We start from the raw sequence: 288,358 nt of genomic DNA, 5'->3' as shown, positions 1-288,358 counted from the left end.
TTCAATGCCATACAACACTCCTTCCGTGGCCTCCAACTGCTCTTAAACGCTAGTAAAACCAAATGCATGCTTTTCAACCGTTCGCTGCCTGCACCCGCACGCCCGACTAGCATCACCACCCTGGACGGTTCCGACCTAGAATATGTGGACATCTATAAGTACCTAGGTGTCTGGCTAGACTGCAAACTCTCCTTCCAGACTCAAATCAAACATCTCCAATCCAAAATCAAATCTAGAGTCGGCTTTCTATTCCGCAACAAAGCCTCCTTCACTCACGCCGCCAAACTTACCCTAGTAAAACTGACTATCCTACCGATCCTCGACTTCGGCGATGTCATCTACAAAATAGCTTCCAATACTCTACTCAGCAAACTGGATGCAGTTTATCACAGTGCCATCCGTTTTGTTACTAAAGCACCTTATACGACCCACCACTGCGACCTGTATGCCCTAGTCGGCTGGCCCTCGCTACATGTTCGTCGTCAGACCCACTGGCTCCAGGTCATCTACAAGGCTATGCTAGGTAAAGTGCCGCCTTATCTCAGTTCACTGGTCACGATGGCTACACCCACCCGTAGCACGCGCTCCAGCAGATGTATCTCACTGATCATCCCTAAAGCCAAAACCTCATTTGGACGCCTTTCCTTCCAGTTCTCTGCTGCCTGCGACTGGAACGAATTGCAAAAATCTCTGAAGTTGGAGACTTTTATCTCCCTCAACAACTTTAGAAATCTGCTATCTGAGCAGCTAACCGATCGCTGCAGCCGTACATAGTCCATCTGTAAACTACCCACCCAATTTACCTACCTCACCCCCATTCTGCTTTTATTTATTTACTTTTCTGCTCTTTTGCACACCAGTATCTCTTATTGCACATGATCATCTGATGATTTATCACTCCAGTGTTAATCTGCTAAATTGTAATTACTCGATTTATTGCCTACCTCATGCCTTTTGCACACATTGTATATAGATTCTCTTTTTTTCTACCATGTTATTGACTTGTTTATTGTTTACTCCATGTGTAACTCTGTGTTGTTGTCTGTTCACACTGCTATGCTTTATCTTGGCCAGGTCGCAGTTGCAAATGAGAACTTGTTCTCAACTAGCCTACCTGGTTAAATAAAGGTGAAATAAAAAAAATAAAAAATAAACTGCTGTGAATTCTTTTCAATAAACAAAAATATTGAATTTTCAGCTACCAAACCAAAAGTAAAAGATGCAAAAACGAAAGGTAAGAACGGGAAGCTTGGCAATAGCACACATAGAAAATATCTCCCGCTTCTTAGACTTGCTTTCAGCGAGAAGTATAGATCTATAACTCACATTTCTATGTTAATTTGGTCGGGTCGCCAAAAAAGTTACAAATTGGAGTATCAGCTTCTAATAACTACCACAAAGATAACCGCCGCTCCACCCACCGTCGAATGTCAACTTAAAGGGCCATTAGTTATGTGCAGTTTGCGAGCGATTCGTTCTTTCTAAACGACTCTTTTAACTGACTCAAGACTCATGATTAGATTTTCTGAGTGACTTGTTCATTTTAGTTGTTTGTTTGACCTGGTAGTGCTAGCTGCAATGAGTCCTACAGCAGGATTAATACACACTCCTCCATCACAGCAGCTCCAGAGACGTACTACAACCGCCAACTGTCTGTCACATGCGAGCAGGGAAATAGATTGTGAGCATAGAAGACAAATACATGTTGGTTCAAGAATGATTGCAATTAATTAATTATTGAATATTATGGACACAGCTTTGAAGAACCAAAACATACACAGCCTCTGCTCAACAAACTTGAACATGAATCGTTTGGGGGGCTGAAGTTAGCGAATTACATTGTGTGCTTATTACCCTCACGGAAGGCAGTCAAGCAACGCATTCTGGCAAGAGTCGCTCACAATCTAATCTGGTTGCAGCCACAACTAGACCTCATTTCAAATGTATCAAGAAATAATTGTATTTGTAAGCCTAGCAATCAACAAATCTACATTGTTTAAAGCACAAGTTTACACGTCTCAGTCACAAATGACAGCTCCAATAAGCCCCCTATGGTGAGCGACGTGTGAATGAGAGGCTTGTAGAATCATGATGACTCTTTTGAGTTTTCAGTTCATCATTCGCCAGTAGGGGGTCCTGCCTGCTGCCCCCTATGGTGAACGAGATGTGAAGGAGAGGCTTGTAGTATCTAGTGGTGTGTATTAATTGACACCAAGGGAAGCCAGTCAGGCTTCGCAACAACAACAAAAAAATACTATAAAAAAAACATACAATAATTTATCTTTCGTCTCTCTGCGTTTCATTATTTTCCTTCAATTGGCAAGAGGCTAAATGTATCTCACCGGAGAAAGCGTCCAAGCGAAAGCATCCAAGTGACCCTCTGTCTTTGTATGTGTAGGCCATCTACCTGATGCTCTCTGGTCATAAAGAGTATGGCATTGTTGACACCAGTAGCATTGAATGCAAAGGAAGCCAGCAAGCATTTGGCCTCCCTTGATAAAAAAGTATAAAATAATAACCAATCAGCGTTGATCTAAACTGAGTGAGGTCAACTGTGAATGGTCCTGGCGCACCAAAAAAAGTGTCACGGGAAGCCAGTTTGGATTTGGCTTCCCTCCAATCACATTACATTGAGGGCAAAATGTCATTGACAGACAAAACTTGAATTGTTGCATCTCGTTGAGTTATTGTCCTCCAGTGGCTTGCTAGCTAGCTAAAATGGGCCCTTTCCTAAATAGAGCCATGGATGGAGAAGGGATTTGGACTTCTGGTTTTACTTAATTTGCCGTACTGGCCAATGATTATAACGCCGATTTTGATCCAACCATGAATTAATACATTGTGGTCCTGGCCTGAGAGGATTGAAGTTCAATATGTAGCTACATGTAGAAGGCTAATGTTAACTAGCTAATGTTGCCCATGGAAGGAAGTTAGGCTATTGAGCAAGCATTTTAGCCAGGTAGCCTAGGAAAAGAACAAATAAAAGCATGAAAAGAGAGGAGGATGGCATTGACATTTCTCTACAATTAGGGTGAGTCCACATGTTTTTTCTACTTACACAAATGCACGCACACACACTCAGAGAGAGAAATCAGAACCATGGACAGACAGCCACATCATATTTAGCTTGCATTGATTGGACTAAATTGTTTTTGGTATCTTCTAGTTGTCACTGTATTAGACTAAGCATAGGTGATTTGATGATATTGAAATGGTGCTGGAATAGTGGAGGCAGAAACTGTTTTCTTTGCGACTTGTGGTAACTCTGTGTTTCTAAATCAATAGTTGTTAAGTAGTCCCAAAAATGATGGAAACATTAACTTGCTTGACCATGCTATAGGCCATGTAACTGTTTGTTACATGCTATATGCTTTGTGGACTTAAGACAGAGGTTTCTCTCTGGTTTTGTGATGAAACAAAGGTGTGGTTGAATTTATTCTGCCACTGTGTCTTCTTATTGTCTTGGCCTTAGGTCTATATATCACGGGCGCAAGGCACATGAACTAACATGATTTATAGAGCAAACAAGGCAATTATCACAACACATAGGATGTCATATGGCTTTTTTTCCTGGCTTCCCCAGTGATTTTACCCACGCACCACTACTGGTAAATTATGACTCTTTACAGTTTTTAGTTCATCATTCACAGGTAGGGTTTCCTGCGTACTCTAGGCATTACTGATTCAAATGAACGAAATGAGACGAACTTTCCATCACTAATGGTCAAGTCTATTCTCTTATGTACACTGCTCAAAAAAATAAAGGGAACACTTAAACAACACAATGTAACTCCAAGTCAATCACACTTCTGTGAAATCAAACTGTCCACTGAGGAAGCAACACTGATTGACAATACATTTCACATGCTGTTGTGCAAATGGAATAGACAAAAGGTGGAAATTATAGGCAATTAGCAAGACACCCCCAATAAAGGAGTGATTCTGCAGGTGGTGACCACAGACCACTTCTCAGTTCCTATGCTTCCTGGCTGATGTTTTGGTCACTTTTGAATGCTGGCGGTGCTCTCACTCTAGTGGTAGCATGAGACGGAGTCTACAACCCACACAAGTGGCTCAGGTAGTGCAGCTCATCAAGGATGGCACATCAATGCGAGCTGTGGCAAGAAGGTTTGCTGTGCCTGTCAGCGTAGTGTCCAGAGCATGGAGGCGCTACCAGGAGACAGGCCAGTACATCAGGAGACGTGGAGGAGGCCGTAGGAGGGCAACAACCCAGCAGCAGGACCGCTACCTCCACCTTTGTGCAAGGAGTAGCACTGCCAGAGTCCTGCAAAATGACCTCCAGCAGGCCACAAACGTGCATGTGTCTGCTCAAACGGTCAAAAACAGACTCCATGAGGGTGGTATGAGGGCCCGACGTCCACAGGTGGGGGTTGTGCTTACAGCCCAACACCGTGCAGGACGTTTGGCATTTGCCAGAGAACACCAAGATTGGCAAATTCGCCACTGACGCCCTGTGCTCTTCACAGATGAAAGCAGGTTCACATTGAGCACGAGCACATGTGACAGATGTGACAAAGTCTGGAAACGCCATGGAGAACGTTCTGCTGCCTGCAACATCCTCCAGCATGACCGGTTTAGCGGTGGGTCAGTCATGGTGTGGGGTGGCATTTCTTTGTGGGGCCACACAGCCCTCCATGTGCTCGCCAGAGGTAGCCTGACTGCCATTAGGTACTGAGATGAGATCCTCAGAGCCCTTGTGAGACCATATGTTGACACATGCACATTTGTGGCCTGCTGGAGGTCATTTTGCAGGGCTCTGGCAGTGCTACTCCTTGCACAAAGGCGGAGGTAGCGGTCCTGCTGCTGGGTTGTTGCTCTCCTACGGCCTCCTCCACGTCTCCTGATGTACTGGCCTGTCTCCTGGTAGCGCCTCCATGCTCTGGACACTATGCTGACAGACACAGCAAACCTTCTTGCCACAGCTCACATTGATGTGCCATCCTGGATGAGCTGCACTACCTGAGCCACTTGTGTGGGTTGTAGACTCCGTCTCATGCTACCACTAGAGTGAGAGCACCGCCAGCATTCAAAAGTGACCAAAACATCAGCCAGGAAGCATAGGAACTGAGAAGTGGTCTGTGGTCACCACCTGCAGAATCACACCTTTATTGGGGGTGTCTTGCTAATTGCCTATGATTTCCACCTTTTGTCTATTCCATTTGCACAACAGCATGTGAAATTTATTGTCAATCAGTGTTGCTTCTTAAGTGGACAGTTTGATTTCACAGAAGTGTGATTGACTTGGAGTTACATTGTGTTGTTTAAGTGTTCCCTTTATTTTTTTGAGCAGTGTATATTTCTATGATTTCCTATGGAGGATTGATAGTATAATTTTAAACAACAGATATTGTGGACCTCCAACCATCTTTCTGGCCTTGTTTGTATCACATCACAATGATAAAACTGGGGGGCACAAAAATGCAATTTCAGAAAGTGGGGGGACATGTCCCCCCATCCCCAGTGAAAGTTGCACCCCTGCCCTACACAGACTCTCACACCTGTCAAAAGGAATATTAATCTACACATAATGGCACCATCACTATCAGCATCAGCAGCTGTAGGGGGCTGACAGTTTGTGTTCTATAAAGAAAAGTAGAAGCTAGTACAAGAATGAGCATAGTAATTTGGTGATATGCAGCATACAGTATGCATAGAGCAATCTAAATACAGATAGCCTAGGAGTGTGAAGAAAATGCATAGCCATGAAAACCTGTCCTCGGGCCGCTGGAAGGGAGAGGCGTTGACAATTAAACATGCTCCTAATCCCTTTAAACATGTTTCAAATGAATACTGAGCCCCTATAGCCAATAAGTCTGTGATACACTGAATGCAGATAAAGCACAATAAACTATAGCATCACAAAACCAATTGTATTCTGTTGGTCACACATACTCCATCGCCCATTCACACATGCTAGATGACCCATTCCCTCCCGGGTAGGATGGTGCTCTGTAGCTCAGTTGGAAGAGCATGGCGCTTGCACCGCCAATATGGTGGGCTCAATTACCGGGACCGCACATACATGACGAAAAAAATGTTTGCACGACTGACTGTAAGTCGCTTTAGATAAAAGCATATGCTAAATGGCATTTCTTCATGTCACACATACAGCCTACTTTCCTGTTTATGGGCATTATTCTGTTATTACTAATGCAGCACTTGGAGCTCCCAGACACTTTCATATGTTCATCTCTCTTACTGAACTAAACTGCCACAAGCACGGAGAGCTTTTAGGGCTGTAGGATGATCAAAGAATGCTTCACATTGCAGCTGTATAAAGAACCTTCAAGCTCCTATTTTTAGGTACTGTCGTCTATAAAATGGGGTAAAACGCATTGAATACAAACGGAAACCACTAGATTTTATCCCCAGTGTCAATTTATGTTTCTTCTCAGTAGAGTCAGACAAACCTCTTTACCTATATATTGAAACACGTGATTAGCCTTTATATTTGAATTCACCGGTATCACAGGACATCGGGAAGCTTAATGCCCAAATAAGAAACATTCTCCATTGAGACTACAAATAATGAAAATGCAACATGCCATGAAAATGTGCAAATCGAATTGATCTTGGCATGTGCAACAGTTCAAATTTGGTTAAGGTGCTCGCACACATTTTTGGTTTCTGATTAAGCCGTCTGCTGCGCCTGTTGCCAAAATCACGCCGAATGGAAAGCAAGGAGTGTATTATTCTTATCTATGCAACATTGTGCCTACAATACCTAATGCAGACAGAAGCCTATATTCTGTGGTTTTATTCGGAGTCAATTGAAAGCCCGGCAGCTCATCTAACCCGCACAACCGGGCACAACATCGGGCATTAGGCATGACGCACGAATAAAACGTTGATTTAATGTTTTCCACAAAAATAAACTTAACACAAGAACCGAATATATCCTGTTATGTCAGTGACTTATTGACAATAATATAATGCAAAACACATTTACTTGCTTTCACTGGTCTAATTAAACACAAATTGTAGAAATCCACACTTGGGATGCATGTAATCTTACCTTTCTCTTGTCGGGCAGAGATTTGGATCAGGTAGTGTCTCAAAGTGCCACGGAATAGCCTAATAGACTTGTCTCGCAGACTGAAATACCCATGAATTTGGGAAAATACGAAAATTGCGCAGAGACTGATGCGAAGATAAACATTTCAAACCGATGAACACTACTCAGGTCAGAGAAGCGCTATAACGCTGGAGTCTCGCTCTCATTGCTGTTGACATCAGAGACCTGCTTAAGGTGGCCCGCGCAGCTATTCAAATCAGTTCGGCGCATTAAAAAATCTGCCTTAAAAAAATCTTACTTTTCACATTTCTGTCAACTTTTCGTACCAGAATGTAATATGAAATATTGGAAATACATATCCACTGACAGTCATCATCCACGAAAGGCTACTTTAGTTGGAGTTTCCTTGTCCTGTCTAGTCTAATTACAGAATACTGTATTCAAGGATCCTATGCATTCAGCCAATGTTTTCAACCTCCATCAAAACAAGGGGTCTAACAAAACAGGCGCAGGACAGTTCCAGACACCAGGGAGACTATTGGCTCCAGAGATGGGAACAGTGACACGGGTCTCATTAAATCCGAGAATAGGGGTGTCTATCAGAGCTAAATTTTCAGCTGGAAAATTGAGGTACTTAGTTGCATAAAATGGGGTCTGGACACAGCAATGCTCAAATTACGGTCCCTTTTTATTTATAAATCATATGCATCTATGTATGCTTTGGGAAGACCCCGATTGCTCTGACACTACCGGTGGGAATTATTTTTAGGGAAAACACTTAATTATGATGGATTGATTGGTAAACTGTCGGTAATTCATGTGAAATGGACCATTACATTGACATTGTTATACCACTACGTTAGTGTTGTGCGGGTTGACTCATAATCTGCAGGCTCCGTGGTTATATCCGCAGGGCGGGAGTAGGATCATTAAATATTGTGTGGATTAAGGGTGGCTGTAGAAATGCACATTGAGTTGGTGGAATCGTCCATTAATTCATGGTCACTTGCTCACCTGGGCCAGTTGCGCTTTAATTAGGGCAGGGTGAAATGTCCGACAGATCTCAACTCATTAAAAGGAGGAAATCGCCACCGCCCAACCTCGTTGCTTTCTCTTCCTCAACTCCGTCCAATCCAGAAATTCCGTGCGTACATGAATCTGTTACCTTTCATCTGAACGATCTGTTGTGATTGGGAGAGCTGGCCATCAGTTATTGTTTATAGTTATTAACGTGGAGGGGTGCTTGGAGCACACGCTTCAAACCTATGTCAATGGACAATGATCATGGCCCTATAGATCATCACAGGCCAATTATGCCATTGACATATGGTTGAAATGTAATGAAATTACATGTAAATATGAAGACAAAACCTGAAAAGATGAAATCGGAAACGTTCTGATTATTTGCTGAATTGATAAATCCTGATATCAAATTGATTGAGATTGTAGAATGAATAATTGATGACTGATTGATTGATTTGTATTATTATTCTCGTGCTTATGATGAATAGTTGAGCCTAAATTACTCAATGACAATTCCTGTTGAATTCTTATTGAACTGAATTACCTAATTGTTAATAATGAGAATGATTGTTATGACTTTTGATTTTGAATTTGATTGGATACATGTTGTTCTGTTTCCTTTGTTATGCAGCACAGACAATCTACCCAGTAAATATACCACTTTGTGGTTAAAGGAATTCTTGCCTCAGGTCTCATCCATTCCTTTGTCAACTGACCCATGACCACCTGTTCACCTTCACTATTGTCAGTCATCCTACCTGTCCAGCTACCCACACAGATTCCAATAGTCTTTCAATGGTCCTTCGAGACGAATAATGACTGAACCAAAGAAAGGGAATTGACCTGACCACCACTCCACATGGACCTGACCTGTCTGCCTTTCTTTCCCAATCTGCTCCTCTGGTACAGCATGGCACACATTACCCGAAGGCTCCGAGGTCAACAGCCAAAACGGAGCACGGGGGACAGGCCGCTCCGCCAACGCCCTCTATGCCAGTGACACCAGTTAGCATTCCTCCTCCATCTACCCAAAGCCCCTCTCCTTCGCCTTTCTGACAATTACCAACAACGGCAAATCGTTCTTCTCGTCCAGGGCCTGGGCCAGGCCAGTCACCAACCATCAGGTGGGGCACCAACCATCAGGTGGGGGAACTCTCACTCAAGTCAGGCTGCCACCAACAGAGGGTCTGGGACAGTAGGGGACAGGTCCAATGAGGCCACAGTGAGCTCATCAGCAGTCCCGGGTTTATCCTTCACGCAACCATAAGAGGGAGCCAACATCATGAAACTGCTAGTAGCCTCAGCCTATGGAATTTCCAGACCGAAGCTGCCATACTTTAAGAGCGGAGAAGGATTTTGTTTCTTTTGGAAATGGCATTGAGAGCCTACTGGGTAATCAGTCATCTGTCAGAACGCTACAAATACCAAGTACTGATGGATCACATGTAGTTTCCCAGTGCATACAAGCTGGCCAAATCCTTTATGCACTCCGCAACACCATGCACTGCCGCTCTCCAGGCCCTGAAAGCAAGATATGGTGAGCCACACCAGCTAGTCCAGAATGAACTAAACATCTTGAACACGTCTCCAATCAAAATGGGAGACCATTCTGCCTTCCAAGAGTTCTCCCTTGCTGTCCAATCCCTGACCTTGATGCTCCAATCAGTTGAAGGACAAGACGGGAATGAGCTGAAATGTGGCTCCCACGTGGACAGGCTTCTCAGCAAGCTTCCAGCCTACCTCCGAGACAGTTTCATTGAACATTGTTTCAACAAGAGCATCCTGAAAGAGGGCTCGAGAAGCACCTATGCTCTCAGAGGCCTGGCAGCATGGTTGCAGGGGGCGAAGAGCATCGCTCACCAGGCCACAATCTCAGCCACAGCCTCCGGGGTAAGGAAGGAGTTTGAACACAAGAAGGGTCATAAAAGGCCAAATCCCACCACCATGTACTTAAATAGGGAAGCCGGGGAAGGACCCGGAAGGGAGGAGCCCAGGAAGAAGACCTCTCTCAAGAGCAAGAACATCAAATTCCAGCCTTACTGCTCCTATTGCAATAGTAAGGGGTATTTCCTTGGCTCATACCACAGGGTACAAAAGCTCACTCAACCCCAATTGAAGGCCTGGATAACTTCAGGCGAGCGATGCTACAAGTGTGCTCGTAGCCATAAAGCGGAGACCTGCACATTGAGGAAGCCCTGCAATCACTGTGAGGAAATCCATCTTACAGTGTTGCATGATGTAATTCCCCAAGCACCAAAGAAGCAGAGTATGCTCATGGTAGGAGCCGTAAAGGAGCGCTACCTCAACCAGCAGAACCGATCTCCAAGGGTCATGTTGAAGGTGGTAAAGGTCACTCTGCAAGCGAAAGGAGGAGCATGGATACATTTGCCGTTCTAGATGATGGGTCTAAAAAAAACAATCATTCTCCCAGCTGCCGCCCGGCAGCTCAACCTGGAAGGGACCCCCGAGACCCTTAACCTCAGAACGGTGCGACATGATTTTATCCAAGTGAAAAGATCTGCCATGATCATCTGCATTTCACCTTCAGGACAGAGGGACATGGCCTATAACATCACCAATTCCTTCACGGCAGATGTCCTGAATCTCGCAGAGCACTCCTGCCTGGTGAGTGTTCTACAGAAGCAATATTCTCATCTCCGAGAATTGCCTCTTTCTAACCTGGCCAGGGTTGCGCCACTCATCCGGATTGGGTCAGACCACCCACATCTCGTCACCCCGACCGAGCCTATACAAGCTGGACCAGAAGGGGGGTCTGTTGCTGTCCATACATCCTTGGGTGGGGCTGTGCAAGGTCCAGCCCATCTACTTCTCTCCACCAGAAGCAGTCCAGCTCTATCTCCCTGTCCAGCCACTGACCTTCTACGGAATGTGGCGATGCTCTGAAAGATGGACACCTTCTCAAACCGGAAACTACAGGAGGTCACCCGTTTGAAACATGACTCCTATGCATTAGACCTCCTGGAGAAGCGCACCACCACCACTGAAATGGATGGCGTTCAGAGGTACGCAACCCTGTTGCTACGGGTGCCCAACCATCCTCCTCTGGCAACCACGACACGGGCTGTACTCCCACTACTCCATGGAACAGAGCAGCGCCTGGTGAAGAATCCTGAGCTTGCTAAAGTTCATAACCGAGAGATTCATAACCTTGTGAAGGCAGGCTATGTCACCAAAATGACAGCTCATGAAGAGGGAAACCCACTCAGCGAATCCTGGTATCTCCCTCTCCATGTTATCCAGCAACACAGTGGGAAGTACACAGTTGTCTTCAACTGTTCCTTCCAAGCCGCTGGTCAAAGCCTGAATGACTGTCTACTCCCCGGACCAACCTTAGGTCCTTCCTTGTTCGGTGTCCTTCTCCGGTTCCGGCAGCACTCCACAGCCATCAGTGGAGACATCAAAGCCATGTTTTATCAGATTCATCTGCTGCCTTCTGACACCACATTGCTCCGGTTCATATGGCGAGATATGGAACGAGAACCAGAGCTCAACATCTATGAATGGCCAGTACTCCCATTTGGGACCACATGCAGTGCTTGCTGTGCCATATACTCTGCAGAGACACGCACGGGAGAACAAAGACAGTGACGCAGAAGTCTCCGATTCAGTGGAGAATGCCTTCTATGTGGATAACTGCTTACAGAGCGTTCCATCCACTGTGGAAGCGAAAGCCCTCCTTGATAAAGTCTGGAATCTCCTGACCAAAGGGGTATTCAAGGTCAAACAGTGTGCGAGCAACAGAGCGCAGGTTATCCAGCACCTCCCGCCACAAGCCAGGTCAAGTAGCAGTGAACTATGGCTATCGCAGTCTGGTGCTAGCCCACAAGAGCCCACTCTAGGACTGAGATGGAGCTGTGTACCGGATACCCTGGGGTACAAACACCGCTCAGCCCTGAGAACCGAAACCCCCACTCTGCGCAAAATCTATCGGACCCTGGCCAGTCAATATGATCCTCAAGTATATCCTGCCATACACAACCTGGGCCAAAGTCTTAGTCCAGGACCTGTAGCAGACCAAGAGGGACTGGGATGAACCGATCCACCCGGCTGACCTAGTGGAACGATGGCTCTGTTGGAAAACAGAGTTGTCAGAGCTATCTATTGTCCAGATGCCAAGGTGTATGTGGCACCCTGTGCTGACCAACTGGGATCAAGCCTGGAACTACATGTGTTCTGTGACGCTTCGGAGCGCGCTTATGGGGCAAGTGGAGGATACGGCAGGCCACACCCATGTCTATTTTGTCATGGCCAGGTCCAGGGTCGCACCCAAGAAGCAGTTGTCAATGCTTAGGCTGGAACTCAGCGCTGCCCTTTCCGGAGCCCGGTTGGCCACCACCTTGTGAGCCGAGCTCACCTTACCAATCCAAAGGGTCATCTACTGGAGTGATTTGACCACTGTACTGACCTGGCTCAAGTCAGAGTCCTGCAGGTATAAGGTGTTCCTCTGAACTCTGCATTGCGTAAGTCCAAGACCAAACAGAAGTCAAGGACTGGAGGTATGTTGACAGTGTAAACAATCCTGCTGATGACATCACTCGTGGTAAAACCCTTAAGGAACTGTCTCAACCACATCGCTGGAGCTTGGGACCACCATTCTTGTCCCAACCAGAGAAAGAGTGGCCAACAGCCCCCAGGCCGCAACCAACTGAAGCACATGAGTTAAAGAAGTCTGCCCAATGCTACAGCATCTCTACGAAGCCAACAGCTCTCCCTGACCCGGCACAATCCCAGACACTGCAGGATCTGATCGCCACCACAAACCAGACCTCAGATGGGGTAGCTTCCATACCCACTTCACCTGCTGCAGAAACCCTACTCCTACAGCATGCACAAGCAGTCAGCTCCCCTAAGGAGCTAAAAGCTCTGAAAGCTGGTAGGGAAGTGGCTAAGGACAACAGTCTTCTCTCTCTTACCCCAGAGTAACACAAAATCCTCAGAGTGATTAGAGTCAGAGGAAGGATGCGCCCAAGCAGAAGTCTTGGATCTTGATGCTATCCACCCAATTATCCTTGACTCCAGACACCCTCTCACCAGCCTCCTCATCAAGAGTTATGATGAGAGGCTTCTCCACCCAGGGCCAGAGAGAGTCTATGGGGAGATGAGGCGGAAGTACTGGATACTTGGAGGACGAGGAGCCATTCGTAAGCACAAATACGGCTGCATGGAATGTCAGCGATGGTGGGCCGGAGCAACTGTGCCCAAAATGGCAGATTTACCCCCTGCTCGCTTGCACCTCCTCAAACCCCCCTTCTGGTCAACAGGATTAGATTGCTTTGGCCCTTTTATGATCAAGTTAGGTTGTCAAGTGGAAAAGCGCTGGGGCATTCTGTTCAAGTGTTTGATAACTAGATGTGTCCACCTGGACCTACTGGAGATTTTGGATACTGAAGCCTTCCTCAAGGCCCTACGGCGGTTTATCTCCCGACAGGAGAAAACCTAGGAGATCCTGGCTGACAGGGACATAAACTTCCAGGCAGGAGAAGCCAGGTTGGAGGAAGCTTTCCAAGCAATGGAACCAAGCCTCCAGGATCAACTGATGGACCAACAAATCTCCTTCAAATGTAACCCTCCAGGAGCTCCTCATTTTGGAGGAACATGGGAGAGAGATCAAATCTGTGAAGGTGGCCTTACGAGTCATTTTGGGGGACCAAACTGTCACTGAAACGGTCTTGCAGACCATCCTGATAGAGGTGGAAGGGATACTGAACTCCAAACCCTTGGGATATCTCTCTGCAGACATCGCTGACCCCGATCCGGTTACACCAAATCTGCTCTTGATGGGGCACTGAGATGCTTCACTTCCTCAAGCCATATATGCTGATACCAACCTCGTTGGTGACACAGCCAGATCTTGGCTGACCATTTCTGGGCCTGATTCAGTCGGGATTGCCTACCAAGCCTACAGCACAGAGGGAAATGGCGGAAAGAAACGGCCAGCCTGGACACTGGCCAAGTAGTGATGATAGTGGACCCTCAACTGCCTTGAGCCTCCTGGTCGGCGGGCCATATCACCAAGACCATGCCTGAGACTGACGGTCAAGTTAGATCAGTGGAGATCCAGGTAAAGAACCAGACATATGTCCAGTCCGTTGCCCGACTAATTCCTCTCCCTGATAAGACAGAGGACGTGGAACGATGAGCCTTTTGAGGAGTGTGGAATTTAACACATTTCCGGGGTGGCTGTAGAAAGGCCCATGGAGTTGGTGGAATCGTCCTTTAATTCATGGACACTTGCTCAGCTGCGCCAGGGGCGCTTTAATTAGGTCAGGTGGAAATGTCCGACAGATCTAAACTCATTAAAAGGAGGAAATCTCCATCGCCCGACCTCGCTGCTTTCTCGTCCTCAACTCCGTCTAATCCAGACATTCTGTGCGTACATTAATCAATGTAAGTCCACCGAATCGGTTACATTTCATCTGAACTATCTATTGTGATTGAGAGAGTGTGGGCCATCAGTTATTTCCGCGGCGCGCGGCTTGGAGCACACGCTTTAAACCTATTGTGTTATGTCAATGGACAACGATCACGGCCCTATAGATCATCACAGGCCAATTATACCATTGACATATGGTTGAAATGTAACGAAATTACATGTATATATGAAGACAAACCTGGAAAGATGAAATCGCAATCATTCTTACTTACTGAATTGATAAATTCTGATATCAAGTTGATTGTAGATTGAATAAATGATTTATTTATTTGTATTATTCTCATGGTTATGATGAATAGTTATGAGCCTAAATGACGATTCCTGTTGAATTCTTATTGAACTGAATTGCTGAATTATATAATTGTTAATGAGAATATGACTTTTGATTATGAATTTGATTGGATACATGTTCTGTTTCCTTGTTATGCAGCACAATCTACCCAGTAAATATACCACTTTGTGGTTAAAGGAATTCCTGCCTCAGGTCTCATCTATTCCTTTAACACCTGACCCGTGACCACCTGTTCACCTTCACTATTGTCAGTCATCCTACCTGTCCAGCTACCCACACAGATTACAATAATCTTTCAGTGGGTGTGGTTGAATAAAGAGAAAATACCTGTAAAAAAATCCATAACTGTATAATTATTGAGCAATTTATATCTACAGGCTACACTGAGGTTTTTCTTTCATTATTGCATGCTAACTGGCATTAGTGCGTAAGCCTATTGCATAACTGTATGCGCACTAAATTCCTTTGGGAACGGGAAGGAAAAGTTCAGGTTCGAGGCCAAAAGGACCATGTTGGAGTTTAATTCAATAAGAGAAATGCTGTGAAATGGAGAGTTGAATACTAAAGAGAAGGGAGGGCCAGAAAAGTCATGTTTGGGAAAAATTTGGTGAAGTGGTAAGAGGATGATAGCAGTGTGATTGAGGTGCTACACAAGTTCAACAGTCACAAGATGGGGACTTCAAAGAGGCCTAGTGTGCAAAAGGTCCAAATGACATCAGTTTGACTGGTTGTAAGGAAATAGAAAGCTGGGAAAACGACCCAAAATGTTTCTGAACAGATTTCAGATCCGCTTGGATGGATATTTTGTGGTTGAAATACTATCAGCTTTTATGATGCTGGTAAAGACAGCACCTCCAGACATTTGCATTCTATCAATAAATCTTTTCTCCACCCCTGTTCTCGAAGTCAAAAATTAGCCTACATTTTGTGTATCATTTTACTGCAAGAAATGTTTACTTGTGGAGGAGTTAATATTACGACTGAGGGGTTATAGACTACATCAAGTCAGTGTCCAGATTCCAGTTTCCATGTCCATCTGAACAGTTGCCTAGGTTACAGAAAATCTTTCCTGTTTTAAAAAAAAGATTGCATTTGATCCCCGGTCACTAAACATCTTTGCTCCGCGAAAGAAGCCAAGATGACAGAAAACTTTATCGATGTCATCTATACTAAATAAAAAAATGCAACAATTTCAACTATTTTACTGAGTTACAGTTCATATAAAGGAAATCAGTCAACTTAAATAAATTCATTAGGGCCTAATATATGGATTTCAAATGCCTGGGCAGGGGTGCAGCCACACATTTCTCCCCACAAGTATAGTTTGAAGCATTCATTGTATTGACATTTGACATAGTGGCGAGCAAGGGTTTATTTAGTTTTCTAAGGCAACATATAGGCTAATGACAAGAGAAACTGCATGTAGCCTATCTAATTATAGACAAGTTGACTTACAAATAGCCTACCAAAATGTCAGAAACATCTAAATCAGACAACAAAAATCCTTGTCTCTTCTATATTAGCGGGTTAGGGTCAGGTGCGGGGCCTCAAATTTTCACATTGGCTGTAGTCAGGCGGTTGCGGCTTGGTTTTTCGCAATTGCAGGTGGGCGCACAAACAGCTGACCCACGCACCACTACGTTGAAAAGGAACAATGGGCTGAAGAATTGACTCGACATTGACATGAATACAGCCATAATACATATAGAATGCACACAAAGCATACCTGTGGACCCAATTGTCAGTAATGGTGATGCTCAGAGGGGAAGTCTATGGTGGCACTGAGAATGGAGTGTGTGTCTGGCGTGCAATGTGTTTCCCTGCTCCCAGCATGTTCCAAGTTAACTGGAAAGCCAAGGGCCTATTAACTATCCAGATGGATCCTTCAACTAAGGGAAAATGTTTTCCAGAAGGTTGAGCCATTACCTGCAAAAGATACTGATGACTTCCCCATAATGAATTATACCAATGGCTTTTAATAGAAAATAGATTATAATTCTCACTATGTTCCAGCATGTTTAATGTTTGCTTTTTAGGAGCATTGGTGTAATTTAGTAAAAGACCAGGGGGGATGCTTTAGTCTAAAAGAAAATCATAAAATCCTATTCTTATTAATGTGCAAGTTCCACAGAAATAAATCGATAGATGCGTAAGCTATACAAGAGTACAGACAACACATGAGCACCAAGCGGAATTAAAATATGGACAAGACATAATAAAAATACATCAAAAATATAAAAAGTGTCTATTTACAGAGATAGTCTAGTCTCTTGTGAATCTTGCCTTGGAGAAGATGGCGAGAGATAAAACATGTACACGTCCTTTACAACAAGGAGAAGTTTGTCTTGTGTTCTGTCCTCTGTTGTTTAACTGTTTGTGGGTTGCCTGTCTCCCTGACCCTGGTCATTGGTTCCAGCCGCAGAGCGTCGGGTGATGCTACTCTGAACAAACTGTTGGAGGCCCTGAAAGCCCTGAGAGAAGAGGAACTCCAGGTACCAGTCCCACTGCTTCCCGGCCTACAGACAGACAGACGGACAGCGTTACAGACCTTCCATTAAAAAAGGACCATCCAGGACTGTCTATAGCTCGCTGATCAGTAGCATGAGGTCAATTTAAAAAAATCAAACGGCACACTTTAAAATGCACATCAGTGCACGTGCGTACAGACATTAAAATTAAATAAGTGGTAAGACGGCGGTACCTTTATGGAATTGAGATCCATTTCCTTCCTCTCTGGCCAACACTAATAAAGAGAGAAGCATTAATATTCAACAGTTTCCCCCCTCCCAGTTAATCTCAGTAGAACAGTGTACTGGATGTTGCAGTGATTCTGACCAAAAAGAAGTACTTGGATAATTAAACATGATGAAAAATCAAGTCTCATGCAGCGCCCATGAATAATAAAATGTGATTCTGTATTAATGGACCTTGTATAAAAGATACATTAATACCACATTCATCTCCTTGTCCAGCCTTAAAATATATTCATTCAACTGGAGAGGCTGGCTGCTCCCTTGTGCGTCAGGTGTTTCTCTTGAAATTTGAAAATTAGACTCCATATATAAACTGAGCACAAACATTTAGTGGACATTTATGAAAATTATATACAATATTAGTTTCACGGATCTGGACTTTATATAATGCCTGAAAGAATGCAATAAGTAAATAGATCGCCAACATTTTCTAAATTACATAAAAATTCTCACTCACCTTGCGATGAAAGTCGAGGGCGTAGCCGAGGAAGGCAGGGTGGTGGATGAGGTCGAAGCTGGTCCAGGGCTCGGCCACTTTGCTGAGAGACAGGAGCTCCTGGTCCACCTCGATGGCCATGCCTGGAAGGAACATCTTGGAGTTCCACAGGCAGCTCACCATGAAGGACAGGTAATGGTTAAACTCCCGGTATGTCTGCCTGCTGATGTGAAACGCCTGCTGCAATGGAGGGATGACGAAAAAAAAAAAAAAAGAGCGATGGAGATGTAGTTTAAACACTGAATAAGTGTATGACACATGCTAAATAAATAGGCTCTCTCACATAATATCACCAGGGAAAGGGTGTTGGGTGGTTAAAACCCAGGTCCATTATCTATTATGTCTGCCCGAGCTGACCAATTTGCATTCCACTTGCCGGATCTATTTCTCTTGGTAAGACGCTGTCGGAAATATTGGGTAAACATATATTGTTTCGTACTGAGTGCGTTCGGAAAGTATTCAGACCCCTTGACTTATTCCACTTTGTTGTGTTAAAGCCTGTATTCACGGATTAAATCGATTTTTCCCCCTGACCCATCTACACACAATACCCCATAACGACAAAGTAAAAACATGTTTTTAGAAATGTTAGCAAATTTATTGAAAATTAAATACAGAATTCTCTCATTTACATAAATATTCACACCCCTGAGTCAATACTTTGTATAACCACCTTTGGCAGCGATTAGAGCTGTGACTCTTTCTGGCTAAGTCTCTAAGAGCCTTCCGCACCTGGATTGTGCAACATTTGCACATTATTCTTAAATTATTCAAGCTCTGTCAAGTTATCATTGCTAGACAGCCGTGCCATAGATTTAAGCCAATTTGAGTCAAAACTGTAACCAGGCCACTCAATATGGGCTCCCGGGTGGCGCAGCGGTTTAAGGCACTCCATCTCAGTGCTAGAAGCGTCACTACAGACCTGGTTCGATTCCAGCCTGTATCACAACCGACCTTGATTGTGCGTCTCTTAAGGCTCCGCACAATTGGCCCAGCGTCGTCCGGGTTAGGCAGTCATAAATAAGAATTTATAATAATAAATAAAAGGTTACATTTAATAAACAATTTTATAAATATCATCTTGGTAAACAAGTCATGTATATTTGGCATTGTGTTTTAGGGTTATTGTCCTGCTGAAAGGTGAATTTGTCTCCTAGCGTCTGTTGGAGAGCAAACTGAACCAGGTTTCCCTCTAGGATTTTGCCCGTACTTAGCTCTATTCCATTTATTATCCTAAAAAAAGTTCATAGTCCTTGCCGTTGACAAGCATACCCATAACATGATGCAGCCACCACCATGCTTAAAAATATGCAGTGTGTACCTCAATGATGTTCGGTGTTGGATTTTCCCCAAACCTAACACTTTGTATTCAAGACAAAAAGTTAATGTCTTTGCCACAACTTTTGCAGTTTTACTTTAGTGCTTTATTGCAAACAGGATGGATGTTTTGGAATATTTTATTCTGTACAGGCTTCCTTCTTTTCACTCTGTCATTTAGGTTCGTATTGTGGAGTATCTACAATGTTGTTGATCCATCCTCAGTTTTCTCCTATCACAGCCATTAAACTAACTGTTTTAAAGTCACCATTGCCTTTGAAATCCCTGAGTGGTTTCCTTCCTCTCTGGACACTGAGTTAGAAAGGATGCCTGTATCTTTGTAGTGACTGGTGTCTTGTTTTGAGGTGTTTTGACAGATTATGACAGCTCTTATATGGCAAATATTTGCTAGCTATCTAACATACAACCATAACGATGTATTTGAGAGACAACTAGTGCTTATGTGCAAATGCATTTATGTTTTCAATAAACATTGGAGACGAAATAAAGCTTCTACATTGTAAACAATCTAAACCAACCTCGTGTGTTTTGCCCCATGGTTGCTTATGTGTCGTTTTTTTTGCTAAACAACCAACCTGTCTATAGGTGCCCTTCTTTGCGAAGCATTGAAAAACCTCACTGGTCTGTGGTTGAAATTTAAATTCACGACGGAGGGACCGTACAAATAATTCTATGTGGGTTGAATACTCATTGACTCAAGACATTTCAGCTTTTCATTTTTAATTAATTTGTAAAAATGTCCACTTTCACATTATGGGGTATTGTGTGTAGATCAGTGACACAAAATCTCAGTCAATGTGTGTGTGTACTTTCTGATGGCACTGTATACAAATGGCAGTACCTACTTGCAAATTCTATTGCCTTCATACACTAGAATTGGGTTTTTTGTTTGAACGAGTAACCACCAAAATTGCAATTCTTTAATCAGCACTTAATCCTAATAGTTTTATTCATCATGTGGACGGGTAGAAGTGGCCTCACGAGGAGCCTTGAATTGCTTGATTTTGCAAAAACACTGTTAGATTTGCAAAGCAGAAAACATATCTTAAAGAGGGAGTCCTTCTATTACCTTGGTCTCCTGTTGTTGGCACTTAGCAGAGGTCAGGTTCTTCTTGTACCTGGAAAAAGAAAAATAACTTTACTGATCTGTATAAGGGTGGAAAAGCAACCACATTGCTTTCCATGTTATGTAAACATCTGTCCTAAAGGCCATTTACTGTGAACAGAACATTTTACAATAACAAGCTTAAAAACAACCACCAAAGACCATATGTTTGGCCTGTTTTAATAAAAAGCAGTGGTCTTTTGTCATGCTATAGATTCCCCCATACTCAACCGGATCCGGACCCAGAAGGGGGTCAACATGGACCACGGATCCAGGCGGGCTTCAACCTCTGGTATTATATGAACACATAAGACACGGAAATGTGTTGAATTGCGGGAAACGCATTTTTTTTTTTTTAAACAGCCAAAATAATTCCATGCCACATGCAAATGTGTAGAATTGAGGGAAATTAACTTTGAAAATCTCCACCAACAAGAGGGGTGTGAACAGTTTGGGGTTGCATGGGTTGTGAGGTGGGGGTTTGTTACTACGCCGATGAATGACAATATCCATCTGGACCTTTGCGACCTAGGAAATGTGTGACCGGACCTTCTTAACTAGTACTAGAGTACCCCCGCTATAGACGTATGCTTTAACTAGTACTAGAGTAGCCCCGCTATAGATGCATGCTTTATCTAGTACTAGAGTACCCCCGCTATAGATGCATGCTTTATCTAGTACTAGAGTACCCCCGCAATAGATGCATGCTTTAACTAGTACTAGAGTACCCCCGCAATAGATGCATGCTTTATCTAGTACTAGAGGACCCCCGCTATAGATGCATGCTTTAACTAGTACTAGAGTACCCCCGCAATAGATGCATGCTTTAACTAGTACTAGAGTACCCCTGCAATAGATGCATGCTTTAACTAGTACTAGAGGACCCCCGCAATAGATGCATGCTTTATCTAGTACTAGAGTACCCCCGCAATAGATGCATGCTTTAACTAGTACTAGAGTACCCCTGCAATAGATGCATGCTTTATCTAGTACTAGAGTACCCCCGCAATAGATGCATGCTTTAACTAGTACTAGAGTACCCCTGCAATAGATGCATGCTTTAACTAGTACTAGAGGACCCCCGCTATAGATGCATGCTTTATCTAGTACTAGAGGACCCCCGCTATAGATGCATGCTTTAACTAGTACTAGAGTACCCCCGCAATAGATGCATGCTTTAACTAGTACTAGAGTACCCCTGCAATAGATGCATGCTTTAACTAGTACTAGAGTACCCCCGCAATAGATGCATGCTTTATCTAGTACTAGAGTACCCCCGCAATAGATGCATGCTTTAACTAGTACTAGAGGACCCCCGCAATAGATGCATGCTTTAACTAGTACTAGAGGACCCCCGCTATTGATGTATGTTCAACTAGTACTAGAGGACCCCCGCTTTTGATGTATGTTCAACTAGTACTAGAGGACCCCTGCTATAGATGTATGCTTTGTGTATTTGTGCAACAAGACATTCGTGCTTCGAGTAATGCATGCCGTTTGCACTCTTCATATGCCTGAAAAGTTATCCGGGAAAATGGATCTTAGCGCAATTCTGTGCCCTTGACCCTTCATTATCATGAATCATAAATGTAATGTCCTGGCTGGCGAGCCGTACCAAGACAGCCTACCATTCACCCGCGTCATCAAATATATACAGGAGAAAGTTTGACATACATGCAGATGATTTGCACACGAAACGCAGTGACCGCACTTTGTGAAAAGATGACACTCTGACGTGACGGTGTTGACTTCAACAGGCCCGGTGTTGACATGATAATACTGGCGTTGACGTCACCACTCCTTCTCACCTGTACATGATGTAGCCGAGGCGGTCCAGGCTGACGGGGTCGGTGGCAAACAGGGCTGGGTAGAACACGCCCACGGGGGGCATGACCACCAGGGGGAGCCCGTACTTCAGGAACATGTCACACACCTGAATGGCACGCACAGGGGCACACACGTCAACACCCCCAGAACGAACACGGTTGTCCCCTTTTCTAAACGGACCATGAATATGGAACAACTGATCCAGTGCACTCTGGTTAAAGTGAATATGATTATGGTGATCAACCACTTACAGCAGGGGTGTCAAAGTCAAATGGACGGAGGGCCAAATAAAAAATTTAGCTACAAGCCGAGGGCCGGACTGTTCGAATGTTCATTGAAAATTTTTTAAATGACGCATATAGTCTAGTGAACCTAATTGAACCTACTGAAAACCTAACAAATATATTCCAATATGATCAGATAAATAAAGCAATATTTTCTTATGGCTCTGTCAGTAATCTTTAATTTTCAACAGACACAAAAGACAAATTTCCTTTATATAAAAATCCCCATAACATGAACATTAAATGAAAGAAACCGGTATTCAAGGCACCATCAGTAGCCTATATTTTCTATTTTAGCAAAAGTGGGCTAAATTTACTTCAAAGAAAAAAACAATAATAGCAATTTTCTATCATCCACTCAACTGAAATATTTTTAAAATATAATTGGATTGAAATACAATAAAATAAAGTGCAAAAATCTATTAATCAAAAACAACACTTTGTATAAGGAGAAGTAACATGCAGTGAAAACAAATATTAAACTTTAACTTTTAAACTTGAACTGAGTAAAAACTCTAAATATGTGATTACACAGTAATGTTCACTTGTTTGAGGTTGAGGGTGATACTTGGTGGTGTCCCATCTTTTCCACAAGTTCATCAATGTTCGGGGTAAGGCTCTGAGCTGAGGAAATCCTCAGAATTGAGTGGAGGTGTTCAGCAGTAAGTCGACTTCTGTGTGATGTTTTGTTCAGGTTCATCAAAGAAAACAGTTGTTCACACAGGTATGTGCTGCCAAACATAGACAACGTTTGAGCAGCCTGGATGCGCAGCTGGGGCATTGTGTCGGGGAGGAAACGGGCGAACTCCGCAGCACCCACTGCCGCATATTTTGCCCTCAGTGCATCATTGCATTGGAGGTCAATCAACTCCATTTGGAGGTTTGGTGGTGAGCTTTCCACGTCAACAGCAAATGGGTTACCGAGCAGTTCCAACCTGCTTTTTTGTGCTTCAAAGTCAGCAAATCGGCGTCGAAAGTCAGCGGCAAGCATACCTATTTTATCAGCCAACTGTGCGCTCGGGAACGCACTGGTAGAGAGCTTCTCTTTCATGGTCTGGCAGCTGGGAAAGTGGCTCAAATTTTCTTTCCGCATCTGCGTCTCCCACAGAGTCAGTTTGGTTTTAAATGCCTTCACTGTACTGTACATATCAGAGATGACATGATCCCGACCCTGCAGCTGCAAGTTCATTGCATTCAGATGACTCGTAATGTCACACAGAAAAGCCATTTCACACAGAAACATTTCGTCTCGGAGTTGTGTTGTGTCTTTCCCTTTGCTGTCCAAGAACAGACAAATCTCCTCACGAAGCTCGAAACATCTTTGAAGCACCTTTCCCTGGCTTAGCCATCGCACCTCTGTGTGATAAGGCAAATCACCATGCTCCGTTTCTAACTCCGTCAGAAATGCCTTGAACTGGCGGTGATTCAAACCTTTGGCTCTGATAAAGTTAACTGTGCGCGTGATGATGCTCATTACATGCTCCATTTTCAAGGCTTTACCGCACAACGCTTCCTGGTGTATGATACAATGATAAGCTGTCAGCTCACCTGTCGCGTTTTCCTCTTGCATCTTTTCCCGTATCTTCGCCACCAGTCCGCTCCTGTGTCCACACATCGCAGGTGCTCCGTCGGTTGTCAAACCCACGAGTTTTTCCCAAGGCAGCTCCATCTCATTTACACATCTTGACACCTCTTCATACAAATCATGCCCCGTAGTTGTGCCATGCATAGGACGTAAAGCCAAAAACTCCTCTGTCACGCTTAGGCTGGAGTCCACTCCGCGGATGAAAATTGACAACTGGGCAATGTCAGAAATGTCGGTGCTCTCATCCACAGCCAAGGAATATGCAATGAAATCTTTTCCCTTTTTCACAAGCTGCTCTTTTAGATTGATGGACAACTGGTCTACTCTCTCGGCAATGGTGTTTCTGCTCAGACTCACATTTAAAAAGAGTTGCCTTTTTTCTGGGCAAACTTCGTCACAAACTTTAATCATGCAGTTTTTGATGAAATCCCCCTCCGTAAATGGCCGGGCTGATTTAGCGATCTCTTCTGCCAAAATAAAACTGGCCTTGACAGCAGCCTGGCCTTGTGATTTGGCTTTTTTGAACAGAGCCTGTCGAGATTTGAGGCCTCGTTTTAATTCCTCTGCCTTTTGTAGCCTTTGTTCCATGTCCATATTCTTGTTTTTGTCCGCGTGTTTCGTTTCATAATGTCGTCTCAGATTATACTCTTTCAGTACCGCCACACTTTCTCCACACAGAAGACACACAGGTTTTCCAGCTACCTCCGTGAACATATACTCCGACTCCCACCTTGTTTGAAACCCCCAGTTCTCAGTGTCCACCTTCCGTTTTGCCATTTTTGATGGGTATCTGAAAGTTAATTTTACTGTGATGCTGACGACTGCTGTGCCAATAAATATTGAAATGAAGCAGCCTACTGCTCGGTGCGTCACCGTTGCATTGTGGGAAATGTAGTATTGGTGCGTGTAAAAGATCTGCGGGCTGCCGGCTTGCTGCGGTCTGCGGGCCGGTTCTAATAATAAATCAAGATCATCCCAGGGGCCGTAAAAAACCTTCTCGCGGGCCGGATGTGGCCTTGACTCTGACATATGTGACTTACAGGGTTCTAACAGTCCTGCATGGGTGGGATCACTATAAGGGATCACTGGACTTTTCCCCCCCTTTATGTATTCAACGAAATGTACTGGCTTCATCCGGCTTGCTTACCGTCTCGTAGAAGTCCAGGATGAAGCTGAGGAGCAGGGAGTGGCAGCCCTCTAGCTGCAGCCCCACGGCGGCCAGGCGGCCCACGAAACGCACCAGCTCCACGACAGAGTCCATGAAGCCAGACAGAGTCATGTTCCTGGGAAAGAGTTGAAGAACGGTCACGTAACGGAACATAAGACGAAGGCCTTAATAACAAGGAAACGGGTGAATGGTAATGATGCATGGGACTAGTGAGAAGCTCAAACGGGGGGCTTTGTCCTTGGATCATATTAATTTCTCCTTCAGCAGCCCCGCCCACCCCAGTTAATGCAATAAAAGACAATAACCAAATCAGCGCTGAGTGTGCAGCAATGAGGCCGGGCGGAGACACACAGACACACTGCAGTTCATTACGCTGTTGCGTTCCAGAGGACAGCGCTGAGGAGGTTGACAACCACACACCCCAGACATTGATTTCGGCACCGCTTTTCATTGAGTTTCTCTGCAGAGGTGAAGTTTGAAATGGGAAGGGAATAAACATGTATTGACAAGGATTGGCCGTTTGTGAAGATAGAATACCGGCGAGGAAGACAGTGAAATGTGTCTTCAACTAAAGGAAGTTACAGGGCTTTGGTGTTGTAAGTGTTGAACGGACAGTGAGACTCACATGGGTGTGTGGCTGTGGAGACTGATGTCCAGGCCGTCCTCCAGGGCGTACACAGAGTGCCAGGTCAACCACTTCAACAGCATGTTGTTCAGACAGTCAATCACACTGCACTGGACAGAGAACAGAGGGGTGGTACTTATTCAAAGAGGGAAAAAAATACATTTACAACGACAACAGGGCACACCGTAGAAAAACGGTGTAAAACGTCTCATCAGAAAACAAAATGGTTCTCACTGAACAAGTAGTTTCTCCCTGTTTCAGTAAGTTTTCTTCCATTTGGTGCCAAATGAATACAACCCAGGATTAAAAGGGAGCTGATACCTGGACTGAAAAATTGATATAGTGGTATAATGCAAACTTCTTATAATTAATTGAAAGTGGGATCTGGAGGCATTCTGGTGACTATTACCTTGAAGAACAGCGTGGAGGTGAAGAACAGCTGCACGAGAGGCTCAAACAGAAGCTGGTTGATACCTGAGAGAGATGAGGTAGAGCAAGGAAATTTGCACAAACCATTTAATTCAACCACCTGACTACTTTTCCCAGGCTCCCTGGTATATGCTGCCAGCCAGACATGTGCTGGGGATTGCATAGTCACGTGTCTTCCCGCGGTTACAGTTCAGCAGTTTAATTAGGGGAGAGAGAGTGGAGGAGAGCAAGGCAGCCAAGCGAACAGGGCCTACTCACAGGAACTGGGGACCACGGGGATGTCACTCAGCAGGCCCAGAATCTGGGGGCGGAGGAGTGAACCGTCCCAAACATTCAGGAACTTGTAGAGGAAGCCCTCGGTGCTGGAGAAGCCCTCCTGAGGGGAGAGGGAGGGAGGGATGGAGAGAGACAAAACATACGCATCTCAAATGAGCGTTTGACTGTGGCATCATTTATTAACGAACAGCGAGGGGGAAGAGAGTGGGAGCAGAGAAGAGTTTAACACGCTCTGACAGATCCAAATCTGGCATAAAAGGGAGAGGCGGGGATGGGAACTGGGGGTGACAGGGTGAGAGGAGCCTGGAGGGGGGCTCACCTGGAGGAAGTGCTGCGTGGAGAGCAACCTGTTGAGGAGGTGCAGGGCCCCGGACGAACTCCCGGAGCTCCCGTCCCCACTGCAGAACAGAAACTCTGAAACCCAAAATAAAGAGAGGAAAATAAAGATATTTAAAATGTTGAAAAGGTCAGGGGAAGGAAGAGAACAAAATACAAGGGGTGATGACAATTACATTGTGGATTTGTACAATCTCGCCTTTTTATTTTCATAAAAGCTTTTCTACAGAGTGTTGCTTTGCAATGCCTACTGGGAATGGATGAGGGTTCAATCAGTTCAATCATTGACAGAAGTACCCTGTTACAAAAATTTTACTACTGAACCATTTTTCATGTTCCATTATAGAAAAAGTACCTACGTTTCAGGTATACCGTGCAACTCTAGTGTGAAGTGTTTTTTGTTTTGTTGCATATCCTACTGAGACACCATCGGAGAGTGGGGTCACAGCCAAGGATCAGCCATTATTGACAGCGACCCTGGATCAATTAGGGTTAAGTGGGAAGATCGACCTAGTCGGCTCGGGGATTCAAATGACCAACCTTCGGTTACTGGCTCAACACTAATCGCTAGGCTACCCGCTGACACATTTCCGCAGCAACAGAGACAACCGAGGAAGACGTAGTGGTTTTTTTAGTGATTGTACCCTCATGGAGGGCGTGGCCCAGCCAGAAGTTGAGTCGGAGGAAGGCGGAGTCATCCTGTACGTAGTCCAGGTAACACAGGGCCAGACTGGAGCCCAGCAGAGAACCCATCTGGGATGGGAGCTGTGGAAGGGAGACATGATTATTAGACACACATATGCGGTACGCACATCAAACCCCACCACCCACTCACGCTTCAAACACATCCCCCACAACACACAAATAAATACAATTCAGCATACAAAGTGAGGGGCCACCTAACACCAAGCCAGCATCATGTTCTAACTAGCTTCAGCATGATGTTCTAAATAGCTTAATGTCAGGATATTCACAGCCCCTATTGAAGGAGAGAATCTGTTGCCCGTGTCCTTGTTTTCAATGAGTGAGCAATCAATCTGTCACTGAGTGACTGTACTAAATCTGTCACATCTAATTATACTCATAATACAGTAATCATGGCCATGTCTGTGGCAGGCAGCATTCAGACATTTCCCCACACGGACTGGCCTGTTTGTCTGTTGTGTGAATAGCTGCCCGGCAATATGGGAACTTAATAAATAAAGAGAGACAGATTGTCAACGGACATGGCCGAGTCTTCCCATAATTATAAGGAGCAAACGCATCGTTCCTCTGATTTGTTTGAGCTGCATGATGGAAGGTACTAGCTGATCTGTCCTGTCCACCCACAGCCATAAAAAGTAGAAAGTGCTGGTAGAATGGCTTGTTGCAAACGTTGGCTGCGTGTGGGGAATTTATGTAGCGTGAACCGTAAATGTCCTTAAACCTTTTAAAGAAACGTATCTGGGTTGATCAGGTCAATGGATCTAACAAGCAAACAGTATTTGCGTGCAGCACTTTTGTAATTGTCAACGCTTTATAACTTTTTCAATGTGGCTCCAAGTTATACATCTCTGTTGACTCGTTTGGGACAAAAACACCCTGATGAAGTCTAAACAGAGCAATGACAAATTTAAAAAACAAACGACATGGAGAGCGCTCATGAATCGGTTTTATGGCTCAGGGTAATAAACACGACACTGCCAGCAGTCAAATTGAGTGGCAGACGAGGTTGAGCCCTTGGTCTATTCTGTTATCCAACAAAACTGTGCCGGTGACATAGCACCCCCATGTGGCTGCAGAATGACACTAAAGTGAAACGGGCAGTGCTGGGCACCTCTAAAACACAGTGTTTTCCATCCTGCTTAAATCCACACCTTCCATCTATTTCAAATCAAAGTACCTCTAGGCTATACAGCTGTGTGACTAATCAGACCACAGAGAGATGGAGAGAGGTGTGTGAGAGAGGGGGGGGGCATACAAAAAAAAGACAGTGAGAGAGAGAGGGGAGGAGAGGGTTACCTCTATGCGGTGGAGGTTGTCCAGCAGCTGTGGGAAGGTGTGGAGTTGCTCCAGGGGGAAAACCTTCCTGCTGCTGGAGAAGGGGGAGTTTCTCTGGACAGATGAGCTCAGCGATGGCACCTCCAGGTGATGGTATTTCTGACAGATGGATCAGTGATTGGAACATCAGTACGACATTTGATTATCGATTTGTAAACAGTTCATTAGCTACAGAAACAAAACAAGGGCCTGATCTATGTAGGACAAAAGTGAATAAAATGTTTACAGTCTAACATACACCGAGTATACCAAACATTAGAAACACCTTCCTAATATTAAGTTGCACCCCCTTTCCCCTTCAGAACAGCCTAAATTCATTCCACAGGGATGCTGGCCCATGTTGACTCCAATGTCTCCTGCAGTTGTGTCAAGTTAGCTGGTTGTGATTTGGGTGGTGGATCATTTTTGATACACACGGGAAACGGTTGAAACTGAAAAACCCAGCAGCGTTGCAGTTCTTGACACAGTCAAACCGACGCGTCAGACACCTACTACCATACAGCGTTTAAAGACAAATCAATTGTCTTGCCCATTCACGCTCTGAACGGCACATATACACAATCAATGTCTCAAGGCTTAAAAATCCTTCTTTAACCTGTCTCCTCCCGTTCATCTACAATGATTGAAGTGGATTTAACAAGTGACATCAATAAGGGATCATATCTTTCAGCTGGTAAGTCTGTCATGGAAAGTATTCTTAATGTTTTGTATATTCAGTTAGACTTTGAATGCAATAAATAGTGACTGACCCCATAATAATTAGAATTTAGCAAGTAGAAATATTCTTCTAAATGCTATAAATTAGCACTAAGACCCCCCCAAAAAAGACACCGTTCAAGATCATTGGTCTGGCTGTTATGCCACAGCTCATCTGATCTCCATACCCTCTTCCTGGAGTTGGTCTTGTGTTTCACTCCTAGGGTCAGGCTGATGTCAGATGACACTTGGCTGTTGTTCCTCTTCTGGACAGCACTGAGCGCTGCCTTCCACGTGGAGTTGTGATTCTTAAACCCACTCTGAACGACAGCAGAAAACACACACGTGACATGAAGTATGTTGTCAGGGTTTCAATTAAGACAATTGGATTGGAATTAGAGTTTACTTCCAGATTTGATATGGACGAAATAGACCCCAACCCTGATGTTTGGTGAACGACAATGTGTGGTTTTGTGCAATGGACAAAAGTCACTAGGTGTGATCGATCATACTAACCCTCATTCGTGATGGAAGAGCAAGCGTCACCAATTCAGGGCAAAACACTTTGTACAACGACAGCAAGAGCAACAGGAATGGCTGCCTGCCCTGGGGAGACAGTAGACGAGAGGAAAATAATGGAACTCTCAGTGCAACATGCTCACAGTGGGGACTCCACTCTCAGTTTGATGGCTGTAACAACCATTCACAGAGTGTAACTACAGATGATAGTACTGAGGATAAACTATTGATGGGAATTATGTAGAGAAAGCTTCAAACAATATGTAAGTATGTATGTTCTCCTCATGCCATTTATCACCAAGTATTTCATAATGCTAATACAATGATTAGATGTTTCCAATGCATTCACACTTGTATTGAATTGCATTAAAATATTACAAGCATTGACCAAAAACACTTAAACAGGACAATGCTGTATTTGTTTACCATTTTTGTTTGGAGGTCCAACAGTTTTCTGACTCTGAATGGCCGAACTATGACAGGGAAAACCCAAGAAAAGGGTAAGAGCAATGTTGTTCTGCAGAAACAACGTGTACCGCATCATAAAGGTTCATTGAGTAACAAAATGCCACTTACCACTCTCCCTCCTTGTCAAAAGGTAGAGCAAATGGCAGATGTAAGGAGACTGAAACACAAAACAAACCATCATGACTTAAATAGCAATGCAATTCATTGCCAATGTAAAAATATCATTAGAGCAAGGGGAATATGATTCCTGCACATACCAAATTCTCCTCTGTCACAAAGTGGAAGATGAAGCCATAGATGGCTCGAAGATTGTCCTTGGAGTCGATCATGTCGAAAACAGTTAGCACCCACCGAAGGAAAAGCACCTGGAAAACACCCATAACACAACACCCATAACACCTGTTTCATTCAGTTGGAGGGAGAGGACAGAGCAATTCTGATAACAGTATGATTGTAATGTTATGTCCGGTCTCCAGTGTCAACCTTTAAATCTGTGAGTGTGTGTGACTTGCAAAGACCTTTGACAGAGGAGCTCTTTACCTGTGTGCTGATGGCTATCTTGCTGACACATAACCACGCCACCGCTCGAACAACGGCCTCCTGTGGCACCATGGTGGCGGGGATCAGAAACTTCAGGACCCGAACACACATCATACCCCCTGTTCAGGGCAAGAAATAGATAGGAAAGCTGAAATGTTATGTATGGTCAAATTAATTTGTCATAGTGTAAATTGGTATTTCCGGTCAGTCTGTCTAAGAAAATGGCGGCAGTTTCCATTAGGTGTGAGAGTTTGTTGTTGTTGTACCCATACGGAGGCTCATTGCGTAGTCCAGCATGACAGAGATCGCCTCAGGAGGAAGTCCTCGACTGAGCCCCACTCTCTCCACCTGCACCAGGTTTCTCTCCAGCACATCGTTTCCTATGCATGGGGTACCCGCCTCCACTAGGAAACAAACAGACAACTCACTGTGAATTCAGACACTGGTGGATGCCCTTTGGCTAGTTAACGTTAGTTGGTTACTTTTAGCTAGAAATTAAATTCCAATGTATACAGTAGCATTCATAACAAACACTGTTAGCTAGTAACATTTCCAGTCACATGCTTCTAACCATTTTATATGAATTTCTTTAGGCTGCCTCTTCTGTTTGTGGATTAGTTATATACATTTGTACATTCTAGTTAAATGATGACTAGCAAAATTGTGCGTGTACTTCAGGCATGTCTAGCCATAACGTTACCCCGCCCACACTTGCAATGCATTCGTTTGTAAATCAGCTAACGTTAGCTCGCTAGGTAACAAAATAAGTTACAGCAAAAAGGTGTTTCCAAAAGAAGAAGCCTGAGCGGCCTTGAAAGTTTACATATGTTGACAGAAAATAACCTGGGCTGCCATTACAGTCAGCTAGTTCACGTTGGAGTTTAAAAAGTAGCCAAAATATTCGCTACGTTTGACTTCTGCAAGCATTAGTAGCTATATGCTAGCAAGCTAACAGCTTCCTAGTTAGCTACCTTCTGAGAAGTACTTCAGCGCAAGCAGAAATGGATCCCCAGCCTCGTTCTTTCTTCTTTCTTTCTCCACAACTCGCAAACTTCTGTTTGAAGTTCGGCTAGAAACTGACAAATCGCTTCCAGATGATGAGTCCAAATCTGACTTCGACAGGTTCGCAGCTTTTGCCATTGCTACATAGCTAAAACAAATGTGTTTTGTGTTTTCCTCAGGCACGAACTCATTCAAACAAAACTCAAATCTTGCGCGCGACCGTTTGTTCTGCGCATGCGCACTTACTACTTCCGAGAGTGTCTTGCGTAGTTCACCGGGCATTGTAGTGCAACGGCCTCAGCAGGACTACATATAAACTGTGTAACTGCTCATTCATCTCAAGGAGCCTAGTTCAGGTACTCTCATTTTGCAATAAACTGAATTGCAATCCAAGCATTCATTCTCCTTTCTACACACTGTATTTTTTGAATGTTTTGAGAATAACTGCTAATTTGAACTGAATAAAAAGATACATAATGGACACAGCTTAGAGATCTCACCCATACATTTCTTTATTTAGCTCATTTTGTTTTAGAGAAGCATTATGAATGTTAAAGACCAACTGAACAAATGCTAATCTGACCAAAACTTCCCCTTTATCTACTCATCATCACGTATATATTAATCAAATACATTTCTATTACAAGAATAGCCCAGTGGTAATGGTTATACTCATAGGAATACTTTTCTAACATAGTAATTCAACAGAATACTGTTAAAAATCCCACAGAAAAATAGACTCACAGATAAACATAAGCCTTTATTGTCATTGGATGTAAAGAGAGACAAAGTCCTTTATTAAGAGACAAAGATCAAGTCCTTTATTGGATATGTCATTTGACAAAGCAGCTGGACTATTGATTGTGGTCCAGAGACATAGAGAGCACTAGGTTAGCAACCATAAACGTATGTTTAAACATAATTGCTAGAAAATGCCTTCCCATAGGTCTCTCCTCCACATGAGTTCTTGAACAACAGTGTTGGGTCCAACAAAGTGATTAATCAATTTGAGATGAGTGAAAGACTTGCCATTTGACAGTTCGGTTTTTCTTTCGGGAAAAGGGGTACATTGTCATGCCTAAGAGTAGTTACAAGAAAATCTAATATTCAGGAAAAAGCTTGGACGAAACTAATATGAATTCACAAAAATGATACTTATTTTACTAATACCTATGGAAATATGTGATACTGTATAATGTATTTAAATAAATGTGAGTCAATGTTCAACTACAAAATATCTCTGAACAGTGCTGATAAGCTATGAGTTTATTTTAAGCCATTTAATTATGAACCATGCTTAATTACTGTAAAATAACAATTGAATTCAAGAGATATCATTATCTTCCTACGTAAAATAAAAAATAAATAGAAAAGTACCAATCTTCAATTGTGGAAAACATCAGCGTTCTCATAGCCAACAAAGTCCCTCAAATTGGTATTTGTGCCAAAAACGAACTAAAAACATAGGCATGCTATATCTTATGTTTTGATAGATGCTAAATAAAAATGGGGGGAATGAGAAAAAGGACCAATTGGCTGGTGAGACAAAGGTCCTATATTTTGTCAAAAGAGTTGAGCTGATTACAGTTGCCACAAGTATGATTGTCCACTGTCAAGGTTGGGATAAAGGACAAGGGAAAATCAGTTTCAGGATGAGGGTGCAGGGAAGCAGGTGAAACCAATAACCAGTCAGCCAAAAGGGTGGGAGAAGGGACAGGTGGGTGGTTGACTGGGTGTATATATCACTCCTTGTGGCGACTGTGTTTCTTTTGAATCTGAATTGCTACAATTCAAAGAAATGCACAAGGTTCCATTTTGCTGTCACTGCCCAGACTGGATGGTTGGACCTGATTAGGACTGCTTGACTTTGTTATTTTCCTGGGCATTGATGTGTTCTTCCCTGCTCTCCTCCCTCTCAGGTCGATCCTCACTCTGGCGGGCAATGAGCAGTCGGCAGGTGAGCAGAATACCAAAGACCAGAGCATGGGCATATCGTTTCAGGGGGTCTCCTACTAACTGGTGGAAGAAGAGGACCGCCAGCATGACCAGCAAGAGCAGGAAGTTAGCCACATCCTTGGGTCTCCCTGGCACCAATGTCAGAACCACACCACAGCCCACCTCCAGTGAGCCAATGATCTTACGGAGCAGCACCGAGCTGATGCCCATCTTCTTTAGACCTGGCAAAGCCTTGGCATAGCTCTTGTATGCCCGTTTCTGAAAAGCGAGGAGAGAGAACATTTCAGCATTCATTTTCATAGATGCAAAAGAGGTAATTTCATTTATTATTAGTGGCGCACTATAGACTACAGTATATCATTTCTCAGATTTGTAGAACCTTGTTCTAAGGAAGTTTCAGTCCCTCATGAGACAATACATTAGGAGCCAATAGGGATATGTCTAGGCCTACGTTTGTCTATAATCATGACCCTGACACATTCGTTTTTGTTGTTGATTTTAACAAAATAGTCGACCTATACAGTTTTAAGAGTTATAACTGTAAGTAGTATATACAAGCATCACCGAAATGCCTTTTTCCTATCGGATGGAAAATGTGGAATAAGGAAGGGCTTGGGCCTGTTGTGGGCCTACTGCAGTAATACCACCAAAACCAGTCTTTGATATTCCTTAAAATACTAAATCAACCAAAACGTTTAAATGTAATGATTAGGCCTATTCGCCATGGAATCAGAATTTTGAGTAGAACATACATGGATGAGGAGCAGAGCACAGATGAGCCTTAACATCGCTGGTAGCCTAATAAGCAAAGTCAATATCCGCACAAAACAGGCAGGTGCACCTCAGAATTTGCTCGATCGCGCCGCCATTGCTCATAGCCTAGATACAAATGTACCTTCAAACAGTTAAAAAAAAATCCTATTAGGCTAATAATAACAGTTAATTTGCCATAAAATAGGCCTAGTACTGGACAAACGTGTAGGCTACTGTTATATGCCTAGTCGCTATTTAAAATAAGCAGGCCTATGTATTTGTAGTCGAATAAACTGTAGCCTATTCATTCGATTTTAATTATGCCTAAAAGTAATCTTTTATTTTATGTAATATTTCGTAGAATAACAGACAAACGTAATATTTTTCTATCATTATACTTCAATAAAGAATGTATTATCGGCTATAATAACGCAGCGGGCTCCATCATTTCATTGCTTGCTTGGGTAAATTCATTTCCACGATTGAAACGATACATACAATCAAATCTTATTTATCAGTTAGATATTATAGGCTATTTTATTTCATGATCTTTTACAAATGTGGGTCAGCAGCGCACATTATTAGAGCCTGAATGCGTCCGTATTGGCAGAACAATGGCTTTCGCTTCCAGCTGCAGTTTATGGTGGCTAAAGGTTTTACTTACCATCTCACTATAAGCATCTTTGCTTAATCTTGGTGTGAGCTTTATGGTGCCCATGAAGACGAAAAAAAGACCAAGAGCGAAAGAGAGGGCCACAATGGTTATCGTCCTCGGTGAAGCCATCTTCGGTGTTGTATGTCCCGGTCTCGCCACCAAGCTAGTTTCTCCGCGGCCGCTATTCAGTGTATTCACTGAAACACTGACTATTCTTTCCTGTGAAGATGCTAGGGGGGATGGGCTTCTGGAAGAGCGACAAAAATGGCGACAGGAAATTTGTACACAGGGTCCAAATGCCCATTTATGGTGCCCCTATACCAAGCAATATTATCAGGTCATCTGAATATTATTTGATCATAGGCAAACAAGAAGAAGAAAAACATCCTCAAAAATGTAACATCAAAGTTAGCATGCATAAATAAATAATACCTAATAGCCTAGTAGTGAAATAGGAAACATGGAAACATACCTGTATGGCTAATAGTTTAGAGCTTGTCCTAATACTGTTTGGACTGCAGGGAGCAGTCCAGGTCAAGCAATGAAGCATTATCATCTTCAAGGTGAACAAGCACAGTGAGAAAGAACACTTTAGTTTAAGGCATATGGTAAACTGTGAAGGAAGCATGCCCATTGTGCAGTTCAATTTTGTACTTGTTATTTCCTCAAATTGACCTGGTGTTGTAATCTCTCATAATGCTATTTTCCTTTCACAGACTTTATTTTCTGTGGGTAATATTTTCAACAGTCATATAAATCAAATCAAAGTTTATTTGTCACGTGCGCCGAATACAACAGGTGTAGGTAGACCTTACAGTGAAATGCTTACTTACCAATATTGCTAAAAAGGTATTAGGTGAACAATAGGTAGGTAAAGAAATAAAACAACAGTAAAAGGACAGGCTACATACAGTAGCAAGAATATAAATGTAGCGAGGCTACATACAGACACCGGTTAGTCAGGCTGATCGAGGTAGTATGTACATGTAGATATGATTAAAGTGACTATGCATATATGATGAACAGAGAGTAGCAGTAGCGTAAAAGAGGGGTTGGCGGGTGGTGGGTGGGACAGAATGCAGATAGCCCGGTTAGCCAATGTGCAGGAGCACTGGTTGGTCGGCCCAATTGAGGTAGTATGTACATGAATGTATAGTTAAAGTGACTATGCATATATGATAAACAGAGAGCAGCAGTGTAAAAAGGGGGGTTGGGGGGGCACACAATGCAAATAGTCCGGGTAGCCATTTGATTACCTGTTCGGGAGTCTTATGGCTTGCGGGTAAAAACTGTTGAGAAGCATTTTTGTCCTAGACTTGGCACTCCGGTACCGCCTGCCATGCGGTAGCAGAGAGAACAGTCTATGACTGGGGTGGCTGGGGTCTTGGACAATTTTTAGGGCCTTCCTCTGACACCGCCTGGTGTAGAGGTCCTGGATGGCAGGCAGCTTAGCCCCAGTGATGTACTGGGCCGTACTCACTACCCTCTGTTGTGCCTTGCGGTCAGAGGCCGAGCAATTACCGTATCAGGCAGTGATGCAACCAGTCAGGGTGCTCTCGATGTTGCATCTGTAGAACCTTTTGAGGATCTCAGGACCCATGACAAGTATTTTTAGTTTCCTGAGGGGGAATAGGCTTTGTCGTGCCCTCTTCACAACTGTCTTGGTGTGTTTGGACCATTCTAGTTTGTTGTTGATGTGGACACCAAGGAACTTGAAGCTCTCAACCTGCTCCACTGCAGCCCCGTCGATGAGAATGGGGGCGTGCTCGGTCATCCTTTTCTTGTAGTCCACAATCAACTCCTTAGTCTTGGTTACGTTGAGGGATAGGTTGTTATTCTGGCACAACCCGGCCAGGTCTCTGACCTCCTCCCTATAGGCTGTCTCGTCATTGTCTGTGATCAGGCCTACCACTGTTGTGTCATCTGCAAACTTAATAATGGTGTTGGAGTCATGCCTGGCCATGCAGTCGTGGGTGAACAGGGGGTACAGGAGGGGACTGAGCACGCACCCCTGGGGAGCTCCAGTGTGAGGATCAACGTGGCAGATGTGTTGCTACCTACCCATCACCACCTGGGGGCGGCCCGTCAGGAAGTCCAGGATCCAGTTGCAGAGGGAGGTGTTTAGTTCCATAATCCTTAGCTTAGTGATGAGCTTTGTAAACACACATTTCTCAGAGGTGTATTGGCTTTGTAAGTCCTACACAGTGGCTACTAAGAAAAATGTGCTGTCAGGTCTTTTTAAATTGTCCTTCAAAAGCCGATGGAAACTCCAGTTGTAATCCATAAGTTTAAGATGTGAGGTAATAGAACGAGGTTGTGGAGGGTTTGCAGGCAGGGCAGGCCTCCCTTCTTTTTCTTCATATGATCCTACATTACAAAATGTGTATCAGTTCACACATAACACCTTTACTGTACTGCAACTATAGGAATCTTATCAAGATCAAATGGATCTGCAACTAAAACTGTCAATGTCTCAAATGGGTAGTAGTAAGGGGGTCTTGGGCCTTTGGTCCTTTGGTCCTTTTCTTGAAGGTGTTGTACTTTACCAAGGTTATTTTTGCTGCCATGTATCCTACACAGAGACAACATTTTACATGAAAAAATATCAATGCCACAATGCTTTAGCTAACATAGCTAAGCAATTTCTTTGAAATAGTTAATGGATACATATTCTGTCACTGCAATCTCAACACATTGACCAAGACAGATGATTTTCTAGGAGTCTAACTGAAGGCACAGAGTTATAGTCTCTCTCTTACCTTTCCTCTTTGGGCTAGCTGCGGCCTCTCCATCTTCCCACGGTTGTCCCTCATCTGGTGCCAGAGGTCTCCTGTCCCTTATGTTCCTGATTATGAAAGAACAGAGTTCTGGGTAATCCAGATTGACGGCATGCAGCAGCCAGCAAAGACCCCACAGCGTCTTCCTGTCTGTCCACCTCAGCTGGTCCATGAAGGCTGAGCAGGGCTTCTTGAGCAGAAAAGCACAACATAATCAAATCTATGGATTTGTGTCTGTCTATGTATCTATCGGTCTCCTGTACATAATTAACATAATCTGTATCTCTGATTGGCTAGCTGGATGGCTGGCTAGCTGATTGGCTGTCTGGCTGTCTGTCTCTCTGTCTAGTTGTGTGGAGAGTTGTGTGTACGAGGACTAGACTCACAATGTGGCACAGACAGCGGCTCTGGTTCACCAGTCTCTACAGAGACAGGATCTCGATTATCTCAATTCCTAGCAGGGTGTTCATCTTGTCCTGCTTGCTGGCCAGCCTACAACACAACAACAGAGCAAAACATTTCATCAGTTGGTTCAAAAAAGGAAAAACTAGATTGAAAGCACTAATCAGCTTCGCTGCTGTCCATCCTTGCCCACTGTAAATGGCAACACTGAGGTTTTAATGGGTTTAGGTAATATAGATTGTCTGTCACCTCATGGGTTCTATACACCTCGTAAAACCTTGTATAACAAAGTTATAAAATCAGCTGTAACTTTTATTTTGGCATTGATCAAATATTCTATTTAAATTCATTCAAATTTCATATAAGAAGTAGTACTTCCAACAGTTGTGGTTTTCGCACCACTTTAGCAGGTCTGTCAGAAGCACCTGGACCTCTTTAATCCTCTGCTGGTCACTGGAGTCCACCACAAAGATGAACCCATGGACCTCCCCATAGAGATCCCTCCAGGACCCCCGCACCTCCGGGGCCCCACCAATGTCAAGCAGGGTGACCAGGAAGTTCTCCACTCTCAGCTCCATCCGGACACACCCATGAGTCGAAACCCTCATCCACCAGGGGCACTCCAGACAGAGACAGAACAATTTACGTCAGCCAACCCAGATTACTGTGTTATATTTCTGTTGGTGTGTATTTAATTCACTGACTGTGGATGTTTTTCCTGCTTTGTCAAGACCGACCACCAGTGCATTAACATTCCGCGTGAAAATGTGAGATATAGTCCTGGAGCAATTTAAGTGACAGTATTATATATTTGCAATCGCAAGTGATTGCAGACTGAGTTAATCCATTTGAGAGAGTCATTCTTGCCTGATGGGTTGCTGGATCTTGGAGACCCAGCTGCAGAAGTTGGTCATCAGTTGTGGTGAAACAGAACAAGGTGAGCACAGCGGCCACCATCTTCTCCTCAGTTCCCACCTGAAAGAACAACTCATTGTGATACAGAGCCAACGTGCAAACCATAGACTTATATATCGAACAGTGTCAAGTTAGCCAAGGTCACTGTCAGGTGACCCGGGTCAATAAACTCCAGAAGACTCCAGAGCCATTTAGATCATGGGTATTAAAGGACAGCAGACGGATTGGAGTTGGGCTGCCTGTGTAAACACATCTCATAAGCATCAGTTTAGATATAGAACATGTTTTTATATCAACTCCAATGTACAGCTGTCTAACAACTTGACATTGTTTACGAAATTGTTATGCCTGTCCAACTACTGCTGTAATCCTGTCATATGAACGTGTGACTTTTTTGTGTGAGAAAATCCAATAAAATACATATCCTTATGTAAAAAAGTCAGACTTACAGATGGCCACCACAGATTACTTGCAAACCAACATTTTTGCACCCAGTTTGTCTAAAAGTACATCTAAACTTACCTAGAATCAGATGAAAAAAGTTGATAATGTCTTACTCTTTGAAATCTTTTGGACAAAGGTTAGTGTTATCTGTGTGATTATATAACCTGGGCTTTGGTACCTGGTTACTAAGGAACATGGGCTGTATCTATAGTTCATTCCTATCCCTTTGGGGAAGCACTATTCATTGAGTCTGTGAATTGCCTGTATACTGTGTATCTGCTGGATTGAATCCCCGAGCTGACAAGGTAAAAATCTATCATTCTGCTCCTGAGCAAGGCAGTTAACCGACTGTTCCCCGGGTGCCAAAGACGTGGATGTCGATTAAGGCAGCTCCCCGCACCTCTCTGATTCAGAGGGGTTGGAATAAATGTTTAAGACACATTTCAGTTGAAGGAATTCAGTTGTACAACTGACTAGGTATCCCCCTTTCTCTTTTCCTATCCCCATAAAATGTCCATAAGCCCATATGGTCTCCACCATTGGGTTTGTTTTACAATACACAGTATAAATGCATATGGAGTCTTAACTACATGTCATGGAACTATGTGACTGACTGGGCTGGCATTCAGACACAGTAGCCTACCAGCTGTCTGACATCTTTAGACCTGTGTGTAGTCTGCCACAGTCTGGTTCTACACAGACAGCAGGTGTGTGAGCGTCTGTCTGTCTGAGGTGTGCTAAACAACTCCTGCAGGTCTCAGCTTTCTGCATCTGCTCGGTCTCCATGAAGCTGCATACACCCAGACTGAGTCAGTCAGAGCATGAACATGCTGGCCCGCTTTCTTCCCTCAAGCTTGGTTGAACTAGAACCAGACTTCCACCTACGGTAGAGCTTTTCAATATCCATATTTTTTTATTGCTAAGTTTTCCTGTTTCAGGTGAATCACTTTTTTTAATAAAAAAAGAAAAAAAGATTGCCTTTCTCTATACAAATTTAAATGTAGCAATAAAAGGCCATTTTGAGTTCAGACAACTAGACCATAAAAGTGCAATAACACAGGTCACTGACTGCAATAAAAAATATTGATATGGTTGAATCTGAAGACGACAGAGAGAGCTTTATTAGTTAACAGTGGTAAAATGTTGTAGCTACTGTGCACATGGTTATGTAAACAATGTTCAACAACCTAAATGCACTGGCCACCATAGAAATGATGCAAAGCTGTACTAGTCCATGACAGAATATCCAATTCACACAGCAGTGTAGCAGTTCAGTTCACAAGTTCAGTTCACAAGCAGAACGTGTCCACAGGTGTTCTCAGGTGAAAGCCTAGGAAAACAGAACCAACATGAAATTCTAGATAGAATATAAATGTAAATGACATCTCAGCATACATACATTAGGATGGCAGCATCCATGCATCTGTTTGTGTGTGTTTCTCTTGTTGCAAATTGTCCCGGACAGCTAACAACCAATCAGGGCTCCAATTATTCTGGTAATCCTGTGGTCACCTCATGTGGGTGGTGCAACCTAGGAAACACAGTGTTAGCCTCTCTACCAATCACACTGGTGTTTGTGAGATCTACCTTCCCCCATTGGATAGCGTGCTGTACTTTAACTGGGCCAGATTAGGACTCTTGCCCATGCATGGCCAAATTTAACAAAGATGTGTATTATTTGATTTACCAGGACATCCAGTAGCGATAGACACCCTGCCTTCAAGTGTCTAAAATGGGAAATAATCATGAAGACACACAGCGCATAATGACATCACGTAGGTCCCCAATGGGCACAGACTTCAATTCAACGTCTATTCCAAGTTGGTTCAATGTAATTTCATTGAAATGACGTGGAAACAATGTTGATTCAACCAGTGTGTCCCCAGATGCAAAGTAGAGTATTCACTTTGTTTGATAAATGTGCAGCTGGTCAGTATTATTTATTTAATTTCACCTTTATTTAATCAGGTAGGCAAGTTGAGAACAAGTTCTCATTTACAATTGCGACCTGGCCAAAACAAAGCAAAGCAGTTCGACACATAAAACAACACAGAGTTACACATGGAGTAAAACAAACATACAGTCAAAAATACAGTAGAAGAATAAGTCTATATACAATGTGAGCAAGTGAGGTGAGATAAGGGAAGGGGGGCAAAAAAAGGCCATGTGGCAAAGTAAATACAATACAGCAAGTAAACACTGGAATGGTTGATTTGCAGTGGAAGAATGTGCAAAATAGAGATAGAAATAATGGGGTGCAAAGGAGCAAAATAAATAAATAAATACAGTAGGGAAAGAGGTAGTTGTTTGGGCTAAATTATAGATGGGCTATGTACAGGTGCAGTAATCTATGAGCTGCTCTGACAGCTGGTGCTTAAAGCTAGTGGGGGAGATAAGTGTTTCCAGTTTCAGAGATTTTTGTAGTTCGTTCCAGTCATTGGCAGCAGAGAACTGGAAGGAGAGGCGGCCAAAAAAAGAGTTGGTTTTGGGGGTGACCAGAGAGATATACCTGCTGGAGCGTGTGGGTGCTGCTATGGTGACCAGCGAGCTGAGATAAGGGGGCACTTTACCTAGCAGGGTCTTGTAGATGACCTGGAGCCAGTGGGTTTGGCGACGAGTATGAAGCGAGGGCCAGCCAACGAGAGTGTACAGGTCGCAGTGGTGGGTAGTATATGGGGCTTTGGTGACAAAACGGATGGCACTGTGATAGACTGCATCCAATTTATTGAGTAGGGTATTGGAGGCTATTTTGTAAATGACATCACCGAAGTCGAGGATTGGTAGGATGGTCAGTTTTACAAGGGTATGTTTGGCAGCATGAGTGAAGGATGCTTTGTTGCAGAATAGGAAGCCAATTCTAGATTTAACTTTGGATTGGAGATGTTTGATGTGAGTCTGGAAGGAGAGTTTACAGTCAAACCAGACACCTGGGTATTTGTAGTTGTCCACATATTCTAAATCAGCGCCGTCCAGAGTAGTGATGTTGGACAGGCGGGCAGGTGCAGGCAGCGATCGGTAGAAGAGCATGCATTTAGTTTTACTTGTATTTAAGAGCAATTGGAGGCCACGGAAGGAGAATTGTATGGCATTGAAGCTCGCCTGGAGGGTAGTTAACACACTGTCCAAAGAAGGGCCAGAAGTATACAGAATGGTGTCGTCTGCGTAGAGGTGGATCAGAGACTCACCAGCAGCAAGAGCGACATCATTGATGTATACAGAGAAGAGAGTCGGTCCAAGATTTGAACCCTGTGGCACCCCCATAGAGACTGCCAGAGGCCCGGACAACAGACAGTTGATGTTATAAAATATATCCCCCTGAAATGACAGAGGTTTATCACAATAATGTTTCATGTAATCTAACAATGACAGAGGTTTATCACAATAATGTCTCATGTAATCTAACAATGACAGAGGTTTATCACAATAATGTTTCATGTAATCTAACAATGACAGAGATTTATCACAATAATGTTTCATGTAATCTAACAATGACAGAGGTTTATCACAATAATGTTTCATGTAATCTAACAATGACAGAAGTTTATCACAATAATGTCTCATGTAATCTAACAATGACAGAGATTTATCACAATAATGTTTCATGTAATCTAACAATGACAGAGATTTATCACAATAATGTTTCATGTAATCTAACAATGACAGAGGTTTATCACAATAATGTTTCATGTAATCTAACAATGACAGAAGTTTATCACAATAATGTTTCATGTAATCTAACAATAACAGAGGTTTATCATAATAATGTCTCATGTAATCTAACAATGACAGAGATTTATCACAATAATGTCTCATGTAATCTAACAATGACAGAGATTTATCACAATAATGTCTCATGTAATCTAACAATGACAGAGATTTATCACAATAATGTTTCATGTAATCTAACAATGACAGAAGTTTATCACAATAATGTTTCATGTAATCTAACAATGACAGAGGTTTATCATAATAATGTCTCATGTAATCGAACAATGACAGAGATTTATCACAATAATGTCTCATGTAATCTAACAATGACAGAGATTTATCACAATAATGTTTCATGTAACCTAACAATGACAGAGATTTATCACAATAATGTTTCATGTGAATCAAACATGCAATATGAGGTAAATGTAGCTCTGTTACATTTTTTGTTACAATTTTATTGCTGCCTTGTAACATATTTACAAGTTGATACATCATCACAATGGCCACTAGATGGCCTTGATGTCTATGGAACCGTTCACACTACAAGGGGCCGTGATTATGTGTCTGTGTGGTTTTCTTACAGATGAGCTGACATGGGCAGGAAATCATTTGCAGTGCAGCCAAATCAGTCTGTCTATTCATGACAAAAATGCATCATTTTTTACAGCCAACCTTTTTAACTACAACACTACAGATTTCACAAAATAACATGTTTATAAACAGTGAGTCCCAGTATTAGGCAGTCAACTTAAAATGTGACTGACAAATATTTTTCACTCTGCGGGGTATTTCTTTTTTTGTCAATAGATTTGTTTTACTTTAACTGTTTCGCATAACAGGAAGAACATATCCTGGAACTGTGTTTTGTGTACATGCTTCATCTCATTAAGTCGTTACCCCTGTATCCAATCAGGCATGAGCTTCACCTGCTGACTAGACTCCTCCGAGGCTCTGACCACAGCACACACACTTAGGCACGTGCACACACATCACAGCAGCGGCAAAAGCAGCAGCAAAAGCTTGACACAACAGCTGTACACCATGCCTTATATAGTAATTCCCTCCACATACCTAACATATCTCTGAGTGACCTGACAGCTGAATGTCTGAGGGTTATGTTCCCTCTGAAGTCTCGCTTCTTTAATTGTTCTACTAACTAGTGACTGTAATGACAGAATAGTACACCCTTTAACCTCTATGCCTCCAATGGCTGTGGGATGTATTGTTTAAGACTGTTTAATTGGTTTGAATCTGAGCCAAAACTGTCTTCAGCTTTTTGTTGAGTGACAGAATAGGGAGTTTGTTTCGTCTGATCTGATTGGCTAGACCCAGCTAACAATAAATGCTCCCACAACTTTAGAGAACATTCCCTTAAGAGTCTCATTAGGTCATTCTAGCCAATGAGAGGGCAGATACACGCATGAACAACAGGCACAACTAAGTTGTTATATCAGTACATTTGTAACAGCCTGAACATTACTAAACTTCTATTCGATCAAATAAGCATCACGTAATTCGACACTCTCTCATAGACCTCCATACAAAAAAAGGGCTTATCTCACATGGACAGATTTTGGGCAAAGTAAATGATCTTAAACCCTCTCTGGGTATAAAAACCTGCTGGGCCACTAATGACAGGGCCTCAGACCTGGTACATGGTAAACAACCTCTACAGTCTCCAGCCACTGACCCACAGCGCTGTCTCGCCACACACATTCATTATTAATAGCAGGAGGGCCTCCAGCAGACTTTGTAAGCCCCATTCACAATGCAGCACTGCCTGCCTGGGACCCATCTGATTACACTGGGGAGTGATGCTCATATTTTGGGTTGACTCATCATGGGTATCACTGTGCCTTTGAGCTGTTATTGTGCTGCTCTGGAAAAAAAACATGAATGTTTAATCTGGGTTTGGGCTTTCATATGGAAAACAGTGCACTGTGGTCATAATACGAATACAAAAATGAGAGATTGATCATCACAACTAATGTTATTAAAACCATCTACAACAGTGTGCATTTTAAGTTCTCTGTTGTTGAGCACAACATCTTAATTCCAAGTTTAGAGATAGTTTCAAATGATTGGCCAGATATAAGACAACATTAAATGAAGACACCGCTTTAGCACTGACCAAAAGGCAAAGCCAAAAAAAGCAGAGGGGATCCCTCTCAGCCTGAGCAAACAATAAACGGTCCCCTGGGGTCCCTTTCATTTAAAGGATGTGACTTAATTTGTCCTTTTTTGTTTAGGTAAACATAGTTCCAAATGGAAATGTAAACCAAATGCAACACTATGCGTGTCATGGCTGTCCTAAGTCTACAACCAGACTGGTTTCATAGATTAGGCCACGTGTGAAACTCATTCCACTGAGGGCCAAGTGCCTGTGTGTTTCCACTCCACCATTGTACTTGATTGATTCATTAATGTTACAAATTAGTAAGGAACTCCCGTCACCTGGTGCTCTAGGTCTTAATTGAAAGGAAAAAAACAAAAACTGCAGAGACTCTGCCCTCTATTGAATGAGTTTGACACCCCTGGACTAGACATAACCTAGTGCTCCCTCTCCGGTGTCTAGGTCACCAGGCTGCTCATTATGGTGCACACCTGTCACCATCGGTACGTGGCACCCGCGCGTCATCAGACTCACCTGGCCTCCATCACCTCCCTGATTACCTGACCTATATATGTCACTCTCTTTGGTTCCTACCACAGGTGTTATTGTTTCTGTTCCAGTGTCATGTCTGTGCGTTGTTTGTGTTTCTTGTTTTGTATTTAGTTGTGTTAATTTATTAAAACACTCACTCCCTGAGCTTGCTTCCTGAGTCTCAGCGCACTCGTTACACTAGTAAAAGTAAGTCATGGACACCTGCAACCCCTCAATGTTTGGATATGAGCTAGCCTGGCTATCCCACTGCACATGTCCACATAGCAGTGCGCCACATAGCAGGGTTCCATATAGCAGCGCTCCACATAGCAGGGTTCCACATATCAGCGCTCCACATAGCAGGGTTCCACATATCAGCGCTCCACATAGCAGGGTTCCACATAGTAGGGCTCCACATAGCAGGGTTCCACATAGCAGGGTTCCATATAGCAGCGCTCCACATAGCAGCGTTCATCATAGTAGGGCTCCACATAGCAGGGTTCCTCATAGCAGGGTTCCACACAGCAGTGCTCCACATAGCAGGGTTCATCATAGTAGGGCTCCACATAGCAGGGTTCCACATAGCAGGGTTCCACACAGCAGTGCTCCACATAGTAGGGTTCATCATAGTAGGGCTCCACATAGCAGGGTTCCACACAGCAGTGCTCCACATAGTAGGGTTCCAAGCATGGAGGTGGAAACATAATTCTTTGGGTTGGGGATGCTTTTCTGCAAAGGGGACAGGACGACTACACCGTATTGAGGGGAAGATGGATGGGGCCATGTATCGCGAGATCTTGGCCAACAGCCTCCTTCCCTCAGTAAGAGCATTGAAGATGGGTCGTGGCTGGGTCTTCCAGCATGACAATGATCCAAAACACACAGCCAGGGCAACTAAGGAGTGGCTCCGTAAGAAGCATCTCAAGGTCCTAGAGTGGCCTAGCCAGTCTCCAGACCTGAACCCAATAGAAAATCTTTGGAGGGAGCTGAAAGTCCGTATTGCCCAACGACAGCCCCGAAACCTGAAGGATCTGGAGAAGGTCTGTATGGAGGAGTGGGCCAAAATCCCTGCTGCAGTGTGTGCAAACCTGGTCAAGAACTACAGGAAACGTATGATCTCTGTAATTGCAAACAAATGTTTCTGTGCCAAATATTAAGTTCTGATGTATCAAATACTTATGTCATGCAATAAAATGCTAATTAATTACTTAAAAATCATACAATGTGATTTTCCGGATTTTGTTTTAGATTCCGTCTCTCACAGTTGAAGTGTACCTATGATAAAAATTACAGACCTCTACATGCTTTGTAAGTAGGAAAACCTGCAAAATCGGCAGTGTATCAAATACTTGTTCTCCCCACTGTAGCTCTGGTGCTGTAACAGGCCAAGTCTGTCTTAGTAGTTGTAGTGGAGCCTAAAAAGAGAAACCGAGGACAACCCATCTCTCTGTGCTCCTGCCCTGTACAACACACAGGCACTGTGAAAGAGAGCATTCAGTTAATCATTGTACACGTTTCATTCTTCATCTTTTTAAACTGATCTCAATGCACTGTATATACAAAAGTATGTGGACACCCCTTCAAATTAGTGGATTTGGCTACTTCAGCCACACCTGTTGCCGCCATTGGACTCTATTGTAGTGTAAACCCATTCCCTGGAGTGATGAATCACGCTTCACCACCTGGCAGTCTGACGGACTAATCTGGGTTTGGCGTATGGTAGGAGAACGCTACCTGCCCCAATGCATAGTGCCAAATGTAAAGTTTGGTAGAGGAGGAATCATGGTCTGGGGCTGTTTTTCATGGTTCGGGCTTAGTTCCAGTGAAGGGAAATCTTAACCCTACAGAATACAATGACATTCTAGATCAGGGGTAGGCAACCCTGTTCCTGGAGTGCCGCAGGTACTGCATGATTTTGTTCCAACTAGGCACCACACCTCACCAACTGAGCTAATTGATCAGTTCAGTGATTGCCTAAATTCAACACACCTGGTCTTCCAGGTTGGTTAAATCCAAAATATGAAGTGCCTGCATCACTCCAGGACCAGGGTTTCCTACCCATGTTCTATACGATTCTGTGCTTTCAACTTTGTGGCAACAGTTTGGGGAAGGCCCTTTCCTGTTCCAGCATGACAATGCCCCCATGCACAAAGCGAGGTCCATAAAGAAATGGTTTGTCGAGAACGTTGTGAAAGAACTTGACTGGCCTGCACAGAGCCCTGACCTCAATCCCATCGAACACCTTTGGGATGAATTGGAATGCTGACTGCGAGCCAGCAATGTTCCAACATCTAGTGGAATGCCTTCCCAGAAGAGTGGAGGCTGTTATGGCAGCAAAGAGGGGACCAACTCTATCTTAATGCCCAAGATTTTGGAATGAGATGTTCAATGAGCAGGTGTCCACATACTTTTGGTCATGTAGTGTAGGATTTGTAGTAGCCTCACCTGCTTCAACAACCCTCTGAAATTAATTGCCCAAGAGTTCTACTCTTTGCTATTTATTTTATTTAACTAGGCAAGTCAGTTAAGAACAAATTCTGATTTACAATGACAGCCTAGTGGGTTAACTGCCTTGTTCAGGGGCAGAACGACAGATTTTTACCTTGTCAGCTCGGCGATTCGATCTAGCAACCTCTCGGTTACTGGCACAACGCTTCAACCACGAGGCTGCCTGTCGCCACGCTACCCTGTGATAACCTCTCATTGCCACTGAGTTTTCTATAATCCAAAACAGTGAAAAGTATGACACTCTTATTGAATATAGTGAAGGAAATTGGCTATAAGAATGCACAGGTTTATTAGGCTACATACAGCTGCAACCATTTTCTAACAGTCCTTCCACAACTGTTGAACAAATATTGTGCACTGACAATTACTGTAGTTAACGTTGGCAGCCAGCCTAGTACTGCATGACACATATGAAAAAGTGTTTTTACAGTCTATGACTGAACCAGTTCCCAGGTTTATTGTACTACATGATATGTACATTGCTTTCGGAAAGTATTCAGACCCCTTGACAGTGAAGAGGCCACTCCGGGATGCTGGGCTTCTAGGCAGAGTTGCAAAGAAAAATACATTTCTCAGACTGGCCAATAAAAATAACAGATTAAGATGGGCAAAAGAACACAGACACTGGACAGAGGAACTCTGCCTAGCAGGCCAGCATCCCGGAGTCGCCTCTTCACTGTTGACGTTGAGATTGGTGTTTTGCAGGTACTATTTAATGAAGCTGCCAGTTGAGGACTTGTGAGGCGTCTGTTTCTCAAACTAGACACTCTAATGTACTTGTCCTCTTGCTCAGTTGTGCACCGGGCCTCCCACTCCTCTTTCTATTCTGGTTAGAGCCAGTTTGCGCTGTTCTGTGAAGGGAGTAGTATACCGCGCTGTACAAGATCTTCAGTTTCTTGGCAATTTCTCGCATGGAATAGCCTTAATTTCTCAGAACAAGAATAGACTGACGAATTTCAGAAGAAAGTTCTTTGTTTCTGGCCATTTTGAGCCTGTAATCGAACCGACAAATGCTGATTTTCCAAACACTCAACTAGTCTAAAGAAGGCCAGTTTTATTGCTTCTTTAATCAGGACAACATTTTTCAGCTGTGCTAACATAATTGCAAACGGGTTTTCTAATGATCAATTAGCCTTTAAAAATTAAAAACTTGGATAAACCAACACAACGTGTCATTGGAACACAGCTGATAATGGGCCTCTGTACGCCTATGTGGATATTCTGTTCAAAATCAGCCGTTTCCAGCTACAATAGTCATTTACAACATTAACAATGTCTACACTATATTTCTGATCAATTTGATGTTATTTTAATGGACAAGAAAGTAGCTTTTCTTTCAAAAACAATTACATTTCTAAGTGACCCCAAACTTTTGAACGGTAGTGTATGTCCGTCCACATTGTTAAAAAATGTAATATGTCCATATTAAAGAAAATGTGAAGGGAAGCAGAGTGATTGAGGCCAAAGGGTTCATCAGTAGGAAAGAGGGTCAAAGAAGTGAAAGCTTATCAGTGATGCTGAGGTAGGAAAAAGTCTTGCTGGGAAAAGTACAGATAGAATTCCTTAGTTTCAATGTGAGAGAATTTGTCCCATATGCACTGCAATGTTTTAAATGTCAAAGAATGGGACATGTACTGTAGTTGCTCAGTGTAAAGGAAAGAAAAGATGTGCCAAGTGTGGATGGGAACATGATTATGGTGAATGTAGACACAATGTGAAGGTTAAGTGCTGTACATGTGGGGGAGAACACAGTGTAGCATTTGGTGGATGCCAGGTACAGAGAGAGGCTGGAGAAGCTCAAAGATATAGGATCAGTCATGATGTGTCATATGCCGAGGCCATGAAACAGATTGGTAGAACTACAGTGGGGACTGATGGAGATTACATGAATGTACCTGTACTTAGTGGACCTACTGTCAGGGCTGACGCTTCTCATGGTCCTGGCAGGGTTTTGAGGCCTGTTCAGAAATGTTGTGCTCATGAATGTGAGGCGTCAAAGGACACTTTAATAATGAATAAAGTTGTAGATAGAAGTTACCTTCTATTGGTAAGGTTATCAATATCAAAATGCCAGGTTGAAGGTTATTGTGGAGACAGCAAAATAGATATTGGGGGTAACAGATGTTAATGTTGAAATGGTTGTTTATATGCTGAACAATCCTACGGGTGGTGTTTCAGTATCATATAGATAAAGTTTAATGGGGCTGGGGGGGTGGTAGAAGTTAGGGATTTATTTGGTTTTGAATTATTATTATTTATTATTATTTACGCTACTGGTCAAAAGTTTTAGAACACATACTCATTCAAGGGTTTTTCTTTATTTATACTATGTTCTACATGGTAGAATAATAGTGAAGACATCACAACTATGAAATAATACATATGGAATCATGTAGTGACAAAAAAAAGTCTTAAACAAATCAAAATATGTTTTATATGTGAGATTCTTCAAAGTAGCCACCCTTTGCCTTGATGTCAGCTTTGCACACTCTTGGCATTCTCTCAACCAGCTTCACCTGGAATGCTTTTCCAACAGTCTTGAAGGAGTTCCCACATATGCTGAGCACTTGTTGGCTGCTTTTCCTTCACTCTGCGGTCCGACTCATCCCAAACCATCTCAATTGGTTGAGGTCGGGGGATTGTGGAGGCCAGGTCATCTAATGCAGCACTCCTCACTCTCCTTCTTGATAAAATAGCCCTTACACAGCCTGGAGGCCCAAACCAGATGGGATGGAGTATCGCTGCAAAATGCTGTGATGGCCATGCTGGTTGAGTGTGTCTTGAATTCTAAATAAATCAGAGACAATGTCACCAGAAAAGCACCCACACACCATAACACCTCCTCCTCCATGCCTTACATTGGGAAATACACATGCAGAGATCATCCGTTCACCCACACCGCATCTCACAAAGACATGGCGGTTGGAACCATAAATCTCCAATTTGGACTCCAGACTAAAGAACACATTTCTCGTGTTTCTTGGCCCAAGCAAGTCTCTTCTTTTTCTTGGTGTCCTTTAGTAGGGGTTTCTTTGCAGCAATTCGACCATGAAGGCCTGATTCACACAGCCTCCTCTGAACTGTTGATGTTGAGATGTGTCTGCTACTTGAACTATGTGAAGCATTTATTTGGACTGCAATCAGAGGTGCAGTTAACTCTAATGAACTTATCTTCTGCAGCAGAGGTAACTCTGGGTCTTCCTTTCCTGTGGCGGTCCTCATGAGAGCCAGTTTCATCATAGCGCCTGATGGATTTTGCGACTGCCCTTGAAGAAACGTTCAAAGCTCTTGAAATTTTCCGTATTCACTGACCTTCATGTCTTAAAGTAATGATGGACTGTCGTTTCTCTTTGCTTATTTGAGCTGTTCTTGCCATAATATGGCCTTGGTATTTTACCAAATAGGGCTATCTTCTGTATACCACCCCAACCTTGTCACAACACAACTGATTGGCTCAAACGCATTAAGAAGGAAAGAAATTCCACAAATGAACTTTTAAGAAGGCACACCTGTTAATTGAAATGCATTCCAGGTGACTACCTCATGAAGCTGGTTGAGAGAATGCCAAGAGTGTGCAAAGCTGTCTTCAAGGCAAAGTGTGGCTATTTGAAGAATCTGAAATATAACATACTTTTATTTGTTTAACACTTTTTGGGTTATTACATGATTCCATGTGTGTTATTTCATAGTTCTGATGTCTTCACTATTATTATACAATGTAGAAAATAGTCAAAATAAAGAAAAACCCTTGAAGGTGTTCTAAAACTTTTTTAAATAATTTTGCTCGTGCAGAATTGGGAAGATCATGATTGATCGTACATCCCAACACAGTAGGTGGCGTCATACACTTACACGATTGTTTGGGAACCTCCATTATATCATAGAAGAAGGAGATAACGGGGCCTAGGACCCAGGAGCTGTGAGGGGCAGCATTGCCCCTACCCTACAAACACTTCCATAGACAAAAAAAATAGGAGACCTGTTCAGACACCTGCTTTGCTTTCTTGATCACTAGCGGAGCTAACGAAAACATTTACATTTGCAATGGGACACTACAGTGGATGGATTGTTTCGGTGTTGATAAGGATTCAACATTTGACATCGCGTTGGGCGTAAATGGGGGGCACTGAGCACAACATTTGCAGGCGGACATCAGCGGCATGCATCTCTTTGGCAAAGAAAGTTTCGAGCGCAATGCAAATCTTTGACATTGACTGGTGTTTACACGTACAACCACCCGGTCTTGACTTGGAAGGCTACCGGAGAGATACGATGCTGTTTTAATTTTATAGTGGCCACGGTGTCGAAACTGTCTGTAAACGGAATGAAAATAAGCACAAGAGAGCGCGTCATGCTGAACTGTAACGAGTTAGTTGTTGTGTGTTGAAATTTGACGAAAGCACAGGACCTACCGAAGCAAACATTTCACGAGGAAACAATTGTAGACGTTGTTTAACAAACTTGATATGTGCATGAATGACAACTTACCTGCTTTGTTTGTAGAAATTGATACATTGTCTGAATAAGGATACAATGTGACACTGCAATCTATAGCCTACTTTCCTGCCTAAAACTGAGCCATCCATCCGCCCTACAGTTCTCAATTGTCTGACGTTGTTTTGTTCAGTGAGAGAGCCATGGAAGAAGAGGGCGACCAAGTCGAAAATATCTCTGACGTCGAGCAATCCCACCATGAATCCGCCTCTGAAAACGGAGTCATGTTGGTTGTCAACCAGAGTAACATTCAGCCCCCATTCAGCGTGGTGTTAGCCACATTGTTGTATTGTGCTGAGTTCGTCTGCGCAGCGGTGCTTTGCAACGTTTACCACAAGAGCGATGACGACATCTGGATGGGGTCAACCATCACCTTCATGTTGGTGCCCGCTGTATTGACTCAGTTGGCGCTGACATTCATTCATAGAGACTTAGGAAGAGACCGCCCCTTTGTTCTCTTCCTTCATCTACTGCTCCTGGGCCCACTCATTAGGTAGGTATAGTACCACAAGTAATCACAGTGCTGAGTAGCTTCGGACCGCAACTTGGATGACTTGAAGCATAGTGCTCAGTTGTACTGTAATGTGAGTTGTCTACTGCCGCCCAGGCTTTCGTGGTACAGGCAGTAGAGCGCTCACCTCTGCACAGCAGAATCTTGCCCCCAATCAGCTGTCCGGCTACATTGGTGGGATCATTCCAATCTGGTGGTCTCGGGCAGGGTGTTGGGGAAGCGTACGCGTTGTCAGGTGGGACTGTGCGGGAAGATGCTTCTCGAAGGAGAGAGGGTAATGTGTAAAATGGCTTATATATGAGCGTTCTACTGCCTGACATAGTGTAGAACACTATACCCCCGCCTTACAAAAAATATTTCAGTTTTGACCCTGTAGTAAAAGTGCAGTAACTGCAGTTGACTGTGGTGTTTTGGATGCAGTAATTAAACAATAACTGCAGTGTACTGCAAAATTACTGCAGTAAAAAATACTTAATTTGGATGCAGTTTTTGCAACATACTGCACTCTGACAGCATATATTTTTTTGTAAGTGCCATATAATTGGTTCAAATAGTTGAGCCCTCACGAAACTACTTTATTTCCCGCTACAGTACTGCAGGCATACTAAGAAACGCTCTACAATGTTTACTCAGTTATCCTTTAAATTAGGCAATGTGTTTTCCTGCCTCTTCAAACCTGTTTGACCAGATGTGAAGTGGGTCAGTGTTCAGATGGACCATTTACACCTTTGTCAGACATGTGAGTCATGTAGTCTACTGTAGATACAGCTGCTTCTTTGTGTCAACCCACTTCTAATTGGGTTTGAACTGTCACTGCCAAGTGACAAGTTATAAGGAGTGGGACCCCATTTGAGGTCAATGCCATTAGTATACAGAAATGTATGGGCATGTCTTAGTTTTGATCAGACACTTTTTATTTAATTTGTTTCACATATCTAATTGGCTGAAATTAGAGAATCTTATCTCTCATTTTGCTTTGGTGTGAAATGCCCACACTTTGAAGGCTTCCATTGCTGCTCAAACACTGAAAGTCCCCTCACTTAATTCTTTAAATACAAATCACACTTAACTAGACCTGTTGAACAAACCGTGAGCCATTTGTCACTTGCAAAATAAAGTTAAAGGGGAGTCTTTGGTAGCTGTTTAGAAACTGGGCATGTCTTGAGTGACACTGTTGGTGAACTTTGGTTTGTCAACTGTACCTTGGATTTAACTCTTGAATTTTAATAATATTTGATCCATTGTAGTAGAGCTGGACGATATGGGCAGAAATCCATATCATTGTGAATTGATGTGTTAATGATAAGTATATAACATTAATGTGCAAAGATTGTATTTATCTTTTACATTACTAGTAGTTTGATGGTTGTAGCCATAAATTGTCACATTAACAATCACCCATATTAGCTATCTTATTTAATCTCAAACGTCATGTTTCTCTACTTATCGCAATAAACGATATCAGCAAAATGTCTGTGATAAGTGGTCAGTGTTGATAATTGTCGATTTATCGTCCCAGCTCTACACTGTAGGCCTTGTAGATAGCTGAGGGTGTGGCCCTTTTAACACTGCAAGAAGTAGGCCTTTGTCATGTTGGCTTTAGCTCTGCGTGGCTTACCATTCCATATGGTGTACAATGGATAACATTACAGATAACAAAAGACCCAGAAAAGCAGAATAACAGTGTTTCCTATAATCCATTATAGTCGATCTGCATTGAATATGTTCCACAACAAAGAACTGCCTTGAATCTGTGAGGTGAATGTGATCCATTTAGTCAAGTGTGACTATCAGCCACGTGTGGAAGAAACCACTGTTTCAAGTATTCAAATTTCTAGTGGAGCCTCTGACTGGGATGTGGAAGCAGTGACCTGTGTCATATCCCTCCAGATTCTTCTAGAGTAGCAGATTTACTGCATGAAAACACACTGTCAATGTTTTTAAAATTGTTAAATGTTTTAAAGATTTTATATATCCTAAGATTAGAATATATCCCAGAATACCTTACTTTTACAGCGCATATCTCGTCAATTCAAAGGTAATTTTTGGCATGATCTCTTTGGCTGCACCCTTTATGGCCCCCATACTCAACTGGTGGACCGGACCCAGAATGGGGTCAATAAGGACCGTGGGTCCCGAGAGAAAAAAAAGAAAGAAAATATGACAAAGAAGATTTTGTATTTTTTTTTACTTGGTTGTGCTTTGACCCATGGTATCATATAAACACACATAAGACATGGAAGAATGCATTGAATTGCAGGAAAGTAGCTTTAAAACTGCAACATTTTCTCCCAGCTAAAGGGGTGTAAACAGTTTGAGGTTACAAGGTGTGTTGCTATGTCGATAAATTACATTATCCGTCCGGACCTTTAATACTTAGGAAATTTGTGACCGGACCTCCTCAAATAGTACTTCAGCACCCCTGCTTTATGACAAATCAAGTGACTGACTAGCACGCATTTGCCAAGCCAGCACATGACATGACATTGGCACACTGTTAACAGCCCTGCTCCCCCACTCCCTCACTGTAGCAGTGCTAACCAGTGAGAAGCAGCCCTTCAGTTTCCAGTAGAACCAGATCAAGGTTTCGTTTCAGGGTTGTTGTGCTACAGCTACACAGTTCTATAATTATACTCTGGGGGTTGCCTTGTCTGGAGATGTGCTTCCCTTGGGTAGGAAGCTTCATATCATTAACTTCCTGCCTCAAACCCTATTTTATTTCTTAGTGGATGGTTAACTGTGTCAAACAGAGAGGCACTAGATCAGGGGTCTCCAACCTTTTGTGGTATGAGAGCTACTTTAAAAAAACGATCTTGATAGCTACACTTTTTTTTATATATAGTTTTCAAATAGGCACATTCTTCTGCTTGCGGTGTCTGATAGCCTACTTGGGATATTTGTTTGTCAGTTTGCGGTAGAACATGTGAAAATTGCATATACTTCAGAATTGTTTGGCGATCTACTCCTACGTGGGCTGCGAGGTACTGGTAACTCGCCATCGACCTGTTGGAGACCCCTGCACTAGAGAAACAGCTGTGCATTAGTTACAGTTACTCCCACTATCCCCTCTGAGCTTTGCGCTGATCTTGGGGCGGCAGGTAGCCTAGCGGTTAGAGTGTTGGGTCAGTAACCGAAAGGTCGCTAGTTTGAATACCTGAGCCGACAAGGTGAAAATAATCTCTGTGCCCTTGAGCAAGGCACTTAACCCTAATTTTCTCCAGGGGCGGGGTAGTACTATGGCTGACCCTATAAAACAGCACATTTCACTGCACCTCTCCAGTGTATGTGACAACACTTTTTTTTCTTTTTTTATCAGCTGTGCACTTCCTGTGGAGTTTGGTGGATGATAAAATCACAGATCATTATCGGTGTTGACGCATTTCGATATAGCAGGTTTCTTAGCAACTCCGACCAAGGGTTGAAATGCTGCTGGCTGCACGGCTTGCTTTGCCTTGTAATAGGCAAGGACTCTACCTCCCAGGGTAGTGTTTTTCTTGTTACTCGCATATCTGTAAATTTAACACAAAGTACAGTTTCATTATATGAATGTGTCTTGCAATCTATATCTTAGATAATCTGTTGACAAGATGTTGTGAAACATGGCCAACTGGGAATCTCTGTGGTGTCAGGTTGGTTCCCTGCTTGAGTGGACCTTGTCACAGCTTGTCTCTGAGGGAATATATTCCTCCCCTGAGGCAGAAGTAGCTACATACTTAGCTGATAGCAATCTCCCTTTCCCAGCATGCAGCACTGAAACCATGTTTACAGACAATGAAGAAAGGTTGGCATCTGTATATCCTTAGCCCCAATGCATCTTGTGGGTGTTATGCCAAATCATGGTTGTTAACCAGAACGAGGTGAGAATCTCTGCTGTCTCTCAAGGAGCATGCTGAGAGGATTTCCTGATGATGAAACTACCCTTGTGGCTTTTTTTGATGAAAGACAACTGCAACGGTTGCTTGAACTGCAGCCCATGCCTTAAAGTGGCAATCAGCAGTTGAAACAATAACAAGCAAGCTCACCGCCACTGTTTTGCTAAAAAGCTGAGGAATGAGGCTGGAGAAATGTAACCACTCAAATTCATAGGCAGAGCTATGGATGCCAGGACTTGACCATCCATGATATAAAATTATAAAGCTATACAGTGTTTATTTACATTGGAGTTAAACAAGCTTATATTTGGGGTTCTGAAGGGGGATGACAGTTGAACTAAGTTAATGAGGCATTTAAGTTATATTCTTCAAGAATCACAAGAATCACATATCATAAATTTTTATGTCCAAAAATGGATGAAGCTACTACAGATTTAAGTTAGTTCCATATTGCATGTGTGTTTTACTTTGTACTCTTTACAAGTACTGGTAGCCTAAGCAGAGAGCAAAGTGATTTTTATGGCCAGGGAGTAATTACCCGGCAGTAGGCACTTTTTGCTTCACCTGATGGTACCATTTAGATGCTGCTGTGGACATCAGGCATATTGATTCTGTCAACCAACCTTTTCCCCAGCTGTGCTTTTTCCTCAAAGTGAAATACATTGGTTCTTAGTCATTCAGAACCTGAATTTCTGGCTGGACTGACTCCAGCACGCATTCTTAACTGCATTATGATGCCAAGCTTCCCTGGAAATCAATGAGAAAATCATAGTCTTGTGACCGCTACCACCTCCCATCTGTAGACCAGTCATAAAACTCTCAGACAGTTTTTTGCATAGGCTACCAGTAGTACCACTGGAGAGATGAGTGGTGGCTTGTGCCCCTCCCTAAATGGCTGACGGCTGAATGTGGTGTCCTGTAGCAGCCCACAGCTGAGCTAGCAGGAAGAGAATCCTAGTAGCTAGCCTGTCTGTGTTCTCTCCCCGAAGCAAATGTCCAAAGTAGATGTTTTGGTCTGAAAGACAAGACAAACACTGTGATTTACTTGGTTGAGTGTGAATACCTTAGACCAGGGTTCCCCAACTGGTGGCCCGTAGGCCGAATTTGGTTAGCGGGTGGTTTTATTTGGCCTCCCTAGTTTTCTGAACAAAAAATAGAAAATATTGTGTGGAATTTTCATTGTTGTAAAAAAAAAAAAACACCAGGAAATCAGCTCCAAGTGATTTTAATTTAAGAAATCTCTTATGAAGTATTCCCATGCATAATAGAGACAAGACGTGATCGTATGCAAAGTTTGAAATTATGATGTTTTAGTCTAACATATCTGTTTGGGCTTCTTACAATCAATTTGCAGTCTACAAATCATTAGTAATTATGTTCCGGCCCCACTGACTATCCACTCAAGAAAAAAACGTCCCGCGGCTGAATCTAGTTGAGGATCCCTGGCTTAGAAGTTATGGATTGCCTTGTATACAGCTATCCACTGCACTGGTACTACTCAACATAAGCAGATGAAAGGAGTGCTAAACAACATGTTGGTGCTATTTGTGTGCGGTGTCAACGTCTTTCTGTCATTTACCTCTGTGAAGGGAACACACTTCTTAGGTTTCAGTACTGAATACACTGAGTGTACAAACCATTAGGAACACCTTCCTAATATTGAGTTGCAACTCATCCTTTTGCCCTCAGAACAGCCTCTATTTGTTGGGGCATGGACTACAAGGTGCCGAAGGCGTTCCACAGGAATGCTGGCCCATGTGGACACCAAGGCTTCCCATAGTTGTGTGAAGTTGGCTGGATCTACTACCACCATACCCTGTTCAAAGGCACTTTAAATATTTTGTCTTGCCCATTCACCCTCTGAATTGCACACAGTTGACATGCATAATCTATGTCTCAATTGTCTCAAGGCTTAAAAATCTTTCTTTAACCGGTCTCCTCCCCTTCATCTACACTGATAGAAGTGGATCTAACAAGTGACATCAATAAGGGATCATAGCTTTCTCCTGGATTCACCTGGTCAGTCTGTCATGGAAAGAGCAGGTGATCCTAATGTTTTGTACATGCAGTGTCAAAGGCTGTCAGTTTATTTTTTGCCCTCTGGTGGAGCTATATAGCAATATTGCATTTTTTAAACATTTTAAATATGAAGCCAAATGTAATATTTATTGATGAAAATATTGAATGATAATGCAAATCACATGATTGTTTTTTTACTTTCAATCTTAGTTTTTATTTGTCAGCCTGTACTGCCCTCTGGTGGCTGTGGTATTACTCCATTCCCTCCTTTCCTCCTCAGGTGTTTCGAGGCTCTGGTGGTTTACTTCAAAGCGGGTAAAGAGGAGGAGCCGTATGTGACCATCTCTAGGAAGATCAAGCTGAAGAAGGACCAGGCCACGCCCATGGAGTGGGAGATCGGCCACTCGGAGCGCAAACTGGCCACCCATCGGAACGCCTTCAAACGCACCGCCGTCATCCAGGCCTTCCTGGGATCCACCCCCCAGCTCACCCTGCAGCTGTACGCCAACATCCAGGAGAAGTACTTCCTCCCTATCAGACGTAAGAGTCCTCTTGATGGCATTCATGGTGAATGCTGTTGTTTTGGAGGGTCTAACGAGTGCTTTGTCTCTGTGTTCATTCCAGTGACTTTGATGGTCATCTGCCTCTTCTCCATCACCTACGGGGCCCTGGTGTGCAGCGTGTTGGCCATCAACATCCGCTACGACGACTACAAGGTGCGGTTGCGCCCAGCCGCCTACCTCTGCATGATCCTGTGGCGGGGCCTGGAGATCGCCACGCGTGTCACCTCCCTGGTGTTGTTCAGCTCTGCGCTCACCTATTGGGTGATCCTCGTGGGCCTGGGCAACCTGCTATTCTTCTTCCTGCAGCCCTGGGCCGAGTTTTGGGCTCGACGCGCCTCGCTGCCCGACAACGTGGAGAAGAACTTCAGCAAGCTGGGCACTACGGTGGTGCTGTCGCTGGTCACCTTCCTGTACGCCTGCATCAACGTCTTCTGCTGGTCGGCCGTGCAGCTAGACCTGGGCCACCGCGACCTCATCGAGATGAAGCAGCACTGGGGCCGCCTGGCCGCATACTACGGCGGACGCTTCCTGGAGAACAGCGCGCTCATCGCCCTCTGGTACTTCTACAAGTCAGACTTCTACTCGTACGTGTGCGCCCCGCTGCTGGTGGCCCAGCTGCTCATCTGCTACAGCCTGGCCGTGCTCTTCATGCTACTCTTCTACCAGTTCTGCCACCCGTGTCGGCGCCTCTTCAGGCACAATGTGCACGACTGCCTGGCCTGCGTCTGCTGCTGTCGGAGGGGTGTGGGGAGAGCGGGGGAGGGGCATCCCCACTCCTATTCCACCACTGCCACCATGGTGCTGGTACCGCTGGAGCCGCCAGACCTGCAACCCCCTGACCTCACCAGCCAGCTGGGGGAGCACGAGACGGCTATCGTTGAAGACACGGAGGCGGCTTGAGAAGGCCCCACATGGTGATTTGATGATATGGGGCCACTGCTTGGTGCAGCTACTGAACTAATGGCTATGTACACTCAGGACTGTTATACTGTGAGTGGTGCAGATTAGGAGATGGACAGAGCAGCTCATTCTGTACTGCGGTGCACAGAGGACAAGTTGGTCTCAAGTGGTTAGCTAAGCGCATTTCAAATTGGTGCCATGATTTTATCAATGCTTCTCGTTTTAGAATAACACGGGCACGCAGAGTCTTGGACTTAAAAAGATAAGCCATGATATGGACAATGTTACATCACTGTTGTTAAATGGGTTACTGACGAGTGCACCGTTTGTACTGAACATCTACTGTACAGGTAGAGAGACAGTGGGTCAAGGGAGTCCAAAGAATGTACTCTGTTAAGATATGCCGGTGTGATGCACAAAGGCAGCCTTGAGAGAGCAGCACAGGGTCAGATACAGTGGGGCCAGGTGTGTGGGAAGCATGCCAAGTGTCTCCGGCCCTAGAGGACTGACTTGCCCTTTAAACTGGGACTTCCCCTGCTTACGTTCTCGGGGGTTTACTTAATGAACAAACTCCAGATGTTGCATTAGGGCCCTTTTTCATCTGCACGCCCATATGTAAGATGGGGGGGAAATAAAAGGTTAGATGAAATCCGAGCTACCTTCCTCATACCCCACTCCACCCACTGTAATGAATGGTTTGTATTATACTGAACAAAAATGTAAACGCAATAAGTTTACTGAGTCACAGTTCATAGAAGGAAATCAGTCAATTTAACTAAATGAATTAGACTCTAATCTATGGATTTCACATGACTGGGCAGGGGCACAGCCATGGGCGGTCCTGGGAGGGCATAGGCCCACCCATTGGGAGCTAGTCCCAGCCAATCAGAATTAGTTTTTCTTCACAAAAGGGCTTTATTACAGACCAGATATACTCCTCAGTTTCGTCACTTGTCCTGGTGGCTGGTCTCAGATGATCCAGCAGGTGAAGAAGCCGGATGTGGAGGTCCTGGGCTGACGTGGTTCCACATGGTCTGTGGTTGTGAGGCCGGTTGGACGTACTGCCAAATTCTCTAAAATGACATTGGAGGTGGCTTATGGTAGGGAAATTAACATTAAATTCTCTGGCAACAGCTTTGGTAGACATTCCCGCAGTTAGCATGCCAATTGCACACTCCCTCAACTTGAGACATCTGTGGCATTGCGTTGTGACAACTGCACAATTTAGAGGCCATTTGTCTCCAGCACAAGGTGCACCTGTGTTATGATCATGCTGTTTAATCAGCTTCTTGATATGCCACACCTGTCAGGTGGATAGTTTATCTTGGCAAAGGAGAAATGCTCATTAACAGGGATGTAAACAAATCTGTGCACTTATTTTATGAGAAATATGCAACATTTCTGGGATCTTTTATTTCAGCTCTTGAAACATGGGACCAATGCTTTACATGTTGCGTTTATATTTTTTTCAGTGTATCTGGCTGCTCAGTTTGCGCTTCTTTTTTCCCTTTGCAAACACAGTGGTTAAAAGGCTAATTGAATCTCAAGACAGTGATCATTTTGAAGTGGGTTAAAGAGCCAATAGATCTTATGTAATCACACTGTCCTTGTAAATATATTGTAATTTAAATGCAATTCTGAACATATCTTTTTACTTTCAATGATGACTTAATATAAAGAACTTGATGCCTTATTGGTACCTTATGTCTGTAGCATTGAAGTGCATTTAATCCCTGCTTTTGTTTTGTATGGTCTGTTTCAATAGTATGTTTAAGTGCATTATCTTTTGCATTGTTACTTGAATGTAAATTTGTTGAATAAAAAATGCTGTTATATATATCATATTTTGTCGTTAATTATTATAATAGTAGCCTATGGTATAGCTTTCCAAAAAAATTTATAGATAGGAAGGTAAACCTGAAAGGAAAGGGGGATACCTAGTCAGTTGTACAATTTTCTTTCTCCTGATGGTAACTTAGCAAAACTCCTGAACCAAGTTGTAGCAGGGACCTTAAGGGTTGCACTATTGCCTGGGGCAAGTGAACTGAGCCGTTGGACAAGTTGAGCCTGCTCTAAAGTTTCCCAGCTGAGGGAGAGATATATTTTTGTTTTGTTGGTGAAAAACTGGAAGGAATTCCAGTAGACCTAGCCTGGAACTTATCTTTCTGGTTCATCCCCATTGTTTAAGAGAAAGACAGACAATTTATGGCAGATGGGATATTTAAACTGAAAACAACTGCAAATCAATCATACTATATTTATAGCCGAAGCCAATTGATCTGTGTTAAGATAAAATGTGAATGTGATAAAATGTGGTTTATATTCAAACTTCGGTTGGCTAGGATACCTAGGCCTTTTTAAATCCAAAATTATTGATGGATAAATCAAATCAACAAATAGTAATGACAGGCTAGACTGTATAGGCCTACACAGGGATGCAACTTAAGGGTTTTGGGTGCAGGTCATTCCCATTCCTGGGCCTACATGATGCAAGCACAACCCTGTTAGTTGACTAATCACAGTTGCCTGTGTAATGGAAAGTCCCCTGTTAGTCTATTTTAAAAATATAATTCATATGAAAAAGTACACGGTTTATGCAGTTTTACAGGGTTTACATCCTCCCTACAGGGCAAGGTGTTTTTCCAGGACTTTAAAACTATATGACCTGATTATAAAACTCTGTTTTCATCATAGCCCATATTAAACCGTTTCGCAACTGATTTATCACTGACTGCGTTTACACAGGCAGCCCAGTGTACAGTATCTCGGCTGGAGCAATAGGGTTAAATGGCTCGCGCTCTGTTCACCCTGACCAAAAGTTACTATTCCAGTGTAACAGGTAAAAAAACGTATTAAAAAATCCCCTGCCTAATGGGACAACCACAGCAGGCTCAACTTGCCCGGCTGACATAAATTGTCCGTCTTTCACTTAAACAATAGGGATGAACCAGACCTGGCTGGGCCCACGAAACTGCGGTACGCCACTGTTTTCGAAAGTATTATAGAATATATGAAGATAATGCCTTAACCATTGCATTGTTACTTTACTTTAAAATGATGTAATATAAATCATATTTTGTCTTTAAAAAATGTACTAGTACCCTTGATATTGCTTTCCAAAAAACATATAGAGCCATGGGAAAGTTAACGTGAGGCCTATAGATGCAGACAGAGATGGATATAGTTGGGCGGTCTGGCTCTTTCTCAATTGTTCAAAAAACCGCCCTCATCTTGGAGCCCAAGAGCCAGCTACATTCAGTCAAAAAAATACAATTCTTCCTCATTCCACAGACGTGAGGAATGGCATGCTGATATTTCGCTTTCAACAAACACAAAGGATTACTTTACTCCTTGAGTAATGCAATTTTATGGACTGTACTTTTCCTCATGTCATAACTTGGACTAGTGACTGACGTTAAATAGGCGGGGTGTGAACATACGCGGTATAAAAACAACAGGTAACGATGTAAAGACCAGTAGCGTCACTGGTGGATGGCGAAAGTCCTTCAAAATGGGCAACTGGATCATTAACCATGGACTGTCATCCTTCATACTGGTAAGAACTTGACTATTACCTTAATCATCTTCGACAGTGTAGTCTATAGTTATTGTATAAGGTAGAAGAATGAGATACATTTATTTGGGCTGTTATCTGGACTGCCAGACAAAGCCCATCTGAGTGATGACCCAGATGCGCAATATCTCTCCAAATGCGCAAAATATATAATATAACTAGGGTTAGCCTTACTGAAACCCTAAAATATATGTTATTTTTAATAGTAAAAAATACAATTAAATAACGTACAATAGTCACGATCCTGCTGTTTGGGTAATGACCTCCTCCTGGCTGGATTTACAGGTGGTCTGGATGGCCATCAACATATTCCTGTTCCTTTGGTTCTATTTCTTCTACGACTTGGGGGATCAGTTTTTCTACACACGCCACATTTTAGGGGTGAGTCTTACCATACTATTTAGGCCTTAGATAGTATAAACATAGTACGTGCTCAATGATCCATGCATTTGACTTAAATAGGACAAGTATGCAATTTTCCGATGTCCGTTGAGTTTTTTAAGTCTATATAATTGCAGTTTTAATTGAGTTCTACCTGTAGCTTACACCATTCCTAATGATAGGACAGATGTCAAAGAGAGTATGTATAGGATAACACATTACGCAAGTTGACATGGGTGTCTTTGGGCTTTCAGTCTGCATTGGCCTGGGCCAGAGCCCCTGCAGCCGTCCTGAACTTCAACTGCCTGCTGATTCTGCTGCCCGTGTGTCGTAACCTGCTGTCTCTCATTCGCGGCTCCTTCATGGTAAGACTTTCTAGTGCCAAGGGCTGGGCCAAGGGTGGGGACATTCATTGTGCAAGTGTCTAATTTGTCATCAGAGAATATTGTGGCTGTAATTCCCTTGTTCTGTAAATGACTGTGTAGTCATATTGTCTGATGCCACCTATAATGGAACAGACTTGTATAGTTGAATTGTTTTTCTAATAGATGATAAAGGTTCATGGCCTTTAATTGACTTTGATTGTAATCTTCATTATGATTTTTCTTGAACGTTCTTGTGATGCTGTTTTAGTGCTGTGGGCGAACTATGAGGAAACAGTTGGACAAAAATATCAGTTTTCACAAGCTGGTGGCCTACATGATTGGGCTGATGACAGGTATGGAACACTTGCTTGCTGGTCAGATAACCAGCTGAAAACCCCTAACCTGAAGCCTTTTGCAGAGATACATACTCTACTCAATTTTAGTCAACAGTACTTATGAAGCATGCAAGATTTATGTGACATTTTTACCAGTTTTATTTAGTCACCACAAAATATAACACTTTCTCATTGTGGTGAAGGCATATGCGATAATAAATCTATCTTTGTCTTTTTCACCCCTTGACTTATGCTAGATAAAGGGATACTGAAGCTAAATATTGACTTAGGGTGTATTGTATTATATGGGAAAGTCCTGACCTCGGAGAGACTAGAGCTCTCACAAAGTCTGTCTCAAGAAGGACAAAGGAAACAGCCCAGCCTTTAGAAAACATACAGTCCCGTGAAAAAGTATTTGCCCCCTCTCTGATTCTCTACTTTTGCATATTTTTTATACTGAATGTTAGCAGATCTTCAACCAAAACCTAGTATTAAATAAAGGGAACTTGAGTTTACATATAACAAAAAATATATACTTATTTTATTTATTTAACAAAGTTATGCAACACTCAATGCCTCTACGTGAAAAGTAATTGCCACTTTACACTCAATAATTGGTTGTGCCACCTTTAGCTGTGATGACTCCAACCAAATACTTCCTGTAGTTGTTGATCAGTCTCTCATATTGCTGTGGAGGAATTTTATCCCACTCTTGCATGCAGAACTGCTTTAACTCAGTGACATTTGTCGGTTTTCAAGCAAGTCCTGCCACAACATCTCAATTGGGATTAGTTCTGGACTTTGACTAGGCCATTCCAAAACATATATTTTGTTGTTGCTTTTTAACCATTTTCTTGTAGACTTGATTGTGTATTTTGAATCATTGTCTTGCTGCATGACCCAGTTGCCCTTTAGCTTCAGCTCACAGACGGATGGCCTGACATTCTCCTGTAGAATTATCTGATACAGAGCAGAATTCATGGATCCTTCTATTAAGGCAAGTCGTCCAGATCCTGAGGAAGGGGTCCCATTATGCCTGGGAAAAAATACTTTTTCACAGCACTGTGTGTGACACTTTCAATAGAACATGGGAACATTATTCCTCCAGTATCTTTAGATGTACTACTCAAGATAAACTACATGACCAAAAGTATGTGGACACTGCTCATCGAACATCTCATTACACAATCATGGGCATTAATATGGAGTTGGTCCCCCCTTTGCTGCTATAACATTCTCCACTCTTCTGGGAAGGCTTTCCACTAGATGTTGGAACATTGCTGCAGAGACCAACTAATTAACCTTCATTGACCTAAATGGATATCAAATTTGGGTGTGTATTATCCTGTTGAACAAATATGATGAATCTCTATTCTCTGTCCTAATTGAAATGTTGCTGTTTCTTTTCCTCGTTTTGGTGCAGCTGTTCACACCATTGCCCATTTGCTGAATGTGGAGTGGTACTACAATAGTAGGCTTGGGGAGTATGATGACCTCAGCACGGCCTTGTCCAGCCTGGATGACTCAGGAAACACCACCTTCCTGAACCCAATCCGTTCTACAACCACTGTACGGCTTACAATTTTTTATTTGATTTGATTTCTATTTTACCAGGTTGGTCTCATTGAGATTAAACATTTCCTTTGCAAGAGACCTGGTCAAAAAAGCAGTATATAAAGTTTCAAACAATTAAAACACAAAGTACTACAGTTTAAAATATCAGTTTACACATTGTTATGGTAGGATTGGTTCAGCTAGAGGTCAAAACATTGACAGCCCCCTAAATAGCTTTCCACCATAGGTTTTACCCTAGCAGCTATTGGCCATTGGAATATATATATATATATATATAAACAAACACACAGTTGAAGTTAGAGGTTTACATACACCTTAGCAAAATACATTTAAACTCAGTTTTTCACAATTCCTGACATTTAATCCTAGTAACAATTCCCTGTCAGGTCAGTTAGGATCACCACTTGTGAAATGTCAGAATAATAGTAGAGAAAATGATTTATTTCAGCTTTTATTTCTTTCATCACATTCCCAGTGGGTCAGAAGTTTACAGACCCTCAATTAGTATTTGGTAGCATTGCCTTTAAATTGTTTAACTTGGGTCAAACGTTTCGGGTAGCCTTCCACAAGCTTCCCACAATAAGTTGGGTGAATTTTGGCCCATTCCTCCTGACAGAGCTCGTGTAACCGAGTCAGGTTTGTAGGCCTCCTTGCTCGCACATGCCTTTTCAGTTCTGCCCACAAATTTTCTATAGGATTGAGGTCAGGGCTTTGTGATGGCCACTCTAATACCTTGACTTTGTTGTCCTTAAGCCATTTTGCCACAACTTTGGAAGTATGCTTGGGGTCATTGTCCACTTGGAAGACCCATTTGCGACCAAGCTTTAACTTCCTGACTGATGTCTTGAGATGTTGCTTCAATATATCCACATAATTTTCCTCCCTCATGATGCCATCTATTTTGTGAAGTGCACCAGTCCCTCCTGCAGCAAAGCACCCCCCACAACATGATGCTGCCACCAGCCGTGCATCATGGTTGGGATGGTGTTCTTCAGCTTGTAAGCATCTCCATTTTTCCTCCAAACATAAATGGTCATTATGGCCAAACAGTTCTATTTTTGTTTCATCAGACCAGAGGACATTTCTCCAAAAAGTACGATCTTTGTCTCCATGTGCAGTTGCGAACTGTAGTCTGGCTTTTTTTATGGCGGTTTTGGAGCAGTAGCTTCTTCCTTGCTGAGTGTCCTTTCAGGTTATGTCGATATAGGACTCGTTTTACTGTGGATATAGATACTTTTGTACCTGTTTCCTCCAGCATCTTCTTTGCTGTTGTTCTGGAATTGATTTGCACTTTTCGCACCATAGTACATTCATCTCTAGGAGACAGAACGCGTCTCCTTCCTGAGTGGTATGACGGCTACGTGGTCCCATGGTATTTATACTTGAGTACTATTGTTTGTACAGATGAACGTGGTACCTTCAGGCGTTTGAAAATTGCTCCCAAGGATGAACCAGACTTGTGGAGGTCTACCATTTTTTTCTGAGGTCTTGGCTGATTTATTTTGATTTTCCCATGATGTCAAGCAGAGGCACTGAGTTTGAAGGTAGGCCTTGAAATACATCCACAGGTATACCTCTGATTGACTCAAATGATGTCAATTAGCCTATCAGAAGCTTCTAAAGCAATGACATAATTTTCCGGAATTTTCCAAGCTGTTTAAAGGCACAGTCAACTTAGTGTATGTAAACTTCTGACCGACTGGAATTGTGATACAGTGAAATAATCTGTCTGTAAACAATTGTTGGAAAAATTACTTGTGTCATGCACAAAGTAGATGTCCTAACCGACTTACCAAAACTATAGTTTGTTTACAAGAAATTTGTGGAGTGGTTGAAAAACGAGTTTTAATGACTCCAACCTAAGTGTGTGTAAACTTCCGACTTCATCTGTATATATATATATATATATATATATATATATATATATATATAGTACTGTATTATAATGCTTTGTATGTTATTATAACTAAGGCACAGAGGTTTTACTAGTCAGGTCTGGTCATCAGAAAAAACACCTGGCACAGAGTAATTTTAGATGTCTTATATAGGCATAGAGGTAATGTAACTGACTTGAGTGTATTCTGATTGGCTCCTTCTGTCTCAGACGCCGACCCTCCTGGTGTTCACCACCGTCGCGGGGATCACAGGTGTAATCATCACGCTGTCACTCATCCTCATGATCACCTCATCCATGGAGGTCATCAGGCGCAGCTACTTCGAGGTCTTCTGGTTCACACACCACCTTTTCATCGTCTTCTTCGCTGGGCTGGTCATCCATGGAGCCGGGTAAGGCTCTCTCAGTCCCAGCTCACATTAATTTAATGTAGAAATATTTGTTTTAGATCTAGAGTAAATGGCCTTGTCCTTTGTCTACAGACGCATCGTGCGAAGTCAGACCACCACCAATCCACCACATAATGCCACCTTCTGTAAAGATCGAGTAGATGACTGGGGGAAGATTCAGGAGTGTCCCGTTCCCCAGTTTGCAGGGGGGTTCCCACAGGTAAGAGATTCCTCAATGACACCTACAACCCAAAATAACTTCTGTGAATACCAGGCCTCATGGTAAGAGAATTGTCTCAGAAACTGTATATCCTGTGTTCCCTTGTCCCTACAGACCTGGATGTGGGTGATCGGTCCCATGATCCTCTATGTGTGCGAGCGCTTGCTGCGCTTCATCCGCTACATGCAGACCGTCAAATACAGAAAGGTGTGCACTGCAGTAACAAGTACATTTTCTTTGTAATTGACAATAATTGTGTTTTCCATTCCATTAACAGATAATCAACATCTGTCTCTACAACTCTCCTCTCTTAGATAGTTATTCGACCATCCAAAGTGTTGGAGCTGCAGCTGGTGAAGAACGGTTTCAAGATGGACGTGGGTCAGTATGTCTTCCTCAACTGCCCAGCCATCTCCCAGCTGGAGTGGCACCCCTTCACCATGACCTCGGCCCCCGAGGAGGACTTCTTCAGTGTGCACATCCGCTCCGTGGGCGACTGGACCCAGAAACTAATCAGCATTGTGGAGCAGCTTCCTGAGGGGGCTGAGGGACCCAAGTAATTTACTCCTCTTTATAGAAAAGCAGACAATGGCTTATTCTGTAGCAGCAAGATCCTCAGCTCAGTGGATAAGGATAAGGCGCATCAATGCAGCATTTCTGTGATAAAGTTACATGCAGATATTTTAAATTGGAAACCATTCCTGAATGCATAGGAATTAGGCTTAGCTGGTCAAATCTTTCTGCCCTCCCTTCCTGTTTGCCATTGCTCGACCTTTGACCTGTCCCTCAGAATGGGTGTAGACGGACCGTTTGGTACGGCCAGTGAGGATGTGTTTGACTACGAGGTTGCCATGCTGGTTGGCGCTGGCATTGGAGTCACCCCCTTCGCCTCCATCCTCAAGTCCATCTGGTACAAATTCAAAGACTCCAACCCAAAGCTACGCACCAGAAAGGTAGGGAACACATTGATACTCTATGGCTTTCCATTGAAGTGACTAACCAGACAGCTTTAATGCTGCTAACCAGTCTAGCACGTTTACAAAGTGGAAAGATTCCATGATGCACCTGAATGTTGTCTGACACAAAGCATTTTTTGTTTCTTAAGCAAAGGGTCACGTAAACCTTGGATTCTTTCTATGTGAACATGCTCATTTTTCCTGGACTATTGCCAGCATGGCATGTCATGCCTTTGTTTGAAATCACATTCTCATGTTTACTTCCTGGTTGCAGATCTACTTCTATTGGTTGTGCAGAGAGACGCATGCCTTTGAGTGGTTTGCAGATCTGCTGCAGCTGTTGGAGAGGGAGATGGAGGAAAGAGGCATGGGAAGCTTCCTCACCTACAAACTCTACCTCACTGGATGGGATCAGAGCCATGTATGTGAGGCAGCATACATACACCCACCAACAATCTGTATTACCATATTCCACTGTGAGACATGCAGTAGTTGTGGTAGCGTCTGTTCACTATCTTTCTTCCCCATAGGCAAACCATGTGATGGTTCATGCGGATGCGGACACAGATGTGGTCACTGGTCTGAAGCAGAAAACCAACTACGGCAGGCCCAACTGGGATAAGGAGTTTGAACAAGTGCGCAAAGAGAATCCGACGTAAGTTTGTTTACAACACATTTTGACATGACAGTATTCCCCTTATAAATCCATTTTGGACATTGCAGTTGGTAGTTAATAGCAGTGGTATTACTTCTAAAACATATAGCTTGGTGTGTACCCTACAGTGACTAAATGACTATATATTTTGGTCTCTTATCAATGTCCACAGGTCAGTGGTGGGCACATTCTTATGTGGCCCTGCAGTCTTGGCTACTGTCTTGTCAAAGAAATGTGTCAAATACACGGATGTCGATCCCCGAAAGACCAAATTCTACTTCAACAAGGAGAACTTCTGAGCAAAACAATGAGCAAAACAATATGCTCCACTTGAAGGAAAAGCTGTATCTTTGGTCTTCCAAAATGTTTGCAACAGAGATGTTTTTAGACCATTCATCTGAACACAATGAACGATGACCAATCCTGGTACGCTGTCTAATATTTCTTTCACATAGGATTCACAGTATTTTTTTTATTTCTTTATTTAATTAGGCAAGTCAGTTAAGAACATATTCTTATTTACAATGCCGGTCTACCCCGGCCAAACCCGGACGACGCTGGACCAATTGTGCGCCGCCCTATGGGACTCCCAATCACGGTCGGTTGTGATTCAGCCTTAATCGAACCAGGGTCTGTAGTGACACCTCTAGCACTGAGATGCAGTGCCTTAGACCGCTGCGCCACTTGGGAGCCCACCACAGTATGTTGCCTGTAAAAACAATTGGACAATGTTTATATGATCCCCTTTCAAACAGCCCCATCTTTACCACGTTTCTTGTCGGCATTCATATTTTATTATAGGAATTACTTAGGCAGCAACTGAGCAAGAGACATTCAACTTTGACCATGTTGTTGCGACCGTTGTCATGATAACCTGGTGCAGCAAGCAGCATTGAGCTCGCCAGTTTGTAGTGTAAGCATCCCCTTGGCATTTCCACGCCCAGTGGTTATCAGTGGGAGAAGTTTTAATGAGATGGATTTTGTCCGAAATTCTCTCGCATTTTCACATCGATGAAACATTTGATCTCAATACAGTTTTATGTTCCAAAAAGATAATCTGTTACGAACTGAGTGGACTAAGTTCTGTAGATTTTACCCTTTGCCAAAGTTGTAAAAAATGGTGTTGTTTAGAAGGAGCGCAAAGGTGAATTGAGTTATTGCACACACGCGCTTCACAGAGTAGGCGTTCCCTAACGGAAATATGCAAATTTTGTTAGAACGCACCAATAGGATCTCACTAGCTCATGCTTGGCTCTGCCCACCTCCTTCCTTGTTCTGCCCACTATGACTCATTTGTTCCCATTGGAAATGACAGGCTGTGGTCCATCTTGGGTTAGTTTAAAAAATCTTTGTTAAACTTCTGGTTCATTCAGTCATTCCTATGGGGAAAATTAATGGAGAAAGAATAGGGTTTTGGGATAAATGCCAGAAATGAGGTTTGAGGTTAACACAGGCTTAGAAGATCTTATACATTTTGTTCTATGATATATTATCAGTCAGTTAACATGACCTTTATGCATCTTGCAGCCTTAATGTGCTTTGTCGTAATTTTTATTACATAAATGCTTCAAAATTCACAAAAACGTATGTTTGCTGATGAAGGTTATCTCATAGAACAAAACGTATACGATCTCATAAGCCTGTGTTTACCACAGACCTTACTTTCAGCATTTATCCCCCCAAAAAACATTTCCCCATAGGTGTTGGCCAACGAGCCATGGTGGACTCAGCCTCTGTTAGTGCCTACAAAAGACACCACTACTATTGCGCTCTATTGATAATTTTTACATTTCTCCGATAGGACAAACTGCAATGCACTGCTTTCATTTGTTCACATTCACAAACAGCAGGGGTGGAAAAGGTACCCAATTGTCATACTTGAGTAAAAGTAAGATATATTCATAGAAAATGACTTAAGTAAATGTCAAAACTTGAGTAAAAGTTTCAAAGTATTTGGTTTTAAATATACTTAAGTATCAAAAGTAAATGTAATTGTGAAAATATACTTAAGTATCAAAAAGTATACATTTCAAATTCATTATATTAAGCAAACCAGACGGCATTGTTTTGTTTTTTAAATTTACGGATAGCTACGGCCACGCTCCAATACTCGGACATCATTTACAAACGAAGCATGTGTTTAGTGAGTCCGCCAGATCACAGGCAGTAGGATGACCAGGGATGTTCTCTTGATAAGTGTGTGAATTAGACCATTTTGCTGTCCTGCTCAGCATTCAAAATGTAGCACGTACTTTTGGGTGTCAGGGAAAATGTATGGAGTAAAAAGTACATAATTGTCATTAGGATTGTAGTGAAGTAAAAGTACTCAAAAATATAAATAGTAAACTAAAGATACCCTAAAAAAACAACTTAAATAAAAATACTTGAAAGTACTACTTAAGTACTTTACACCACTGACAAACAGTAAGTTAGAAACTCGCCATACTTGTAAATAATTACCTTGTAATGTGTTAAATTTTCCTGTTATGGTTAATAAAAAGTTGGCTACAGTTGAACTCAAAACGTCAGATATGTTCTAGTAATTATTTGAACTGGCTAGCCAGAACTTTACTAGAAAAAACCCTTTCATTTCCCTACAGGCTTTGGTCAACAAGCCATGGTGGAGTTGATACCTTTCAGAAAAGTCTGCAAAAAGTTGGGGGCATGAATCTTGGACTGAAAGCTGGCTGCCTCAGTGACTATATGGGTGTGTTACATAACTTGAATACCTTTTTAGATTCTACCTCTTCTACAGAAAACCGACAAGCCTTGCACACAGAGACAAAAGCTTTGTTATATCTGCACTACTCAGGGATTGGCTGGCTCCTTTGCTTCCCGCTTTTCACAATGAATCATGATGTATGAAGTCACTTACTGTTAATAATCGAAGTCCTTTGTACAGAATAGCTCATCTTGTTAAAATGATTGCCATTAAATGACACATGGATGAGTAAGATATTCACTAAAGTGTAGGGAGTTGTTTGGTAGGTTACCTGTGATGGAGTGGTGTTACACATGTGGCCCAGGCTAACCATTGGATTTTGTTTGCCCCCCACATTATCTAAATATTGGAGATTTTGATAAGGGAAATAAGATTTCTCTAGATAGCAGAGAAATCAAAGTCACTCTTCTTGGGGGCAATTTCTACACTACTTTATGTGGGTGTAACAAAATGTACACTGCCAATGTACCGAAAATTGTTAATTTTCTTTTACAGAAATGGTAGCTTGGGCAAGATAACTGATACACCCACCTTAGATGCTTAAGTGTTGTTTTGTGCTTTCAAGGGGTGTGGCCACAGAAGGAAACAATACTCCTACATTAAAGCCCTATAGTATAATCAATCTACATTTCCTTGTAAATGACATGACTGGAAGGAAAGGAGGGTGAGGCATTGCCAGTCAGCCAGGGAATGTGTTCCAAATCAGATAGGAGTGATGTTTTTATGAAGTGTACTTCCCTTACAATTATGTAACAGGGAAGACTCCATGTTCCTTCTGACCCTGCACAATTATTTCACATTCTTTTTTGTCTTGATTCTGTCTCTTTTATAAGCAAATAGATCACTTTGTAGTCTAAAAGGACACTTTAATCCTCTTCTGTACATACCAACAGCTCATCTGAATAAATACATTCATGCAAAAACCTGTGAACAGTATCTTTTGAAAAGTTTATTTAATTGAACAAATATCCAGACAGGCAACAGGTTCCAGCCACAAAATGAAAAGGGTTGGGCATCAGGTAACATCCAGCAACGCTTCTCTCAGTTGAACTGACTATGAAGTGTTCCCCTTCAAAAGAATAACAGACATTTTTCAAATCACTAACACTTCAAACTTCCATTAAAAAAAGACCATATAATACAAAACAATCTACAAAATGTTTGAAGTGAGGTGCCGTCTTCTGATCAATCCAACGGCGAGGTTACAGGGGGACAGGGGTGTCGGGGTCCTGTGACAGTCTTGAAAACACAACCAGGAAGGGTCAGTATTCTCCAGGGAGATCATGTGTAGATTAATTAGAGGGTGTTCCACAACTGAGCCACAACGCAAAACATGCTGACATCGCCACTGAGAAGACAGAACGCTTAATCAAGGAAAATGGAATCTCACATCACTCGTCATGGAAAGGGGGAATTATCTTACTTGAGAACCCAATGGTATATTCAGTGATGTTGAATAGTTCAGAAAGAAATACAACGATTGGCGATGCCACAATGCCCGTCTATCATATATGTTCTACATCATACAGTTCCATCTGAACGTTCTGCAACGTTCCATCTTTGCGAACAAACCCCATGTGTTACCTTGAGCCTATGGGTGTGGGTGTGTGGGTGGGGTTATTCAGGGTGCCCCGGTGGTCTTCAGGATCTGCTCTTTGAGGACGAGGATGCTCTGCCTCTGTTCTGGGGGCAGCATGGCGATCTGTTCTGGGGTCAGCTGCAGCACCTGCATGATCAAGGCGGCCTGAAGAACATCATAGACAGACTGGTGAACCACACTGCTCTCAGATCAGATAATAACAGTAATGTGGGAACAAAAGACCGCAAAACGCATGATGAGATGGAAAGTCCAATCATTAAAAATTGTTATCAGCTAAAACTAGTTTACAGTGAAAATGTTCAGATTATTTCCATGGAATAACTACAGAATGTAGTGCAGACCGTGTCAATCTTGATAGTCCAGTTTCTCTAGACAGCAGACAATCAAGCATTATTGTTTACCATCTATCCAGGCATTTTTATGTCATTGTGAACCAGTGACAAGCCACACCCACCTTCTCATGGTCCTGTGAGGTCACCTGGCTTTGCCCTGGGCTGAAGCTACCTCCGGACTGTGGTACACCAGGACCCTGAACAAACAGTTATTAGAGCAGTTTTCATTGACATAGCATCTAATGTAGTAAAGACTTAGCTGTAGGTAGTCTGTACCGGTCTGGCAGGTGGAGGGGCATTAGTATTCATGGTGTGAGGGGGGGGGCCCTGCATTCCTTGTGCAGTGGGCACCCTCTGGCCCGACACTGGTCCACGGGGGTCCACCGCTCGGGGGTCCCGACCTTGAGAAACAACAGCCATTCCTCACCAGGTTACTCATTCATTGCTGATCAGACCTAACTAGTCTAAGCACAGGCGCTTGTCCACCTGTTTTGTACATAGTTCTAAATGATGGCAAAAATGCTCTTTATAAAATGTCTGCTAAGAGGAAAAAAAGAAAAAGAAAAAAAGTTGTTAATTGGACTTGTTAATACTGTGATTTGGTTACCTCTGTTCTCCATGGGGGGTCCCCTGGGCTCCATCATGGGGGGTCCCCGTTGCTCCATCATGGGGGGTCCCCGGGGCTCTCCCATCATGCCCCTGGGTTCACCCATGGGGGGTCCCCGCGGCTCTCCCATCATGCCCCTGGGTTCACCCATGGGGGGACCCCGGGGCTCTCCCATCATGCCCCTGGGTTCACCCATGGGGGGACCCCGGGGCTCTCCCATCATGCCCCTGGGTTCACCCATGGGGGGTCCCCGGGGCTCTCCCATCATGCCCCTGGGTTCACCCATGGGGGGTCCCCGGGGCTCTCCCATCATGCCCCTGGGTTCACCCATGGGGGGTCCCCTCATGTCATGGGGTGGCCTCATGTCCAGAGGAGGCCCGCCAGCCATCTGGTTCATGTGCATGGGGGGCCCCTGGTGTGGTGGGGGGGCCCCAATGAAGCCTCCTCCTCGACTGGACACAAAGAACACGGAATAAGAGTCATCCAGACATTGAGAGGTGCTATAAGAATGCAACAGATTAATTCAAATGACGAACTACACAATGGTGCTTCTGAGTCTATGGCTTTTCCGGTGACCATATTACCGCCGGTACTCAGCGCTCTATTGTCTCTCTAAATCACAGACTTCAATACAAATTAAATCAAAACACGAGAGCCCTGGCATTCAGAATAATAGGATGACCTGTTGCACAGCGAGTCAGCACCTCAGCTAGTTGATGCATGGAATAAAGTGTTCCTGTTGTGCAACATTTCTATAGGCTATGCTCTGCAATGGCGTGAGAAAACAGAGTTCTGATGAGCTCTATTAAAAAGAGGATCCATCAGCTTTCTATAGGCTAGACCTACTACATACAGTACCAGTCAAAAGTTTCAATTGACTGATTTCCTTATATGAACTGTAAATCAGTAAAATTGTTACATGTGCGTTAATATTTTTGTTCAGTATACAAAGTATTGACTCAGGGGAGTGAATACTTATAGTACCAGTCAAAAGTTGACACACCTACTCATTCAAGGGTTTTTCTTTATTTTTACATTTTCTAGATTGTAGAATAATAGTGAATACATCAAAACTATGAAATAACACATATGGAATCATGTAGTAACAAAACAAAATTGTTAATAACAAATAAAAATATATTTTATACTTGAGATTCTTAAAATAGCCACCCTTTGTCTTGAAGACAGCTTTGCACACTCTTGACATTCTCTCAACCAACTTCATGATGTCACCTGGAATGCATTTCAATTAACAGGTGTGCCTTCTTAAAAGTTAATTTGTGGAATTTCTTTCCTTCGTAATGCGTTTGAGCCAATCAGTTGTGTTGTGACGAGGTAGGGGTGGTATACAGAAGACAGCCCTATTTGGTAAAAGACCAAGTCCATACTATGGCAAGAGCAGCTCAAATAAGCAAAGATAAATGACAGTCCATCATTACTTTAAGAAATTAACTTTGAATGTTTCCTTAAAGTGCAGTCGCAAAAACCATCAAGCACTATGATGAAATTAGCTCTCACGAGGCTTGCTTGGGTGAAGACACACAAGCAATGGACATTAGGCTGCTTTCAAAACTAGGAAATATCAGACTTCAGTGCGTTCAAGACAACTGGGGTAATCCAACTCGGAATTTTAACTTGGGAACTCGGGCCTCTTTCTATAGCTCCGACCTCTTATTTTTCCAGATGTCTTGAACGCACCAGTAGCCTATAGGCCCAAGATCCCAATTGAGAGCCCATAGCCTAAAGAGCCTAGTGAAGTGTGCTTATAAGCCAGTCATTGCACAAACGCATGTGAAAACAGTTTTGAATTAGCAACTATATAATAAGTGGATCCCAGCTTTCTCATGCTGCTATATTTATTACATTCAGAATGACAAAACGGTGTAGCCTACCTGGCATATTGAAAAAGTTCCAGGTAACCTCTATTCGAGTGCAGGCTATAGACTTTTTTTAGGGGTTGGCCACTAAATCTAAAATAATTCCACACAGTTGGCTAATGTAAAGACCAGATTAAAATTGAGAATAGTGCGTGGGAATTTTATCAAGTGCTTGTCAGATTGTGAATGAGAGACTGATGTAGTGTGTGCAGCCTTCAAAAGAAACAGTGCGAAGTGCTTTCCTTCATGACACTTAAAAAAATAAAAATCACCATTCGTTGAAACATGCAGCCTTATAATGTATTAAAGATAAGGACGACTAGCATAAGGACGACTAGCATAAGGACGACTAGCATAAGGACGACTAGCATAAGGACGACTAGCATAAGGACGACTAGCATAAGGACGACTAGCATAAGGACGACTAGCATAAGGACGACTAGCATAAGGACGACTCAGAATATGCCACAGCCCTACTCTTCCCTCACCTGGGTTCGATGACCTCTCCTGTGACAGAGAGCAGGGTTCCTCCTCTGGGGTCGTTGGGGCCATCGCCAAGCAGACCTCTGGGAGGGATACCACCTGGTCCTGAGGGGGGAACACACATCAGTCAAACATAGACATGTACGAGGGACACCACTCACTACACCTTAATGCTTCATTCTATGGTCATATCACATCCCTCCCATAGGTCACACTAGACAGACAGACACTACAGGTCACACTAACCACAGCAGCGACACCGCTCATCATCACACCACAGACAGAGAGGACTGAGGGACAGCGGAACAGGGTAGTACTCTACCAAAGAGGAAGGTCTCGCACAAAAGGAGCACGGCACATCTTTGATAATGATCTGCATTCAAGTGGTTTGCCTACTTGTATGTCTGGTCACGTCAACAGAAGATGCGTTAGTGACATAAAACAGACCACGGGGGTGTTCTCATGCAATTACAAAAACAGCAGGTCAACGTCTACAACACAGATACGTGCTAGAAAAAATGCATTAATCCTATTCCTCCAAATGGAATTTATATTTGTTCATACGGGCCTAAGGAACATTGTGCAACTACAGTAATCACTCAAGTCATTAAATCACCCTTGTACCTTGGGAGTAATCAGTCATAATTTGCGGTTGCACCAAACTCATCTCCCAAACTATGACATGACAGGTTTTTATAACAATGGGCATTGTTAGCCTGAAGCAAACCCATGTTTCTGTAACTGTATGCATGACTATGGTTGTGGCGGGTTAATTAACATAATATTTAGCGGGTTAATTAACATAATATTTAGCATCTACACAACCTACAAGCCACTGATACAGTTTTTTGGAACATCTACATTTTTAAAAGTCTAATAAATCAATGTAATTATAGCCTACACCTTCACAATAAATCCATGAATTATATTAGACAGGTCTAAAGAAACACGATATGAAGAAAATGTAGTCCATTTCAGAAGAACAGAATAGCATACTCAGTTGTCCTTACGTTAGGCCCTGATCTGGCTATGCCATATACTAGTTCTTTTAGTAGACAATATTTGCTTAGAATTCCATGGCATTATTTTATAGTATGAAGAACACAATTGAACAAAGCTGAATAAAATAGAAAGGATATTTTCTCCAAAACGATTTGAGGGAGTGCGATGTGCTATTCTGTGTTGAGTGGTTAACAAAGAAACAGCTACTCATATATGCTTAATTTAAAGTTATTAATGTAACTTTAGTTGCGCTACAAACGTTGGGCTATACGTTTAGATTTTTTATACATTGTAAGGCTGCATGATGCGACTCATGAGGATTTGGAAAAAGTTGCTTGAAAGGCATGAGCTCTACCTAGTTTTTTTGGGCAGGGTGTACAAACTACATCAGTCACAATCTGACAAGCACTTGATAACACCTAGAAGTTAACTGCGGCATCCCCTTTGTGGCCGTAAATAGCGAATGGAGGATGCTTTTCCTGTGGTTCATAATCATGAAAATAAGCAATGTGCTTAATATTAGGAAAGTTGAAAAATATTAAAGCCTTTAGAAAGCTGATGGGATCCTCCTCTCTTTACTAGAGGCCATCACTGTTCTCATGCATTTGCATAGCATATAGAAATGTTGCGCCACATGAGCTCATGGGTTCTCATCAAGCGATTAATTAGATTTGACTACATTTGCATTGATGTCAGAGTGATTAGAGGGACAAGAGTGCTGAGTACCAGGCAGGCAGTTAGCAAGTTTGATATGCTACTAATGTCCAGCAGCATCAGAGCTTGGAGATTCCTAATCACTGTGACTAAATGGTCACGTGGAATTTGACTGCCTTCATGACAGCCGGTGTGGTGGTAATATGGTCACAGCAACAGCCCTATGCATGACCAGTCAGATTAATAAAACATTTATAATGACCTAAATGCATTTATTCTGACAGGACGCCTACTCAACTACTGCTCTTGTGAGATGTTCCTCAAGTTCGACGTGCAACTTCTGCCCTCAAAAGTTCCTTGTGTTTTACATAGCAAATATAAGACATAAGAGCGCTCCAGCCCCGGTCGTCAGGCTGTAGCCAGATCATAACAGCCCTGTTTGCCTGGCTGGAGTCTCGGGAGGCAGGCCAGAGCCTAGGGTTAGGGTGATACCTTGAGGTCGCTCGATAGCAGCCTGCCCAGATGATCCTACGGGTGAGTGCTGGAGGTTTCCTGAGCCAGCATTAAGTGAAAAGAACAGGAGACACACAACTCAGAGAGCAAAGCAGCAACACATAGGAGCATAACATCACATGTCACACTGACAGAGAAGACCAGACTTCACAGCAACAGTTCAGAGCATACAGAAAGCAGCACTAAACCGTAACTGATATGGATGGCTGAAGTGGATGAGGTGCATTTAGTGGTGAAAATGTTAAACAAATATATTGCAGAAAGAAATATACCTCAGTACCCCCCTCCAAAAAAAAAAAGTCTCATTGATATCTACATAGTTGGACAATCCTATCTGATCCATTAAGTTATGTTTCTAATGGCAATGCTATGAGCATTTCCGCCACCTGAGTTAACCCCAGGCCTGAAGCTCTTCAACCACTAGTTCCCACTGCCACCTAGTGTCAACAAAGAGCAATGGAGAAAAGGAAGACATGAAAATAAAATCAGAGGGAAAAATGTGATAAAGCAAAGACTTAATTGGAAAATATATAAATTGAAGCACTGGGACCACTGACCAGGAATGGGTGGGTGGATGGTGATGCCAAACATTTTAATTTTTTAAGTAGTCTAAATTGTAGACACAGGTATGTTAGATTACCTTGTCCCCTATCGATAAGAACGGACCTCCCTGAGGAATTCTCATACGTGGCTGTATCCCGCCTGGGGTGAAATGGAAAAGGGAAGCACAACAGGGGTGCTCCTTTGACTTCCAGATACAGAGAGGCTGTGTGTGTCTCCTTACCTGGTGGTCCCACAGGTCCCTGTCCTGGCATGGGCCCAGGTCCCCCACCCATGGGAGGGGGCTGCATCATCTGAGGAGCTCCGTTCATGTGCATGCCCGGCTGACCAGCACACACAACCAGACATTAGCACAGGGAACAGCAGACATGCATCGTGTAACAATTATCAAAAAATAAATATTAAATCTGGATCCTAGATTTAGCTTTAGAGATTGTGTAGGTTGATCTAATAGATGTAGAAAACGGACAGATGACTTAAGTTGATCTAAATTCTAATTAAATGACACAATTTTGCTAGCTATATGACAGTGTGTGAAGGTGTCATCAAAGTGGATTCACCATGGGCTGTGACTGGGAGACTGGAGCATTGGCCGGGGGAATAGGCTGGTTTGCCACTGGCACTGGCCCAGCTTGACTGTTGGGAACCAATGGCTGCACTGGGGTTTGACGGTGAAGCATTTTCTGCAGTGGGGGTCAAACAAAGGAACATCCAGGTTACACGTTGACACCCCTCTCGACGAGAACATGTGCAACCAATATCAGCTCTGAATGACTTCATGCTCAAAGAGAAAAGCCTCTGACCAGCTATGCTCTAAAGTCAGTAAGACATACACAACACTGGTGCTTCCACCTAACCCCAAGTTGAACAATACTTCAGAATAACCAAGTCTCACCAGGGCAATCTCAGGGTCTACGATCCTCATGACAACCTGGGCCTGCAGCAAAGCAAAGGCCAGTTGGGGGTTCTGCAACAGCATGTTCCTGGCCTCCTGGGGACTGTTTTGCACACACAGCTGGAGGGGGTAATTACACCACAATGTGAGTCCAATGTATTCCAATTAATTTGTCTTTGGATTATCCACAAATGACCGTCTGAGCATGGACTATCCTGCTATAATGTGATTATATACAATCTCAATACAAGGATACTGGGAAAACAGCAGCAGTCACTGTGCATAGAGTCTATAGAGAGAACAGACTCACCTTCATCTGTTTCATGAGCTCAAACATCTGCTCTGGGGGCAAACTGGCCACAGCTCTGCTAATAGACTCCGGAGCCTCGTCTGGCATGATGTTGTCCCCGTAGGGAGACTCAATAATGGGGGCTCCTGTCCCCAAACCTGGGGGACGACAACAGAAGATATGTCCTAAGAGTCGTGCTGAAAGCTAGCATCTCTGCCAATTATTGAGAAGCAGCAAAACATGGCCCATCTGCTCTTCAAATTCTCTTAGTGGTTAATAGTGCACTGCAGTGTGGTTAATAGCGCTCAACAGTGGATACTTACTCTTGAGCTCCTCTTTGTTTTTTTCACTAGCAGCATTGTCGACACGGAGAGCTCGGCCGCTGAACTCTCTTCCGTTCAGGTTCCGCATGGCACTGAGGGCCGTCTCCTGGTCCTGATACTCACAGAAGCCATATCCCTTCGGCTTGCCTGTCTCCCTATCATACACCAACCTAGAAGAGAGTCTAGGCTTACAAACCATTTTCACAGGTATCATAAAAGCCAGCCCCTTCCCCCCGGGGGAGACCTGGGCTCATGTCACTGAAGGCTAGGTCCCGTATCCCCAAAAACATTTACCAGCTCTTTGGTTTACCTATTTCCGATAAACTTTTGCTGTCACAGAAGGCAAATTACCATCCGGAATGCCTTACCAGTTGGTACAGGTTACAAAATGTGTGAAATTAAGCATTTATATCCAACATTTCCATAGTTAACAAAGATCTGGGACAGCGCATTAATCTCGCCTGGCAACTACTATGGAGAACCAGGACTTGTGAGTGCCCGCTTCGTAAAATGCTGATCTCAACTTTTATTTTACCGTACACATTATATAACTCATACCGACTGGTAAGGCCTTCCAGATTATAGATTCTCCTTTGGTGATGGGAAGTTCCTCAGAAATAGGTCAACCAGAAAGCTGGTAAATATATTTTGGGGGCTAAATCTGGTGTTTAATGGGGTAAAAAGGAGACAGAGTGACACTAAGACTACTCACTTACCTAAAGCTGACAACGAGACCAACTTCTGAAAAAATGTCTTTCAGTTGCTCCTCTGTGGCCTCATATGGAATGTTTCCCACTGGGAAATTGAGTAAGAGTTCCAGTCAGCAATTTGACTGAGTTGTAGAGAAACTTATAGAATACAAGAATCCTTGGTACCTAGATAACAATAAATGTTAACTGAAAAAAATTGCGTACACAGCCCGGATCGCAGGACTTTGGCTAGTTAACAATTTTGGAAGCGCCAGACCTGTTAGTTCCCATTACTGTTGTCTGTGAAACAACAAACAGCAAATTAGCTAGCTAGCTAACCAGATGCTGCAGACAGCACTGCTAGCTATGCGATATAATTATGACCAAGACTATTATGACACCATTAGCAAGATATATAACTAACTAGCTATACACATAGCTAGCTAAGTGTAAACATGTGTTGCAAACTAACTATAACTGAACAAAAATAAACAAAAAGTGTTGGTCCCATGTTTAATGAGCTGAAATAATCTCAGAAATAAAATGTTCCATATGCACAGAAAACTTATTTCACTCAAATTTGTTTACATCCCTGTTAGTGAGCATTTCTCACTTGCCAACATAAGCCATCCACCTGACAGGTGTGTCATATCAAGAAGATGATTAAACAGCATGGTCATTACACAGGTGCACATTATGCAGGAGTCAATGAAAGGCCACTAAAATGTGCAGGTTTGTCACAACTCCAGAGATGTCTCAAGTTGAGGGAGCGTGCAATTGGCATGCTGACTGCAGGAATATCTACCAGAGCTGTTGCTACAGAATTTAATGTTAATTTCTCTACCATAAGCCATCTCCAATGTAATTTTAGAGAATTTGGCAGTATATCCAACCGGACTAAAAACCACACCACGTGTGACCATGCCAGCCCAGGACCTCCACATCCAGCTTCTTCACATGCGGGATCGTCTGAGACCAGCCACCAGGACAGCTGACGAAACGGAGGAGTATTTATGTCTGTAATAAAGCCCTTGTGGAGAAAACTAATTCCGATTGGCTCGGACTGGCTCCCCAGTTGGTGGACCTATGCCATCCCAGGCCCACCCATGGCTATGCCCCTGCCCAGTCATGTGCAATCCTGAGATTAGGGCCTGATTAATTAATTTAAATTGACAGATTACCTTACATGTATAGTTAGCCACAGTTTCATGTGAACTAGATTATGGTTTTAGAGGAATCGCCATATAATGTCAACGTCTCCGGTCAACCCTGATTCTGGCTAAGGTTTCGTGATACTGACAGAGATGAATAGTTTAGCTAACGTGAGCCATACTATAAAAAATAATGTTGATACAGATCTTGGAAACATTTCAGTGAAAACGCGTCGGCTAAAGGAAGCTAGCTAACGCTACTGTAGGGCGTTTTACAAACTAGCCAGCTCGCTAGACTAGCGGTCACATAAATACTAACTTATTCTCCGACATATATACACTTTTGAAACAACTAGTATTACTCTATAAATAAACGTACCAAATACAGAGCGCAATGAACGGTCAACAGCGGGATCTCTGCCAGCGGCAGCAACAACAGCAGCAGCTGCTAAAGTCGCCATTTTCGGGGAATGATAACGGTGTAGCAAAAGGAAATTCTACACTTTAAAGCGTAACACCATCCGGTTTATGAGTGGGCCTCGTTTGAATACCTATTTTCAAACGCATCCTTCATTTCTCCTTGCAGTGAGGAGTCATTGATATAATGAATGAATGTTGTCCACATAAAATAAAGGATTTCAATAAAAGTACTGTATAAACGCAAATATCTTACTATCACATTTGCATACATGACTTCACATTTGGCGGGAAAAACACAGCAGTCTCTTTGTCCACTAGGGGGCGTCGTTTGTTGCAGTGCGTAACGTTTTGCATGCGCACGAAAGTTTTAGTTCAGAGACCTCTGGTGTCGAATATTTTTTTATTTACTGGTTCATACAATTGTTTATGTAGCTAGCTAAACAAGTCAAGTGTGCGAACACAGAATATATAGATGTTAATATTTGGTAAGTAGCTAAAGTTGAAACGATTTATATGTGTAGGCATATGTTATCTAGCTTAGTCCTGACTAGCTAACTTGTTACACTGTTACAGTCCAATCACAGATGAAAGTTATTCTAATCTTTGGGGTAACGTTATCTAACTATCTTCCTAGTAGAGACAAGGAGCTTGAAGTGATAACTTAAGTTCAACACTTGTGTCAACTATTCTACACCTAGCAAAATGTATCTATTCCAATTTTGCAAACAAGCTAGCTAGATTAGTTTACCTTTTGAATTATTAGATGGTTCCTCCACGTGGACTGGCTAGTACAGTGCCAGACTACCACTAGCTGTCAGTATCACACTAACAGTAACATTACTGTATCAGACAGTGGCAAATATCTTATTAGCAGTTAGCAAGCTAGTTTCCGTCATTGTTTAATTTTGTAAAGGGGCAAACATGTTAACTTGGGTTTAGCTTAGTTTATGAATGGCTGGCTTTTAAAAAGGATGTCCTCATAGTTTGTTTATTCCCAAAATTATTTTAGAAATGCCTGGCAATGGAGAATTGGTCACTACCTGCAAGATTTATCACATTCAAACGATTTCATGTGAAGTCAGTGTTTAGTCATGTGCTATACTAATTATGGAAAAACATTTATTAGGGCGGAGGGGAGAAAGTCTTTGAGAAAGTTAGAATGTGCATTGTGGCAGCAAAATTGGCAAGTATATCATCCTGCATCAGCTAGAAGTGGGTTCTCAAATCTGTATTACAAGACTGGCCTGAGAAAGTGCTGTATCCTTACCTCACCTCTTGGAAAGCCCTGGGACCCTGTAAAGAACAGATTTAACAGTAGGGGGTGCTAACTAACAAGATCAAATCAAGTTGTATTTATCACATGCACTGAATAAAACAGGTGTAGACCTTACAGTGAAATGCTTACTTACAAGCCCTTATCCAACAATACAGTTTTAAGAAAATACCTTAAAAAAAGGCTAAGGGATAAGAATAACAAGTCATTAAAGAGCAGCAGTAAATAACAACAAAGGTTGTTGTCCTTGCACCACACGGCCTCACTATAGGCTGTCCCATCGTTGTCAGTGATCAGGCCTACCACTGTTGTGTCATCAGCAAACTTAATGATGGTGTTGGAGTCGTGCCTGGCTGTGCAGTCATGAGTGAACAGGGAGTACAGGATTGAACTGAGCACGCACCCCCGAGGGGCCCCCGTGTTGAGGATCATAGTGGCGGATGTGTTGTTACCTACCCTTACCACCTGTGGGCAGCCCGTCAGGAAGTCCAGGATCCAGTTGCAGAGGGAGGTGTTTAGTCCCAGGGTCCTTAGCTTAGTGATGAGCTTTGAGGGCACTATGGTGTTGAACGCTGAGCTGTAGTCAATGAATAGCATTCTCACATAGGTGTTCCTTTTGTTCGGGTGTGAAAGGGCAGTGTGGAGTGCAATAGAGATTGCATCACCTGTGGATCTGTTGGTGCGGTATGCAAATTGGAGTGGGTCTAGGGTTTCTGGGATAATGGTGTTGATGTGAGCCATGGCCAGCATTTCTAAGCATTTCATGGCTACAGATGTGATTGCTACTGGGCGGTAGTCAATCAGGTTACCTTAGTGCTCTTGGGCACAGGGACTGTGGTGATCTGTTTGAAACATGTTGGTATTACAGACTCGGACAGGGAGAGGTTGAAAATGTCAGTGAAGACACTTGCCAGTTGGTCAGCACATGCTCGGAGTACATGTCCTGGTAATCCGTCTGGCCCTGCGGCCTTGTGAATGTTGACCTGTTTGAAAGTCTTACTCACATCGGCTGCGGAGAGCGTGATCACACAGACGCGTGATTGCACAGCTGATGCGATCATGCATGCTTCAGTGTTACTTGCCTTGAAGTGAGCATAGAAGTTATTTAGCTCGTCTGGTAGGCTCGTGTCACTGGGCAGCTCTCGGCTGTGCTTCCCTTTGTAGTCTGTAATAGTTTGCAAGCCCTTCCACATCCGACGAGCGTCAGAGCCGGTGTAGTACGATTTAATCTTAGTCTGTATTGGGACTTTGTCTGTTTGATGGTTCGTCTGAGGGAAAAGCAAGATTTCTTGTAAGCTTCCGGGTTAGAGTCCTGCTCCTTGAAAGCGGCAACTCTACCCTTTAGCTCAGCTCAGTGCGGATGTTGCCTGTAATCCATGGTTTCTGGTTGGGGTATGTACGTACAGTCACTGTGGGGACGATGTCCTCGATGCACTTATTGATAAAGCCAGTAACTGATGTGGTGTACTCCTCAATGCCATCGGAAGAATCCCGGAACATATTCCAGTCTGTGCTAGCAAAACAGTCTTGTAGTTTAGCATCTGCTTCATCTGACCACTTTTTTATTGACCGAGTCACTGGTGCTTCCTACTTTAAGTTTTGCTTGTAAGCAGGAATCAGGAGGATAAAATTCTGGTCAGATTTGCCAAATGGAGGGCGAGGGAGAGCTTTGTACATGTCTGTGTGTGCTGCTAGAAATGATGTAAAGCTGATTTTAGTTTCCCTGCATTAAAGTCACCGGCCACTAGGAGCGCCGCCTCTGGATGAGCGTTTTCCTGTTTGCTTATGGTGGTATACAGCTCATTGAGTGTGGTTTTAGTGCCAGCATCGGTCTCCGGTGGTATGTAAACAGCTATGAAAAATACATATGAAATCTCTAGGTAGATAGTGTGGTCTACAGCTTATCATGAGATACTCTACCTCAGACGAGCAAAACCTTGAGACTTCCTTAGATATCGTGCACCAGCTGTTGTTTACATATATGCATAGGCTCCCGCCCCATGTCTTACCAGAGGTTGCTGTACTATCTTTCCATTAGAGTGTATAACCCGTCAGCTGTATGTTCTTAATGTTTGTCATTCAGCCACAACTCGGTGAAACATAAGATATTACAGTTTTTAATGTCCCGTTGGTAGTATATCAGTGCTTTTAGTTCTTCCCATTATTTTGCAGCGATTGTACGTTAGCTAGCAGGACAGAAGGAAAAGGCAGATTAGCCACTCATCGCCTGATCCTCACATGGCACCCTGATCTTTTTCCGCTAAATTTCTGTTTCCTTCTCCAGTGAATGACGGGGATCTGGGCTTGGTCGGGTGTCTGTAGTATATCTCTCCCGTCCGACTCATTGAAGAATAACTCTTTGTCTAATCTGAGGTGAGTAATCACAGTTCTGATGTCCAGAAGCTCTTTTCAGTCATAAGCGATAGTAGCAGCAACATTATGTACAAAACAAGTTACGAACAACGCAAAAAATATACAAAAAATAGCATGGTTGGTTAAGAGCCGATAAGACGGCAGCCATCCCCTCCGGTGCCATCATTTGAAGATGAAAAACAGGATGAAACAAGATGAAAAACAAACATTGTTTGATCATGACAATGGTTGTTTATTTTAGTCCACAAGGATTCAATTATTGTAAGTACTGGTACTTTCTATCTATTGGAAAAACAGTTATACAACCACAGTCTTAATACATTACTTTGGGTATAATGTTATTGTTGCAAAACTTTGTAATAGGGTATTCTCCCTCTTGAAATTAAATATATTTTCAAACATATTTGAGATGACAATAATTGTGTGACAATAATTTACGACTTTAATTGCTATTAATGTGGTGGTCTCTTGCGAAATAATTGACAACAGCGTTTCTGTTCAGTGCAGGTTACCTGGACTGCAGCAATGCAACAAAACACCTGGAGTGAAGAAACATTGGTCACACTGGACAAAAGAGATGTGAGTAGGCTATCAGTTTGTTTTAAAATATCACAAGGTCAAAGCTTGACCTCATGATATTTACAGTATTATGCCATGACAGATTTCATGTTACATTCTGAAATATGTCACCTGCCTGGACATCTTAGGTGTCATTTATCAGATAAATTGCTATGATTAACGATCTCATCATGAATCAAGAGTTTAATACAATGCAGTTTATAATAGGCAGCTTGTTTGTTATTGAGATACTTTTGGCCATGTAGTGTATGTGGACACCCCTTTAAATTAGTGGATTTGGCTATTTTAGCCTCACCCATTGTTCACATGTGTATAAAATTGAGCACACAGCCATGCAATCTCCATAGACAAACATTGGCAGTAAAATGGCCTTACTGAAGAGCTCAGATACTTTCAACGTGGCACCATCATAGGATGCCACCTTTCCAACAAGTCATTTTGTCAAATCTTTGCCCTGCTAGAGCTGCCCCGATCAACTATACGTGCTGTTATTGTGAAGTGGAAACGTCTAGGAGCAACAACGGCTCCGCAAAGTGGTAGGCCACACAAGCTCACAGAACGGGACCATTGAGTGCTGAAGCAGATAGCGCATAAAAATCATCTGTCCTCGGCTGCAACACTCACTACGGGATCCAAACTGCCCCTGTAAGCAACGTTAACACAATAACTGTTTGTCGGGAGCTTCATCAAACAAGTTTCCATGGCCGAGCAGATGCCAAACGTCGGCTGGAGTGGTGTAAAGCTCGCCGCCATTGGACTCTGGAGCAGTGGAAACGCATTCTCTGGAGTGATGGATCACACTTCACCATCTGGCAGTCCGATGGACGAATCTGGATTTGGCAGATGCCAGGAGAACACTACCTGCCCCAATGCATAGTGCCAACTGTAAAGTTTGGTGAAGGAGGAATAATGGACTGTGGCTGTTTTTCATGGTTCGAGCTAGGCCCCTTAGTTCCAGTGAAGGGAAATCTTAACGCTACAGTATACAATGACATTCTAGACGATTCTGTGCTTCCAACACTTTGTGGAAACAGTTTGGGCAAGGCCCTTTCCTTTTTAAACATGACAATGGTGAAACAAAGCCAGGTCCATACAGAAATGGTTTGTCAAGAATGGTGTGGAAGAACTTGACTGGTCTGCACAGAGCCCTGAACTCAACCACATCGAACTCATTTGGGATGAATTGGAACGCAGACTGCGAGCCAGGCCTAATCGCCCAACATCAGTGCCCGACCTCACTGATGCTCTTGTGGCTGAATGGAAGTGAGTCCCCGCAGCAATGTTGCGACATCTAGTGGAAAGCATTCCCAGAAGAGTGGAGGCTGTTCTAGCAGCAAAGTGGGGACCAACTCCATAATGCCCATGATTTTGAAATTAGATGTTTGACGAGCAGGTGTCCACATACCTTTGGTCATGTAATGTATTACATAGTAGGTTTGGTAACTGGTATGTAGACTAGTGACTGACAACTAAATCTGTAATCATCTGAGATATATTTTTTAATTATATGTTTTAAATTGTCATTAGATAATAGATCTTAGATATTGGTTTGTGATGAGTGTATTACGTTCAGTTGGCATAAAAGCTATCAGTCAAAAATTGTATCAGTATATAGCATTGAATGTTTTCTTTGGGTCATCAAAAAGTTGTGGTTCCACTGGGGCTCGAACCCAGGACCTTCTGCGTGTAAAGCAGACGTGATAACCACTACACTATGGAACCAACTGAATTCGTTGGTCAAATGCAAGGGTATTATAGATGAAGACATCTTGCCCGTTTTTAATGGTCTTCATTACAATGAATATCGTTTGATCTATACTATCTGTATTTAACTGTTAGAAATATTATGTGATGTTAATATATTCATTTAAGACAAGCGTGGAATGTCAGTCTTGTTGTAATCTATTAGCTGTATAGGCCTATAATGGCGGGGAGTGCAGTCGTGTGTGCAACTGCATTTGCAATGGCAAGATATTTGGTTTGCTGCTGAGTTGTGTCATGTTAGTATTATAGCTACCTTTCTGCTTTGATCCAGCTCCACCTGCGGCATAGAAAGGGATACTAGTCACCAAATGTGAACTCGATCTAAAAATCACAAAATGTAACCGTTGCATGAACGTTAAAATGCTGGCCTATAATAAACCACAGTTAATCCGCACCGATGTATCTCTCTTTGAGGCGGAGCCATAGTTTTTTAGTTTACAATGTTGTGCAAAACCGAAACTTTTAACGGACTCAACTGACATCATGTTTCCGGAATGTCTGGAATGCATTGGTTTTGATTGATTGTGCTATGGATCTGTAGAAATAATTTGAGGCACTTGGTTATTTATTTTACTTTGAATTTACCTATAATAACGGTTTTATAAATTGGAGAACATTTGACAGGCTCTCTATATAACAGGTTCGTCGGACCAATTCGTGCTGATACGGTATGAAAAACTGTTATCCATTTCCGTCGCCTGTTTTGTACAAGTGAGGAAAGCAGGGCACAGTGCGACAGCCTCGTGACCACAACACAGGCTATAGAAAGGGCTCGCGTTTACCGGGAGGTAAAACTGGTTGTCTACCTACATTCTACTTGACTGGCTTCTTCGATTTCCGCTCTAGTCACTTGCAGCGCGAGTCTAAGGTTGAGGGTCTCTAATCCAAAGTAACTAAACGAAGTGTCTGTCCTCTCTTCGCAGCACATTGTAATATCGCAATTTTGTGCAATCGCCAATTAGTGTAAACATGCAACATCGAGGGCACTAGACTGCTGACATATAGGAAATAGCAATATTAACTTGACAGAAAATGAAGAAAATGGACACTCCAAATCAAATGTTATTTGTCACATGCTTCGTAGACTAAGAGTAAAATGCTTACTTACGGGTCATTTTCCAACAATGCCATGAAAATAACATGGCTATATACAGAGAGTTGAAAATAACATGGCTATACATAGGGAGTTGAAAATAACACGGCTATATACAGAGAGTTGAAAATAACATGGCTATATGCAGGGAGTTGAAAATAACATGGCTATACATAGGGAGTTGAAAATAACATGGCTATACATAGGGAGTTGAAAATAACATGGCTATACATAGGGAGTTGAAAATAACATGGCTATACATAGGGAGTTGAAAATAACATGGCTATATACAGGGAGTTGAAAATAACATGGCTATATACAGAGAGTTGAAAATAACATGGCTATATACAGGGAGTTGAAAATAACATGGCTATATACAGGGAGTTGAAAATAACATGGCTATACATAGGGAGTTGAAAATAACATGGCTATATACAGGGAGTTGAAAATAACATGGCTATATACAGGGAGTTGAAAATAACATGGCTATATACAGGGAGTTGAAAATAACATGGCTATACATAGGGAGTTGAAAATAACATGGCTATATACAGGGAGTTGAAAATAACATGGCTATATACAGAGAGTTGAAAATAACATGGCTATACATAGGGAGTTGAAAATAACACGGCTATATACAGGGAGTTGAAAATAACATGGCTATATACAGGGAGTTGAAAATAACATGGCTATATACAGGGAGTTGAAAATAACATGGCTATATACAGAGAGTTGAAAATAACATGGCTATATACAGGGAGTTGAAAATAACATGGCTATATACAGGGAGTTGAAAATAACATGGCTATACACAGGGAGTTGAAAATAACATGGCTATACATAGGGAGTTGAAAATAACATGGCTATATACAGGGAGTTGAAAATAACATGGCTATATACAGGGAGTTGAAAATAACATGGCTATACATAGGGAGTTGAAAATAACATGGCTATATACAGGGAGTTGAAAATAACATGGCTATATACAGGGAGTTGAAAATAACATGGCTATACATAGGGAGTTGAAAATAACATGGCTATATACAGGGAGTTGAAAATAACATGGCTATATACAGGGAGTTGAAAATAACATGGCTATATACAGGGAGTTGAAAATAACATGGCTATATACAGGGAGTTGAAAATAACATGGCTATATACAGAGAGTTGAAAATAACATGGCTATATACAGGGAGTTGAAAATAACATGGCTATATACAGGGAGTTGAAAATAACATGGCTATACATAGGGAGTTGAAAATAACATGGCTATATATATATAGGGAGTTGAAAATAACATGGCTATATACAGGGAGTAGAAAATAACATGGCTATATATAGGAAGTTGAAAATAACATGGCTATATACAGGGAGTAGAAAATAACATGGCTATATACACTGCTCAAAAAAATAAAGGGAACACTTAAACAACACAATGTAACTCCAAGTCAATCACACTTCTGTGAAATCAAACTGTCCACTTAGGAAGCAACACTGATTGACAATAAATTTCACATGCTGTTGTGCAAATGGAATAGACAAAAGGTGGAAATTAAGGCAATTAGCAAGACACCCCCCAAAACAGGAGTGATTCTGCAGGTGGTGACCACAGACCACTTCTCAGTTCCTATGCTTCCTGGCTGATGTTTTGGTCACTTTTGAATGCTGGCGGTGCTCTCACTCTAGTGGTAGCATGAGACGGAGTCTACAACCCACACAAGTGGCTCAGGTAGTGCAGTTCATCCAGGATGGCACATCAATGCGAACTGTGGCAAAAAGGTTTGCTGTGTCTGTCAGCGTAGTGTCCAGAGCATGCAGGCGCTACCAGGAGACAGGCCAGTACATCAGGAGACGTGGAGGAGGCCGTAGGAGGGCAACAACCCAGCAGCAGGACCGCTACCTCCGCCTTAGTGCAAGGAGGTGCACTGACACCGCCCTGCAAAATGACCTCCAGCAGGCCACAAATGTGCATGTGTCAGCATATGGTCTCACAAGGGGTCTGAGGATCTCATCTCGGTACTTAATGGCAGTCAGGCTACCTCTGGCGAGCACATGGAGGGCTGTGCGGCCCCACAAAGAAATGCCAACCCACACCATGACTGACCCATCGCCAAACCGGTCATGCTGGAGGATGTTGCAGGCAGCAGAACGTTCCCCACGGCGTCTCCAGACTCTGTCACGTCTGTCACATGTGCTCATGTGCTCAGTGTGAACCTGCATTCATCTGTGAAGAGCACAGGGCGCCAGTGGCGAATTTGCCAATCTTGGTGTTCTCTGGCAAATGCCAAACGTCCTGCACGGTGTTGGGCTGTAAGCACAACCCCCAACTGTGGACGTCGGGCCCTCATACCACCCTCATGGAGTCTGTTTCTGACCGTTTGAGCAGACACATGCACATTTATGGCCTGCTGGAGGTCATTTTGCAGGGCGCTGGCAGTGCACCTCCTTCCACAAAGGCGGAGGTAGCGGTCCTGCTGCTGGGTTGTTGCCCTCCTGCGGCCTCCTCCACGTCTCCTGATGTACTGGCCTGTCTCCTGGTAGCGCCTGCATGCTCTGGACACTACGCTGACAGACACAGCAAACCTTTTTGCCACAGTTCGCATTGATGTGCCATCCTGGATGAACTGCACTACCTGAGCCACTTGTGTGGGTTGTAGACTCCGTCTCATGCTACCACTAGAGTGAGAGCACCGCCAGCATTCAAAAGTGACCAAAACATCAGCCAGGAAGCATAGGAACTGAGAAGTGGTCTGTGGTCACCACCTGCAGAATCACTCCTGTTTTGGGGGGTGTCTTGCTAATTGCCTATAATTTCCACCTTTTGTCTATTCCATTTGCACAACAGGATGTGAAATTTATTGTCAATCAGTGTTGCTTCCTAAGTGGACAGTTTGATTTCACAGAAGTGTGATTGACTTGGAGTTACATTGTGTTATTTAAGTGTTCCCTTTATTCTTTTGAGCAGTGTATATAGGGAGTTGAAAATAACATGGTTATATATAGGGAGTTGAAAATAGCATGGCTATATACAAGGAGTAGAAAATAACATGGCTATACATAGGGAGTAAAAAATAACATGGCTATATATAGGAAGTTGAAAATAACATGGTTATATATAGGGAGTTGAAAATAACATGGCTATATATAGGGAGTTGAAAATAACATGGTTATATATAGGGAGTTGAAAATAACATGGCTATATATAGGGAGTTGAAAATAACACGGCTATATACAGGGAGTTGAAAATAACATGGCTATATACAGGGAGTTGAAAATAACATGGCTATATACAGGGAGTTGAAAATAACATGGCTATATACAGAGAGTTGAAAATAACATGGCTATATACAGGGAGTTGAAAATAACATGGCTATATACAGGGAGTTGAAAATAACATGGCTATACATAGGGAGTTGAAAATAACATGGCTATATATATATAGGGAGTTGAAAATAACATGGCTATATACAGGGAGTAGAAAATAACATGGCTATATATAGGAAGTTGAAAATAACATGGCTATATACAGGGAGTAGAAAATAACATGGCTATATACACTGCTCAAAAAAATAAAGGGAACACTTAAACAACACAATGTAACTCCAAGTCAATCACACTTCTGTGAAATCAAACTGTCCACTTAGGAAGCAACACTGATTGACAATAAATTTCACATGCTGTTGTGCAAATGGAATAGACAAAAGGTGGAAATTAAGGCAATTAGCAAGACACCCCCCAAAACAGGAGTGATTCTGCAGGTGGTGACCACAGACCACTTCTCAGTTCCTATGCTTCCTGGCTGATGTTTTGGTCACTTTTGAATGCTGGCGGTGCTCTCACTCTAGTGGTAGCATGAGACGGAGTCTACAACCCACACAAGTGGCTCAGGTAGTGCAGTTCATCCAGGATGGCACATCAATGCGAACTGTGGCAAAAAGGTTTGCTGTGTCTGTCAGCGTAGTGTCCAGAGCATGCAGGCGCTACCAGGAGACAGGCCAGTACATCAGGAGACGTGGAGGAGGCCGTAGGAGGGCAACAACCCAGCAGCAGGACCGCTACCTCCGCCTTAGTGCAAGGAGGTGCACTGACACCGCCCTGCAAAATGACCTCCAGCAGGCCACAAATGTGCATGTGTCAGCATATGGTCTCACAAGGGGTCTGAGGATCTCATCTCGGTACTTAATGGCAGTCAGGCTACCTCTGGCGAGCACATGGAGGGCTGTGCGGCCCCACAAAGAAATGCCAACCCACACCATGACTGACCCATCGCCAAACCGGTCATGCTGGAGGATGTTGCAGGCAGCAGAACGTTCCCCACGGCGTCTCCAGACTCTGTCACGTCTGTCACATGTGCTCATGTGCTCAGTGTGAACCTGCATTCATCTGTGAAGAGCACAGGGCGCCAGTGGCGAATTTGCCAATCTTGGTGTTCTCTGGCAAATGCCAAACGTCCTGCACGGTGTTGGGCTGTAAGCACAACCCCCAACTGTGGACGTCGGGCCCTCATACCACCCTCATGGAGTCTGTTTCTGACCGTTTGAGCAGACACATGCACATTTATGGCCTGCTGGAGGTCATTTTGCAGGGCGCTGGCAGTGCACCTCCTTCCACAAAGGCGGAGGTAGCGGTCCTGCTGCTGGGTTGTTGCCCTCCTGCGGCCTCCTCCACGTCTCCTGATGTACTGGCCTGTCTCCTGGTAGCGCCTGCATGCTCTGGACACTACGCTGACAGACACAGCAAACCTTTTTGCCACAGTTCGCATTGATGTGCCATCCTGGATGAACTGCACTACCTGAGCCACTTGTGTGGGTTGTAGACTCCGTCTCATGCTACCACTAGAGTGAGAGCACCGCCAGCATTCAAAAGTGACCAAAACATCAGCCAGGAAGCATAGGAACTGAGAAGTGGTCTGTGGTCACCACCTGCAGAATCACTCCTGTTTTGGGGGGTGTCTTGCTAATTGCCTATAATTTCCACCTTTTGTCTATTCCATTTGCACAACAGGATGTGAAATTTATTGTCAATCAGTGTTGCTTCCTAAGTGGACAGTTTGATTTCACAGAAGTGTGATTGACTTGGAGTTACATTGTGTTATTTAAGTGTTCCCTTTATTCTTTTGAGCAGTGTATATAGGGAGTTGAAAATAACATGGTTATATATAGGGAGTTGAAAATAGCATGGCTATATACAAGGAGTAGAAAATAACATGGCTATACATAGGGAGTAAAAAATAACATGGCTATATATAGGAAGTTGAAAATAACATGGTTATATATAGGGAGTTGAAAATAACATGGCTATATATAGGGAGTTGAAAATAACATGGTTATATATAGGGAGTTGAAAATAACATGGCTATATATAGGGAGTTGAAAATAACACGGCTATATACAGGGAGTTGAAAATAACACGGCTATATACAGAGAGTTGAAAATAACATGGCTATACATAGGGAGTAGAAAATAACATGGCTATACATAGGGAGTTGAAAATAACATGGCTATATATATAGGGAGTTGAAAATAACATGGTTATATACAGAGAGTTGAAAATAACATGGCTATACATAGGGAGTAGAAAATAACATGGCTATATACAGAGAGTTGAAAATAACATGGCTATACATAGGGAGTAGAAAATAACATGGCTATATATAGGAAGTTGAAAATAACATGGCTATATACAGAGAGTTGAAAATAACATGGCTATATACAGAGAGTATATACAGAGAGTTGAAAATAACATGGCTATACATAGGGAGTAGAAAATAACATGGCTATATATAGGGAGTAGAAAATAACATGGCTATACATAGGGAGTTGAAAATAACATGGCTATATACAGAGAGTTGAAAATAACATGGCTATATACAGAGAGTTGAAAATAACATGGCTATATATATATAGGGAGTTGAAAATAACATGGCTATATACATGGAGTACCAGTATATAGCCATGTACAAACCCTTATGATAACGAAATAGGCCTATGCTTTTACACCAAAAGTATTTTACCTCATCATCATGATGGTCATGTGTTGTGCATTTAATTGGAGAAGAAAATCCCAAATTAGTGCCACAATTATTGTATTGTTATAGTTTAGTAACTTTCCTAATATACATACAATTTTCAGAAAGAAATATCCAGTAGCCAAATATTATGATAGGAATATGATAATATGATATGACATCATATTACAATTAGATTGTTATATTTGTAATTTGACTACCACTCTGTCAGCTATCTAATGATGGTTCAGAAAAACACACACTTGGAAGCATGCGACCAAAACACTACTTTGGCCACCAGAGTTCGGCTGTAGTGGTAGACCTATTCATTATTGGAAAATAATGATTCCAAAGATGTCCATGTTTTCAAAAAGGAATTTACAATTATATAATAAAAGGCTCGACTACGGTCACCACCTGTTATGCACCTCTAGGCCTCTGTCGGCGCTAGGACCCAGTGTGCGCGATTTTCATCTCCAGCTGCTGCGTTCTGAAAACGGGCGATGAGGGAAGATCGCGAGGAGAAGTCAAAATTTCACTCCGGAATTATTCTACCAAAAATTCATATTAGTGACACCTACAGAAGTCACCAAGTCTCAAGCAATCACTTGTCGCGGTGTGAAAGGCTCTATTTGCAAGCTTTGCGAGGGCAGTTTGAAGCGCAAGGTAAGGCGGTGCGATACCATGCGATTAATAACAAAGGCGTACTGGCGAGCAGGGGGCATTAAGGGGGGCAGGGTACAACGCCATGGAGGGCAACAGTCAACTCTCTCAAACTTTGCTGTCAATAATTGTGTACAGTAAAGTTTGTAAATACATGTACAGACCATAACAAACCTGTCTAAAGGTATTCAAGGTGTGCAAATGTTAATGTAAAGACGTCTTCAAGTGTCATGATAAACATGTCACATGTTTCTTGGGGTGAAATCCTGTCTCAGTAGGCAGTGGTCCGTATTATATTTTGCTAAGGCTTCTACATCCCTAAAAAGATATAAAGTGAATTATAGTTTCACACTGTATTTTATTATAATATTATTGTCCATCTGCCATGAGTTTACACCTCAGTGGCATCCTCAACCTGCCAACTCAGAGCATCGTCTCCAACTTGTTCTCTGCCTCCATGGTATAGGCTAGGATGATTTACTCCATTATCGTCGTAAACATTATACCAGGTAATGGCAACCGCGAACTCAGACGTGACAGGACATGCCTTAGGCCTACTCTGTAGGGGCAGTATCCCAGGCCTAGGTTTTTTTGATAAGGCGTTAGAAAATTCCATAAATCGACCAAATTTACTCAAAGTAGCCGAAGCCCCGTTTTGTTAGGGAACGACGGTAATTTTCACAAGGCCTTCAACAAAACACAGTGGCTTCATTCACTGTGAACTTGCTGTTTTAAGTGTAATTCTTTTGATCACCAGTCAGATTTACACTGGAATACTGTAATTCGCGGTATTTAAGTTGTTTGAACCTATAGCTTCAAACGTCCGCTGGTAGTGGCAGTGACTAAAACTCGTCGATAACTGGAGAAGCCCGGAGTAGCCGGTCACTACCGGGATTGCTTTCGCTCTGTCGTTGAGGTCTCTGGGTAACCCCCGCTCCGACACAATGCAATGTCAACACTGCCGACAACCTGGTTCCGCTTATAGGAAGGCACATTCAAAATCAGGCGTGTTATTATGTAGCTCGGGCGGTGTGACGTGTGTATTTGTCCTATTTTGATATTTGGCTATATGTCAATATTAGGCTGACCGCCGACATGCAGCACTCACTGCTGTTCGCGAGTGAACGGTTTTGGGAAATGGGCAAATTATCCTACACACCGAAAGCTATCTTTACCGAGATGAAGCCTGCGAAATAGTTGAAAGACGAACGTGTGTCCGTCCGATGGGGGTGCATCACTGTGCTGCAACGGCTGCGGCCGGGAGACAGTGAAGAAATAGGTCATTGTTAAACAACCAACATAAATGTTTACTTCCATCATCCTTTAGACTACCTGATATTTAGACATTTGCTATAACGGAATTTATATTTACAATGTCTGTCATTCATAAGTCGGTGACATTCTATTCCAGAAGGTTACTTCGTTTTTACCTGCATAACCTATGATGCAGGTAACAGTCCCGCGCCGGCCTGATTCTAGATAGACGAAATTGTTATAAGCCATGTGCCAAAGGCTTTTCTCTAGATATCAACTGTAAGAGCGAGTGGGCTGCTGAATGTTTTGGGGTAGGCTATTATGTTTATTCTGCATTAAGCAAAACAACCCAGGCTTCGAGACCTGTCTCTAACCGTTTTGACCTTGCAAGGTAATATAACTTATAGGTTCTCAGCCTTATTAAATCGCCCAAGTCTCCAAACATTCCAATGTATTTTTTAGGACAGGTGCCTGTTCAAATGAACTGTAAGATGTATCCAGATAACCTGACACTCGTTGAAACTTGCAATCAGTGTTATATTGGTTGAACCTTGATCATTCACACCTATTTTACCTCAGCATTCTTTACAACTCTATGAAAACAATTAATCAATGCTCCAAAACTTTTAGTTTACTTCATATATGTGTTGTTAATTGTTAATTACCACCTGTAAAGGCTTATATGAGTTGAGTGCTTATTAACATAATATTTTGTCATAAAAATGTGTAGGTCACTTTACATGTTGAAATAATAATCTCTTGGCTGATACACTTCTAAAACATCAAGCATGTCTCAGTCTTATTGTATGCAGATATATTGATCGTCATGATAATTCTCAGTTAAAAGGCCTTCATGCCGGACACGGTGCCAATATTATATAAGATAAAGGTAGAATTACTCAACACATTATGCACATTTAAAAAAACAAAAAACAGTGATTAATCTCACCTTCTGTAGTATATTTCTAGAATGACACCGTCTTGCATGGCCTACAACCTAGAAATTGATGTCCATGGTTGTCTAGAAATCAGTGACACCAACAGAAGGAAATAGCCTATAGCATGATAAATGTAGGCCTATTGCACATTTATGAAGGGTCAGATTGTCATGTGTTTCAAATGATGAAATACTGATCAGAGACTGAAATTAGAAAATGTGATGCACCTCTAAAGGAAATCACCCTTGTCTTATTTGACTACTCTTGAGCGAGGTAAAGAAAGAGTTTGCCATATACACTGAGTGTACAAAACATTAAGAACACATTCCTCAGAACAGCCTCAATTCATCGGGCATGGAATCAACAAGGTGTCGAAAGCGTTCCACAGGGATGCTGGCCCAAGTTGACTCGAATGGTTCCCACAGTTGTGTCAAGTTGGCTGGATGTCCTTTGGGTGGTGGACCATTCTTGATACACGCGGCAAACTGTTGAGCGTGAAAATCCCAGCAGCATTGTGGTTCTTGACACACTCAAACCTGTGCACATGGCACCTATTACCATGCCCCGCTCAAAGGCACCTAAATATTTTTCTTGCCCATTCACCCTTTGAATGCCACACATACACAATCCATGTCTCAATTGTCTCAAAGCTTAAAAATCCAAATTTAACCTGTCTCTTCCCCTTCATCTACACTGATTGAAGTGGATTTAACAGGGGACATCAATAAGGGATCATAGTTTTCACCTGGATTCACCTGGTCAGTCTGTCATGGAAAGAGCAGTTGTTGCTAATGTTTTGTACACACAGTGTATATTTGGAATTTTCCCTGTTTCAGTCATGAAGCACAGTGTGAATTCATTCGAACCATTCATCCTCAGAAATGTATTTTAATCTCAGAATGTTTGTCTTACAGATAAAGCTATCAGCACAGTGATGAATAAATGAATAACCATGCAAGACGGGTCAAAGAGGGACTAAAGGCCCTATAGGCTGTGCTGTGACTATGAATGAATTTGAGAAGGAAGGGACAATGGCATTAAAGAAGTGGAGAAGTTGGGAGGACAGTAAAGGTCAATGTAAAGAGAATGGGGGAGAGACCAGGTAAATAAACATACAGGAAACAGTACCAAGTACCAAGAGGGGAGACAGATGTGGGGTGTGAGTTGGGGAAATTGTGCATTTCTGGATATCAGTCATTTAGGATTATGATTGGGGAGGGGATTGAAATTTAAGGTGGATGCCTGGAATAGGTGAGATAGGTTGTATTCAGGGCATTGATCAAGGTCAGTGTTTGGATGTTTGAAGTACAAGTTGGTTGGAGGCCTGGTTGTCAAAGGAGAGGCAGTGAGGGGCAATGTGCATTGTTAAGTAGTGTAAGCAGGGCGTGTACAACTGGGCCTCGAGGGGTGATAATATAGTGTGGTCGTATTTTTCCTAATTCTTGTCTCAAAATGTAATGTTTTATGCTATATATGAAAGTCTGTCCAAATAGATTTCTGCCGCCTACAACAAGGCTATATTCTTTGACCATACATCAAATCCATAAAGGCTACATACAGTAAGTTGTTATGATAATGATGGGGACTCCATAACATAACTAAACCGTGAAATGTGAGTATTTCCCCTTCACACACCCGACAGGATCTCGGCCCCCTCGTGTTAATGCCTTTGAACCAATACCTCTCTCACTTTTTTTGTTGGCCCTCTTTAGTCCATAATGCAACCATCCGCAGGGGTACTTCCATTCATTGTATTATGAATGATTGTTATTCCTGCATTCATTCATTATAAATCGGTGTCTTTATGATGAAAATGTCAATTTTCACTTTGTTACTTCGGTAAGCTTTTTCAGTTTAGCGCACCGCTGCGATCCCCCTTTCCCCTTGAGCGGCTGGAGTACCTCGTTGCATGCTGGTACTTGCAGTCCGTACTCCTCCCACCACAGGATTTGTATAGTTTGCGCGTGGGTAGCCAAACACTACAAATCCCAGACTATCAGCCCACCTTCTGCCCCTTCTCTCCCACCAGACCGTAGACCGAGATACGGTACGGACTGTCTTGACAAAACCCCCCGGACTTTCAGAACCGAAAACCGTCGAGATTAGTGAACAGCAACCGACAAGAACGAAAGACTTGATTCTCGCTGGAGCCGTGATATATACTGTTCATTTACACCCTGGACGAACGGGTTTGTAATTGTTTGTGCCATTTGACATCGTTATCTTGCTTGCTAAGTACCCTTCGAATTATTCAGTATCAGGGACGAGACGATTCGTTTCGGGTCGGTCTCATGCATGTCTTTGAACACAGAAGCAGTTCGGTAAGGGCCGATGAAAGACAGTCAAATCAACATTTTGTGTCGCACGACCGGAGATAAATACAGTAGCCTGTCTAAACATGCATAGCACTGTGTAATGCAGACCAGTACTGGCTTCGCGGAGACTTTGCTGCGCAGCGATCTGACATTTTTTCGTGGTATTTTGAACCTGAGTTACATTTTGTTTTCCTTATTGTGTATGGTGCACGTTACAGTAGCCATCTACAAGTTCTGTGTAGATTGTTGCCCTACCCTCTGTTAGTTCTGAAATACTTTTCGTCAGAAAATGAGCAAAGGAAACTGTCAGCTAAAGTGCGATGTATCCCTCATACAATCAATTTCAGTCTATTCAATACAGTCCAACATTATATCTTTACCTCGTTTCTTCAATTATGTTATTTATCAGTAAAATACGTCATGGACACTGTACCTCGTGGTCTTTGGATTGATTAAATAATATGGTCATTGGAGTTTGGAATGTTTGTTCCGTGATATTTGGCTATCGATTGATTTTGGCAAGATTATGTGACGGTAGTTGTCCACATTGTGCAAGTAGGGTATCGTGCAAGTGCGGATGAACGATGTAAGTATTTGATAAGGCAAAATAAATTCTCGAGTCAGTGGTTTCGTTCTAGATATTGGAAATGCATGCTTTGTAGCCTATTATGCTGGTTGCTATCGCATCATTCTCCCTTCAAAAATCAAGGACACATTTGGTTCCATTTTGATCATGTGTCGTCTGTTTTGACTGATCACCTGAGAGGCAATAGTGTCGTCCTTTCCTTTTATGATACGACTGCTTTCCAGCTCTTTGGGCGAGTGGGATGCCCGGAGTTTTAGCGTGAATATGTTGTTTTTATAGAGATTGAACCAATTTTTCGATTAGTTGAACTAGTGGAATAAAACGACCCCGCTCGTCGACTGTATTTTCTGCATCATCAAAAGCATATAGATTTGACACACGGATGGATCTCTTTTGTGCATGAGGGCTGTGCAGTCCATTGACCGGGAGCAGGTACCTAGTCTGGAGTCCGAGGGAGATTATTTGATTTATCTTTTAGACTTAGCCGATTGACTCTGGGACAGCCACCTCCTTATAGTTGGGACAGATGTAACTTTGTTTTGCCAGCATGGTGTGCAGACTGACAAAATATATGTTTATCAAATACATCCATAGTATTCCAGTTGGATACTCACCAGATGAGACGATTTAACTGTAGCACAAAGACAAACTAGCAGTATTAGCAAGTAGCAACATGATGTTATGCGATAATGAATACAGAAGTCTCTCATATTCAGTTATATACTTGCAGCTATATCCAGCCCATGTTTGCCGACTTCAGCGGAGAGACATAGCCTACCTGGGCTGTCACTCACGTTTTACGTTATGGGTATGTTTCGGCAACTACAGTGATCTTAACACCTCGATGCATTGCTCTCATATTTGCTGGTGGATAGTTATAAACGGACCCATTTGTAGTCGTCTCATTTATTGTCTGGCGGGGTGGCTCACCTTTCCTCGCAGGGTGTGTTGACTGAAAGCATTTGAAGTGTTGCTTTCTGTCATATATATTAATTAAGGTGCCATTATTTAGGAATACTACAAGATTCATATGATTGTGGGTGCATTTGATACTTACATCCAGGGTTTGAGTTTTAGGGTGGTCCAGAAGGAGGGGTTGGGGGAGGCATTAATGTTCATTGATGTCGGAACAAACAGACATCAATGGAGCACACAGATGATCATATTATCACATTCACATGAATTGTTAGAATATTACTTATGATTCTGTATAAATATCAGTTATGTAGTGGTAAAATTGTTTGGTGTAATTTGCATAATTGCACACATAACAGGAAGAAAACTCTGTACATGATTGCAAAGAGGCAGGCGAAATTAAAAGTCAAGTCAGATCAATAATATAAGCATTATGAGCTTTGATCAACGCTGGGAGAAATATTTACATGTTGACCCATAATAGATTTTCTTTATTGGGTACAACATATACACTGAGTATGCAAAACATTAAAAACACCTTTGTAATATTTAGTTGCACCCTCTCTTTTGCCCTCAGAACAGCCTCAATTCATCAGGGCATGGACTCTACAAGTTGTCAAGCATTCCACAGGGATGGTTGTCCATGTTGACTCCAATGCTTCCCACAGTTGGGTCAAGTTGGCTGGATGTCCTTTGGGTGGTGGACCATTCTTGATACACACAGGAAACTGTTGAGCATGAAAAATCCAGCAGCGTTGCAGTTCTTGACACATTCAAACTGGTGCGCCTGGCACCTGCTACCATACCCCAATCAAAGGCACTTCAATCTTTTGTCTTGCCATTCACCCTCTTAATGGCACACATACACAGTCCATGTCTCAATGCTTGATAATCATTCTTTAGCCTGTCTCCTGCCCTTCGTCTACACTGATTTGAAGTGGATTTAACTAGTGACCTCAATAAGGGATCCTAGTTTCACCTGGTCAGTCTATGTCATGGAAAGAGCAAGTGTTCTTAATGTTTTGTACACTCAGTGTATGTAAACTGAACAAAAATATGAACACAACATGTAAAGTGTTGGTCCCATGTTTCATGAGCTGAAATTAAAGATCCCTGACATTTTCCAAAATGTGCAAAAATAATATTTTGTAGTATTGTCACACAACACAATGCCACAGACGTCTCAAGTTTTGAGCGAGCGTGCTATTGGCATTCTGACTGCAGGAGTGTCCACCAGAGCTGTTGCCAGAGAATTTAATGTTAATTTCTCTACCATAAGCCACCTCCAACGTCATTTTAGAGAATTTGGCAGTACGTCCAACCGGCCTCACAACTGCAGACTACATGTATGGCTTGTGTGGGTGAGCAGTTTGCTGATGTCAACGTTGTGAATAGAGTGCCCCATGGTGGGGTTATGGTATGGGCACAACACAATTGCATTTTATTGATGACAATTTTAATGCACAGAGATACCGTGACGAGATCCTGAGGGCCATTGTCGTGCCATTCACCCGCTGCCATCAACTCATGTTTCAGCATGATAATGCACAGCCCCATGTTGCAAGGATCAGTACACAATTCCTGGAAGCTGAAAATGTCTCAGTTCTTACATGACCTGCATACTCACCAGACATGTCACCTATATACCATGTTTGGGATGCTCTGGATATCCAGCAACTTCGCACAGCCATTGAAGAGGAGTGGGACAACATTCCACAGGCCACAATCAACAGCCTGATCAACTCTATGTAAAGGAGATGTGTCGCGCTGCATGAGACAAATGGTGGTTACACCAGATATTGATTGGTTTTCTGATCCATGGTATCTGGTATCTGTGACCAACAGATGCATATCTGTATTCCCAGTCTCGTGAAATCCATAGATTATGGCCTATTTCATTTTTTTCAATTGACTGATTTCCTTATATGAACTGTAACTCAGTAAAATCATTGAAATTGTTCCATGTTGAGTAAATATTTTTGTTCAGTATACAAAGTATTGACTCGGGTGGAAATACTTATAGTACCAGTCAAAAGTTTGGACACACCAACTCATTCAAGGGTTTTTCTTTATTTGTACTATTTTCTACATTGTAGAATAATAGTGAAGACATCAAAACTATGAAATAACAGATATGGAATCATGTGGTAACCAAAAACGTGTTAAACAAATCAAAATATATTTGAGATTTGAGATTCTTCAAAGTAACCACCCTTTGCCTTGATGACAGCTTTGCACACTCTTGGCATTCTCTCAACCAGCTTCATGATGTAGTCACCTGGAATGCATTTCAATTAACAGGTGTGCCTTTTTAAAAGTTCATTTGTGGAATTAGTTGTGTTGTGACAAGGTAGGGGTGGTATACAGAAGATAGCCCTATTTGGTAAAATACCAAGTCCATATTATGGCAAGAACAGCTCAAATAAGCAAAGAAAAATGACAGTCCATCATTACTTTGGAAAACTTCAAGAGCTTTGAAAGTTTCTTCAAGTGCAGTCGCAAAAACCATCAAGCGCAATGATGAAACTGACACTCATGAGGACCACAACAGGAAAAGGAAGATCCAGAGTTACCTCTCCTGCAAAGGATAAGTTAATTAGAGTTACCAGCCTCTGAAATTGCAGCCCAAATAAATGCTTCACATAGTTCAAGTAACATACACATCTGAACATCAACTGTTCAGAGGAGACTGCATGAATCATGCCTTCATGGTCGATTTGCTGCAAAGAAACCACTACTAAAAAGGACACCAATAAGAAGAAGAGACTTGCTTGCGCCAAGAAACACGAGCAATGGACATTAGACCGGTGGAAATCTGTCCTTTGGTCTGATGAGTCCAAATTTGAGATTTTTGTTTCCAACTGCCGTGTCTTTCTGAGACGCAGAGTAGGTGAACGGATTATCTCTGCTTGTGTGGTTCCCACTGTGAAGCATGGAGGAAGAGGTCTGATGGTGTGGGGGTGCTTTGCTAGTGACACTCAGTGATTTATTTAGAATTCAAGGCACACTCAACCAGCATGGCTACCACAGCATTCTGCAACGTAACCCCATCCCATCTGGTTTGCGCTTAGTGGGACTATCATTTGTTTTTCAACAGGACAATGACCCAACACCCCTCCAGGCTGTGTAAGGGCTTTTTGACCAAGAAGGAGAGTGATGGAGTGCTGCATCACATGACCTGGCCTCCACAATCACCAGACCTCAACCCAATTGAGATGGTTTGGGATGAGTTGGACTGCAGAGTGAAGGAAAAACAGCCAACAAGTGCTCAGTCCTTCAAGACTGTTGGAAAAGCGTTCCAGGTGAAGTTGGTTGAGAGAATGCCAGAGTGTGCAAAGCTGTCATCAAAGCAAAGGGTGGCTACTTTGAAGAATCTAAAATCTAAACACTTTTTTGGTTACTACATGAATCCATATGTGTTATTTCATAGTTTTGATGTCTTCAGTATTATTCTACAATGTAGAAAATAGTACAAATAAAGAAAAACCCTTGAATGAGTTGGTTTGTCCAAACCTTTGACTGGTACTGTATATATATTTTTTGGGGGGTGGGGGGGGTCCTCACATATGTCTACGGCCCTTGTTACAGTCTCCTGGCCTATCTGATGAGATGTCATTGCTAACTGCTCTCTCTACTTTGGAATGTGGGCATCATGGCAGGGAAACAGAAGCTAGACTTGAATTTTGAGTCTTCTTTACTCTCCCGTGCTTTGAGATGTATCAACTATACGATTCATTCTTGATAATAGAGTATCTGTAGTTAAGAATTTGAATTACATTATATGAAGTTATTCCTCAGGTTCTCTTCCCCTTGACTCTTGGATTGATTTCTTAAATGAGCTGGAAATGGTTTGAGGGTTGAGGCCGCTTGAATGAGTTTGGTATAGGGATTTCAGAATGGTACCGCCACCTGCTTCCCATGTTTCTTCTTCTCTCTGTGGTCTCAGACAGTCCACTGTGCTGCAGCATGCATGACTTGGTCAGCACTGACCGAGTCCATCCGTTCAACACTAAGGAGAACTGTGAGAGATTTCAGAAAATATGGTTTCCATCTTTAAAGCAATATGTGCCAATTTTCCTTGGCTAAGAGTAGGGTTGTGACAATACCAGTATCGCAATATTTTTTCCATGGAATTAAAAAAAAAAAAAAAACACTGTATGTAAAATATTGTGTGCTGTAGCTGGGAAAATAAATCCATGTGACTCTGGATGACAACATAATGATGGTTGTTTCCAACATTAGGGCTGTTCTCCTAAAGAAGTCAAATCTGCTTCGTTGTTTCCTTGCCTCGATACTAACGAGTTTTATGATACTGGTATCATCCCGGCCCGAGTTAAGAGGGCAGAACATCAACGCCAATGTTCTTATGTTCATGCAAATAGGCATACTCATAGCTGAACTACTAAATATAAATATAGAGTAAGTGAAAGTTATTGGCAAATATGCCTTGTACCATTATTGCATTTTTCTTTATAGGAATAACATACCAAAGAGTAAAAAAAAAAGTAAAGTAATATATAACGTATATTTTTACTTCAACATCCAAGCCTTCCTGGAGTGTGTCACTGAGGACAGTGACATCTCTCGTCATCAAGCTTCTCTTTGGGCTGAGACACAACAATAGCGTTTGCTGGCTGAGAGTACTTAGCACCTGTGAATGTAATTTGCGAATCGAGTGTGTTCAGTGTCGGCAGTCAGGCGTCTACAGCGGGTGGTCCCTAAATGCGCTGAATGATCGGCAGACGAACGCTACAGCCACATTCGGTGTGATGCGAGTGCAAGCCTTTACACATAGAAAACAATCGAGCACTTTCTCAACAAATCCCCCGAAAATCGTTAAACAATTATGTCTAGCCTAAATGTGCCAACTTAACATAAATGTGTACTACTTTTATGAATATTTGGTAGTGTTAGCAGTAGGCTGGCTAAACGGTTTCGCAACACTACAAGGTTACTAATATTTTTCTAACCTCTTCTATGACAAGACTCATGAGCTAAAAATAATCAGCCATTGGTTGTATTGAGCCAATGTTACCATGATGAAAATTAATGCAATATCTGTACAAATGTCTCTTTTCCAGAATGTTTGACATTGTTTTTTATAATCTAATGCAGTTACAGCTTTGTTGTATGTTAATGAAAATATGCTCATTCAACAGCATAGCATCCTATACAGAGGAAGACCTTGCTGCAGACCTGAGGTCAACTACACCTAAGAAATGTTGTGTTAAGAAAACGCATATGCAGGTAATTGTTGTGCCTGATCACTGACTGAGTGAACTGTAAGCTTCACAGATTATGCTATGGTGCTTTACCTGAGAGATATTTGCATGAGCAGTGAACATGGGCTTTATGTACCTTTCTTGTTATCTAGGTGGATCCCACTCCAATGAATGTAGGGGATGGAGGCACGGTGAGCCGAGAGATCGGTGCTCCCATTAAAGTGTCTGCGAGCATGGTGGGGAATCCCCTTCAGACGCTGCCCCCTGAGCTCAGAGGAGATGTGCTCCTCAGTCAGCCAAATAAGACCACCGCAGCAACAGACTGTAAAACGCAGATCAACGTCTGTTCAGACCCTAGCAACTTCAACCATTGCCCAGTTGTCCATCCCCCGCAAGAACACAACAATGCTCCAACGTCAGGCCCTCCCCTCATTAGCTCTGACAAGAGAGCCGACAAGAAGAGATCAGAGGTCCCTAAACCCAAGGCTGATGGTGCTGGGGTCGTTCCCACACATCAGTGGCCGTGTGGTACAAAGAACAGCCCTGAGGACCCAGTTAACCCAAGTCACAGCAGTGTGATGTCCAATAAGAAACCACATACTCAGACCCAGCCAGTGATTGGTCTTCCAGCTGGTTTTCAGTGCTCAACACTATTTAAACCAGGCCAGCCTGTTGCTTTTCTTCCCTCCACTAACTTTTCATCCCCACTCTGCAAAATCACTCTTCCACCCGCGTTGGGTCAGATCGCAGCATTGCGAGAAGCCACAGGCAGCCAGTTTCAGAAGGGGAGTCAACCACAAAGCGCAGCTGCTGGCGTGGCACCACTGCTGCGGACCTATCCATATCACTTCTCAGTGGGTCGAAGTCCAGCGCTTGAAAAGAAAACACCCACCGCAACACACAAACTCAAATGTAAGTCGACGTCCAGTAGCAAGAGCTCCAAAGCTGGAGGGGAGCAGAAATCCTCCATCGCCTCAGTGGGGGCCTCTCCCACTATCACTCTCCCAGCATTAGGCTCTGCCCCACCACCCCTCTTCACATTGTCTCCCACCGCTGCCATCTGCTGTGGCCCTTCACTGGCCAGCATCACTACTCAGGGCAGGCTGCTGAACCATGTGGAGAAAGGCCCTCCGCACCGCAGTGCAGACAAGATATCTGTAGGCTTTCTAAAACTGAAGGCTTCGTCTGCTGCTAAGGACCATGCGGTCACTTGCCCGACTGAAGCAAGGGACGTGCCCCTCGACCTGTCCGCCAAGTCGAAGAGGCCAAAAGCGGTCAAAGACCCTCCAAACACAGTTGCCACCACAGAGCATCTCCATAACGAGGCATGTCAGAAAGTTGCCCTCCATCCAAAGAGGCCATACCCAATCCTACCCGACACCCACAGAAATGGGGCTTATCAAAAGCAGAGCATCAGGCCCCTAAATCACCAGGGTTTCGAATCCAAATCATCCTGGGTCAAAGGTTGCTCTCAAGGCCTTATTAATAACCTCCCAGGAACCTATGTAGGTGTGGCCAGCCCCATACTTGCTTCCACCCTACGTAGCAAAGATGGGAAGGGGTCCTTTGAGGATGAGTTCCAGACTTTCGCTAGACAGGAGACTATCTCTATCATTGACCAAGGGGAACACCTGGCCACAAGGGGAAAGAAGGCATTGTTCATGACGAAGAGTAACCAGCACGTTCATGTTATCAAGCACCCTAACAGTACCAGCCCAGCTGTAACACAAAGCTGTCCCTTTAAGGGGGCTTTCTCCACAGCTCTTCCCGGCTCTACCAACTCACACTCTTATCAGAAATCTGCAAGTGTCAAAGCAGCAATCCCATACTCCCTCACTGTTGTCAAGCCATTATGGCAGCAACCACCACTTCTTCCTTACCAAGGTGCTTCTGTTCAGAGAAAGATCAGTCAAGGGACTCCAAAAGTCAAGGGGGCCACAGGTTCAGAAGGTCCCAAATTTCAGAGTGCCCATCAAAGCCTGTCCAGAATGTCCCCACTATCCAACCTTGAGTCCATAGTGAAGCAAAAAGCTCTAGAGACCACTACATTGACCGGCGAGGGATACTGCCATCTATCGCCTATGGCATCCAGAAAGGCTGTGGTGAGCTCCCACACAATGGGCCAGGACACATTGTTCCGTCAGACTGCTGCCTTTGGATGTCCACCTATCAGATCTGTGGAGAACAAAGAGACACTTTCCTCTAAAGGGTATTCCACACAAGTTATGAACAAACTTGAGAAAACGGGTGTCTCTGAGTGCAGAGGAAAGAGCTCTGAGAAACATGTTAAACTGGGGGAGCAGGCAGGTGGAAAAGAGATACAGGTCTTTGGAAGTAGTGGTTCAGCTAACAGAAACAGGATGGACAGCAAATTAGCCCAGGAGTTGGAGGGAGGAACCGTGAAGGAGGAGAGTAAGGCTACTGCTGGTCTCGATCCCCGTGCTAAATTGGAGGGGATTGCCCTATCCATCCTCACTGGCCAGTGTGCAGGGTTAGCCGAGGTGGAGAAGAAGACCAATGGAACTAGAGGAGAGGAGGAGTCTCCCACCAAACCAAAAGCTGCCTTCACCAAACAGAAGAAGCCCCCTAGTCCAAGGAAGCCGGCAAAGGAGAAGTCATCACTGGACCCTTCAAAGATGGCTGTGGTGCCAGTGAAGAAAAAGCCAGGCCAGGAGACCACTCCAGTTAAGAAAGAACCACGTCCCAAAAAGGTAAGTTGTTATTCTGCTTTTGTAATATTTACAATTCCATCAAGGTGTGTTGTTTTGATTATGTGTTGTACAATGACATTATTCTCTTTTGTTGGTTGAATAAAGAAAAACGGGTATTACATTCACACACTTGTCTGCATTTATAATGAAGCAGAATTGAAAAAAATATGTGAAATATCAACCACCCATCAACTTACCTGTCTGTATTATGATTCAAGTATACTGATTGAAATACAAAGGCAATTCAGTGCTTATACAGTCCGTATGCTCTCCGTTACCATCAAAGCTTTACGATCAATTGCCTGAATGGCCCATTTACTGCTCTCACTCTGTCCCTTGTGTGTTGCCACAGAAGAAGCCATGTGCACCTGTACTGGAGCACAGTCTGTCGCTGGCTGTACCATCCCCACACAGGGAGGAGGGAGAGAACACTAGCAGGGAGAAGAGCAGCCCCACTGATAACAAGCAGACTGCTCACAACAAACCAGGTATTTCTGTCTCTTCTGATTAGATTAGAACTTCACATACTACATCAGCCAAAGATCTAATCACAAATCCTTTATTATGATTCCTCTGTCCACGTTGTTTTGCAGTAGGTTTTGAAGTAGGTTTCACAGGTAATGGGAGAAGTCCTCTCCCCAGTCCCCAGTGCTCTGAGACCCCAGTCTCCTTCAGCAGTCCTGGAAGACCCAATAAGGAGCCAGCATGCTCAGAGAGCTCCACCCCCAGGCTGAGGAGGGGCCGACGGAGGGGTGATGAGGCTTGGCTGGACGACTGGGGCTTCAGTCCTCCACCTTCCCCAAATCTCCCCCACTCCCCTACAGCCCCTCCTCTCCAGCCTGCCCGCCGGCCCAGGGGCAGACCGCGCACCAACCCCCTGCCTGAGAAGGCTGCCCAGGGCAAGGCCAGACCCGCCCCCAGCACTGAGGGAGACGCCCTCAAACACAAGAAACGGTCCCGCTGTCGGAACAGGAAATACCAGAATGGGGAGTACATCACTGGGAAGGACAGGGATGGAGACGGAGAGGGGGAGGAGAGATCTGTCACCACCAGGCAGGGCACTCAATCTGAATCAGGTACTGTTCACCTGGAAATGGAACAAATAGAAGCAGCTGCAGGTTTGTCTGGATGTGGTTTTAATATCACAGTGGGCCTTACACAAGGCAAAGTTGGTACGAGTTGAATGACTGAATAGAACTGTATACAGTGTAACTGGTTTCGTATGCAGTAGCTTCCCACTATTTGCAGCTTATTATGTTAAAACATCCATATATCCTTAAAGTGCTGTTAACCCACCGTTTATTTTGCATGGCACACTTCAGGAGAGATGGAAGGCATGTTTAATGTGATGGGGCTTTGGTTCTGGTCTCATTGTTTTCTTGTCTTGTAGTTTCATAGTAGTCTGTCGGTACACAACATGTTTAAATAACATCCATTACACTGCTTAGAACCATTGAGTAAATATTTGCTGTGTTTCTGTAGATTTGACGGCTGCCATGTACCCACGCCTCAGTGCCTCTCTGACCTGCTGTGGCGCCAGCCCAGAGCCTGATCCCAGGAGGCCCTCGTTCACCCGCTCAGGGTCGGTGCGGCGCCCGGAGAGAGAGGCCTCCCCAGAGCCCAGTGACAAACCCTCTGGGAAGAGGAAGTTCAAGAGCAAGCACTTGAGTGACACAGATGAGCCCAAGAAGGTAGGAAGTTCGGCGGCATCCATCGCAGGGGCCATAGGTCTGAACTTTGTGTTTCCTGCCAAACAGATCCTTGTTGTGAGATATAGTGTGTTGTTATGAGCCTAAAGGCTTAGCTCATGGTTCCCCCTTGTGGCGAAAATCTCTACTACAACATATTACATTTTTTGGTGCTCTGGCAACTGATTTCCTCCAGCGCAGAGTGTGAGGCCGTTCGTCCTTGCTGTGACTCTCCGTCACACATTACTTTCTCATTACCCTGCAAAATGTTTATTTTTTTAAGCAGCTCAAGACCAAACGTTGCAGCTTGGGAAAGCGCCTTGCCTCTGTGGCAACGGATGACGACAGCCCCGACGCTAAGAAACCAGCAGGCCTCCAGGCTACCCCTAAGTGCTCGTCCTCCCCTCCAGCCAGTAAGAAGGGGACCTCAGGAAGGGGAGGGGTACCAGAGTCTCCCCCTAGCAGACCTGTTCCTCCAGAGGTTCGCCGGCTCATTGTCAACAAGAACGCCGGGGAGACTCTGCTACAAAGAGCCGCCCGATTGGGCTACCAGGTACTGTTCTGCTGCTCCACCCAATCACCTGCCTGCATTCATGCTCAGCGCTTTTCCCCCTACCATTACTCCGGTGTGGTGGGCCCCATACCCCATACCAGACCCTAACCCAATGATGTTTCAGTTTATCACACATTACATTTGAATAATTTAGCAGGCGCTCTTATCTAGAGCGACTTACAGTTAGTTAGTGTACTCATCTTAAGATAGCTAGTTATACTATATATCACAGTCATCATAGTAAAGACATTTTCAATTAAATAGTTATCAGCAAAATCAGTATGTTGTACACTACATGGCCAAAAGAATGTGGACACCCCACCAAATTAGTAGATTTGGCTATTTCAGCCACACCCGTTGCTGACAGGTGTATAAAATCGAGCACACAGCCATGCAATCTCCATAGACAAAGAATGGCAGTAGAATGGCCCGAACTGAAGAGCTTAGCAACTTTCAACGTGGCACCGTCATAGGATGCCACCTTTCCAACAAGTCAGTTGGTCAAATTTCTGTCCTGCTAGAACTGCCAGAGTAAACTGTAAGTGCTGTTATTGTGAATTGGAAACGTCTAGGAGCAACAGCAGCTCAGCCGCTAAGTGGTAGGCCACACAAGCTCACAGAACGGGACGGCAGAGTGATGAAGCGCGTAGTGCGTAAAAAAAAGTCTGTCCTCGGTTGCAACACTCACAACCGAGTTCCAAACGGCCTCTTGATGCAACGTCAGCACCAGAACTGTTTGTTGGGAGCTTCATGAAATAGGTTTCCATAGCCAAAGAGCCCCACACAAGCCTAAGTTCACCATGCGCAATGCCAAGCGTTGGCTGGAATCACACTTCACCATCTGGCAGACCGACGGACGAATCTGGGTTTGGCGGATGCCAGTATAACGCTACCTGCCCGAATGCATAGTGCCAACTGTAAAGTTTGGTGGAGGAACAATGGTATGGGGCTGTTTTTCATGGTTCGGGCTAGGCCCTTTAGTTACAGTATAGGGAAATATTAACACTACAGCATACAATGACATTCTAGACGATTCTGTGCTTCCAACTTTGTGGCAACAATTTTGGGAAGGCTTTTTCCTGTTTCAGCATGACAATGCCCCCGTGCACAAAGCGAGGTCCATACAGAAATCGTTTGTCAAGATTGGTGTGGAGGAATTTGACTGGTCTGCACAGAGCCCTAACCTCAGCCCCATCGAAAACCTTTGGGATGAATTGTAACGCCGACTGCAAGCCAGGCCTAATCGCCCAACGTCAGTACCCAACCTCACTGGTGATCTTGTGGCTGAATGGGAGCAAGTCCCTGCAGCAATGTTCTAGTGGAAAGCCTTCCCAGAAGAGTGGAGGCTATAGCTGCAAAGTGGGGACCAACTCCATATTAACGGCCATGATTTTGGAATGAGATGTTCGACCAGCAGGTGTCCACATACCTTTGGCCACGTAGTGTACGTGAACATAAATAGACTTCATTTATTTATTTTTGCCACGGCAAATACAGTGTCTTATAAGTCCAAGTGTGCTGGGCATCCTGAAGATACAGGACAATATAATAATAAAATCAATCAACAACAAAAAATTGATCAGTCAGTGCTAGCAGGAAAAGACAAGTGTTATTTATATATACAGTATATCACAAAAGTGAGTACACCCCTCACATTTTTGTAAATATTTGATCATATCTTTTCATGTGACAACACTGAAGAAATGACACTTTGCTACAATGTAAAGTAGTGAGTGTACAGCTTGTATAACAGTGTAAATTTGCTGTCCCCTCAAAATAACTCAACACACAGCCATTAATGTCCAAACCGCTGGCAACAAAAGTGAGTACACCCCTAAGTGAAAATGTCCAAATTGGGCCCAATTAGCCATTTTCCCTCCCCGGTGTCATGTGACTCGTTAGTGTTACAAGGTCTCAGGTGTGAATGGGGAGCAGATGTGTTAAATTTGTTGTCATCGCTCTCACACTCACTAATACTGACTGGTCACTGGAAGTTCAACATGGCACCTTATGGCAAAGAACTCTCTGAGGATCTGAAAAAAGAATTTTTGCTCTACATAAAGATGGCCTGGGCTATGAGAAGATTGCCAAGACCCTGAAACTGAGCTGCAGCACGGTGGCCAAGACCATACAGTGGTTTAACTGGACAGGTTCCACTCAGAACAGGCCTCGCCATGGTCGACCAAAGAAGTTGAGTGCACGTGCTCAGCGTCATATCCAGAGGTTGTCTTTGGGAAATAGACGTATGAGTGCTGCCAGCATTGCTGCAGAGGTTGAAGGGGTGGGGGGTCAGCCTGTCAGTGCTCAGACCATACACCGTACACTGCATCAAATTGGTCTGCATGGCTGTCGTCCCAGAAGGAAGCCTCTTCTAAAGATGATGCACAAGAAAGCCTGCAAACAGTTTGCTGAAGACAAACAGACTAAGGACATGGATTACTGGAACCATGTCCTGTGGTCTGATGAGACCGAGATAAACTTATTTGGTTCAGATGGTGTCAAGCGTGTGTGGCGGCAACCAGGTGAGGAGTACAAAGACAAGTGTGTCTTGCCTACAGTTAAGCATGGTGGTGGGAGTGTCATGGTATGGGACTGCATGAGTGCTGCCGGCACTGGGGAGCTACAGTTCATTGAGGGAATCATGAATGCCAACATGTACTGTGACATACTGAAGCAGAGCATGATCCCCTCCCTTCGGAGACTTTATTTTATTTTATTTCACCTTTATTTAACCAGGTAGGCAAATTGAGAACACGTTCTCATTTACAATTGCGACCTGGCCAAGATAAAGCAAAGCAGTTCGACACATACAACAACACATAGTTACACATGGAGTATAACAAACATACAGTCAATAATACAGTGAAAAATAAGTCTATATACAATGTGAGCAAGTGAGGTGATATAAGGGAGGTGAAGGCAAATAAAATATATTAATAAATAAAAATATAAAAAAGGCCATGGTGGCGAAGTAAATACAATATAGCAAGTAAAAAAAAAAACACTGGAATGGTTGGTTTGCAGTGAAAGAAGGTGCAAAGTAGAGATAGAAATAATGGGGTGCAAAGGAGCAAAATAAATAAATACAGTAGGTAAAGAGGTAGTTGTTTGGGCTAAATTATAGATGGGCTATGTACAGGTGCAGTAATCTATGAGCTGCTCTGACAGCTGGTGCTTAAAGCTAGTGAGGGAGATAAGTGTTTCCAGTTTCAGAGATTTTTGTAGTTCGTTCCAGTCATTGGCAGCAGAGAACTGGAAGGAGAGGCGGCCAAAGGAAGAATTGGTTTTGGGGGTGACCAGAGAGATATACCTGCTGGAGCGCGTGCTACAGGTAGGTGCTGCTATGGTGACCAGCGAGCTGAGATAAGGGGGGACTTTACCTAGCAGGGTTTTGTAGATGACCTGGAGCCAGTGGGTTTGGCGACGAGTGTGAAGCGAGGGCCAGCCAATGAGAGCGTACAGGTCACAGTGGTAGGTAGTATATGGGGCTTTGGTGACAAAACAGATGGCACTGTGATAGACTGCATCCAATTTATTGAGTAGGGTTTTGGAGGCTATTTTGTAAATGACATCACCGAAGTCGAGGATTGGTAGGATGGTCAGTTTTACAAGGGTATGTTTGGCAGCATGAGTGAAGGATGCTTTGTTGCGGAATAGGAAGCCGATTCTAGATTTAACTTTGGATTGGAGATGCTTGATGTGAGTCTGGAAGGAGAGTTTACAGTCTAACCAGACACCTAGGTATTTGTAGTTGTCCACATATTCTAAGTCAGAGCCGTCCAGAGTAGTGATGTTGGACAGGCGGGCAGGTGCAGGCAGCGATCGGTTGAAGAGCATGCATTTAGTTTTACTTGTATTTAAGAGCAATTGGAGGCCACGGAAGGAGAGTTGTATGGCATTGAAGCTCGCCTGGAGGGTTGTTAACACAGTGTCAAAAGAAGGGCCAGAAGTATACAGAATAGTGTCGTCTGCGTAGAGGTGGATCAGAGACTCACCAGCAGCAAGAGCGACATCATTGATGTATACAGAGAAGAGAGTCGGTCCAAGAATTGAACCCTGTGGCACCCCCATAGAGACTGCCAGAGGTCCGGACAACAGACCCTCCGATTTGACACACTGAACTCGATCAGAGAAGTAGTTGGTGAACCAGGCGAGGCAATCATTAGAGAAACCAAGGCTGTCGAGTCTGCCGATGAGGATGTGGTGATTGACAGAGTCAAAAGCCTTGGCCAGGTCAATGAATATGGCTGCACAGTACTGTTTCCTATCGATAGCGGTTAAGATATTGTTTATGACCTTGAGCGTGGCTGAGGTGCACCCATGACCAGCTCTGAAACCAGATTGCATAGCGGAGAAGGTATTGTGGGATTCGAGATGGTCGGTAATCTGTTTGTTGACTTGGCTTTCGAAGACCTTAGAAAGGCAGGGTAGGATAGATATAGGTCTGTAGCTGTTTGGGTCAAGAGTGTCCCCCCCTTTGAAGAGGGGGATAACCGCAGCTGCTTTCCAATCTTTGGGAATCTCAGACGACACGAAAGAGAGATTGAAAAGGCTGGTAATAGGGGTGGCAACAATTTCAGCAGATAGTTTTAGAAAGAAAGGGTCCAGATTATCTAGCCCGGCTGATTTGTAAGGGTCCAGATTTTGCAGCTCTTTCAGAACATCAGCTGACTGTATTTGGGAGAAAGAGAAATGCGGAAGGCGTGGGCGAGTAGCAGAGGGGAGGGCAGTGCTGTTGACCGGGGTAGGGGTAGCCAGGTGGAAAGCATGGCCAGCCGTAGAAAAATGCTTGTTGAAATTCTCAATTATAGTGGATTTGTCGGTGGTGACAGTGTTTCCTATCTTCAGTGCAGTTGGAAGCTGGGTGGAGGTGTTCTTATTCTCCATGGACTTTACAGTGTCCCAGAACTTTTTTGAGTTTGTGTTGCAGGAAGCAAATTTCTGCTTGAAAAAGCTAGCCTTGGCTTTTCTAACTGCCTGTGTATACTGGTTTCTAGCTTCCCTGAAAAGTTGCATATCACGGGGGCTGTTCGATGCTAATGCAGAACGCCATAGGATGTTCTTCTGTTGGTTAAGAGCAGTCAGGTCAGGAGAGAACCAAGGGCTATATCTGTTCCTGGTTCTAAATTTCTTGAATGGGGCATGCTTATTCAAGATGGTGAGGAAGGCATTTAAAAAAAATATCCAGGCATCCTCTACTGACGGGATGAGATCAATATCCTTCCAGGATACCTCGGCCAGGTCGATTAGAAAGGCCTGCTCGCTGAAGTGTTTCAGGGAGCGTTTGACAGTGATGAGTGGAGGTCGTTTGATCGCTGACCCATTACGGATACAGGCAATGAGGCAGTGATCGCTGAGATCTTGGTTGAAAACAGCAGAGGTGTATTTGGAGGGCAAGTTGGTTAGGATGATGTCTATGAGGGTACCCGTGTTTACGGAATTGGGGTGGTACCTGGTAGGTTCATTGATCATTTGTGTGAGATTGAGGGCATCAAGCTTAGATTGTAGGATGGCTGGGGTGTTAAGCATGTTCCTATTTAGGTCGCCTAGCAGCACAAGCTCTGAAGATAGATGGGGGGCAATCAGTTCACATATGGTGTCCAGAGCACAGCTGGGGGCAGAGGGTGGTCTATAGCAGGCGGCAACAGTGAGAGACTTGTTTTTAGAGAGGTGGATTTTTAAAAGTAGAAGTTCAAATTGTTTGGGAACAGACCTGGATAGTAAAACAGAACTCTGCAGGCAATCCTTGCAGTAGATTGCAACACCGCCCCCTTTGGCCGTTCTATCTTGTCTGAAAATCTTGTAGTTAGGGATGACAATGTCAGAATTTTTGGTGGTCTTCCTAAGCCAGGATTCAGACACGGCTAAAACATCTGGGTTGGCAGAGTGTGCTAAAGCAGTGAACAAAACAAACTTAGGGAGGAGGCTTCTAATGTTAACATGCATGAAACCAAGGCTATTACAGTTACAGAAGTCATCAAAAGAGAGCGCCTGGGGAATAGGAGTGGAGCTAGGTACTGCAGGGCCTGAATTCACCTCTACATCACCAGAGGAACAGAGGAGGAGTAGGATAAGGGTACGGCTAAAAGCTATGAGAATTGGTCGTCTAGAACGTCTAGAACAGAGAGTAAAAGGAAGTTTCTGGGGGTGATAAAATAGCTTCAAGGAATAATGTACAGACTGGGCCGAAGGGCAGTATTCCAAAATGATAACGACCCCAAACACACCTCCAAGACGACCACTGCCTTGCTAAAGAAGCTGAGGGTAAAGGTGATGGACTGGCCAAGCATGTCTCCAGACCTAAACCCTATTGAGCATCTGTGGGGCATCCTCAAATGGAAGGTGGAGGAGTGCAAGGTCTCTAACATCCACCAGCTCCGTGATGTCGTCATGGAGGAGTGGAAGAGGACTCCAGTGGCAACCTGTGACGCTCTGGTGAACTCCATGCCCAAGAGGGTTAAGGTAGTGCTGGAAAATGATGGTGGCCACACAAAATATTGACACTTTGGGCCCAATTTGGACATTTTCACTTAGGGGTGTACTCACTTAAGTTGCCAGCGGTTTAGACATTAATGGCTGGGTGTTGCGTTATTTTGAGGGAACAGCAAATTTACACTGTTATACAAGCTGTACACTCACTACTTTACATTGTAGCAAAGTGTAATTTCTTCAGTGTTGTCACATGAAAAGATATACTCAAATATTTACAAAAATGTGAGGGGTGTACTCACTTTTGTGATATACTGTATATATATATTTTTTGTGATGTTAAACCCCTGCTGTCCCTCCTGCAGGACGTGGTGCTCTACTGTCTGGAAAAAGATGTGCGGGAGGTCAATCGGCGTGACAACGCAGGTTACACGGCTCTCCACGAGGCGTGCTCTCGAGGCTGGAGCCACATCGTCCAGGTGCTGCTGAAACACGGGGCCGACGTCAACTGCAGCGCCCAGGATGGAACACGGTGGGCGTCTAATGACTTCTGAACACTTAATAAGGGCTCAGACTTGGAGAGCATATTGTATGCCATACACTCAGCTGAAGGGTTATGCCTGCAATAAAGGACTTTCATTTTGGACATTCACGCTTGGCTTATATGAGATCCGTTGTAATGCAGTTGATATGTATGTTGATGAAATGAGAAAAGTAACACATGTTATTGTATATTTTCAGGCCCATCCATGACGCAGTAGCAAGTGATAACCTACCTGAGCTGTGGATGCTGCTTAACCACGGGGCTGACCCCACCCTGGCTACCTACTCCGGACAGACGGCGGTCAAACTGGCCCAGAGCCCTAGCATGAAGACCTTCCTCAAAGGTACTCTAACCTGTCATCTTCACTTGTGACCCCTGTGACACACATCAGTCTGTCCTTTTCTGAACATCACAGATGTGTGCTTGGTGGAGTTTTAATCTGACCCTGGATCTACTTTGTTTCAGAATACTTCACAGACCTGGAGGGGAGAAGTGACCAGGACCCCAGTCTGCCATGGGACTTCTACAGCAGCTCCATGTTTGGTAAAAAGCCTTTGTTTGATTGGTTTATTTTCCTCACCATTGACCTCTGCATCCACTGCTATGTATCCACTCTTATCTGTGCTATGACTTGTGTATGCCGTGATTATAATGTGTGGTTGGTATGAACAGGACAGTCCACTAGGGGGAGCCTTAAGCCCATGGTGAAACAAGAGGCTTATAGTCCTTAGAACAAAGGTGAATCAAGTTCTCCTGGCCGTCCTGAGCTCACGTCACTACATTTTCAGAGAATGGCCAGGAGGCATGCTGGGACTTCCTGCTCTCTCAGCGGGAGGAGGAGGAGGACGAGGGGAGGAAGGAGAGAGACTCTGATAGGGACTGTCTCATGTTTGAATTCTCTTCGGAGCCCCTCTTACCCTGTTACCATGTCCAAGTGTCATTAACCCAGGGGTGAGTCAACACCAGAGCAGAAAATCACCTGTCAACACAATCACACACACACAGTCCCAGCTTTTCCACCCATAATCTAGGGCTTTTTGTTCCTTACTATTTTAAACCCCGAAGCACCTTTTGAAATCCTTCAAACCGCTCTTCAGATATCAGCTTGTTGGATAGGCTCAGCTAGTTCTTATACCAACCCTGCGTTTGTCCCTGACAGCTTTTGCAATTGGTTCCTGTTGATGGATGTCCTGAAGCGGCTGAAGATGTCTTCCCGGATATTCCGGGCGCGGTACCCGCACTTGGAGGTGGTGAGCCTGGCGCGAACAGAGATGTGTAGGCAGGTGTCTGTCAGCCAGGTGAGCACAGCCTCCGCACAGCCTCAGGAAGAGGGAGAGGGGCCGGTGGAGCTGGTCCGCTGTGTCCCCGAGCTCCAGGGACTGCTGGGTTCCTCCATTCACATCCTACAGGAGGACGAGGAGGAGGAGGAGGAGCCCCCCCTGCTCTTTCACAGCCCCTCACACATCCCAACTGTTCCCTTACACGTCCCCAGTCTCACCCTAACCTCCCGCAAGCAGCAGATTAAAATTAACAATGTTGGGAGGCTGCAGCCATTGTAATGGTGGTTGTGGTATGGTAATACCAAACAATGTCTACGCCACAGGAGGCTGGTGGCACCTTAATTGGAGAGGGTGGGCTCGTGATAAAGGCTGGAGTGGAATTCGTGGAATGGTATCAAACACATGGTTCCATGTGTTTAATGCCATTCCATTTGCTCCGTTACCGTCCATTATTATGAGCCGTCCTCCCCTCAGCAGCCTCCACTGGTCTACGCCACTGGGAAGAACACACCTCACTAATGACCTGGGACTTCCACATTGAGGAGAAATGGGGGTCAAGGCAGCACCACCTTGAGGATGGGTGTGGGTGCTCGGTGCTGGAGAGCAGATTTCAGGTTCCAATCTGTAGGTATTTTTCAGGACCCAAGAAATATTCTGTAAAGATCTTTTTTTATGATTCTGTATGTATATGGTACTATATGTATATCTTGCCATCAGAGTGATCACATTTGGTATTAATGTATTCGTGTGGCAAGGGATGGATTATGTTTAGGATTTTATTTTTGTGGTTTTGTTCAGTTTGTTTGTTCCTGAAGGAAAGATAATATTTTTCGGTGGGAGATAATCCAAGGTTTTTATCTGGGTGAACTCTTGCGTGCAGCTAAAAGGCTTACAGCCAGGCCAGCTAACAGTGGCAGGAAGGCCCCAGAGCCAGATGGTTCCTCTGTTAAAATGGGAGACCCAGAGACCCACAGAGAAGAGACCACGGACCCACACACACAGACACACAATCTGCTCAGCTAACAGAACCATGGAACCACAGTGATCCATTTCAACTACAGAGCATTCTCAAGTTGCTAAGTAGATGGCCATTCGATTTGTGTTACTTTTCTTTTGTCTTTCATTTTGCAGTGCACATGATTTCACCAAGCATCTACCTGTAGGCTTTTTACCCCCAGATCATGGATTGATTTAGTTGAACTTGAGAATGAATACTTGTTTACAGATCTCAACAAATGGAAAGGTGTCCCTGTAGTTTTCTTCCCTCCTCTTGCTTACCAGATGATGGGAGTGGGAATAGAAGTGCCACATAGCATCTGTGGGGAGACCAGCGTCCTCTGTTCTGACTGCCACCCTTCACTTTGCTGCATAAGAGTGACTCACAGGAGGGATAGGTATGGTTTTACTGCGCCTTGCTCATCCCCCCTCTGTCCTCCTCATGGGGCTATGGGCGAACTCCAACGTGCTATGTGGCGTGTGTTTTATTTACACTGTTGTTTGTTCTTAATTTAATAGTCATTAATATATTTGACCTCTTGTGTATCTGACAAACAATTTATGAAAAATTGCTTTGTATGGTTGGTGCTTCATTTGAAATGTACAATTCAGGATCCCTTTATCCTTCCTGAGATGTTTTTTTTCTCCCCTTATTGCAAACAGTATTTTAACAAGCAAAAGTACAGTTTTATTGTACTGGTGCTAAGCTAGAATTTGTGTTGACAATCAATGAAGTTTTTGTTTGAAGTTAAAACCAATAAATTATATTTAATTAAGATGAAGTGACAGAAATGTAAAGAAAAAGTATAGTTTCATTACCTATGATGAAGAAAGTGGAATATATCTAGTCTGGAGAAAAGGACAATGTACTGCTTGTGTGAGTGCTGTTAAAACAGGTTAACCTTCTATTCAATTTTTATTTTATTTTTTAAATCAACCAGAATAAAGCATGATTGTGAAGTATTGTTTGTGGGGTATTCATTTGGCTCATCAGAAAGCATATTCTATTTACAGTCGGTTGCTCTGTGCTCTTTAAGATAACGGTTACCGAAACCTTTTACATTGTAAACCGTATTATGTAAGGCTGAAGGCAGACAGATGTTAGCTGATCTTAATACTCAGACTGGTGATAAATCAACCTTTTGAAGAGATCATCAGTGTCAGGTCTGTATGTAGTCTATCCAATCTTATCATTAGTTATATAATACCCATGATGACCACTAACGGATAAAACCTTTACAGCCTAAATAGAGATTACCTAATCTGAAATGTCGTGCAGAATTTGCACTGTCAAGGAAATATCCATCTTCATATGAGATTCAAAGGTACACAGCATGACTCAAACCCCAACATGGTGCGGTGATAAGGACGGGATGTCCACAAGAAGGAACCAGTGACCCAGTCTTGTGCCATAACGTTGTAAAGCCTGAGGGGTGCAAAGTGTATAAGCCTACGTGCGTCAATTCCCTGCCGTCTTGCTCGCAGCAGCAGAAAATACAAGTATTTTCAATTGTGAAAAACAAATCCCAGTTAAATAAGTGGTGCTACACCACGCTGTTGATATTTGCTCAATACACATTTCTCCTCAAATTCTGCATAACATTGCTACCCGAGTGGCGCAGTGGTCTAAGGCAGTGCTTGAGGCGTTACTACAGACCCGGAGTCTCATAGGGCAGCGCACAATTGACCCAGCATCTTCAGGGTTAGGGGAGGATTTGGCCAGGGGGGCTTTACTTGGCTCATCGTGCTCTAGCACAGAAAAATCTTAATTACATAAGTATTTAGACCCTTTCCTATGAGACTCTAAATTGATCTCAGGTTCATCCTGTTTCCATTGATCATCCTTGAGATGTTTCTTTGTATTATCTTTCACCAGATCTAATGTGCTATAGTGTCCTACATTAATTTCACATTTCCACAAACTTGAAAGTGTTTCCTTTCAAATGGTGTCAAGAATATGCATATGCTTGCTTCAGGTCCTGAGCTACAGGCAGTTAGATTTGGGTATGTCATTTTAGGCGAAAATTGAAAAAGGTGTCCGATCCTTATGAGGTTTGGTAGAGTGGCCAGACGGAAGCCACTCCTCAGTAAAAGGGACATGACAGCCCGCTTGGAGTTTGCCAAAAGGCATCTAATAGACTCTCAAACAAGATTATTTTTCTGATGAAACCAAGATTGAACTCTTTGGCCTGAATGCCAAGCATCATGTCTGAAGGAAACCTGGCACTATTCCTATGGTGAAGCATGGTGGTGGCAGCGTCATGCTGTGGGGATGTTTTTCAGCGGCAGGGACTGGGAGACTAGTCAGGATCTAGGGAAAGATGAACGGAGCAAGTACAGAGAGATCCTTGATGAAAACCTGCTCCAGAGCTCTCAGGACCTCAGACTGGGGTGAAGGTTCACCTTCCAACAGGACAACAACCCTAAACACACAGCCAAGACAACGCAGGAGTGGCTTCGGGACCAGTCGCTGAATGTCCTTGAGGGGCCCAGCCAGAGCCTGGACTTGAACCCAATCGAACATCTCTGGAGAGACCTGAAAATAGGTCTCCCCATCCAACCTGACAGAGCTTGAGAGGATCTGCAGTGAAGAATGGGAGAAACTCCCCAAATACAGGTGTGCCAAGCTTGTAGCGTCATACCCAAGACTTGAGGCTGTAATCGCTTCCAAAGGTGCTTCAACAAAGTACTGAGTAAAGGGTCTAGTAAATTCTAAAAACCTATTTTTCACTTTGTCATTATGGGGTATTGTGTGTAGATTGATGCGGGGGAAAAACGATTTAATCCATTTTAGAATAAGGCTGTAACGTAACAAAATGTGGAAAACGTCAAGGTGTTTGAATACTTTCCGAATGCACTGTACATCCCTGTTAGTGAGCATTTCTCCTTTGCCAAGATAATCCATCCACCTGACAGGTGTGGCATATCAAGAAGCTGATTAAACAGCATGATCATTACACAGGTGTACCTTGTGCTGGGGACAATAAAATGCCACTCTAAAATGTGCATTTTTGTCACACAACACAATGCCACAGATTGGCATGCTGACTGCAGGAATGTCCACCAGAGCTGTTGCCAGAGAATTGAATGTTAATTTCTCTATCATAAACCGCCTCCAACGGTGTTTTAGAGAATTTGGCAGACCACGTGTAACCACGCCAGCCCAGGACCTCCACATCCGGCTTATTCACCTGCCCGATCATCTAAGATGAGTCACCCAGACAGCTGATGAAACAGGAGTATTTCTGTCTCTAATAAAGCCCTTTTGTAGGGAAAGACTCATTTTGATTGGCTGGGGATGATTCCCAAGTGGGTGGGCCTATGCCCTCCCAGCCCCAACCATGGCTGTGCACTTACCCATTCATGTGAAATCCATAGATTATGGCCTAATGAATTTATTTCAATTGACTGATTTCCTTATATGAACTGTAACTCAGTAAAATTGTTTAAATTATTGCATGTTGCGTTTATATTTTTGTTCAGTGTAGAATGATCGGACTGGAGCTGTCCCATAGGCTGAATTTAACTCTGTCATTAGTGTACAGGGTTCTCCCCAGGATTTTTTAACAAGGTGGTGCTGCTGAATATATCGTGCAAAAAATTGCATTTTATTATAATAAATAAAGTGACGCAGTTGCGCAGCCGGTCCACAAGTTGGCGCAGCGCTCTTACATTATTTGGTTAGAACCCTGGTGTAGCAGAATGGGGGATCCCCGAAATCAAAAGTAAAGGATAGCCAATTGAGACAGTGTTTCTATAAATTGAATGTGTGCCTTCACCTGATCTGTCTTACTTTTTTCAGAAAGTAAATAGTTATATATATCATGTTTGCTTGGAAGCTTTCTAGTAACAGGGTATAGCTGCCCGTTAATAGCTTCATGTCATGTCACGTGTTCATCTCACAGTCTCCAAGCGTGCTTTTCCAAAAGCCTGGAGCGGCTGACAGCCTCCTGGATGTCATCCTGTTCAGGTTTCCAAGTATGTAATACAGGAAATATTGACTTACAATTAAGCCACGATAGCATATTTCATGAAGACATAAAATAATCTTTACAAGATATAAAATAAATTACAAGACACACCAATCACAATAATATGGAACAGAATTGAAAGCCTAGGCCTACATGTCATGCGTGTACATGTTCAACACACAGATTTAGCAACCAGCGTGGCTGAAACATGACACACGGACATACCAAAAGAGCCAGCCCTTGTGGGCCCCATTGTACATTACGTACTCTTTGCAACCCCCAAGGTTACTACAGTTCAGCATTTTTAGGCACTCACAGTCTGGCAGAGCTAGAATCAGTCAATTCCTTCTAGAATGTACGTTCCTTACAGATATTAAGAGTTAACCCTAGTCTAGGCTTCTTGTTGTACATGCAATGATATGATGATGTGTGATATTTGTTTTAGCTGCTCAAAACATATTTGAAGGGGTTTTCTGTACAATCATACTGTAAATATTTACACAAGCCATACTGTGGAAATTATTATAAAAAATATGTCATTTGGATGTCAAAAATCACATCCATTTGAATGTTTTGACAAGGTTGGAAGGCTCGGCTGCTTATAGCCCTGTAAATTGAGCCTCATGACACACATACATGAATTCAGATTTGAGAACCACCCATTCACCGAGCCCCTGGGATCCTGCTGCATTCATTGGCCAGCTGTTTTAAGGCTGTGGATTTTGATTGGTTTAAAACAAGGGCAAGTCTCTCAAAGACCAACTGACTGAGTAACATGGTAAAGAGGAAGAATGGAGAGCGCAGAGGGCACAGTGTTTTTGCATTGTTCCTGTATGCGGACCTTGTTGACACAAAAGGACATGCAGAATAAATAGCTTTTCTACAGAAGATGATGGGATTACATGAGTCAAGCTTTAGGGGGAGGCAGACAACAGACTGTTACATCAATGCAATTGTTTAATTTCTACTTATATTCAAACTCAGAATTAAACTGAGATTCCAACTAAGAAAACAGTTGATAATATCAAAACTCATCAAAATAACACTTTACATTACATTTGACAGTTTAGTCACTTACCAGACATTCTCATCCAGAGCGACTTACAGTTGGAGCATTCATCTTAAAATAGCAAGGTGAGACAACCACACATCACAGTCATAGTAAGTACATTTTTCCTCATTAAAGAAGTTATCAGCAAAGTCATTGCTGGTAGGAAAAGACAGGGCTCTGGTCCCATGTTCTTTTTCCAATTGGTGTGGCGATCACAAATGAGTTATGTATTAACTACATTTAAAACATACACACTCACTCTACTGTTACCTCTGCGAACAATATTATAATGTTAGGAGTCTTTCTCTGCAACTGCGCCCTGTTGTCCATTCCTTCAGAAACATTTGCATGTTTTTCCACACTAGAAGAAAATATTTTTTCCCCAAATGTTCCTCTACCCAAACCATCCTTCCCTTTTGCCTCCTTTTTCAAGGTTCAAGGAGGTTGTCTTTAGTTTTTTCACCAAGCATTGGGTTATGCAACAGTCTTCTTTGAAAGCCACAAAGGGGGAGTCCCAGTCACTTGGCTTGTCTCCAGAACTCAGCCTAGATACTCGACTTACCATATCACTCTGCTGAGAACCACTCTATTTTGCCCAGAATCTTAAATATGCCAGAGCAGACACTTTAATTAAGATGCTGTACAGTTCTCTTTGGTTTTCAGACATTCATTTTACTCTACCAGTCTGCAATTGAGAACATGAATGTGAAAGTTAAAACCTAGCAAACGAGAACATGAGTGAAAGTTCTATTTGTAGTCAAAATTATTCCTTGACTCATGATTTCTAATGCAATTGCGTATTGCTGTCTTATTCTTATGTATTACATGACGAATTATTCCAATTAAAAATATACTTAAAGAGATTGAACAGGATCTTAAATGGGTAGTTGACCTAAATTTCAAAATGTCATATTATTACCTTTGTAAGCAGTCTATGGACAACGTATGACAGCAATCCATGCTTAGGTTTAGTTTCACAAACAACTTTATATACTTTCGGATGATTTAGACAGTATGCGCAAGAAATGCTAATATCTGTCCCATAATTTGAATGGGATTTGTGCCACAAATGCTAAAACATTAGCATTTGGAAACAGTGGCAGGGAAATAAAACCAAAGCATGAATTGCTGTCATACCTTGTACATAGATAGACTGCTTACACGGTAAGGAAGCCAAGGTGTCATTTTGTAATTTTGGTGAACTATCTCATTAAGCACTTACACATTTGTTACATAACCATTTTGCAGGATGTAACATATCATATGAAATGGATGACGTTGTACACAGTTGTGGACAATTTCAGGGACCTGTTTTGGCTTGTGAGGGCTACTTTCAAAACCCCTGGCAAAAATTATACAAAACCTCTGTAACATCACTTTAATCTTTTGCCATTTCATCTAAGGGTTTGTATGAAGGAGTTGTTTTGAACTTCCAGACAGGTATAGGCCATATGGAAGCATAAAAAGCATCTTGTCCATCACCCTCATTGTTTCAGAAATATTTAATATTATAGAGTATCAACTACATATATAGGATCTTGAATTTGAGACCGTTTGCTACAGCAGAGAAATAATCCTACAGCAACTGGAATTTTTTATTATGTGGATTTTAATTAATGGACTTTTTTTGTAAGGGTTGGTACATTTTTAGTTAGGGCAAAGTCTTTAGAACCCTTTTTAAACCTCAAATACGCTGCAAGTTTGCATTTCCTGTTGTGCAGGGAAATTCTCAGCAACAAAAGAGTAATCAAATTAAGATCCTACATCTGTACTATACAGTTATGCTGAGCAATGCACAGGTGACACTGTTGCTCATCATTGCAGGTATTAATACTCTGACCTCCAATGCTAGCTAGTTAATCTGCGGCAACAGTATCTTTGACTTAACGGACACATACTCTAAGCTTCGGAGGGCTAAATATATCAGGAGACTCAGGAGGGAGAGTAACGGCATGTCACATATATTTCCACATCAGATTTCATACTGTAATTGACCGGCCTTGGACAGACTATTGCATTCAGATAGCCTACTGTGCACGTGGCAATTGACTGTCTATAGTCTAGACATTTTTACAACACACCACCAGCAGGTCATGGATCACAGATACACTGTTGAACTTTAGAACTGTATTTCATTCACGTATTGATGGAGCAAATTGCCCACATTTATTTAAAATCTCACCTGCTACTTATAGCATTCTATTCTCTAATAGCTAACCTATTCATGGTGGTTTAAATCTTTTAAATTACTTGATTGTGTTTCCTAGAATATAAGGACTAGAATACAACTCTTCCCTTGATGACCTATTTGGATTATCTTACAAAGGGAAAAGTGAGGCTGCAGCGAGAATTCAGGTCTTGTTGGAGAGTTCATGGTGGAGTCACTGACTTGCACAGAGCACACACGTTGCTATTGTGTTGTCCTTGTTTTGCAGATCAGATTAAATGAAATTGCCCCACCAGTGATGGATGCAAGCACTGACCTGTGGAGAACTCAGCCAATTAATCTATCTGTGCATCCCCCAGGTTCTGTCACTGAGAATAAGCATCCTCTACATGGGGTTGAAAGGCCAGAGAAACTGATGCTTAACACTTACCTGACAATTACTATAAGCTGATTCCTAGTAGAAAACAAAGACATTTGTGCTAATGATATACTGTATGTGATGGGCAAAGATAACCCTGGGAAATACCAAGAAATACTGAGTTTAAAAAGCAGAATACATTCCATGTGTATCTACTGTAGTCTGGTATATTTACCTCACATGCAGTACAGAATTGACATAGGATGAACGTAGGTACACAATACCAGTGAGAACATGGATATTTTATTGATCTAATTAGATGAAGCTGATAGAGCAGTAGGGCTGAGTGGGCTGTCAATGTGTGCAGGGCTGAGTGGGATGTCAATGTGCGCAGGGCTGAGTGGGCCGTCATTGTGCGCAGGGCTGAGTGGGCCGTCATTGTGCGCAGGGCTGAGTGGGATGTCAATGTGTGCAGGGCTGAGTGGGATGTCAATGTGTGCAGGGCTGAGTGGGATGTCAATGGGCTGAGTGGGCCGTCATTGTGCGCAGGGCTGAGTGGGCCGTCATTGTGCGCAGGGCTGAGTGGGCCGTCATTGTGCGCAGGGCTGAGTGGGCGGTCATTGTGCGCAGGGCTGAGTGGGCCGTCATTGTGCGCAGGGCTGAGTGGGCCATCAGTGTGCGCCAGGCTGAGTGGGCCGTCAGTGTGTGCAGGACTGAGTGGGCCTTCATTGTGCGCAGGGCTGAGTGGGCCGTCATTGTGCGCAGGACTGAGTGGGCTGCCAGTGTGTTGTGAGAGACACTCTGTGTCAGACACTGGCCCCTAGCATAGCCAGCTGGGCTCCACGCCCACTCGCCTGTTATATAATCTCCAACACTCCGCTCTGATATGTTCTGCACAGAGCAGGCATACTGATCATGCTCAGTCTGTCCAAGGCAGGGGAGAGGCCAAGCTCCTACTCACCGACTCAAATCAAATACAACAGGTGTAAACCTTCCCGTGAAATGTTTACTTACAAGCCCTTAACCAACAATCCAGTTTTTTTGCTAAAATAAATAAAACAACAGCCCAGCCCAGCCCAGCTCCTATCAAGGCAGAGGGAGAGTAGGGAGGGGATTTGGGGGCATGGCTGGGCGCTGAAGGAGCTCAGTGTGAAAGCATCTGCCCAAATGGAGAACATAGTGTTCCCGACTCCACAGCTGCCTCCCAAGCTGCCAGAACAAAAGATTTAGAACCAATCTGAGTCAAATGAGCAAATACGGCCTTCTCCACCTTTTTACTGATGAAGAAGTAGACCGTTTTCTGCTGCTTGACTTGCTGAAGGAAGTATTTGAATGTAGTATCTTGTGTTTTGTCTAAATGTAACTCAGTCTTGTCGAATGCAATCATGAATGAAATAAATCAAATCAGGAAGCACACCTTAGCTGGGTTGCTTTAAAAAAATAAATATGCCACACAAAAATATTGATCACTGAGGAACGCATAACAGTAGATGAGATCTCTGAGCAATTCATGAGTTAACATTATTATGCAGAATTTATTTTGTATCACCAACCAACATGCATAGTTAGCTAAATTGATGAACATAATCTGATAGTCGAGACAATTACCAGTCAATTTCGAGCATAAAGTCTTGAAATGCATTAACAGGAAAAAGTCCTTTTATGGTTATTGTTCTCCATTGTGCATTGCTTAACGACAGGCTCTTTTTATGGCTAAAGATATCATCCAGATGAATAACTTGTAGAATGGACTTTCTGAAAAACTATCCACTCTTGTAAGGGAGGGAAATGCCCTGCAATTTTATGCTAACTTGTTCCTCTATTCACCATTTAAAGGAAAAGTCCACTCAAAAACTTTTGTTTTTTGTTTCATTAGTACATTGTTGACATAGTCCCAAAATGTTTTGCTTGTCAGCAATCAAGATATGCAACTTTCAAAATACAGAAATCATCCCCGTATTATGCATTTTGACATTTACATTTGGGACTATGTCAACAATGGACTAATGTAACAAATACCAAAATATAGTTTTTGGGTGGAATTTTCCTTTACGAGATGTTCCCATTGCCAGGAATGTTAGTAATGACTTGATAGAGCATGCTGGTTCTCATAAGACTGTGCAGTACAAGACAGAGTATTGTAAGGCTAAGCCAGGGATGTTGTGTCACTGACTCTATAACCAGCTAAATTATTTTACGTAATGGTAATGCCTGGCAACACTAAGAGTAGACAGTCTGCCTGTATACATTACAGTACACAGGAACACTAAACATGACTTACAAGTAGAATGACCTGTTTACTTGCTGGTTGACCAATGTACTCCAAAGACCTGATTTGTTTCTTTGCTCCCTGTGAACTTCAAAGTTCCATTAAGACGTGCCAGTACGTTTCAAGCAAACACATTCAGTATGCAAGTGTGTACTCTTGGAGCAGCACTGTTGCCATAGCAAGGCGGGGACCTACCTGAGCAAGCAGCTGATAAAATCAGAAACAGGCCAGAGGTGTGGTGGCCATGCCAATCAGTTAAAGATAGACACCACTGCTTTGCAACTCAGTAACGGCCTCTAGGTGTAAAATCTGACCTTCAGAACCAATCCAGGTCAGGCCATCCATTTGATTTGGCCATGCATTCGTCTACTCTACCTCGTAAAGATTGTAATCTGAGAGACCTGTCTGTGTGGCCGTGTGGTTAAAGTCCAGGAAGAAGATAATGGACCACAACAGATATATACAGAGCCTTCAGAAAGTATTCACACCCCTTGGCTTTTTCCACATTTTGTTGTCTTACATTGAGATTTTTGTTGTCACTCTTCTAAACACAATACTCCATAATGTCAAAGTGGAATTATGTTTTTAGACATTTTGTTTTATTAATCAAATCATGTCTTCATTCAATAAGTATTCAATCCCTTTGTTATGACAAGCCTAAATACGTTTAGGAGTAAACATTTGCTTAACAAGTCACATAATAACTTTCATGGACTCTGTGTGCAATAATAGTGTGAACTCCTTTCCTTCAGTCAAATGAACTAGAGGCCTCATGGGTGGAACGTTGTTAATATTTTTCATAATTTCATTATTAATAAACATGATCATGTGTTTTTACTGTATACCAAGGTTCTTTTTATATTTCAGTGTAATATTGGGATGCAAACTCAAAACTGAATACATTTCATCTCTATATATCTGGAATGGTGCAGGTGTCTTCTTATTTTAAGCCCATACAGCACCTTGCAAAATAATTCATCCCCCTTGGCATTTTTCCTATTTTGTTAATTTACAACCTGTAATTTAAATGGATTTTATTTGGATTTCATGTAATGGACATACGCAAAATATTCCAAATTGGTGAAATGAAATGAAAAAAATTACTTGTTTCAAAAAAATAAAAAATAAATGCATATGCATATGTATTCACCCCCTTTGCTATGAAGCCCTGAAATAAGATCTGGTGCAACCAATTACCTTCATAAGTCACATAATTAGTTAACCTGTCTGGCTCTGGCGTTCCGCTAGTGGAACTCCTCCCACATTCCACTGAAAAGGCGAAATTCAAAAGATATTTTTTTGAAATATTTAACTTTCACACATTAACAAGTCCAATACAGCAAATGAAAGATACATATCTTGTGAATCCAGTCAACATGTCCGATTTTTTAAATGTTTTACAGCGAAAACACCACATATATTTATGTTAGCTCACCACCAAATACAAAAAAGAACAGACATTTTTCACAGCACAGGTAGCATGCACAAAGCCAACCTAATTAACCAAGAACCAACCAAACTAACCAAGAAACAACTTCATCAGATGACAGTCTTATAACATGTTATACAATAAATCTATGTTTTGTTAGAAAAATTTGCATATTTGAGGTATAAATCAGTTTTACATTGCAGCTACCATCACAGCTACCGTCACAAATAGGACCGAAGCAGCCAGAGTAATTACAGACAACAACGTCAAATACCTAAATACTCATCATAAAACATTTCTGAAAAATCGATGGTGTACAGCAAATTAAAGACAAACATCTTGTGAATCCAGCCAATATTTAGGATTTTTTTAAGTGTTTTACAGCGAAAACACAATATAGCATTATATTAGCTTACTACAATAGCCTACCACACTACCGCATTCATTCATCAAGGCACGTTAGCGATAGCAATAGGCACGTTAGCGACAGCGAATAAACCAGCAAAAGATATATAATTTTTGATTAACCTTGATAAGCTTCATCAGATGACAGTCCTATAACATCAGGTTATACATACACTTATGTTTTGTTCGAAAATGTGCATATTTAGAGCTGAAATCAGTGGTTATACATTGTGCTAACGTAGCATATTTTTCCCACAACGTCCAGATATTTTTCTGACACTTTTTCTGACACATATTTTCTGACCAAATAACTATTCATGAACATAACTAAAAAATACATGTTGTATAGGAAATGATAGATACACTAGTTCTTAATGCAATCGCCATGTTAGAATTCTAAAAATAACTTCATTACGATATGCAGTTTACGTTATGGCGAGAGCGTGCCCAAAACCTGGCCGCAAACTACTAGTTCACATGTACGACAGATATATGAAATAACATCATAAAATGGGTCCTACTTTTGCTGATCTTCCATCAGAATGTTGTACAAGGGGTCCTTTGTCCAGAACAATCGTTGTTTGGTTTTAGAACGGCCTTTTTCCCTCTCGATTTAGCAAGCACACTTGCCAAGTGGCGCGAATCTCTCCATCGTCAACAAACTCAGAGAACGGAACACGGCAAAACTCCCGAAAAAAATTCAATAATCTGATTAAACTATATTGAAAAAACATACTTTACGATGATATTGTCACATGTATCAAATAAAATCAAAGCCGGAGATATTAGTCGTCCATAACGACAGCTTATCAGAAGGCAAATCCAGGTCCCTTCTCGCGCTCTCCAGAAAACAGGAAACTGGTGACACGTCATGCCAAGAGCTATTATTCGACCCCAGATCAAGTTACACACTCAATTTCTTCTCTCACTGCTTGTCGACATCTAGTGGAAGATGTATGAAGTGCATCTAAACTAATACATATCAAGGACTTTAATAGGCAGGACCTAGAACAGTGCATCGATTTCAGATTTTCCACTTCCTGTCAGGAAGTTTGCTGCAAAAGGAGTTCTGTTTTACTCACAGATATAATTCAAACGGTTTTAGAAACTAGAGAGTGTTTTCTATCCAACAGTAATAGTAATATGCATATTGTACGAGCAAGAATTGAGTACGAGGCCGTTTAAATTGGGCACGATTTTCCCCCAAAGTGAAAACAGCGCCCTCTGTCCTCAACAGGTTTTAAATAAAGTCCACCTGTGTGCATTCTAAGTGTCACATGATCTGTCACATGATCTCAATATTTATACACCTGTTCTGACAGGCCCCAGAGTCTGCAACACCACTAAGCAAGGGGTACCACCAAGCAAGCGGCACCATCAAGACCAAGGAGCTCTCCAAACAGGTCAGGGACAAAGTTGTGGAAAAGTACAGATCAGGGTTGGGTTATAAAAAAATAAGAGACCAACAAGAGACCAAAGATAACCCTGAAGGAGCTGCAAAGCTCCACAGCGGAGATTGGAGTATCTGTCCATAGGACCACTTTAATCTGTACACTCCACAGAGCTGGGCTTTACTTGAGAGTGTCCAGAAAAAAGCCATTGCTTAAAGAAAAAAATAAGCAAACACATTTGGTGTTCGCCAAATGGCATGTGGGAGAATCCCCAAACATATGGAAGAAGGTACTCTGGTCAGATGAGACTAGAATTTAGCTTTTTGGCCGTCAAGGAAAACGCTATGACTGAAGCAAACCCAACACCTCTCATCCCCCCGAGAACAACATCCCCACAGTGAAGCATGGTGGTGGCAGCATCATGCTGTGGGGGTGTTTTTCATCGGCAGGGACTGGGAAACTGGTCATAATTGAAGGAATGATGGATGGCGTTAAATACGGGGAAATTCTTGAGGGAAACCTGTTTCAGTCTTCCTTAGATTTGAGACTGGGACGGAGGTTCACCTTCCTGCAGGACACTGACCCTAAGCATACTGCAAAAGCAACACTCGAGGTGGGTAGTGTATGGGGCTTTGGTGACAAAACGGATGGCACTGTGATAGACTGCATCCAATTTGTTGAGTAGAGTGTTGGAGGCTATTTTATAGATGACATCGCCGAAGTCGAGGATCGGTAGGATAGTCAGTTTTACGAGGGTATGTTTGGCAGTGTGAGTGAAGGATGCTTTGTTGCGAAATAGGAAGCCGATTCTAGATTTAATTTTGGATTGGAGATGCTTAATGTGAGTCTGGAAAGAGAGTTTACAGTCTTACCAGAAACCTAGGTATTTGTAGTTGTCCACATATTGTAGGTCAGAACCGTCCAGAGTAGTGATGCTGGACGGGCGGGCAGGTGCGGGCAGCGATCGGTTGAAGAGCATGCACTTAGTTTTACTAGCATTTAAGAGCAGTTGGAGGCCTCGGGAGGAGAGTTGTATGGCATTGAAGCTCGTCTGGAGGTTAGTTAACAGAGTGTCCAAAGAAGGGCCAGAAGTATACAGAATGGTGGCGTCTGTGTAGAGGTGGATCAGAGAATCACCAGCAGCAAGAGTGACATCATTGATGTAGAAAGCATGGCCAGGTGGAAAGCATGGCCAGCGGTAGAAAAATGTTTATTGAAATGTTCAATTATAGTGGATTTAATCAGTGGTGACAATGTTTCCTAGCCTCAGTGCAGTGGGCAGCTGGGAGGAGGTGCTCTTATTCTCCATGGACTTAGGCTTGGGCGAGTTGCTGTGGGGGGTGCAGGGCAGTTGACCGGGGTAGGGGTAGCCAGGTGGAAAGCATGGCCAGCCGTAGAAAAATGCTTATTGAAATGCTCAATCATAGTGGATTTAATTGGTGGTGACAATGTTTCCTAGCCCCAGTGCAGTGGGCAGCTGGGAAGTGGTACTCTTCTTCTCCATGGACTTTACAGTGTCCCAGAACTTTTTTGAGTTTGTGCTACAGGATGCAAATTTCTGTTTGAAAAAGCTAGCCTTAGCTTTCCTAACTGCCTGTGTATATTGGTTCCTAACTTCCCTGAAAAGTTGCATATCACGGGGGCTATTCGATGCTAATGCAGTATGCCACAGGATGTTTTTGTGCTGGTCAAGGGCAGTCAGGTCTGGAGTGAACCAAGGGCTATATCTGTTCCTGGTTCAACATTTTTTGAATTGGGCATGCTTATTTAAGATGGTGAGGAAGGCACATTTAAAGAATAACCAGACATCCTCTACTGACGGGATGACGTCAATATCCTTCCAGGATACCCGGGCCAGGTTGATTAGAAAGGCATGCTCGCTGAAGTGTTTTAGGGAGCGTTTGACAGTGATGAGGGGTGGTTGTTTGACCGCAGACCCATTACGGATGCAGGCAATGAGGCAGTGATGATATCTATGAGGGTGCCCGTGTTTACGGATTTGGGGTTGTACCTGGTAGGTTTATTGATCATTTCTGTGAGATTGAGGGCATCAAGCTTAGATTGTAGGATGGCTGGGGTGTTAATTCTTAATAGGGGGCGCTGTTTTCACTTTGGGAAAAAAATCGTGCCCAAATTAAACAGCCTCGTACTCTGTTCTAGATCATACGATATGCATATTATTATTACTATTGGATAGAAAACACTCTGAAGTTTCTAAGACTGTTCGAATTATATCTGTGAGTAAAACAGAACTCATTTGGCAGCAAACTTCCAAACAGGAAGTGAAAATTCTGAAAATGGGTGTCTGTGTAAGGTCTTGCCTATTCAATTGCCTTATATTTATGGATCTGTATGCACTTCATACGCCTTCCACTAGATGTCAACAGGCAGTAGAATGTTGAATGGGGTGTCTAGCTTGATGTGAGACCGAATGAGAGCTTTTGGAGTGACAGGTCCGCCCTATTGGCAGTATTTAGCTGCGCACCAGAGAGCACCATATTCTTTTCTGAAATGCGTTAGGTAGACACAACAAAATGCTCCGTCTTGGACGTTATTGGATACATATGAGGAAAAACATCATAAAGATGGATTTTCAACTGAGTTTGACCAGTTTATTCAACGTTTATTGTGACTTTTGGAATTTTTCGTTCCATGCGCCAAGAATTCATGGACATGTGCGCTCCACCATGCTAGCCAAAGTTGCTAATTCGACAGAAGAAATGGACATTCTTAAACAAAACAACGATTTATTGTGGAACTAGGACTCCTTGCAATACATTCTGATGGAAGATCATCAAAGGTAAGAGAATATTTATGATGTTATTTCGTATTTTTGTGGAATATGTTGGCTCCAACATGGCGGAGAATGGCTGGGCGCTGTCTCAGATTATTGCATGCTGTACTTTGTACTAAAGTTATTTTTTTTAATCTAACACAGCGGTTGCATTAAGAACCAGTGTATCTTTAGTTTGCTGTGCAACATGTATTTTTTAGCAAAGTTTATGATGAGTTCTTTGGTTAGATTACGTGACTGTCCAAAATTTCTCCGGACAATTTGGTGCATTTTGGCGCCGTATTCACAATGTAAACCCAGGATTTGTAGCTATAAATATGCACATTTTCGAACAAAACATAAATGTATTGTATAACATGATGTTATAAGACTGTCATCTGATGAAGTTGTTCAATGGTTAGTGATTAATTTTATCTCTATTTGTGGGTCTTGTGAAAGCTACCTTTGCGGTGGAAAAATGGCGGTGTGTTTTTGGATATTGTGGTGAGCTAACATAAATACACTGCTCAAAAAAATAAAGGGAACACTTAAACAACACAATGTAACTCCAAGTCAATCATACTTCTGTGAAATCAAACTGTTCACTTAGGAAGCAACACTGATTGACAATAAATTTCACATGCTGTTGTGCAAATGGAATAGACAAAAGGTGGAAATTATAGGCAATTAGTAAGACACCCCCAAAAAAGGAATGGTTCTGCAGGTGGTGACCACAGACCACTTCTCAGTTCCTATGCTTCCTGGCTGATGTTTTGGTCACTTTTGAATGCTGGCGGTGCTCTCACTCTAGTGGTAGCATGAGACGGAGTCTACAACCCAAACAAGTGGCTCAGGTAGTGCAATTAATCCAGGATGGCACATCAATGCGAGCTGTGGCAAGAAGGTTTGCTGTGTCTGTCAGCGTAGTGTCCAGAGCATGGAGGCGCTACCAGGAGACAGGCCAGTACATCAGGAGACGTGGAGGAGGCCGTAGGAGGGCAACAACCCAGCAGCAGGACCGCTACCTCCGCCTTTGTGCAAGGAGTAGCACTGCCAGAGCCCTGCAAAATGACCTCCAGCAGGCCACAAATGTGCATCTGCAAACTCTGCAAACAACATGATTGAGTTGGAGGCGTACATGGCCACGCAGTCATGGGTGAACAGGGAGTACAGGTGGCGGTTGAGCACACACCCTTGTGGGGCCCGTGTTGAGGATCAGCGAAGTGGAGATGTTGTTTCCTACCTTCACCACCTGGGGGCGGCCAATCAGGAAGTCCAGGACCTAATTGCACAGGGCGGGGTTGAGACCCAGGCCCTCAAGCTTAATGATGAGCTTGGAGGGTACTATGGTGTTGAATGCTGAGCTGTAGTCAACGAACAGCCTTCTTACATAGGTATCCCTCTTGTCCAAGTGCGATAGGGCAGTGTGCAGTGTGATGGTGATTGCATCGTCTGTGGACCTATTGGGGCAGTACAAGATGGCGCCGACATAAAAGTCCGCCTCACTTATAGTCCTTAGGAAATTTTGCAGTATTTAGTTTTTTTATGTATTATTTCTTACATTGTTAGCCCAGAAAATCCTAAGTGTTATTACATACAGCCGGAGAGAACTATTGGATATCAGAGCAACTTACCAGCACTACGACCAGGAATACGACGTTCCCGATGCGGATCCTTTGTCTGAAATTGTTTCACGATTAACGACTTTTGTTCACATGACCTAGAATTCCTCACAATCAAATGCCGACCATATTATCTCCCAATTTAATTCTCGTCGGTTATTGTCACAGCCGTGTATATCCCCCCCTCAAGCTGATACCACAACTGCCCTCAAGGAACTTCACTGGACTTTATGCAAACTGAAAACCATATATCATGAGGCTGCATTTATTGTAGCTGGGGATTTTAACAAAGCACATTTGAGAACAAGGCTACCTAAATTCTATCCCCATATTAATTGTAGCACTGGTAATGGCAAAACTCTGGACCACTGCGACTCTAACTTCTGTGATGCATACAAGGGCCTCCCCCGCCCTCCGTTCGACAAATCTGAACACGACTCCATTTTGCTCCTCCCTTCCTATAGGCAGAAACTCAAACAGGATGTTCCCGTGACAAGGACTATTCAATGCTGGTCTGACCAAACGGAATCCACGCTTCAAGATTGTTTTGGTCACGCGGACTGGGACATGTTCCGGGTAGCCTTAGAGAATAATATTGATTTATACGCTGGTTCGGTGAGTGAGTTTATAAGGAAGTGCATAGGAGATGTTGTACCCACTGTGACTATTAAAACTTACCCTAACCAGAAACCGTGTATAGATGGCGCCATTCGCGCAAAACTGAAAGTGCGACCCACCGCATTTAACCATGGAAAGTTGACTGGGAATATGGTCGAATAGAAACAGTGTTGTTATTCCCTCCACAAGGCAATCAAACAAGCGAAATGTCAGTATAGAGACAAAGTGTAGTCACAATTCAACGGCTCAGCCACGTCAGGGACACCAACGTCTTGCTTCCAGACAAACTAAAGACCTTCTTTGCCCACTTTGAGGATAATACAGTGCCCCCGACGCGGCCCACTACCAAGGACTGTGGGCTCTCCTTCTCCGTGGCCAATATGAGTAAGACATTTAAACGTGTTAACCTTCGCAAGGCTGCCGGCCCAGACGGCATCCCTAGCCGTGTCCTCAGAGCATGCGCAGACCAGCTGGCTGATGTGTTCACGGACATATTCAATCTCTACGGAATTGTCCATAGAGCTCCGAGACAGGATTGTGTCGAGGAACAGATCTGGGGAAGGGTACCAAAAAATGTCTGCAGCATTGAAGGTCCCCAAGAATACAGTTGCCTCCATCATTCTTAAATGGAAGAATTTTGGAACCACCAAGATTCTTCAAGAGCTGGCCGCCCGGCCAAACTGAGCAATCGGGGAAGAAGGGACTTGGTCAGGGAGGTGACCAAGAACCCGATGGTCACTCTGACAGAGCTCTAGAGTTCCTCTGTGGAGATGGGAGAATCTTCCAGAAGGACGACCATCTCTGCAGCACTCCACCAATCAGGCCTTTATGATATTGGCCAGACGGAAGCCACTCCTCAGTAAAAGGCACACGACAGCCTGCTTGGAGTTTGCCAAAAGACACATAAAGACTCTTAGACCATGAGAAACAAGATTCTTTGGTCTGATGAAACCAAGATTGAACTCTTTGGCCTGAATGCCAAGCGTCACATCTGGAGGAAACCTGGCACCATTCCTACGGTGAAGCATGGTGGTAGCAGAATCATGCTGTGGGGATGTTTGTCAGCGGTAGGAAATGGGAGACTTGTCAGGATCGAGGAAAAGATGAACGGAGCAAAGTGCAGAGAGATCCTTGATGAAAACCTGATGCAGAGCTCTCGGGACCTCAGACTGGGGCGATGGTTAACCTCCAACAGGACAACAACCCTAAGCACACAGCCAAGACAACGCAGGTGTGGCTTCGGGACAAGTCTCTGAATGTCCTTGAGTGGCCCAGCCAGAGCCCGGACTTAAACCTGATCGAACATCTCTAGAGAGACCTGAAAATAGCTGTGCAGCAACGCTCCCCATCCAACCCAACAGACCTTGAGAGGATCTGCAGAAAATAATGGGAGAAACTCCCCAAATACAGGTGTACAAAGCTTGTAGCGTCATACCCAAGTAGACTCGAGGATGTAGTCTCTGCCAAAGGTGCTTCAACAAAGTACTGAGTAAAGGGTCTGAATACCTATGTAAATATAATATTTCAGTTTTTTATTTTTTATAAATGATTGAACATTTCTAAAAACCTGTTCTTGCTTTGTCATTATGGGGTATTGTGTGTAGATTGATGAGGCGAAAAAATGATTTAATACATTTTGGAAAAAAGCTGTAACATAACAAAATATGGAAAAAGTCAAGGGGTCTGAACACTTTCCAAAGGCACTGTATATGCATTTCTGGCATTAAGAAATAAGTGCTACCTTGCTTTTAAATGTCTAGCCCGTGCCAGCTGAAACAGTTGAACAACCGTTGTCAGCGACTGCCAGAAGGGCAAAGGAGGCACGGCCGGGGCAGCTGGCTGAGATGAGCCAGTCAACTGAACCGCTCCCTGCCAAGTCTCGTCTCAGTGATCACGTCGTCGCACGCTGGCCCACGGCATGGGCAGCAGATTCACCAGTCATAGATATTCAGGGTGGTCTTGCAACACAGACACTCTGACACTATCACGTGTCCGCCGAAGTCGCACCCCCATCCAATTCCCCCTTGGTCACGTTGCACTGTGTCCATTCCCCTTTACAGAGAGAGAGAGAGTTTGAGAATCACTCATCTCCATAACCTCAACACCAGTATCAAGGGTAAAAGGCTAAAAATACCTAACTCTTAGCTGACACTATCATGATGAATCTCCTGTTTGGATTTGGACAGTCACTGGATTCAACAGTCGCTGCATTTGTTGGACACTCACTGGTCAAATGTAGAAATATTGCAGATATTTTTAAACTCGACTCTCGGTTCATAATCGTTTACCGCAAATTGCTGGCAGACCATGGTGAAATGTATCATAACCAGACCATGGGAAGCCTACACAAATCTCAGAGGTAATGAGTGTGATTGCACCCCTTCACTGTATAGTTTCTGAAGACATTTACAGTGTCTTGCAAAAGAATTCACCCCCCTTGGCATTTTTCCTATTTTGTTGCATTACAACCTGTAATTTAAATAGATTTTTATTTGGATTTCATGTAATGGTCATACACAAAAGAGTTCAAATTGGTGAAGTGAAAAAGAAAAAAAAGTGGTGCGTGCATATGTATTCACCCCCTTTGCTATGAAGCCCCGAAATAAGATCTGGTGCAACCAATTACATTCAGAAGTCACAAAATTAGTTAAATAAAGTCCACCTGTGTGTAATCTAAGTGTCACATGATCTCAGTATATTTACACCTGTTCTGAAAGGCCCCAGCGTCTGCAATACCACTAAGCAAGTGGCACCACCAAGCAAGCGGCACCATGAAGACCAAGGAGCTCTCCAAACAGGTCAGGCACAAAGTTGTGGAGAAGTACAGATCAGGGTTGGGTTATAAAAAAATATCTGAAACTTTGAACATGCCACGGAGCGCCATTAAATCCCTTATTAAAGAATGGAAAGAATATGGCACCACAACAAACCTGCCAAGAGAGGGCCTCCCACCAAAACTCACAGACAGGCAAGGTGGGCATTAATCAGATAGGCAACAAGAGACCAAAGATAACCCTGAAGGAGCTGCGTAGCTCCACAGCGGAGATTGGAGTATCTGTCCATAGGACCACTTTAAGCCGTACACTCCACAGAGCTGGGCTTTACGGAAGAGTGACCAGAAAAAAGCCACTGCTTTAAGAACAAAATAAGTTTTGGTGTTCACCAAAAGGCATGTGGGAAAATCCCCAAACATATGGATGAAGGTACTCTGGTCAGATGAGACTAAAATTTAGCTTTTTGTCCATCAAGGAAAACGCTATGTCTGGGCAAACTCATCACCGCGAGAACACTTAAGGTGAATGCACCAATTTGTAAGTCGCTCTGGATAAGAGCGTCTGCTAAATGACTTAAATGTAAATGTAAACACCATCCCAACAGTGAAGCATGGTAGTGGCAGCATCCTGCTGTGGGGGTGTTTTTCATCAGCAGGGACTGGGAAACTGGTCATAATTGAAGGAATAATGGATGGTGCTAAATACAGGGAAATTCTTGAGGGAAACCTCTTCTAGTCTTCCAGAGATTTGAGACTGGGATGGAGGTTCACCTTCCAGCAGGACAATGACCCTAAGCATACTGCAAAAGCAACACTTGAGTGGTTTAAGGGGAAACATTTAAATGTCTTGGAATGGCCTAGTCAAAGCCCAGACCTCAATCCAATTGAGAATCTGTGGTATGACTTAAAGATTGCTGTACACCAGCGGATCCCATCCAACTTGAAGGAGCTGGAGTAGTTTTGCCTTGAAGAATGGGCAAAAATCCCAGTGGCTAGATGTGCCAAGCTTATAGAGACATACCCCAAGATACTAAACGGTGCCTCTACAAAGTATTGACTTTGGGGGGGTGAATTGTTCTGCACGCTCAAGTTCAGTTATTTTTTTTCTTTTTCTTGTCTGTTTCACAATGAAGAATATTTTGCATCTTCAAAGTGCTAAGGATGTTGTGTAAATCAAATGATACAAACCCCCCAAAAATCAAATTTAATTCCAGGTTTTAAGGCAACAAAATAGGAAAAATGCCAAGGGGGTGAATACTTTCGCAAGCCACTGTAGGTGGTCCCAACGATCAGTGCGTAACAATGTGACTATATGGGCCTCATTCCATTTAGGAAAAGGTATTCACATATTTATGCTATTAAAAATCCTTTTCAATTCATTCATTGAATTTCGATTCTCTTCCTGAATTGACTGAATAAGAAATTAACCCCATTTTGTTTTGATCAATCCAGTCACGCTCCACAGATAAAGGTTAATGGATTAATCCAGTCACGCTCCACAGATAAAGGTCAATGGATTAATCCAGTCACGCTCCACAGATAAAGGTCAATGGATTAATCCAGTCACGCTCCACAGATAAAGGTCAAAAAGAATCTCTACATGAGTGATCAGTCCATTGATTATATAAATAAATGGTGCTAAACTGTGTCTCCCGCTCACAGACAACTTATCCTCTCTGATAGCCAACATTTGTGGGGTGTAATGTGTAGAAATCCAATTTCCATTCATATCAAGAGCCTGACCAGCTGTCCCACAATTGGTGGTTAACCCAGTTCACTTGAGTGGGCTGAAAGATTGACCAACTTTGCTACAGCGATTTTGTTGATTGGATATTTCCCGGCTTACATTGAGAGCATCTACAAAGACGACTCAGGGACCCAGCCTTACACAACTGTGCTCTCGTATTCATCCCCAAGTGCTTGGTGTTGGGTCAGAGCTGCCCTTGGAGCAGTGCTCTTTCACCCCTCCTGTCCCTCTCCGTCCTCCACTCTGCCATGTTTTAATCACTGCTGTGCCTTTGAAAGAGAAAAAAAGCTTTGTTAGCCTATTGGCTGCTGTTGTTGGAGCTGTTGCTAAGGGGAGGGGTTGAGAGAGTGATGACTGGTGGGAATGGGAGATGGCCATTTGAGGACGCTATAATTTGTGTTTGATATGCATGTCATGCATAGATTCAGATCTTATCTGTTGATTTTATAAATAATTGCAATTAATGGCTTAGTGTTAATTACTTTACTGACCCATATTTTCTGAAGAAAATTCTGAAAGTAAATGCTATGGATTTAGAGCTTTGAGAATGGTGTCCTGAATGATAAGTCAAAAACATTATCGTGGATTTATGGTAAATTCCATGTTAATTTATTTCTTTATAGCTGCAAGCTACCTATTATTCAGATCTCTGCTCAATCAACCTAGATGCCCACAATGTGATGAGCAGGTTGAACAATTGCTAGCTGAATAGTGGCTTATGAGGTAGCCTACTTGTTAAACATTCAGCTATTAACTGTGGATTAAGAAAAACACACAATATATATATAAAAAAGTGTAAAACACCCCATCAAATTAGTGGATTCTGCTTATTCAGCCACACCCGTTGCTGATAGGTGTATAAAATTGAGCACACAGCCATCCAATCTCCATAGACAAACATTGGCAGTAGACTGGCCTTACTGAAGAGCTCAGTTATCTTCAACGTGGCACCGTCATAGGATCCCAACAATCCAATTTCTTACCTAGTCAACTATAAGTGCTGTTATTATGAAGTGGAAACATCTAGGAGCAACAACGGTTTGGTGGAGGAATAATGGTTCGGGCTAGGCCCTTTAGTTCCAGTGAAGGGAAATCTTAACACCACAGCATACAATCACATTCTAGACAATTATGTGCTTCCAACTTTGCGGCAACAGTTTGGGGAAGGTCCTTCCATTTCAGCATGACACAGCCCCGTGCACAAAGCGAGGGCCATACAGAAAAGGTTTATCGAGATCGGTGTGGAAGAACTTGACTGGCATGTAGAGCCCTGACCTCAACGAACACCTTTGGGATGAATTGGAACGCCGATTTCAAGCCAGGTCTAGTCGCCCAACATCAGCAACTCCCTGCAGAAATGTTCCTACATCTAGTGAAAAGCCTTCCCAGAAGAGTGGCAGCTGTTATAGCAAAACTCCATATTAATACCCAGGACTTTGGAATGATGTGCAACAAGCAGGTGTCCACATACTGTTGGTCTTGTAGCGTATACCAAAGTTCATGAACTCATTAAAGCGGTCATATTTGACTCATTAAAGCGGTCATATTGGCACTAAATCCATTATAAAGCTCAATTTCCTTAACCTGGTCCACTTCAGCAGAAATGTTGCCATCATTTGCATGAGAAATCACTAACGGATTAAACTACCAACTCAAAGCAAGAAAGTCATATTTTCCCCATCTAAATATTACCAAAAGATTGACAATCTTTGTTGACTGTGTCAAGTGGTTTTATTTTTTTACCCAAGGTATTTTCTAGGGCAAGTGCCAGGGCTCTTACCACTTTCATAATGGTAAGTCAATGCCAAGGCTTGCCCAATCTTCCACCCACAAGGAGCCTGTAGTGGATTTAAAGTGCATCATGCAATTGTACTGCGCTGACAAATCAGTGCTCATGTTGGGGCACATCACCCTCACATTCCTACCAGGAACATGCAACAGAAAGTACAAGTGAGATCATGCATTAAAACATAAGGACAATTGTATAAACCAGGGCTGATATGAAAAAGGTATACACAGACCCTTGGCAATTACTCAAGCAATACACCGAGGTTAAGACACTGCAACACAAATTTGAACAAGTGAAGTTTATTTGTTTAGTTGTACTGCATTTCTGCCCAATATAAAAATTGAAATATCCAAGGACAATACATAGAAATTAAGTGGTGTTACAAAAGTTTCACAAATAAAATAGTAGGTTGCCATTCAAACAATGTGGACCAAACCGTAGGGGGCATCTGAGCAGGACTTTAAATTATAAAAATTTCAAGGCACGCCATGTTTCATCATGAGCAATACGATGAACTATTTTCTGAAATATAAAGGCGCTTAAAACAAGCACAGACATTAAAGTGTCCTTTAAATTTTGAGGGACAGAACAACCAGCATTCCAAATACTCCTAGTCAAACCTTCAAGACAGTTAAAGACATCCAGTTCCACTGACATACATGTGAATCCACAAATGTTTGGATTTGAAATGAAGACTATGGGAAGTTTGTACATCTACCAGAGCCATGCATCAACTAGACTCCAAATACAATATCAGAAAACTCTTAACAGCCAATAATCATAAAATGTCAACCTGATGAACTTACAATCCACTGTTTACAGAATCAAATATGACCTTACAGTCAGGAACATATGCAAGTGTCAGATTGGTATACATTTATGATTAGTGGAGGTTTGGGAAGCAAGTGACAGGGGGGGGGGGGGGGGGGGTGTTACTACTCAAGACAGGATTCAAAGAAATCAAGGTAGTTGCTCTGGTCAGTCCACCACCCTGTTGCTCTAGGAGCAAGAGGTCTTCCATGACACCACTGTTTGAGTCAAGCAGACCAGATTCAGGCAGACGTGACCCTATCTCATGAAGTTAGCACCTCCGATTTCCCTCTTGTAGCGGTTAGTGAGGTGGTCTGCTTGCACTGTGAGTTTTGACAGGACGCCAAACAGTCCCCTGAGGTGGTAGTGGAACTGACCCTCCAGATCTGAGCTCTCGTCGACAGGGAGCCCCCTGGTTATTGACTGCTGCTCCTCTTGCTTGACTGCCATTTCCAGGAAGCTGGCCCCGCCGCTCATCTCCCTCTTCAGCAGGCCCCACTCCATGTCGTTCTTTATGGACTTGAGGAGGAGGTAGTGCTCATACATGTCCCTCTGCTTGTTAGGGTAGGAAGGCTCATTGTTGTTCTCCACCACCTCAACCTGCTGGCTCTCTTGTTCCTCCAGGGGCACATCCCTCAACAGGCTGGGCACCATGATAGTTTCATCCATGTTGTTGGTTGCAGCAATGAAGCGGTGCATCACATTGATGAGGGAGTTCTTGTTGCTGGCTGGGTCACTGCTAATTTGCATCATTGCAGAGGTTTAGGGTAGACTTGGGTTTGCAGTTAACAGGTGGAGTAAGGCAGTGTTTCTTGATGTTATGGCCGACTGAGGAGCCAAATGTCACTATGGGAATAGAAACCATGAGAACAAAGAACATTGCATCCTAGCATGAAAACCCGACGTTAAATTGCAGAAATTAGCGTTTTTGATCAGTAAATTTTACTCACGAACGCCAAATATAAATATTTTTACTTTACCGGTCCTTTTGATGGGTAGGAATGTGACTATGGCCACAGGAAAGTAGAATTACGACGACTTCTCAAAGCACTGTTAACAGTAGTGCGTACAGATTTGTCACCCGAAGAATGCGCACAAGGTGGAATATATGCACGAGAAGACTGCATACTTGCTTCAGTACTGCACAAGCTTTAGGTGATAAGTCTGAACGCACTACCAGCGTCTTGTAAAGTTGATGTAGCCCAATTTTACATTCCTGTGGATACATAGTCTCACATTACTCCATGCAAAAGGACCAACCGGTAAAGAGTTCAATTACATTTTATTCGACATTCTGGCTCGTAGATTTTGAGAGGATTTTCCAAACAAATGTATGCCATTAATCCAGATGTATCAGTGTCTTGGCAAATTGCGTCCTAGAACTAAAACAAAAGGCTTTTGGTCAGAATACAGACGATAAAAATAACAGGCAGGCATTCGCCTACCGAGAACGCAGTTAGTGCACCGCGCAGGATAATTTCAGCTGGTCAAACAGGAGATAACTAGACGACATGGGCTAACGGCGGAATGAACAGAATGAAGAGACACTTCATAAATAGCTTTAACCTGACTACCGCATCCCAGAGTAGGCTATGGCGTAGGCTGCTAAAGATACAGAATATAACGTCTGCACTAGAGACATATTTAGATATGGCTCTGGTCAGCACTAAAACGAAGCAAGGTGGCCTACGCTATCGAAAGCACTTTGCAGGAACAATGTAACTAACCAGCAAAGCATCATATAGCACTTCCTGTAAACGCTTGTCTAGCATCCATTTTGCAAAAATCTGAAACAAACAGTCTGTCTAAAACCAAAATACGGACCTGAATCAAACGGTGACCTGAGCAAATGTTTTCTTGATGGTGCGTTGGAAAATGACAAATCCAGTACTTGCTCAGGCTCCACCAGCCTGGAAGAAAGGTATAAACTTCCTCGGTTGTAGTGCTGACAGACTAGAGCCTTTATAGTGTGGGGCGCCGGCTAGAAAAAAAACGATATTTTCCCCTTCACGTTATCAATGGTGCAATAGGATAGTATTGAGGAAATGGGGCGTTAACTTTAAGATGATTGGCTGTGACAAAAACCAATCAGAGACCACATATTATTTCGTGAGCATGTTTGCAACTAACCTAACGTAGCAGGCGTAAAGTAAACTGCAACTGTCGTCAGCAACAGACGCCCAGTAATGTTGTTACCATAGACATCCTACCTTGGGATGGATCAACAGGAAAGATGCTCTTTAAATTTTATACCTATTATTGAAAAAAACAAAAAGAAGTTGAACCATTGGTTGCTGAGGGATTTATCCTTGAAAGGTCGAGTATTGCTTTCTAAAGCTGAAGGTATCTCCAGACTTACTTATGCAGCCCAGTCCCTATATCTTGACAACAAAATAGGTAAAGCGGTTGACCAGGTGCTTTTCAACTTCATCTGGAAAAATCGTACACATTATATTAGGAAATCTGTCGTTATGAACTCATATGAATATGGTGGACTCCATTTTTTTGATTTTCCTACTTTGATTAATACTTTTAAGATAAATTGGGCCACATTTTTTTTAAAGAATCCTACTTCAATTTGGAATTTCATCCCTCATATCTTTTCCCGTTTTGGTGGCCTCAATTTTATGTTACTTTGCAACTATAACATTGATAAGATTCCTGCAAAATTATCTGCTTTTCACAGACAAGTATTCTTAGCCTGGTCGTTAATATATAAACATAATTTTTCCCCGCATAGGTATTTCATTTGGAACAATAAGGACATTTTATATAGAAACAAGTCTTTCTTTTTTAAGAACTGGTTCAATAATCATATCCTACTGGTGAGTCAACTTTTTAATGCAGAAGGATTGTTACTCAATTATGAGGAATTTTTATTTCATTACAATATCCCTGTAACACCTAGAGAGTTCGCCATAGTCTTTGATGCTATTCCATCTGGAACTCTCATGTTATTTAGAGGTGTAGCCAGACCTCACCTTCTTGGCTTACCCTCGCTTAATCCAGTTGACTCTCCAATAGGGAAAATATGTTTCTCCTTGCTCCCTCAGAACAATAGGTCTATATGTGCTTTATTTCAAAGGGATATTGTATCCATTCCTTATGTCACAAATTACTGGAATACATTGGTCACTAATATCTGTTGGAAAAAAGTCTGGTTATTACCACACAAATACTTGCTTATTTACAAGGTCAAAGAGGTCTCTTTCAAAATGATCAATACGTATTACCCTGCGAATTATTACCTGAAGAAACTTAAAAAAGACATTAACATTTATTGTACTTTTTGTGTTGAGCATTCAGAAACAGTTTCACATTTATTTTTGCATTGTCTACATGTAAAACAATTATGGAGAGATATTCACAGTTTTATAATTGTTAATATTCTTGATGACTTTTGTTTTTTATGGGAGAATGTGCTGCTCGGTTTCCTTAACCATAATAATGATAAAGAAAAACAATTTTTCCTTATCTAATTGTGCTTATGGCAAAATTAAATTTTCATAAATGTAAATTCCCTAATAAAAAACCACGCTTCTGTGTTTTCTATGAGGAATTCGAGCAGTACATTAAGACCATTATACATTCTTCTAATAAGAAAGCTGTTAAAACAATCAATATGTGTTTCTTTTAAGGTCTTTGTATAATCTGTCATTTGTTGTACCCCCTAGCATATGTTATCATTGTCTGTTTGTATACTTCTTATGTATACTGATTTTTCTCCAATAATAAAAACTATATATAAAATGAAAATTAAATTAAAATACCATAGACATCCTATACAAATATGTTATATCATATATATATATATTTTTTTTAATAAAATTATTAGAGGGGTTATGGCATGAAACCTTAACGTTTTGAAATGGGGTCAAAATGGCAGCCATATTGGTCAGGGAGAAATCCAAACCAGTCTAATTGGAATGAAAGGCAGTAGTGTAACGGCTTTCTTGTGTGGACGAAGGAGAGGACCAAAGCGCAGCGCGGTTATTGTTCATCATGTTTAATAACGACAATAAACGTGAACACTACAAATTACAAAAACAACAAATGTGAAACACCGAAACAGTCCTATCTGGTGCATAGACACAAAGACAGAAGACAACCACCCACAAACCCCAACACAAAACAGGCTACCTAAATATGGTTCCCAATCAGAGACAATGACAAACACCTGCCTCTGATTGAGAACCATATCAGGCCAAACAACAAACCTAACATAGAAACACAAAACATAGAATGCCCACTCAGCTCACGTCCTGACCAACACTAAAACAAAGAAAACACAAAAGAACTATGGTCAGAACGTGACAGTACTCTGGCGGCTCCTGACTGGCGGGCGGCTCTGGCGGCTCCTGACTGGCGGCGCGGCTCTGGCGGCTCCTGACTGGCGGGCGGCTCTGGCGGCTCCTGACTGGCGGGCGGCTCTGGCGGCTCCTGACTGGCGGGCGGCTCTGGCGGCTCCTGACTGGCGGGCGGCTCTGGCGGCTCCTGACTGGCGGGCGGCTCTGGCGGCTCCTGACTGGCGGACGGCTCTGGCGGCTCCTGACTGACGGACGGCTCTAGCGGCTCCTGACTGACGGATGGCGCTGGACAGACGGGCGGCTCAGATGGCGCTGGGCAGACGGGCGGCTCAGATGGCGCTGGGCAGACGGGCGGCTCAGATGGCGCTGGGCAGACGGGCGGCTCAGATGGCGCTGGGCAGACGGGCGGCTCAGATGGCGCTGGGCAGACGGGCGGCTCAGATGGCGCTGGGCAGACGGGCGGCTCAGATGGCGCTGGGCAGACGGGCGGCTCAGGTGGCGCTGGGCAGACGGGCAGCTCAGGTGGCGCTGGGCAGACGGGCAGCTCAGATGGCGCTGAGCAGACGGGCAGCTCAGATGGCGCTGAGCAGACGGGCAGCTCAGGTGGCGCTGAGCAGATGGGCAGCGCAGGCGGCGCTGGGCAGATGGGCAGCGCAGGTGGCGCTGGGCAGACGGCAGACTCTGGCCTGCTGAGGCGCACAGTAGGCCTGGTGCTTGGTGCTGGAACTGGTGGTACCGGACTGGAGACACGCACCACTAGGCGAGTGCGGGGAGCAGGTACAGGGCACACTGGACTCTCGAGGCGCACTATAAGCATGGTGCATGGTACCGGCACTGGTGGTACCGGGCTGAGGGCACGCACCTCAGGGCGAGTGCGGGGAGAAGGAACAGTGCGTACAGGGCTCTGGAGACGCACAGTAGGCCTGGTGCGTGGTGCCGGAACTGGTGGTACCGGGCTGGGAACACACACCACTGGGCGAGTGCGGAGAGGAGGAACAGGGCGTACTGGACTCTGGAGACACACAGGAAGCCTGGTGCGTGGTGTTGGCACTGGTGGTACTGGGCTGGTGCGAGGAGGTGGCACCGGATAGACCGGACCGTGAAGGCGCACTGGAGCTCTTGAGCACCGAGCCTGCCCAACCTTACCTGGTTGAATGCTCCCCGTAGCCAGGCCAGTGCGGCGAGGTGGAATAGCCCGCACTGGGCTGTGCTGGCGAACCGGGGACACCATGCGTAAGGCTGGTGCCATGTACACCGGCCCGAGGAGACGCATTGGAGACCAGATGCGTTGAGCCGGCTTCATGGCACCTGGCTCGATGCCCACTCTAGCCCGGCCGATACGAGGAGCTGGGATGTACCGCACCGGGCTATGCACACGTACAGGAGACACCGTGCGCTCTTCCGCATAACACGGTGTCTGCCCGTACTCTCGCTCTCCACGGTAGGCACGGGAAGTTGCCGCAGGTCTCCTACCTGACTTCGCCACATTCCCCGTGTGCCCTCCAATAAATTTTTGGGGCTGCCTCTCGGGCTTCCTACCGTGCCGCCGTGCTACCTCCATACGCCGGTATCCCTCCTCACACTGCTCCAGAGAATCCCAGGCGGGCTCCGGCACTCTCCCTGCGTCGACCGCCCACCTGTCTATCTCCTCCCAAGTAGTGTAGTCCAGATTCTGCTCCCATGTCCATAAATCCTGACTTCGCTGCTGCTGCTGCTGCCGCTGCTGCCCGTTACCCCGCTGCTTGGTCCTTTTATGGTGGGTGGTTCTGTAACGGCTTTCTTCTGTGGACGAAGGAGAGGATCAAAGCGCAGCACGGTTAGTGTTCATCATGTTTAATGACGACAATAAACGTGAACACTACAAATTACAAAAACAACAAATGTGAAAAACCGAAACAGTCCTATCTGGTGCATAGACACAAAGACAGAAGACAACCACCCACAAACCCCAACACAAAACAGGCTACCTAAATATGGTTCCCAATCAGAGACAATGACAAACACCTGCCTCTGATTGAGAACCATATCAGGCCAAACAACAAACCCAACATAGAAACACAAAACATAGAATGCCCCCTCAGCTCACATCCTGACCAACACTAAAACAAAGAAAACACAAAAGAACTATGGTCAGAACGTGACAAGTAGAGGCATAATCCTGATTTTACTTATGCAAGAAAATAGAAGGCATGTATATCAGAAATAGTTTAATGCAGTGGTCACCAACCTTTTGAGTCAAGATCACATTCTGAGTCAAAATGCAAGACTAGATCTACCGCTCAGATTTTTTTTTAAATGACTCAGAACATTTTGAAATTATATTTAGTAGTTATATGATCACACTGTAATATATAATTTGTTGTATTACTTGTGATGCACAGCTAAGTGAGCATAATAATTTGCATCTTTTCTTTTTACAGGACTGATGGCCTGCATCTGATGGACAGTCTGAGGGGAGGGAGGGAGCAGCGGTGAGGCTGCCTATCACCCGCCTCAGTGTCCCTCCACCCTCCTTCCCTGCCCTAAAAAAAGTGACACAGTCCTCCAATTGATGGCGAAACTCAAATTGCACTGCATTATTTCTGTTTCATGCACCAATTCATGATGTTACTCCTATGACCAGAGAAAGTGAAATATTCCTTGAAATTAAAAAAGACAAGTCACTAATACTTTGCTACTGCAGCTGAAGTTTATTTTTATTTATTTTTGTTTCACCTTTATTTAACTCTACCACTTCTCTCTCCCGGATCCGGGATCCTCCTCATCAAAAAAGCTGACTAGCATAGCCTAGCCTAACAGGACAGGGATATCATATAATATAATTTTCATGAAATCACAAGTCCAATACAGCAAATGAAAGATAAACAGCTTGTGAATCCAGCCATCATTTCCGATTTTTAAAATGTTTTACAGCGAAAAACAATATGTATTTCTATTAGCTAACCACAATAGCCAAACACACAACTGCATATTTTCACCATGTTTTTACCGCATAGGTAGCTTTCACAAAACCGACAAAATAGAGATAAAATTAGTCACTAACCAAGAAACAACTTCATCAGATGACAGTCTTATAACATGTTATACAATACATTTATGTTTTGTTCGAAAATGTGCATATTTAAGGTATAAATCATAGTTTTACATTGCAGCTACCATCAAAAATATCACCAAAGCAGCCAGAATAATTACAGAGAGCAACGTGAAATACCTAAATACTCATCATAAAACATTTATGAAAAATACATGGTGTACAGCAAATGAAAGATAAACATCTTGTGAATCCAGCCAATATTTCTGATTTTTTAAGTGGTTTACAGCGAAAACACAATATAGAATTATATTAGCTTACCACAATAGCCAAACACACAAACGCATTTATTCACCGCAAAAGGTAGCTTTCGCAAAAACCAGCAAAAGATATAAAATTAATCACTAACCTTGAACAAATTCATCAGATGACAGTCTTATAACATCATGTTATACAATACAATTATGTTTTGTTTGAAAATGTGCATATTTAGAGCTACAAATCCTGATTATACATTGTGAATACGTAGCATCGATTCACCAGAATCTCCAGAGATATTTTGGACACTCACCTAATCGGACCAAAGAACTCATCATAAACTTTACATAAAAATACTTGTTGTATGGCAAATGAAAGATACACTGGTTCTTAATGCAACCGCTGTGTTAGATTTTTAAAAATAACTTTACCATAACATACAGCTTGCGTTATTGCGAGACAGCGCTCACCAAAACGGCGGCGAATAGGTCTCAACATTTTACACAGAAATACGAAATAACATCATAAATGTTTTCTTACTTTTGTTGAGCTTCCATCAGAATGTTGTACAAGGAGTCCTTGGTTCAGAATAAATCGTTGTTTGGTTTTAGAATGTCCATTTCTTCTGTCGAATTAGCAACCTTGGCTAGCCATGTGGCGCGAACATGCCCATCAACTCTTGGCGCGGAAAATTCCAAAAGTCCCAATAAACGTTGAATGAACTGATAAAACTCGGTTGAAAAAACCTACTTTATGATGATATTATCACATGTATCAAATAAAATCAGAGCCGGAGATATTCGCCGTGTATAAGTAACGCTTTTCAGAAGCCAATGTCGAGCTCCGCGGCGCGCCTTGGTAGACAAAGAAAATTCCTGACCTGCCACTCCAAAAGCTCTTGTTCGGCCTCAGATCAAGCTAGACACCCCATTCCACCTTCCACTGCCTGTTGACATCTAGTGGAAGGCGTATGAAGTGCATGCATATCGATAAATATAAGGCAATTGAATAGGCAGGCCCTGAAACAGAGCCTCGTTTTCAGATTTTTCACTTCCTGCATGGAAGTTTGCTGCAAAATGAGTTCTGTTTTACTCACAGACATAATTCAAACAGTTTTAGAAACTTCTGAGTGTTTTCTATCCAATAGTAATAATAATATGCATATTGTATGATCTAGAAAAGAGTACGAGGCTGTTTAATTTGGGCACGATTTTTTCCAAAGTGAAAACAGCGCCCCCCTATTGACAAGAAGTTTTAACCAGGTAGGCCAGTTGAGAACAAGTTCTCATTTACAACTGCGACCTGGCCAAGATAAAGCAAAATAGTGCGACAAAAACAACAACATAGGCAATAACTAGGCCATAGAGGCGAAATAATTACAATTTAACATTAATACTGGAGTGATAGATATGTGCAGATGATGATGTGCAATTAGAGATACTGGGGTGCAAAAGACCGAGAGGGTAAGTAATAATATGGGGATGAGGTAATTGGGTGTGCTATTTACAGATTGGCTGTGTATACGTACATTGTTCAGTAAGCTGCTCTGACAGCTAATGCTGAAAGTTAGAGAGGGAGATATAAGACTCCAGCTTCAGGGATTTTTGCAATTCGTTCCAGTCATTGGCAGCAGAGAACTTGAAGGAAAGGTGGCCCAAGTAAGTGTTAGCTTTGGGGATGACCAGTGCAATATACCTGCTGGAGCGTGTGCTACGGGTGGGTGTTGCTATGGTGACCAGTGAGCTGAGATAAGGCGGGGCTTTACCTAGCAAAGACTTATAGATGACCTGGAGCCAGTGGGTTTGGCGACGGATATGTAGTGAGGGCCCGCCAACGAGAGCATACAGGTCACATTGGTGGGTAGTATATGGGGCTTTGGTGACAAAACGGATGGCACTGTGATAGACTACATCCAGTTTGCTGAGTAGAGTGTTGGGGGCTATTTTGTAAATGACATCGCCGAAGTCGAGGATCGGTAGGATAGTCAGTTTTACGAGGGTATGTTTGGCGGCATGAGTGAAGGAGGCTTTGTTGCAAAATAGGAAGCCGATTCTAGATTTAATTTTGGATTGGAGATGCTTAATGTGAGTCTGGAAGGAGAGTTTACAGTCTAACCAGACACCTAGGTATTTGTAGTTGTCCACATATTCTAGGTCAGAACCGTCCAGAGTAGTGATGCTAGTCGGGCGGGCAGGTGCGGGCAGCAATCGGTTGAAGAGCATGCACTTAGTTTTACTTGCATTTAATTAAAAGCAGTTGTAGGCCACGGAAGGAGTGTTGTATGGCATTGACGCTCGTTTTGGAGGTTTCTTAGCACATTGTCCAAAGAAGGGCCAGATGTATACAGAATGGTGTTGTCTGCGTAGAGGTGGATCAGAGAATCACCAGCAGCAAGAGCGACATCATTGATATACAGAGACAGTGCTGGTTGTAGCGTGTGGAAGTAGGGAGAACTCACATTTTATGGCTTATAAAGGTGTTGAACAAAGTGTTGACAGTGCTGAATAACAACTTAAACATGAACCTACACATAAAAACAGCAGCTCTTTGCTGTATCCGTTGAGTCTTCCTCGTCATGGTTTTAAAAGTTTTGAAATCTCACAGTATCAACTTTGCTGTGTGTTCAAGGTAGGCCTATAGGTGCAATTGATTTGTTCTCTGGGCCTGCTGGGTAGGTGGAGTTCTTCCTTCAGACACATGAAATGGTTAAAAATGGGAACACTTTGTCTTTCCGACACTAGGGCTGCACCTACCACCAACAGCGCAAAATTAATTTAAAAAATAGGAACGCAAGGCTTTATCGTTGGGTTTTTTACAGAAATGTTTGGTGATCGACTAGGAATTCCTTGGAGATCGACCGGTTTGTGATCGACCGTTTGGTGACCACTGTTGTAATAGAATAATTGTCAACCTAAAATATTGTCATATAATTATAAATGCAGTTTATACAGGTTTTATATACATTTTCTGTATATATAGCTTTTAAAATACATGTAAACAGACCATAAATGCCAACATTTTTGTCTTCTTGAAAAGTTATATGATACAACATCAGTACTTGTTGCATTTACAACTTGTCTAAGTCCTAACATCAATTGATTTCAGCCAGTTAAGGCTGTGATTTGACTGCATTGTTTGAATGGAATGTTGGCATTTTGGCAGTTAATTTGAAAACAATGTATGGAGTCATTCCTCTTAAACTCGCTGGCTATCGAACAAACACACTGTGCAGATAAATTATTCAAATTCATTATTTTACACAAGCTTAATACAGCACTGGCAAACAAATGACATGCTGTAGTATGGTGGACTGACTTGAAAAGTTACCTTGGCGACAACTGGATGCCTAAGATGATTAGGTTCTATTTTCTAAAGGCTCTGTGTGAGTCACATCTTTTTACAAACCACTAGTGCTAGGCTTTCCAATACTGTCATCTGCTGTTCTGTCACGGCCGTCAAAGGAAGTGGACCAAAGCGCAGTGTGGTGAGTGTACATTTTCCCTTTATTTAAAATGACGCCAACAAAACAATAAACCATACAAAACGACCGTGAAGCTTAAGGGCTATAGTGCCACAAACAAAGACAAACTACCAACAACGAAAGGAGGGAAAAGGGCTACCTAAGTATGGTTCCCAATCAGAGACAACGATAGACAGCTGTCCCTGATTGAGAACCATACCCGGCCAAAACATAGAAACACAAAATCATAGAAAACAAAAACATAGAATGCCCACCCCAAATCACACCCTGACCAGACCAAATAGAGACATAAAAAGGCTCTCTAAGGTCAGGGCGTGACATGTTCAGTTCAACACATGCCACATCCATGCTGAAAGGAAACTGGTAAGTTCAAGCATAGATGTATAATAAGGTAGAAATAAGTCCTAAAAACGATTGAGCTTTGCATTTTATTAACATTTAATTGATTTAAACATGATATTCGTAAATTTTTATATTTCCAGACAGAGTAGCTATTTTTGTATAATATAAGGATATAATAACAAGAAGTGATTATTTATGAACAGTGATTAGTTCTGATACTGTAGTTAGGTATTCATATCTGTATTTAGTAAGAGATTAACATGAAAACCAGTGGTCAGGTTACATTTGCTTGATATTACGTGGAGGGGGTTGGTTAGTACTTTATGCCATGTGGTTATATCTTTTGCTCCCCCTGTTTTTGTTCTCCAAACTTATTATGAGGGCGTTGTTCACTCACTTGTCTCCTCTACATCCTCTGAGGTCCTGTCCTGAGTTACTGAATGTCTATCGTTCTCATTCAGTTTCCTTCTCTTCCTCTTCTTCCTCTACTTTAGGTTGAGAAGTTAAGCCCTGGAGAGGTGCGTCCTCTTCTCGCACTTCTATTGTGTCTTTACCCATTTCAGTAGCTCTATCACTGCTGTCTTTCCCTCTTTGTCCCCTCTTCCTCTTTCTATGGATTACAGGTATTACCAAAATAATGCCATGTAAAATGGCAAGTAGAAGGATTAATGTAACAGTTGCCACGACTGTTTGCATGTTATATCTCAACTCACACTCCTGCATGAGTTTATCTACAGATATTTCACCCTCATTGAGGACCAGCATAAGATGGCCACACTCATGACTGAAGTTGACCCAGTTTCGCAGCTCTATGTCAACAGTAGTGTCGCCTAGTCCATAAAATGTCAGAAACACTCCGTCAAGTAGATATGAACAGTCAACAGACTTCTTAGACAGAGAGTGCAGGTACACAATGTCCGTGGCATTATCTGTGGCACAGTTGTCTATGATCACTGAGCCATGATGGGAAACCATCATGTAAATGTCACTTCCTTCTCCTCCAATCAAGTAATCTCCTCCCACAAGGGACACTAGAATGTCGTTGCCGTCAGAGCCTTTGAGTAGGGCAGGTTCGTAGCCAGACACCAAGATATCTGAGTAGATAGTGCCAATCACATTCTCAACATCCTTCAACACATCTCCCTCAGCATCTGCCTGACGACATTCTCCGCTCAGCAGGTTGACGTAAACGCCCTCACCCCTCTCATGATCCCCCTGGTACAGCACAGTGTCTCTCCCTGGGCCCCCGTCCACTAGATCAGCCCCTGGTCCGGGAACGAAGGTGTCAGAGCCTGAGCCACCCATCATGGTGTCACTCCCTTCCTCTCCATAAAGAGTGTCATCTCCTATGTTCCCAATCAGGATGTCATTGCCCTGACCCCCCAGCAAGGTGTCATGGCCAGCCCCTCCATCCAGTGCATCATCCTTGATGCCACCGAAGAGTACGTTCTCCTGCTCATTACCTGTAATGTAATTGGAGTCATGGGGACAGCCCTGCACAGTGTGAACCAATGATAAATTTGATTGAGAACTCAGATCTATTTGGCAGTCTCCCAGTTTTCCTTTCATTGTCACTTTGTAAGCTTCAATCCAAGGCTTTTGAAAGCTACGTGTTTTGTTTACAAATGGAGATCTCACCCAAAAATGCACTCCATCAGAGCTCTGGAAGCTAAGGTGTTGGTGTTGTTGCCCTGAATTATAGTTGAGCACTCTGACCTGAATTTTATGCCCCTGTGTACCTGTGCTCACAAGTACATCATGCTTGTCAGACTGAACTGTGAGTTGACCACCACCAAGGAAATCCATCTCAAACAACACCGTATCCATTCTTTCATCCTCTGCAAAGTTTTCAATCATGATGTTGGTTCCATATCCAGTGTTCACTACGTAGGTATCCTCCCCATCTCCTCCCACCATGCTACCACCTCCAGTAAAAGGATCCAGCATGTTATTTTTGTCATTTCCTTCCATGCTGTCGAAACCAGATGAGCCATACATTTCCACCACTGAGGCAAAGTCGGTGTTATTCATCTTCATGATTTCTCCAATCACCCTATTTCGGAAATCCACAGACTGAGGCAGCTTTAAGGAGCCATCACAACTGCTGGCATTGGACTCCAGTTTAAATGTTATTCCATCAGCTGATTGGATGTGGAGGTGTTGAGAGTTCCTTGAGTGAAACCAGCCCTTCAATAGGACTTCCTGTGAGCCATTTATGGAGAGATAAATGTCTGGTCCATTACATTTACAATTGATTAAATCATATTTTTCTCTCAGGAAAAGTACATCAGTAGCCAGATCGGGTGAGTGGTTCTCAATGGTTTTCAAGCCTTGACCTGGAGTTACAACATACCAGTCCTCCCCTCCTCGCCCCTGAAGAAAGTCTGTTCCTCGCCCTGGTACAATTGTGTTGCGTTGTACGTTCCCTTTGATGATGTCATTGAAGGCTGAGCCTCGCACCTCTGTTACACTTTGGAAAGCCTCATCCTCCTGCAGATCCACATGTAGAGCAGCTGTGGACTTTCTGTAATCTAGATTCTGACTTATGAGGCATTTGCTCTTAAATGAGTCAATCTGCTCACAGGCAGCCTTGTTCTCAGAGATGCTGAAGGTGACCAGATCCTTTGTGATAACAAGCAAATGCCTGTCCGCTTCTGAACGGAACCAGTTCATTAAGGTCACATCAGAGCTTTGATCAGCAAAAGGCATCAGTTTGAGATGGTTTCCATCCACTTTAGCTTTGAATTCATGAAGGTTTGCCTCTATCACCAGTAGGTCTGTTTCATTGTCACTGGAGTGATTTTCGATGAAAATCTTAGACAGTTTTTTCTCATAAACCATATATATGTCCTCTCCTTCTCCTCCACTCAGGTGGTCCTGACCCCCTCCACCATCAATCAGATTCTTCTGTCTATTTCCTATTAGTATGTCATTGTAAGGAGACCCCATGATATTAGTAACGCTAAGGAGAAGTGGTTCGGAAGCGTTCGCTGTCTGGCCGTGAGTTTTAGACATTCTATTGATACCTCTGGCAATCAGTTGGACAGAGGAAATCACTGTGGTGGAGATGTCGAACAGGACTCCGTCCTCTGACATCATGTTCATGTGGCGATATTCGTCCCCCAAAAACCAGTTCATAATCCTAATGTTATGGTTACCAAGATATCTTAAAACAATATCATTTCCTGACTTACTGACAGAAATCTGACAGTAGTTAACGCCGAGGAGTAGGACATCTGTTGATTTGAAAGGATCATAGTTATTAATAATCGTGTTTCCTCCATAGACAGGAATGATGAAAGTGTCTTTGCCACCACACCCCTCCACATAGCTTTTTTGAGGTCCCAAATAGAACACGTCATCACCATTTTTTCCATAAAGCTTATAGTAATAGCTCAACATGACTTCAATGCCATGGTCGTCATCTGCCTTCTGAACGGCAAAAAAATTATTTGCTTCATTGTTTCCCCAATATGTTCCAAATCTTGTGTCTGACAAAGCCTCATAACCAGAAACGACAGACCTAGAGCCAACTTTTATGAATAGTATTTTTATATCTATGTTTTTGTAAGTTAATCTATGTGATTCTCCAATGCCTAGAACAATGTCTTTAGTTCCATGTGTGTCAATAGTCCAACACCTTTTCCCCAAGTTTTCGTCACTGGATACAAAATAATCCATGCAGAAGTCAGATGGTCCCTGGTCTGAGAGACAAAAAGTGATATTCCCTCCATTCCAAGAATCCTCACCAGCTGTGAAATCAATGGCCTTTCTCCCATCCTGTACCTCTGTAAAAGTATAGTACTTTTGGTGGTCTGAAATTTGTTGAACAAGCCTTCGTCCCTCCTCAATCTCACGATAAGGAATGGTATAAAAAAAGCTTGCCACATCAAGGATAAAGTGTAAAAGTCCTTTCCCAAAGCCAACAAAGAATGCTCTTATTTTTGCCAAAACTCCAGCATTTGGTGGTAAATGAATGAGTTCAGTCTGAATATCAAGATATACATCATCAAAGATCATTCGTATGGTATTTAGTGCCAGGTTGATTGGCACAATAAATGGCGCCAGTTCTGGTTGAACGATTTCAAAAACATCCAAGGCAACTATTGCAGTATCGAAGGTGGCATCAACATACCCCAATGCATCTTTTCTCTTAAAGTCTTCCACAATATTATAAATTCCAAAACCAATCCCTATGACTGGCATAACTACCAGGGCACGTTTCACCACAGGGCTTTTGATTAATGTTACCATGGCTCTCATTGCCTTGCGCTCTAAAAGCTGGGGAACTTGTTTTCCAACTGCAGCCAAGGTCATTCCTGTGACTCCATGTACAGTCTGTAACGTGGCTATTGTACCATGTTCAATGTCTCCCTCTTCAAAAGCACGGACAGCTCCTTGCATCCCCAACATGAGTCCCACTGCTCCAATTGCCTTCCCTGTGTTCTCTAGGTGCTTTGAGACCTGGTGAGAATGGGTGCCCTCTGGAATCTCCAGGCCATGAACTACCTCCATGTTTTTCCACATTTTCTCTGTGTATAGTTGTCCCTCTGGATGCAACTCCACCTTAAATTCAATTGTTTCCAGGAGATTCTTCTTCGATGTAAGCTGGCATTGAAATTGTCCATCCTCCAGCCTAATACTGCCTTCTTTGACATGTAGTCCCTCCGAGTCCAGCCTGTCACCAAATTCTCTCCTCAACTGATTGTGAATCTGTTCAGCAAACATAGCAGAGGACCTGACGTAATATGAAGAGAGCTTGAGTGAATGCTCTACTTCTGAAGCGGAATGTAGATCTTTCAACGTCACAGAGCCATCATGGGACCCACCCAAAAGTCCAGTGACCTCATTTAGGGTTGGTTGGTTGACAATTTCATTTAAGAAATGATTATAATCCTTTATGAATGAACTTTTTGAAATCTCATTCACTAGTGCATACTCATTTGCAAGATTGAAGATCTCATCTGCTACCTTGTTGTTATCCATTTTTTTCCATTTCCACCATTCTTCAAACACATTATTCTCTTTTTCTGTAAGGTCCATAAGATGCTTTTTTAATTCCTCTGGGGTCTTACGTTTATTTTTGAATTTGTTTTTTAATTTGCTGGAATCTATGTCTGAGGACGAACCGCAAAATCCTCGCCTACTTGGATCCACCCAAGAGCCACCTGTTGCCATTGGATGATTCTCCATGAGAAAACTCAAACCTTTCTCTTTGACATTATTGTCTGTGCTGTGGGCCATATCTAAGGCCATCAGGACAAGAGGAAATGTACGGAAATTTCTGGAGGACTCTGATATTATTGATGCCAAGAAATATGTTCTGTACCATGCCTCCTTCATCATACCTTGTGAGCCTTTATTAATGTATTCCCCTTGAAGAGTTTCTTTCACAAAATTAGGATAACTTCCTTTGCCATCTCCTATATTTTCATGGATGGCTGGATAATGTTCTTTGCCAATCTGTGCCTCAACACAACTTTTTATCTCATCTATTCTGTTTTGATTTCCCTTTTCATTGTTGCCAAGCTTTTTCCCAACTGGATACACATATAAAGATTGGTGGTTTATCTCATAAATCCAGTCATGTAACATCAGGTAGGTGGTCTTATCTTCTCCAAGCTTTGCATTGTGATGGATCACACTTAGGATATCCTCACCTGACTTCATTTCATAGCAGTTATCAAGAATACCTTTAATGACATTCTTATCTTCAATCCATTTTTTCTCCTTTATTGTAATTTTTCCATTTATCATTTGCCTCTCAATATTGCATATCAGAAACTCTTCATTGTCCAAATTTGTCTGTAACTTTTTGGAATTCTTATCACTTTTCATTGGTTGAAAAATTGCCCAGGTTAAGGCTTCAAGTTCATCAGTATATTTTCTACGTGCATAGGATTCAACAAATCTCTTTGGATTGTCTGGCCATGTGCCTCTGTATTTTTGTAAACGTTCTTGAACAGAAGTTTCCCATAGAAAGTTTCTCTCATTTGAAAAAATCCCATCCCCCCTGTTGCTGAACTGTTCTCTAGTGACAACATTTCCATCTCTGTCTAACATTGCCACCACTTTCTTGCTGTCATCCTTATGTCTTGTTTCCAATCCAGTGGGGGTTATTTCTACAGTTATCTTCTCCCCAGAGTGGCTGACTTGAAGCAAAGAACTCCTCAGGTGTAGTTCTGTCTCAATAGACCTGGTGTGGAGCTCCTTCAACAGGGTGTTCTTGAAGGCTTCATCGGACCCAACTTCACAGGCCACCACACTTGTGGTTTTAATATGGTCACTAGTCCTGGCAGTACGTCCAATGATGTCAGCCACGTCTTCGGCTTTGTACCCTCCAACCCTCATCTCTCCTTCACTGTCTCTGCTCCCATGGCCTACAAGGACCAGTCTGCTCTCTTCTGACAGTGGCACCGGGTCACCTTTGATCAGTTTAGGCTGTTGGTTTTCCAGGATGTACACAGAGGTCACAGTGGGATGTTTCTCATATAGAAATTTGGCAGCTTCCCGAACAATGGGGTTATCTTCTAGTATTAGGATGTGCTGTTTATCATACTGTGTGGTGTGATCAATGGGTCTCTTTGGAGCATGGTACTCAGCTGCAGTGTCGGTGTGATCCATGATTTGGTAGGTGAGAAGATCTGCCGGGCTGGTAGTTTCCAAGACAGCATTATTGTCATGATACTTAAAAACCCTCATGAAGTCATTATGAAATGATGAAGTGGTATTGATGTCAAGGGAGAAAACGGATGCTGCTCTCAATGATGGTGTCAACATTAGATTTGCTAGTGAGGAACCAGAGTAACCGGACAGAGTATGTCCATCCTCTGAGGCAGTACCAAATATCTTCACAACTGTGCCACTGTTAACGGTTGGGAGACATGAATCATTGTATATACAAGCATCACTGACCATTACTGAATAATGAGGATCTACGCTGTACTCCTGTTCTACTCGCTGACGAGTCCACTCTTCCTTGTCCATTATAAGGAGAAGTTTGTTGCTGTAGGTGTAAGACAATTCAGAAGCAGACAGCAGCAAATCTTGGATCTTTTGTCCATCAATTTCTTCCAGAAACCTTTCAAAATCCTGAAAGAAAAACATAAAAAAACAGATCAAGTTTGAATGGAATTTTACCACTCTAAAATGCATAGATTGACCATCCATGGATGCGAGGACTGATAAAAATGTGTGTTTTAAACATGTTTTGAATTTACATTGGGGTCCAAAATGATTGACACCCTTGATAGGTAGCCTAGCGATTAAGAGCGTTGGGCCAGTAACCGAAAGGTCGTTGGTTTGAATCCCTGAGCCGACTAGGTGAAAAATCTGTGCCTTGAGCAAGGCACTTAACCCTAATTACTCCTGTAAGTTGCTCTGGATAAGAGTGTCTGCTAAAGTTTCAGATTATTTTGTGCCCAATAGAAATTAATGTAAATACTGTATTGTGTCATTTTGGAGACACTTTTATTGTAAATAAGAATTGAATATTATTTCTAAACACTTCTACATTAATGTAGTAATGTGGATGCTACCATGATTACAGATCATCCTGAATGAATCATGACATGCTAATGGTGAGAGGTTAGCATGTCATGGGGGCATGTCATGGGGGTATGATCTTTGACTCTCTATAACTTTCTCATTCATCATTGTTCACGATTCAATCAGGATTATCAGTTTTTGCTCATCTTTATCAAGGTTGTCAATAATTTTGGACCCTATGGTTTACAATTGCATTGTTTACAAACAATGGAGTACAGCCAGGCTGAGCATGATTATATTTTGGTTTCTGATGGGGTACGACAATTGAACTAAATTCATGATTTATAAGTTATATTCTTCAATAATCAATCGATGTTATCTATATTATAATACCGTAAGCCTCTCAGATGTGGGAGGATCTCCTCCTACAATTTGGCACCGATTTTCTTAGTACCTCTTTCATGTTATTGTCAAAACCTATTTTTGGGAATGGCATTGTTGCCAGGGGGAAATAGTACTGTCATAATGCATTTGATGTAAGTATTTCTAGGCCAATTTTTAATCTGTAGAATGACAACATTACCCATAATGCTCATTGAATGGACATTCAAAATTACAATGGCATTAATGCATCACATTTACTAGCTATTTTTGACAAATTTTGCTAACTAATGACATATTTTCCAAGTACATTTGATGACATGATAATGCTGGCAAAGTTGTTTCTTACTAAATATTAGATTACTTTAGCGACGTCATCGTATTTCCAGGCACTATAGTGTAATTAGACTAAACAGTATTTAGCCTCAGTCCAGAATGATTGGGCTTACCACTGCTTTCGGCACCACTATGGCGCCACCGATAGAGGGCTGAGAACGTTCCTAATACCTCATGCAAACTAACGGCATGACGCGACCGAGTCACGGAGTTGCAACCTATGAATATTAATCAAGCAATAGAACCCATTTTGGTTCTATATGAAACCTTTTTTTTCTAAGAGTGCATGGAACGGTGGAGATCGCATGGCATATCTCAAATCCTTTAAAATAATGCTGTCAAATTAAGTACATATTGAGTCAAACGGCCCTAAAACATGAACAGGTAGATTAGTCTGCCCACACTGGAGAGGTGAATTACACTGCCACTCCCAGCTTGGATGTTGTCGCATCGGTGTGACCTGCACAAAGTTCTATTTTTGGGGAGACTAAAACCATAATTTGGTCAAACAATAGCCCAAAGAACATTAATATCCTGATTCCTCCATGAAAGTGTTTAACTTGCCCATGTTTCTCAAAGTAGCCTAGATGGAGAGGAACAGAAAAATGCCTTCTGATTGCGCAACATTTAAAAATAAAATGGTGCAAAAAAACAGTACTGTTGTGACTGTTGGAGAGAGGATGGTCTCAGCTTTCTGTAGTTACGACATTTATTCCCAACTCTCAAAAACTCAAATATACTGACTAATTTAAAAAACTACTTTATGGATTTTTTTACATTTTTAAAAATTATATTTATTAATGAGATTATTAATAAACAATGGAGTTATGTGACATATGCAGCTATTGAAAATATATAGGAATGTCTGTTCAATCCAAACTTACAAATCAAATCAAATTGTATTAGTCACATGCGCCGAGTACAACAGGTATTTCACCTTACAGTGAAATGCTTACTTATGAGCCCCTAACCAACAATGCAGTTAAAAAAAATATGGATAACAATAAGAAATAAAAGTAATTAAAGAGCAGCAGTAAAATAACAATAGCGAGACTATATACAGGGGGGTACTGGTACAGAGTCAATGTGCGGGGGCACCGGTTAGTTGAGGTAATATGTACATGTTGGTAGAGTTATTAAGGTGACTATGCATACAGTTGAAACCTGAAGTTTACGTACACTTAGGTTGGAGTCATTAAAACTTGTTTTTCAACCACTCCACAAATTTCTTGTAAACAAACTATAGTTTTGGCAAGTCGGTTAGGACATCTACTTTGTGTATGACACAAGTAATTTTTCCAACAATTTTTTACAGATTATTTCACTTATAATTGACTGTATCACAATTCCAGTGGGTCAGAAGTTTACATACACTAAGTTGAATGTGCCTTTAAACAGCTTAGAAAATTTCAGAAAATGATGTCATGGCTTTAGAAGCTTCTAGTAGACTAATTGACATAATTTGAGTCAATTGGAGGTGTACCTGTGGATGTATTTCAAGGCCTACCTTCAAACTCAATGCCTCAAACGCCTGAACGTGCCACGTTCATCTGTACAAACAATAGTACGCAAGTATAAACACCATGAGACCACGCAGCTGTCATACCGCTCAGGAAGGAGACACGCTCTGTCTCCTAGTGATGAACGTACTTTGGTGTGAAAAGTGCAAATCAATCCCAGAACAACAGCAAAGGACCTTGTGAAGATGTTGGAGGAAACAGGTACAAAGTATCTATATTCACAGTAAAACAAGTCCTATATCGACATAACCTGAAAGGCTGCTCAGCAAGGAAGAAGCCACTGCTCCAAAACCGCCATAAAAAAGCCAGACTACAGTTTGCAACTGCACATGGGGACAAAGATCGTACTTTTTGGAGGGAAAAGGGGGAGGCTTGCAAGCCAAAGAACACCATCACAACCCTGAAGCAGGGCTTTCTCCTATAGATCTCAATTTTTATGGAATAGTCTGCCTACCCATGTGAGAGACGCAGACTCGGTCTCAACCTTTAAGTCTTTACTGAAGACTTATCTCTTCAGTAGGTCATATGATTGAGTGTAGTCTGGCCCAGGAGTGTGAAGGTGAACGGAAAGGCTCTGGAGCAACGAACCGCCCTTGCTGTCTCTGCCTGGCCGGTTCCCCTCTCTCCACTGGGATTCTCTGCCCCTAACCCTATTACAGGGGCTGAGTCACTGGCTTACTGGTGCTCTTTCATGCCGTCCCTAGGAGGGGTGCGTCACTTGAGTGGGTTGAGTTACTGACGTGATCTTCCTGTCTGGGTTGGCGCCCCCCCTTGGTTTGTGCTGTGATGGAGATCTTTGTGGGCTATACTCGGCCTTGTCTCAGGATTGTAAGTTGGTGGTTGAAGATATCCCTCTAGTGGTGTGGGGGCTGTGCTTTGGCAGAGTGGGTGGGGTTATATCCTTCCTGTTTGGCCCTGTCAGGGGGTATCATCGGATGGGGCCACAGTGTCTCCTGACCCCTCCTGTCTCAGCCTCCAGTATTTATGCTGCAGTAGTTTATGTGTCGGGGGGCTAGGGTCAGTTGGTTATACCTGGAGTACTTCTCCTATCTTATCCAGTGTCCTGTGTGAATTTAAGTATGCTCTCTCTAATTCTCTCGTTCTCTCTTTCTTTCTCTCTCTCGGAGAACCTGAGCCCTAGGACCATACGTCACGGCAAACCGGGCATGATGACTCCTTGCTGTCCCCAGTCCACCTGGCCTTGCTGCTGTTCCAGTTTCAACTGTTCTGCCTGCTGTTCTGGAACCCCTACCTGTTCAACTCTTAATGATCGGCTATGAAAAGCCAACTGAATTTTATTCCTGATTATTATTTGACCATGCTTGTCATTTATGAACATTTTGAAAATCTTGGCTCTCTCTAATTCTCTCCTTCTCTCTTTCTTTCTCTTTCTCGGAGGACCGGAGCCCTAGGACCATACGTCAGGACTACCGGGCATGATGACTCCTTGCTGTCCCCAGTCCGCCTGGCCCTGCTGCTATTCCAGTTTCAACTGTTCTGCCTGCGGTTATGGAACCCCTACCTGTCCCAGACCTGCTGTTTTCAATTCTTAATGATCGGCTATGAAAAGCCAACTGACATTTATTCCTGATTATTATTTGACCATGCTTGTCATTTATGAACATTTTGAAAATCTTGGCTCTCTCTAATTCTCTCCTTCTCTCTCTCTTTCTCTCTCTCGGAGGACCTGAGCCCTGGGACCGTGCGTCGGGGCTGCCGGGCGTGATGGCTCCTTGCTGTCCCCAGTCCACCTGGCCTTGCTGCTATTCCAGTTTCAGCTGTTCTGCCTGCGGTTATGGAACCGCCACCTGTCCCGGACCTGCTATTTTCAACTCTTGATGATCGGCTATGAAAAGCCAACTGAAAATTATTCATGATTATTATTTGACCATGCTTGTCACTTATGAACATTTTGAACATCTTGGCATAGTTCTGTTATAATCTCCACCCAGCACAGCCAGAAGAGGACTGGCCACCCCTCATAGCCTGGTTCCTCTCTAGGTTTCTTCCTAGGTTTTGGCCTTTCTAGGGAGTTTTTCCTAGCCACCGTGCTTCTACACCTGCATTGCTTGCTGTTTGGGGTTTTAGGCTGGGTGTCTGTACAGCACTTCGAGATATTAGCTGATGTACGAAGGGCTATATAAAATAAACTTGATTTGATTTGATTTGAAGCACAGGGGTGGCAGCATTATGTTGTGGGGGTGCTTTGCTGCAGGAGGGACTGGTGCACTTCACAAAATAGATGGCATCATGAGAAAGGAATATTGTGGATATATTGAAGCAACATCTCAAGACATCAGTCAGGAAGTTAAAGCTTGGTCGCAAATGGTTCTTCCAAATGGACAATGACCCCAAGCATACTTCCAAAGTTGTGGAAAAATGGCTTAAGGACAACAAAGTCAAGGTGCTTCTAGTTCCGACCATTAAGTAATATCTAACAAGTAATCTTACCTAACAATTTCACAACAACTACCTTATACACACAAGTCTAAAGGAATGAAAAAGACTATGTATATGAAAATATATGAATGAGTGATGGCCGAACGGCATAGGCAAGATGCAGTAGATGGTATAGAGTACAGTATATACATATGAGATGAGTAATGTAGGGTATGTAATGAGGGCAGGTAGTTTGCCCCCGGTGATGCGATGTGCAGACCTCACTACCCTCTGGAGAGCCTTACGGTTATGGGCGGAGCAGTTGCCGTACCAGGCGGTGATACAGCCTGACAGGATGCTCTCGACTGTGCATCTGTAGAAGTTTGTGAGTGCTTTTGGTGACAAGTCGAATTTCTTCAGCCTCCTGAGGTTGAAGAGGCGCTACTGCGCCTTCTTCACCACGCTGTCTGTGTGGGTGGACCATTTCAGATAGTCCGTGATGTGTACGCCGAGGAACTTAAAACTTTCCATTCTCTCCACTACTGTCCCGTCAATGTGGATAGGGGGCTGCTCCTTCTTCTGTTTCCTGAAGTCCACGATCATCTCCTTTGTTTTGTTGACGTTGAGTGTGAGGTTACTTTCCTGACACCACACTCCGAGGGCCCTCACCTTCTCCCTGTAGGCCGTCTCGTCGTTGTTGGTAATCAAGCCTACCACTGTAGTGTCATCTGCAAACTTGATGATTGAGTTGGAGGCATGCATGGCCACGCAGTTGTGGGTGAACAGGGAGTACAGGAGAGGGCTGAAAACGCACCCTTGTGGGGCCCCAGTGTTGAGGATCAGCGGGGTGGAGATGTTGTTACCTACCCTCACCACCTGGGGGCGGCCCGTCAGGAAGTCCAGGACCCAGTTGCACAGGGCGGGGTCGAGACCCAGGGTCTGGGGTCAGGGTCGTCTTGTCCAGATGCGTTAGTGATCTGTAAGATAGTCAGTTTTACGAGGGTATGTTTGGCAGCATAAGTGAAGGAGACTTTGTTGTGAAATAGGAAGCCGATTCTATATTTAATTTTGGATTGGAGATGCTTAATGTGAGTCTGGAAGGAGAATTTACAGTCTAACCAGACACCTAGGTATTTGTAGTTGTCCACATATTCTAAGTCAGAACCGTCCAGAGTAGTGATGCTAGTCGGGCGGGAGGGTGCGGACAGCAATCGGTTGAAGAACATGCATTTAGTTTTACTAGTATTTAAAAGCAGTTGGAGGCCACGGAAGGAGTGTTGTATGGCATTGAAGCTCATTTGGAGGTTTGTTAACAGTGTCCAAAGAAGGGCCAGATGTATACAGAATGGTGTCGTCTGCGTAGAGGTGGATCAGAGAGTCACCAGCAGCAAGAGCGACATCATTGATATATACAGAGAAAAGAGTCGGCCCGAGAATTGAACCCTGTGGCACCCCAATAGAGACTGCCAGAGGTCCGGACAACAGGCCCTTCGATTTGACACACTGAACACTATCTGAGAAGTAGTTGGTGAACCAGGCGAGGCAGTTATTTGAGAAACCAAGGCTATTGAGTCTGCCGATAAGAATGAGGTGATTGACTGGGTCGAAAGCCTTGGCCAGGTCGATGAAGACGGCTGCACAATACTGTATTTTATTGATGGCGGTTATGATATCGTTTAGGACCTTGAGCGTTGCTGAGGTGCACCCATGACCAGCTCGGAAACCAGATTGCATAGTGGAGAAGGTACGGTGGGATTCAAAATGGTCGGCGATCTGTTTGTTAACTTGGCTTTCGAATATTTTAGAAAGGCAGGGCAGGATGAATATAGGTCTATAACAGTTTGGGTCTAGAGTGTCTCCCCCTTTGAAGAGGGGGATGACCGCGGCAGCTTTCCAACCTTTGGGGATCTCAGACGATAGGAAAGAGAGGTTGAACAGGCTAGTAATAGGAAACCCTACCTCTTCAAACAGCATCTTAAGTAATAATCCTCCTCACCTCGACCCCCGCCCCCCAAATGAAATAATAAAAGTAATTCCTGCACTTGATTCAGCTAATATGTAAAATGAGCAGAACTGCATGAAATGTTTAGAAAAGGCCCTTTTTTTTCTCGGACCTGCAAATATGATGATCGATTCATGCAATGATTTTACTATAAAGGACATCTTTCCACCCCTACTGTTGTCAACAGTGGTCTGCAAACCAACAACTTTCTTGCCCGCAGCCCTGTGCGCAATCAAAATTCCTGCACTGCCATGTAATGCTTACAGAACGATTAACAGTTTCTAAAACTGCATATCTAAGGCTTTGGCCTGTCCAAGAAGTAGGGGAAAAGGGTAGATATGTTCTCTGCTCTATCTACTTTGTTTTAATTATTAATTTGGGGTATAGGGAAAGGTCACTTATTTTGTTTTTTAAGCATTCAGTGAGGGTTTAGGCCAAATATATTTAGCTGAAGCGAGGGCCAACCGTTTTCATTTCAGAGAGGTCTGATTTTCTCCATGTAAACCTTATTATAATTAATGTTCACTCCCTTAGTAAAGTTATATCAATGTCTTAAAATCACATAGTGATTAATTAATATTCTACATACCATAACCAAATATAATAGCCTAGTATAACATTACTGTCACATGAAAAACACGATTTTAGACTGGTTAGCTGAATGCCAAATGTTTTTATTCATGTAGGCAAATGTCTCACAAAATCCTCCTGGTGTCCCGCATTTGGTTATTTTAAATGTGGTCACCCTGGTCACAACTTACTGGAGGGTTGGATAACTTACATGCCCACTTTTGCCAATGATGCCCAAAGACAACACAACACATGATGCGCGCTCAGTCTGCATAGCCTCCTGAGACCCAGCAATACACTATTGGCCTCTCTAGTAGACATCAGTTCTTGGTCCATATCTCTGAGGCCATACTGTGATTATTATTATTTGACCATGCTGGTCATTTATGAACATTTGAACATCTTGGCCATGTTCTGTTATAATCTCCACCCGGCACAGCCAGAAGAGGACTGGCCACCCCTCATAGCCTGGTTCCTCTCTAGGTTTCTTCCTAGGTTTTGGCCTTTCTAGGGAGTTTTTCCTAGCCACCGTGCTTCTACACCTGCATTGCTTGCTGTTTGGGGTTTTAGGCTGGGTTTCTGTACAGCACTTGGAGATATCAAATGATGTACGAAGGGCTATATAAATAAATTTGATTTGATTTGATGTATTAAGTCCTGTTGTCCCTTTCCCTTATGAAAAAATAATTCAGTCAGAGTGCATTATAACTGCATTACACTGCAGTATAACTGCAGTTAGATTGCACGATAACAGCAGTATGCTGCAAATACTGCGTCTAAAATAACAATATTTTATATTATTGTCCAAAATATTACTGTCATGACGGTCCTGACAGTGGCTCAAAGGACCCTCTCTCTCTCCCACGGGAGAGGGAGGGGGAAGGGGAAGAAGTTCCCCAGTTTTATGACTTAACAACCAGTCGTAAATTCCTTGCAGAGACTTTCTCTTCCTGGCCATGCAGTATTGGGAGAGAGGATTTACCTCATGGGAACAAACAATTTTTTTCCCGCCAAAACTCCAACATCCAAAAGTGGATAATGAAAGAATAATTCTAACATAAAGAATGTGGGAAATGGTAGGTGAAACAATCATGTCAAATTCAATGTTATTTTGTGATGTTATTAAAGAAGGTAGAACAACATAACTATCTCTGAGGGTGTACACTCTCTGGTTGTCAGGTTTGCATCTGAATGTTGTACAAAATGAATGATTAAGAGTAAGAATACTTTTGAAAATATATAAATGTGATTTTAGTATTTTTAATGAGATAATGGTTTTCATGTATGTTGCACAGTAACTAAGCCACGCCCCTAATGAGGTCAGAAGAGCGGGTCAGTGTGCTGGAACCGCCTTTCCGACCAGAGTGCTTAAAATGACTAGCTAAGAATTTACATACCAGACCAGAAAACGCGAGCACTTAGTCCACACTTTGATAATAGTTACAACTCTATAGACCAGCCAAAGTACAGCGCGAGCTGAGTATGGCAAAATGGTTAAACTCTGAAAGTATTGATCACGACAGAAGAAGCAAATCCTAGACAGTAGCCTTTATCAGTCTGCAGCTGAAAATGTGCGTAGTCCAGAACGAGAACAGCGACAACCGCTGAAGTATCCATTCTAACAGATCAACTCTACGAACTAACCACCACTATGACCAGAAAAACTCTACCAAGGACATGGTGATCTCTGGTGGATGAACCAGAGTCGTACAACCAACCAAATAAACTACAAAGGATTTCGACATTCAAGGACAGCTCAATCGTAAATATACTGTATATATATATAAATATATACATTGTATTTTCAAATGAGCAGTTATTAGGTTGCTAAGTATTTGAATTTCTGTGAGCGTAGCTTACCAATGTCCGATAGAGGATTTCCTTTGTCTCTTCCTCCCCCCCTCTCTGAATCCATCGTGTTATAACCAAACTGTCCTGTTTTGTTAGTCCTCTAGAGACTGTATTTACTGTATAATATTAGTGTGTTTTATGTATTCTGTAATTGTTTAATTAGTTAGTAAATAAATAATTGGGCCAATTTGTGTATTCCTGATTCATCAATAAAGTTAAGGCTCGTGCAGATACCAAGGAATTATGGCGTTCAGAATGACTGACGAGGTAATAAGATATTAATAAGTGACTGTTATCACAGATAAGAAAATATCTTATGAGAGTTTAATCCGGGAGATAGTAACTCTTTAAACAAATGTTCCTGTTGTGCCCCAGCTTACTGATTAGTTAATTGTTACAGGATTCATTTAATCACGTAATCGATTAAACATAGTTAATTGATTTGATAAAATAACCGTCATCACATTAATGATGACTGCAGTTACCGCACTTTTACTGCAGTTTCAAAACTGCAATCTTTTTTGTAAGGGTTTGAAAAATGTCTGCCATCGAAATTAGCACATTTTATGGAAATTTGAAAAAAGTGTTTAATGATTATAATTTTTTATTTTCAAATGGTTTCTAGTAAGTGAATATCTCAGGAATAGTTAAGTGAGTTGTCAGGACTGTGTAATACATGTTTTCACATTAAATAAGAGCTTATCAATAAATGTCCTCTGTAGTGGACACCCTGATGCCGCAACTATGTTTTTCACCGACTGCAGTGTTAACATTTCACTCTGCAAATAGGAGTGAAAATTGGCTTCCATAAAGTAGGTGCAAACTTCCAATGCATTTAAACAATATTGCCAGATGGTACGTTAGCTAAGTAGATAGCTGGTACTAGCTAGCTGGTAGCTACTTTTGGTTATTACAACATTATGTGATAATGCTAGCGAGCCAGGCTACTGTAGCTAGCTAAATACATCAAGCTAACATGTAATTTGATGTAGCATGTCAGATTTCTTCTTGCATAGCTCACGTTAGCTAGCTACCTTGCTAACAACAGCTAATTATTATTATAATTTTTTTAAATTCTAACAACAGCTAACTGTAGACCATTTGCATTTAGGGTCAATACAGGGGAGTTACTTGGATACCTGCTTGCTACTGTAGCTAATTATAGGTTGTAGCCAGCGTATAATGTTTGAACTTTAACTGGCTAGCTAACCAATTAATTTAAACTCGGACAAGGTCAAATATATTGATAACTAAACCATATTTGCAAGTTAGGTAGCTAGCTAGCATTCTGGTTCTTTGTCTGCTAACCCAAAACAACATGCCTGTTCTCATAAAAGTTTATTGTGTATTTTCTAGGGCAAAAATAAATTAAGGATGGTACTTGTCTTCTGCAAATATAGAAATGGCTCTGGCAGCAAATAGCAAAAAGTGTCAGCAAGCACTCAGTAAAGTACACAGCTGGTTGCACTGTAATGGCTTCAGCGTCACCGGCCTGAATCAATTCTGTAGTTACAAACCCTCTGTTACATTATGAATTACTTCCAAAGTAGAGAGTTATTTTCCTCGCTGTGAGTTTATTGAGTGATGATATTTTATTTAATTCACACGCTACATACAAAACCTGGTGGATTTGTTGTTCAGCATGGTTGTGGGAACCCCCTACCATATCAGGAGCTGTTACAGAAGGCTGAGGTAGTGGCCAGACACCGTTCCTGCTTCAGCGTAATGGAGGACACTAATCAGTTTGTCACATTTGATCTCATCAATGGTCAAAATATTATCTGTCCTGGAATTCACTTAATCTGTTGTTCTGCCCCTGAACAAGGCAGTTAACCCACTCTCCCTTGGCCGTCATTGAAAATAAGAATTTGTTCTTAACTGACTTGCCTAGTTAAATAAAGATAAAAAATAAATAATAAATAAATAAATAATCACCATTGATAATGTAATCAGTGCTGTGTTAATGTGTGTATTGAATGTTGTAAGGAGGTGCCCCCTTCCACTGTACCAATGGACTTCTCCTGGGCCCTAGTGAGTAATGTCATCCAGTCAGTGCCATGCTGGCACGTGTCTCTTGTGAATTAGCTGTGAATCAAGATCTCTGATTGGCAATGTTCAACCATGTATTTACTGCTGGCTTCCATGATTGTATGGTGACAGTCTTTCTCTCTCTCTCCCTCCCTCTGTCACATAGGAGCTAGTTCGGATATAGGAGCTGAAGTCAGGCTCCTTCATGACCAGTATCTGTGACAAGGGGCCTGGAGCTGATCTACGCTGTCATGCCTATTAGGCATTGGCAAACACCTCAGAAGGGACACAAGGTGATTATTAATGAGACAGTACATCACAGGTGTTTAGTAATATCACCCTTTCAATACATGTGTCACTCATTAACTCTTCCTCATTTTTCTACCAATGGAGGACAGAAGAGATGCTTTTGAAATGGAGTCCTTTGACTGAAAGACAGGTTTATACTGGTGTCTGAATTGGGAGAGACCTTGTACTCAGCATTAAAATTATACAAGACACTTGTTATCGTCTTTTGTTATTATTGAATCGAATTGGACTATCGATATGGGGGTGTGGGACCCTGTGTATTATTTAAACAAGTCAGGGAACTCCTGTCTTATACAGGACACCATACAGGAAGGTATAATATTTTCCCATTGCTTTATTAGCACAACACTGCGTATACAGTATTGTGAGGTTTGGTTTATTCTACATGAAACTGTTACACTTGAAATAAGCTTTGAATTGGTCAGTAGCCTACAGAGTGGTATGAGAAGAGTGCCATCCTCCTGCATCTCACATCTGACTGTAGTTATTGAACTCTGCCTGCTGGACTCATGGGTTGAGGCAAACTCTGTCATATCCAGGATGGACTGTCATGCACTCCACTCCTCCTGCCACCTTACTGCACCTGTCCATAACCTGTAATACGTTACATGGATGGAAGGGACTTCATCACCCACTGGAGACTTGAAGACAGAACCTCGCCCAGAGAGCTGTGTATGTCAGTGTGTGGTTAGACAGCTAAATCTATAGATTTGTCCAAATAGATAAATAGAATGTAATTCTAGTTCTGGTTAGACAGCTGAAGTTGTACTCTACATGCAACTTATTTTTATTTTCTAGGTAAGTCTAGGTATAATGTCTTTATAAGCACATCAATATGATATTCACAGCATAAAATGTTTTGCCTTTGTAACATGATAAATATATCTACACTCAAGTTGGGCGATGTTTGTGCAGTCCACATTTAGCCTACACCTATAGGCATATTACTAGTTCTGGGATTTGTCCCCCGGGAAAGATCTAAAAACGGCCATAAGGAGAGACGAGGCGAGACAAACTAGCCATTTCTAGAATATTGTCACAGATAGAACAATGAGCCAGATATTTCACCAGATGTAATGTGAAGCATCCTATTGGTGTTTCCACTCACTACCAAATATGGTGATGAGAGGAAGCACAGTGGCGGCAGTGGGAGAAGCAGTGGGAGAAGATTGAGCAATATGGATTTTGGCCGAAATTCAGCACATTTTCTCATCGATTAAACATTTGATCAAATACATATTTCTGTTACCAAAACAAGAATTTGTAGAAAACGTAGTGGACTGTGTTTTGTAGACTTTACCATTTGCTAAAGTTTTAAACAATTGCGTTGTTTAGAAGGAGTGCAAGGGCGAATTGAGTTATTGCACATGCGCACTTCACAGAGTAGGCGTTCCCTAACTGAAATATGCAAATAAATGCTAGAATGGGCCAATAGGATCTCACTAGCTTGTGCTTGTGCTCTGCCCATGTCCTTGCTTGTTCTGCTCACCATGATTAATTTGCTCCCATTGGAAACGACAGGCTCTGGTCTATCTTGGGTTAGTTATAAAAATCTTAGATTTTGTGTTGTAGGATGCTGAGACAAGACCTGATGCTGTGTGTTTTAGTACTATATCTCTTGACACAATGATGAAAATAATCATGGCCTCTAACCCTTCAAGCTGCATACTGGACCCTATTCCAACTAAACTACTGAAAGAGCTGCTTCCTGTGCTTGGCCCTCCTATGTTGAACATAATAAACGGCTCTCTATCCACTGGATGTGTCCCAAACTCACTAAAAGTGCCAGTAATAAAGCCTCTCTTGAAAAAGCCAAACCTTGCCCTAGAAAATATAAAAAACTATCGGCCTATATCGAATCTTCCATTACTCTCAAAAATGTTAGAAAAAGCTGTTGCCCGGCAACTCACTGCGAACATATCAAGACTGTTTCAAGGACAACTTTTTTCCATCTACGTAACATTGCAAAAATCAGAAACTTTCTGTCCAAAAATGATGCAGAAAAATGTATCCATGCTTTTGTCACTTCTAGGTTAGACTACTGCAATGCTCTACTTTCCGGCTACCTGGATAAAGCACTAAATAAACTTCAGTTAGTGCTAAACACGGCTGCTAGAATCTTGACTAGAACCAATTTCATATTACTCCAGAGCTAGCCTCTCTACACTGGCTTCCTGTTAAGGCAAGGGCTGATTTCAAGGTTTTACTGTTAACCTACAAAGCATTACATGGGCGGGCTCCTACCTATATGTCCGATTTGGTCCTGCCGTACATACCTACACGTACGCTACGGTCACAAGACGCAGGCCTCCTTACTGTGCCTAGAATTTCTAAGCAAACAGCTGGAGGCAGGGCTTTCTCCTATAGAGCTCAATTTTCATGGAATGGTCTGCCTACCCATGTGAGAGACGCAGACTCGGTCTCAACCTTTAAGTCTTTACTGAAGACTCGTCTCTTCAGTGGGTCCTATGATTGAGTGTAGTCTGGCCCAGGAGTGTGAAGGTGAACGGAAAGGCACTGGAGCAACGAACCGCCCTTGCTGTTTCTGCCTGGCCGGTTCCCCTCTCTCCACTGGGATTCTCTGCCTCTAACCCTATTACAGGGGCAGGAGTCCCTGGCTTACTGGTGCTCTTCCATGCCGTCCCTAGGAGGGGTGCGTCACTTGAGTAGGTTGAGTCACTGACGTGATCTTCCTGTCCGGGTTGGCGCCCCCCTTGGGTTGTGCGGTGGTTGGAGATCTTTGTGGGCTATACTCGGCCTTGTCTCAGGATGGTAAGTTGGTGGTTGAAGATATCCCTCTAGTGGTGTGGGGGCTGTGCTTTGGCAAAGTGGGTGGGGTTATATCCTTCCTGTTTGGCCCTGTCCGGGGGTATCGTCGGATGGGGCCACAGTGTCTCCCGACCCCTCCTGTCTCAGCCTCCAGTATTTATGCTGCAGTAGTTTATGTGTCTGGGGGCTAGGGTCAGTCTGTTATATCTGGAGTTTTTCTCCTGTCTTATCCGGTGTCCTGTGTGAATTTAAGTATGCTCTCTCTAATTCTCTCTTTCTTTCTCTCTTTCTTTCTCTCTTTCTTTCTCTCTTTCTTTCTCTCTCTCTCTCGGAGGACCTGAGCCCTAGGACCATGCCTCAGGACTTCCTGGCCTGATGACTCCTTGCTGTCCCCAGTCCACCTGGCCGTGCTGCTGCTCCAGTTTCAACTGTTCTGCCTGCGGCTATGGAACCCTGACTTGTTCACCGGACATGCTACCTGTCCCAGACCTGCTGTTTTCAACTCTCTAGAGACAGCAGGAGCGGTAGAGATACTATGAATGATCGGCTATGAAAAGCCAACTGACATTTACTCCTGAGGTGCTAACCTGTTTCACCTTCAACAATCACTGTGATTATTATTATTTGACCCTGCTGGTCATCTATGAACATCTTGGCCATGTTCTGTTATAATCTCTACCCGGCACAGCCAGAAGAGGACTGGCCACCCCTCATAGCCTGGTTCCTCTCTAAGTTTCTTCCTAAGTTCTGGCCTTTCTAGGGAGTTTTTCCTAGCCACCGTGCTTCTACACCTGCATTACTTGCTGTTTGGGGTTTTAGGCTGGGTTTCTGTACAGCACTTTGAAATATCAGCTGAAATCTGTATAAATGTACAAATACATTTGATTTGATTTGATGCTGATTCAACTCGCAGTTGATACCATTTCCCCAGTAACATGTCATTACATGATGTGATGAAACGTTGAAACTTAGTTGAAGGCTACCTTCGTAGCAAGGTGATGTAGAACGAGTGCGTTATGACACACAAAGTCATAAACTCGCGAATCAGGGACGGCGTTATGGGTGGAACTTAGGGGGCCTGGCCTGCCCTACTGTACCTCCTTGTCCATCCAAATAAAATACTTAAATATTGATCATTTATCTGACCAAGACGCGTGCTGACAGAAAGACCCATAATTGTCAGATAAAGCATCTGAGCAAGCGAAACAGCGCCTCTCTGTCTCAGTATGTGTAGCCCATGTATCTAATCCTGTCTGAACAAAAAGAAAATGGCATGACATTTTCTGCCAGACCGCATCAGATACATGGGGCTACATATTGTAAGACAGAAGCAGTGTCGACCCGTCATTCAAGGCATTGTTTGCAGTCTTGAGTAAGGCAGCTCCAAAATGCTGGTGTTTCAGCCTAGCTCAGTGCTTTCTGTGGTGGTGGGGCAGTCAGCGGAAAACACTGAGCGTAGGGGTTGGTAAAATTCTCTAGTTGCGCCATGATTGACTCAGTGTTCTGTCACTCATGGGGACACTATGTCACCACCAAATCTAGGGGTAAAGCTCGAAAATTTAAGCCCCTTGAGTGCTACCATTGTCACTCATGGGGACATGTTAAAAGAATTTATAAAGGTTTGTCACGTTCCTGACCTGTTTTCCTTGTTTTTGTATGTGTTTAGTTGGTCAGGGCGTGAGTTGGGGTGGGCATTCTATGTTATGTGTTGCCTGATATGGTTCTCAATTAGAGGCAGGTGTTTGACGTTTCCTCTGATTGAGAACCATATTAAGGTAGGCTGTTCTCACTGTTTGTTTGTGGGTGATTGTTCCTGTGTCTGTGTATGTCGCACCACACAGGACTGTTTCGTTTGTGTTCGTGTATGTGTTCGTTCCTGTTCGTGCGTTATGTCATCTCGTTCAGGTTTGTTCACATCGTTTCTTGTTTTGTAGCTTATTCAAGTGTATTTCGTGTCACTTTTCGTCTTGTCAATTTAATTAAATCATTATGTCTACATACCTCACTGCATGTTGGTCCGATCCTTGCTCCTCCTCGTCTGAGGAGGAGAACGACTTAGACGAACTTTACAGGGTTGAAGATAAATGATTAAATAATTCTACCTGGAAACTTAACCATTAGGGATTAGATGTTATGTTGCATAGACAAGGAGTAATTAAAGCTGATAAACATATGTCCAAACAGGTTGGACTGGGGAAGAGAGGAATGTATGTGTGTGCCGAAAGAAAACAAAGAGAATCCTTAACCTATGTTTGAACTGACCCGGCTATAACTCTGGGGAGATAAGATAGGACAGGGAGAACCCCTCCATGTTTCCCTTATCTTGGGGGGAATGGAACTGTCAGTTGGGTAGTGATCAACTGTGGTGAGAATTGTAGAGAAGTAGATAGGATAGCTCTCCTAATGTTAGTGTGTATGTATGTGCGTAGGTTAAGAGAATGTTATAAAAGGGACATCTTTGTATATGCATGGTAGAGCTCTCGCGAATAAACTTGGATTTGACTAATTGTGAGCTGGGAATTTAAACCAGAACTTTACACACTCTGGGTTGCAGACCGATTAGGATAATTGAAATTTATGAACATTCATTACAAAATTCTATATCAGGACACTACATCACCGTCAAATCTAAGGGTAGGGCTACATTATAAGTGCCCATCCAAGAAGGCTCAAGGCCATTGGTCACAGATAAAATGACATCAAATCACGTTACAGTGGGGAGAACAAGTATTTGATACACTGCCGATTTTGCAGGTTTTCCTAGGTCTGCTTATGGCCATAGTTTGTACGTCTCAATTGTCAGTAGAAACCACATTTGTTTAAGCAAGTCAGCCATATCAGCTATGTTTTTTGAAAAGGCAGTAAATGTGCCTGAATGAACTGTTTCGCTGCAAGACAAAGCTCCGCTGAAAGCCAGGTGTAGCAGTGGTAAGGTGTTGGTCCTAACAGATTGTGGGCACCGTTTGTCACCGTTATAGTGCCATTAATGTATTGTTTAGTTTTGTGTGGTGGCTTTAATGGCATGCATAAAAAAAATGTTTTTAGTTTGCCCCACCAAGATGTACATGCTAAAATCGCCACTGGACAGAAGAGAGCTTTCTAAGTTGATCTGATGCTATTGTAGACTAACATGTGAAGGTAACCTAATTTTTGAAGTGATTTGTTTTACAATTACATGAAAACATCATGACTGGTTGTGTTATGCCACGTTAAAAGGTAGGCAAATACATTTTTACAGTTAAATTACATGTCGTTACTATAAAACCGACAATATGACCGCTAAAGTAGTCATTTGGACTGCTCATTAATTAAACAAATGTATTAGTCTGCCATTTTTAAAGTCATACCACCCTCCGTAGTTGTTAGAGTCTTAATATAACAAACAGAACTGGTTTTATAGACAGTTTTAGGAGGACATGTAATGTCATATATGTTTGCTCCCCTCCTCCCCAGGGCCGGCGACTGAACAAATCTGTTGGACAGGCATTTGATTTCCATAGGGGGGCACGTTTTTTACACGGGACCTCCTATGTGGATATATGCAGTAGCGGTGCACGGGTAAAATCACTAGGGAAGCCAGAAAACTGGGGAAGCGAGAAAAAAAGCCATATTACAACCTATGTGTTGTAACAATTGCGTTGTTTGCTCTATAAACTGTTAGATCATATGCTTTGCAACCGTGATATATAAGCCTAAAGCCGAGACAATAAGAAGACAGTGGCAGAATCAATTCAACCACACCTTTGTTTCATCCCAAAACCGGAGAGAAACCTCTGTCCGGTGAAGTCCACAAAGCATATAATGCATGTAACAAACAGATACATGACCTACAGCATGGTCAACCAAGTGAATGTTTCTGACAATTTCGGACCATTCAACAACTATTGATTTAGAACCACAGAGAGTTACCGCAAGTTGCAAAGTAAACAGGAGCTGCCTCCACTATTCCAGCAACATTTGAACTTCATCATCATCAAATCACCTATGATTTGTCTAATACAGTGACAACCAAAGACACCAAAAACAATTTAGTCCAATCAACGTAAGCAAAATATAATGTGGTTCTGATTTCTGTGCGCGTGCATGTGTGTGTGTGTGCATGCGCATTCGTGCAAGTAGAAAAAACATGACTCACCCTACTTTTAGAGAAATGCCAATGCCCTCCTCTCTTTCATGTTGATGAAACGGTCTATCACTCTGTCATATAGTAAACACTTTTATTTTTATTTTTCCTAGGCTGCCTGGCTAAAATGCTTGCTCTCTAGCCTAACTTCCTTTCATGGGCAATGTTAGCTAGTTAACATTAGCTTCTACATATAGATACATATTGAAATTCCATCCTCTCAGGCCAGGGGCACAATGTATGAATTAATGGTTGGATCAGAATCGCCGTTATAATCATTGGCAAGTACGGAGAATTAAGTAAAACTACAAGTCACAATCCCTATCTCCATCCATGGCTAATTTAGGTAAGGGACAATTTTAGCTAGCTAGCCACCGGATGACAACAACACAACAAGATTCAACAATTTAAGTTGTTTCTGTCAATGACGTATGCTTTCAATGCGATTTGATAGGAGTGAAGCCAAATCCAAACTGGCTTCCCTTGACACTTTTTTTGGGTAGCCAGGACCATTCACGGTTGAGCTCAACGCTGGTATTATTTTATACTTTTTTTTATCAAGGAAGGCCAAATGCTCGCTGGCTTCCCTTGCATTCAATGCTACGGCGGCAACAATGTAATTCTCTTTTGCAGCTTGCTCACCGTTCATCTTGGTGGTTGGGGTATTTATTTTTATTTTGTTGTTATAAAAATAAGCTTATACCAGATTCCAACACCAATGCCCTTACCAAAAAAAGATTGCAAAGTGCAGTATAACTCCAAAATAACACGTTTTTTTAAACTACACTAATTTTGCAGTTACAGTGCAGTATAACTGCAGTTCAACTACAGGACACTGCAGTTATTCTGGAATTACTGCGTCCAAAATACCACAGTTGACTGCAGTTAATGCACTTTTACTGCAGTTTCAAAACTACAATCTTTCTGTTTCATAGTTGTAACAAAGGCCCTCCACGATTACAATTTATTGAAGACCTAAATATGATTATTATTTGTATTTTTTTATACTTATCTTCACATAGGTGGTCCCGTGTGTCACGTTCCTGACCTTATTTTCCTTTGTTTAGCTTTGTTTAGTTGGTCAGGACGTGAGCTGGGTGGGCAGTCTATGTTATGTGTTTCTATGTTTAGGTTCATTGGTAATTAGCCTTATATGGTTCTCAATCAGGGGCAGGTGTTTGACGTTTCCTCTGATTGAGAACCATATAAAGGTAGGCTGTTCACACCGTCTGTTGGTGGGTGATTGTCTTCCGTGTCAGTGTTGTTACCACACGGGACTGTTTTGTTTGTTTTAGTCGGTTCCTGTTCGTGCGTTCTTTGTGTTCTATAAGTTCTCATGTTCAGGTCTGTCTACCTCGTTTTGTTGTTTTGTAGTTATTCAAGTGTGCTTCGTGTTCGTCTTGTTTAATAAATCAACATGTATTCATCACCAGCTGCGTTTTGGTCCAATCCATGCTCCTCCTCAGACGAGGAGGAGAACAACCGTTACACTGTGAAAAAATTGTGTCCCCTTACGGAAATCAAATGCTGCACTAACGAATTCGTCCCTGCCAACTATTTCTACAATTGATCACCTTAAAATCTGATTTTAAACCTAACCCTAACTTTAACCACAATGCCTAACCCTCACCTCGAATCAAGACCAAAAAGCAAATTTTTGTTTTCATTCATTTTTACAAAATAGCCAATTTGACTTTGTGGCTGTGCTATCTAGTGGAAACCTGTCTCTTACTATCTTGCCATAACTGATTTGACAGATAAATATCAGCTAGATAGGCTAGCCAACTCCCCTTAGCAAAGTTAGCATAGCTTACCTCGCTATACTCACTACTGCCCTTGTTTGTTGTGATTGAATGGCAAACCCAAGAAAGACCCATATCAAATCACACCACCAAGACTACTCTCGTTTGGCTTCAGTCATGGTTGTTAGCATTTCTTGACCAAGCTTCAAAACGAAGCCAAATCAGGAAGTTCAGTCGCTCTTTAATATGATTCAATTTTAGTTTTCCATCTCCTCAAAAGTATCTCTGGCCGAACTCATAGACTTAGGCATTGTATCTGTCCCATTATGACATCTGTGAGAGGATTGACAGCGCCCTTGACGCCATCTCCATTTTGAATAGTCAATTTTCTTCTATTATTTCTATGAGTTTGCAAACAAACTGAAAGCCAAGATTGGCGATTTACTGCCACCTGCAGTTATGGCATGTTTGCTCACAAGTATAATTCATTGGCTGATCCGTCCTGATGGCCTGGATGGAATCATGTGATCCTTTCTTAACCCATAGGAAGTCCCACCCAGTTCACTACTTCAAAATGGTGAAAGTCCTTAATGGCACTCCCCATGCTAAAACAGGCTTTTGGTCACTAGAGTCCTTTATCTATCTCTATTGGACAAACTACTTTTGATCTATCCCATTACCCTTTGAGAGATACGAGACAGATTTGTGCAGGTGGAATCGTTGCGCTATCTGACGTAAGACAATGGCTGCGCACAGCAAATGAGCAAAGATGGTATTCTCATGCAACAGTAGGCTATCAAACCAAACCTAAACATTTCTAGGCTAAAAGTTTATCACATGTCATGACAGTTAGCTGAAAGATTTGGCTATTTAGCCAGATTTGATTTACTATCCTACAGATTTGTACGCCTAGATATATTCTAGATTTGACACATAAGAACCTGACTTCTGACTTTCCCCCTGCCCAGTATTTTCAATCAAATTTATGAATGAAGTTTGAATGTTATCCTATTTTTTATTATATTTTTTTATCTTATTTAACTAGGCAAGTCAGTTAAGAACAAATTCTTATTTACAATGACAGCCTACACCGGCCAAACTCGGACAATGCTGGGCCAATTGTGCACCGCCCTATGGGACTCCCAATCACAGCCGGTTGTGATACAGTCTGGATTCAAACCAGGTTGTCTGTAGTGATGCCTCTAGCACGCCTCTAGCACTGAGATGCAGTGCCTTAGACCACTGCGCCAATTGGGACCCCTATTCATTTGTATAACCATTGTGATTAATGAAATTATATATCAATTCCTTTACGAACAACACTCCTCGCAGCTCATAATGTATCACCTTTATAATAAAGCACATGCACCTTTGATCCCATTTGCAGACCAACACGAGAAAAATTCTGTACAGTATTAAGTAGCCTAGGGCTAGCCTATATTCAGTATCCAAAACGGATAAGCCTGTAGTCTATATGTTGTAGGCTAAGTATATGGAACAAGGTCCAGCTCAAATAGAGACTCATCATTATAACCTGTGGTAACTCCCATGCACCTATCAAACAGCACCCGAAGATCCGATTTCAGGACCTTGCAGAGCTACCACAATTTAGCGCAAGAAAAGCACTGCTTGCGACTTAAGAACCGTCACTGGTGGAGGGCGCCACTCAAAGCTATCCACCGCCCAGCATAACAACAATATTTTACACACCTGTGTGGGCTTGCTGGTGTGTCGGTAAAAACAAATATTTTATTTGGGAAGGGTAAGACAGTAGTTTTGGCAACAAAATTATTTTACTGTGCCAGGTCGTACACATACTTTTATTGTCACACAAGGTGGTCACCTGTGGATTCAAAGTGAGTAGCCTAACAATTCTTTACATGGCTCCACTTGCATTTGCAACCCAATTTAAAAAAAAATAAGAATTCAATAGTTCAACACATAGGGTGACAGTGAGCAAAAATAATTAACACATTTCAAATAAACAGGAAGTTGACAATAGTTTATAGGGTTATTGGTTAAAGATTCTGAGGTCATTTCAGCCCATTCTCTTATGCCAGATTACATTTGGAGCTGGCGAAATGTGGAAGCTATACCGTCCACTATGGGAAATGTGAGCGCCTATTACCATCTACTAAGCTTGCGGCTTGCTAGTGCGTTGTCGATGGGGATGGTGGATGGGTGTTTAAGCCACAGACTCCGGGTTCGAAGGTCTCGTATTCAATCCCAGTGCTAGACACTCATATTTTGTTTTAAGCCTTTCCCAAACATTAACCCTAACCATTCGGAATGAATGCCTAAACTTAAGGTTTAGTTTCCCTTTTGCGGAGTTTGACTGACATCTAAGATATGGCACCACATAATTAAAACATCAAGCCATGGCTTAATTCTATTACTGCAGTTACGCCACGAGTTCACGTTTTATTTGGAGATTGGATTGGGTAATTTCTGTCATTTAGCTATTAACATTGAAGCTGTGACACCTATTGTTATTCTTAGATGTATTTTTTCCTTGACATCGTCAAATAACTTAAGCATAGATCACTAACTTTTTTGATAATTTGACATACAGATACTAGAGGCTATGAGTAACTTGGCCAAAAATAATGGCACCGATTGGTCTATAGGTGGTGCTGCTATAAGCAGTCTCACTTAAATCTTCATATCCGCCGTCCTGTTTGACCTACAGACTTGAAACGTTGTAGGTAGATCTTTCCTTGTGCTGAACAAATTTGCCTTAAGGAGCCATAAGGTTCATCAGGATAGATTTTCCTCCATCTTGGACATTTTGGAAAACCTTTGAAAAACTTTGAAATAACACAAAATTCGGTATTTAGGCCTATGGTACATCTCCTAACTTAGTTTGTGATTTGTTAAAGATCAAAACGTTATTTATTTTTGTTTCAAGCTGGTTGAGTCTGTCAGCAGTTGCTGCCGATATGAAGAATTTGTGTCAAATGTAGAATGATGTATAGATCTGTAAATATTTTTTTTTATTAATCATTGTGTATATTTGATTTATTAACTTAATAATCAAGAGCCTTAATATCATTCCTTTTATTTATATGCATTGTTTAGATTTGAAGTTTTGACAGCTTTGTAAGCTTACAACTTCCTTATTTTTGAAAAATATTGTTTCAAAAATGTAAGTCTTAAAACATGGCTACAATATATTGGCACACAATCACATCCTTTACCTGCTGGCTGATTAAAGGAATAGGGGAAATGAAGGCTATATGCTAATGCTAGGAATTCAAGGATCATCCTGATTCAAGTTTGGTTAGAGGTTGATAAATAAGGAAATCAGATTTTACGAGTCCATTTAAATCCTTTGTAAATCCAGTTCACAATGGCCTATCAACTTTGCCAATGGCAATGATGAACCATGTTAAGTTTGGCAATGATATTTACATTTACATTTAAGTCATTTAGCAGACGCTCTTATCCAGAGCGACTTACAAATAAAAAGAAGGAAACTATTAACAATTCACTTTTTTGACTATGTAACATCGCGCTTAAAAGAATCAAAACAAATATTCTTCTCATGGACTAAATGTCAGATTCACTCCGAATGTGGTCTTTGAACTCACAATAGTCTCTAAAGAGTTTGAGTGTCACGTCCTAATCTTAGTTCCTTTTCTATGTCTCTATTTTAGTTTGGTCAGGGCGTGAGTTGGGGTGGGCATTCTATGTTTTGTTCTATGTGTTTTTATTCTCTGTTGTAGGTCTAGGTTTTCTGTTTCTATGGGTTTGGCCTGGTATGGTTCTCAATCAGAGGCAGCTATCTATTGTTGTCTCTGATTGAGAGCCATACTTAGGTTGCCTGTTTTCCCACTATGATTTGTGGATAGTTGTTTTCTGTCTTTGTATTAGTTACCAGACGGAACTGTTTCAGTTGTTCTTTGTTTGTTTATTTTGTATTTTAATGTTCAGTGCATTTTAATAAAATGACGAACACTTACGACGCTGCACATTGGTACGATCCTTCCTACTCCTACTCAGACGAAGAGGAGATCCGTTACAGAACTACCCACTACCAACGGACCAAGCAGCATGGTAACAAGGAGCAGAGGGTTCTAGACTCCTGGACTTGGGAGGAGATATTGGACGATAAGGGACCTTGGAGTCAGGCTGGGGAATATCGCCGCCCCATAGAAGAACTGGAGGCAGCGAAAGCTGAGCGGCAGCGATATGAGGTAAGGCAGCGCAACAGGCAGCGCAACAGGGGGGCACACAGGGAGATTGGCGGTGTCAGGCGATAGACCTGAGCGAACTCCCCATGCTTACCGAAAGCAGCGTTGTACTGGTCAGGCACCGTGTTATGCGGTGGAGCGCACGGTGTCGCAAGTACGCGCTCATAGCCTGGAGCGCTATAGGCCAGCCCCCCGCAAGTGGCATGCAAGAGTGGGCATCCAGCCAGGGCGCATTGTGCCGGCTCAGCGTGTTTGGTCTCCGGTACGCCGTTTCGGCCCACGGTATCTTACGCCTGCTCTGCGTGCTGTGTCTCCGTGGTGCTGGGAGGGTGCAGTGCGTCCTATGCCTGAGCTCCGCCCATGCCGGGTGAATGTGGGCGTTGAGCCTAAGGGAGAGGTGTGAGTGGTATGCACCAGAGCTCCAGTGCTCCCCCACAGCACGGTTCAACCTGTGCCTGCACTCTGGAGGGTCCGGGCTAAAGTGGTCATCCAGCCTGGAGGAGTGGTGCCAAGGCTGCGCACCAGGGCTCCAGTGCTCCCCCACAGCCCGGTCCATCCGGTGCCTCCTCCACGCACCAGGCCTACTGTAGGTCTCCCCAGCCTGGTGGGCCCTGTGGCAGTGCCACACACTAGGCTGTCTCTCCGTCTCCTCCCTCCAGGTTCTCTCTCCAGTCAGGAGCTGCCAGAGCCGCCCGTCTGTCCTGAGCTGCCAGAGTCGCCCTTCACTCCGGAGCTGCCAGAGTCGCCCTTCACTCCGGAGCTGCCAGAGTCGCCCTTCACTCCGGCGCTGCCAGAGTCTCCCGTCTATTTGGGGCTCGCTGCAAGGGGCCCAGTCCGGGGTCGGTGGCGAGGGTCGCCGCTCCAAAGGCGCCACCTAAGTGGGCCAAGACTATGGTGGAGTGGGGTCCACGTCCAAGGGCAAACAGGTCTGGAGTGAACCAAGGACTATATCTATTCCTAGTTCTATATTTTTTGAATGGGGCATGCTTATTTAAGATGGTGAGGAAGGCACTTTTAAAGAATAATCAGGCATCCTCTACTGACGGGATGAGATCAATGTCATTCCAGGATACCCCGGCCAGGTCGATTAGAAAGGCCTGCTCGCAGAAGTGTTTTAGGGAGCGTTTGACAGTGATGAGGGGTGGTCGTTTGGTCGCAGACCCATTACGGATGCAGGCAATGAGGCAGTGATCACTGAGATCTTGGTTGAAAACAGCAGAGGTGTATTTGGAGGGCGAGTTAGTTAGGATGATATCTATGAGGGTGCCCGTGTTTACGGATTTGGGGTTGTATCTGGTAGGTTCATTGATCATTTGTGTGAGATTGAGGGCATCAAGCTTAGATTGTAGGATAGCATAGATTCAAGGCATAGTGTACAGACAAAAGTAAGGTAGGATGTGAGTACATTGGAGGTAAACCTAGGCATTGAGTAATAATGAGAGAGATATAGTATCTGGAGACGTTTAAACCAGGTGATGTCATCACATATGTAGGAGGTGGAACAACATGGTTGGTTAAGGCATATTGAGCAGGGCTAGAGGCTCTACAGTGAAATATGACAGTAATCACTAACCAGGACAGTAATGGACGAGGCATATTGATATTAGAGACAGGCATGCGTAGCCAAGTGAACATATGGGTCCAGTGAGTGGTTGGGCTGGCTGGGGACACGGCGATTCAGATAGTTTGCAGGCCGGTGCTAACAAGCTTGTAGTTAGTAGGCCGGGGCAAGCAAGCTAGCAGTTAGCAGACCGGGGCTAGCAAGCTAGCAGTTAGGAGACCAGGGCTAGCAAGTAAGCAGAAGGGCCTTTGGGGGACGTCGCAATGGAGGTAAGTCTGTTTTTGCCTCTTCGTGCGGTGACGTCGATAGACCAGTTGTGGATTAGTAGGGTTCCAAGTAGCTCTAGGTAGCTAGCAGGCCGCGGTTAGCAGAATGGGTCTTCAGCGGACGTCGCGCCAGAGGGGCCTGTTGGAATCCTCGGGCAGATTATGTCGGTATTCCAGTCGTAGAGGATTGGCGGGATTCCGTGCCCCGTACCGGCAGTAGAAGGGGTCCGGATATTGTAGCCCAGGAGTGGGCTTCGGTGGTAGCCCAGGAGCCCTAGCCGAGCTAGCTTCAGGCTAATTGGTGCTTGCTCCAGGATGGAAACGCTAGCCAGGAGTAGTCACCCGGGATTGCGGTTAGCTAATTGCGACGATCCAGATGAAAATGTTCAGAGTCTGCGGTAGGAATCCGGGGATATGGAGAGAAGAAAATAGGTCCGTTATGCTCTGGTTTGAGTCACGTTGTACGAACTGGCGAGAGCTTTCCGAGCTAAAGGTTAGCTGATGACCGTTAGCAGTAGTTTCCTGACTGATAGCTGGTAGGTAGTTAGCTGGCTAGCTTCAGTTGAGGGATTCCAGATCCGAAGTAAATAGAAATACTTTAGGAAAAAAAAAACTGATCCACGCCACATTGGGTGAGGTGGGTTGCAGGAGACTATTTAGAAGTTGAGGTTTAGGAAAATATTTTTAAAAGATATGCGTAGAAAAATATATAAAAGATATATACAACGGACACGACAGGACAAAGACAAAGACGTATGACTGCTACGCCATCTTAGATTTCCAATATGATGTACATGTCTGTACCAGAATTACAATTATAGCTGATAAATTATTATTCATACATGCAGCATAACAGACACTTTCTTACCTGGTCCATTTGAATGACGCATGTTGTAAAATTGTCACATCCCCTAAGACCATCAAATAAAGCCATGGGCTTTTTCTCCACATATGCCCTGAGGAAATACAATAGATGAGTACTACCTAAATCATTTGCTGTTATGTGATTCCTTTTTCAATAGTCTGTACTGGGCAATAATACATTTTGTCACTTCTCTGAGTGGATATGTTACCTGTAATTGCTGAATCTCTTTGTCCTGGTCCCGTGCATTATTATCTCTCTAAACAGAGATAAACAATATTGAACATCTCATTCAACAATGGCTAAGGGAGCTTTGACAGAGACATCAAGGCTAAATTAACTCACCTGGTGTCTGCTCCTGTGGTCCTACGTGTCATTTGATCAGGTAGTCCTTTCAATCTGTGCAGCGCAGCCACATCAGACCTCAACTCATCCCAGTCTTTGTCCTCAAGTTCTATGGAAAGAAGTTAATATTGTTATTTTACACATTCTTTAAAAAATCTGGAATACAAAAACTACACTAAATGATACCCACTTTTAAACTTGATTGTGAAAACAGCACGTCTTACCAAACTCTTTTGTTAGTCCAAGGATACACAAAAGGAGCATGACCTTTGGTGCACTTTGAAATCCTTGTCCCGCCATTACAACTCCTGCCAAAACATTTGACAGTGAAACATACAGGTCAAATACACTCTTAGAAAAAAGGATTCTAAAAGGGTTCTTCCGCTGTCTCCATAGAACCCTTTTTGGTTCCAGGTAGAACCCTTTTGGGTTCCAGATAGAACCCTCAGTGAAAAGGGTTCTACATAGAACCCCAAAATGTTCTACCTGGAACCAAAACGCGCTCTTTAAAGGGTTCTCCTATGGGGACAGCCAAGAACCCTTTTAGGTTCTAGTTAGCACTTTTTTTTCTTCAAGAGTGTAGGCAGTGGGATCACAGTTTGTTAATCTGAAATAAATAATTTCCACTGTAGCCCACAGACATCCCTTAGAACTTTGGTTTCACTTTTGGTTTATGTGGGAAATCCCCCAAAACAGGAAATAACACATTGGCTCTGAAGTGTGAATAACATCTGAAACACAAGTCCAGTCCAGTCACATACACCACCTTTCTGTCTTTGTCTTCAGTTATGATTGCAAAGTCAAATGATAAAGTTCAACAAAACGTTTGGGTTACGGATGTAACCTTGTTTCTCTGAGTAGAGTGACGAGTTGCCAAACAACCTATGGGAACTCCTTCCCCTTCTTGCGACCTGATTGAGATGCTTAATATCAAAGATGTTTACAGTCATCAGAAGTTCCCATAGGTTGTTTGGCGACCGGTTACGAAATCGAAAGAGAACCCTTATTTTTGAATATGAAAAGAAAACAATTGAGTAATACTATCAATAATATCAATGTTATGTTTGTTCAGCTTTTACTCAAAAAAAGCTATGAAAGAAAAGGGAAAACTGCCTATGCAAATCAACAACAGCCTATGGACTGTATAAGAAAATACCATATACAGTTACATTTTCAGTAAACGATCAGTCAAGTAAACCAGTCACTATTATTATAATTTTATCTCATATGGTCACTAAATTGTTATTTAGGAATATGGTCGTACCATATTACTTAAATCCCGTTCTTACTGCACCCCTTTGATTTGAATGAAACCTTCCATACATGTTTGCCCATAGTAGTACTGGCCAGAAATATACTTTTTGGACCTGAATGCCAAAACATTCAGGTTATAGTGGTGTTCAAAGTTGAGCTATTTTTCAGTTTTGACTAGGTGATATACAGCTACAAGTTATGGACAGTTGTGGAAAAAGTACCCAATTGTCATACTTGAGTAAAAGTAAAGACACCTTAATGGAAAATTACTCAAGTAAAAGTAAAAGTCACCCAGTAAAATACTACTTGAGTAAAAGTCAACGTATTTGGTTTTAAATATACTTTAGTATCAAAAGTAAATGTAATTGCTAAAATATACTTTGTATCAAAAGTAAAAGTATAAATCATTTCAAATTCCTTATATTAAATGGCACGCCTTAGAGATCCTTTTTATGTCTCTATTTGGTTTGGTCAGGGTGTGATTTGGGGTGGGTATTCTATGTTCTATTATTTGTATTTCTATGTTTTGGCCCGGGTAGGGTTCTCAATCAGGGACAGCTGTCTATCGTTGTCTCTGATTGAGAACCATACTTAGGTAGCCCTTTTTCCCACCTGTCTTTGTGGGAAGTTGACTTTGTTTATGGCGCAAATCCTTTAGCGTCACGGTTTGTTTTTGGTAGTGTTTGTTTTGTCGGCGTATTCACTTAAATAAAGGAATATGTACGTTTACCACGCTGCGCTTTGGTCCACCTCCTTCAACAGCTGTGACATTAAGCAAACCAGAGGCACCGGTTTCTTAGTTATAAAATTTACGGATAGCCAGGGGCACAATCCAACACTCAGAGTCCACCAGATCAGAAGCAGTAGGGATGAACACGGATGTTCTCTTGATAAGTGCGTGATTTTGACAATTTTCCTGTCCTGCTAAGCATTCAAAATGTAACTAGTAAAAGGTGAAAATATTGTCACTTACCTTGATCCTGGCCTGGATTCGAAGATACATTAAGTTTGTCTGAAAGTAGTTTCTCTGAATAACCTCCCTTAAACCATGCACTTACTGGATATTAGGGGATACAGTCAAAACAGAAGTGAAAGTGGGAACCTGAAACAGAAGTGAAAGTGGGAACCTACTACAGACCATTTCATATCTACACAACATCTACACACCATAACCACTGTTCCCCTACCAGAAAAATGTGATACCCTAAAGTGTTGTGTATTAACGCACCCCAATTCAGAAGGAAACTGAAGCAAGGATGGCTTGACTGCGTTTTGCGAGTGTCGGCTTACTTGACCGCAATTAAATACCCAGTGACGTAGGCTTGTCAAGGTACAGTATATTAAACTTCTAATTTGCAAGACCCATAGACATACACTATGTACACAAAGGTATTTGAACACCCCTACAAATTAGTGGATTCGGCTATTTCAGCCACACACTTTGCTGACAGGTGTATAAAATCAAGCACACAGCCATGCAATCTCCATAGACATACAGCCATGCAATCTCCATAGACAAACATTGGCAGTAGAATGGCCTTACTGAAGAGCTCGGTGACTTTCAATGTGGCACCCTCATAGGATGCCACGTTTCCAACAAGTTAGTTTGTCAAATTTCTGCACTGCTAGAGCTGCCCCGGTCAACTGTAAATGATGTTATTGTGAAGTGGAAACGTTGAGGCGCAACAACAGCTCAGCCGCTAAGTGGTAGGCCACACAAGCTCACCGAACGGGACCACCTAGTGCTGAAGCACTTAGCTTGTAAAAATCATCTGTCCTCAGTTGCAACACTCGAGACCGAGTTTCAAACTGCCTCTGGAAGCAACGTCAGCACAGTAAGTGTTTGTCGGGAGGTCATTAAATGGGTTTCCAGCCGCACACAAGCCTAAGATCACCATGCACAATGCCAAGCGTCGGCTGGAGTTGTATAAAGCTCGCCGCCATTGAACTCTGGAGCAGTGAAAACGCGTTCACTGGAGCTTCACCATTTGGCACTCCGACAGACGAATCTGGGTTTGGCGGATGCAAGGAGAGCAATACCTGCCCCAATGCATAGTGCCAACTGTAGAGTTTGGTGGAGGAGGAATAATGGTCTGGAGCTGTTTTTCATGGTTCGGTCAAGGCCCCTAAGTTCCAGTGAATGGAAATCTTAATGCTACAGAATACAATGACGTTCTAGACAAGTCTGTGCTTCGAACTTTGTGGCTACAGTTTGGGGAAGACCCTTTCCTGTTTCTGCATGACAATGCCCCTGTGCACAAAGCGAGGTCCATACAGAAATGGTTTGTCGAGATCGGTGTGTAGAAAATTGAATGGCCTGCACAGAGCCCTGACCTCAACCCCAATCGAACACCTTTGGGATTAATTTGAACGCTGACTGAGCCAGGCCTAATCGCCCAACATCAGTGCCCGACCTCACTAATGCTCTTATAGCTGAATGGAAGCAAGTCCCCGCAGCAATGTTCCAATATTTAGTGGAAAGCCTTCCCAGCAGAGTGGAGTGGAAGCTGTTATAGCAGCAAAAAATTTTTTTACATTGAACCTTTATTTAACGAGGGAAGTCAGTCAAGAACAAATTCTTAGTTACAATGACAGCCTTCCTGGGAACAATGTGTAAACTGCTTTGTTCAGACCAACAGATTTTTACCTGGCGCAGCTCAGGGATTCAAGCCAGCAACCTTTCAGTTACTGGCCCAACACTCTAACCACTAGGCTAACTTGGCAGCTCTGGGTTTGATCCAGCAACACTTTTGGTTACTTGCCCAACGTGCTAACCACTAGGCTACCTGCCACCTCATCAAAGAGGCGACCAACTCTATATTAATGTTCAACGAGCAGGTATCCACATACTTTTGGTCATGTAGTGTATGTCTGGGGTGCAATGTCCCCTGGTGGTCATTAAGTAGTATGGTGAAGCTGGGATAGTAACTAACAACATTTTAGTCATTTAGCAGATGCTCTCGTCCAGAGCGATTTACAGTAGCGAGTGCATATATTAATGGCGTTGCAAGCACCACTAATTGGGGACACAAAAAAATCTGAATTCATCATGAGGGTCTGCATACCCACAACCATACACAATGTAAAATACCTGGTGATTTCAGTACCATAAAAAAGGTTTTTACTTTTAAATTACCGTTTATATTTGTAGTTTTTCCCTCGCTCTACTTTTTTCATTCAACTTTTTCACCCCGTACGCTTTATCTGGACGTGGTTCGTCAGGACCTCCACCAGCCGAAGCTAAGTAGTAACATTTTTATTTTATTTTTTTATTTTTCATTTTACCGTTATTTTACCAGGTAAGTTGACTGAGAACACGTTCTCATTTGCATCAACAACCTGGGGAATAGTTACAGGGGAGAGGAGGGGGATGAATGAGCCAATTGTAAACTGGGGATTATTAGGTGACCATGATGGTTTGAGGGCCAGATTGGGAATTTATCCAGGACACCGGGGTTAACACCCCTACTCTTACGATAAGTGCCATTAACATGACGCCTTGTAATTGCAGTCGCTGTACTCATAATATACAGGAGAACGATCGCCTTATGGCGAGGATAGCCGACCGAAACTTTCAACCGGTTCAAGACATTAAGCAACGGGTCGGAGTCCGAGGCCGAGAATTCTCTGGTCTCTACTCCTCCTGTTACGGGATCTGAGACGCCGAAGCCTCCAACCATTAGCTCTGACAAATTGAAAAACCTAGTCATTGGGGACTCCATTACCCACAGTATTAGACTTAAAATGAATCATCCAGCGATCATGCACTGTTTACCAGGGGGCAGGTCTACCGACGTTAAGGCTAATCTGAAGATGGTGCTGGCTAAAGCTAAAACTGGCGAGTGTAGAGAGTATAGAGATATTGTTATCCACGTCGGCACCAACGATGTTAGGATGAAACAGTCAGAGGTCACCAAGCGCAACATAGCTTCAGCGTGTAAATCAGCTAGAAAGATGTATCGGCATTGAGTAATTGTCTCTGGCCCCCTCCCAGTTAGGGGGACTGATGACCTCTACAGCAGTCTCACAACTCAATCGCTGGTTGAAAACTGTTTTCTGCCCCTCCCAAAAGATAGAATTTGTATATAATTGGCCCTCTTTCTGGGACTCACCCACAAACAGGACCAAGTCTGGCCTGTTGAGGACTGACAGACTCCATCCTAGCTGGAGGGGTGCTCTCATCTTATCTACGAACATAGACAGGGCTCTAACTCCCCTAGCTCCACATTGAGATAGGGTGCAGGCCAGGCAGCAGGCTGTTAGCCAGCCTGCCAGCTTAGTGGAGCCTGCCACTAGTACAGTCAGTGTAGTTAGCTCAGCTATCCCCATTGAGACTGTGTCTGTGCCTCGATCTAGGTTGGGCAAAACTAAACATGGCGGTGTTCGCCTTAACAATCTCACTGGAATAAACTTCAGTTAGTTAGTTGAACCAAAAAATCTGATCATATTACTCCAGTGCTAGCTTCTCTACACTGGCTTCCTGTTAAGGCTAGAGCTGATTTCAAGGTTTTACTGTTAACTTACAAAGCATTACATGGGCTTGCTCCTACCTATCTTTCCAATTTGGTCCTGCCGTACATATCTACACGTACGCTACGGTCACAAGACGCAGGCCTCCTTATTGTCCCTAGAATTTCTAAGCAAACAGCTGGAGGCAGAGCTTTCTACTATAGAGCTCAATTTTTATGGAATGGTCTGCCTATCCATGTGAGAGACGCAGACTCGGTCTCAACCTTTGTCTTCAGTGATGACTCATCTCTTCAGTAGGTCCTATGATTGAGTGTAGTCTGGCCCAGGAGTGTGAAGGTGAATGGAAAGGCACTGGAGCAACGAATTGCCCTTGCTGTCTCTGCCTGGCCAGTTCCCCTCTCTATCACTGGCTTACTGGTGCTCTTCCATTCTGTCCCTAGGAGGGGTGCGTCACTTGAATGGGTTGTCCGGGTTGGCGCCCCCCCTGGGTTGTGCCGTGGAGGAGATCTTCGTGGGCTATACTCAGCCTTGTCTCAGGGAGGTAATATGGTGGTTGAAGATATCCCTCTAGTGGTGTGGGGGCTGTGCTTTGGCAAAGTGGGTGGGGTTATATCCTGCCTGTTTGGCCCTGCCAGGGGGTATTGTCGGACGGGGCCACAGTGTCTCTCGACCCCTCCTGTCTCAGCTTCCAGTACTTATGCTGCAATAGTTTGTGTCGGGGGGCTAGGGTCAGTCTGTTATATCTGGAGAATTTCTTCTGTCTTATCCGGTGGCCTGTGTCAGCATTTACCTAGGGGTCATGATAGGGGCTGTACAAATGTTTGGTGTATTAGAATAATTGATTATGCTTATGTTATATTAATAGAAGGGGAGGGGTTATAAGACCCTCCCTCCTTACATTTATAGGGTCATAGACTACAGATTAACAATACAAATTCATTGTAGAGGTTTAGTATTCCACAATTGTTTTTAGTTCTCTCTATTTCATTATGAAGAGGCCCCTCTGAGTAATGTGTGACTGTGACGAAGGAGCTCTGCAGGGGAGTAGAGGAGATAAGGATAGTCAAACATTCCACAAGAAATCAGCTTTGGGGAGTGGACGTTTACTGCTAAGTTTAAGATAACACTAAAAGCCATTGTTTATATAGGGTTTTGGTCTCAGGAGTAAAAAGTTAATGACTAGTTAGTGACATCACTAAGGCGGGACTTCGGTTTAATAAAACAACTTGAGACCTTTTGTTTGATGCAGAACATACATGCGTGCTATGTTCCTGCTTGTCAACTTCTGTCTGCAATTGCATTAATAAAGGTTTTTGAATGATTTAATTAAAGATATTGTCATAATGCTAATTTCACCAATGAACCAATGATTGACAAAAAAGGACGTAAGGTAAGTACACCCTAACACCTGTGTGAATTTAAGTATGCTCTCTCTAATTCTCTCTTTCTCTCTTTCATAGGACCTGAGCCCTAGGACCATGCCTCAGGACTACCTGGCCTGATGACTCCTTGCTGTCCCCAGTCCACCTGGTCGTGCTGCTGCTCCAGTTTCAACTCTTCTGCCTGCGGCTATGGAACCCTGACCAGTTCACCGGACGTGCTACCTGTCCCAGACCTGCTGTTTTCAACTCTCTAGAGACAGCAGGAGCGGAAGAGATACTCTGAATGATCAGCTATGAAAAGCCAACTGTCATTTACTCCTGAGGTGCTGACCAGTTGCACCCTCTACAACCACTGTAATTATTATTATTTGACCCTGCTGGTCATCTATGAACATTTGAACATCTTGGCCATGTTCTGTTATAATCTCTACCCTCCACAGCCAGAAGAGAACTTGCCACCCCTCATAGCCTGGTTCCTCTCTAGGTTTCTTCCTAGGGAGTTTTTGCCTAGCCACCGTGCTTCTACACCTGCATTGCTTGCTGTTTGGGGTTTTAGGCTGGGTTTCTGTACAGCACTTTGTGACATCAGCTGATCCAAGAAGGACTTTATAAATACATTTGATTGATTGATTGTTCAGGGGCAGAACAACAGATGTTTACCTTGTCAGCTAGGGGATTCGATCTAGCAACCTTTCAGTTACTGGCCCAAGGCTCTAACCACTCGGCTACCTGCCACCCTAGCAAGAAAGCATCCCAGTAATTGTTCTGAAACATTGTCTTTTCCAATGAGCACTGCAGAACAGAGCTGACCATTGACACCAAAGACAGATACCAAAGATACATATTGATCTAAAACCAATCCTTATCTTTACATACTGTATACACAGAAACACTTTATGCCTCTAAATGGAATAAACATGGACATTCTCATATTACAGCTAAACAGCTAAAAACATCTATGTTTACTTATGTTTTCATTTTACACAGGATGTTGACTGTACATGCATTTCACAACACAATAGCTGTGTCCCCTCAGTCTAAAATGGATTCATGTTCTTGTCAGTCTCTTGACTTGAAAGGTGAAACTATGGTACTTGGTGAATACCTATCCAATCCTTTCATTTACTAGTAGTCATGAAGGAGAGGAGAGAAGGAAAGGAAGCCATTATGAGGATTGGAACACAGCCATTCAGGAACCACAGGTGAAATCAACACAGTGGGTGTGTCTAACAGGCCATGAGGACCCAAGTGTCTAGGACTCTATTCATTCAAGCCAATCGTGCCCTCTTCAAGACTTTTTTGCTGTGTTTGGACCATTATAGTTTGTTGGTGATGTGGACAGCAAGGAACTTGAAGCTCTCAACCTACTCGGTCCTCCTTTTCTTGTAGTCCACGATCATCTCCTTTGTCTTGCTCATGTTGAGGAAGAGATTGTTGTCCTGGCACCACACTGTCGGTATCAGACCTGCCACCGTTGTGTCATCAGCAAACTTAATGATGGTGTTGGAGTCATGCGTGGCCACGCAGTCGTGGGTAAACAGGGAGTACAGGAGGGGACTAAGCACGCACCCCTGAGAGACCCAGTGTTGAAGATCATTGTGGCAGATGTGTTGTTGCCTACCCATACCACCTTGGGGCGGCCCGTCAGGAAGTCCAGCATTCAGTTGCAGAGGGAGGTGTTGTCCCAGGGTCCTTAGCTTAGTGATGAGCTTTTTGGGCACTATGGTGTTGAATGCTGAGCTGTAGTCAATCAACAGCATTCTCACATAGTTGTTGCTTTTGTCCAGGTGTGAAAGGGCAGTGTGGCTTGCGATTGAGATTGCGTCATCTGTGGATCTGTTGGGGCGGTATGTGAATTGGAGTGGGTCTAGGGTTTCTGGGATGATGGTGTTGATGTGAGCCATGACCAGCCTTTCAAAGCACTGCAGGGCTACAGACGTGAGTGTTACGGGGCGGTAGTAATTTAGGCTGGTTACTTCGCTTTCTTGGGCACAGTGACTATGGTGGTCTGCTTGAAACATGTAGGTATTACTCACTCGGTCAGGGAAAGGTTGAAAATGTCAGTGAAGACACTTGCCAGTTGGTCAGCGTATACATTGAGTACATGTCCTGAAAATCCGTCTGGCCCCACGGCCTGTTTAAAGAATGTTGACCTGTTTAAAGGTCTTCCTCACATTGGCTACGGAGAGCGTGATCACACAGTCGGCCGGAACAACTGGTGCTCTCGTGCATGCTTCAGTGTTGCTTGCCTCGAAGCGAGCATAAAAGGCATTTAGCCCGTCTGGTAGGCTTGCGTCACTGGGCAGCTTGTGGCTGGGTTTCCCTTTAAAGTCCGTAATAGTCTGCAAGCACTGCCACATCCAACGAGCGTCAGAGCCAGTGCAGTAGGATGTAGGTAGTTATATGATCACACTGGAAATAGATACATTTACATTTTACATTTAAGTAATTTAGCAGACGCTCTTATCCAGAGCGACTTACAAATTGGTGCATTCACCTTATGATAAACAGTGGAACAACCACTTTACAATAGTGCATCTAACTCTTTTAAGGGGGGGGGTAGAAGAATTACTTTATCCTATCCTAGGTATTCCTTAAACAGGTGGGGTTTCAGGTGTCTCCGGAAGGTGGTGATTGACTCCGCTGACCTGGCGTCGTGAGGGAGTTTGTTCCACCATTGGGGTGCCAGAGCAGCGAACAGTTTTGACTGGGCTGAGCGGGAACTGTACTTCCTCAGAGGTAGGGAGGCGAGCAGGCCAGAGGTGGATGAACGCAGTGCCCTTGTTTGGGTGTAGGGCCTGATCAGAGCCTGAAGGTACGGAGGTGCCGTTCCCCTCACAGCTCCGTAGGCAAGCACCATGGTCTTGTAGCGGATGCGAGCTTCAACTGGAAGCCAGTGGAGAGAGCGGAGGAGCGGGGTGACGTGAGAGAACTTGGGAAAGTTGAACACCAGACGGGCTGCGGCGTTCTGGATGAGTTGTAGGGGTTTAATGGCACAGGCAGGGAGCCCAGCCAACAGCGAGTTGCAGTAATCCAGACGGGAGATGACAAGTGCCTGGATTAGGACCTGCGCCGCTTCCTGCGTGAGGCAGGGTCGTACTCTGCGAATGTTGTAGAGCATGAACCTACAGGAACGGGTCACCGCCTTGATGTTAGTTGAGAACGACAGGGTGTTGTCCAGGATCACGCCAAGGTTCTTAGCACTCTGGGAGGAGGACACAATGGAGTTGTCAACCGTGATGGCGAGATCATGGAACGGGCAGTCCTTCCCCGGGAGGAAGAGCAGCTCCGTCTTGCCGAGGTTCAGCTTGAGGTGGTGATCCGTCATCCACACTGATATGTCTGCCAGACATGCAGAGATGCGATTCACCACCTGGTTATCAGAGGGGGGAAAGGAGAAGATTAATTGTGTGTCGTCTGCATAGCAATGATAGGAGAGACCATGTGAGGATATGACAGAGCCAAGTGACTTGGTGTATAGCGAGAATAGGAGAGGGCCTAGAACCGAGCCCTGGGGGACACCAGTGGTGAGAGCACGTGGTGCGGAGACAGATTCTCGCCACGCCACCTGATAGGAGCGACCTGTCAGGTAGGACGCAATCCAAGCGTGGGCCGCGCCGGAGATGCCCAGCTCGGAGAGGGTGGAGAGGAGGATCTGATGGTTCACAGTATCAAAGGCAGCCGATAGGTCTAGAAGGATGAGAGCAGAGGAGAGAGAGTTAGCTTTAGCAGTGCGGAGCGCCTCCGTGACACAGAGAAGAGCAGTCTCAGTTGAATGACTAGTCTTGAAACCTGACTGATTTGGATCAAGAAGGTCATTCTGAGAGAGATAGCAGGAGAGCTGCCCAAGGACGGCACGTTCAAGAGTTTTGGAGAGAAAAGAAAGAAGGGATACTGGTCTGTAGTTGTTGACATCGGAGGGATCGAGTGTAGGTTTTTTCAGAAGGGGTGCAACTCTCGCTCTCTTGAAGACGGAAGGGACGTAGCCAGCGGTCAAGGATGAGTTGATGAGCGAGGTGAGGTAAGGGAGAAGGTCTCCGGAAATGGTCTGGAGAAGAGAGGAGGGGATAGGGTCAAGCGGGCAGGTTGTTGGGCGGCCGGCCGTCACAAGACACGAGATTTCATCTGGAGAGAGAGGGGAGAAAGAGGTCAAAGCACAGGGTAGGGCAGTGTGAGCAGAACCAGCGGTGTCGTTTGACTTAGCAAACGAGGATCGGATGTCGTCGACCTTCTTTTCAAAATGGTTGACGAAGTCATCAGCAGAGAGGGAGGAGGGGGGAGGAGGGGGAGGAGGATTCAGGAGGGAGGAGAAGGTGGCAAAGAGCTTCCTAGGGTTAGAGGCAGATGCTTGGAATTTAGAGTGGTAGAAATTGGCTTTAGCAGCAGAGACAGAAGAGGAGAATGTAGAGAGGAGGGAGTGAAAGGATGCCAGGTCCGCAGGGAGGCGAGTTTTCCTCCATTTCCGCTCGGCTGCCCGGAGCCCTGTTCTGTGAGCTCGCAATGAGTCGTCGAGCCACGGAGCAGGAGGGGAGGACCGAGCCGGCCTGGAGGATAGGGGACATAGAAAGTCAAAGGATGCAGAAAGGGAGGAGAGGAGGGTTGAGGAGGCAGAATCAGGAGATAGGTTGGAGAAGGTTTGAGCAGAGGGAAGAGATGATAGGATGGAAGAGGAGAGAGTAGCGGGGGAGAGAGAGCGAAGGTTGGGACGGCGCGATACCATCCGAGTAGGGGCAGTGTGGGAAGTGTTGGATGAGAGCGAGAGGGAAAAGGATACAAGGTAGTGGTCGGAGACTTGGAGGGGAGTTGCAATGAGATTAGTGGAAGAACAGCATCTAGTAAAGATGAGGTCAAGCGTATTGCCTGCCTTGTGAGTAGGGGGGGAAGGTGAGAGGGTGAGGTCAAAAGAGGAGAGGAGTGGAAAGAAGGAGGCAGAGAGGAATGAGTCAAAGGTAGACGTGGGGAGGTTAAAGTCACCCAGAACTGTGAGAGGTGAGCCATCCTTAGGAAAGGAACTTATCAGGGCGTCAAGCTCATTGATGAACTCTCCAAGGGAACCTGGAGGGCGATAAATGATAAGGATGTTAAGCTTGAAAGAGCTGGTAACTGTGACAGCATGGAATTCAAAGGAGGCGATAGACATATGGGTCAGGGGAGAAAGAGAGAATGTCCACTTGGGAGAGATGAGGATCCCAGTGCCACCACCCCGCTGACCAGAAGCTCTCGGGGTGTGCGAGAACACGTGGGCAGACGAGGAGAGAGCAGTAGGAGTAGCAGTGTTATCAGTGGTAATCCATGTTTCCGTCAGTGCCAAGAAGTCGAGGGACTGGAGGGAAGCATAGGCTGAGATGAACTCTGCCTTGTTGGCCGCAGATCGGCAGTTCCAGAGGCTGCCTGAGACCTGGAACTCCACGTGGGTCGTGCCCGCTGGGACCACCAGGTTAGAGTAGCAGCGGCCACGCGGTGTGAAGCGTTTGTATGGTCTGTGCAGAGAGGAGAGAACAGGGATAGACAGACACATAGTTGACAGGCTACAGAAGAGGCTACGCTAATGCAAAGGAGATTGGAATGACAAGTGGACTACACGTCTCGAATGTTCAGAAAGTTAAGTTTACGTTGCAAAAAATCTTATTGACTAAAATGATATAGTACTGCTGGCTGGTGAAATAGGCCAGCTAGCAGTGGCTGCGTTGTTGACTTTGTTTGAAAGTGTAGCTGGCTAGGTAACCTCTAACTGGCTAGGTAACCTCGACAATTACTCTAGACTACACAATTATCTTGGATACAAAGACGGCTATGTAGCCAGCTAAGATCAAACAAATCAAACTGTTGTACTGTAATGAAATGAAATGTAATACTACCTGTGGAGCAAAGCGGAATGCAACTACTCGCTCCAACCCGGAAGTGCGTATCGTAGAGGGAGAGGCAATAGAAGTGTTGTTTCTTGTATTATTGTCTTTTGTGTCTTTAGAGGACTGCTTCACCTTAATGTCCCCTTTCCCCCCTTTCCCTTTTCAATAGATAATGTGTTGTATCACTTGTGAGGCACAGCTAAGTGAGCATAATAATATGTTTTTATATTTTTTTTACTGGACTGATGGCCTGCATCTGATGGTCAGTCTGAGGGGGGACAGCGGTGAGGCTGCCTCTCACCCGACTCACCGTCCCTCTTCCCTCCACTGAGAAAAGGGGACACAGTCTTCCAGTTGATGGCGCAACTCAAGTTGCACTGCATTATTTCTGTTTCATGCACCAATTCATATTTTTACTCCTATGACCAGAGAAAGTGAAATATTCCTTGATATTAAAAAAGACAAGCCACTAATACTTTGCTATACTCATTCATTGCAGCTGCCGTGCTGGTTCCAGCGTGTGGAAGCAGGGAGAACGCGAATGTTATGGCTTATAAAGGTGTTGACAGTGCTGAATAACAACTTAAACATGAACTTACACATTAAAACAGCAGCTCTTTGCTGTATCTGTTGAGTCTCTCGTCATGGTTTTAAACGTTTTTAAATCTTACAGTATCAACTTACCTGTGCGTTCAAGGCTTTTTACAGTTTATTGCTCGAGGAAACTGTTCAGACACTGCGATCTAAGCTATCTGATTGGCCAGCGCTAGGCCTTTAGGTGCAATTGATTTGTTCTCTGGGCCTGCCGGGTAGGTGGAGTTCTTCCTTCAGACACATGAAATGGTTCAAAATGGGAACACTTTTCCTTTCCAGTGCTAGGGCTGCTTAATCAAAGGCACCTACTGCCAACAGCGCGAAATTGATTAAAAAAAATAGGAATGCAAGGCTTTAGTGTTGTTTTTTTTACAGAAATGTTTGGTGATCGACTAGGAATGCCTTGGAGATTGAACAGCGATCAGCTGTTTGGTGACCACTGGTGTAATTGAATAATTGTCAACCTAAAATATTGTTGTATAATTATAAGTACAGTTTATACGGGTTATATTTACATTTTCTGTATAGATAGCTTTTAAAATATACAGTTGAAGTCGGAAGTTTACATACACTTAGGTTGGAGTCATTAAAACTCATTTTTCAACCACTCCACAAATGTCTTGTTAACAAACTATAGTTTTGGCAAGTCGGTTAGGACATCTACTTTGTGCATGACACAAGTAATTTTTCAAACAATTGTTTACAGACAGATCATTTGACTTATAATTCACTGTATCACAATTACAGTGGGTCAGAAGTTTACATACACTAAGTTGAATGTGCCTTTAAACAGCTTGGAAAATTCCAGAAAATGATGTCATGGCTTTAGAAATTGTAGACCTCCACAAGTCTGGTTCATCCTTGAGACCAATTTCCAAATGCCTGAAAGTACCACGTTCATCTGTGCAAACAATAGTACGCAAGTATAAACACCATGGGACCACGCAGCCATCATACCGCTCAGGAAGGAGAGGCGTTCTGTCTCCTAGAGATGAACGTACTTTGGTGTGAAAAGTGCAAATCAATCCCAGAACAGCAGCAAAGGACCTTGTGAAGATGCTGGAGGAAACAGGTACAAATGATCTAAATCCACAGTAAAACGAGTCCTAAATCGACATAACCTGAAAGGCCGCTCAGCAAGGAAGAAGCCACTGCTCCAAAACCGCCATAAAAAAGCCAGACTACGGTTCGCAACTGCACATGGGGACAAGGATCCTACTTTTTTGAGAAATGTCCTCTGGTCTGAAGAAACAAAAATAGGACTATTTTGCCATAATGACCATTGTTATGTTTGGAGGAAAAAGGGGGAGGCTTGCAAGCCGAAGAACACCATCCCAACCGTGAAGCACGGGGGTGGCAGCATCATGTTGTGGGGGTGCTTTGCTGTAAGAGGGACTGATGCACTTCTCAAAATAGATGGCATCATGAGGGAGGAAAATGATGTGTCTATATTGAAGCAACATCTCAAGACATCAGTCAGGAAGTTAAAGCTTGGTCGCAAATGGGTCTTCCAAATGGACAATGACCCCAAGCATACTTCCAAAGTTGTGGCAAAATGGCTTAAGGACAACAAAGTCAAGGTATTGGAGTGGCCATCGCAAAGCCCTGACCTCAATCATATAGAACATTTGTGGGCAGAACTGAAAAAGTGTGTGCGAGCAAGGAGGCCTACAAACCTGACTCAGTTACACCAGCTCTGTCAGGAGGAATGGGCCAAAATTCACCCAACTTTTTTGGGAAGCTTGTGGAAGGCTACCCGAAACGTTTGACCCAAGTTAAACAATTTAAAGGCAATGCTACCAAATACTAATTGAGTGTATGTAAACTTCTGACCCACTGGGAATGTGATGAAAGAAATAAAAGCTGAAATAAATCATTCTCTCTGCTATTATTCTGACATTTCACATTCTTAAAATAAAGTGGTGATCCTAACTGACCTAAGACAGGGAATTTGTACTCGGGTTAAATGTCAGGAATTGTAAAAAGCTGAGTTTAAATGAATTTGGCTAAGGTGTATGTAAACTTCTGACTTCAACGGTATGTAAACAAACCATAAATATCAACATTTTGGTTAAAAAGAAAAAGAGAAAAAGAAAAAGAGTTTTCTTAAAAAGCTGTGAGTGCTATTATATATGATACAATATCAGTACCTACATTTACAACTTGTCTAACTCCTATCGCAACTGATTTCAGCCAGTGTATGGCTGTGGATTGACTGTAATGGTGTTCCTCCTCCTCTTTAACCGAAGAGGAGGAGTAGTGATTGAACCAAGCCGCAGCGTTGTGAAATGACATATTTTAATTAAACAAGACGGAAAAAACACGAAACGAAAACACTTGAATAATTAACAAAATAACGAAACGAAAACGTAGACAGACCTGAACTATACGAACTTACATATAACACGAAGAACGCACGAACAGGGAAAATAGACTACACAAAAAGAACGATGTACAAAAAACCGAACAGTCCCGTATGGTGCGACAAACACTGACATAGGAGACAACCACCCACAACGAACACTGTGAAACAACCTACCTAAATATGACTCTCAATTAGAGGAAACGCCAAACACCTGCCTCTAATTGAGAGCCATACCAGGCAACCCTTAAACCAATATAGAAACAGAAAACATAGAATGCCCACCCAAACTCACGTCCTGACCAACTAACACATAAAACAAACTAACAGAAATAGGTCAGGAACGTGACATTGACAGCATTGTTTGAATGGAATGTTGGCATATTGGCAGTTAATAAAAAATAAAAATTAATTATAATTAATCTAAAACTGTCTAGCTATCTCGCTAACAAAACACAAAGTGCAGATAAATTATTTGAATTCATTATTTTACACAAGCTTATCACAGCACTGGCAAACCATGTTTGACCAACTCCCTGACCAAAATGGCTGACATTTATCCCATCGTGAGAAGTTCATTCTAGTTTTCTAATTCTATGGTTGTTACAATATTTTAAAGCTTGATACATTGAAACAGAAGTCATAATGAGTGAATGCGGTGTGTGTCCACAAGGACAATGTAACTCCTGTCTGTTTTCATGATTGGTCATTGCAATCTACTTGTTTTTTAATTTTTTTATTGTTATTATTACCCCTGAATTACCTTTATGTAATAGTCTATACTGTAGGCCTTATATGCCTATTTAGCATTAGCATACTTTTGCTCTAATAGGCTACTAAATAAGCACAAAAAGAAACAGCTGAAAAAGTTAACTCCATAACCACAGGCCAAGCTGCCCATATGCTTCCTAAATAATTAATGATATTAATTGGACTGACTTGAAAAGTTACCTTGGCGACAACTGGATGCCTAGTATGATTAGGTTCTACTTTCTAAAGGCTCTGTGTGAGTCACATCTTTTTACAAACCCCTAATGCTAGGCTTTCCAATACTGTCATCTGCTGTTCAGTTCAACACATGCCACATCCATGCTGAAAGGAAACTGGTAAGTTCAAGCACAGATGTATAATAGGGTAGAAATAAGTCAAAAAAAGATTGAGCTTTGCATTTTATTAACATTTCGTTGATTTAAACATGATATTTGTCCATTTTAATATTTCCAGACAGAGTAGCTATTTTTGTATAATATAAGGATATAATAACAAGAAGTGATTATTTATGAACAGTGATTAGTTCTGATACTGTAGTTAGGTATTCATATCTGTATTTAGTAAGAGATTAACATAAAAACCAGTGGTCAGGTTACATTTGCTTGATATTACGTGGAGGGGGTTGGTTAGTACTTTATGCCATGTGGTTATATCTTTTGCTCCCCCTGTTTTTGTTCTCCAAACTTATTATGAGTGCGTCGTTCACTCACTTGTCTCCTCTACATCCTCTGAGGTCCTGTCCTGAGTTACTGAATGTCTATCGTTCTCATTCAGTTTCCTTCTCTTCCTCTTCTTCCTCTACTTTAGGTTGAGAAGTTAAGCCCTGGAGAGGTGCGTCCTCTTCTCGCACTTCTATTGTGTCTTTACCCATTTCAGTAGCTCTATCACTGCTGTCTTTCCCTCTTTGTCCCCTCTTCCTCTTTCTATGGACCAAAGCTATTACCAAAATAATACCAGGTAAAATGGCAAGTAGAAGGATTAATGTAACAGTTGCCATGACTCTTTGCATGTTATATCTCAACTCACACTCCTGCATGAGTTTATCTACAGATATTTCACCCTCATTGAGGACCAGCATAAGATGGCCACACTCATGACTGAAGTTGACCCAGTTTCGCAGCTCTATGTCAACAGTAGTGTCGCCTAGTCCATAAAATGTCAGAAACACTCCGTCAAGTAAATAGGAACAGTCAACCGACTTCTTAGACAGAGAGTGCAGGTACACAATGTCCGTGGCATTATCTGTGGCACAGTTGTCTATGATCACTGAGCCATGATGGGAAACCATCATGTAAATGTCACTTCCTTCTCCTCCAATCAAGTAATCTCCTCCCACAAGGGACACTAGAATGTCGTTGCCATCAGAGCCTTTGAGTAGCGCAGGTTCGTAGCCAGACACCAAGATATCTGAGTAGATAGTGCCAATCACATTCTCAACATCCTTCAACACATCTCCCTCAGCATCTGCCTGACGACATTCTCCGCTCAGCAGGTTGACGTAAACGCCCTCACCCCTCTCATGATCCCCCTGGTACAGCACAGTGTCTCTCCCTGGGCCCCCGTCCACTAGATCAGCCCCTGGTCCGGGAACGAAGGTGTCAGAGCCTGAGCCACCCATCATGGTGTCACTCCCTTCCTCTCCATAAAGAGTGTCATCTCCTATGTTCCCAATCAGGATGTCATTGCCCTGACCCCCCAGCAAGGTGTCATGGCCGGCCCCTCCATCCAGTGCATCATCCTTGATGCCACCGAAGAGTACGTTCTCCTGCTCATTACCTGTAATGTAATTGGAGTCATGGGGACAGCCCTGCACAGTGTGAACCAATGATACATTTGATTGAGAACTCAGATCTATTTGGCAGTCTCCCAGTTTTCCTTTCATTGTCACTTTGTAAGCTTCAATCCAAGGCTTTTGAAAGCTACGCGTTTTGTTTCCAACTGGAGATCTTACCCAAAAATGCACTCCATCAGAGCTCTGGAAGCTAAGGTGTTGGTGTTGTTGCCCAGAATTATAGTTGAGCACTCTGACCTGAATTTTATGCCCCTGTGTACCTGTGCTCACAAGTACATCATGCTTGTCAGACTGAACTGTGAGTTGACCACCACCAAGGAAATCCATCTCAAACAACACAGTGTCCATTCTTTCATCCTCTGCAAAGTTTTCAATCATGATGTTGGTTCCATATCCAGTGTTCACTACGTAGGTATCCTCCCCATCTCCTCCCACCATGCTACCACCTCCAGTAAAAGGATCCAGCATGTTATTTTTGGCATTTCCTTCCATGCTGTCAAAACCAGATGAGCCATACATTTCCACCACTGAGGCAAAGTCGGTGTTATTCATCTTCATGATTTCTCCAATCACCCTATTTCGGAAATCCACAGACTGAGGCAGCTTTAAGGAGCCATCGCAACTGCTGGCATTGGACTCCAGTTTAAATGTTATTCCATCAGCTGATTGGATGTGGAGGTGTTGAGAGTTCCTTGAGTGAAACCAGCCCTTCAATAGGACTTCCTGTGAGCCATTTATGGAGAGATAAATGTCTGGTCCATTACATTTACAATTGATTAAATCATATTTTTCTCTCAGGAAAAGTACATCAGTAGCCAGATCGGGTGAGTGGTTCTCAATGGTTTTCAAGCCTTGACCTGGAGTTACAACATACCAGTCCTCCCCTTCTCGCCCCTGAAGAAAGTCTGTTCCTCGCCCTGGTACAATTGTGTTGCGTTGTACGTTCCCTTTGATGATGTCATTGAAGGCTGAGCCTCGCACCTCTGTTACACTTTGGAAAGCCTCATCCTCCTGCAGATCCACATGTAGAGCAGCTGTGGACTTTCTGTAATCTAGATTCTGACTTATGAGGCATTTGCTCTTAAATGAGTCAATCTGCTCACAGGCAGCCTTGTTCTCAGAGATGCTGAAGGTGACCAGATCCTTTGTGATAACAAGCAAGTGCCTGTCTGCTTCTGAACGGAACCAGTTCATTAAGGTCACATCAGAGCTTTGATCAGCAAAAGGCATCAGTTTGAGATGGTTTCCATCCACTTTAGCTTTGAATTCATGAAGGTTTGCCTCTATCACCAGTAGGTCTGTTTCATTGTCACTGGAGTGATTTTCGATGAATATCTTTGACAGTTTTTTCTCATAAACCATATATATGTCCTCTCCTTCTCCTCCCCTCAGGTGGTCCTGACCCCCTCCACCATCAATCAGATTCTTCTGTCTATTTCCTATTAGTATGTCATTGTAAGGAGACCCCATGATATTAGTAACGCTAAGGAGAAGTGGTTCGGAAGCGTTCGCTGTCTGGCCGTGAGTTTTAGACATTCTATTGATACCCCTGGCAATCAGTTGGACAGAGGAAATCACTGTGGTGGAGATGTCGAACAGGACTCCGTCCTCTGACATCATGTTCATGTGGCGATATTCGTCCCCCAAAAACCAGTTCATAATCCTAATGTTATGGTTACCAAGATATCTTAAAACAATATCATTTCCTGACTTACTGACAGAAATCTGACAGTAGTTAACGCCGAGGAGTAGGACATCTGTTGATTTGAAAGGATCATAGTTATTAATAATCGTGTTTCCTCCATAGACAGGAATGATGAAAGTGTCTTTGCCACCACAACCCTCCACATAGCTTTTTTGAGGTCCCAAATAGAACACGTCATCACCATTTTTTCCATAAAGCTTGTAGTAATAGCTCAACATGACTTCAATGCCATGGTCGTCATCTGCCTTCTGAACGGCAAAAAAATTATTTGCTTCATTGTTTCCCCAATATGTTCCAAATCTTGTGTCTGACAAAGCCTCATAACCAGAAACGACAGACATAGAGCCAACTTTTATGAATAGGAGTATTTTTATATCTATGTTTTTGTAAGTTAATCTATGTGATTCTCCAATGCCTAGAACAATGTCTTTAGTTCCATGTGTGTCAATAGTCCAACACCTTTTCCCCAAGTTTTCGTCACTGGATACAAAATAATCCATGCAGAAGTCAGATGGTCCCTGGTCTGAGAGACAAAAAGTGATACTCCCTCCATTCCAAGAATCCTCACCAGCTGTGAAATCAATGGCCTTTCTCCCATCCTGTACCTCTGTAAAAGTATAGTACTTTTGGTGGTCTGAAATTTGTTGAACAAGCCTTCGTCCCTCCTCAATCTCACGATAAGGAATGGTATAAAAAAAGCTTGCCACATCAAGGATAAAGTTTAAAAGTCCTTTCCCAAAGCCAACAAAGAATGCTCTTATTTTTGCCAAAACTCCAGTCATTGGTGGTAAATTAATGAGTTCAGTCTGAATATCAAGATATACATCATCAAAGATCATTCGTATGGTATTTAGTGCCAGGTTGATTTGCACAATAAATGGCGCCAGTTCTGGTTGAACGATTTCAAGAAAATCCAAAGCAACTATTGCAGCATCGGAGATCGCATCAATATACCCCAATACATCTTTCCTCTTAAAGTCTTCCTTAATATTGTAAATTCCAAAACCAATCCCTATGACTGGCATAACTACCAGGGCACGTTTCACCACAGGGCTTTTGATTAATGTTACCATGGCTCTCATTGCCTTGCGCTCTAAAACCTGAGGAACTTGTTTTCCAACTGCAGCCAAGGTCATTCCTGTGACTCCATGTACAGTCTGTAACGTGGCTATTGTACCATGTTCAATGTCTCCCTCTTCAAAAGCACAAACAGCTCCTTGCATCCCCAACATGAGTCCCACTGCTCCAATTGCCATCCCTGTGTTCTCTAGGTGCTTTGAGACCTGGTGAGAATGGGTGCCCTCTGGAATCTCCAGGCCATGAACTGTCTCCATGTTTTTCCACATTTTCTCTGTGTATAGTTGTCCCTCTGGATGCAACTCCACCTTCATTTCAATTGGTTCCAGGAGATTCTTCTTCGATGTAAGCTGGCATCGAAATTGTCCATCCTCCAGCCTAATACTGCCTGCTTTGACATATAGTCCCTCCGAGTCCAGCCTGTCACCAAATTCTCTCCTCAACTGATTGTGAATCTGTTCAGCAAACATAGCAGAGGACCTGGCGTAATATGAAGAGAGCTTGAGTGAATGCTCTACTTCTGAAGCGGAATGTAGATCTTTCAATGTCACAGAGCCATCATGGGACCCACCCAAAAGTCCAGTGACCTCATTTAGGGTTGGTTGGTTGATCATTTCATTTAAGAAATGATTATAATCCTTTATGAATGAACTTTTTGAAATCTCATTCACTAGTGCATACTCATTTGCAAGATTGAAGATCTCATCTGCTACCTTGTTGTCATCCATTTTCTTCCATTTCCACCATTCTTCAAACACATTATTCTCTTTTTCTGTAAGGTCCATAAGATGCTTTTTTAATTCCTCTGGGGTCTTACGTTTATTTTTTAATCTGTTTTTTAATTTGCTAGAATCTATGTCTGAGGACGAACCGCAAAATCCTCGCCTACTTGGATCCACCCAAGAGCCACCTGTTGCCATTGGATGATTCTCCATGAGAAAACTCAAACCTTTCTCTTTGACATTATTGTCTGTGCTGTGGGCCATATCTAAGGCCATCAGGACAAGAGGAAATGTACGGAAATTTCTGGAGGACTCTGATATTATTGATGCCAAGAAATATGTTCTGTACCATGCCTCCTTCATCATATCTTTTGAGCCTTTATTAATGTATCCCCTTTGAAGAGTTTCTTTCACAAAATTAGGATAACTTTCTTTGCCATCTCCTATATTTTCATGGATGGCTGGATAATGTTCTTTGCCAATCTGTGCCTCAACACAACTTTTTATCTCATCTATTCTGTTTTGATTTCCCTTTTCATTGTTGCCAAGCTTTTTCCCCACTGGATACACATATAAAGATTGGTGGTTTATCTCATAAATCCAGTCATGTAACATCAGGTACGTGGTCTTATCTTCTCCAAGCTTTGCATTGTGATGGATCACACTTAGGATATCCTCACCTGACTTCATTTCATAGCAGTTATCAAGAATACCTCTAATGACATTCTTATCTTCAATCCATTTTTTCTCCTTTATTGTATTTTTTCCATTTATCATTTGCCTGTCAATAGTGCATATCAGAAACTCTTCATTGTCCAAATTTTTCTGTAACTTTTTTGAATTTTCATCACTTTTCATTGGTTGAAAAATTGCCCAGGTTAAGGCTTCAAGTTCATCAGTATATTTTCTACGTGCATAAGATTCAACAAATCTCTTTGGATTGTCTGGCCATGTGTCTCTGTATTTTTGAACAGAAGTTTTCCATAGAAAGTTTCTCTCATTTGAAAAAATCCCATCCCCCCTGTTGCTGAACTGTTCTCTAGTGACAACATTTCCATCTCTGTCTAACATTGCCACCACTTTCTTGCTGTCATCCTTATGTCTTGTTTCCAATCCAGTGGGGGTTATTTCTACAGTTATCTTCTCCCCAGAGTGGCTGACTTGAAGCAAAGAACTCCTCAGGTGTAGTTCTGTCTCAATAGACCTGGTGTGGAGCTCCTTCAACAGGGTGTTCTTGAAGGCTTCATCGGACCCAACTTCACAGGCCACCACACTTGTGGTTTTAATATGGTCACTAGTCCTGGCAGTACGTCCAATGATGTCAGCCACGTCTTCGGCTTTGTACCCTCCAACCCTCATCTCTCCTTCACTGTCTCTGCTCCCATGGCCTACAAGGACCAGTCTGCTCTCTTCTGACAGTGGCACCGGGTCACCTTTGATCAGTTTAGGCTGTTGGTTTTCCAGGATGTACACAGAGGTCACAGTGGGATGTTTCTCATATAGAAATTTGGCAGCTTCCCGAACAATGGGGTTATCTTCTAGTATTAGGATGTGCTGTTTATCATACTGTGTGGTGTGATCAATGGGTCTCTTTGGAGCATGGTACTCAGCTGCAGTGTCGGTGTGATCCATGATTTGGTAGGTGAGAAGATCTGCCGGGCTGGTAGTTTCCAAGACAGCATTATTGTCATGATACTTAAAAACCCTCATGAAGTCATTATGAAATGATGAAGTGGTATTGATGTCAAGGGAGAAAACGGATGCTGCTCTCAATGATGGTGTCAACATTAGATTTGCTAGTGAGGAACCAGAGTAACCGGACAGAGTATGTCCATCCTCTGAGGCAGTACCAAATATCTTTACAACTGTGCCACTGTTAACGGTTGGGAGACATGAATCATTGTATATACAAGCATCACTGACCATTACTGAATAATGAGGATCTATGCTGTACTCCTGTTCTACTCGCTGACGAGTCCACTCTTCCTTGTCCATTATAAGGAGAAGTTTGTTGCTGTAGGTGTAAGTCATTTCAGAAGCAGACAGCAGCAAATCTTGGATCTTTTGTCCATCAATTTCTTCTAGGAACCTTTCAAAATCCTGAGGGAAAAAAACAATTAAAAAAAACAGATTGAATCCGGGATTCGAAAGATTTAACCACTCTAAAATGCATAGACAGAGCAAGGACTGATCATCCATGGATGCGAAGGCTGACCCTCCATGAGATAAAAAATTGTGTTTTAACCATGTTTTGAAACTACATTGGGGTCCGAAATGATTGACACCCTTGATAGGTAGCCTAGCGGTTAAGAGTGTTGGGCCAGTAACCAAAACGTTGCTGGTTTGAATCCCTGAGCCGACTAAGTGAAAAATCTGTGCCTTGAGCAAGGCACTTAACCCTAATTACTCCTGTAAGTTGCTCTGGATAAGAGTGTCTACTAAAATATAAAATGTATAAAGATGAGCAATAATGACTGTACTAAATACTGAGCTATATTTTACGGTCAAAAGTAATAATTGTTTTTCTCAAAAAGGTAGGCATCAAAATTATTGCCACCCCGAAAGATTTTTATGAATAAAGTAGTAAAAAGTTTAGTATTTGGTGCCATATTCCTAGCACGCAATGACTACATCAAGCTTGTGAAACTTGTTGGATGCATTTGATATTCGTTTTGGTTGTTTTAGATTATTTTGTGCTCAATAGAAATTAATGTAAGTAATGTATTGTGTCATTTTGGAGTCACTTTTATTGTAAATAAGAAGTGAATATGTTTCTGAACACTTCTACATTAAATTCAGTACCACATTCCTGTAAAGCTTAGAGAGGATCTCATGTTAAATACTATTGAAATAATATGGCTACAGGTTCACCTACCTCACCTAAAGCCTATTCTTGTGGGAAGCTGCTATAGACCACCAAGTGCTAACAGTCACTATCTGGAGAACATGTGTGAAAGGCTTGATAATGTATGTGATTTCAACAGAGAGGTATATTTTCTGGATGATTTAAATATTGACTGGCTTTCATCAAGCTGCCCACTCAAGAAAAAGCTTCAAACTGTAACCAGTGCCTGCAGTCAACCTACCAGGGTATTGATCACATGTATTTAAAACTTAAATTTGCCTAAAAGCAGTATCCAGATCCATCGGATGTAATGATCACAATATAGTAACCCTCTATAGAAAAACCAAAGTTCCAATGACTGGGCCTAATATAGTGTGTAAGAGTTCCTACAATAAATGTTTTAGTGATTCCTATGTTGTTGATGTAAAGAATATTTGTTGGCTCGTGGTGTGTATTGAGGAACAACCAGACGCTGCACTTGAAACATTCATGAAATTGCTTATTCCAGTTACTAATAAGCATGCACCCATTAAGAAATGACTGTAAAAACTGTTAAATCTTCGTGGATTGATGAGGAATTTAAAAATGTTATGGTTGAAAGGGATGAGACAAAAGGAATGGCAAATAAGTTGGGTGTATTTCTGTGTGTAATAAAGCCCTTTTGGGGGGGAAAACTCATTCATATTGGTTGGCCCTGGCTCCCCAATGGGAGGGCCTATGTCCTCCCAGGCTCACCCATGGCTGCTCCCCTGCAGAGTCATCCATAGATTAGGACTTCATTTATTTATTTCAAATGACTGACTTCCTTCTATGAACTGTAAGCTAAGGACCCTGGGACTAAACACCTCCCTCTGCAACTGGATACTGGACTTCCTGACAGGCCGGCCCCAGGTGGTAAGGGTAGGCAACACCTACAGACCCGGGTTCGATCCCAGGTTGTGTCATAGCCAGCCGTGACCAGGAGACCCATGAGGCAGCGCACAATTTGCCCAGCGTCGTCCGGGTTGGGGGAGAGTTTGGCCGGCGGGGATTTTCTTGTCCCATCGCGCTCTAGTGACTACTTGTGGCGGGCCTGGCTCCTGCAAGCTGACTTCACTCACCAGCAGGATGGTGTTTCCTCTGACCCATTAGTGCGGCTGGCTTCCGGGTTAAGTGAGCAGTGTGTCAAGAAGAAGTGCGGCTTGGCGGGGTCGTGTTTCGGAGGATGCTTGGCTATCGACCTTCGCCTCTCCCTAGTCCGTAGGGGAGTTGCAGAGATGGGACAAGACTGTACCTACCATTTGGATATCACGAAATTGGGGAGAAAAAGGTGAAAAAGTAAAAATAAATAAACGGTAGGCAAAAACACATCTGCCATGCTGATCTTCAACACTTCGGAGGAAGTCATGACAGTATCCCCCCTTGACGCGCGGCTCCAGCAGCGCAGCGACCCCGGGCTCGGAGACGACCCGGAGGGCTGGGCGCAGGGCGATCCGGACGAAGACGGTGGAACTCCTGCAGCATTGAAGGGTCCAACACGTCCTCGACTGGAACCCAGCGCCTCTCCTCCGGACCGTACCCCTCCCACTCCACGAGATACTGAAGGCCCCTCGCCCCCGATGTCCAGAAGGGGTGGAGGAACCTCCCGCACCTCAGACTCCTGGAGCGGACCAGCCACCTCCGGCCTGGAACACAAGGAACGAGGGGTTAATACGGTAATCGGGTGGAAGTTGTAACCTATAACAAACCTCGTTCACTCTCCTCAGGACTTTAAATGGCCCCACAAACCGCGGACCCAGCTTCCGGCAGGGCAGGCGGAGGGGCAAGTTTTGGGTCGAGAGCCAGACCTCACTGCGGTGGCGATCTGCGTTCTCCTTTTGGCGCATCACAGCCTGCTGAAGGTGAACATGGACAGCCTCCCATGTCTCCTCCGCGCGCCTGAACCAGTCGTCCACCGCAGGAACCTCGGTCTGACTCTGATGCCAAGGCGCCAGAACCCGGCTGGTACCCCAGTACACACAGGAAGGGAGAGAGGTTAGTGGAGGAGTGGCGAAGTGAGTTCTGTGCCATCTCAGCCCATGGCACGAACGCCGACCACTCCCCCGGCCGGTCCTAGCAATAGGACCACAGAAACCTGCCCACATCCTGGTTTACTCTCTCCACCTGCCCATTACTCTCGGGGTAAAACCCTGAAGTAAGGCTGATCGAGACCCTCAGACGTTCCATGAACGCCTTCCAGACCCTAGACGTGAACTGGGGACCCCGATCAGACACTATATCCTCAGGCACCCCGTAGTGCCAGAAGACGTGCGTAAACAAGGCCTCTGCAGTCTGTAGTGCCGTAGGGAGACCGGGCCGAGGGAGGAGACGACAGGACTTTGAGAAACGATCCACAACGACCAGGATCACGGTGTTACCCTGTGAGAGTGGAAGATCGGTCAGAAAATCCATCGTCAGGTGTGACCAAGGCCGTTGTGGAACGGGTAAGTGGTGTAGCTTACCTCTGGGCAGGTGCCTAGGAGCCTTACACTGGGCGCACACCGAACAGGAGGAAACATAATCCCTCACGTCCTTAGCCAAGGTAGGCCACCAGTACCTCCCGCTCAAACAGCGCACTGTCCGACCGATCCTAGGATGACCAGAGGAGGGTGACGTGTGGGCTCAATAGATCAACCGGTCACGAACAGCAGACGGGACATACAGACGCCTAGCGGGACACTGGACGGGAGCGGGCTCTGCACGTAACGCCTGCTCAATGTCCGTGTCCAGCTCCCACACTACCGGCGCCACCAGGCAGGAGGCGGGGAGCATGGGAGTGGGATCCATGGGCCGCTCCTCTGTGTCATACAGCCGAGACAATGCGTCTGCCTTCACATTCTGGGGGCCTGGTCTGTAGGAAAGGGTAAACACAAAACGGGTGAAAAACATGGCCCACCTTGCCTGGCGAGGGTTCAGTTTCCCCGCCGCCCGGATGTACTCCAGATTACGGTGGTCAATCCAGGTGAGAAAAGGGTGTCTAGCCCCCTCAAGCCAATGTCTCCACGCCTTCAGGGCCTTGACGAGAGCCAACAACTCCCGGTCCCCCACGTCATAGTTTCGCTCCGCCGGGCTGAGCTTCTTCGAGAAGAAGACACAAGGGTGGAGCTTCGGTGGCGTACCCGAGCCCTGAGAGAGCACAGCTCCTATCCCAGCCTCGGATGCGGCCACCTCCACTATGAACGCCAAAGAGGGATCCGGATGGGCCAGCACGGGAGCCGAGGTAAGCAAAGCCCTCAGGTGACTGAAAGCCCTGTCTGCCTCAGCTGTCCACTGCAAGCGCACCGGGCCCCCCTTCAGCAGTGAAGTAATGGGAGCCGCTACCTGACCAAAACTCCAGATAAACCTCCTGTAGTAGTTGGCAAACCCTAAGAATCGCTGCACCTCCTTCCCCTCACAGTGATCAAACTCTTACAATCAACAATACCGGACAAGGACATGTGGGGAACAGAGGGTAAATACACAACATGTAATTGATGGGATTGAAACCAGGTGTGATGGAAGACAAGACAAAACAAATGGAAAATGAAAGGTGGATCGGCGATGGCTAGAAGACTAGTGACGTTGACCGCCAAACGTCGCCCGAACAAGGAGAGGGACCGACTTCGGAGGAAGTCGTGACACACCAACAAACTATCATGGTCCAAACACACCAAGAAAGTTGTGAAGAGGGTAAGACAACACCTATTCCCCCTCAGGAGACGGAAAAGATTGGCATGGGTCCTCAGATCCTCAAAAGTGCTACTGCTGCACCAGAGAGCATCCTGACTGGTTGCATCACAGCCTGGTATGGCAACTGCCTTGCATCCGACTGCAAGGCGCTACAGAGGGCAGTGAGTACGAACCAGTACATCACTGGGGCCAAGATTCCTGTCATCCAGGACATCTATACCAGGCAATATCAGAGGAAGGGCCTAAAAATTGCCACCCATGCGGTGCTGGAGTGCCAAGTATAGGTGCAAAAGGCTCCTTAACAGCTTCCACCCCCAAGCCAACAGCTGAACAGCTAATCAAATGGCTACCCATTTGCATTCACCCTTTTTTTACACTACTGCTACTCGCTGTTTATTATCTATTGATAGTCACTTTACCCCTACCTACATGTACATATTACCTCAATTCCCTCGACTAACCTGTACCCCCACACATTGACTCGTTACTGGTACACCCTGTATATAGCCTCGTTATTGTTATTTTATTGTGTTACTTTTTTATACTTTTGTTTATTTAGTAAATATTTTCTTCACTCTTACTTTTCTTAAAACTGCATTGTTGGTTAAGGGCTTGTTGGTTAAGGGTTAAGCATTTCACAGTAAGGTCTACACCTGTTGTATTCGGCACATGTGACAAATACAATTTGATTTGATTTGAACTCAGTAAAATCCTCATTATTATATTATTATATTATTATTATAAATTATATTATTGCATGTTGCATTTATTTTTTTGTTCTGTGTATACAGTGCATTCGTAAAGTATTCAGACCCCTTGGCTATTTCCACTTTTTGTTACATTACAGCCTTGTTCTAAAATGGATTAAATCAAATGTTTTCCTATAACTAGCCATTTATAGAATATTGTCACAGATAGAACAATGAGCCAGATATTTCACCAGATGTAATGTGAAGCATCCTATTGGTGTTTCCACTCACTACCAAATATGGTGATGAGAGGAAGCCTAGTGGCCAGCAGTGGGAGAAGATGGAGCGAGATGGATTTTGGCCAACATTCTGAAAATCTCAATGATTAAACATTTGATATCCATACAGTTTTCTGTTACCAAAACTAGAATCTGTATCAAATGGAGTGGACTGCATTTTGTAGACTTTGGGTAAGGGCGAATTGAGCTATTGCACACGTGCACTTCACAGAGTAGGTGTTCCCAAACTGAAATATGCAAATAAATGCTAGAACAAGCCAATAGGATCTCACTAGCTTGTGCTTGGCTCTGCCCACGTCCTTGTTTGGTCTGCCCACTATGAAACAACAGGCTCTGGTCTATCCTGGGTTAGTTATAAAAAATCTTAGATTTTGCGTTGTAAGCTGCTGACTCAAGACCTGACGCTGACGTTGATTCCACGGTAACATGTCCAGATTTTGTATTTACACTCATGATTGCACCAAAAGGAAGATAGTTCCTACAAGATATAATTCTGATCTTGAGTTCTTTCTTTCACCCTGTGAACTCCGTTCATTGCTGCATATATTATTACATATTTTTTCTATGGTTACAGTCATCAAAGATTGAATTGCATTAATCAGATCTACTGATTTACAGGTGGAGTGCTGCTATGTCGGTGCTGCTATGATTTGCGGTGGGGTAATGCTATATTGACTAGCCTATATATTATTAATAACCTACCAATCCCAGTTTACACATTTAAATTAAATGAATGGAAAAAATATGAATAAAGATATGCTACTGTACATGTCTGTACTAGAATTACAATTATAGCTCATAAATAACTATTCATACATGCAGCTTAACAGACACTTTCTTACCTGGTCCATTTGAATGACGCATGTTGTAAAATTGTCACATCCCCTAAGACCATCAAATAAAGCCATGGGCTTTTTCTCCACATATGCCCTGAGGAAATACAATGGAGGGGTACTACCTAAATCATTTGTTGTTATGTAATTCCTCTTTCAATAGTCTGTACTGGGCAATAATACATTTGGTCACTTCTCTGAGTGGATATGTTACCTGTAATTGCTGAATCTCTTTGTCCTGGTCCCGTGCATTATTATCTCTCTAAACAGAGATAAACAATATTGAACAACTCATTCAACAATGGCTAAGAGAGGTTTGACAGAGACATCAAGGCTAAATTAACTCACCTGGTGTCTGCTCCTGTGGTCCTACGTGTCATTTGATCAGGTAGTCCTTTCAATCTGTGCAGCGCAGCCACATCAGACCTCAACTCATCCCAGTCTTTGTCCTTAAGTTCTATGGAAAGAAGTTAATTATTGTTAATATTTTACACAGTCTTTAAAATGCGGAATACAAAACAACTACACTAAATTAAACCCACTTTTAAACTTGCATTGTATTGTGAAAACAGCACTTCTTACCAAACTCTTTTGTTAGTCCAAGGAGACACACAAGGAGCATGACCCTCAGTGCACCTTGAAATCCTTGTCCCGCCATTACAACTCCTGCCAAAACATTTGATAGTGAAACATACAGGTCGAATACACTCTTGGTAAAAAGGGTTCAAAAAAGGGTTCTTCCGCTGTCCCTATAGGAGAACCCTTTTAGGTTCTACCAGGAACCAAAAGGGCTCTTAAAAGTGTTTTCCTATGGGGACAGCCTGAAGAACCCTTTTAGGTTCTAGATAGCACTTTTTTTAAAGAGTGTAGGCAGTGGGATCACAGTTTGTTAAACTCAAAGCAATCCTTTTCACTGTAGCCCACAGACATCCCTTAGAACGTTGGTTTCACGTTAGGTTTATGTGGGAAATCCTCCAAAACAGGAAATAACACATTGTCTCTGAAGTGTGAATAACACCTCAAAGTCCAGTCCAGTCACATACACCACATTTTTTTGTCTTCAGTTATGGTTGCAAAGTCAACTGATGAAGTTCAACAAAAAGTTTGGCTTACGGATGTAACCTTGTTTCTCTAAGTAGAGTCACGGGTTGCCAAATGACCTATGGAATCTTGTGATATACATCTACAATTTATTCACAGTGGTGGAAAAAGTACCCAGTTAAGAAAGATACCTTAATAGAAAATTACTCAAGTGAAAGTGAAAGTCACCCAGTAAAATTCTACTTGAGTAAAACTATTTGGTTTTAAATATACTTTGTATCAAAAGTAAAAGTACAAATAATTTAAAATTCCTTATTTTAAGAAAACCAGAAGGCACTGGTTTCTTGTTTTTAAAATGTATGGATAGCCAGGGGCACATTCCAACACCCAGATATAATTTTAAAATGAAGCATGTGTGTTAAGTGAGTCCGCCAGATCAGAAGCAGTATGGATGACCAGGGGTGTTCTCTTCATAAGTACGTGAATTTCACAATTTTCCTGTCCTGCTAAGCATTCAAAATGTAATGAGTCCTTTTGGGTGTCGAAAGTGTATGGAGTCAAAAGTACATTATTTTCATTAGGACTGTAGTGAAGTAAAAGTAAAAGTTGTAAAAATTATAAATAGTCAAGTGCAGATACCCCAAAAAACGACTTACGTAGTTATGTAAACAGAGAGGTGTACTTTCCCGGGGACCTTAATATTGACTGGGTTTCATCAAGCTGCCCGTTCAAGAGAAAGCTTCTCACTGTAACCAGGTTATTAATCAACCTACCAGGATGTTTACAAACACTACAGGAACAAGATCATCCACATGTATCGGATCACATTTTTACTAATACTGTAGAACTTTGTTCTAAAGCTGTATTCGTACCTATTGGATGCAGTGATCACAATATTGTGGCTATATCCAGGAAAGCCAAAGTTCCAAAAGCTGGGCCTAAAATAGTGTATAAGAGGTCATGCTAAATATGTTGCTGTGACTGTTATGTGGAGGATGTTAAAAAAGCGTGTGGGTCTGATGTGATTAATAAGGAGTATCCAGATGCTGCACTTGATGAATTTATGAAATTACTTCTTCCAATTATTGATAAACATGCACCTGTTAAGAAACTGACTGTTAGAACTGTTAAGGCTCCATGGATTGATGAGGAATTTAAAAACTTTATGGTTGAAAGAGATGGGGTTAAATGAGTGGCTAATAAGTCTGGCTGACTAAACTCAACAACAAAAAAGAAGAGACTGTATTATGTGCTAACTGTGCCACTAGAGATCCTGGTTCGAGTCCAGCCTCTGTCCCAGCCAGCCGCGACCGGGAGACCCATGGGGCGGGGAACAATTGGTCCAGTGTCATCCAGGTTAGGGGAGGGTTTGGCTGGCCGGGATGTCCATGTCCCATCGAGCTCTAGCGACTCCTGTGGCAGGCCGGGCTCATGCACGCTGACACGGTGTTTCCTCCGACACATTGGTGCGGCTGGCTTCCGGGTTAAGCAGGTATTGTGTCAAGAAGTAGTGCGGGTTGGCTGGGTCGTGTTTCGGAGGACACACGGCTCTCAATCTTCGCCTCTCCCGAGTCCGTACGGGAGTTGCAGCGATGGGACAAGACTGTAACTACCAATTGAATACAACAAAATTGGGGAGAAAAGGGGATTAAAAAATATTGGAGAAAAAAAGGAAGAGAAATTCAACTCCATCTTTCATCGAATCACATGGCTTATTCATCACAAAACCATTTGATGTTGCCAATTATTTTAATGATTACTTAATTGGCAAAGTGGGCAAACTTAGGCAGGAAATGCAAACAACAAACAGTGAGCCATCGTATTCATGCATAAAAAAAACAAATAATGAAAGAAAATAATTGCAAGTTTGAATTTTGTAAAGTTAGTGTGGGAGAGGTGTAAAAATGGTTGTTAACGATCAATAATGACAAACCTCCTGGCATTGACCACTTAGATGGAAAGCTACTGAGGATGGTAGATGACTTTATAGCCACTCCTATCTGTCATATCTTTAATCTGAGCCAAGAGGAATGTCTTTGTCCCCAGCTAAAGCTAAAGTAATTCCACTACCCAAAAGTGGTAAAGCGGCCTATACTAGTTCTAACAGCAGAACTATAAGCTTGATGCCAGCTCTTAGCAAACTGTTGGAAAAGAATGTGTTTGACCAAATACAATGCTATTTCTCTGTAAACAAATTAACAACAGACTTTCAGCATGCTTATAGAGAAGGGCACTCAACATGTACTGCGCTGACACAAGTGATTGATGATTGTTTGAAAGAAATTGATAATAAGAAGATTGTGGGAGCTGTACTGTTAGATTTCACGGCAGCCTTTGATATTATTGGCCATAACCTGTTGTTGAAAAAACGTAAGTGTTATAACTTTTCAACCTCTGCCATATTGTGGATTCAGAGCTATCTACAGTTGACGTCGGAAGTTTACATACACCTTAGCCAAATACCCTTAAACTCAGTTTTTCAAAATTCCTGACATTTAATCGTAGTAAAAATTCCCTGTCTTAGGTCAGTTCGGATCACCACTTTATTTTAAGAAAGTGAAATGTCAGAATAATAGATTTATCTCAGCTTTTATTTCTTTCATCGCATTCCCAGTGGGTCAGAAGTTTACATACTGTCACGCCCTGCCCGTAGAGAGGCTTTTATTCTCTATTTTGGTTAGGCCAGGGTGTGACTAGGGTGGGCATTCTAGTGTCTTTATTTCTATGTTTTCTGTTTCTATGTTTTGGCTGGGTATGGTTCTCAATCAGGGACAGCTGTCTATCGTTGTCTCTGATTGGGAATCATACTTAGGCAGCCTGTTTTTCCACCTTAAGTGTGGGTAGTTGTCTGTGTTAGTGGCCTGTATAGCCCTAGTCAGCTTCACGTTCATTTTTGTTGTTTCTTGTTTTTGTTGGCGACATTCATAATAAAAAGAAATGTACGCTCACCACGCTGGACCTTGGTCCGGTCATTTCCACCCTGGCGACGATCGTGACACATACACTCAATTAGCCTTTGGTAGCATTGCCTTTAAATTGTTTAACTTGGGTCAAACGTTTCGGGTAGCAAGCTTCCCACAATAAAATTTACGGTAAGTACATTTTTGACCAATCCTCCTGACAGAGCTGGTGTAACCGAGTCAGGTTTGTAGGCCTCCTTGCTCCCACAAATGTTCTATAGGATTGAGGTCAGGGCTTTGTGATGGCCACTCCAGTACCTTGACTTTGTTGTCCTTAAGCCATTTTGTCACAACTTTGGAAGTATGCTTGGGGTCATTATTCATTTTGAAGACCCATTTGCGACCAAGCTTTAACTTCCTGACTGATGTCTTGAGATGTTGCTTCAATATATCCACAATTTTCCTTCCATGTGATGCCATCTATTTTGTGAAGTGAACCAGTCCCTCCTGCAGCAAAGCACCCCCACAACATGATGCTGCCACCCCTGTGCTTCACGGTTGGGATGGTGTTCTTCGGCTTGCAAGCATCCTCCTTTTTCCTCCAAACATAACGATGGTCATTATGGCCAAACAGTTCTATTTTTGTTTCATCAGACCAGAGGACATATCTCCAAAAAGTACGATCTTTGCCCCTATGTGCAGTTGCAAACCGTAGTCTGGCTTTTTTATGGCGGTTTTGGAGCAGTGGCTTCTTCCTTGCTGAGCGGCCTTTCAGGTTAAGTCGATATAGGACTCGTTTTACTGTGGATATAGATACTTTTGTACCTGTTTCCTCCAGCATCTTCACAAGGTCCTTTGCTGTTGTTCTGGGATTGATTCGCACTTTTTGCACCAAAATACGTTCATCTCTAGGAGACAAAGTGTCTCCTCCCTGAGCGGTATGGCGGCTGCGTGGTCCCATGGTGTTTATACTTGCATACGATTGTTTGTACAGATGAACGTGGTACCTTCAGGCATTTGGAAATTGCTCTCAAGGATGAACCAGACTTGTGGAGGTCTACAATTTTTTTCTGCGGTCTTGGCTGATTTTTTTTGATTTTCCCATAATGTCAAGCAAAGAGGCACTGAGTTTGAAGGTAGGCCTTGAAATACATCCACAGGTACACCTCCAATTGACTCAAATTATGTCAATTAGCCAATCAGAAGCTTCTAAATCCATGACATCATTTTCTGGAATTTTCCTAGCTGTTTAAAGGCACAGTCAACTTAGTGTATGTAAACGTCTGACCCACTGGAATTGTGATACAGTGAATTATAAGTGAAATAAACTGTATGTAAACAATTGTTAGAAAAATTACTTGTGCCATACACAAGGTAGATATCCTAACCGACTTGCCAAAACTATAGTTTGTTAACAAGAAATTTGTGGAGTGGTTGAAAAACGAGTTTTAATGGCTCCAACCTATGTAAACTTCCGACTTCAACTGTATCTAACAGAACTCAAAAGGTTTTCTTTAATAGAAGCTTCTCTAATGTCAAACATGCAACGTGTGGTGTACTGCAGGGCAGCTCTCTAGGCCCTCTACTCTTTTATATTTTTACCAATGACCTGCCACGGGCATTAAACAAAACATGGGTGTCCATGTATGCTGATGATTGAACCATATACGCATCAGCAAACACAGCTATGAAGTCACTGAAACCCTTAACAAAGCATTGCAGTCTGTTTTGGAATGGGTGGCCAGCAATAAACTGATCTTGGACATCTCTAAAACTAAGAGCATTGTGTTTGGTACAAATCATTCCCTTAGTTCTAAACTTCAGCTGAATCTGGTAATGAATGGTGTGACTAAATTACTTGACGTTACCTTAGATTGTAAACTGTCATTGTCAAATATAAATTAATTGGTTGTAAATATGGGGAGAGGTCTGTCCGTAATAAAGAGATGCTCTGCTTTTTTGACACCACATTCCAAAAAGCAAGTTCTGCAGGCTCTAGTTTGGTCTTATCTTGATTATTGTCCTGTCGTGTGGTCGAGTGCTGCAAGGAAAGACCTAGTAAAGCTGCAGCTGGCCCAGAACAGAGCGACACGTCTTGATCTTCATTGTAATCAGAGGGCTAATATAAATACTATGCATGCCAGTCTCTCTTAGTTTTGGTTGTCTTTTTGAGGAGAAACTGACTGCATTACTTCTTCTTTTTATAAGAAACATTAATATGTTGAAATCCCAAATTGTTTGCATAATCAATTTACACACAGCTCTGACACACACACTTACCCCACCAGACATGCCACCAGGGGTCTTTTCACAGTCTCCAAATCCAGAACAAATTCAAGAAAGCGCACAGTATTATATTGAGCCATTATTGCATGGAACTCCGTTCCATCTCATATTGCTCAAATTTTCAGCAAACCTGGTTTCAAAAAACAGATAAAGCAACACCACATGGCACAACTCCTCTCCCCAATTTGACCTAGATAGTTTGTGTGCATGTATTGCTGTATAGGCTATGTGTGCCTTTTTTGTTTATATTTTTATCAATGTAGTTCTGTCCTTGAGCTGTTCTTTTCTATTAATGTTCTGTATTATGTCATGTTTCATGTTTTGTGTGGACCCCAGGAAGAGTAGCTGTTGCTTTTGTAATAACCATCCTCAATATGGCTTGACATTAACCAGGTTTTCATCCAACCTTTTTATGCGAGTAAAGTACATGTCGGATAAAAAACGTAGACCAAAATGTCGACATTACAAAATACGCTAGACAAGGTGCGATCTTTTTGTCTCTATAAAATTAATTATGCGTGAAATGGTGGTGGAAATTATTTTATGCACAAATATTGATATAAAAGCCATCATATCGAACTAAACTTGGAATGGTCCTTCCACTACGACTCAGGAAAGCATGCAGTTTATTAGGCTACAGATGAAATAAATTCTAGTTCACAGGGTGGTGAAAACGCAAGGTGATGAGCTTGATGCTCCTTTCAATAAATATCAAGGGTCTTATTCTGGTGACATGATGATCGATGCTTGGCTGCCGTTTGACAAGTAAGAACAATCTCGCACTTTTGTGCATAATAATCTCATCATGAAGTAGGCTATACCCGCACTGTACTGTACTGTATCTGCAAGCTGTTGGCTAAAGTGCACCTTCCAGTACCAGAGTGGGCACATGGGCTGTACCTTTGCAACATTTTTTGTGACAACAATCAGTAGGCCTAGTGGAAAATGTGATGGAAACCCATTTAACTTGTATTATTTATTCCTTACATGGGAATTTAACCTCAAAGGTGATTTTTATGTGCACTACATATTTACGCACGTACTTTATCCTGAACAAGTCAATTAGATAGAAACAGAACTATGATGGGAAATTGAGCATTTTTTTATGCAGATTTTAAAATATTCACATAAAAATAATCTGTCGCCAATCGGATGGAAACCTACCTATAGACACACTAAAGACTCTGGCAAGTGCGCTAGTCCAGTGTCACTTTGATTATGCGTGCACATCATGGTTCACCAGCAGCACTAAACATCTAAAGAATAAACTACAAACCCGCCAAAACAAGCTTGTAAGAATTGTCCTTAAACTCCTCCCTCATACTCATCTGGAGGTTGAGCATTTTAAGCAGCTAGGCTGGTTATCTGTGTCAAAAAAAGAGTAGTATTAATTCAACGTGATCTGATCGACAAAATTATCACATACTCAGCCCCCAGGTACCTATCCAACTATTTTTTATTTGTCAGAGATGTCCACCAGCATAATACCACAGCAGATACTCTAATATTCACTGTTTTAAATTAGTCTGATAAGAACACATTTTTATATACCGGCGCTTTTTAAAAGAATGTAAAAAGTGAACAGTAAAACCTTTTATTGTCTGTATCTCTAATGTTTCTATATCTATGCAACTGTATATGTATTTATGCCCAAAAAATATGGACCAAAATGGAAATAAGTCCCTGACTTTATTGTGCAATCCCAGTCACTTTTTAAAATATTTGTACTGTGTGTATATATACAGTACTACCAGTCCAAAGTTTTAGAACAGTGACTCATTCAAGGGTTTTTCTTTAATTGTACTATTTTCTACATTGTAGAATAATAGTGAAGGCATCAAAACTATGAATTAACAGATATGGAATCATGTAGTAAGCAAAAACGTATTAAACAAATCAAAATATATTTTATATTTGAGATTCTTCAAATAGCCACCCTTTCCCTTGATGACAGCTTTGCATACTATTGGCATTCTCTCAACCATCTTCACCTGGAATGATTTTTCAACAGTCTTGAAGGAGTTCCCACATATGCTTAGCACTTGTTAGCTGTTTTTCCTTCACTCTGTGGTCCGACTCATCCCAAACCATCTCAATTTGGTTGAGGTCGGGGGATTGTGGAGGCCAGGTCCTCTGATGCAGCACTCCATCACTCTCCTTCTTGTTCAAATAGCCCTTACACAGCCTGGAGGTGTATTGGGTCATATTCAGGTAGAAAAGTCTCAACGTCAACAATGAAGAGGCAAATGCGGGATGCTGGCCTTCTAGGCAGAGTTGCAAAGAAAAAGCCATGTCTCAGACTGGCCAATAAAAATAACAGATTAAGATGGGCAAAAGAACACAGACACTGGACAGAGGAACTCTGCCTAGAAGGCCAGCATCCTGGAGTCGCCTCTTCACTGTTGACGTTGAGACTGGTGTTTTGCGGGTACTATTTAATGAAGCTGCCAGTTGAGGACTTGTGAGGCGTCTGTTTCTCAAACTAGACACTCTAATGTACTTGTCCTCTTGCTCAGTTGTGCACCAGGGCCTCCCACTCCTCTTTCTATTCTGGTTAGAGCCAGTTTGCGCTGTTCTGTGAAGGGAGCAGTACACTGCGTTGTACGAGATCTTCAGTTTCTTGTCATTTTCTAGCATGGAATAGCCTTCATTTCTCAGAACAAGAATAAACTGACAAGTTTCGGAAGAATGTCCTTTGTTTCTGGCCATTTTGAGCCTGTAATCGAACCGACAAATGCTGATGCTCCAGATACTCAACAAGTCTGAAGAAGTCCAGTTTTATTGCTTCTTTAAGCAGGACAACAGTTTTCATCTGTGCTAACATAATTGCAAAAGGGTTTTCTAATGATCAATTAGCCTTTTAAAATTATAAACTTGGATTAGCTAACACAACGTGCCATTGGAACACAGGAGTGATGGTTGCTGATAATGGGCCTTTGTACACCTATGTAGATATTCCATAAAACATCTGCAGTTTCCAGCTAAAATAGTCATTTACAACATTAACAATGTCTACACTGTATTTCGGATCAATTTGATGTTATTTTAATGGACAAAAAAGTTGCTTTTCTTTCAAAAACAAGGACATTTCCAAGTGACCCCAAACTTTTGAAAGGTAGTGTATATGGCATAAAAATAAAACAAATCTGATTTCCCCTTTTCAATTTCCCCTTATTTTTATAACAAGTAAATAAAATATATCTTGATTGCGTATGTCTTCATACCCCTGTCACGTTCTGAACATAGTTTGCTTTGTATGTTTCTATGTTTTATGTCTAGGTTGTCTATTTCTATGTGTTTGGTCAGGGCGTGAGCTGGGGTGGGAATTCTTTGTTGTTTTTTCTATGTTTGTATTTCTGTGTGTGGCCTGGTATGGTTCTCAATCAGAGGCAGCTGTCGATCGTTGTCTCGGATTGAGAATCATACTTAGGTAGCCGGTTTTCTCACTATGGGTTGTGGGTAGTTAATTTCTGTGTCTGTGTTTCACCATACAGAACTGTTTCGGTTGTTTGTTCGTGTTTTTGTTATTTTGTTCCGTGTTCAGTTGATTTATTAAAAATCTAATTATGGACACTTACCACGCTGCACATTGGTCTGACTTTTCCTACTCCTCCACAGACGAATAGGAGAATCGTTACAACCCCAGAGTTAATACTTGGTGGAAACACCCTTGGCAGCCATTACAACTGTGAATCATTTTGAATAAGATTCTTAGGGCAACATTTATCCATTGTTTTTGTAAAAATTGCTCAAGCTCATTCAATTTGGTTAGGAGTCATTGATGGACAGCAATATTCAAACCTTGTCTCTGATTTTCAAGCAAATTTGCGTCAAGACTGAGTTTGGACCACTCAGAAATGGGTATGCTCGTCACCAGCAGGGACTGGGGAGTTTGTCAAGATCAAAAGAAAGATGAAAGGAGCAAAGCCCAGATAAAAAGTTAAGGAAAACCTTGCCTCAGTCTTCTGAATACTTACCCCTGGGATAGAGTTTTATTTTTAAGCAGGACAATTACACACATTTTAATGCCAAAGACATACCAGAATGGCTTTCTAAGAAGCAGCAGTTGCATGTATTCATGGATGCCAAAAGAAACCAGGCTTTCCCCAAAAATGTAACAACATACTGTATATATACTTTAAATAATATTTCGTCTCTCTGTGTTTCAGAATTTTCTTTCAATTCGCAAGAGGCTGAATGTATCTCACCGAAGAAAGCATCCAGGGATAGCAAAACCGCGCCCCTCTGTCTCTGTACGTGTAGCCCATCTATCTGGTGCTGTCTGGTTAAAAATAATATGACATTGTTGCCGCCTGTAGCATTGAATGCAAGGGAAGCCAGCGAGCATTTGGCCTCCCTTGATAAAAAAGTGTAAAATAATAGCCAATCAACGTTGAGCTTAACTGGGTGAGCTCAGCTGTGAATAGTCCTGGCGCAACCCCAAAAAAAGACAACCAAAACTAAAAGCCGTATGACGGAGTCATAGACCATTTCTTCAATGGTCTATGGCATTGGCGTTTCTCTACAAGTAGGGTGAGTCAACATGTTTTTTCTGCTTGCATGAAAGCACACACACAGAAATCAGAACCCACACACACGCATACACACAGAAATCAGAACCCACACACACACACACACACACACACACACACACACACACACACAGAAATCAGAACACGCACACACACACACAGAAATCAGAACCATGGACAGCCAAATCATATTTAGCTTACATTGATTGAACCAAATTGTTTTTGTTATCTTTTAGTTGTCTTATATTAAGCATAGGTGATTTGATTGATGTTGAAATGTTGAAGTTGAAATGATGCTGGAATAGTGGAGGCAGCTCCTGTTTTCTTTGAGACTCTCTGTGGTTGTAAATCAATAGTTGTTTAGTAGTTAATAAATGTTGGAAACATTAACTTGGTTGACCATGTGTAGGCCATGTAACTGTTTGTTACATGTAATATGCTTTGTGGACTTCCATGGACAGAGGTTGCTCTCTGGTTTTGTCATGAAACAAAGGTGTGGATAAATTTATTCTGCCACTGTGTCTTCTTATTGTCTTGGCCTTTAGGACTATATATCACGGTCGCAAGGCATATGAACTAAAAGGTTATAGAGCAAACAACGTAATTATCACAACACATAGGTTGTAATATGGCTTTCCCTGGTGATTTTACCCACAGCTACTGAGAGGTCGTAAGTGTTCCTGAGTGGTCTATAGTTTCAGTCCTGACAAAGTTTGAATAATGCTGTCCATCAATGACTCCCAACCAAATTTACAGAGCTCAAGTAATTTTGACATAAACAATGGATATATGTTGCCCTAAAGAGTTTAGCAAAGTTGGTCAAATTTATTCAAAAATAATTCACAGCTATAATGGCTACCAAAGCCATTACTCTGATTTGAGTACATGAACTCTGATTTCCATACATTGACTCTGTACCGGTACCCCCTGTGTATAGCCTCGCTATTGTTATTTACTGCTGCTCTTTAATTATTTGTTGCTTTTATTTTTCTATTTTTTACTAAACACTTTTTTTTCTTTAAACTTCTTAAAGCATTGTTGGTTAAGGGCTTGTAAGTAAGCATTTCACTATAAGGTCTACACCTGTTGTATTCGGCGCATGTGACAAATAACATTTGATTTGATTTGATTCAAAGGTGTTTCCACCTAGTTTGAACTCTGGGGTGTGAAGACATATGCATTCAAGACTGCATTTTTATTAATTTTGACATTTCTCTATAATTTTTCTTTCACTTTGGAAATGTGAAGTAGGTTGTGTATATCTGTAGGAAAACAATTTAATATTTATTGGGTATTTTTAAGCAGCTGACTTTCTCTAGGCACTGTAATAGCATAGAGATTCCCATTGAAGTTGATATTCAACGGTGGGTGTACCGGCGGCCATCTTTCTGGTGGTAATCGGAAGTTGAAATTTCAATTCAATTTAAATGTCAATGCTATACCAGCTAAATTTCAGTGGTCTGAAGGGATAGGTCCATTCTATTGCTATTATTGAAATGACACCCACCCTGTATGCAATAGCATGCTGTGTCTCAACCAATGATGGGCCCAACAAAAACACCTCAGATGATGTAAAATAGGGTCTAAGCTACAACATATCTGAAAAATACACAAATCTGAATCTATTTTGAGATCATTGATGTCCAAAAATAAAAACAATATTAAAAACAATCTAGAATTCAAAAATAGTTTGACAACCCGTTTGAAAGCTTTCAAGTTATATCAAACTCAACTGTTTATCTTTTTCAGTGATGAAGACATGTCTCATGGTGGTGTGGGGTCTGCAAAATGGGTCAACTTTCAGCACCTTTATCTCCTGAGTATTTTGGCATTCAGGTCCAAAAAGTAAGGGATTGAATTCATATGGAACGGCCCATTAGATTAAATATGCTGCAAAACCATCACATAAATCCCCATCACCTTGTATAGATATTCATGTGTCCCCATCACCTTGTACAGATTTTCATGTTTCACTAGGTCAATAAAAGAAGTAAAAGAAATATGAAAATATTGTCAGTTACCTTGATCCTGGCCTGGATTCGAAGATACATTCAGTTTGTCTGACAACAGTTTCTCTGAATCCGCCTCCCGCAAACCAAGCACTTACTATATACTGTTCAGTCAAAACAGAAGTGAAAGTGGGAACCTACAGCACAGCCAATGAGGAAACACAGGTGAAATCACCACAGTTTGTGTGTCTAATGGGGACCCTACTGTCTAGGACCCTATTCATTCAAGCCCAGTTAACTGTCAATCCACCTTGGAAATACTGTATTCAAAATCAAGAACATCAACTGCATGTCAATTCAAATGCTTTCACACTGCATAAAAGGACTGCAGATTCTGACTCAACCACAAAATCTGCTTACCAGCTTTGATTGAATAGGGCCCGAAGCTGCTAGTGGAGTGAAAGATTCAAACGTTTTGCTACACACTAGCACCAAGTCACAAAAGTGAGTCAACTTAGAATCAATCAAATACTGTTCCGACAATATCACATGTGCTGGAGTGTAAAAAATGAGATCCTCCTTCAAATGAAGGAGTCATTTCATGACTGCATTTCTTGTAAATTCTACACCACCAGGAATGCGGACGAAGTGCTGACAACAAGAGAACAAGCACTCAGGTGTACCATCTCTACTATGAATGAAACATGACCTCCAGGCAAATGACTGGAGAAATCCAACACAAGTCTCTCTAGTTTATAATGCAGATTTAGGAATGGCTGGTGGTTTCCTCCCTGCATTAATCTCATCAGCTACAAAAAATGAGCAGCAACAAAGATATGTAAAACAACGAATGGAGTGCAACATTCATGATTCCATTCAAATCCAATGATACTTATGTTTGGAATACATTTGTGAGGCATTAAGTGAAGGTGAGTACTTATTCATGACCAGTATCCCTTCTTTCTTTTCTCTCCAAAACTCTTGAACGTGCCGTCCTTGGACAGCTCTCCTGCTATCTCTCTCAGAATGACCTTCTTGATCCAAATCAGTCAGGTTTCAAGACTAGTCATTCAACTGAGACTGCTCTTCTCTGTGTCACGGAGGGGCTCCGCACTGCTAAAGCTAACTCTCTCTCCTCTGCTCTCATCCTTCTAGACCTATCGGCTGCCTTTGATACTGTGAACCATCAGATCCTCCTCTCCACCCTCTCCGAGCTGGGCATCTCCGGCGCGGCCCACGCTTGGATTGCGTCCTACCTGACAGGTCGCTCCTACCAGGTGGCGTGGCGAGAATCTGTCTCCGCACCACGTGCTCTCACCACTGGTGTCCCCCAGGGCTCTGTTCTAGGCCCTCTCCTATTCTCGCTATACACCAAGTCACTTGGCTCTGTCATATCCTCACATGGTCTCTCCTATCATTGCTATGCAGACGACACACAATTAATCTTCTCCTTTCCCCCCTCTGATAACCAGGTGGTGAATCGCATCTCTGCATGTCTGGCAGACATATCAGTGTGGATGACGGATCACCACCTCAAGCTGAACCTCGGCAAGACGGAGCTGCTCTTCCTCCCGGGGAAGGACTGCCCGTTCCATGATCTCGCCATCACGGTTGACAACTCCATTGTGTCCTCCTCCCAGAGTGCTAAGAACCTTGGCGTGATCCTGGACAACACCCTGTCGTTCTCAACTAACATCAAGGCGGTGACCCGTTCCTGTAGGTTCATGCTCTACAACATTCGCAGAGTACGACCATGCCTCACGCAGGAAGCGGCGCAGGTCCTAATCCAGGCACTTGTCATCTCCCGTCTGGATTACTGCAACTCGCTGTTGGCTGGGCTCCCTGCCTGTGCCATTAAACCCCTACAACTCATCCAGAACGCGCAGCCCGTCTGGTGTTCAACTTTCCCAAGTTCTCTCACGTCACCCCGCTCCTCCGCTCTCTCCACTGGCTTCCAGTTGAAGCTCGCATCCGCTACAAGACCATGGTGCTTGCCTACGGAGCTGTGAGGGGAACGGCACCTCCGTACCTTCAGGCTCTGATCAGGCCCTACACCCAAACAAGGGCACTGCGTTCATCCACCTCTGGCCTGCTCGCCTCCCTACCTCTGAGGAAGTACAGTTCCCGCTCAGCCCAGTCAAAACTGTTCGCCTCTCTGGCACCCCAATGTTGGAACAAACTCCCTCACGACGCCAGGTCAGCGGAGTCAATCACCACCTTCCGGAGACACCTGAAACCCCACCTCTTTTAGGAATACCTAGGATAGGATAAAGTAATTATTCTAACCCCCCCCCCCCTTAAAAGAGTTAGATGCACTATTGTAAAGTGGTTGTTCCACTGGATATCATAAGGTGAATGCACCAATTTGTAAGTCGCTCTGGATAAGAGCGTCTGCTAAATGACTTAAATGTAAATGTAAATGTATTCTGCAGCGTGGGTGACTGCTACAGAGACAGGTTATTAACAATAGGAGGAACTTGGCTACAGACTTGAGTCTGAATATTAAGATGGGAGTTTGTTTGTCTGTGCGGATGTGCATATTTCTGAGGCTACTGTCGTAAGTCTCCACTTGGAATATCTATCCTCCTCAAACAATTGAATGAAAGATTTACATATTATATGACATGCAATGTCTCACATTCCCTTCATAGAATTGTTATTGAATGGCCATTGTGGGGTTTTAGGCATGTAGTGAGTTTTTTTCTCTCGAATATACATGTAAGCATTTTGATTTGTTTGTTTAAATTAGCACTTTGTAAAACCAAGTACTAGACTATTTTACATGTTAATCCAGTATTTGACACAAGTGACTTTCAAGCAGATGAATGTCTGAACTTAGAAAAAGGAAAGGTTCTGAAACACTGGGATCATTTTTAGTGCTGGTCTCTCTCTTCTCTGTGGTATCAGGACATACGTGGTACTAAACAGAGTAAGGGCAGTAGGTGATGAACTCACCATGTGCACTACCCCGGTCACCCCCACCACCTCCAGCATGCCATCGTCAATGCGGGGTTTCCCGTAGCGCGAGTCACCCTCTGATCCCCACAGGTCTGCCCCAGAGCCCCAGCTGAACACACACACACACGCAGTTGTAAGTACTGACTGTGTTTCAGATCATTATGTACTTTTAGGTTTGTGTGAGTAAGGGGACCGTGTGTGAGGCCATTCCTCTTCATGAGCATGCATCTTGAAGTGAATGTCATGCGTCATGAGTGTCTGACTGTCAGCCGCGTGTAGGGTTTAACCCTGTGTGTTTTTGTGTGTATTTCCTACCTGGAGATGTTTAGGAAGATGAGGCCTTCTATGCTTCTAAGATGAGGCCATCTAAATAAAATATGTCTTGATTGCGTGTCTTCACACCTCAGAGTTAATTCTTGGTGGAAACACCTTTGGCAGCCATTACAGCTGTGAATCTTTTTGAATACGATTCTGAGGGCAACATTTATCCATTGTTTTTGTCAAAAATGCTCAAGCTCATTCAATTTGGTCAGGAGTCATTGATGGACAGCAATATTCAAACCTGGTCTCTGATTTTCAAGCAATATTAGGAATAGGTATTGGTATGGGTATGCTGGTCAGAATCAAAATGAATATTAAAGGAGCAAAGCCCAGATAAAAAATGTAAGAAAACCTCAGTCTTCTGAATACTTACTCCTGGGATAGTGTTGTATTTTTCAGCAGGGCAATTACACAAATCTTTATGCAACCAGAATGGCTTTCTAAGAGGTAGCAGTGATGTGTATTCATGGATGCCAAAGGGAAGCCAGGATTCCCCCCAAAATTTGACCAATACAAAAATTATTATAATAATCTTTCGTCTCTGTGTTTCAGAATTTTCCTTCAATTCGCAAAATGCTGAGGACCACAATGGAAATAAGTCCCAGAATGTATTTTGTTATCCTCAATGATTTTACTAATGTGCATGTATGGCATTTCAAGTTTTATGTGTGCTTGTTTTTTTAAATCGTCGAATTAATAAACTAAACTGAAGTATCTCACCGGAGAAAGCATCCAAGCGAGCAAAACAGTGCCCATCTGTCTCTGTACATGCAGCCCATCTATCTGATGCTGTCTGGTCAAAAATACATTATTAGTTTGTTTTTTTAAAGAATGAAAAAGTAATTTGACAACCCTGTTTGAAGAGTTTGGTATCATTTGAAACCTAACTGTTTATCTTTTTCAGTGATGATGTCACAATCGTTATAAGGAGTGGACCAAGATGCAGCGTGGTATGTTTCCATCCTTTTATTTGGAAGAGAAACTTAAAGAACAAAAACAATAAGGCGAACAAATGAAACGTGCCGCTCAGAGTAGTGCTCACAGGCAACTATACCTAGACAAGATCCCACAAAGCACAATGGGGAAATGGCTACCTAAATATGATCCCCAATCAGAGACAACGATAAACAGCTGCCTCTGATTGGGAACCATACCAGGCCAACAGACATATAATTCCCCTAGATAACCCACTCTTAATCACACCCCGACCTAACCAACATAGAGAATAAACAGCTCTCTATGGTCAGGGCGTGACAGATGAAGACATGTCTCATGGTAGGGAGGGTATGCAAAATGGGTCAACTTTGAGCACCTCTATCTCCTGAATGTTTTGGCATTCAGGTCCAAAAAGTCCCTTTCTGACCACTTTTACTATGGGAAAACATGTATGGAAGGTTTTGTTCAAATCAAAAGGGATGCGGTCAGAAAGGAATTGAATACATATGGAAAGGCTCATTAGATTAAATATGCTGCAAAACCATCAATCAATCAAGTTTATTTTATATAGCCCTTCGTACATCAGCTAATATCTCGAAGTGCTGTACAGAAACCCAGCCTAAAACCCCAAACAGCTAGTAATGCAGGTGTAGAAGCACGGTGGCTAGGAAAAACTCCCTAGAAAGGCCAAAACCTAGGAAGAAACCTAGAGAGGAACCAGGCTATGAGGGGTGGCCAGTCCTTTTCTGGCTGTGCCGGGTTGAGATTATAACAGAACATGGCCAAGATGTTCAAAATGTTCATAAGTGACAAGCATGGTCAAATAATAATCATGAATAATTTTCAGTTGGCTTTTCATAGCCGATCATTAAGGTTGAAAAAAAAACCATCACATAAATCACCAAGATATTGTAGTTGCTCTGAATAACAACTACAAACAGCAAGCAATGCAGGTGCTTCTACACCTGCATTGCTTGCTGTTTGGGGTTTTAGGCTAGGTTTCTGTACAGCACTTTGAGATATCAGCTGATGTACGAAGGGCTATATAAATAAATTTGATTTGATTTGAATAAGCCTCCCTCAAACCATGTACTTATACTGTACTGTAGCTTGGGGGATACAATCAAAACAGAAGTGAAAGAGGGAACCTAAGCAGACAGTGTGTTCACAATCAGCCCTCTTTAAGGGAACTGATTGCATATTAATTAGAAGTTAACCTGACACAAGACTCACAACGAAGAGATTACAAATCTGTTCATTAACTATGCATGCTTTCAGTTCCCTTTGCATTAGAAAAACGTTCTATTCTAAGTGTAAAAACATTCTATTCTGAGTGTACTGACTAAGTGTACTGTTTTTTTTTTACTACTGACCATTTCAGATCTACACACCATATACACACAAGTGTGCAAAAAAGATGGGTAGGGAACACAAACATAAATAGGACATGAGGTCACACGGCTGAGACAGAAATACCAATACATAGACTGAACAAAAACATAAATGTAACATGTAAAGTGTTGGTGCCATGTTTCATGACCTGAAATAAAAGATCCCAGAAATGTTCCATTCGCACAAAAAGCTTATTTCTCTCATATTTTGTGCACAAATTTGTTTACATCATTGTTAGTGAGCATTTCTCCTTTGCCAAGATAATCATTCCACCTGACAGGTGTGGCATATCAAGAAGCTGATAAAACAGCATGTTCATTGCACAGGTGCACCTTGTGCTGGGGACAATAAAACATCACTCTAAAATGTACAGTTTTGTAACACAATGTTTTGAGGGAGCGTGCAATTGGCATGCTGACTGCAGGAATGTCCACCAGAGCTGTTGCCAGAGAATTGAATGTTAATTTCTCTACCATAAGCCGCATCCAACATCATTTTTAGAGAATTTGGCCGTATGTCCAACCAGACCACATGTATGGCATCGTGTGGAAGAGGAGTTTGCTGATGTCAACGTTGTGAACAGTGTGCCCAATGGTGGCGGTAGGGATATAGTATTGGCAGGTATAAGCTAAGGACAACGAATACAATTGCAATTTATCAATAGCAATTTGAATGTACAGATATACCGTAACAAGATCCTGAGGCCCATTGTCGTGCCATTCATCCGTCACCATGTTTCAGCATGATAATGAATGGCTCCATGTCGCAAGGATCTGTACATAATTCCTTGAAGCTGAAAATGTCCCAGTTCTTCCATGGCCTGAATACTCACCAGATGTCACCCATTGAGCACATTTGGGAATCTCTGTTCCAGTTCCCTCCAATATCCAGCAACTTCGCACAGCCTTTGAAGAGGAGTGGGACATCATTCCACAGGCCACAATCAACAGCCTGATCAACTCTATGCAAAGGAGATGTGACGAGCTGCATGAGGCAATTGGTGGTTACACCAGATACTGACTGGTTTTCTGATACACGCCCCTACTTCTTTTTTAAGGTGTCTGTGACCAACAGATGTATATCTGTATTCCCAGCCATGTGAAATCCATAGATTAGGGCCTAATTTATTTATCTAAATTTACTTTTTTCCTGATATGAACTGTAACTCAGTAAAATCTTTGAAGTTGTTGCATATTGCGTTTAGATTTTTGTTCAGTATAGATCCAGGGTGTCTTGAGTTAATTGACAAAGAAAACATAGTAGCTTATTAATCAACCTTTATATATTTTTAAAAAATGTAGACAAATGAGGCTACATGCCCAAAACAAAACCAAGTGAAAAAAGAACAGAATGTCTGCTATTTATTTTTGGTGTAAACAGTATTTGCACTGGCTACCTTCCACAAACAGTCAAATATACTGTACCTTCACACTCCATCTTTGCTGTGTGCTTCTTCCTTTATTAACATAACTCTTACACAGCACAAGCCTTCAATCTCTCTGGGAAACAGGACGTAGATAGTATTTTTCATTCAACACAGTAACTACTTTATAATTTTACAACCACGTTCCATTTTCTCCTTGTTTTTTCACAGCGAGTATTAGGATGTCCTTAATGCTTTGTATGCTCAGTGTACATTTTTGAACATATAAATTAAATTATATATATTATATTATATTATATATCTTAAACAATATAACATATAAATGCCTTATGTGTCACACCCTGATCTGTTTCACCTGTCTTTGTGCTTGTCTCCACCCCCCTCCAGGTGTTGCCCATCTTCCTCAATATCCTCAGTGTATTTATACCTGTATTCTCTGTTTGTCTGTTGCCAGGTCGTTTTGTTTCGTCAAGCCTACCAGCATTTTTCCCCGTGCTTCTTTTTGTCTCTAGTGCCTGTTTTCTATCTTTCCCGGTTTTTGATCATTCTGCCTGCCCTGACCCTGAGCCTGCCTGTCGTTCTGTACCTTGTCACACAACCTGGATTACTGACCTCTGCCTGCCCTGACCCTGACTGTCGTTCTGTACCTTTCAGAGTCTGATCTGGACTACTGACCTCTGCCTGCCCTTGACCTGTCATTTGCCTGCCCCCGTTTTTGAAATAAACTTTTGTTACTACAAAACTGTCCGCATCTGGGTCTTCTCCTGAGCCTTGACATCGTACCCCATCAAAAGCCCAAATATAAGCATGTTTAACTCCAAAGTTTGTAGACAATGTAAACAACACCCAATAATAATGAATCAATATACACATGACAGGGTAAATATGTTTTTCTTTTACCAAACTGATGCTTGTCAATCTTATTCTTCCTGTTTTTAAAACATAGTTAAAACAATAATTTTGCTACCATGGATGGCCAGTCCTTGCTTCCATAACTCTGTATATGAATTTGAGAGTGGTTACATTTCTCCAGCCCCATCCCTCAGCTAAATAAAAAACAGAGTTGTTTGTTTCAATTAAGAATTCTAGCTTTAAAAGTTGTTTCAGATGACACTAAATCCAGGGAAGAGTGGCTGGGTAAAGGTAGTTTGGACTTTGTGGAGAAGGGTCATGGAGTCCCAGCCTTGTGATGAAGATACAGTCCGATTTGCCTTTATTTTCGTGATTGGGAGGGGCTGGGGCCAGGAATTTTTGTGCTAGAACTGAAGTCAACCTTCAGTTGACTTATGTAACCGTAAAATCCTTGGTTTCATGCATGTTAACATCAGAAGCCTCCTCCCTAAATAATTTATTTTCACTACTTTAGCACACTCCAACCAACCCTGATGTACTAGCCGTGTCTGAATCCTGACTTAGGAAGGCCACCAAAAATTCTGAAATTTACATCCCCAACTACAACATTTAGAACTGATAGAACTGCCAAGATAGATCTGCCAAAGGGGGTGGAGTTGCAATCTACTGCAGAGAAAGCCTGCAGAGTTCTGTCATACTATCCAGGTCTGTGCCCAAACAGTTCGAGCTTCTACTTTTAAAAATCCACCTTTCCAGAAATAAGTCTCTCACTGTTGCCGCTTGTTACAGACCCCCCTCAGCTGCACCCTGGACACCATATGTGAATTAATTGCCCCTCATCTATCTTCAGAGTTCGTTCTGTTAGGTGACTTAAACTAGGATATGCTTAACACCCCGGCAGTCCTACAATCTAAGCTAGATGCCCTCAATCTCACCCAAATTATCATGGAACCTACCAGGTACAACCCCAAATCCGTAAACACAGGCAGCGTCATAGATATCATCCAGACCAACCTGCCCTCTAAATACACATCTGCTGTCTTCAACCAGGATCTCAGCGATCACTGCCTCATTGCCTGCGTCCGTAATGGGTCTGATGTCAAACGACCACCCCTCATCACTGTCAACGCTCCCTAAAAGACTTCAGCGAGCAGGCCTTTCTAATCGACTTGGCCCGGGTATCCTGGAAGGATATTGACCTCATTCCGTCAGTAGAGAATGCCTGGTTATTCCACCGATAAATCCACGATAATTGAGAATTTCAAAAAGCATTTTTCTACGGCTGGCCATGCTTTCCACCTGGCTACCCCTACCCCGGTCAACAGCTCTGCACTCCCCATAGCAACTTGCCCAAGCCTCCCTCATTTCTCCTTCACCCAAATCCAGATAGCTGATGTTCTGAAAGAGCTGCAAAATCTAGACCCCTACAAATCAGCTGGGCTAGACAATCTGGACCCTCTCTTTCTAAAATTATCCACCACAATTGTTGCAACCCCTATTACTAGCCTGTTCAACCTCTCTTTCGTATCGTCTGAGATCCACAAAGATTGGAAAGCTGTCGCGGTCATCCCCCTCTTCAAAGGGGAAGACACCCTAGACCCAAACTGTTACAGACCTATATCTATCCTACCCTGCCTTTCTAAGGTCCTTGAAATGTGTAACTCCGCGTTGTTGTTTGTGTCGCACTGCTTTGCTTTATCTTGGCCAGGTCGCAGTTGTAAATGAGAACTTGTCCTCAACTGACCTACCTGGTTAAATAAAGTGAAATAAGAAATACTTTTTAGTAATAACGTAACAACGTCCTTGGAGACCCTATCTGCACAGAGCTTTAGGAGACAAAAAGCTGTGGAAGGGTTAGGTGAACCATATGAGCCGAATGACACTTCCTTTTTGTCCCCAGACAGAATGAGATGCCTATTTGCTGTGTTGGCATCCACTGTCAACTGGATGAAATCTGTTCGGGGAGAAAGATAATGTCTTGGCATTCGAATTATATTCATATTGACAAAATCTATACAACATATCATCTAATACAACATATCAGCTAATAAGTCAATTTAATTCACCTCTTGAAGGCCAACGTTGAGCCCTACCAGCTCTCGCAGTCTCACGTCAGAATTAGACGTTCATCCATGTTTCTCAAAGGTCAAATTTAGAAGTTGTTCCAAACGTCAAATTTCAAAATGTTTAAAGTTAAGTCCGGGCATTAACTCTGACTTTTTAAGATTAGGAATTAACTCAGAATGTTTAAGGTTAGGCATTAACTCAGAATGTTTAAGTTAAGGGATAAGGAGAGCTTGGGGCCTATAGGTGTGTTAGTTCACGGGTGTGTAATATTGCACAAAGTGTATCTGAGGGAAACTGGGTGTGTGCGCCAAAACATGTATTATGTCCAGAACTCCTCTCTGGTCTTGGGAACTGAACAACCTGGACATCTGTCACTGTGAAGAAGAAGAGTCAACTATAACTGCACGCCTTATAACAAAGATCCGTTGTATATGTTATTGAGCAAGCGACTTAGTCATGCTTGCATACATTTTAAGTATGGCTGGTCCTAAAAATCAAACCTACTATCCTGGCATTGCAAGCACCACGCTCTACCAAATGAGCTACAGAGGACCAGTGGTTACAAAAACAAAATAGCAATCAATCAGATTTAGTCTATAGAGTATATGAACAGGGGGAGCCTGGTCCTAGATCAGCACTCCTACTCTGAGACACAATCGTGAATGCAGGCCGAGGTCAGAATACTCACCTTGAGACACTCCAAGGCAGGTCTCAGTTCTTTTACTTCATTCTCTTGCTTCCCTGTGCACTCTGCTGGCATGTATTCTGTATCTCCCTCAACGTTTTCTGCATGATAAAAACAAAGTCAGCATATCGCATTTTATGGTATCCATATATTTTGAAAACAAAAAACAAGATAACAGGGATGACTAGCACAGAAGTCATGATATAAAGATTTAGCATTTCTCAAATCGGTTCTACCCTTACCTGTTGCTCAGCCCTCTGCTGCTGCTGAAACAACCATATGTCCGTGGTGTTGATTCAAGGAGCACAAAACAAATGTAGTGATCACAATGACATACATTTCAAGCACTTAATTGTAATGAGGGCAAATGTTCTTAATTTCACCGGCGTCGAACATGGTAGGCCTATGCTTCATCAAGGCGGGAACTTGATGTTGATGCTTGAGATGAGTTTCACGAAACGAGGCGACTCAAATTAGGCAGGACTTGACAACTTTTTGTTTCTTACCAAGGCAGAAATCCCACTCGTCGTCGTCCAGGTCTAGCATAACAGTCGACTTGAGAAGAAACTTGGGAGACTGGTCATTAGTTTCTCCATAGCCCCACCATCTTAAAATTTTTCTTCAGTGCAGACCTTGGGGTGAATGTATTTCTGCACTGAGGGCAGCTGTAGTTTAAATCCTCGCCATTCCAACAGTATGTCACACAGCTCATGCAGTAACTGTGTCCATATGGGATAGTCACTGGAAACCATTTTGCAACGCAAACTACTTTCTATTTGACGAGGTCAGGTAGGCCTCTACCCATATCGTTCCGTTCCTAGTGAAAACACCCCACATATATTCAGTTCACACCTTTTCCTTCAATAAAAAAAAACACAAGCAAGGTAGGCCTAGAAAAACAGTCTCATTCGAATGCGACCCAGCTGTTTTAACTTCTTATGGCTGGGGGCAGTATTGAGTAGCTTGGATGAATAAGGTGCCCAAAGTAAACTGCCTGCTACTCAGGCCCAGAAGCTAAGATATGCATATTATTAGTATATTTGGATAGAAAACACTTTGAAGTTTCTAAAACTGTTTGAATGATGTCTGTGAGTAGAACAGAACTCATATGGCAGGCAAAAACCTGAGAAAAAGTCCAACCGGGAAGTGGGAAATCTGAGGTTTGTAGGTTTGCCTATCCAATATACAGTGTCTATCGGGTCATATTGCACTTCCTAAGGCTTCCACTAGATGTCAACAGTCTTTAGAACCTTGTTTGATGCTTCTACTGTGAAGGATGAGGGAATAAGAGCTGATTGAGTCGGGTCTGGCAGAGTGCCACGAGCTCACTCAGGCACGCCCCAGTGAGAGTTAGCTGCGTTCCATTGCATTTCTACAGACAAAGGAATTCTCCGGTTGAAACATTACTGAAGATTTGTGAAAAACATCCTAAAGATTGATTCTATACATCGTTTGACATGTCTCTACGAACTGTAATGGAATTTGTGGACTTTTCGTCTGGCCTGCGCGTCATGAATTTGGATTTTGGAACTAAATGCGTGAACAAAAAGGAGGTTTTTGGACATAAATGGACTTTATCGAACAAAACAAAAATGTATTGTGGAACTGGGATTCCTAGGAGTGCATTCTGATGAAGATCAAAGGTAAGTGAATATTTATAATGCCATTTCTGACTTCTGTTGACTCCATAACATGGCGGGTACCTGTATGGCTTGTTTTTGTGTCTGAGCACCATACTCAGATTATTGCATGGTGTGCTTTTTCCGTAAAGTTTTTTTGAAATCTGACACAGCGGTTGCATTAAAGAGTTTAGGTACCTTTATTTTTTTTTCAAGTATTTTACATGTGGTTTCCACAAATCAACAACCATTAACACTGACAATTATTTTCATCTGAGGAAATGCATATTTTTTGAAAACGTGAACACAAGACTTGAACACAAAAGTTCCAGTAAATCACATGAAAGGCTTATAAAACACCTTTACGTTCCCACGAGAATCATGGTGGTGTATAATTGTTCTCTTCTCTATTAACTAAGTGTCCACAGCATGCAATCCATCCCTCTACCCACAAAGGCTACTACACAACTTCCAATACTTTTATCCCTGTCTCCACAGAAGAGATGGAAGTTACTGTGGTGTTACAGATGGCCTAATCAGTCACTACTACAGTCACTGTAATGCTGAACATAAAAATAGCAGACTACAGTAAGATCCCTTTAACCACATGATGCCATATAACTAGAATTTGACAGCAGCATTTATGATGGAGAATGAAATGAATATGGACATAACATTAATATTTTTGCTAAGCTCACCAAATAAATTGCAATACATATGTCATGTATAACAACATTAAATCAGACAATGAATGAAAAATATTACATTTATAAAGTCTGTGAATCCCAAATAAACATTCAAGCACAATAAAGTGTATTCCACTAGTCTTAGCAAGACAAAGCTTAATCAAAACGATGGAGAACTGCAGACATAGAACCCTTATGGTTTCCAATAACTTTTTCCCTTCAGTCTGGTTGCCATTGAAAAGTGAGTGTCAGCGAGAGTGTATTCTGAAATGACAGAACCATTACACATAGACCAAGGATTAAAACTACACACGTTCCCTTTGAGTCAGTGTGCGTCATGACCTGCCCGTTAGTGACCTGCAAAAGAAATGTCAATAAAAAGACAAGTGACATGTTAGAAGGGTTGTAGTCATTAACATTCCCATGAGTTTGATTGGTGCATCAATAATATAATTGTCACATGTGCCAAATACAACTTTACAAGCCCTTTTAACCAACAATACAGTTGTTGTTTAAAAAAAAAAAAATGTAATTTCAGCCACTGGTCTTACTCAACTGTTGAGCATATTACTGATACACTGTACTACATTTCAACATGATCACCTTCCTAGGTAATGAATACTATATCTGATGTCCAGAGGTAGGCAATTCCTTACATGAAAATGCTCTCGTCCGTAGAGGGAGAATCAAGAAGCTGGTACCCAGCAACTTAAGTGACCAAACCAAGTACAGGGGTTCCAGTATAGTGTTCTATATGACAATAACATTTAGGGTACTCTAAAGACATGACTTCAATAACAATATGAGGCATGGGAGCCCACAGTACTAGTCCATGTAGGGTACTACCTGTGGAAGGACACTGCTAGACCATCTCGTACTGGTTGTTGGTGATGTATCGAGACAAGCAGCAGGCCAAGAACACCCCAATGAGCTAGGCAAAAAGTTAAACAGTTTCAATTAGGATGTGAAGACAAAATTGACATGCACTCACTTCATGTATAAGAAAAAAAAGTGAAATCTATAATTTTCTTGATGATCTCACAACATTTCAAGATCCATGTTACTGGTAATAACATTGTATATTTTTCCCCCTAGAGATTAATAAGCCTACAGGCCAATATCAAATAAAGGCTCTTCAATGGATGTACCTGGAAGAACGCAATTCCAAAAGATATTCCGGCAATGATTCCCAGGTTAGACTCCATCAAAGTGGTCACCTTTGAGAAGCAGCCCTAAAACATGTTAAGCAGAAGGAAAATAAAAACCTTTTAAATATGGTTTCTCAAGGTTATAGCTGTTCATTACGCATACTGGACTGGCAATACTTAGTCTAAAAGACTGGTAAACTATGAACCACAGCTCTGACATAATTCTGTATGATATGATTGATAATGATATGCGGCAGTGCTCTCACCGTGTTATACACAAAGTCGTGAGCCTTGGCAAGGTCCTTGAGGGCCTCGACAGCGCAGACAGTGTTCTCTTTGCAACAGCTGTCAGGGATGCCTTGGTCTTTGAAGTACTTTGTTGTGTTCCAGTCCTCGTAACTATCCACTCCACAGCAATGCAACTGCACAAAACACACATTTACTTATTATCACATTTACTTAATATTAAGAGGAAATAACAATGTTAACTTCCAATTCCTAATTCTATGGTTGACTTAGCCATGTGGACAAAGCAAGTTTCAATGTCACGTGCACAAGTACAGTGAAATTACTTTGCTTGCTTGTTCTTTCCCAACAATTCAGTAATCAATATTGGTAGTACTATACATGTTTTTTTATTTTTTAAAGTCAAGTAGAACAGAAACACACAAGATAAGAACATGAAAAATTAAGCAAGCTACATACAGGCTCAGTGGCTATATACAGGCCCAGCGGCTATATACAGGCTCAGCGGCTATATACAGGCTCAGCGGCTATATACAGGCTCAGTTCCAGGGTCAGTAGCTATATACAGGCTCGGTCGGTAGCTATATACAGGCTCAGTTCCAGGGTCAGAAGCTATATACAGGCTCAGTTCCAGGGTCAGAAGCTATATACAGGCTCAGTTCCAGGGTCAGAAGCTATATACAGGCTCAGTTCCAGGGTCAGAAGCTATATACAGGCTCAGTTCCAGGGTCAGAAGCTATATACAGGCTCGGTCGGTAGCTATATACAGGCTCAGTTCCAGGGTCAGAAGCTATATACAGGCTCAGTTCCAGGGTCAGTAGCTATATACAGGCTCGGTCGGTAGCTATATACAGGCTCAGTTCCAGGGTCAGAAGCTATATACAGGCTCAGTTCCAGGGTCAGAAGCTATATACAGGCTCAGTTCCAGGGTCAGAAGCTATATACAGGCTCAGTTCCAGGGTCAGAAGCTATATACAGGCTCAGTTCCAGGGTCAGAAGCTATATACAGGCTCAGTTCCAGGGTCAGAAGCTATATACAGGCTCAGTTCCAGGGTCAGAAGCTATATACAGGCTCAGTTCCAGGGTCAGAAGCTATATACAGGCTCGGTCGGTAGCTATATACAGGCTCGGTCGGTAGCTATATACAGGCTCGGTCGGTAGCTATATACAGGCTCGGTCGGTAGCTATATACAGGCTCGGTCGGTAGCTATATACAGGCTCGGTCGGTAGCTATATACAGGCTCGGTCGGTAGCTATATACAGGCTCGGTCGGTAGCTATATACAGGCTCGGTCGGTAGCTATATACAGGCTCGGTCGGTAGCTATATACAGGCTCGGTCGGTAGCTATATACAGGCTCGGTCGGTAGCTATATACAGGCTCGGTCGGTAGCTATATACAGGCTCAGTTCCAGGGTCAGTAGCTATATACAGGCTCAGTTCCAGGGTCAGTAGCTATATACAGGCTCAGTTCCAGGGTCAGAAGCTATATACAGGCTCAGTTCCAGGGTCAGAAGCTATATACAGGCTCAGAAGCTATATACAGGCTCAGAAGCTATATACAGGCTTAGTAGCTATATTTTAAAAAAGTGTCCGTTTCAGGGTCAGTGCCAATGCCCATGCCACATTTACAATGTGCAGGGATACTAAATCATACTAAACTATCATACTAAATCAGATCATGTTAAAGGGTGGTTCTATTGTACATCAATGAGTTATTCAATGATGGTGGGGGAGGCTCATAACCTAATACAATGGTATACCAACAAGCTCTATGCAGCTCTGAAACCAGATGGTGAAGCGTGACCATCTGTACTGTAGAAGTTGTTCATAGCAACACTTCTACAGGGTCTTTGATCAAATTCAGCTTCCATTTCTCGAAACAGGATTTTTTGTGTTATTTGCAAAGGACCCAAAACACAGTTAGGCTTCACATTGAATAACATAATACCACTTACAGTCTTCTGGATGTTGTCAACCACAGAGCTTTTGGGGTCAGTGGTATTGTAGTTCGTCACAGCGTCTTTATAGGCATCACCTAATACAGCCTTTATCTGCAAAAAAACAAACATTAACTGGGTTTGATTTGTGGCCAACTGAACCCTATAGTAATGTCAAGTATATTGTAAGTCACCTCAGAAGTACCTGCACATTGGTGTATGCTCATCTATAGTTCACCGCAACGTCTCGACCAGAACGTCTTCCAGACGCTGCAGTAAACTATATGGGAACATCCCTCAGTGCACAGATATGTCCATTCCTTATATATAACCGTTTTTGTACCCAGCACCTGGTAAATTGTTAGATGTGGGAACACTACTTTTGAACTAATCTCTCACCTCATGTCTGAATAAGAAGCCAGAGATGCCGGCCACAAACTCAGCTATGAACACCAGCACCAGGAACATGGCATACTGAGGGGAGAGAAACAACTCATCAATTAACATAAAACAAAGACAAACATGAGGAGAATGTGCAAATACAAAATGGAAAACATCACAGTGTAACTGACCAGCTTCAGCATCCATGGGCTACCGCGGCATGTAGCGAAGCAACCAAACAGGCCAAAAATGATGATGATGGCTCCAGTCCCGATGAGGACATATGGTGCGTTGGTGCTCTTCTCAGAGGCCAGCTGGAAATAAGCTTCCAGGCTCACCTTCCCCCATACTCCTACAGCCAGAAGGATAACCCCTGTAAACTGGGAGAAAGCACAGACAGTCAGCTCCAATCTCAGGTAATGTACCTAGGGGATGTTTCAGAGGTTTGACCTAGTTCTGACACAAACTCAAGATTTAAAGAGGAAAACAACAAACCTCTTTAGTATACACCTTGAACACCTACCAATTATATTCAGCTCAGTGTGATGTCAGGGGCCAGTACACATCTGAAAAAGCTTTAAAGTTGGTATAAATGCCTACAACAGGAAGGGAAAGTCAGCATGGAACTTACATGGTATATCAAAAGGGATTGATATTCAATCGATCCCTATCCCAGTCTGCGGTCCCCACATGCTTCAAGATGGCCACCATTGTTACTGTTCCCAAGAAAGCTAAGGTTGAACTAATTGACTATCGCCCCGTAGCACTCATCTCTGTCATCATGAAGTGCTTCGAGAGACTAGTTAAGGATCAAATCACCTCCACCTTACCCGTCACCCTAGACCACCTCCAAATTGCTTACCGCCCCACAAGGTCCACAGACGATGCAATCGCCATCACACTGCCCTAACCCATCTGGACAAGAGGAATACCTACGTAAGAATGCTGTTCATTGACTACAGCTCAGCATTCAACACCATAGTACCCTCCAAACTAATGATTAAGCTTAAGACCCTGGGTCTCGACCCCGCCCTGTGAAACTGGGTCCAGGACTTCCTGACGGGCCGCCCCACAGGTGGTGAAGGTAGGAAACAACATCTCCACTCCGCTGACCCTCAACACTGGGGCCTCACAAGGGTGCCTTCTCAGCCCTCTCCTGTACTCCCTGTTCACCCATGACTGCATGGCCATGCATGCCTCCAACTCAATCATCAAGTTTGCAGATACTACAGTGGTAGGCTTGATTACCAACAACGACGAGACGGCCTACAGGGAGGAGGCGAGGGCCCTCGGAGTGTGGTGTCAGGAACATAACCTCTCACTCAATGTCAGCAAAACAAAAAGAGATGATTGTGGACTACAGGAAACAGCAAAGGGAGCATCCCCTTATCCACATCGGCGGGACAGTAGTGGAGAAAGTGGAAAGTTAAGTTCCTCTGTGTACATGTCACAGACAAACTGAAATGGTCCACGCACACTGATAGTGTGATGAAGGCGCAACAGGAGGCAGAATTTTTCTTGACTTGTCGCCGAAAACCGTCACTAACTTTTACAGGTGCACAATTGAGAGCATCCTGTTGGGCTGTATCACCGCCTGGTACGGCAACTGCACCGCCCACAACCGCAGGGCTCTCCAGAGGGTGGTGTGTCTGCACAACGCATCACCGGGGGTAAACTACCTGCCCTCCAGGACACCTACATCACATGATGTCACAGGAGGGCAAAAAAGATAATCAAGGACAGTAACCGCCCGAACCTCTACCCGTTCACCCCACTTCCATCCAGAAGGTGAGGTCAGTACAGGTCCATCAAAGCTAGGACAGAGAGATTGAAAAACAGCTTCTATCTCAAGGCCATCAGATTGTTAAACAGTCACCACTAGCACAGACGGCTGTCTACCTACAGACTTGATATCATTGGCCACTTTAATAAATGGAACGCTAGCCACTTTAAGAATGTTTACATATCTCACATTACTCATCTCATATGTATATACTGTATCCGTCACCATCTATTGCACCTTAGCTGCTCTGTCACTGCTCATCCATATATTTTAATACTTATATATTCTCATCCCATTCTTTTACTAGATTGTGTGTATTAGGTTATGTTGAGGAATTGTTAGATATTACTTGTTAGATATTACTGCACTGTCAGATCTAGAAGCATAAACATTTCGCTACACTCGCAGTAACATCTGCTAACCATGTGTATGTGACCAATAAAATTTGATTTGATTTAACCCAGCCCCACTCACTGACACAACCAATAATAGCCCATGGTCTCACATCAGTGAGCTCAGCATCTTCCTTTGTATAATATCCCTTACTTTTACCAGTCATATACTCATGGACTGCAGTCATCAGTCCATGAATTATACAAATCACCCTCCATATAGCAATAAATGACAGCTGTGTTGTCATGAACTTTGAACCTATAAAAGCCACGTTTGATTAATGGCGTAGATAGAATAATATAAACTGTGAAGAAACACCATTGACAGATTACATTTACAGAACATTTGTCAAGAAAGCTGTTAGAAAATGTGAGCTGGCTAACGATCTTTGACGACAATCTGCTAAAAATACAAATATGTTTACCTAAAAGTACTGCAAAAAAATATGTTTGAGATCATAATAGTTATTTAGTAAGAGAGTCTGAGGTTGTATCTCAATCAACAACCATCGAATAGTCGTTCCCAACATCAGACAATTTGTCTATGAATGTCACCACGATCCCCGCAATCAAACCTTTAAACGTTTATTTTTTTATTTGACCTTTATTTAAGCTGGCAAGTCAGTTAAGAACAAATTCTTATTTTTCAATAACTGCCTACCCGGGCAAACCCTAACGACGCTGGGCCAATTGTGCGCCGCCCTACAGGACTCCCGATCATGGCAGGTTGTGATACAGCCCGTGATCAAACCAGGGTCTGTAGTGACGCCTCTAGCACTGAGATGCAGTGCCTTAGACCACTGCGCCACTCGCGAGCCTATACTCGCGGGCTGCAACGCTCAAAACAAAAAAGAAACAATGTAACGTGGCTTTGCAACGTTGTCGCGGTTGGAGAAACGCACAACTTTCACAGACAGCATTTGCGCATAAACAATGTAAAGTAGCTCAAGAATTCGCTATATCCAACAATAAGTGATTATTTTCCAACAGTGTTTTCTAACTATCACGGGGAAATTGTGTTTTATTTTCAATAGCTCGAGTCCTTACGTTTCAGCCAAAGCCTTACGTTATTCGTTTGTAAATTCCAATTGGATATGTTGGCATCGCCGCTAACTTAGCCCATTGTTACCGTAACTCGCTTGCGTCAGTTATTTACAAGTCAACACTTACCCAAAATATGAGACTGTAAGAAATAAGAAAGGTTTTGAGACATGTAATCACTGGCTTAGTTTGAAGCCTTCTTGATGGGGGAGACATTATGGCTATTTCGCAGAAATTGGCAATCAAAACGTATCGTTGTTACAAAGTGAGAGAAAAAAAACACTTCCACAACGTCTTGCTGGAAAACTTTTGTCGACAAATCACAGAATCCAAGGAGAAGGGAAGTGTCGTCACTGATCCAGATTCACTTTCCTGTGAGGAAAAAGTTAATTTCCTAGGATTTATGGGAAGTTTTATATTCGCTTGTATTTATGATGTTCCAAAATAATATAATAGAACAGAATATAGTAACTTAATTTTTCACAGAGGAAACGTCAGTTGTGGCTAATCGGATGAGACAGTATACACATGACAAATACAAACGCTACAAGATACAAGAGTAATGCTGCTATACACGTGCAGCAATAACAAAGCGTTCTTCTTACCGTTTCGGTAAAAAGCTGAGGGATAGGGCTGGAGAAATGCAACCACTCTCAAATTCATAGATATAACTATCGATGCAAGGACTGACCATCCATGATATCAAAATTATAGTTTTGAGGTGATATAGTTGTTGTTTACATTAATATGTTTGCAAACATTGGAGTGAAACAAGCTTATATTTTGGGTTCTGATTGGGTGCGACAGTTGAACTAAGCTCATTGGGTATTTATACGTTATATTCTTCAAGAATCAAATGGGCAAATGTCATTAATTAAGTCCAAAAATGGATGAAGCAACTGCAGATTGCCCCTTTAAATACACTTAAAATGCGTACAGTCTTCAGGGTGAAAACTCAAGTCTTTATCTCGTAAAACCAAGGCAGACACTAGTGGGCTATCAGCATCAGCAGCCTGTGGCTTTTTAATAGACATGTAGTTATTGTGACTTTAGCCGGGAATAGCATGTCCGGAACTAGCACGTCCGACTTGCTGCGAACTGGTTGAACGCTGGTTTCAATCGCTGATTGGCGCTTTAATATATAATTTATTTTCCCCTCTTGCGTGCGCAGTTAGCCCAACCAGTCGGCAGATCGCGCTATTATTCTTTTTACGTCGTTTGGGCTAGTGTGCGGTCAGCAACATGATTGACAGTTTCAATATCCTACAGCTGCAAAAAGGATGCTGCATTTTGATTGTTGAATATATGATTTATTTCAGTATGTGGATTTGAACATCTCTCATTGGTGTACTCAGAAAACAGGAAATCCATTGCGAATTCCTATCGATTTTAGTGCAAACATTATTATAATTATTTAACCACTGGTGGGTTAGGGCTGTATCATAGTCCTTTATGGTAGCCCTTATAAGTAGTCCAACAACCCCGCCTAGCGGTAATTTCTCCAACAGTAAATGTGATAAACGAGGAGGATTTTGTCAGTAAAAATTGTCGCAAGGCTGGGTTGTCTGGAGCGTTGGTGGGATTATTCTTGATTTAGAGAGATAAAACAAAAACAACGCTAATGATTTTGTCAGTAAACAAAAAAACGATTAAATTAATTGACGGTTTCATTATTGCCTTCAAATTTTCTGCGCTGTATGTTAGTCAATGGTCTCCACCTTGGCTACAGTAGATGCCCAGTGGAACCACTTTTAATCTGAATATTTGCGCTTCAAGACCGTGTTGGCATGTCACGATTCCACATCCTTTTCCTCTTCACGCTGACCTTTATTAGAGAGCTGCTGGGACACGATGAAGGTAAGATTTAGATACACTGCACTTTGACTTAGACTATTAATATGTTTCTTTACTCACAGTTTAAACTTTACATTAGCATTGATGTACAACATGTATGCACATGTTATTCTATACCTGATGTTGCATAATCAGTTATGATTTGGACACTCTCAAACTATACTTTTGTAAACTACTATAAAATCATTAATTTCCTTGTCAGTCTCATCTATGGTCCATGATACAGTCCATGCAATGGGGAGTGAGGACATACCTCCATCACCACAGTTATAGGGCAGTAAATAGAATGTAGCTGTAGTGGCATCTTTAGAGGGAACTGACAGAATACAAAGAGAGCATGGGGTATTTCCTGAAAAGAAACTCATCCACTCTTGTAACATTCTTTTTCAGTTAAGAAGGAGAGAGCAAAGAAGCCCAAATATGCCAATTATGCATTTTGTCATGAATATATACATTTTGTAGGTGAATAGAAGTCCTCACTATAGTTACCTGTGTTTGTTATCTGATGTTGGGTATGTCACCCCCTTTCAGACCCCTGTAATTACAACTCCAATCACAGACAAATGACTGAGTGTGCATGGACCAGCTGTGTCAAGGCCCTAATTTAACCCCTACAAGACAGTGATTTGAGTCACCTCAGATCCACCCAAACTCATACCTACTGCCAGTTGATAACAAAGCGAAAATCTAGTCGGCTAATGGATTGATTCTGGCTATGTCTCACCATTGCTATTATCACACATTCTCGTCATTTACGACTTCTCCAACTGAAATACAACGGTTGCTAATTGGGAATGGCCTTTCTAAACCTCAGCATGAGAATATATCAATTGAAGTACAGTTGGACTGCAGTGAATAGTGGGCTTGTGAAATCCACCCCCTCCAATATGACTCATTTCTCCTAGCTGGATGTTCTCCCTGCAGTGGTCATTGCATGTCTTCCTGGTAAAGTAACCGTCTCACTGGGAGCTGTTGGACGTGTGCCAGGCTGGTCTCACTGTGATGCACGTTGTGTCAGAGTCTGCCTTTTTACAACCTCACCGTCATCAGGCGGCCACAGCAGCAGCCTGCATTAGTGCTTTAATGGAAAATAGGCTGTTAGGGTGAAGAGGTGTTTGACTACTAATGTCTACCATGATGAGACATGTTGCAAAGGATTTCAATCACTGCAGAATGATTGTTGATTGGAGAATGGTTGGAGCATGTTTAACTATAAGTTGATGTTTAAATATTATTGTACAACTGCTGCTGAAATGTAAACTATCTTGAATACCGAAGAGTCTGTTTATAGACAGTAAATTAAAGATTATCCTCACTTGGATTTGCTAACATGAGAGAGACTCGAGTGATAGAAATATACTGGCATGTTTTTATGTTATTCAGTCAGACTAGAAAAAAGGCATTTGATGAAAAGTGTTGTAACATCAATCATTGTAACTTCTTCCAGTGGAAGTTTAGCAGTTTATTGCAAGTGCTCAAATTACTAACATTAGAAACTTTATTGAGTTGTGTCACCATGAATTAAATTTTCATTGGTCTAAATTAAAAATAATGACTCATTATCTATCCCTGTAAGCTGGGCAAGCTATTCTAATATCTGAACCAATTTGTTGTTTCAAATACTCAGGGATAATACTCAGCTCAAAAAACCCTCAAATCTGGCAGCCCTCTTTCTAAACAGTAGAGTCTCTTATAAATATCCTTCAGGGGATTATGTTCGTGAAATAGGCTAGACCACAAGTGAGGGGAAAGAATGAGGGTGTTAAGGGAGACCTACTGTATGGAAAGTTAGATTCAGCTCTGAGGTTTAAAGATACAGTGTAGCGCTAAGTAGGCAAAAAGAGATGTTAACAGCTTTAGACCCAGTACTAACTAGTAATTACATTTAAAATGGAGTAGGGGACTTCTGCTTGCCATCTTCATGTCATGATTTCAGTGCACATTCAGCAATGTGTGCCCAGTTAAGTAATTTCCCTACACTCTTTACTATTACCTTTTACTTCCATGTGATGCTAAAACACTTTTACGTTGCGATAAATGAAACGTCAGCCAACTAGAAAGTCAGTCTTTTGTCAGAAACATACTGGTTTGACTGGACTTCGGTTTTGGATCCAAACCCCTGGAGAGGTTTTTTCCCTTATTGGAAATCCAGGTGTTAAATAGGAAGCTGGCTCAGGAAGGGACCAGAAACCAGGTTGTGCGGAACTGAGACTTTGTGGAAAAACCATTAGCATGCCAAAATACTTTCTCTGCGTGACCTATATTCCACTCTTCATGTTCTACTTCAAAATCATTTGATATTCATCACAAATAAGCATAATAAATACAAAAGTAGGTTTATGAGTGGGAAAGAACAGTACATGTCGTCCATCAAATCAAATTTATTTATATAGCCCTTACATCAGCTGATATCTCAAAGTGCTGTACAGAAACCCAGCCTAAAACCCCAAACAGCAAGGAATGCAGGTGTAGAAGCACGGTGGCTAGGAAAAACTCCCTAGAAAGGCCAAAACCTAAGAAGAAACCTAGAGAGGAACCAGGCTATGACGGGTGGCCTGTCCTCTTCTGGCTGTGCCGGGTGGAGATTATAACAGAACATGACCAAGATGTTCAAATGTTCATAAATGACCAGCATGGTCAAATAATAATAATCACAGTAGTTGTCGAGGGTGCAACAGGTCAGCACCTCAGGAGTAAATGTCAGTTGGCTTTTCATAGCCGTTCATTGAGAGTATCTCTACCGCTCCTGCTGTCTCTAGAGAGTTGAAAACTGCAGGTCTGGGACAGGTAGCACGTCCGGCGAACAGGTCAGGGTTCCATAGCCGCAGGCAGAACAGTTGAAACTTGAGCAGCAGCACGGCCAGGTGGACTGGGGACAGCAAGGCGTCATCATGCCAGGTAGTCCTGGAGCATGGTCCTCGGGCTCAGGTCCTCCGAGAGAGAGAAAGAGAGAATTAGAGAGAGCATACTTAAATTCACACAGGACACCGGATAAGACAGGAGAAATACTCCAGATATAACAGACTGACCCTAGCCCCCTGACACATAAACTACTGCAGCATAAATACTGGAGGCTGAGACAGGAGGGGTCAGGAGACATGATACCCCCGGACAGGGCCAAACAGGCAGGATATAACCCCACACACTTTGCCAAAGCACAGCCCCCACACCACTAGAAGGATATCTTCAACCAACTTACCATCCTGAGACAAGGCCGAGTATAGCCATAAGTATAGTCCATAACTACATTAGTGGCCAACAAATGGTTTTATTTTGTTTTATGCCTTGTTGCTATGACTGATCAGAGCTAATAAGTCTGTCATTGGTTTCAGGCTCTGAAACCACACTGCACAGCAGCTACAATGAGGTTGTTCCAGAGGAGGAGTACTACACTCCCCAACTGGACTACATGAGTAAGTTAGGAGAACCACACAGTCACAACACTAACATTAGGAATAAGCTTGTCATAATGTAAGTGGACACTTACACTGAATTGGAAATCTATGTACCCCACATCACTGTTTTGAAATCAGTATCACTTGATACTTGGGTCAATTGGGTCTGTAGCACACTGGTCTTGGCGCTGTGTTCCAGTGTGTGATTAAACAGTGTTGTTTCGATGCAGATCCAAGATGGTGTCACTTTTTGAGCCTGGCCAATGGGGATGTGACCTGCCACTCCCCCCGTGGAGGGAACTACCGCAGCACCCTGGGCACCCTCTGCGAGATGACCTGTGACCGCGGCTACAAGCTGCTGGGCAGAACCTCTGTGCAGTGCATGCCCAACCGCCGTTGGTCTGGGACCAGTCACTGCCGCCGTAAGTACAGACAGATACATGTTATCTATTGTTAATGAAAAAGGACCTAAGTTTTCTTTAGAAAAACCTCCATAGGAGTAATTTGTATCTCTTTTTAACTATGGTGTGTTGACTCCACAGAGGTTCGTTGCAACGCGCTGCACCTGATCTGGCACGGCACGTACCACTGCACCCAGGGATACATGGTGGACTCCAGGTGTGATTACATCTGTGAGCCGGGGTACCGGATAGAGGGGGACCACTCTCGCACCTGTCTGGTTGGGGGGTCCTGGAGTGGGGCAGAGCCCATCTGTGAAGGTACAGCCTACACAGTGCCTCCAGAAAGTATTCACACCCCTTGACTTATTCCATATTTTGTTGTGTTGCAGCCTGAATTCAAAATAGATTATCTATTTCTTTCTCACCAATATAGACACAGTACCTCATAATGACAGAGTGAAAACACATCTTTAGAAATGTTTGAAAATAAAATACAGAAATATCTCATTTACATAAGCATTCACACCCGAGTCAATACATGTTAGAATCAGCTTTGGCAGTGATTACAGCTGTGAGTCTTTCTGGCTAAGTCTCTAAGAGCTTTGCACACCTGGATTGTACAATATTATTTTCAAAATTCTTCAAGCTCTGTCAAATTGGTTGTGGATCATTGCTAGACAACCATTTAAGTGTTTCCATATATTTTCAAGCATATTAAAGTCAAAACTGTAACTCGGCAGCATTCACTGTCTTCTTGGTAAGTAACACTAGTGTAGATTTGACCTTGGTGTTTTAGGTTATTGTCCTGATGAAAGGTGAATTCATCTCCCAGTGTTTGTTGGAAAGCAGACTGAACTAGGTTTTCCTCTTGGATTTTGCCTTTGCTTAGCTCTATTCCATTTCTTTTTTATCCTGAAAAACTCCCCAGTGCTTAATGATTGCAAGCATATGTTTGTTTGTTTCTTTCATAGGCCTGGGCAGCTCCCCATGGGCATGTCTCCCACAACACAAACACAACACAGATAGATACTCATCTAGTGCCTCTCTTTCCACATGTTTCATTTCCTTCTTTTGTCTTTGACTCAAGACCAAGACATATTTCTAAACTTCAAAGTTCCCTTCCCTCAAGAGGAATTGATTCAGTTGACCAAGACCAACAGATGTTAACATTTAACAAAAAAAAGTATGTATTATTGTTCTTCACTGGTTTACCAAACTGATGTTGTTTCAGATCATGATCCTCCCAAAATAAAGTGTCCCCTGTCCCGGGTGAAGGTCACAGAGCCTGGGAAACTAACCACCAGAGTGTCCTGGGACCCACCGGTTGCCACGGATACTGCTGATAAAACATTAGAGTATGTCAGTCCTTTTTTACTGCATTTTCCCCTCTCCTCTTCTTCCCCTTTGCTTTATCTGGAGGTGAAACGTGTGGTTTTTTGTGTCTGTTTGCAGTGTAACGCTGATAGGCCAGCGGCCAGATAGCAACTTTAAAGAGGGGATAAACATTATCCGGTACACAGCACACGACCAAGCCAGGAACAGGGCTGCCTGCAAGTTCATTGTTCGGGTTGAGGGTAAGACATCACTGTCAATGTCAGACACAATGACCTGACATTGGACAAGAGCAAAACCCATACTTACAGGACAAACACATTATACAAACAAACATTCAACGTTCAACTGATACATTTCACCACGCAACTAAGTACTGGATTTTTCTTTTTACAGAGTATAAATCTAATTCCTTCAGTGACAAACAATAACCATATTTCCCTTATGGAGAACTTCTATAAACCCTTTATAGACATCCATGAGTCATCATATCAGTACTGTTAGTGTGTACTGTTTGAAGATGGCTGCTATGGGCCCGTATTCACCTAGATTCTCAGAGTAGAAGTGCTGATCTAGGATCAGGTCCCCCCTGTTCATATGATCTTATTTATTATGATCTAAACAACATAACTGAACATAGATCAGCAATTGGTTTGTGAATACAGGCTTTGCTCTCGCTCTCCCCAGTCAGGAGGTGTCCAGTCCTCAAGACCCCTCTCCATGGTTACCTCACCTGTGACTCTGACGGGAACAACTACGGGGCGGTGTGCGAGTACCACTGTGACGGGGGCCACGAGAGGCGGGGGACCTCCCGCCGAGTCTGCCAGTTCGACCGCAGCTGGACTGAGGCCCCCGCCGAGTGTGTCAGTTAGTATAGAGAGCCAATGACAGAGAATGACCTTCTGAAAGACCTTCTGGTTTGTTGTGTTCGCAATTTAACTCATACATGTAAAGTGATTACACCAACAATGCACTGTTTTTTTATTGTGTGCGCGCGCATGTAGCAATGGAGTTTAAAACAGATGTGAACACAGCATCTGCCCTCCTGGACCAGTTCTATGACAAGAGGAGGCTTCTGATCGTGTCGGCACCTAACGTAGCCCATGGAGACTACAAGCTCCAGAACCTTATGGTGCAGGTGAGTCAAGAGACTGTATTCAACAGCGCCAGAAACGTAATGTGTCATTGGTAAATGAACCGACTGATCTAGATTGAGTAGTTATTTAGGAGGCAAGGTGATCTATAGATCTGTTCGTCTCGACTCACCTTTAAAGTCATTTGCAATGTCATACGTGCCCAGAATGACAGCTGGATGGTTAGGGCATTATCTGCTAGTCAGGGAAATGTTGCATTCAACTTACTTTTACTTAGTCCTTCATTCCTATGTGGAAGGTAAGGCTTCCACAAGAGAGCGCCACTGCTAGCTACTACGGGATTTAATACAAATGAAATATAAGCAGCTTGTTTTTATGATTGTGACCATGCTTGGGGTGTTTTCATGCCTAGAAGGCAGATTGTGGTCTGGACCTACGACAAGTGACGGTGATTGAGCTGCTAGGTTCCCCCCCTCGAGAAGTGGGCCGCATCAAAGGACGTCACCTGGACACTGAGGTCATCGAGGGTCTGAGGTAAGGGGATCTCGCATAATCATGTTGGCTGCACTCCCATCTTCAAATACACCATCACTGACTTGACACTAAATGGTTCTGGTGCTGTATGTTGTACAGGCAGGCTTTCAGGATCTCCAGATCCTACTTCAACATGGTGCTGTTGGACAAGGATGGTTTGGACCACGAGAGATTCATCACTCCCACCACATCCGATGAGCTCTTCTCATACATCGACAATAACCTGTTGGATGAAGAAGAACGACGTCGGCTGGAGTTGCACACAGACTACTGTGACTAAGACAGTGGTTTGGGGAGGTCAGACACTTATGTAGATAGCAAAGCTTTTTCCTCTGCACTAAGTAGAGATACAATCATGGACACCGGGGTGGCCCAGAACAGAGAGAGAAACAAGGAAACACGCAGGTAACAGCTCTGTTAGTGAAATGTTTCCACTGGCTGATAGATAATGATCTGATAAGATTTAGAGATAGAGATAGCCTGTTTTTACACGTCTAAAAGTATAGAAACATATGTACGCATCTTTTTTTACTTCACTACCCATACTGCACTGTAACAAACGTAGATGATTACAGGTTTAGGCATTTCACATATTTATTAGGTGAATGAATAAAATATTTGATACAGCCATAGCAGTGGAGGCTGCTGAGGGGAGGACGGTTCATAACAGCTGGAACGGAGAGAGTGGAATGGCATCAAACCATGTGTTTGATACCGTTCCACTTATTTCGCTCCAGTCATTACCACAATCCTGTCCTCCCCAATTAAGGTGCCACCAACCTCCTGTGAGCCATAGTAAAAGCAAACTTGACTCGAGTTACAGTATGAAAGATAATGACATTTACTTTCAAGACTATAAATAAGAGGATAGAGGTTGAGAAATAAAGTTGGTCATTTTTAGTGCAACGGATCATATTTACATACATATTTCAATGTACCACATGCTTGACATCCCTATCACAGGTACAGTAGTTTATATTTGATTGCCATGAAGCACCACACAAGATGTGATATGGACCAAAAATGGACACAATTTTTCAGTGCCTTTGAGTGCAACAGAGATTCAGCCTGAAACTGAAAACCCCCATGAAGCACCCTAGTTAATAATGAATGGTTTGCTGATCATGGATGGAATTTAGCTTGAAGAAATATGTGAAAAAAATGTCAATTAAACATGAGTTGTTGAATTTGATCAACTCTTTGGTTAGTGCTGTTTATGATTTTAAAAAGCATTTGCATGATTAAACACACAACCTGCATTCAAACATATGAAATGATACATCTGCTAGCAAATACCTGAAGACCTCAGATGAATTTACTATATATGCTTTCAAAAGCACTTCTTTTGGTGCTTGCGGTTAGACACAGCTGTGATAGTCTTTTGGTTACAGATAATAATGGTGATAAAAAGTTGAGGGATTGCCCTTTGTCAATTGCTCTTCTCCCAGGTTATGAGGTGGAGTCCTCACTTGCTCTTGTTCTTGCCCATAGAGGAGCGTAATGGAAGAGAGCCCTCTGCCCACGAGTCAGGGTATTGCATCATCTTCTGCCACAGAGACACCTCCTCCCCTGTTGAGTCCGCCTCCACTTCCTCCTTGCCAACCTTCAGTGTGGCTGAAAAGTAGGGCAACAGAAATGCAGTGAACTAAAGTAGGTCTGACCTGTCCACACAATACAGGAGCCCTAAGCATAGTGTGAGATTTGGGATTTCACTGTTTTGAAGCGATTTTAACAATGGGCCGACTGCCTATCACCAGAGGAGTTGTGCCAGTAACCTGCTGAATCAAATCCCTGAGCTGACAAGGTAAAAATCTGTCGTTCTGCCCCTGAGCAAGGCAGTTAACCCACTGTTTCCCGGGCGCCGATAACATGGATGTCAATTAAGGCAGCCGCTTGCACCTCTCTGATTCAGAGGGGTTGGGTAAATGCAGAAACACATTTCAGTTGAATGCATTCAGTTGTACAATTGACTAAATATCCCCCTTTCCCTTTTAGATGTTTGACCTCTGAGGTAGCTTTTCTTTACTACCAACTTTAACATCGGCAAAATAGGTGACCTGCAACGGAATGATAAATATTGAATCAAACATTTAGAAACGGAAGAGGAATACTGCCAATGGATACTTCCCTACCATAACACTTCCCCTCCATAAATCAACAAGGTGTTGTGTCATTACCTGTGCTGAGTCGAACCCCACCCAGGAAGTCATTACTGGAGATGGCCTCCCGGTCCCACACGGTCAGCTCCAGACACGTCTTACTCAGCTGGTCCAGGGTCAGGTCTTTGTACACAAATGTGTGGTCGTAGTGAGGGTTCAGAGTCTTCTTCACCACCAGAGTCTTCCTCTTAGTGGACTTGGACTTCGATGGCAACAAGTATCTAGGGTTAAAGCATAATGAGTGAAAACTATTACATTTTGATGAAGGCCAGGGGGCTGAACAATGTTTTTAATTCTAGTAATCAATAAAGTATGTATTCTTATTAAAATGAGTGAGAGTTGCACCCTCTCCTGAGTGAGAATGATGAATGAGTGAGTGAATGTGAAATCATGCCAAAAGCTAACCCTTTCACAAAGGAATCCGACGTGTCCCCTGCTTTCATTGGCGTCAGGTTCTTGGCCTCTTTGATCAAGACGTGCAATTCCCCTCCCTCCTCCGTCTTTGACTTGTTGCCTAGAGAAAGAGTCTTGCCTAGGGGGGATAATGGTGTCAGACAGCCACTGGTAAGGATTTGAAACACAGACAGTGCCGACAGCTTTTCTGTTCCTCTGTTCTGTCGACACTGGCAGTCCTACCTTTAGTCTTCTCAGTGGGTGGTTTCTTAGACGAGACGTACTTCAGGGAAATCACCAGTTCTCCTTTGTACTGAGAGAAGGCAGAGGACTGCAGTGGTGATGCCTATGAAGAGAAGAACAGCTGAGGTAAAACCACTAAACTACAGGTTAATAATGTATACTGTAGATTAGAAATACATTTAAATGATTGATGTGTAGGGCCTGGAGTTTGTTCCAACCATGACACCTGATCAGGAACAACTCTGAGCCCTAGTGATGATGGCGACTACTCAGGCTTACTTTTCCCATGAGCGCCACACACTCCTCGTGTTGGCCATCGAGGTCCCTGCAGTCCAGAGGCACCTCTACCTCTCCCAGGAAGGCATTACGGCCCAAGCGGTCATGGTGCCAGACAGAGAGCTGGAGGGAACGAGTGAGCACCTGGGAGCGACTGATGGAGAACTGGAGGAGAAGGGGAAAAGTGTGAGGGAGTGGCAGGACAACGTCAACATCAAACCCTTCCCTCACTGACATCTTTAGAGTTTCTCCTTCCACCCTCTCTGGCCTTCACATCCGAGTTCTCTGTTCTGTATACTCAGTGAATTAAAAAAGGGCAGAAACAAAATCAATATTTGTTTGCCGTTTACTAAAAGCAATAAACTCTTTATCTTGAATGTCAACATCAATCTTACTGCCTAGTGAAAGTGGAGGAATTATCGACTTAATGACCAGCCATTGAGCCAGACAAGTAATAAGGGATTTGTCCACAGCCCAGGTTCATCAGTGTCCATCTAATTCTACTGCAGTTCCAGAGAGTCCATCACCTTTAGGGTCTCATTGTAGGTGGGGTCCACTGTGTTTCGTTTGATGCTGGTTTTCTTTTTACCCATGCGAGACTTGTCAGGGAGAAGATAGCACTTGACATACCTGCAAGACAAAACAACATGAGAATAATATTTTTCAACAAGTTAAAGCCCCCATACAATCTTGGTAATTGTGTTTTTTAAATCATCACAGCATGTCAAATCACCGTGTGCACGTTTATTTAATGAAAATAACTCCAAGATATATGTTTTATCATTTATTTCCCTGAGCCTCCTTCGGCCCTTGAAATTCTCACTCTGATCATGTGAGCGTGAGGAAACAAATTTGAATACATTTACATGCAAAGCCCTGATTGGCTGATATGATGTCTAGAGCCCACCCCCTTACCCAGATGAACAGCCATTGGTCTATTATAATCAATCACATTGTGATGTCATGATATAGGCCAAAGGTTTCATCCTACCTGAAAAGGCTGAAATTCCAGACATTATTTTCAAATAGCTCTTACACAAAAAGGGCACTATCATCATTTTCAAAATGTCTGTGTTATTTTCGCCCTCACAGTGTATCAGCAAAACAACTGTAAAGTCACGTAATGTGCACTGCCCCTTTAAAGAGTTCAAATTAATATTAATAGTCCTGCAATTAGGGCTGGTATCATCATAGCCCTACCTGCAATACCGATAAACTATTTTGACTACAAAAAATGTGCCTACATTTCCAGAATACAAATTAAAAATTGTATTCTGTTGAAATAAATGTAAAACCTTCCCTTTGGAACTCTGACAAATGACCTCTGGGTACATCAAAAATGTTGTAAACAGGACAGGGTCTTATCTAAGATGATCTACGTTATGTCATACACTAATAGCACTGAAGTGTGTGTTTAGAGTAAACAACAGGATTACTGGGAATCATTTTCTACAGCGCTGCTCATCTACTGTCATCATGAAAAGAAGACAGGAAACCCATGGAAGGGTGTTTGTCTCACTTTAAGGAGTGGGGGTGTACTCTCACTGTTGGCAATGACATGATATAATGCATCCGAATATTGTAAAACAGCTTAGTTGAAATACAATTCCAGATAGGCGTCAACCATTACTTTTATCCATCCTGTGTTTTCAGATGAGGGGGATATGAAGGAGAGGAAACAAAAGGAAGAAGCGTCTTTACACTATTGAGATGCACCCATCAATTCCTACTGAGACAACTATTAGACCCTAGTCCCGAGAGGACACTCACGGGTTGGAACGCTGGCGTGTGGCGTCCCCGTGGGCCAGCGAGTGGCACTCCTTGACGAGGACGGCCAGGCTATGGGTGGTGTCATCGTAGCTGAGAGAGAACACGATGTCCCCGCTCACCTCCACGCAGTCATAATCTCCTGCCTCACTGTAAATACTCATCAGACTCCCCAGTGTACTCTGTGGTGGACACATACACAATTCACCAAGTAGCTGTTAGTAGTTAGTTCAACTGCATTGATATTGGATACAATTCTACAACCTGGACGAGAAAGGTAAACGTAGCGTATCCAATCAAGAAACAAACTTGTTCCTGGAAAGGCGCACAAACGAGGCCGAAACTGTGAAAATGAAAGTCAGGTCACAGTCAAATTGTCCTGCCCTGAAGCAATTTTGAGCTTGAGGCTTTGTTGCCATAGTAACTTAATTAGGCAGCAGCTCACACACGAACCAGGATATCCTGAATTGTCTCAAAAAAAAGTTGTGTGGTTGACTTATCAATTCTGTTTCTAAAAATATCTTCAGGGACTAAAACTGGTATCACACACCCTAACTAGAACCTATGAAAATAAATCCATGTGATTCTCACTTATCTTACCTTGGAGCCGCGAAGATTTGAGGTACTTGAGCCCACTGTCTTTCTATGGATGCTCACCAAGTTATCAATGTCCTCATCATCCTCCTCGTCATCCTGCAATGACAACAAGCAAATTTGAACTCATGCAAAAGACAACGCAACTGCATTTCTCATCAATACTAAGAAGTATTTTATAGTATAGTGAACCATTATGCCTCAGTGTATTATGAGGAAGTGGGCTTCTGCTCACCGGCACATTGAGGCCAGGCACAGACTTGCTTCTGTCACCCATAGAGCCCTCCGATACTTCCTTACGCAGGTCCAGCACAGATGTGAATTCTGATTGAAACCCATGAAGACATTAAATGAGCATGCCTTCATTTACTCAAGCAGGCCTGAAGCCCTTAAAAAGAACATTATTTAATTATAGCTTGGGAATCAGAACTACTGAGACGACCGACACACAAGAGTCTCACCGGAGGGTTTCTGACCTTGTCTGACGCTCTTCTTGAACAGCCCGTCATCTTCCAATAAGATAGACCCTGTGCAGGGACTTGCACTACGACGATTCACTACGGAGGACTATGGAAAGAGACAGGGGTTACAGTCAGGTGTGACAGTATAATATGTATTGGCTGGAGACATGAGGATGACAGGGTTAGGGTCAATTCCATTTTTTACCAAGTGGACTTTTTATTTCCCAATTTGACTGTGCTGAAATGTAACTAATCCCAACACCTGATAGATGTGTAAACTCACCGTGTCTAAGTTGGAGCTGTGGATACCTGTGCTTTCTATTTTGACTGGAATACTGGACACACTGGAACCTGCTGGACTGGACCGACCCGTGCTCTTCTTCCTGGATCATAAACGCCATTCATAATAAGGAGCCATCCCAATAGAAGTCTCGTTAGCATGTAGCGCTAATGCCATAGGCCTATTTTTTGGGATGTAGACTTACATTGGTAAGAAAGGAGTCCCAAGAGAGGGCTCCGTCTCTGTCCTGACAGTGTTCGGGCTGGCTTTCTCTGCAGATTTAGTGTCACTGCGCTGGTACTGTTGCTTCTTCTCAACTGCCGCTGGTTCTTCTGAAACTTTGTCTGTCGGACTGTGAAAATGACAATGAGTGTCAAAGTTCTACTGAGTTGAAACTCCATCCACATATTAAAGTAACTGCGTCACACTCTAATGATCGTGAAGCCTGTGTTGTCCACCCAGATATAAAGAGGACTCACTACTTGTTGGAGGCCGCTAGGTCAATCAGTCTGGGTCGGGGAACAGGAATGGTCGGCTGGCCGGGTTTCAACTCTGTACTCTTCAACAGTTGCTCTCCCATGGTCTCCCTCTTCCTCACTAAAACAGAACACAGAGCTTTAGCATGACAGACAACTGGTAGCATGCTGTCAATTGTGCAATTCAAAAAGTACATGAACAAAAGCTATGCAGTAATGGAGCTTCCCACATATCAATATTGAAACTGAGTAGAGGAATTAGGACAAATTCCTATGCTGTCACAACATTGACATTTCATTCTGCACCAGAAGTGAGAGTTTTTAAGTTTCCAACTGAACAGAGCAATGCCCACATCAGTTTCCTGGACTCACATGGGGACCTCTTTTTGAGGGAAGCTCTCACTATGTCGTGTCCAGGGGTGGTGGAGAAGCGGTTGACTCGCTGGTCATAAAACCAGTCTCCAGTGCACTTCTTTAGATCACTGGAGAAAGTCACACCACACGTTGTTACCACCACGTTAACACATCATGGATCAAATATATGGACCAAACACGAAGAGTAACATGCTGACATTGCAAAAACTCCGCATTGTTGTCAAAATAGACAAAATGATACAAAATTCGACACCAGTTTAGAATGCAACAGATATGCATAGCGGATCCACATCATGTAAACCCGCTTAAATCCTTGTCCTCTCCTCGAGCGGCGTTCTACAGCGAGATGCTTTAAAACATATGATATCACGCTTTGCATATAGATACAGCAAACACAGGGATCCTGGTCATGCTAAAGGACAGGGTGGGGTAACATACAGTACAGAGAAATGGGACTCTTACGCCTCTTTGGCACACACACTGCACACCCAGGATCCATTGGGGCGCACTGTGCGGCAGTTGCGGCACACTTGGTGTTTACATGCCCTACATTGGCTGGAGCTGGCAGACAGTCGACCCAGTGGTTCCTGGCAGCGACCGCAGCTGCGCTCACTGTACCTCCCACTGCTGCGCTTGGCCCCCTTCCTCTTTATGTCCAGCAGCTCTGTCTTCAGCTTGCTGAAACACAGGGAAGGAAGACGTTGGTTAGACTCTCGCCTGTTGGTGTCTGTGTTGAAATCTTTGCCTAACTGGATGTTAAGTCTAAAAGTGACTTCCTCCTTCATCTGCACTAATGTGAAATACTGAGCAGATGAGGTGAAAGCTAAATTCCCACCAGCATCCACTGTATTGCTTTCACCTGTCCTGTTTTTTCCCAGATCTGTGCAGAAGAGAGACAAGGAGGAGGAAGCCACTTTAGGACTATTGAGATGCAGCCGGGGAGGAGAGTTCTCACCGGACACGCTGTTCCTCGGCCTGCCTCAGCTCCTCGTCCCGCCGCAACACCTCCAGGATCAGCTCCCGCTCCGAGTCGGTCAGGAAGGCCATGTTGATCATGTCTGCAGCCTGTGGCATGGCACCTCCGTCCCAGACTAACCTCCTCAGGGATAGTCAGCCTAGAACAGACAGGCTCCTGCTAGCCAAAGAGCAGACCAGGGCTTAGTCCAGAAGGCATGAAATGGGAATATATGATTTTATCTCTCTATAAGTTGTCCTTTCTGCTTGAAAATGCTTTTCTCCTGCATTACCAAGCACTGTAGCTACCATTTAAAAATCACTCTCATGATGTCATACTAGATATACTGTAGAATAATATAGAATTCTACGCTCTTAGTCACTTAACAATGTTTACATATCTGGTATTACTCATCTCATGTGTATATACTGTTTTCTATACTACAGTATCTCATAAACTTAATGCTTACATAACTCATCTCATATGTATATACTGTTCATTTCTATACTATTCTACTGCATCCTAGTTCGTTCCGCTCTGACATCGCTTGTCCGTATGTACAGTTGAAGTCAGAAGTTTAAGTGTATTTGGCTAAGGTAAACTCTGTTTTTCACAATTCCTGACATTTAATCCTTGTAAATTTTCCCTGTCTTAAGTCAGTTAGGATCACCACTTTAAGAATGTTAAATGTCAGAATAATAGTAGAGAGAATTATTTATTTCAGCTTGTATTTCTTTCATCACATTCCCAGTGGGTCAGAAGTTTACATACACTCAATTAGTATTTGGTAGCATTGCCTTTAAATTGTTTAACTTGGGTCAAACATTCCAGGTAGCCTTCCACAAGCTTCCCACAATAAGTAGGGTGAATTTTTGCCCATTGCTCCTGACCGAGCTGGTGTAACTGAGTCAGGTTTGTAGGCCCCCTTGCTCGCACACGCTTTTTCAGTCCTGCCCAAAATTTTTCCAGCGGATGAGGTCAGGGCTTTGTGATGGTCACGCTGATACCTTGACTTTGTTGTCCTTAAGCCATTTGGCCACAACTTTGGAAGTACGCTTGGGGTCATTGTCTGTTTGGAAGACCCATTTGCGACCAAGCTTTAACTTCCTGACGGATGTCTTGAGATGTTGCTTCAACATATTCACATATTATTCACATATCTCAAAAAAGTATGATCTTTGTCTCCAGGTGCAGTTGCAAACCGTAGTCTGGCTTTTTTATGGCGGTTTGGGAGCAGTGGCTTCTTCGTTGCTGAGTGGCCTATCCGGTTATGTCGATATAGGACTCGTTTTACTGTGGATATAGATAATGTTGTACCTGTTTCCTCCAGAATCTTCACAAGGTCCTTTGCTGTTGTTCTGGGATTGATTTGCACTTCTCACACTTTTTTTATATTTGCGTACTATTGTTTGTACAGATGAACGTGGTACCTTCAGGCATTTGGAAATTGCTCCCAAGGATGAACCAGACTTGTGGAGGTCTACAATTTTTTTTCTGAGGTCTTGGCTGATTTCTTTAGATTTTCCCATGATGTGAAGTAAAGAGGCACTATGTTTGAAGGTAGGCCTTGAAATACATCCACAGATACACCTCCAATTGACTCAAATGATGTAAATTAGCCTATCAGAAGCTTCTAAAGCCATGACACCATTTTCTGGAATATTCCAAGCTGTTTAAAGTATGTAAACTTTTGACGCACTGGAATTGTGATACAGTGAATTATAAGTGAAATAATCTGTCTGTAAACAATTGTTGGAAAAATGACTTGTGCCATGCACAAAGTAGATGTCCTAACCGACTTGCCAACACTATAGTTTGTTAACAAGACATTTGTGGAGTGTTTGAAAACTGAGTTTTAATGACTCCAACTTAAGTGTATGTAAACCTCCGAATTCAACTTTATATAGTCTTATTTCATTCCTACTTAGCTTTGTGTGTATTGGGTATATATTGTGTAATTTGTTATATATTACTGCACTTTCGGAGCTAGAAGCACAAGCATTTCGCTACACCCACAATAACATCTGCTAATCACATGTATGTGACCAATAAAATGTGATTTGATCACAGCGAAAACCATTGTAAGTCCCATCTAATCCCAAACATCAGCAGCACTGAAGATGGAGTAAAACTGACAGAGGCTTCTTTATCCCCAGCTAAAGTCCATTTGATGGAGGAGCCACTTTCAGTACATAAGCCACAACCTCACATAAGGTGCAGGCTACTCAGTCAGACAGAGCACAACATGACAGTGGACCCCTGCAGGAAAGAGAGTGTGTTCAAACAGTGGAGGGCTTGCTGTGAGGGGAGAGGACAGAGACAGGTAGAGAACCCATGAGCGGAGGGCTTGCTGTGAGGGGAGAGGCCGGGGAACAGGTAAAGAGCCCATGAGCGGAGAGCTTGATGTGAGGGGAGAGGCCGGGGAACAGGTAAAGAGCCCATGAGCGGAGAGCTTGCTGTGAGGGGAGAGGCCGGGGAACAGGTAAAGAGCCCATGAGCGGAGGGCTTGATGTGAGTGGAAAGGCCGGGGAACAGGTAGAGAACCCATGAGCGGAGAGCTTGCTGTGAGGGGAGAGGCCGGGGAACAGGTAAAGAGCCCATGAGCGGAGGGCTTGATGTGAGGGGAGAGGCCGGGGAACAGGTAAAGAGCCCATGAGCGGAGGGCTTGCTGTGAGGGGAGAGGACGGAGACAGGTAGAGAACCCATGAGCGGAGGGCTTGCTGTGAGGGGAGAGGACGGAGACAGGTAGAGAACCCATGAGCGGAGGGCTTGCTGTGAGGGGAGAGGACGGAGACAGGTAGAGAACCCATGAGCGGAGGGCTTGCTGTGAGGGGAGAGGACGGAGACAGGTTGCGAGCAGGCATTTACCACAGCACTTTTTATTTGGTGTAATAAAAAAATGTAAGCAAAAGCGTTGAACAGGGACTATGTGCTTCTTATCAGAGTGCTGCAGTTTGTGTGTGTGTTTTTTATTTGATTTATGTCACCTTTATTTAACAAGGTAGGCTAGTTGAGAACAAGATCTCATTTACAACTGCGACCTGGCCAAGATAGTTCAAAGCAGTGCGATAAACAACACAGAGTGACACATGGAATAAACAAACATACAGTCAATAATACAATAGAGAAAAAAAAGTATATACAGTGTGTGCAAATGAGGTAAGATAAGGGAGGTAAGGCAATAAAAAAGGCCATAGTGGCGAAATAATTACAATTTAGCAATTAAACACTGGAGTGATAAATGTGCAGAAGATGAATGTGCAAGTAGAGATACTGGGGTGCAAAGGAGCAAAAATGTCATTAAAATAACAGTATGGGGATGAGGTAGTTGGATGGGCTGTTTACAGATGGGGTATGTACAGGTGCAGTGATCTGTGAGCTGCTCTGACAGCTGGTGCTTAAAGTTAGTGAATCGTGAGGGAGATATGGGTCTCCAGCTTCAGTGACTTTTGCAATTCGTTCCGGTCATTGGCAGCAGAGAACTGGAAGGAAAGGCGGTCAAAGGAGATGTTGGCTTTGGGGGTGACCAGTGAAATATACCTGCTGGAGCGCGTGCTACGGGTGGGTGGTGCTATGGTGACCAGTGAGCGGAGATAAGGTGGGGCTTTACCTAGCAAAGATTTATAGATGACCTGGAGCCAGTGGGTTTGGTGACGAATATGAAGCGAGGGCCAGCCAACGAGAGCATACAGGTCGCAGTGGTAGGTAGTATATGGGGCTTTGGTGACAAAACGGATGGCACTGTGATAGACTACATCCAATTTGCTGAGTAGAGTGTTGGGGGCTATTTTGTAAATGACATCGCCGAAGCCAAGGATCGGTAGGATAGTCAGTTTTACGTTTGGCAGCATGAGTGAAGGATACTTTGTTGAGAAATAGGAAGCCGAGCCTAGATTTAATTTTGGATTGGCGATGCTTAATGTGAGTCTGGAAGGAGAGTTTACAGTCTAACCGGACACCTAGGTATTTGTAGTTGTCAACATATTCTAAGTCAGAACCGTCCAGAGTAGTGATGCTGGACGGGCGGGCAGCGATCGGTTGAAGAGCATGCATTTAGTTTTACTTGCATTTAAGAACAGTTGGAGGCCACAGAAGGAGAGTTGTATGGCATTGAAGCTCATCTGGAGTTTAGTTAACACAGTGTCCAAAGAAGGGCCAGAAGTATACAGAATGGTGTCGTCTGCATGTACAGGTGGATCAGAGAATGACCAGCAGCAAGAGCGACATCATTGATGTATTCATAGAAAAGAGTCAGCCCGAGAATTGAACCCTGTGGCACCCCCATAGAGAATGCCAGAGGTCTGGAAAACAGGCCCTCCGATTTGACACACTGAACTCTGTCTGAGAAGTAGTTGGTGAACCAGGCGAGGCAGTCATTTGAGAAACCAAGGCTGTTGAGTCTGCCGATAAGAATGTGGTGATTGACAGAGTCGGTCCAGGCCGATGAATACAGCTGCACAGTATTGTCTCTTATCGATGGCGGTTATGATATCGTTTAGGACCTTGAGTGTGGCTGAGGTGCACCCATGACCAGTTCGGAAACCAGATTGCATAGCGGAGAAGGTACGGTAGGATTTGAAATGGTCGGTGATCTGTTTGTTAACTTGGCTTTCGAAGACCTTAGAAAGGCAGGGTAGGATAGATATAGGTCTGTAGCAGTTTGGGTCTAGGGTGTCTCCCCCTTTGAAGAGGGGGATGACCGCGGCAGCTTTCCAATCGTTGGGGATCTCAGACGATACGAAAAAGAGAAGTTGAACAGGCTAGTAATAGGGGTTGCAACAATTTTGGCTGATAATTTTAGAAGGAGAGGGTTGTCTATTCCTGCTGATTTGTAGGGGTCCAGATTTTGCAGCTCTTTCAGAACATTAACTATCTGGATTTTTGTGAAGGAGAAATGAGGGAGGCTTGGGCAAGTTGCTGTGGGGGTGCAGGGCTGTTGACCAGGGTAGGGGTAGCCAGGTAGAAAGCATGGCCAGCTGTAGAAAAATGCTTTTTGAAATTCTCAATTATCGTGGATTTATCAGTGGTGACAGTGTTTCCTAGCTTCAGTGCAGTGGGCAGCTGGGAGGAGGTGCTCTTATTCTCCATGGACTTTAGTGTCCCAGAACTTTGAGTTTGTGCTACAGGATGCAAATTTCTGTTTGAAAAAGCTAGCCTTAGCTTTCCTAACTGCCTGTGTATATTGGTTCCTAACCTCCCTGAAAAGTTGCATATCGCGGGGCCTATTTGATGCTAATGCCGTACGTCACAGAATGTTTTTGTGCTGGTCAAGGGCAATCAGGTCTGGAGTGAACCATGGGCTATATCTGTTCCTGGTTCAATTTTTTTTGAATTGGGCATGCTTATTTAAGATGGTGAGGAAGGCACTTTTAAAGAATAACCAGGCATCTTCTACTGATGGAATGAGGTCAATATCCTTCCAGGATACCCGGGCCAGGTCGATTAGAAAGGCCTGCTCGCTGAAGTGTTTTAGGGAGCGTTTGACAGTGATGAGGGGTGGTCGTTTGACCACAGACCCATTACAGACGCAAGCAATGAGGCAGTGATCGCTGAGATCCTGGTTGAAGACAGCAGAGGTGTATTTGGAGGGCAGGTTTGTTAGGATGATATCTATGAGGGTGCCTGTGTTTACGGATTTGGGGTTGTTCCTGGTAGGTTCATTGATAATTTGTGTGAGATTGAGGGTATCAAGTTTAGATTGTAGGATGGTCGGGGTGTTAAGCATGCCCCAGTGTAGGTCACCTAGCAGCATGAGCTCTGAAGATAGATGGGGGAAATCAATTCACATATGGAGTCCAGGGCACAGCTGGGGGCAGAAGGTGGTCTATAGCAAGCGGCAACGGTGAGAGACTTGTTTCTGGAAAGGTGGATTTTTTAAAGTAGAAGCTCAAATTGTTTGGGCACAGACCTGGATAGTAAGACAGAACTCTGCAGGCTAACTCCGCCCCCTTTGGCAGTTCTATCTTGTCGGAAAATGTTATAGTTAGGGACAAAAATGTCAGGGTTTTTGGTGGCCTTCCTAAGCCATTATTCAGACACAGCTAGGACATCCGGGTTTTTACGGTTACAGAAGTCAACTACTGAGAGGGCCTGGGAAATGGGAGTGGAGCTAGGCACTGCAGGGCCTGGATGAACCTCTACATCACCAGAGGAGGAGTAGGATAAGGGTACGGCTAAGGGCTATAAGAACTGGTCGTCTAATATGTTCGGGACAGAGTAAAAGGAGCAGGTTTCTGGGCGCGGTAGAATAGCTTCAAAGCATAATGTACAGACAAAGGTATGGTAGGATATGAATACAGTTGAGGTAAACCTAGGCATTGAGTGACGATGAGAGGTATTTTCTCTAGAGACATCAATTAAACCAGGTGAGGTCACCGCATGTGTGGGAGGTAGGACAAGAGGGTTACCTGTGGCATATTGAGCAGGGCTGGAGGCTCTACAGTGAAATAAGACAATAATCACTAACCAAAACAGCAATGGACAAGGCATATTGGCGTTAGGGAGGCATGCATAGCCGAGTGATCATAGGGTCCAATGAGTAGCTGGGCGGATTGGAGACACGGCGATTCAGACAGCTAGCGGGCCGGGGATAGTAGAAGGGCCTTTGAGGGACGTCGCGATGGAAGAAATCTGTTGTTGTAGCCCTCTCATGCGGTTACGTCGGCAGACCAGTCGTGATGGATCAGCAGGGGTCCGTGTAGTAAAAGGATCCAGGCCAATTGGCAAAATAGGTATAGTAGCCCAAGAAATTGACTACTTCAGCTAACAGTTAGGTATGCTCTAGTCAGCTAGCGGGCCACGGCTAGCAGGCTAGCAGATGTGCATTCAGGGGACGTCGCGACGAAGGAGCCACTTGGGGGGAAAAAACTCAGGCAGATTACGTCGGTAGTCCAGTCGTGATGGATCGGCAATAAAAGGGGTCCAGGCCAATTGGCAAAATAGGTAATGTAGCCCAATGAGTGGCTGATGGTCCTCTTCAGCCAGCCGGGAGATGGGCCTAGCATAGGCTAGCTCCAGGCTAATTGGTGCTTGCTTTGGGACAGGGGCGTTAGCCAGGAGAAGCCAATCGGATAGCAGCTAGCTAGCTGCGATGATCCAGGTGAAGAGGTTCAGAGCACATTGGGTGAGGCAGGTTGCAGGAGAGTATGTTGAAGTTAAGAAAAATATATGCGAAGAAAAAAGATACATAAAGATATATACACGAGACATGACAAGACGAAGACATCAGACTGCTATGACATCTTGGATATGTGTGTGTGTGTGTGTGTGTGTGTCTTGACTAATCAGATTCAAAGTAATCAAAGGTCAGGCTTGGCGCAGGTCTACAGAAAGCAGAGCACTTTCCTTCCGTTTAGCAAATGGGAAAATAACTCACTCCCGACAGACAGACACAATCAAACACTCTCTACAGTAAGAGCCTACACCAAAACATAAGCGATCTGATATGCTGCATCAGTCTGATCAGCTGGAGGCCTATGTGCCCGGTCCCATCTGGCCAGGGAAACAAAGCAGTATAGCCTAAGCCAATTTATTTCTGTTAAGAGAACATTTTAATATTCAAAACTTCTGTTGGCTAAGCTACCTAGACCTTTTTAATCCCAAAATTTGTGACTGGAATTAATCAAATGAACAAATAGTGATGACATGTGCATTAACACAGTCTAGCCTGTGTAACTTTTTAATTATAGGCTTTACACAGGGTTATAATTTGTAAAAAAATTGGGCACCGCCCATTCCCATCGCTGGGCCTACATGATGCAACCCTGCATATAGCAAGCACTGCCCTGTTAGTTCTATTGTCCAATCACAGCTGTCTCTGTGTCTCCCCTGTTAGTCTAGTTTTAAAATAGAATACATATGAACAAATACATAGTTGCTACTGTTTGACATGGTTTTCTATTCAAATCAAATTTTATTAGTCCCATGAGCCGAATACAAGTGTAGACCTTAGAGTGAAATGCTTACTTACGAGCCCCTAACCAACAATGCAGTTTAAAAACCATACGGATAAGAAGAAATAAAAGTAACAAGTAATTAAAGAGGGAAGATGAACTGCTGCTACAGGGAAATACATTTTCCCAGGAGTTAAAACTATGTGACCAGATTAGAAAAACTCTCGTCCTTATAGACCATATAAAACCGTTTTTTTTGCAACTGATTAATCACTATTTGATACCCTACACAGAAATTGACTTTAAAGTCTGAAAGGCACTTTCTCATTGGCCAAGTCAACAGTATTTTTTGGTTGCCTGAAAAAAATGGGAAAATAGTTGTTTACACGCAGAACTTAAAACATCAGGCAGGACATTGCCACTAGATTGGCTGACAATGGTTGCTGATACGTAACCCTACCTTAAATGCTTGCTAGCACCCGCGAGGGCGAAGCTAGAACAGCTAGGTAAGTTACCGCTATATAGTGTATCTCAAATCAAACTTTAATCACATGCACAGAATACAACAAGTGCAGACCTTACCGTGAAATGCTTACTTACAAGCCCTTAACCAACAGTGCAGTTCAAGAAAGAGTTAAGAAAATATGTACCAAATAAACTAAAGTGAAACATTATAAAAAGTAACAATAAAGAGGCTATATAAAGGGAATACCGGTACCGGGTCAATGTGCGGGGGTACAGGTTAGTCGAGGTAATTTGTACATGGAGGTAGGGATGAAGTTACTATATTACAATTTAGCAGATTAACACTGGAGTGATAAATGAGCAGATGATGATGATGGACTAGGCGGTGTCAGAAGAAGGCCCCAAAAATTGTCAGAGAATCCAGTCACTCAAGTCATAGATTGTTTTCTCTGATACTGCACAGCAAACGGTACTGGAGCGCCAAGTCAAGGACCAAAAGGCTCCTTAACAGTTTCTACCCCCAAAACATAAGACTGCTGAACAATTAATCAAACGGCCACAGGATTATTTGTTTTGTACGCTGCTGCTGCTGCTGCTATTTATCTATGCATAGTCACTTCACCCCTACCTCCATGTACAAATTACCTCGACTAACCTGCACATTGACCCGGTCCCGGTATCCGGAGTCTCTGACAATTTTTGGGGCCTTCTTCTGACACCACCTAGTACATCCTCATCTGCTCATTTATCACTCCAGTGTTAATCTGCTAAATTGTAATTATTCGCTCCTATGGCCTATTTATTGCCTACCTCCTCATGCCTTTTGCACACACTGTATATAGACTTTCTTTTTTCTACTGTGTCATTGACTTGTTTATTGTGTTATTGGCTTGTTTATTGTTTACTGACACAAACATATATCAACATGTTTTACATAAAGATAACGTTTTTAATTTCAGCATGGTAAAATAGGAAGGGACATGGGAAAATAGTCTCCAGCTAATCTTATTTTGACAGACACTGGCACACACATATACAGTATTGGGAATGATAAAGTAGGACTAATAGGATCCTTGTGTTTTTAAACCCCATAGGGAACCTCTCTGTCCGGGTGAAAGGTTGCTTGGAGGAATGGGAACAGGAAAGGAAAAAACAACACGAGCTCAGCATTATCGCAGGGTCCCACCCTCTAAGGACACAGAACGGCGGGTGGAAAGCACTGGTTGAACCATTTGTTTAATCCTGACATCAAGCCTGTCATCGGCCATGTTCCAGTCATGAGCTTCAAGCTCCAGTTGAGTCCAGCGCCTCAGAAGACGTTGAATAATGTTGAGAATGAGTTGAAGAAACAGGAAAAACACATTTCTTGATTTCAATCATTTGCATTGAAAAGGTCACTAACACAGGGTTGTTGTGCTATGCTATGTCACTCGTGGGGGAGGAAACTTCGTCATTGTTTGAACGCTTGAGGCTAATCGACTCACGCTTGAGTAGTGTACAATACCTGTAGGGCAGCTCAGTTCAGAAGAAGGCTGTTAATGTCAAGGAAATTGTATGAATAGCAACGTTAGTAGGAATTATGTGGTTGTAGGAAAACCTCCACTAAAAGTGTTTTTCCGGGGCATTTTGTGTTTATAGGCTATACAAAATAATTATAATTCCAATTGAACAATCCATGAGAATAGTATAGTATGTGCAATTTCCTGGACAGTTACTCAATATGGAATGGATAACAAAATCTGTCGTCACCTTATTGGGCAAATGGTTATTTGGCTCGGCTTGTAAATATATCTAAAAATAAAGTAGGGCTATAGGCTACAACAAAACAAAATGTAGCTTAAACAATCTAATGGATGGATTTAATGTTGGCAACACATCCAGTTTGGAAAAAAGCAGAGTTGTTTATCATCACACATGATCTGAAGACAACCCGACATAAGAAATGCATCTGAATGAGTGAACGCACATATAGTTCATGTTAGATAAAAGGTATTTTAGTAACAGTCCAGATTGTTTCATTACCTTGAAGAAAAACGTAAACTTTACTCCGACTGTGATCCGAATCAATTCACCACTTTATTTCCACAATCCAGGAAGGGAGGACGTAAAAAAAGAGAGAATAGAATAGGCGCGTTTTAGAGCAGACTGGTAGCGGGCAAAACAAGTGGCATATAGTTTCTGCGCAATGTCGATGAATGGAGTATAGTAAAGAATTCCAAAGCGAGGTTTCCCGTGTCAGGAAGACGTCTTCAGCAATTAACTGTTGTGCGTAAAATAACTTTCATTTAAACTGTAATTAAATACAACAGTTTGAATGCATGTTATAGATCAGAATGAATCACGACAAACTCAACGTACCTCTCTACCCTTTGCTGCAATGTGTCGTCTTGACTCCTTCCCAGTCTAACTCCCCGTCTCTCCTTCCTGCATTCTGAAACTTGACTTTCAGTGTTGGTGGTTAGAAATCTAAAATCCCGGAAGATATGGAACGGTTGTGACAGCGGTGGTGCGGCAGAGGTACAGAATTTTTCCGCAACAGGTGCATTTCCTCTGCTCTATTTCCCTAATTCTCTGAGAACGGCAGAAGCAGTGCCAATTCATTATTACCAATAGTTTCCACAAGTAAATAATCAAACCCAGTTCAAATAATTTTGTAAATAATGAATTATGTCGAGTACTATTAGATTATGGAAATAATGAGCCGCAAAAATGCATTTACATTTTTTTTATTTAACCTTTCTTTAACCAGGAAAAGCCCATTGAGACCCAGAGTCTCTTTTTCAAGGGAGACCTTGAAGGCAGCAACAATCAATACATTACAGAATTAAAACATACAACAATACAATACAACAACATGATCCAGCCTAAAAAAAACATTTACACTCCTCTGTAACAGAGTCTCCCATCAACATTTTAAGTTCATTCAGTGGCACTAACATATCTAGATGAAGCATGGATTGTAGACTATTCCATGCGTCTGATGTACATGAAGAGAAGGCAGTCTTGCTTAATACTGTGAATGTCCTGGGGACTTTAAAAGCAGCAACCACCTAGCAGACCGGGAATGGTAACTGCTGGTGGTGAAGGAGACCAGACTACAGATGTAAAGAGGAAGTTTACCCAAAAGGGCTTTGTAGATAAACACATACAAATGTATCTTTATGCGCATATAAAGTGAGGTCCAACCTACCATTTGGTACAATGTGCAATGGGGGGTGAGTGACTTGGCATTTGTAATAAAGCGCAAGGATGCAGAGTCCAGTCTCTGTAAGACGGAGGAGGTTGCATGCATATACAACAAGTCACCATAATCAATTACAGAGAGAAAAGTGGCCTGAACAAGATTCTTTCTAGCCAAAAGCGGGAAGCAAGCCTTATTACGAAAATAAAAACCCAATTTACATTTAAGCTTTGTCACAAGATTATCCACATGAACATTAAAGGACAACTTGTTATCCAACCATATACCTAGGTATTTTCAATGGATAAGCCACCAGATGTGACAATGCTAACGTTCTCTGGCAGAGTTCTAGCTCTGGTAAAGGTCATTCATTTAGTTTGTTGTACATTCAAGACCAGTTTGAGATGATAGTGACTGAAAAGCAGTCTGGAGCTCTTCAACAGCCTGAACCAGAGAAGGAGCACATGAATATATGTATCATCTGCATATAGATGTAACTTTGCTGGTTGCATCCCATTTCCCAAATCATTAATACAAATTGAGAACAACACAGGAGCTAAAATGGAACCCTGGGGCACACCTCTATTAATCTCTAGAAAGCTAGACTTGTGATTGTCAGTATATACACATTGTGTTCTGTCAGAAAGATAGTTCCTAAACCAATTTACTGCCCCTTCACTGAGACCAATGTTTCTGAGTCTAGCTAGCAACAATTAATGGTCAACTGAATCAAAGACCTCTGATAAATCCACAAACAGAGCAGCACAATGTTGCTTTTTATCAAGTGCATTAATGATGTCATTTGCCACTGCCATAGCTGCAGTTGTGGTGATGTGCCCCGATCTAAAGCCAGACTGAACACCGCTCAGTATGTTCTTTTCAATTAAGAAGTGTTTTAACTGAGTTCACTACGGAGTCATAGACTTTGGCCAGGATAGGGAGGGGAGATAGGACGATAGTTATTAGCATCTGAGGGATCTCCACC

General features: G+C 42.9%; 12 protein-coding genes, 2 long non-coding RNA genes and 1 other non-coding gene across 27 annotated transcripts; 5 read left to right on the top strand and 10 right to left on the bottom strand.

Annotated features, from left to right (window-relative positions):
* Positions 1-16,159: 16,159 nt before the first annotated feature.
* Positions 16,160-32,533, bottom strand: LOC129827651 (centromere protein I-like). The gene is made up of 20 exons (XM_055888683.1): positions 32,262-32,533; positions 31,557-31,694; positions 31,291-31,409; positions 31,008-31,115; positions 30,859-30,907; positions 30,709-30,755; positions 30,280-30,369; positions 29,952-30,083; positions 29,029-29,166; positions 27,672-27,792; positions 27,011-27,105; positions 26,674-26,791; positions 26,396-26,460; positions 25,987-26,096; positions 25,341-25,476; positions 22,306-22,430; positions 20,462-20,510; positions 18,016-18,234; positions 17,507-17,548; positions 16,160-17,321 (listed from the first exon to the last, which is right to left on the bottom strand). The coding sequence occupies exons 1-20, from the start codon at positions 32,428-32,430 to the stop codon at positions 17,172-17,174; spliced, it is 2,220 nt and encodes a 739-aa protein (XP_055744658.1). The 5' UTR covers positions 32,431-32,533; the 3' UTR covers positions 16,160-17,171.
* Positions 32,534-33,032: 499 nt separating this feature from the next.
* LOC129827668 (novel acetylcholine receptor chaperone-like) lies at positions 33,033-35,894 on the bottom strand. Its single transcript, XM_055888714.1, has 2 exons — positions 35,666-35,894; positions 33,033-34,506 (listed from the first exon to the last, which is right to left on the bottom strand). The coding sequence occupies exons 1-2, from the start codon at positions 35,783-35,785 to the stop codon at positions 34,144-34,146; spliced, it is 483 nt and encodes a 160-aa protein (XP_055744689.1). The 5' UTR covers positions 35,786-35,894; the 3' UTR covers positions 33,033-34,143.
* A 2,961-nt stretch (positions 35,895-38,855) lies between these two features.
* On the bottom strand, positions 38,856-41,613 carry LOC129827274 (ADP-ribosylation factor-like protein 13B). Its single transcript, XM_055888006.1, has 5 exons — positions 41,594-41,613; positions 39,699-39,810; positions 39,540-39,587; positions 39,235-39,455; positions 38,856-38,925 (listed from the first exon to the last, which is right to left on the bottom strand). The coding sequence occupies exons 1-5, from the start codon at positions 41,611-41,613 to the stop codon at positions 38,856-38,858; spliced, it is 471 nt and encodes a 156-aa protein (XP_055743981.1).
* Positions 41,614-52,954: 11,341 nt separating this feature from the next.
* LOC129827660 (endoplasmic reticulum membrane adapter protein XK-like) lies at positions 52,955-63,253 on the top strand. The gene is made up of 3 exons (XM_055888704.1): positions 52,955-54,044; positions 60,234-60,493; positions 60,578-63,253. Exons 1-3 carry the CDS (start codon positions 53,695-53,697, stop codon positions 61,414-61,416), a joined length of 1,449 nt encoding a protein of 482 aa, XP_055744679.1. The 5' UTR covers positions 52,955-53,694; the 3' UTR covers positions 61,417-63,253.
* Positions 63,254-64,719: 1,466 nt separating this feature from the next.
* Positions 64,720-75,392, top strand: LOC129827657 (cytochrome b-245 heavy chain-like). Its single transcript, XM_055888699.1, has 13 exons — positions 64,720-64,972; positions 65,276-65,371; positions 65,626-65,736; positions 66,005-66,089; positions 67,495-67,640; positions 69,751-69,932; positions 70,023-70,149; positions 70,264-70,356; positions 70,464-70,705; positions 70,940-71,102; positions 71,380-71,526; positions 71,636-71,760; positions 71,933-75,392. The coding sequence occupies exons 1-13, from the start codon at positions 64,928-64,930 to the stop codon at positions 72,057-72,059; spliced, it is 1,689 nt and encodes a 562-aa protein (XP_055744674.1). The 5' UTR covers positions 64,720-64,927; the 3' UTR covers positions 72,060-75,392.
* Positions 75,393-75,411: 19 nt separating this feature from the next.
* On the bottom strand, positions 75,412-85,946 carry LOC129827655 (cleavage stimulation factor subunit 2-like). Of its 5 annotated transcripts, none has more exons than XM_055888695.1 (14): positions 85,838-85,946; positions 84,335-84,413; positions 83,619-83,788; positions 83,317-83,453; positions 83,007-83,126; positions 82,672-82,794; positions 82,335-82,434; positions 81,530-81,589; positions 79,387-79,486; positions 77,022-77,473; positions 76,691-76,815; positions 76,537-76,611; positions 76,067-76,226; positions 75,412-75,830 (listed from the first exon to the last, which is right to left on the bottom strand). In XM_055888695.1, exons 1-13 carry the CDS (start codon positions 85,917-85,919, stop codon positions 76,104-76,106), a joined length of 1,746 nt encoding a protein of 581 aa, XP_055744670.1. In that variant the 5' UTR covers positions 85,920-85,946; the 3' UTR covers positions 75,412-75,830; positions 76,067-76,103. The 5 variants fall into 5 exon arrangements, with proteins under 5 accessions (XP_055744670.1, XP_055744669.1, XP_055744671.1 ...); XM_055888694.1 differs by having other exon boundaries at positions 75,412-75,721; XM_055888696.1 differs by having other exon boundaries at positions 75,412-75,551.
* A 285-nt stretch (positions 85,947-86,231) lies between these two features.
* Positions 86,232-90,112, top strand: LOC129827671 (uncharacterized). The gene is made up of 3 exons (XR_008755199.1): positions 86,232-86,363; positions 89,436-89,524; positions 90,027-90,112. It is a non-coding gene; the product is annotated as an uncharacterized LOC129827671 (long non-coding RNA).
* A 1,640-nt stretch (positions 90,113-91,752) lies between these two features.
* trnav-uac (transfer RNA valine (anticodon UAC)) lies at positions 91,753-91,825 on the bottom strand. The gene has a single exon. It is a non-coding gene; the product is annotated as a tRNA-Val (tRNA).
* Positions 91,826-99,437: 7,612 nt separating this feature from the next.
* On the top strand, positions 99,438-126,021 carry LOC129827647 (BCL-6 corepressor-like protein 1). Of its 4 annotated transcripts, none has more exons than XM_055888677.1 (12): positions 99,438-99,633; positions 110,798-110,885; positions 111,013-113,571; positions 113,927-114,059; positions 114,165-114,647; positions 115,054-115,262; positions 115,543-115,812; positions 122,607-122,773; positions 122,983-123,128; positions 123,251-123,328; positions 123,574-123,736; positions 123,945-126,021. In XM_055888677.1, the coding sequence occupies exons 2-12, from the start codon at positions 110,880-110,882 to the stop codon at positions 124,342-124,344; spliced, it is 4,614 nt and encodes a 1,537-aa protein (XP_055744652.1). In that variant the 5' UTR covers positions 99,438-99,633; positions 110,798-110,879; the 3' UTR covers positions 124,345-126,021. The 4 variants fall into 4 exon arrangements, with proteins under 4 accessions (XP_055744652.1, XP_055744650.1, XP_055744648.1 ...); XM_055888675.1 differs by having other exon boundaries at positions 99,439-99,633; positions 113,924-114,059; positions 115,546-115,812; XM_055888673.1 differs by having other exon boundaries at positions 99,439-99,633; positions 113,924-114,059.
* A 23,686-nt stretch (positions 126,022-149,707) lies between these two features.
* LOC129827667 (mid1-interacting protein 1-like) lies at positions 149,708-152,237 on the bottom strand. Its single transcript, XM_055888713.1, has 2 exons — positions 152,059-152,237; positions 149,708-151,080 (listed from the first exon to the last, which is right to left on the bottom strand). Exon 2 carries the CDS (start codon positions 150,985-150,987, stop codon positions 150,493-150,495), a length of 495 nt encoding a protein of 164 aa, XP_055744688.1. The 5' UTR covers positions 150,988-151,080; positions 152,059-152,237; the 3' UTR covers positions 149,708-150,492.
* Positions 152,238-156,182: 3,945 nt separating this feature from the next.
* On the bottom strand, positions 156,183-198,703 carry LOC129827645 (uncharacterized). Of its 2 annotated transcripts, none has more exons than XM_055888672.1 (6): positions 198,606-198,703; positions 196,603-196,686; positions 196,379-196,487; positions 196,245-196,292; positions 196,040-196,127; positions 156,183-156,323 (listed from the first exon to the last, which is right to left on the bottom strand). In XM_055888672.1, the coding sequence occupies exons 2-6, from the start codon at positions 196,676-196,678 to the stop codon at positions 156,183-156,185; spliced, it is 462 nt and encodes a 153-aa protein (XP_055744647.1). In that variant the 5' UTR covers positions 196,679-196,686; positions 198,606-198,703. The 2 variants fall into 2 exon arrangements, with proteins under 2 accessions (XP_055744647.1, XP_055744646.1); XM_055888671.1 differs by lacking the exon at positions 156,183-156,323 and adding an exon at positions 161,316-168,745.
* Positions 198,704-226,723: 28,020 nt separating this feature from the next.
* On the bottom strand, positions 226,724-227,151 carry LOC129827670 (uncharacterized). The gene is made up of 3 exons (XR_008755198.1): positions 227,058-227,151; positions 226,924-226,971; positions 226,724-226,806 (listed from the first exon to the last, which is right to left on the bottom strand). It is a non-coding gene; the product is annotated as an uncharacterized LOC129827670 (long non-coding RNA).
* Positions 227,152-251,812: 24,661 nt separating this feature from the next.
* On the bottom strand, positions 251,813-259,595 carry LOC129827666 (tetraspanin-7-like). The gene is made up of 8 exons (XM_055888712.1): positions 259,376-259,595; positions 256,222-256,410; positions 256,049-256,123; positions 255,668-255,763; positions 253,732-253,887; positions 253,466-253,549; positions 253,164-253,248; positions 251,813-252,674 (listed from the first exon to the last, which is right to left on the bottom strand). The coding sequence occupies exons 1-7, from the start codon at positions 259,460-259,462 to the stop codon at positions 253,180-253,182; spliced, it is 756 nt and encodes a 251-aa protein (XP_055744687.1). The 5' UTR covers positions 259,463-259,595; the 3' UTR covers positions 251,813-252,674; positions 253,164-253,179.
* A 39-nt stretch (positions 259,596-259,634) lies between these two features.
* Positions 259,635-269,048, top strand: srpx2 (sushi-repeat containing protein X-linked 2). 2 transcript variants are annotated; one of them, XM_055888706.1, is made up of 10 exons: positions 259,635-261,103; positions 264,433-264,513; positions 264,726-264,917; positions 265,038-265,214; positions 266,128-266,251; positions 266,349-266,470; positions 266,916-267,095; positions 267,233-267,366; positions 267,738-267,856; positions 267,956-269,048. In XM_055888706.1, exons 1-10 carry the CDS (start codon positions 261,034-261,036, stop codon positions 268,134-268,136), a joined length of 1,380 nt encoding a protein of 459 aa, XP_055744681.1. In that variant the 5' UTR covers positions 259,635-261,033; the 3' UTR covers positions 268,137-269,048. The 2 variants fall into 2 exon arrangements, with proteins under 2 accessions (XP_055744681.1, XP_055744680.1); XM_055888705.1 differs by having other exon boundaries at positions 259,637-261,103; positions 267,735-267,856.
* On the bottom strand, positions 268,433-286,736 carry LOC129827653 (synaptotagmin-like protein 4). Of its 4 annotated transcripts, XM_055888689.1 has the most exons (18): positions 286,551-286,736; positions 286,215-286,266; positions 275,836-276,012; positions 275,343-275,558; positions 274,878-274,987; positions 274,509-274,626; positions 274,235-274,381; positions 274,033-274,132; positions 273,750-273,855; positions 273,524-273,612; positions 273,295-273,387; positions 272,698-272,876; positions 271,455-271,557; positions 270,931-271,092; positions 270,652-270,754; positions 270,421-270,547; positions 270,034-270,236; positions 268,433-269,470 (listed from the first exon to the last, which is right to left on the bottom strand). In XM_055888689.1, exons 3-18 carry the CDS (start codon positions 275,952-275,954, stop codon positions 269,322-269,324), a joined length of 2,124 nt encoding a protein of 707 aa, XP_055744664.1. In that variant the 5' UTR covers positions 275,955-276,012; positions 286,215-286,266; positions 286,551-286,736; the 3' UTR covers positions 268,433-269,321. The 4 variants fall into 4 exon arrangements, with proteins under 4 accessions (XP_055744664.1, XP_055744662.1, XP_055744665.1 ...); XM_055888687.1 differs by lacking the exon at positions 286,215-286,266; XM_055888690.1 differs by lacking the exon at positions 286,215-286,266 and having other exon boundaries at positions 273,765-273,855.
* Between the last annotated feature and the right edge of the window lie 1,622 nt (positions 286,737-288,358).

This window comes from Salvelinus fontinalis, chromosome 29 (assembly GCF_029448725.1).
Source record: "Salvelinus fontinalis isolate EN_2023a chromosome 29, ASM2944872v1, whole genome shotgun sequence".
Taxonomy (NCBI): domain Eukaryota; kingdom Metazoa; phylum Chordata; class Actinopteri; order Salmoniformes; family Salmonidae; genus Salvelinus; species Salvelinus fontinalis.
Note: the sequence above shows the minus strand (reverse complement) of the source record. Positions and strands in the feature narration are given on the sequence as shown.

What these genes read in the sequence shown, in the direction of transcription:
- LOC129827651 (XM_055888683.1), bottom strand. Translation starts at nt 32,430, where the DNA reads ATGGCAAAAGCTGCGAACCTGTCGAAGTCAGATTTGGACTCATCATCT. An exon ending in AGACCAACTCCAGGAAGAGG is followed by an intron (nt 29,167 to 29,951) that starts GTATGGAGATCA and finishes TCCATCTGTCAG; the next exon opens with AAATACCATCACCTGGAGGT. An exon ending in CCCTCGACTTTCATCGCAAG is followed by an intron (nt 17,549 to 18,015) that starts GTGAGTGAGAAT and finishes TCTCTTTATTAG; the next exon opens with TGTTGGCCAGAGAGGAAGGA.
- LOC129827668 (XM_055888714.1), bottom strand. Translation starts at nt 35,785, where the DNA reads ATGGCTTCACCGAGGACGATAACCATTGTGGCCCTCTCTTTCGCTCTT. An exon ending in AAGATGCTTATAGTGAGATG is followed by an intron (nt 34,507 to 35,665) that starts GTAAGTAAAACC and finishes CTCGCTTTTCAG; the next exon opens with AAACGGGCATACAAGAGCTA.
- LOC129827274 (XM_055888006.1), bottom strand. Translation starts at nt 41,613, where the DNA reads ATGGATGCTGCCATCCTAAT. An exon ending in TCCAGCAACCCATCAGGCAA is followed by an intron (nt 39,588 to 39,698) that starts GAATGACTCTCT and finishes TTCACGCGGAAT; the next exon opens with GTTAATGCACTGGTGGTCGG. An exon ending in AAGCAGGAAAAACATCCACA is followed by an intron (nt 39,456 to 39,539) that starts GTCAGTGAATTA and finishes CTCTGTCTGGAG; the next exon opens with TGCCCCTGGTGGATGAGGGT.
- LOC129827660 (XM_055888704.1), top strand. Translation starts at nt 53,695, where the DNA reads ATGGAAGAAGAGGGCGACCAAGTCGAAAATATCTCTGACGTCGAGCAA. An exon ending in CTCCTGGGCCCACTCATTAG is followed by an intron (nt 54,045 to 60,233) that starts GTAGGTATAGTA and finishes TTTCCTCCTCAG; the next exon opens with GTGTTTCGAGGCTCTGGTGG. An exon ending in GTACTTCCTCCCTATCAGAC is followed by an intron (nt 60,494 to 60,577) that starts GTAAGAGTCCTC and finishes TGTTCATTCCAG; the next exon opens with TGACTTTGATGGTCATCTGC.
- LOC129827657 (XM_055888699.1), top strand. Translation starts at nt 64,928, where the DNA reads ATGGGCAACTGGATCATTAACCATGGACTGTCATCCTTCATACTG. An exon ending in ACACACGCCACATTTTAGGG is followed by an intron (nt 65,372 to 65,625) that starts GTGAGTCTTACC and finishes TTGGGCTTTCAG; the next exon opens with TCTGCATTGGCCTGGGCCAG. An exon ending in CATGATTGGGCTGATGACAG is followed by an intron (nt 66,090 to 67,494) that starts GTATGGAACACT and finishes GTTTTGGTGCAG; the next exon opens with CTGTTCACACCATTGCCCAT.
- LOC129827655 (XM_055888693.1), bottom strand. Translation starts at nt 85,919, where the DNA reads ATGGCGACTTTAGCAGCTGCTGCTGTTGTTGCTGCCGCTGGCAGAGAT. An exon ending in TTCATTGCGCTCTGTATTTG is followed by an intron (nt 84,414 to 85,837) that starts GTACGTTTATTT and finishes TCAATTTCCCAG; the next exon opens with TGGGAAACATTCCATATGAG. An exon ending in TCTCCCAGTCACAGCCCATG is followed by an intron (nt 82,435 to 82,671) that starts GTGAATCCACTT and finishes TGTGCTGGTCAG; the next exon opens with CCGGGCATGCACATGAACGG.
- LOC129827647 (XM_055888673.1), top strand. An exon ending in GGGCACTCAATCTGAATCAG is followed by an intron (nt 114,648 to 115,053) that starts GTACTGTTCACC and finishes GTGTTTCTGTAG; the next exon opens with ATTTGACGGCTGCCATGTAC. An exon ending in CATGAAGACCTTCCTCAAAG is followed by an intron (nt 123,129 to 123,250) that starts GTACTCTAACCT and finishes ACTTTGTTTCAG; the next exon opens with AATACTTCACAGACCTGGAG.
- LOC129827667 (XM_055888713.1), bottom strand. Translation starts at nt 150,987, where the DNA reads ATGATGCAAATTAGCAGTGACCCAGCCAGCAACAAGAACTCCCTCATC.
- LOC129827645 (XM_055888671.1), bottom strand. Translation starts at nt 196,678, where the DNA reads ATGGCGGGACAAGGATTTCAAAGTGCACCAAAGGTCATGCTCCTTTTG. An exon ending in ACCACAGGAGCAGACACCAG is followed by an intron (nt 196,293 to 196,378) that starts GTGAGTTAATTT and finishes ATCTCTGTTTAG; the next exon opens with AGAGATAATAATGCACGGGA. An exon ending in GCGTCATTCAAATGGACCAG is followed by an intron (nt 168,746 to 196,039) that starts GTAAGAAAGTGT and finishes TTTTTCTTTCAG; the next exon opens with GATTTTGAAAGGTTTCTGGA.
- LOC129827666 (XM_055888712.1), bottom strand. Translation starts at nt 259,462, where the DNA reads ATGTCTCCCCCATCAAGAAGGCTTCAAACTAAGCCAGTGATTACATGT. An exon ending in TTGACAACATCCAGAAGACT is followed by an intron (nt 253,888 to 255,667) that starts GTAAGTGGTATT and finishes TGTTTTGTGCAG; the next exon opens with TTGCATTGCTGTGGAGTGGA. An exon ending in ACGACTTTGTGTATAACACG is followed by an intron (nt 253,550 to 253,731) that starts GTGAGAGCACTG and finishes AACATGTTTTAG; the next exon opens with GGCTGCTTCTCAAAGGTGAC.
- srpx2 (XM_055888705.1), top strand. Translation starts at nt 261,034, where the DNA reads ATGTCACGATTCCACATCCTTTTCCTCTTCACGCTGACCTTTATTAGA. An exon ending in GCTGCTGGGACACGATGAAG is followed by an intron (nt 261,104 to 264,432) that starts GTAAGATTTAGA and finishes CATTGGTTTCAG; the next exon opens with GCTCTGAAACCACACTGCAC. An exon ending in GAGGTCATCGAGGGTCTGAG is followed by an intron (nt 267,857 to 267,955) that starts GTAAGGGGATCT and finishes TATGTTGTACAG; the next exon opens with GCAGGCTTTCAGGATCTCCA.
- LOC129827653 (XM_055888689.1), bottom strand. Translation starts at nt 275,954, where the DNA reads ATGCCACAGGCTGCAGACATGATCAACATGGCCTTCCTGACCGACTCG. An exon ending in GTGTGGCGCTCATGGGAAAA is followed by an intron (nt 270,755 to 270,930) that starts GTAAGCCTGAGT and finishes TTCTCTTCATAG; the next exon opens with GCATCACCACTGCAGTCCTC. An exon ending in ACCCACTGAGAAGACTAAAG is followed by an intron (nt 270,548 to 270,651) that starts GTAGGACTGCCA and finishes TATCCCCCCTAG; the next exon opens with GCAAGACTCTTTCTCTAGGC.